This window comes from Anomaloglossus baeobatrachus, chromosome 11, assembly GCF_048569485.1.
Source record: "Anomaloglossus baeobatrachus isolate aAnoBae1 chromosome 11, aAnoBae1.hap1, whole genome shotgun sequence".
Taxonomy (NCBI): domain Eukaryota; kingdom Metazoa; phylum Chordata; class Amphibia; order Anura; family Aromobatidae; genus Anomaloglossus; species Anomaloglossus baeobatrachus.
Window position 1 is genome coordinate 23,668,691 of NC_134363.1, and position 288,358 is coordinate 23,957,048.

Sequence of the window (288,358 nt, forward strand, 5' to 3'; positions counted from 1 at the left end):
CTCACATTCTGTATATGCTTCTCTCACTTTTCTTGACCAGTAGTAAGAAGCACTTTGCACACTACGACATCACAGATGCAATGTCGGTGGGGCCAAATCGAAAGTGACGCACTTCCGTGGTCGCTCTCGACATCGTAGTGTGTAAAGCATTTTTGATACGATTAACGAGCACAAAAGCGTCGTAATCGTATCATCAGTGTAGCCTCGGTCATTTCCATGAATTGGGAAAGACCAATGTTACGATTGTGTTCCTCATTCCTGCGGCAGCACACATCGCTGTGTGTGAAGCCGCAGGAGCGAGGAACATCTCCAACCTGCGTCCCGGCCGGTTATGCGGAAGGAAGGAGGTTGGCGGGATGTTTACGCCCCGCTCATCTCCGCCCCTCTATTGGCCGCCTGCCGTGTGACGTCGCTGTGACACCGCACAACCTGCCCCCTTAGGAAGGAGGTGGTTCGCCGGCCAGAGCGACGTCGCAGGGCAGGTGAGTACATGTGAAGCTGCCGTAGCGATAATGTTTGCTACGGCAGCCATCACAAGATATTAGTTGCTCCCACTTTTCCAGTTTGTTTAGATGTTTTGAATACTCTCTCTTCTAGTATTAGATATCCCTCCTAGCTTTGTGTCATCTGCAAATTTAATCAGTTTACCCTCAATTCCTTCATCTAAGTCATTAATAAATATGTTGAACAACACAGGGCCCAGGACAGAGCCATGCAGTACCCCACTTGAGATATTTTTCCTAATGGATGTGCAGCCATTTATGGGTCAATAAGAATAAGCCAGTTATGATTCCCCACACCAGTTGTCTTCCCCATTCCCTACTTGGTATTTTTTTCAATAAGGATGGTATGCGATTCTTTATCAAATGCATTGCTAAAGTCAATGTCACGCTGTACAAAGGCTAGTAAGATGTAATTCAACGTAATCCCCACTAGGTAACAGCAGAATAGTGAAGGAGAGACAAAGAAACACTGTAACAGAAAGCCAGTTGAAGTACAGCAGAGTAACTTCATCAGTCAGTTAACAGGCAAGCCACCAGGGGGCAATAGAGTAGTCAAACAGTCAGGGTCTAGCCAGGAAAGTCGAGTCACTGCAAAGGGAGGATCAATATCAAGTCACAAAAAAAAACTGAGTCAGAAGCCGGGAGATCAGGTATGTAGAGGGAAACACAAACAACAGACAGGAGCGGGAAGTCAGGAACCAGGAAAGGTAGATGAACGGGGGAGGGTTCAGGTCAGGAAACAGTAGCAGGGAGGCAGGACAGATCAGGAACACTCACCAGAGCCAGTATACATGCTGCAAGGCAGAAATATCACTGGCACTGAGCCATAGGTAGAGAGGAAACATATAGCATCCTGGGAGCCAGAACGAGGCAGGGGAAGTTAACCCCTGACATGAACAGGCCAGAGCTGGATGTAACCACAGAAGGGAAAAGCCGGCCTGGATCATAACAGTCAAGACATACTATATCTACTTTGTTTCCTTGATCCATGCAGTCAGTGATTCAGCCATAGAAGGAAATTAAGTTAGTCTGATGACTTGCCCACCCCAGGGCTATGGGACACCCGGTGCCGGGCCGGACTAGTCCGGGGGACGTCAGTGGTGACGGGGCCCGACTCCGTGGCCCTGGTGGGTGTCAGTTTAATATGGCTGGTGACTTGGGAGCAATTAAAGTATTTGTTTCGTGACGCCACCTGTGGTCTGCGGCTATTAAGCCGCAGCTGCTGTGTGAGGCCTCCGGGGTGATGATACGGCAGCAATGGTGGTACTGCTCCCCACAGGTGGAGCGGAGCCCCGGGGACACTGTTAGTGCTCGTGAAAGTCTATGGTGTTGTGTGGCTAACACGGTGCAGGGCCGACAGGCAATGAAAGAACCAGGCACAAACAACAGTCTCTTTACCTTCTCCTCTTTTACTTTAGGAACAGTCCAATCCTGGGAGACCGTCACAGGTGGTGAAGGGGATCCGGTCGGCCTGGAAGTACTTGGGGTGATCTTTCTGGCCAACTGAGTATGAGGCCTACTCCTGTTCCTTTCTTTACTACGATAGGACCCTGCTTCTCTGGATCCAGCAATGGCCCTCTTCGCTGCTGGGACCGGTGGTACGTCCCTTTCCCTCTGTGGTAGGCTGCGCAGGCCCTCTCTGGTGCTTCTCTGCTGGAGTCCACACCGGGCCCTGATGCTGCAGCTGTACCTTCGGGCTGTTTATGGGCCAGGTGCTTGCAGTTCTCCTGCCCTTCGGATTCGGCTACCAGGGAGTATTTTAAGCCCTGGTGGCCACAGACTCCGATGTCCGAGTCTCTTCTCTGCCTCTCTGCTACTCCTGCTTCCCTGGGCCAAGCTGTTCCAGCTCCAGGCCCCAGATCCACAGGACAGCACACTCTGCGTCTGCTTCCTTTCATTTCTCTCTACAGACTGAACACTACTTCCTCCCTCAGGTCAGACTTAAGGAATGCTCCCTGGAATTCCAGGTTCAGAGCTCCCCCTGCTGGCCGGAGGGAGAACTGCGTTGGATGTTAAACTTGCTGGCCAATGGACCTCCCAATTACCTCCAGGCTCAGCATTAACCCTTTGGGAGGGCAATGCTGTTGTGGCGACCAGGTCTTGGGTAGAGTTGAGCGCGGTTCGTGGTTCGTGGTTCTCCAGTTCTAGGCTCGAGTGATTTTGGGGCCTGTTCTAGATCGAACTAGAACTCGAGCTTTTTGCAAAAGCTCGATAGTTCTAGAAAAGTTCGATAACGGTTCTAGCAGCAAAAAAACAGCTAAATCCTAGCTTGGTTTCTGCTGTAATAGTGTAAGTCACTCTGTGAATCACACTATTATGACATTTCAGTGTATAGTGTGCGTGAACAGCGCCTTCAGATGACTGCTGTTTCTATAATGGCGATCGCCATTTTTTTTTTTTTTTTCTTGTCTTCCTTCTCTAAGCGCGCGCGTCTTGTGGGGCGGGCCAGCATGTCAGCCAATCCCAGACACACACACAGCTAAGTGGACTTTGAGCCAGAGAAGCAACGGCATGTGTGATAGGATGTCCATGTCACATGTCCCTGCATTATAAAACCGGACATTTTCTTCCAGGACGCCATTATCTGCCTTCTGCGTCTTTGGTGTCAGACATCACTGTCGCAGCTCCGTCCTCCTGAGTCCTATCGCCGATACAGCTGTATGCGCTGCATACACAGCGTTAGACAGCTTAGGGAGAGCACTTTATAGCAGTCCTTTTAAGGGCTCAAACCGGCAGGGTCAGAGTTAAGGTGACAGGTCCTGAAAACAGTTCCAGCGTCTGTGTAGCCAAGGTCAGGGATTTCCTCCCTGCATTTCCCTATTAGGAGGGATAGAAAGGCAGGCTTCCATTCCTCTACCCAGAGCCCCAAAATCCTGGCACTGTACCCTCGTGTCCTCTGCACACTCCAACTCATTATAACTAAGCCATTATACTAGCAAACACTCAGTGTACCTAGTGGCATCCTATCTGTGGCTATTGGACTTTGCTATAGTCTCACTAGTGCAAAGACATTTGCAGAGCGCATCTGCCTGCGTTGCACACTCCAACTCATTATAACTAAGCCATTATACTAGCAAACACTCAGTGTACCTAGTGGCATCCTATACGTGGCTATTGGACTTTGCTATAGTCCCACTAGTGCAAAGACATTTGCAGAGCGCATCTGCCTGCGTTGCACACTCCAACTCATTATAACTAAGCCATTATACTAGCAAACACTCAGTGTACCTAGTGACATCCTATACGTGGCTATTGGACTTTGCTATAGTCCCACTAGTGCAAAGACATTTGCAGAGCGCATCTGCCTGCGTTGCACACTCCAACTCATTATAACTAAGCCATTATACTAGCAAACACTCAGTGTACCTAGTGGCATCCTATACGTGGCTATTGGACTTTGCTATAGTCCAACTAGTGCAAAGACATTTGCAGAGCGCATCTGCCTGCGTTGCACACTCCAACTCATTATAACTAAGCCATTATACTAGCAAACACTCAGTGTACCTAGTGGCATCCTATACGTGGCTATTGGACTTTGCTATAGTCCCACTAGTGCAAAGACATTTGCAGAGCGCATCTGCCTGCGTTGCACACTCCAACTCATTATAACTAAGCCATTATACTAGCAAACACTCAGTATACCTAGTGGCATCCTATCTGTGGCTATTGGACTTTGCTATAGTCCCACTAGTGCAAAGACATTTGCAGAGCGCATCTGCCTGTGTTGCACACTCCAACTCATTATAACTAAGCCATTATACTAGCAAACACTCAGTGTACCTAGTGGCATCCTATACGTGGCTATTGGACTTTGCTATAGTCCCACTAGTGCAAAGACATTTGCAGAGCGCATCTGCCTGCGTTGCACACTCCAACTCATTATAACTAAGCCATTATACTAGCAAACACTCAGTGTACCTAGTGGCATCCTATCTGTGGCTATTGGACTTTGCTATAGTCCCACTAGTGCAAAGACATTTGCAGAGCGCATCTGCCTGTGTTGCACACTCCAACTCATTATAACTAAGCCATTATACTAGCAAACACTCAGTGTACCTAGTGGCATCCTATACGTGGCTATTGGACTTTGCTATAGTCCCACTAGTGCAAAGACATTTGCAGAGCGCATCTGCCTGCGTTGCACACTCCAACTCATTATAACTAAGCCATTATACTAGCAAACACTCAGTGTACCTAGTGGCATCCTATCTGTGGCTATTGGACTTTGCTATAGTCCCACTAGTGCAAAGACATTTGCAGAGCGCATCTGCCTGCGTTGCACACTCCAACTCATTATAACTAAGCCATTATACTAGCAAACACTCAGTGTACCTAGTGGCATCCTATACGTGGCTATTGGACTTTGCTATAGTCCCACTAGTGCAAAGACATTTGCAGAGCGCATCTGCCTGCGTTGCACACTCCAACTCATTATAACTAAGCCATTATACTAGCAAACACTCAGTGTACCTAGTGGCATCCTATACGTGGCTATTGGACTTTGCTATAGTCCCACTAGTGCAAAGACATTTGCAGAGCGCATCTGCCTGCGTTGCACACTCCAACTCATTATAACTAAGCCATTATACTAGCAAACACTCAGTGTACCTAGTGGCATCCTATCTGTGGCTATTGGACTTTGCTATAGTCCCACTAGTGCAAAGACATTTGCAGAGCGCATCTGCCTGCGTTGCACACGCCAACTCATTATAACTAAGCCATTATACTAGCATTTTTTGCTGCCAGTTTAAGGGCCGAAGTTGCATTGTCAGGGATATTTATTCTTTATTATTCTGCTGTTAATAAAGCTAGACCACCACTGCAATCTTCACCACCTCTCAATTTTTACTACCACATTTTCAGTCCACAATCTTGTCGCAATCAACATGAGTGGCAAAATGACAGATGCTGGTGGAAAGGGGAAGAGGCGTGGTGGAAAAGGCAAAAAAGGTTTTGTCTGTGGGGAAGGTGGCAAAGCTCCATTATCATCTGCTGAAGATAGACCATCTACCAGCAAAAGTAAGATGTCTACTACTTACCGTGGACAATCCGATGTGCTCCCTTTTTTACGGACACGAACAACAGGAAGAAAGGTAGATGATGGGCAAAAAAGGAAAATGCTTGAATGGATCTCAAGTGGTCCAACAAGTGCCCTCTCAGCCACTTCAAGTACCGCATCCAAAAAACACCAGTCCTCTGAGTTGTCATCCCAATCACACTTGATTTCTCCCAGCTCTGAAGTCTCCATCAGCCCTGCACAGTATGGTGGAACTGAGATGGCTGAGTCTGCAGAGCTGTTCAGTCACACTATAGCCTGGGAATCAGAGGTCTGCTCCCAAGCTACAGTGAGTACAGAACAGGAAATGGTCTGCAGTGATGCCCAGAACCTTTGTGACTCTGATTCAGGCCGTGAGGACCAAGTTTCTGAGCATAATGTTGACCCTTTGTCACAAACTGTAACACCTGTGGTTATAGACAATGATGAACATACTGATGAAGATGAGACGCAGATACCCGATTGGGATGACAACTTAAATATTCGGTCAGGGCAAGAAGTGGCTCGTTCTGAGGGGGAGGGGAGTGCAAACACAACAATTGATGATGAAGTTCTAGATCCCACCTACTGTCAACCCCCAGGCAGGCACTCGAGGAGGTCAACAGAGGCGGTGGAGGAGGATGCAACCGACGACGAAGTTACCTTGCGCCTTCCTGGACAGAGTCGGAGCACTGGTAGCACGTCTACAACTGCATCCTCAGCCACCACTCTGCCTATGAGCATTATTCGGGGTGGATCAACAGGTCGCATGGCCTCTAAGCCTTGCCTAGCCTGGTCCTTTTTTGACATAGCAAAAGATCGCCCAAATTATGTGATCTGTAAACTTTGTCATGATTCTCTTAGTAGAGGTCAAAACCTCAGCAGTTTGACAACTTCTTCCGTGAATCGTCACATGAATAAATATCATAGGTCCCGGTGGGAAGCTCACTGTGCTGCAATGCGGCCTAGCGGAGCGAACCATCCACCGCCTGCCCCTTCCAGTGCATCCGCGCGCTCTTCATCTTCTAGGACTGTGGGGACAGCTGTCACACCTGTTTTTCCACGCAAAACTTCCACCACTGTAACCGCAACAGGCAGTTTGCTTGGTAGGTCGTCAGTTGGTTTGGAAGGGGAAACAAGTGAGTGTGTACAGCTCTCTCAGACATCGATAGCACCAACGTTGGATGAAGGCAACATCATGTCTCCGCCTGCACTTTCCTCACAAACCTGCATTTTTCCAGGGACACCCTACTCAACACCGTCTACACACAGCAGCCAGATCTCTGTCCCTCAGATGTGGTCAAATAAAAGGCCACTTCCTCCGACCCATGACAAAGCTAAGAGGTTGACTCTATCCCTCTGTAAGCTGTTGGCTACCGAAATGCTGCCTTTCCGCCTAGTGGACAAAGGATTTTAGAGACCTTATGTCTGTCGCTGTGCCCCAGTACCAGATGCCTAGTCGCCACTACTTCTCTAAGAAAGGTGTGCCCGCGCTACACCAGCATGTCGCACACAACATCACCGCTTCCTTGAGAAACTCTGTGTGTGAACGGGTGCATTTCACCACCGATACTTGGACCAGTAAGCATGGACAGGGACGTTACATGTCGCTGACTGGCCACTGGGTAACTATGGTGATAGATGGTGAAGGGTCTGCTGCACAAGTCTTGCCGTCCCCACGACTTGTGTGTCAATCCTCTGTCTGTCCAAGTTCCGCCACTGCTTCTGCATCCTCCACCTCATCTGGGTCCTCCATCTCCGCCCCAAGCCTGCCTGGTCAGGCCACCAGCGTTCTCACTGCGCAGAAGGAATCACGCAACCCTCATTACTATGCTGGCAGCAGAGCGCAACGGCATCAGGCGGTCTTTAGCTTGACATGTCTTGGGAATAAGAGTCACACAGCTGAGGAGTTGTGGTCAGCTCTGCGGTCCGAGTTTAATAAATGGTTGTCTCCACTCAACCTGCAGCCTGGTAAGGCCGTGTGCGACAATGCTGCAAACCTGGGTGCGGCCCTTCGCCTGGGCAAGGTGACACACGTACCTTGTATGGCTCACGTGTTGAACCTTGTCGTCCAGCAATTTTTAACACACTATCCCGGCCTAGATGGCCTTCTGAACAGGGCACGAAAAACTGTCTGCTCACTTCCGCCGTTCAAGCGCCGCAGCAGAGAGACTTGCATCGCTCCAGAAGTCTTTCGGCCTGCCGGTTCATCGCCTGAAATGCGATGTGGCGACACGCTGGAATTCAACTCTCCACATGTTACAGCGACTGTGGCAGCACCGCAGAGCCCTGGTGCAATACGTCATAACGTATAGCCTGGGCCAACGAGATGCAGAGGTGGGGCAGATCACCCTGATGGAGTGGTCTCAGATCAAGGACCTATGCACCCTTCTGCACAGTTTCGACATGGCGACGAATATGTTTAGCGCTGACAATGCCATTATCAGCATGACGATTCCAGTCATTTACATGCTGGAGCACACGCTAAACACTATTCGGAGTCAGGGGGTGGGACAACATGAAGGGGAGGAACTACAGGAGGATTCATATGCGCAAGGGACAACAACATCACCAAGGTCCAGACGTTCATCATCACCAACGCAGCAGGCATGGGACCATGGGGGACAGGGATCGACAAGGGCGCATAGTAGCAGGCGAAATGTTGAGCAAGGTGCAGGAGAACATGAAGAAATGGAGGACGAACTGTCCATGGACATGGAAGACTCAGCGGATGAGGGAGACCTTGGTCAAATTTCAGTTGAAAGAGGTTGGGGGGAGATGTCAGAGGAAGCAAGAACGGGTAGCACCTCTATGCCACAAACACAGCGTGGACTTGGTCCGCATGGCTGCGCAAGACACATGAGTGCCTTTTTGTTGCACTACCTCCAACATGACAGTCGTACTGTCAAAATTAGAAGTGATGATGACTACTGGATTGCCACACTATTAGATCCCCGGTACAAGTCCAAATTTTGTGACATAATTCCAGCCATAGAAAGGGACGCACGTATGCAGGAGTATCAGCAGAAGCTGTTACTCGATCTTAGCTCGGCTTTTCCACCAAACAACCGTGCAGGTGCAGGGAGGGAATCTCCCAGTTGTAACTTGACAAACATGGGACAGTCTCGTCATCTTCAACAGTCTACCCGTACCAGTAGGACCGTATCTGGTGCTGGTAACAGCAATTTTATGGAATCTTTTCATAATTTTTTTAGACCCTCTTTTGCAAGGCCACCAGAGACAACAAGTCTGACACATACTCAACGGCTGGAGAGGATGATACAGGAGTATCTCCAAATGAACATCGATGCCATGACTGTGCAACTGGAGCCTTGCTCCTTTTGGGCTTCAAACCTAGAACAATGGCCAGAGCTCGCAACTTTCGCCTTGGAGATTTTGTCGTGTCCAGCTGCCAGCGTTGTCTCTGAACGTGTCTTCAGTGCTGCTGGGTGTGTGCTGACAGATAAGCGCACGCGTCTGTCCAGTGACAATGTGGACAGACTGACGTTCATCAAAATGAACAAGTCATGGATCCAGAAGGAATTTACTACCCCTGTGTCATCCTGGGGAGAGTAAATGCTTGTTGATTTGGAATGTGCTTGATGCAAATCAAAACATCCTGTTTGCAACTAGGGCCCAAGTGCTGCCACTGATGGGGTGGGTGTCTGTGTGGCCCAATTTTTGGAAAAAAGGGAGACTCCGCTTGGAGTAACCCTTGCTTACATTGTTTTTAAAAGAAGCCAAGATGAACAGAGCTGGGATCAGGAAAGACTTTGCTACCTACCCCGGTGTCATCCTGGGGACGGATAAGAATGGCGTATTTTTGAATGTGCTTGATGCAAATGTAGCTGTGAAGTGTACAACTGGGGCACAACTGCTGCCACTGAAGGGGTGGGTGTGTGTGGGGCCCAATTTTTGGAAAAAAGGGAGACTCCGCTTGGAGTAACCCTTGCTTACATTGTTTTTAAAAGAAGCCAAGATGAACAGAGCTGGGATCAGGAAAGACTTTGCTACCTACCCCGGTGTCATCCTGGGGACGGATAAGAATGGCGTATTTTTGAATGTGCTTGATGCAAATGTAGCTGTGAAGTGTACAACTGGGGCACAACTGCTGCCACTGAAGGGGTGGGTGTGTGTGGGGCCCAATTTTTGGAAAAAAGGGAGACTCCGCTTGGAGTAACCCTTGCTTACATTGTTTTTAAAAGAAGCCAAGATGAACAGAGCTGGGATCAGGAAAGACTTTGCTACCTACCCCGGTGTCATCCTGGGGACGGATAAGAATGGCGTATTTTTGAATGTGCTTGATGCAAATGTAGCTGTGAAGTGTACAACTGGGGCACAACTGCTGCCACTGAAGGGGTGGGTGTGTGTGGGGCCCAATTTTTGGAAAAAAGGGAGACTCCGCTTGGAGTAACCCTTGCTTACATTGTTTTTAAAAGAAGCCAAGATGAACAGAGCTGGGATCAGGAAAGACTTTGCTACCTACCCCGGTGTCATCCTGGGGACGGATAAGAATGGCGTATTTTTGAATGTGCTTGATGCAAATGTAGCTGTGAAGTGTACAACTGGGGCACAACTGCTGCCACTGAAGGGGTGGGTGTGTGTGGGGCCCAATTTTTGGAAAAAAGGGAGACTCCGCTTGGAGTAACCCTTGCTTACATTGTTTTTAAAAGAAGCCAGGATGAACAGAGCTGGGATCAGGAAAGACTTTGCTACCTACCCCGGTGTCATCCTGGGGACGGATAAGAATGGCGTATTTTTGAATGTGCTTGATGCAAATGTAGCTGTGAAGTGTACAACTGGGGCACAACTGCTGCCACTGAAGGGGTGGGTGTGTGTGGGGCCCAATTTTTGGAAAAAAGGGAGACTCCGCTTGGAGTAACCCTTGCTTACATTGTTTTTAAAAGAAGCCAAAATGAACAGAGCTGGGATCAGGAAAGACTTTGCTACCTACCCCGGTGTCATCCTGGGGACAGATAAGAATGGCGTATTTTTGAATGTGCTTGATGCAAATCAAAACATCCTGTTTGCAACTAGGGCCCAAGTGCTGCCACTGATGGGGTGGGTGTCTGTGTGGCACAATTTTTGGAAAAAAGGGAGACTCCGCTTGGAGTAACCCTTGCTTACATTGTTTTTAAAAGAAGCCAAGATGAACAGAGCTGGGATCAGGAAAGACTTTGCTACCTACCCCGGTGTCATCCTGGGGACGGATAAGAATGGCGTATTTTTGAATGTGCTTGATGCAAATGTAGCTGTGAATTGTACAACTGGGGCACAACTGCTGCCACTGAAGGGGTGGGTGTGTGTGGGGCCCAATTTTTGGAAAAAAGGGAGACTCCGCTTGGAGTAACCCTTGCTTACATTGTTTTTAAAAGAAGCCAAGATGAACAGAGCTGGGATCAGGAAAGACTTTGCTACCTACCCCGGTGTCATCCTGGGGACGGATAAGAATGGCGTATTTTTGAATGTGCTTGATGCAAATCAAAACATCCTGTTTGCAACTAGGGCCCAAGTGCTGCCACTGATGGGGTGGGTGTCTGTGTGGCCCAATTTTTGGAAAAAAGGGAGACTCCGCTTGGAGTAACCCTTGCTTGCTGTGTTTTTAAAAGAAGCCAAGATGAACAGAGCTGGGATCAGGAAAGACTTTGCTACCTACCCCGGTGTCATCCTGGGGACGGATAAGAATGGCGTATTTTTGAATGTGCTTGATGCAAATGTAGCTGTGAAGTGTACAACTGGGGCACAACTGCTGCCACTGAAGGGGTGGGTGTGTGTGGGGCCCAATTTTTGGAAAAAAGGGAGACTCCGCTTGGAGTAACCCTTGCTTACATTGTTTTTAAAAGAAGCCAAGATGAACAGAGCTGGGATCAGGAAAGACTTTGCTACCTACCCCGGTGTCATCCTGGGGACGGATAAGAATGGCGTATTTTTGAATGTGCTTGATGCAAATGTAGCTGTGAAGTGTACAACTGGGGCACAACTGCTGCCACTGAAGGGGTGGGTGTGTGTGGGGCCCAATTTTTGGAAAAAAGGGAGACTCCGCTTGGAGTAACCCTTGCTTACATTGTTTTTAAAAGAAGCCAAGATGAACAGAGCTGGGATCAGGAAAGACTTTGCTACCTACCCCGGTGTCATCCTGGGGACGGATAAGAATGGCGTATTTTTGAATGTGCTTGATGCAAATGTAGCTGTGAAGTGTACAACTGGGGCACAACTGCTGCCACTGAAGGGGTGGGTGTGTGTGGGGCCCAATTTTTGGAAAAAAGGGAGACTCCGCTTGGAGTAACCCTTGCTTACATTGTTTTTAAAAGAAGCCAAGATGAACAGAGCTGGGATCAGGAAAGACTTTGTTACCTACCCCGGTGTCATCCTGGGGACGGATAAGAATGGCGTATTTTTGAATGTGCTTGATGCAAATGTAGCTGTGAAGTGTACAACTGGGGCACAACTGCTGCCACTGAAGGGGTGGGTGTGTGTGGGGCCCAATTTTTGGAAAAAAGGGAGACTCCGCTTGGAGTCACCTTGCGGTGTTTTACATGATTTTAGAAGGGCGTGCCATGCCTATATCTGTGTGTCCTCCTCTTTTTCCTTGTCCAGCTGTTTTGGTTTCGCATGAGTATATGTCTTTGTCACTTTCCCATGTGTTTGAGTTGTTTGTCACCTTTTGGACACCTTTGAGGGTGTTTTCTAGGTGTTTTTCTGTGTTTGTGATTGCCTGCCATTGTTTCCTATGCAGTTCGAATTCGGTTCGTCGAACGTTCGACGAGCCGAACTCGAACGGGACCTCCATTCGGCGAACCGACCTCGAGCCGAACCGGGACCGGTTCGCTCATCTCTAGTCCTGGGGCGCCACACTGACATGACTTATTAGTTACAAACCCATGCTGGCTCTAGTTAATCACTTCATTTTTATCAAGGTACTTGCTTACACGTTGTTTAATAATGTGTTCAAAGGTCTTTCCTGGTAAAGACGTCAGGCTCACAGGCCTACAGTTCCCTGGGGCTACCCTATTACCCTTTTTGAAGATAGGGACAACATTTCCTCTTCTCCTGACTTCTGGGACTTTTCCTGTTCTCCAAGAATTTTCAAAGATTATGGAAAGTGATTCAGAAATTTTCTTTGTTATCTCCTTCAGTACCTTGGGGTGGAGTTCATCTGGACCTGGAGACTTGAATTCATTTATGTTAGGTAAGTGTTCTCTGAAAGATACCTGGTGAGACCAGAGCGGAGGGGCCACAGGGAATCAGGTAGGACAATTAGACAGTATGATAACTTAATAGAGAGGAGTGAACATAAAACTTTGCTAATTACACTGCAGGGAATCAGCAGTCATGCCAAGGATAGTCAGACTGGTGTGAAGTGGAGGTGAGGAATATTAAATTCAGGAAACAGCATATGTGTGAGTGAGTAAAAGTGATATTCAGATCAGAGATGTTGGTGACATTGAAGAATATATACCAAAGGATTTCTGTTATATTTCTAATGTGTTCTTAAAGATCCACTTCTTGAGGAGACAATCCATCAGACACGTCTACTAAGTGCCAACAATTATCAAAGTACAAAATAATTGTTGTTTATATTACTTACTAATGTTTTACATATCCGGATGTTTTGGTTTATACATATTTTATACATATAACTTTAATGTTTTTTCTTGACTCTTATACAAGTATCTGCTCTTTGAGTCCATTATGAAAAAAATGCACTACCAAGGTTTTGTTGTTGTATTTAATGATAAAATCATATAAGTATCATATTTATTTAGCTATTAGACAGAGATGTGAATCAGAATACTGTTGTAACCCCTGCAGAGGGAGTGATATGAACAGAGGGAGAAGCTGTTAGCTGCTATTTTTTTGACCCAAAATGGGCAATCAAAAGGTTGAAAAACAAATTAAGGCCCCGTTACATGCAATGACGTATCTAATGATATATTGCCGGGGTCACGGATTCCGTGATGCACATCTGGCATCGTTAGTGATTAGAGTTGAGCGCGGTTCGCGGTTCTCCAGTTCGCGGCTCGAGTGATTTTGGGGGCTGTTCTAGATCGAACTAGAACTCGAGCTTTTTGCTAAAGCTCGATAGTTCTAGATACGTTCGAGAACGGTTCTAGCAGCAAAAAGCAGGGCTTTTTACAGCTACAGTGTGCAGGAGCCATTGCTGGCAGCCTGCCAGAAGCTGGTAACCAAGATAAACATCGGGTATCTAAGCAAAGCGCTTTGGTTAGTAACCCGATGTTTATCCTAGTTACGTGCAGGAAGCCCACACTTCCCCGCTCAGCTCACTCCGCCCCCTCCTGCACGCGGCATTTACACACACACACACTCACACTCACCTGTCCCCAGCCAAGCAGTCCACGACACTGACGTCCTCAGCGCCACCCACTTCGCACTCCGCCGCCAGCACACATGGCTCTGCCCACCTGTACTCTGCACACATGGTCCCGCTCGGCTTACCTGCGGTGATGAAGTCCCGACCTCAGCGCTGTCACTGTCCTCCATGGCCGCCGCTTGTCACATCACCTTCTCTCACTTCCGACCCGAGACTGACTAGTGGTGACGTCACGGGCTGCTCGCGATACTTGGCTGTGAAGGCGGCGGTCATTGAACTCAGTGACAGGTGCTGTCAGCAGTGCAGGAGATCAGCGCAGGTAATGTACCTCGCTGACAGCAGCACTTGTCATGCCGTGCAGTGACCTGGGCTGACCCATTGATGTTAGCTCAGGTCACTGCATTGCTCTCCCAGCCAATGGGGAACATCCTGCTCTTCATTGACTGGGACAGTGTGGATCGTCATGGTAACCGCTTGGATTACAGCAGACCTGGATTTGTTTTTCTTTCTAATAAATTGGTTAAAGAGGGAATGTATTGGGGAGTGTTTTTTCAAATAAAAATGTGTTTGTCGTCTATTTTTTTTTATTACTGACTGGGTTGGTGATGTCGGGTATCTGATAGATGCCTGACCTCACCAACCCCAGGGCTTGATACCAGGTGACATTACACATCTGGTATTAACCCCATATATTACCCCGTTTGCCACCGCACCAGGGCACGGGATGAGCTGGGGCGAAGCACCAGGATTGGCACATCTAATAGATGCGCCACTTCTGGGGCGGCTGCGGCCTGCTATTTTTAGGCTGGGGAGAGTCCAATAACCATGGACCTCCCTAGTCTGAGAATATCAGACCCCAGCTGTCTGCTTTACCTTGGCTGGTGATCCAATTTTGGGGGGACCCCTACGTGTTTTTTTTTTTTTTTAATTATTTATTTAATTTAAAATAACAGCGTGGGGTGCCCTCAGTTTTGGATTACCAGCCAAGATGAGGCTGCCAGCTGTGGTCTGCAGGCTGCAGCCGTCTGCTTTACCCTAGCTGGCTACAAAAATAGGGGGAACCCTACGTCATTTTTTTTTTCATTTTTTTGGCTAAATACAAAGCTAAGCACCCCTTAGTGCCACATGAAAGGCACCAAAGGGTGCAAAATTACAAAATGCAGGAGAGTGGGACATTATGTGTCTTTCTGCCATTATAATGACAGAAAAGACTGATATGAAGTGCACAAGCACAAGAAAATCACCAGAGCACTCTACGCTGTGAAAAGCAGTAGAAAATGGCACTGGAGTGAACATGTGACTGCCTCATTTCGGTTGAAGCTATGGATCCTGGGTAAATTAATGTATTTTCCCTCCTTCAGTTTTTTTGCAGTACACAAAAAAAACGGAAGGCACACGGATGACAAACAGATGACATACGGACCGTCTACGGAACGGAACCGGATGCCACACGGATGCACCCGTGAAAAAAAAGGACTGTTTTTTGCAGACCGCAAAAATGGATCGGTCGTGTTAATGTAGCCTTATTCTGATCTGCCGTTTATAAACAGCAGGCAGAAATAAGTGAATAGCGCCCCCCAGCGTCAGAAAATCTCCGGGGTTTCAGGGCTAGCTGAGACCCTGGAGATCATGATTCAGGACGGTTTTTCCGGTCCCCGCTCACGTGATCACAGGTATACACCGTACACCGATGATCACGTTACAGTAAATGACAGCGCCGGTAAAAAATTATTTATCTCCCATCTGGCATGAACAAACATGATAAATCTCCTCCCCGGTCCCCCGGTGTCGCCCAAGTGCCCCCCCCTGATACCCTCCCAGAAATCCAAGATGGCCGCGCGCACAGCAGCGCGCCGGCCGCATTCACCCTACTCCTCTGATTTCTGTCGCATGTGCCATGACACATGCGACAGAAAACTCCTCCCCAGGCCCTGCCAGGTCACCCCCTATAACACCATCGGTGTTCCCCGGTGTCCCACGGTATCTGTGCAGCGTTGATCCCCCCACGGCCCTCTCCTTCACAATAGACGCTGCCGCATGCACAGAGCGGCTGTCAGCTCAGCTTCCTGTGTTCAGACACAGTGAGTGGTGGTTATGCATCTGTAAGCTAAATGGGCGGCACGGTGGCTCAGTGGTTAGCACTGCAGTCTTGCAGCACAGAGGTCCTGGGTTCAATTCTCACCAAGGACACCATCTGCAAGGAGTTTGTATGTTCTCCCCGTGTTTGCGTGGGTTTCCTCCGGGTACTCCGGTTTCCTCCCACACTCCAAAGACATACAGCGCTATGGAATTAATAATGCTATATAAATGAATAAATTATTATTATTACTGCAATGCCCTGCTCATGAGGTAAGGAACATAATTGATCAGGAGAGCTATATACTACATTTCCAAATGGAGGGATTTGCTTTTATAGTTTCCCTGCTGAACGACTACCAAACATGAGAGTCTGTTATGCGCCACAAGAAAACACATCTAAATAGCGAGCTCTGTTGTATTCATTCAGCTGGAAAACTGGACTTAAAGGGGTATTCCATCTCCAAGATCCTATCCCCAATATATAGTAGGTGGAATAGCAATAATATCAGCAAATACCAATATTTGGAAATGTAGAATAGTTCTCCTGATTAGGCATGCCCTTACCTCATGAGCAGGGCATTGCAGCTTTGGTAGCAACCATTACGACATGGACTCTGCTGCTGTGAACCCGGGGAGAGTGAGTGCAGATTCATTGCACCCACACTCCTCACATGAAGGGTCTGCACTCCTAGAAAATGGGGGATACGTTCCCTGAGTGTCTCCCCCCATATTCTAGAGGGTCCAGAGTCGTCGTGGGACCCCTTTATTTTTTTTCTTACAATAAATTGGTGAAAGAGGAAATGTTTTGGGGACTGTTTTTTCAAATAAATTTCTTTTGTCGATATTATTTTTGTTAGTATTGACAGTTTATGATGTTGGGTATCTAATAGACGCCATGACATCACAAACTGCTGGGCTTGATCTCAGGTGACTTTACAGCTAGTATCAACCCGATTTATTACCCCGTTTGCCACTGCACCAGGGCACGGGATGAGCTGGGGGGAAGCGCCAGGATTGGCGCATTTAGTGGATGCGCCACGTCTGGGGTGCCTGCGGCTTGCTATTTTTAGGCTGTGAAGGCCCAATAACTATGGACCTTCCCACCCTGAGAATACCAGACCACAGCTGTCCGCTTTACCTTGGCTGGTGATCCAATTTGGGGGGGACCCTACTTTTTTTGTGTAATTATTAATATTTATACAATAATTATAAAAAAAGAGCCTGGGGGGACCTCTACATTGTATCCCCAACCACGGTAAAGCTGCCAGCTGTGGTTTTCAAGCTACAGCCGTCTGCTTTACCCTAGCTGGCTATAAAAAAATGGGGGGACCCAACGTCATTTTTTTTTTAACTATTTTTTAAATAGAAAAAAATAATGGGCTTCCCTGTATTTTGATTGCCAACCAAGGTAACGGCAGGTATATGGGGGTGGCAACCCATAGCTGTCTGCTTTATCTGCGCTGAGAATCAAAAATACCGCGGAGCGCTACGTTATTTTTTTTAAAGATTTATTTTTACAGCACTGTGATGTCCAGCAATCAAAATACAGGGAAGCCCATTTTGTTTTTAGTTATTTAAATAAATAATTAAAAAAAATATATATGGGCTCCCGCTGCATTTTTTGTATTGCTAGCTAAGGGTAATCCAAGCAGCTACTGGCTGCTAACCCCCACTGCTTGGTGTTACCTTCACTGGCAATGGAAAATCCAGGGAAGCATTTTTTTACTTTTTTTACCAAAAAACTACAAAAAAAGGACGTGAGCTTCGCCATATTTTTGTATGCTAGCCAGGTATAGCAGGCAGGTGCTGGAAGAGTTGGATACAGCGCCAGAAGATGGCACTTCTATGAAAGTGTCATTTTCTGAGGCGACTGCAGACTGCAATTCGCAGCAGTGGGGCCCAGAAAGCTCAGGCCAACCTGTGCTGCGGATTCCAATCCCCAGCTGCCTAGTTGTACCTGGCTGGACACAAAAATGGGGCGAAGCCTACGTCATTTGTTTTCTAATTATTTCATGAAATTCATGAAATAATAAAAAAAGGGCTTCCCTCTTTTTTTGGTTCCCAGCCGGGTACAAATAGGCAACTGGGGGTTGGGGGCAGCCGTACCTGCCTGCTGTACCTGGCTAGCATACAAAAATATGGCGAAGCCCACATAATTTTTTCAGGGGGCAAAAAACTTCTGCATACAGTCCTGGATGGAGTATGCTGAGCCTTGTAGTTCTGCAGCTGCTGTCTGTCTGTATGGAGAAGAGCAGACAGCAGCTGCAGAACTACAAGGCTCAGCATACTCCATCCAGGACTGTATGCAGAATTTTTTTGCCCACCAAAAAAATGACGTGGGCTTCGCCATATTTTTGTATGCTAGCCAGGTACAGCAGGCAGCCGCGGGCTGCCTCCAACCCCCAGTTGCCTATTTGTACCCGGCTGGGAACCAAAAATATAGGGAAGCCCGTTTTTTTAATTATTTCACTTATTTCATGAAATAATTAAAAAACAAATGACGTGGGCTTCGCCCCATTTTTGTGTCCAGCCAGGTACAACTAGGCAGCTGGGGATTGGAATCCACAGCACAGGTTAGCCCGAGGTTTCTGGGTGCCTCTGCTGCGAATTTCAGTCCGCAGCCGCCCCAGAAAATGGCGCTTTCATAGAAGCGCCATCATCTGGCGCTGTATCCAACTCTTCCAACAGCCCTGAAGCCGGGTGGCTTGTTGGGTAATAATGAGTTAATACTAGCTTTGTTTTACTAGCTAGTATTAAGCCAGAGATTCTTAATGTCAGGCACGTTTGACCCGGCCATTAAGAATCTCCAATAAAGGGTTAAAAAAAAGACACCACACAGAGAAAAAATACTTTAATAGAAATAAATACACAGACACATTAGAGACTCCATCTTTATTACCCCCTGTCAGCCCTCCACGATCCATGGTCTTTTGTCTTTCTCGTTCAACAAATGCAGCTCTGCTCCATCACTGCTGCATGGGGGAAGACGCTGCTTCCCGTGCAGCCTTCACTCCGTGAAGGCTGCATGGGAAGCAGCATGCAGCCTTCACTCCGTGAGAGATCAGTGCTGCTGGCTGTTAGCGGTAACAGCGGTAACGCTGACAGACACATTACCATAGCAACGGTGCTCCGTCATGTGATTCCCGGAGCCGCGGTTAGCGGTGACGTCACCGCTAACTGCGTTGCTATGGCAACGGTGATCTCCGTTAATGACCGGCTGTGTCAGCCGGTCCCTAACGGAACGGGGAGTCGACCGTGTGCTAGAGCATGTTGCCGGTACACGGCGATACACAAATGTGCACCGTGTACCGGAGAGTGCAATGACAGGACCTAGGACAGGACATGACGTCAAAGCCATGTGACCAGTCTGTAGCCAATGAGATAATAGCCACAGGACTGGTCACATGGCTATTTTGACGTCATGATAGGTCCTGCATCACTGCTGGCAGTGCTGGTCACCGGGAGGATTCAGCGATCATCGGATGGAATAGCGGCAGGAGACAGAGTGCAGGAGGGATCGTGTCGACCGGTAAGTGTTATGGCAGTGTTTATTAACTGTATGTGTATTTTTATAATGCGTTTTTATGTGTTTGTGATTGCCTCCCATTATATCCTATTGGTTTGAGTTCGGTTCGGCGAACTTTCGCTGAACTGAACTCGAACGAGACCTCCGTTCGATGAACCGAACTCGAGCCGAACCACGGCCGGTTCGCTCATCTCTATTAGTGACGTCATTGCGTGTGACACCAACGAACGGCCGTTAACGATCAAAAATACTCACCTTATCGTTGATCGTTGACACGTCGTTCATTTTCAAAAAATCATTGATTGTTGCGGGACGGAGGTTGTTCGTCATTCCCGAGGCAGCACACATCGCTATGTGTGACACCTCGGGAACGACAAACTACAGCTTACCTGTGAGAAAGCAAGGAGGTTGATGGGATGTTACGGCCGCTCATCTCCGCCCCTCCGCTTCTATTGGGCGGCTGCTTAGTGACCCCGCTGTGACGCCGCATGAACCGCCACCTTAGAAAGGAGGCGTTTAGCCGGCAACAGCGACGTCGCTAGGCAGGTAAGTGCGTGTAAGTCCGGCTCCTAACGTTTTTGTGCGCCACGGGCAGCGATTTGCCCGTAAAGCACAAACGACGGGGGTGGGTGCTTTCACCAGCGATATCACTAGCGATATCGCTGCATGTAAAGCCCCTTTATTGTTATAGATCTTGCAGCTTAAATGCCCCTGAGCTCCTCAAATTCTCCAGGGGTAAAGCTGCTTCAGAGAGCTCATAGTTAGACCAGTGGAGCAGTCATCTGAACTATCAGGCTTCAGAAATCTATCTTTACGCTAAGTGGCAAGGAAGTAGTGTGCTCCTGAAAAAAAGAGTGGGCAATTTCTTTTTATTAATCTATAGCGCAAAAAGTATATATTTTTTTCACCATATAAAAATACCTTAGAGGGATGGTGGGCTTTCCAGTATAAAAACCATATACCAGGCCACTGTGTAGAACGTAAAGAACACTTTTATATTACTCACCTAGAAGGCGGACCGGTGGGTGTCGCTGCTGTCCAGTACAGCACCTCCTCTCTACTGCAATCTCTGCCCTCTTTCTATCCAGCCCAGACCGGCATTCCGATCCTGCTCAGGCGCACTTTGAGTTGTCCTGGTGAGAGCAGATCAGAGTACTGTAATGTGCAAGCATGAGGAAAAGGTAAACACCGCCTGCGTTTGCGCACTACAATACTTTGATCTGCACTGAGTAGAGCAGATCAAAGTGCAACTGTGTAAGACCTCAATGGTGACTAGTGTGGCTGGTGTAGGACGCGTCATGCACAGGGGCCTCAGAAGAAGAAGGATGGAGATCACCGCAGAGAGGAGGCATCAGATCGGAGAGCAGCGACACCCATCGGACTGGATCATACCCTAGGTGAGCATTATAAAAGTGTTTTGTACGTTACACAGAGTGGCCGGGGCTCTTATATACATCATTATAGAATGCGGTATATAAGGGCTCACTGATACTGGCTGCAGGTCATAAGGGAAAAACCTGGTGACACGTTCCCTTCAAAGGGTTGTCTGGTCTTCTGATAAATGTCTGAAGTATCATTGTGCCTCTCTACATTTACTAATATAAAGAGACACCCGGCATATCTAGTCAGACTGTTGTTGGAAGTACGGAAATCATGTGCTTACAGTTATATGACATTGCTATTAGTTGGGGTGTAATGCTTGTCTTTGACATTCATAATATGGATACAGTAGAATCCATTTTTTGTTTGAAATTTGTAGTAAAATTCATTAGTTTAGAATGAGTTAATTCTATCTATCTAAAGGCTGCAAATTATACTTCAGAACCCTGCATGTAAGGACTTCTAATATAAATGGGAATACACAAGGTTCCTGTTATGTAGATAAAAATGAAATGTTGCTGCAGATTCATATCACTTCTTGTTGTTCAACTTGGCATTTTACACAGCTAAATTGACAGTAGCTCCACTTACAACCTGAAATTATAATATTTAAAGCAAAGCAGCTACAACAGATTTTGAAACTGAACATGGGGCTATGGCCAAACAGCCTATTTGGAAGAAATTTGGGTATTCTTGAGGTAATGAAATTTGCAGCTGCAGCAAAAGTAAGAAATTTTTATTCTTACACTGTATTTCACTCTCTGTGACTGGCCCAGGAATTTTGAATAAGGTAGTAAACACGGTTCAAGAACCGTCATCACAAATTAATGATGTGTGAAATTCATGTTTGTCCATATGAGGGAGTTAAAAAATAGAGTAATAACGAAATCTGTCTACTAACTGGTTGCAATAGACTGGCATAAGACAGCATCTGCACAATTCCATTTGATGTGGCCATCTTGGCTCGTCAGAATACTGTTCTAGAGCTGTGTGTTTATGATGTGGCTTTGGGTGTTTTCGTGGTGTCAGAGATCACTAATGTCCCCATAAGGTTATACCAATTCCTAGATAAAGTAGACAACTATGTATGAGAACCGATGATGAGGGGTGAGTAACTGAGAATAAGGGACAAATAAATAAGTACCGGATTTATGATAAGTTCTGTTAGGTACGGTTCACTGTATATGACAGAGGACTTTCATTTATCATTAAAGGGGACTTTACACGCTGCAACATTGCTAGTGATGTCTGTAGCGTGCAAAAAAGAGAAAGATATACCAAAAAATGGGATCACCAAAATAATACTAGAATCGTGGAAAAATATTTTTATTATTATTACTGAAATAATGTGGACAGATCACGGCCCCAGGGAAAACAAGGGCACACATACAAACAGTTAAAAACATTTAAAAAGCCAAACTGATGAGTCAGAAGACAGCAGGTGTTTCACATGTCTAGGACAAATCTGTTTCTAATGCAATAGTATCCTCACATGAGGTAATCTGAGCTGAACCACTCCTTCTACACAAGTCAGTGTAGGAGGCAGAGCTGAAGGAACTTATTGAGGTGTGTAGAGCGTCAGCAGGTAAAGCCATTGTTTATTCAGATTCTAATGACAGATTAGGTATCTGCCTTGATTTTTGTCATATCTGGAGAAGTATAGCTTTTCTTATGTCCGCTGGTAAGCCCATAGGACTTGCAGAATTGGTGAAACAGCTAATGGAGGCATTGATGTTACCAGTCCAGGTTGGCGTAATTAGGGTGAAAGAACACTCAAAAGGAAATTCCTTGGAGGTAGAGGGCAATAGAAGGCGGATAAGGCTGCTCAAGCAGCAGAAACTTGGCCTAGGGAACAGAGGATGGTGTCATGTAGATAGCAAGTCCCAGCCACAAAGAGTCTAAAGGACCCGTCACACACAGAGATAAATCTTTGGCAGATCTGTGGTTGCAGTTAAATCATGGACATATTGTTCCATTTGTACACAGCCACAAACCTGGCACTGATTGTCCACAATTTCACTGCAACCACAGATCTGCCACAGATTTATCTCTGTGTGTGACAGGGCCTTAAATGTCCTGAAATCCCTCCAACATGTGGTTGCCAACAGAGAGGGAACCCTAGAAAAAATAGGAGCTAAACTGAACTCAAATGAATTTGGAGAAAATAAGGATAAGTTATGATTAGCAAGGTCTCTGTTCCCAGTGATGGAGCAAGTAACATATGGCCCCACTCACACCTCAAAAGTCGAATGAGTAACAAGGTAAGTGCCTTCTGGATCGCATCTGGTTTGAGCCATATAGCCACTAAACATTAGAGATGAGCGAACCGGTCCCGGTTCGTCTCGAGGCCGGTTCGCCGAACGGGAGTCCCGTTCGAGTTCCGCTCGTCGAACATTCGACGAACCGAACTCGAACGTATAGGCTATAATGGGAGGCAATCACAAACACATAAAAATGCATTATAAATGTACACAAACAGTTAATAAACATTGCCATAACACTTACCGGTCCCCGCGATCCCTTCTTCACTCTGTCTCCTGCCGCTATTCCATCCGATGATCGCTTAATCCTCCCGGTGACCTGCACTGCCAGCAGAGATGCAGGACTATCGTGACGTCAAAATAGCCATGTGACCAGTCACGTGGCTATTATCTCATTGGCTACAGACTGGTCACATGACTATGACACGTCATGTAGGACCTGCGAGTGCATCTCTCCGGTACACGGTGCACATATGTGTATCGCCGTGTACCGGCGACATGCTCTAGCACACGGTCGACTCCCCGTTCCGTTAGGGACCGGCTGACACAGCCGGTCATTAACGGAGATCACCGTTGCCATAGCAACGCAGTTAGCGGTGACGTCACCGCTAACCGCGGCTCCGGGAGCACCGTTGCTATGGTAACGTGTCTGTCAGCGTTACCGCTGTTACCGCTGACAGCCAGCACTGATCACTCACGGAGTGAAGGCTGCACGCTGCTGCACGATTGTAGTGAGGATTGTAGTGAGGATGAGGTTCCCCAGCCCCAAGTGATGAGCTGGTGAATCTCATCCTTCCTCACTACAATCGTCACTACTACTACACTAGTGAGGATTGTAGTGAGGATGAGATGCCCCAGCCCCAAGTGATGAGCTGGTGCACCTCATCCTTCCTCACTACAATCGTCACTACTACTACACTAGTGAGGATTGTAGTGAGGATGAGATGCCCCAGCCCCAAGTGATGGGCTGGTGAACCTCATCCTCACTACAATCGTCACTACTACTACACTAGAAAGAAAGAAGACAGAAGAGCAGGATCGTGGAGGGGTGACAGGGGGTAATAAAGATGGAGTCTCTAATGTGTCTGTGTATTTATTTCTATTAAAGTATTTTTTCTCTGTGTGGTGTCTTTTTTTAACCCTTTATTGGAGATTCTTAATGGCCAGGTCAAACGTGCCTGACATTAAGAATCTCTGGCTTAATACTGGCTAGTAAAACAAAGCCAGTATTAACTCATGATTACCCAACAAGCCACCCGGCTCCAGGGCTGTTGGAAGAGTTGGATACAGCGCCAGATGATGGCGCTTCTATGAGAGCGCCATTTTCTGGGGCGGCTGCGGACTGCAATTCGCAGCAGAGGCGCCCAGAAACCTCGGGCTAACCTGTGCTGCGGATTCCAATCCCCAGCTGCCTAGTTGTACCCGGCTGGACACAAAAATGGGGCGAAGCCCACGTCATTTGTTTTTTAATTATTTTATGAAATAAGTGAAATAATTAAAAAAAACGGGCTTCCCTATATTTTTGGTTCCCAGCCGGGTACAAATAGGCAACTGGGGGTTGGAGGCAGCCCGTGGCTGCCTGCTGTACCTGGCTAGCATACAAAAATATGGCGAAGCCCACGTCATTTTTTTGGTGGGCAAAAAAATTCTGCATACAGTCCTGGATGGAGTATGCTGAGCCTTGTAGTTCTGCAGCCGCTGTCTGCTCTCTCCATACAGATAGACAGCAGCTGCAGAACTACAAGGCTCAGCATACTCCATCCAGGACTGTATGCAGAAGTTTTTTGCCCCCTGAAAAAATTATGTGGGCTTCGCCATATTTTTGTATGCTAGCCAGGTACAGCAGGCAGGTACGGCTGCCCCCAACCCCCAGTTGCCTATTTGTACCCGGCTGGGAACCAAAAATAAAGGGAAGACCTTTTTTTATTATTTCATGAATTTCATGAAATAATTAGAAAACAAATGACGTAGGCTTCGCCCCATTTTTGTGTCCAGCCAGGTACAACTAGGCAGCTGGGGATTGGAATCCGCAGCACAAGTTGGCCTGAGCTTTCTGGGTCCCACTGCTGTGAATTGCAGTCTGCAGCCGCCTCAGAAAATGGCATTTTCATAGAAGCGCCATCTTCTGGCGCTGTATCCAACTCTTCCAGCACCTGCCTGCTATACCTGGCTAGCATACAAAAATATGGCGAAGCTCACGTCCTTTTTTTGTAGTTTTTTGGCAAAAAAAATAAAAAATGCTTCCCTGGATTTTCCATTGCCAGTGAAGGTAACACCAAGCAGTGGGGGTTAGCAGCCAGTAGCTGCTTGGATTACCCTTAGCTAGCAATACAAAAAATGCAGCGGGAGCCCATATATATTTTTTTTAATTATTTATTTAAATAACTAAAAATAAAATGGGCTTCCCTGTATTTTGATTGCTGGACATCACAGTGCTGTAAAAATAAATCTTTAAAAAAATGACGTAGCGCTCTGCGGTATTTTTGATTCTCAGCGCAGATAAAGCAGACAGCTATGGGTTGCCACCCCCATCTGCCTGCCGTTTCCTTGGTTGGCAATCAAAATACAGGGAAGCCCATTAATTTTTTCTATTTAAAAAATAGTTAAAAAAAAAATGATGTTGGGTCCCCCCATTTTTGAAAGCCAGCTAGGGTAAAGCAGACGGCTGTAGCCTGAAAACCACAGCTGGCAGCTTTACCGTGGTTGGGGATCCAATGTGTAGGTCCCCTCAGGTTTTTTTTTATAATTATTGTATAAATATTAATAATTACACAATAAAAGTAGGGTCCCCCCCAAATTGGATCACCAGCCAAGGTAAAGCGGACAGCTGTGGTCTGGTATTCTTAGGGTGGGAAGGTCCATAGTTATTGGGCCTTCACAGCCTAAAAATAGCAGGCCGCAGGCACCCCAGACGTGGCGCATCCACTAGATGCGCCAATCCTGGCACTTCACCCCAGCTCATCCCGTGCCCTGGTGCAGTGGCAAACGGGGTAATAAATCGGGTTGATACTAGCTGTAAAGTAACCTGAGATCAAGCCCAGCAGTTTGTGAAGTCATGGCGTCTATTAGATACTCAACATCATAAACTGTCAGTACTAAAAAAAAAAAAAATCGACAAAAGAAATTTATTTGAAAAAACAGTCCCCAAAACATTATCTCTTTCACCAATTTATTGTAAGAAAAAAAATAAAGGGGTCCTACGACGACTCTGGACCGTCTAGAATATGGGGGGGAGACACTCAGGGAACGTATCCCCCATTTTCTAGGAGTGCGGACCCTTCATGTGAGGAGTGTGGGTGCAATGAATCTGCACTCACTCTTCTCGGGTCCACAGCAGCAGAGTCCATGTCGTAATGGTTGCTACCAAAGCTGCAATGCCCTGCTCATGAGGTAAGGGCATGCCTAATCAGGAGAACTACTGTAGAGGAAGCTCTGCTCACTGGTATATAGGTGCTCAGAGGTAATAATAGATAAAATTAGTGAGTAACCTCGGCACTCTAAATCTCCCAGACTAAGTCAGTAAGTCACAACGGATAGTATTGCAAAATCACTCTTTATTGGTCCGTATTAAGAAAAAATTTTTTTTCATAAGCATATATGTTTTTGTCCAAAACAAGTTACAAATGACGTTTCGGCCTGAGCCTTCGTCAGATTGGACTTATCTGCATGTAATTATGAAAAATGACAATAATCAGTATCACATAAGAGTGAGAGAACAATAACATAAACTCGAACAATGTAGAGGTACAATTGGGATGCAGCAAAAAAATTGCAACACAGCAAGAAATGAAACACATGATACAAATGTCATAATACAGTACAAGGACAATATAGTAATGACAAATATGGGGTCAGAGTAGACTTAGACAGCTCTGGTATGAAAGAGATGTCAATCATAAAGTAACATGTGCAGTAGGTGTAGAGCTACAGTGTGCATGGCAGAGCTAATGGGTAGACCGACCATACAAAAAGAACGGAGAAAAAGTGGAGAAAAAGTGGAGAAAAAGTGGAGAATAAGTGGAGAATAAGTGGAGAATAAGTGGAGAAAAAGTTGAGAAAAAGTGAAGAAAAAGTGGAGAAAAAGTGGAGAAAAAGTGGAGAAAAAGTGGAGAATAAGTGGAGAAAAAGTGGAGAATAAGTGGAGAAAAAGTGGAGAAAAAGTGGAGAAAAAGTGGAGAATAACTGGAGAAAAAGTGGAGAAAAAGTGGAGAAAAAGTGGGGAAAAAGTGGAGAAAAAGTGGAGAATAAGTGGAGAAAAAGTGGAGAAAAAGTGGAGAAAAGGTAAAGAAAAAGTGGAAAAAAAGTGGAGAAAAAGTGGAGAAAAAGTGGAGAAAAAAGTGGAGAATAAGTGGAGAAAAAGTGGAGAAAAAGTGGAGAAAAAGTGGAGAAAAAGTGGAGAAAAAGTGGAGAAAAAGTGGAGAAAAAGTGGAGAAAAAAGTGGAGAAAAAGTGGAGAAAAAGTGGAGAATAAGTGGAGAAAAATTGGAGAAAAAGTGGAGAAAAAGTGGAGAAAAAGTGGAGAATAAGTGGAGAAAAATTGGAGAATAAGTGGAGAAAAAAAGGAGAAAAAGTGGAGAAAAAGTGGAGAAAAAAGTGGAGAATAAGTGGACAATAAGTGGAGAAAAAGTGGAGAATAAGTGGAGAAAAAGTGGAGAAAAAGTGGAGAAAAAGTGGAGAAAAAGTGGAGAATAAGTGGAGAATAAGTGGAGAAAAAGTTGAGAAAAAGTGAAGAAAAAGTGGAGAAAAAGTGGAGAAAAAGTGGAGAAAAAGTGGAGAAAAAGTGGAGAAAAAGTGGAGAAAAAAGTGGAGAATAAGTGGACAATAAGTGGAGAAAAAGTGGAGAATAAGTGGAGAAAAAGTGGAGAAAAAGTGGAGAAAAAGTGGAGAAAAAGTGGAGAAAAAGTGGAGAAAAAGTGGAAAAAAAGTGGAGAAAAAGTGGAGAAAAAGTGGAGAAAAAAGTGGAGAATAAGTGGAGAAAAAGTGGAGAAAAAGTGGAGAAAAAGTGGAGAAAAAGTGGAGAATAAGTGGAGAATAAGTGGAGAAAAAGTGGAGAAAAAGTGGAGAAAAAGTGGAGAAAAAGTGGAAAAAAAGTGGAGAAAAAGTGGAGAAAAAGTGGAGAAAAAAGTGGAGAATAAGTGGAGAAAAAGTGGAGAAAAAGTGGAGAAAAAGTGGAGAAAAAGTGGAGAATAAGTGGAGAAAAAGTGGAGAAAAAGTGGAGAAAAAGTGGAGAAAAAGTGGAGAAAAAGTGGAGAAAAAGTGGAGAAAAAATGGAGAAAAAGTGGAGAAAAAAGTGGAGAATAAGTGGAGAAAAAGTGGAGAAAAAGTGGAGAAAAAGTGGAGAAAAAGTGGAGAAAAAGTGGAGAATAAGTGGAGAAAAAGTGGAGAAAAAGTGGAGAAAAAGTGGAGAAAAAGTGGAGAAAAGTGGAGAAAAAGTGGAAAAAAAGTGGAGAAAAAGTGGAGAAAAAGTGGAGAAAAAAGTGGAGAATAAGTGGAGAAAAAGTGGAGAAAAAGTGGAGAAAAAGTGGAGAATAAGTGGAGAAAAAGTGGAGAAAAAGTGGAGAAAAAGTGGAGAAAAAGTGGAGAAAAAGTGGAAAAAAAGTGGAGAAAAAGTGGAGAAAAAGTGGAGAAAAAAGTGGAGAAAAAGTGGAGAAAAAGTGGAAAAAAAGTGGAGAAAAAGTGGAGAAAAAGTGGAGAAAAAAGTGGAGAATAAGTGGAGAAAAAGTGGAGAAAAAGTGGAGAAAAAGTGGAGAAAAAGTGGAGAAAAAGTGGAGAAAAAGTGGAGAAAAAGTGGAAAAAAAGTGGAGAAAAAATGGAGAAAAAGTGGAGAAAAAAGTGGAGAATAAGTGGAGAAAAAGTGGAGAAAAAGTGGAGAAAAAGTGGAGAAAAAGTGGAGAAAAAGTGGAGAAAAAGTGGAGAAAAAGTGGAGAAAAAGTGGAAAAAAAGTGGAGAAAAAGTGGAGAAAAAGTGGAGAAAAAAGTGGAGAATAAGTGGAGAAAAAGTGGAGAAAAAGTGGAGAAAAAGTGGAGAAAAAGTGGAGAAAAAGTGGAGAAAAAGTGGAGAAAAAGTGGAAAAAAAGTGGAGAAAAAGTGGAGAAAAAGTGGAGAAAAAAGTGGAGAATAAGTGGAGAAAAAGTGGAGAAAAAGTGGAGAAAAAGTGGAGAAAAAGTGGAGAAAAAGTGGAGAATAAGTGGAGAAAAAGTGGAGAAAAAGTGGAGAAAAAGTGGAGAAAAAGTGGAGAAAAAGTGGAGAAAAAGTGGAGAAAAAGTGGAGAAAAAAGTGGAGAATAAGTGGAGAAAAAGTGGAGAAAAAGTGGAGAAAAAGTGGAGAAAAAGTGGAGAATAAGTGGAGAATAAGTGGAGAAAAAGTGGAGAATAAGTGGAGAAAAAGTGGAGAAAAAGTGGAGAAAAAGTGGAGAAAAAGTGGAGAAAAAGTGGAAAAAAAGTGGAGAAAAAATGGAGAAAAAGTGGAGAAAAAAGTGGAGAATAAGTGGAGAAAAAGTGGAGAAAAAGTGGAGAAAAAGTGGAGAAAAAGTGGAGAAAAAGTGGAGAAAAAGTGGAGAAAAAGTGGAAAAAAAGTGGAGAAAAAGTGGAGAAAAAGTGGAGAAAAAGTGGAGAAAAAGTGGAGAAAAAGTGGAGAAAAAGTGGAGAAAAAGTGGAGAAAAAAGTGGAGAATAAGTGGAGAAAAAGTGGAGAAAAAGTGGAGAAAAAGTGGAGAAAAAGTGGAGAATAAGTGGAGAATAAGTGGAGAAAAAGTGGAGAATAAGTGGAGAAAAAGTGGAGAAAAAGTGGAGAAAAAGTGGAGAAAAAGTGGAAAAAAAGTGGAGAAAAAATGGAGAAAAAGTGGAGAAAAAAGTGGAGAATAAGTGGAGAAAAAGTGGAGAAAAAGTGGAGAAAAAGTGGAGAAAAAGTGGAGAAAAAGTGGAGAAAAAGTGGAGAAAAAGTGGAGAAAAAGTGGAAAAAAAGTGGAGAAAAAGTGGAGAAAAAGTGGAGAAAAAGTGGAGAATAAGTGGAGAATAAGTGGAGAAAAAGTGGAGAAAAAGTGGAGAAAAAATGTAGAAAAAATGTAGAAAAAGTGGAGAAAAAATGGAGAAAAAGTGGAGCACCCTTTGGTGCCTTTCATGTGGCACTAAGGGGTGCTTAGCTTTGTATTTAGCCAAAAAAATGAAAAAAAAAATGACGTAGGGTTCCCCCTAGTTTTGTAGCCAGCTAGGGTAAAGCAGACAGCTGCAGCCTGCAGACCACAGCTGGCAACCTCACCTTGGCTGGTAATCCAAAACTGAGGGCACCCCACGCTGTTATTTTAAATTAAATAAATAATTTAAAAAAAAAACACGTAGGGGTCCCCCAAAATTGGATCACCAGCCAAGGTAAAGCAGACAGCTGGGGCCTGATATTCTCAGACTAGGGAGGTCCATGGTTATTGGACTCTCCCCAGCCTAAAAATAGCAGGCCGCAGCCGCCCCAGAAGTGGCGCATACATTAGATGCGCCAATCCTGGTGCTTCGCCCCAGCTCATCCCGCGCCCTGGTGCGGTGGCAAACGGGGTAATATATGGGGTTAATACCAGATGTGTAAGTCACCTGGCATCAAGCCCTGGGGTTGGTGAGGTCAGGCGTCTATCAGATACCCGAAATCACCAACCCAGTCAGTAATAAAAAAAAATAGACGACAAACACATTTTTATTTGAAAAAACACTCCCCAAAACATTCCCTCTTTAACCAATTTATTAGAATGAAAAACAAATCCAGGTCTGGTGTAATCCAAGGGGTTGCCATGACGATCCACACTGTCCCAGTCAATGAAGAGCAGGATGTTCCCCATTGGCTGGGAGAGCAATGCAGTGACCTGAGCTAACATCAATGGGTCAGCCCAGGTCACTGCAGGGCATGACAAGTGCTGCTGTAAGGAGCGAGGTACATTACCTGCGCTGATCTCCAGCACACTGACAGCCCCTGTCACTGAGTTCAATGACCGGCTTCACACCAAGTATCGCGAGAGGTCCGTGACGTCACCGCTAGTCAGTCTCGGGTCGGAAGCGAGAGGTGATGTGACAAGCGGCGGCCATGGAGGACAGTGATAGCGCTCAGGTCGGGATGGCGGGACTTCATCACCGCAGGTAAGCCGAGCGGGGGGTGTGTGTGTGTGTGTGTGTGTGTGTGTGTGTGTGTGTGTGTATGTATGTGTACATGCCGCGGGCAGGAGGGGGCGGAGCGAGCTGAGCGGGGAAGTGTGGGCTTCCTGCACGTAACTAAGATAAACATCGGGTTACTAACCAAAGCGCTTTGCTTGGATACCCGATGTTTATCTTGGTTACCAGCTTTTGGCAGGCTGCCAGCGATGGCTCCTGCACACTGTAGCTGTAAAAAGCCCTGCTTTTTGCTGCTAGAACCGTTCTCGAACGTATCTAGAACTATCGAGCTTTTGCAAAAAGCTCGAGTTCTAGTTCGATCTCAAACAGCCCCCAAAATCACTCGAGCCCCGAACTGGAGAACCTCGAACCATGAACCGCTCTCAACTCTACTAAACATGTACATTCCTGCATTATCTGTGCACAACACATTCAGGTGAAACAGTAAAAGCCCCTAAGACAGCAACAAGGGCTGCATTACCCATTGCAGAGACTGCAGATTGACTACATACAACTACCCAAGGTAGGAATGTATAAATATGTCCTGGTACATGTAGATGTCTTTCTAAGAAAGCTGGAAGCTTATTCGGCAAAAAGTGCCATAGCTAAAATGACTGCAGATAAACTAATAAAGGTACTAGTCAGCAGATATGGCATCCCACAAACCATAGAAAGTGATAAGAGTCTACATTCATTGGAGAAATAATCAAGGAGATTATGTAAGACTAGGGAATAGAGCAGGTAGTGCATAGCCCTTATCATCCACAAAGGAGTAGGGAAGTGAAGAGATTAAATGGGACACTTAAGCTCAAAATTCAACATGCCGTGGCAAACACAGGAAATAATTTAACATATTGTTCTATTTGTACACAGCCACAAACCTGGCACTGATTGTCCTCAATTTCACTGCAACCACAGATCTGCCGCAGATTTATCTGTGTGTGTAAAGTGGCCTTTAGTGGCAGCTGTGAGCTGCCATTAACCCCTTATTACCCTGATTGTCACCACACCAGGGCAATCGGGATGAGCTGAGTAAAGTGCCAGGATTGTTGCATTTATTGGATGTGACTAGAGATGAGAGAAACTTAGGCTCGAGGTTCGAAGTTTGGAGTCTGACTTCCAAAAAAGCAAGGTTCAGGTTTGGAGTTCAAGAGAGTTATGAGTACAAAGTGTGGCGCCCCTGATGCTACCGTTGCCACAGAGGTACTGCACCTCAGTCAGCGATATGGTGCCCTATCCTGGGTAAGAAAGAGGCCATCTACCGGTTCACATACCAAAGATCTGCAGACACCCAATTGTTAGCTCACACATTAGATCAGGGCCAGGGCAGGTCCCATTAATGCTTAGCGACCAGTAAATCTGGTTATGGCACTTAAGCCCCATGCACTGTTTCTAGATTCATCCAGGTAAAATTGGTGGCGCTAAGTTTGAAATTGGACAGTTGACCGTTGACTCAGTCAGTCAACCAGGATCGGGGAGGAGACCGACTAGGGGTCTGGACCCTGGGGTCTTCCTCAACTCTGGTGATATTGAAGAGAGGAGCCTAGAGAATTAGGGGAGCGGTGTCAGACACCCCTAAAGTCTTGTTCCAAAAGCAACATCTCCCGGTGGAGGGATTTGGTCTCAAACGGGGTCCTGGTCTCTAGGCTAGGAAGAGACTTCAGGACTTTCTAGTAACACCGGAGGCCAGGGTGGCTGTATACACCTTTGGGCCACAAGTAGCACATGAATCCGCTGGAAGGGTGTCACAGAGGATCAGGGAGCCAAGCATGCAGAATTCCCTTTGATGGTCCGCGACCCCTTGCTCAGGGCACTGTGTGTGGAGGCGCAGGACCAATGGGAGAGAGTCAGCACAGATGAGACAACCAGGAAAAGCAAACAGAGGAGAACCGGTACTGGCCTCAGACTTACTCAGGATCGGCGGATGCCCATCACTGGGGATCTCAACATACCGTGGTGGATTAATCTGGCTTTTAACTGAGACCCGATACAGTGAGTAAAAGACTGTTATTGCAAAGCCATGGTGTCATCTCCATTCCCCCTGTGTCACAGCCTGCCCTCATAGACTTTTCATATTTCCAACAGTCGCCTCTGGGTCCCGCTCCACCTGTGGGGAGCAAGATTACCTCAGCTGCGCCATCATCACCTACCCCGGGGAACCCGCAGCGCAGTGGCAGCCCACATAGCCGCAAAACCACAGGTGGCGTCACGAACTTTAAAAATCTCTAAAATTACAACTCCCATCATCAATCATCCACTTTATAATTTAAAAGACACCGCCAGGGTCACGGAGCCAGACCCTGCCACCACTGACGTCCCCGGACTAGTCCGGCCTGGTTCCGAGTACCCCCTGCCCTGGAGTTGGGCATGTCAGAACCACTCAAGCGAGCAGCACTGTGCTTGGAAATGAGTTATGCACAGCCCTGTGTACGCCACGTGCAGTGTTTAATTGGCTCACAGCCCAAGCACAGTGCTACTCGATTGAGACGTTCATACTCGTAACTCACTCAAACTCTGAACCCGAACCTAGATTATTTAGAAGTCGAACTCCAAACTTTTGAGCCGAAGGTTCGCTGATATCTAGATGTGACAATTCTAGGCAGATGTGGGCTGCTATTTTTAGCCTGAGGGGCCCAATAAGCATGGGAACCCTCACCATTTATTTAAATTATTTATAGCATTGCATTTACCCTATTTTCATAACCAGCCAAGATCATTCAGATAGCTGAAGGCTGTTATTATAAGGCTGGGAAGGCTTATGGTTATTTGGTCTTTGCCAGACTAACAAACAGCCTGTAGCCACCCCAGAAGTGGGGCGTCCATTAGATGCGCCAAGTCTGGTGATTTCTCTGGCTCTTCCTGATTGCTGTGGTGTGGTGATAATCAAGGTAATAGTTTTGGGATTAATATCAGCTGTGGCTTGACAGCTGGCATCAAGCTCAGGGGTTAGTAATGGATGAGTGTTCATCAGACATACCTATTACTAACCCGGTAAGTATAGAGTTTAAAAACACAGACACACTGAAAACAATTGTTTATTTTTTTGAAGACTCCCCTACACGCCCTTGTTCACCAATTAGTTAAGTAAAAAGAAATCCTCAAAGTTCCAACGTAATCCATTTATGTAATGTTCTACGACACCCATCAAATCCTATGGAGCTTCATTCTGAGAATGTTGTTAGAATAAAGTTCCATAGGATTCAATGTTCCCTGTAAACATTTGTTTGAAGGTCAACTGTACTGATCCTAAGGCCACTTTACACGCTGTGATCTCGCTAGCGAGATCGCTAGCAAGCGTACCCGCCCCCGACGTTTGTGCATCACGGGCAAATCGCTGCCCGTGGCGCACAATATCGTTAGGCCCCGTCACACATACTTACCTTCCCTGCGACATTGCTGTGGCCGGCGAACCGCCTCCATTCTAAGGGGGCGGTTCGTGCAGCGTCACAAAGACATCACACAGCAGGCGGCCGATAGAAGAAGAGGGGTGGAGAGCAGCCAAAGGAAAGACACGCCCACCTCGTTGCTGGCTGGATGCAGGTAAGCTGTTGTTCATCGTTCCTGCGGTGTCACACATAGCGATGTGTGTTGCCTGTGTCCTGCAACAGCACCGACATTTGGGATTAGAACAACGTGATCAACGATATGGTGAGTAATTTTGATCGTTAGCGGTCGTTCGTGCATTTCACACGCAACGACATCACTAATGAGGCCGGATGTGCGTCACGAATTCCATGACCCCAATGACATCTCGTTAGCGATGTCGTTGCGTGTAAAGCGGCCTTTACTCCCATTTTTCTTTGATTTATATTGAGTTGGGGTCCAAGATCAAGTTCAGGTAAACTCCATGTCTCGAACTGAACTTTTTGAATGGATGCGTGATATAAAAAACAACATTTTCAAACTGTATAGTTATAACTCTGACATTAAAATAATTTCATGACCTTTTTTTCAAACTTTTTTATTATTGCATTTATTACATTTTTGTAATTTCAACTTATTTTTAAATGTCATACATTTGGTCATATAATCTGTCAAATACATTTCCAGTTATAAGGTTATATCTAGTAGAACATTTTATCACAAGCACAAAAAATAATGTAACATATATAGGTAATGTCATATTCTCATGGTGCAGGACACGTCCCACCTCGGGACCAACATCTGCACTGGAATTTGGGGTCCCCCATCCTGTGAATAATGTATAAATGTCTGAGATGATATTATCTCTAGAAGAAACACAACTGTGAGGAATAAGATTAATATCCAGAGACATTACAATGCGAGAGACCATTATTATTTCTCTTTTTGTGATATAACATTGTTATTATTGGAGCAGAGTGAAATACGTCTCACATTTACTCCTGTAACTTCTATATCAGCAAATACTGCTCAGGTTACAGATATAAGATTATTAGTAATTAGTGACATCAGTGATAGAAAGATACAAGAATACACTGGAGTAATATTCTCCGGGCACAGGACACATTCTACATATTACACACATTTCTAGGCTGGAACTTGGGCTCCATCCTGTAATTGATTATAAATGTCTGAGATTATATTACCTCTGTAACACAATTTTACATAGAATGTTATATCCATAAATATATTGCTTGTCATATTGTCAAGCTGTACTGAGATAGACACTGAAGCTACAAGCAGTGCAACTTCAGAGTGCAGTAAGCAGGCAAACCACAAGAGGGCAGTGGAGTAGTCAGTTAGGGAGGTCACCAGCAGGAGGTCTCCTCAAAAATAGTACAGGGATAATCAAGTCGGGATCAGGAAATAACCCAAGGTCAGAAGCCGAAAAATTACATATACAGCAGAAGGGAGAGACTGGCCGCAGTCAGGAACGTGGATACAGGTCAGATGACGGGAAGTCCAAGTAACATTCAAGAGTGGTGGAGGACAAACAGTTTGGGACCGGGAACAGACAGACAAGGATGGGTGCACAGCAGACTGGAGCAGATAGTCAGGGACTGGAACAAACAAACGAATAGAGGAGAGGCAGGACAAGGTAGCAGGGAGGCAGAAAAGATGAGAAAACTCACATTAGCCTGTAACACACACTGTCGTGCATAAACTATCACTTTCACTGCACCGGAGGTGCAGCACCAGGATGTAGCATCATCACATCCGTAACGAGGCAAGATGGGATTAACCCCTGACATGACCTTATACCTGAGCTAGAGAACCAGCTATGGCACAGCCATGGCTGACACAGGCATGGATCATGACATATATACTTCATAAAAGGCTGAGATTTATCCAAAATAATTTAATACTATGTGATCGCAGTGCAAAGAATAAGGAATCGCAGGATCAGGTCATCTATAGGGACTGAAAAATAAAGTGATGACAAAAACAGAAAAGAAACAACTCACAATGTTTTCCTTTTTTAATACTGTGAAATTAAAATAGGCATATTTAACATTGTCATATTGTTTGTGTTTTAGAGCTTCTGTTTTTCCTCACATTCTTTAATGAGCCATAACTTTTTATTTTTCCATCAATGTAACTTGTTTATGTAGAACAAGGGCTTTTTTTTCAGTATGAGTTGTAGTTTTCATTGACATCAATGTGCTGGAAAATATGAAAAAAATGACCTGAGAACATGAATATCCAAGTTAGTACAAGTACAGTTAGGTCCAGAAATATTTGGACAGTGACATAATTTTGGCGAGTTGGGCTCTGCATGCCACCACATTGGATTTGAAATGAAATCTCTACAACAGAATTCAAGTGCAGATTGTAACGTTTAATTTGAAGGTTTGAACAAAAATATCTGATAGAAATTGTAGGAATTGTCACATTTCTTTACAAACACTCCACATTTTAGGAGGTCAAAAGTAATTGGACAAATAAACCAAACCCAAACAAAATATTTTATTTTCAATATTTTGTTGCGAATCCTTTGGAGGCAATCACTGCCTTAAGTCTGGAACCCATGGACATCACCAAACGCTGGGTTTCCTCCTTCTTAATGCTTTGCCAGGCCTTTACAGCCGAAGCCTTCAGGTCTTGCTTGTTTGTGGGTCTTTCCGTCTTAAGTCTGGATTTGAGCAAGTGAAATGCATGCTCAATTGGGTTAAGATCTGGTGATTGACTTGGCCATTGCAGAATGTTCCACTTTTTTGCACTCATGAACTCCTGGGTAGCTTTGGCTGTATGCTTGGGGTCATTGTCCATCTGTACTATGAAGCGCCGTCCGATCAACTTTGCAGCATTTGGCTGAATCTGGGCTGAAAGTATATCCCGGTACACTTCAGAATTCATCCGGCTACTCTTGTCTGCTGTTATGTCATCAATAAACACAAGTGACCCAGTGCCATTGAAAGCCATGCATGCCCATGCCATCACGTTGCCTCCACCATGTTTTACAGAGGATGTGGTGTGCCTTGGATCATGTGCCGTTCCCTTTCTTCTCCAAACTTTTTTCTTCCCATCATTCTGGTACAGGTTGATCTTTGTCTCATCTGTTCATAGAATACTTTTCCAGAACTGAGCTGGCTTCATGAGGTGTTTTTCAGCAAATTTAACTCTGGCCTGTCTATTTTTGGAATTGATGAATGGTTTGCATCTAGATGTGAACCCTTTGTATTTACTTTCATGGAGTCTTCTCTTTACTGTTGACTTAGAGACAGATACACCTACTTCACTGAGAGTGTTCTGGACTTCAGTTGATGTTGTGAGCGGGTTCTTCTTCACCAAAGAAAGTATGCGGCGATCATCCACCGCTGTTGTCATCCGTGGACGCCCAGGCCTTTGTGAGTTCCCAAGCTCACCAGTCAATTCCTTTTTTCTCAGAATGTACCCGACTGTTGATTTTGCTACTCCAAGCATGTCTGCTATCTCTCTGATGGATTTTTCTTTTTTTTCAGCCTCAGGATGTTCTGCTTCACCTCAATTGAGAGTTCCTTAGACCGCATGTTGTCTGGTCACAGCGACAACTTCCAAATGCAAAACCACACACCTGTAATCAACCCCAGACCTTTTAACTACTTCATTGATTACAGGTTAACGAGGGAGACGCCTTCAGAGTTACTTGCAGCCCTTAGAGTCCCTTGTCCAATTACTTTTGGTCCCTTGAAAAAGAGGAGGCTATGCATTACAGAGCTATGATTCCTAAACCCTTTCTCTGATTTGGATGTGAAAACTCTCATATTGCAGCTGGGAGTGTGCACTTTCAGCCCATATTATATATATAATTGTATTTCTGAACATGTGTTTGTAAACAGCTAAAATAACAAAACTTGTGTCACTGTCCAAATATTTCTGGCCCTGACTGTATGTTTGTAGCAAATTTGATGTGTAAAGCTTGTTTTCTTTGTGGTTAGGTGACATTCTCATTCATACCACTTTGTGTAAGGCCTTTTACTCATCAGTAAAAAACATAGACGTGTTTCACTGACGTGTTAAAAACATCTATGACCCTCCATGTGCCATGATTCACAGCACACGGGGGTTATCCATGTACAATCTGTGATCTGTGCTTCGTGATTGCACATGGAGATAATCTTACGTGTCTCGGCTCCTGCTATCTGTGGTGCTGAACCCTCCCGGATGCTGCATCCGGCCGCCGCTATGTCACCTCTGCAGCTACTTCCGGGTCGTCTCCGGCTGCATAAATGAATATGCATGCCAGTAATTAGCCGGCCAGGAGCAGGAGAGAGCAGCGGCTGAACACAGCGTCGCTGGAGATGGGTGAGTATAAAAATCCTTTAATTTTCAATGTCCGCGTTTTTCTGGTATGTGTTTCATGGATCACACCATAATGTGGTCCGTACGACATCAGTGATGCCGGAAAAAACAGACATGTCTCCGTGCAGAGCACACAGACACACATGTATGCCGCACGGAGACACGGTTAGTGAGAAATCACTGATGTATGTGCAGACCCATTAATTTTAATGGGTCTGCCTATGTCCATGATTCTGGTACGTATAAAAACTAGCTCATATGTACCAGAATCACTGACGCCTAAATATAACGTTTTGATCACTTACTGGACTTTTGGGGAAAATAAGAGTAATAATTTCACAAAGAGCAATAACAGCTCACAGAGGACTCATCAGGCAGTGCTGCACATAAGAACTGAACTAAATGGCAGAGGAACGATATATAAAAAATACATTGAAACATGATAAGAAATAATACCGTATCTGGGAGCAACGTAAGAGAAGTTCTGATGTCCCACCACTTCTCCAGGACTAAGGGGAATGTTTCTCCCTATGGAGAGCAACAAGTCGGCGTCAGGAGACTTATAGGCCACACAATGCTCCTTTTTGAATATGAATGTGCACATACCCTCTACAGAGAGGAAGATGTGATCTCTAGCACCAACTACCGGGGGTAAAAATCCTAAAAGTCTATATCTACCCTTTAAGGAGCCTTACCATTTTTTCTCCATACAGGAATATGATGGGTTTCTAAGGTGGAAACTGTAATGAATAAAACACTGATACCTAAAGGGATCTTGTTCCTGTCACCAAATATTAATAATCTAAGTTAAAGCTACTACACTATTACCGCAGCCCATCAACCTCTGCATAAGCACCAATTCTGCCCCATATGGAAAAAAATATGTAGTTCAAGTCTCTCGTGCTGTTTACTAATCATCATAGTCCAGTCCGTTAAGCATAAGTGATCTGGGGTTTGCATCTCCTCTATTGCTAGAAACACTATCCTCCTGCCTTAAGGGATGTCGATGATACATCTTTATGCCATTATAGCTCCGGCCTGCTCAGATCCACCTTAAAAGGAACCTGTCATCAGAGTTGGCCCCTATGAGCTGCGGCCACCATCAGTGAGCTCTTATATACAGTACTAGCTGTACTACCCGGCTTCGCCCGGGTTAATAACTGCTGTTAACAAAATAGAATGTATTAACATTCCCGGGATAGAATGTATAAATAGAATGTATTAACGCCCGGGATAGTAACTATCTCTCTGGTTCTTTCCCATTCTCTGTCTGTCTCCCCCTCTGTATATATCTCTCTGTCTCTCTCTCTATCTTTGTCTGTCTGTCTCTTTCCCTGTCTGTCTCTGACTGTCTCTTTCTCCGTCTGTCTATCTATCTCTTTCCCTGTCTGTCTGTCTATATATCTCTTTCCTTGTCTGTCTATCTATCTCTGTCACTTTCCCTGTCTGTCTCTTTCCCTGTTTATCTCTTTCCCTGTCTGTCTCTTTCCCTGTTTGTCTCTTTCCCTCTCTTTCCCTGTCTGTTTCCCTGTCTGTTTCCCTGTGTCTGTCTCTTTGTCTGTCTCTTAACCTGTCTCTCTCTTTCCCTGTCTCTTTCCCTGTCAGTCTGCCTCTTTGTCTGTGTCTGTCTCTTTCCCTGTCAGTTTGTCTCTTTGTCTGTCTCTTTGTGTCTGTTTCTTACCCTGTCTATGTGTGTTTCTTACCCTGTCTGTCTCTGCCTCTTTCCCTGTCTGTGTCTGTCTCCCTGGCTGCATTGTGACACGCCAAAATTCCATATAAGGGCGTGGCTGCACATTCTTCTGAAGTTCTGGCTGCACTGTGGCTCCCAGCTCCATTTGCTTTAATAGAGGCAGGTTTTTTGGTGCAGAACTGTAAAGAGCGGGGTTAAAATTTCCCCTCAAAACATAGCCTATGACGCTCTCGGGGTCCAGAAGTGTGAGTGTGCAAAATTTTGTGGCTGTAGCTGCGACGGTGCGGATGCCAATCCCGGACATACACACACACACACACACACACACACACACACATACATACACACATCCATACACACATTCAGCTTTATATATTAGATTGCAGAATACTGTATATAAGAGCCCAGACCGCTGTGTAGAACGTAAAAACAAACACCTTTATTATGCTCACCTAGGGAGCGGTCTGGTCCGATGGGTGTTGCTGCTCTCTGGTCCGGTGCCTCTTCACTCCATTTTGGTGTCTCCTCTCTGCAGCGATTGCTGTCCTACTTCTACCCACCCCAGTATGGATGACGTGTCCAACCTCCTCCACACAGGTAGGCATTCCGGTCCTCTGCAGGCGTGAATTGATCTGCCATGCTGAGGGCAGATCAAAGTATTGTAATGCGCAGACGTGTAAGGTGAAAAACTGCCCGCACATGCACACTACAATACTTTGATCTGCTCTAGGTGAGGCAGACCAATGCATACCTGCTGAGGACCTGAATGCCATTGAGTGTGGATGACGTAGGACACATCACCCATACTGGGCTGGATCGAAGGAAGACGGCAACCACCGCAGAGAGGAGGTGCTGCATTAGTGAACAGCAATGCCCATCTGACTGCACCCCCCCCCCCGGGTGACTATGATAAAGTGTTTTTTACAATCTACAGAGCAACCTGGGGTTTTATATACAGTATTCTGGAATGCTGTATATAATATAAGAGCCCACTGGTGGTGGCCGCAGCTGATAGTCACCAAATCTGGCGGGTTCCCTTAAATCTGCCCTAAGGGCAGAGAAAACTTCTTTAATATGCATTTGCTAGTGCCAACTTCATTTCTAGCAAATAGGCACCAGTGCATTACAGGAAATTACTCTGCCTTTATAGAGTAGAGAAAATTGCGCCTGCGCAGGACAACATACTACTTCACAGATGCAGGATTTGCAAGGATGTGTGCATGACACAAGAGTTTAATCATGTGAGTTTCAGGAACTTTGAACCTAACTTGATCCTCTGCAGATTGATCCGCTCTTCTGTAATCACCATAGATGTGATGTCCGGGGTAATCGCACTGCTGGGTAACAATACAGTAAAAGCTAATCCTAAATAAACATGGAGGAATTGCACATTTTTTACCATTTCACTTCACTTAAGAATTTTTTCACTTATTTTTCAGCACATTATATGGTAAAATTAATGTGACTTTCAAAATTAGAAAACATCCTGGAAAAAAACAATCCCTTGTTAGGTTCTGTTGATGGGAAAATAAAAAGTTCTGGTTCATGAATGAGAGCAGGAAGGAAAGAAAGTAAAAAATATAAAATGGCCGAGACTCCAAGGAGTTAACAGGTGTCACATACAGGAGATACAGGAATATATATTACACATCAGTAGAGCGAGTATTTCCTGTATCTTCTCTGCACAGGTCATTAGGATCTTCTCTTAAGGCTCTTTCTACCCTGGCGGGGATGGATCTGAAGAAACCTTGTCGGAAACCCGATCCCATAAATACATAAATGATTGGATTCATGCAGCTGTTAAGACAAGCCAGGGTGATCACAAGAATGTGTAGAATAGGTTTGAGAAGGAAATATTGTTTATAATCCCAGGAAATCAGTGGGAAGAGGTAATATGGAAACCAGCAGATGAAGAAACACGATATAACAGCGGTGATGATCCTGGAGGATCTCTGAGATCTCTGGGATCTCTTACTTTTTCTAATCTTGTAGAGAATGGTGAGATAAGAGGTGACAATGATGAGAAAAGGGATCACACACATTATAACTAATTTGATCAGCTGGAGGGTCTGTTCTATCTCATCGTTATAAGAATATATGTAATCAGTAATTAAACACCATTCATCTAGATTAAATACAATCATAATTAAGCTGAACGCCCAGATGATCGCTGCAGTGATATTCACCAGGTTACAAGATCTATAAACTCTTGCCCGGATTGGCCACATGACGGACACCCAGCGGTCAATACTCATGGCCGTCAGGAGGAGAACACTGGTGCTCCAGTTTAGATTAAACAATAACTCTTTCACTATGCAATATTTAAGGTCTAGGTATACACCATCCAACTCAACAATTCTCACAGGCAGAGAGGCACAGCACAGGAGGTCCGCGATGGCCAGGTGGAGGAACCACACGGCACTGATCGTCTGCTTCATCCTGAATCCAGCAATCCAGATGACTAATCCATTACCGATAATCTTGAGAGCAAAAACAATGCTGAGTAATGTAATTGCGATCTTTCTTGTAATGTTCATATAATAAAACTGATCTTCAAGTGACCTGAGGAGAAAGGATAGGGTAGATGATAGGAAAATTAAGAATTTATCATTTCATAAATGTCTGCCTTGGGTTGGCTGGGCTCATAGTAGAGGGGCAGATGCTCCCGGGCCGGTCCCCTAGTGACTGTTTGGGGCCGCTCATCTACCAGGAGCCTCAGCCGCACTGTACCTTGAATACAATCACATATGGCCTGATCGCAATCTGTAATGTGCGGCTGTGCTGGGACCGCAAGGGATGATACAAGGTACAGCGATGCTGAAGAAGTCAGTGGCCCTGACCCTGCCCCAGCGGTGCTGCATCTTTACATTACCGGCCACATGAGGAGGAGCAGGACGTGATAACACAGAGGAACGCTGAGGAAACAACTACCTGAGAGAGAGGAGCACAGAATCAAGAGGTGAAATGAGCTGGATCTGAAGGCTGAGGAGCATGTACTGCAGATGTGACGCCCTGGACTAGCCAGGTGGTCACATACATACCAACATACACACACCCCACCCTAGACAGTTACAACAGTCAATCAAAAACCCTTGTTGCCTCCCTCCAGGGCCTGATGTCCACACCAGGTGGGGCAGAGCCAGGCGGTTTTCCCCACCCACCGAGGAGTTCACAGGCCTGGAGGCGGGAAAAGTGTCAGATCAGTCTTGGAGGTGAAAGTGAGAGGAGTAAACACTTCAGGTGTCTGGGTAGGAGCCCAGGCACTGACAGCAAGGTTGGCAGATGGTGGTGGCCGTCTGCAGTAGTTGGTGGAACTCTGCAAAGCCGTAAGGACCGGGGTCGGGCGTTGGCCCACCGGTACCGAACCGGGGAGCGGAGTGAAGCTAAGCACACAGGCAGGGCCATCGGACCCCGACCAGGCTTGGAGCCGCCGTCAATCGTCAAATCCGAGTGTGACAGGAACCCCAGGGGTTCCCCAACAACCAAGTACCGACAGAAGGCAACAGTCCACACCGTGAGGATATACAGCCACCGCCACAGGCTAGAGATCCAAGGGCCAGCGCCTACGGGCAAAACGAGCTCCTACGGCACCTATACACCGGGGAGCAGACTACCGGTGGGCAACCACAGGAGTCAGAACATTCTAACAGGTGCAGGGAAAGACAGCCAACATCAGCCGTCCGGGGAGAATGCAACAACAACACTGCAGCCGACTGCGGGACTTGTCCATCCGGCCGTATTAGTTTACCAGTGACTCTGTCAGTGATTGTTTGAGTGAGTACACCAGTGCCACCTGGCACCGTGCCGCGCAGTCCCTGCACCCCCAGCCATCCAGCCTCCCCGTTACACCACCGGGCCCCGGGATCAACAACCCCCTATCCACGGAGGGGACAACATCCCAGCTGCTCCCTACCATCTCTCCCGGGATCCCCGTCACCAGCAGCGGTGGTGCCATCATCACAACATCCCGTGGGTGGCATCACGGACAATCTCCCTAAACATACCACTCCTTTTCACTCACGGGCGAGGAGCGCTGCTCGAGAAGCAGCAAAAGCCCCGCGACACAGATGGGGGCTGTACAGTATATACTACTTATTGAAGGTGGATAGAGAATGTAGAGAATATATAGAAACTATATATAGGAGCTTAAAAGCAATGTATTATACATAAAGACTGTATGCAGAGGCTGAGTAGCATGTACTATGTATGGAGGTTGTATACAAAGACTGAGACATGTACTGCATCTAGAAACTGTATACAGAGGATAAGCAATGTATTGCATATGAAGGCTGCATACAGAAACTTAGGCATGTACTGCATATGGAAGCTGTATTCAGAATCTAAGATATATATGTGATGCCCTGGCAAAACCAGGTAGTCACAATAGTGTACATCCTCCTTGTTACCACCAGAAACTCACACTCAGATATAACACACAGCCATTAAACAGCCATAAAACCCAAGCCATCAGCAGATGAGAACGCCCACCTAGGGGTCCTTAGGTGTCAGAGGCGGGAACACGTCAGTTGAAGTTTGAGTCAAGCTTAGGAGAGGAGTTCAGAGGAGTTGGGAGTTCAAGTTGAAGTGAAGCAGAGACTGTGCAGTCTAGTCAGGGGTAGGAGCCCTTGGACTACCCGGCTAGGTGGCAGACAGTGAACAGGGCCACAGGCGATGGAGATTCGGTCACGGGAAACCTTAAGTAGACCAAGGCAGGGTTGTAGCCCGCTGGTGCCGACAGCAGGAATCCGGTCTGGAGGCCGTGCACAGTCGGGGTGCCTGGACCCTAGGGCGAGGAAGGTTGCAAGCTCCTCTCCAATTAACCAGCCGAGGACAAGGTTCCAGATTTTGTCCCGTTAACTGCCCAGATAGAGCGAAACGGAAGTCCCAACGTGGGGGATAGGGTGTCCGTCAGAACCAACTGAGATCCCAAGGGTCAGCTTTCGTGGGCCACAGCTTCCAAATACACATAGAACCGGGAGTGGACTTCTCCGTTCCATGCGACGTCATCCAAAAGTAAAGACAAACACAGAATGCAAGAGGAAGGGACACCTGTTCATTAATTGGACTTGTGTGAAATTACTGAACTGTGAGTACACCATTGTCCCTCGGTCCGGCCCGGTGCACCACCTCCAGCAGCCATCACTTCCGTGTTCAGACCGCGGGCCCCAGGACTACACCTCCTCTACCCGTGGAGGGGATCCCATCTTGCTGCCCCGCTTCATAAGTCCCAGGCACCGCATCACCAGGCAGCGGCGGTGCCTCCATCCCTCACCGCAACTCACGGGTGGCGTCACAGACACAACACCTCCCCTGTAAATATCCCCTTTCCGACGGTTGTGAGGACAGGTGGCTGTGCGAGCCCGGATTCGGTCACCACTCGAGCTGCAGCAGCGAACCCGGATCCGAGCAGGCCCCCGAGAAGAATCGGCAGCCCCCGCCCGCAACATATACAGTACTGCATATGGATTTTGCATACAGAGGCTGAAGCATATACTGCAATTGAAGACTGCATAGTGAGACTTAGGCATGTACTGCATATGGAGGCTGTAATCAGAATATGAGGCATATATTGCATATGGAGGCTGTATACAGAAACTCAGGCATGTACTGCATATGGAGGCTGTAATCAGAATCTGAGGCATACATTGCATATGGAGGCTGTATACAGAGACTGAGGAATGTACTGCATATGGAGGCTGTATATAGAGGCAAAGGAGGATGTACTGTATATGGAGGCTGTATACAGAGGCTGGAGAGAATGTACTGCATATGAAGGCAGAATTATTCTAGGGGTGTAGTGAGCATTTTAAACCCACAGATACTTCACAGCACTCTATAAAACTGGGATGAAAATGAAAGATTACATTTTTCCACTAAACTGTTGTTTTAACTCCAAGATTTAATTTTCAAAACACAATTAGTAGAAAATGTACCCTATGATTTGTAAATCAATTCACTTGGACACACAAATACCTCCTATATGGTTAGAAACTACTTTTCAGGCACAGTGCAAAGCTCAGAAGGGAAGGAGTGCTGATTTAGCTGGAACAGATTGCTGGTGCCAAGTCACATTGGCAGAGCCTCTGAAGTGCCAGGACAGCAGAACCTCCATAAGTGACCCCATTTTAAAAGCTACACCTCATATTCAAATCATTTAGGGGTGCAGTAAGCATGTTGACACCACATATGGTTCAAAAAATGTCATTCCATTTACCATTGAAGAAAAAAATAGTCAAATTTTTACCCCTAAAATGTTGTTTTAGCCCCAGATATTTCATTTTCACAAATGGAAATAGGCACCGGTAATAAAGCCCTCATTATTTGTAACACAATTTCTCCTGATTGTGACAATACCTCACATGTGACTGTACAGTACTGTTTCGCCACACGCAGCAGAGCATGGTAGGGAAGGTGTGCCTTTTGAAGCTCAGAATTTGATAAAATAGTTTGCAGACTCCTTTGGCATTAGCCAAAGCCATAGAAACCCCCTCAATTAACCCTAAATTTGAAATTACACCTCACTGGAAATGTAGGGGTGTAGTGATGATTTAAGTGTTTTGTTATGTTTTTACATAAATATGCATATTTATTAATTCAATAATTTTTGTTCTTTATTTTTTTTTTTATTCATTATCGTAATATTTTCCATTTTTTTGCACTTTTTTACTTCGTCCCCCTTTGGGACATTAACTTTTTTTTTCTGAACAATGGTCTAATTCCTTGCAGTACAAATGTAAATGGATACAGTACAGTATTATTATATTATCACATTCCCTTCTTTTAGAAGATAATAGTTTATTCTACGGACTTCAAGTTATATTATGCTTTCATCTCATTGGATGTTATTTAGAAAAAAATATATATACCAAAATATATATACAACCTTGTATATATATACATATATATATGCTCGGCTCAAGCGTATACAGCTCTCCTCCCCCAAGGGTATACAGCTCACCTCCCTGATATATAGCTCCCCCAAAAGTATACAGCTTTCCTCCACCCAAGGGTATACAGCTGTCATTCTCCAAAGTGTATACAGCTCTCCTCCCAAGGGTAAACAGCTCCCCTCCCCCAAGGGTATACAGATTTTCCCCCCGAGGGTATACAGGTTCCCTCCTCCCAAGGGTATACAGCTCTCCTCCCCAAGGGTATACAGCTCTATTCCCCCACAAGGGTAAACAGCTCACCTCTCTGGTATATAGTTCTCCCCCCAAGGGTACACAGCTCTCCATCCAAGGGTACACAGCTCACCTCCCTGGTATACAGCTCCCCCAAAGGTATACAGCTCTCATCCTCAAGGGTATACAGCTCTCCTCCCCCCCAAGGGTATACAGCTCACCTCCCTAGTATATAGCTACCCCTAAGGGTATACAGCTGTCCTCTCCCAAGGATATACAGCTTTCCTTCCCCCAAAGAGTTTACAGCTCTCCTTTCAAGGGTATACAGCTCCCCTCCCCAAAGGTAAACAGCTCCTCTCCCCCAAGGGTATACAGCTCCTCTCCCTCCAAGGGTATAAAGCTTTTGCCCAAACGGTATACAGCTGTCTTCCCCCCAAGGGTATACAGCTGTCTTTCCCTCAGGGGTATACAGCTCCCCTCCCTGGTATACAGCTCTCCCCCAAGGGTATACAGCTCCCCTCCCCAATAGTATACAGCTGTCCATCCCCCCAAAGGGTATACAGCTCTCCCCCAAGGCTATACAGCTCCTCTCTCTCAATGGTGTACAGCTGTCCTTTCCCCCAAAGGGTATACAGCTCTCCCTCCAAAGGTATACAGCTCATTGCCCTGGTATACAGCTCTCCTCCCAAGGTTAAACAGCTCTCCCCCGAGTGCGCAATGATACACTCCCTGACAGAAGTTCTGTCGCTTATCCATGTTATGTAAATAAGAGCTTATAACCTGATTTTTAATTTATCCATTTGCTTTATAAATTACTCTTTTGAAAGCAGAAACCCTTCCAAATTTGGTTTATGTTATGAAAATAAAGTTGCTGCAAAGCTGAAATATTGATCATTAATGAACACAGAAAGGTGAGATTTTGGCAAGACAAAAGTTTTGTCGCCCACAGAAAGTAATGTGAAAATCAAACAAATAATTAACTTCTAATACAGAGATATGTTGCATAACATTGGTGAATGAAGTTGTGGTGCTATTAGAGCCATATTTAATATTTTGTGTGACTTCCATGAGCTGGAAGGACTGCATTCATGAGGTTCAACAATGATTTATACAAATTATTGATCAGGAATGATTAATAGTCATCAGGAATGGCAAAGAATGCAGTCTTACATGCCTCCCAGAGTTCATCTAGATTCTTTGGTTTTGTCTTCCAAGCTTCCTCTTTCATCCTACCCCAAACATGCTCAATGATGTTCATGCCTGGTGACTGGGCTGGCCAGCCCTTGAGCACCTTGATCTTCTTTGCCAGGAGGAACTTTGTTGTAGGGATGGATGTATGAGATGGAGCACCATCCTGCTGCAGAATTTGACCTCTTTTATGATTGTGAATGTAACAGGTAGCTAATACTTCTTGATATTTTAGGCTATTGATATTGCCTTCCACATTGCAAATGTTTTGCACCCCCCCATACTGAATGTAACCCCAGACCATGATCTTTCCATCACCAAACTTAACTGTTTTCTGGATCCATACGGGCTCCAGTAGGTCTCCTGCAGTATCTGTGGCGTTCCTCCTGAGAAATTCTCTTGCGTTGTCTGCCAAACCTGGGCTTGTCAAAAACACCCCCAGTCTCTTCAAATGTTTTTTTAATTCTTTGTACTTGACGCTGAGACACAATAAAGGTGCCAGACACCTCTGCATGGATCTGTTCTTCAGCCTCTTGATAATCAAGGCTTTGGTCGCAGGGTGGATTTTTGGCATGTTGTCAGAGGTCAAGTTGCAGTTCAACTGAAGATCTGGGGTGCTGGGTTTCTTTTTATACACACCCACTAATTAACCGATCATTTAGTGAGCACAGGTGAGGATGTAAACTAGGATTGGGTGCATTATATGTCAAGGTGGCAAAACTTTTATTTTGCCAAAATCTGACCTTTCTGTGTTCATTAAATGATCAATATTTCAGCTTTGCAGCAACTTTATTTTCATAACCTAAACCAAATTTGTGAGGGTTTCAGCTTTCAAAAGAGTAATTTATAAAACCAATGGATGAATTTAAAGTCATGTTATAAGCTTTTATTTACATAACATGGATAAGTGACAGAACTTCTGTCAGGGAGTGTAGATGCTAGAGTGTACGAACTGCTGACAGGTATGACATAACTTGTCATGGGATGTTCAAAATGCAGCCTGATGTTGCCAGCCTGACCTTTCAATACAGAAAAACAATGTTTATTGAAGCTGGGGTCTGGGGGTAAGACCCCCAGATGATGGGGGACGGGGGGGGGGGAGCTAAGCATGATTATATAATAATATGATTAGAGTGGACAGGAAAACACATCACCACGCCCCCAACTCAGACGGTCACGCCCATCAACCAAGCCGGTCACACCCATGAACTGACTGCAGTCTGTACCTTCTAGGCTCAACCAGTGTGCAATGTACACAACAGGATTTGTCTCTGTGCTTACAGGACCTGTGATGATGTCACATGGAGGGGTGGAGTCAGGGTCACATGATCAGCTCCTCAGTGTATACAGGACTCTGCTGTGCTGGTTGTCATGGTGCTGGATGAGGTGAAGTTTACATGTGGAGTCAGTAGGGATTTAGAGTGTGGATGTAGTAGAGCTGTGTTTGTAATGTGCAGGAGGACGGAGCCGCGTGTGGTTATATGCAGGGGGTGGAGCCGCATGTGGTAATTTGCAGGGGTGGGGCCACATGTTTATATGTGCAGTGGGGCGGAGCCACGTGTGTAATGTGGGGGGCTGAGCTGCATGTGGAATGTGTGGGGTGTGGAGCCGCGTGTCTAATGTGGGGGCGGAGTCACATGTTTAATGTGTGGGGAGGCGAAGCCACGTGTGTAATGTGGGGGGGGCGGAGCCACGTGTGTAATGTGGGGGGGGCGGAGCCACGTGTGTAATGTGGGGGGGCAGAGCTGCATGTTTAATGTGCAAGCTCAGGAGTGATTTAGAGTGTGGATGTAGCAGAGCTGTGTGTGTAATGTGCAGGGGGATGGAGCCGCGTGTGGTAATGTGCGGGGCAGGGCCACATGTTTAATGTGCGGTGGGGCGGAGCCGCATGTGTAATGTGCAGAAGCGGAGCTGCGTGTGTAATGTGTGGGGGGCAGAGCCGCGTGTGTAGTGTGGGGGGTCGGAGCCGTGTGTGTAATGTGGGGGGCAGAGCCGCATGTTTAATGTGCAAGGGTGGCGAAGCTGCGTGCGTAATGTAGGGGGGTGGAGCCACATGTGTAATGGGCGGGGGGCGGAGCCGTGTGTGGTAATGGCCAGGGGGTCGTAGCTGCATGTGGGCATGTGAAGGGGGGCGGGATTAGCGAGTAACCACGAGTAATCACAAAGGCTCTTATGTATATAGATATATATATATATATATATATATATATACAAGGTGGCCATAAAATAAGCTAAGGTGTTTGGAGCTGTGTGCAGACTGACCCAGTGCACAGAATTGACTGAAAATTGGTATGTATGCTATTCAAGGCATGGGGAATCGGAAGGCATCTTAAAAAATGTTATACCAAAACTCCCCACCAGGTGAAAATGTGGCGCTGTACAGTGAGCGAGCGGCCTAAAAACTGTGTGCCGATAACTGGAGATAAGGTAATGAAGCCAGTGGTAATCCAAATCCGGATAAATAAAATATAGCTTTTATTTTAATACATATAAAAACTGTGATCCATTCATTGCAAGGCAATAAAAATTATAGATGACAAGGGTGGAGGTGTAATATAAATGTATGGACTATGCGTTTCTGCAACTCAGGGTTGCCTTCATCATGATCCGGGTGCTAATTTCACCTTCTTCATGCAGAACTCCCTGGATTAATTGTCCAACATGATGAAGGAAAGATAAGCTGTCTTTTTTTGTATTTTTACGATAATTGGAGATGTCCCAATTGTTCCATAGACGAGCATAACTGTTCAATATGGCCACCATTATGCATGGTGATCATGTTTATCCTATGCAGAACATGCTCAATGCTTTAGAGTAACTAGTCTGGTGGGATGCTGCACACTTCCAAAATGATTCGGTCTGTGAGGTCGGCCAGAGTCTCGACATTTTTCTCTTTCAACTGTCCCCACAATCTAAAATCAAAAGGATTGAGATCGGGTGAATGTGGTGGCCATGCGTTAGGGAAGGAGCGGCTCAAAATCCTGTCATCGGGAAAACGTTCTTTACACGATTTGCGATGTGAGGAGGTGCTCCATGAATCATGAAGGTGGTCGTCTGGAGACAATGCCTCTGTTGGAGTTGTGGAACAACCTCTGTTTCCAGCATTGTCTGGTATCTCGCTGCTGTCAAAGAACAGGTAGAACCCCAGTTGGCATCATTTCTCTGGAAAAGAACAGTCCGAAGATGCATGATGAGGTGAAGTCACACCAAATAGTTACCTTTGGCCAATGCAGTGGAACCCCCTCAACCGCATGCAGACTTTTGATAGCCCATATGTGACAGTTTTGTCTGTTCACCATGGCATTCAGGTAAAAATGCGCTTCATCACCACAGAACATTCCATGGCCAATTACCATCCACTTCCACTCTCACCAGAAACATGAATGCAAATGTTATGTGGGTATCATTGTCACGAGGAAGAAGTTGTTGATGATGGCTAATATTGTACATTTATGCCCGCAAGACTGTTCGGAGAACTTTCTACACTGTGCTGTATGGGAGCCCCAATTGCCTGGACACTGGGTGCACTGCTATTCCCGGCAGGGTTGTTCGTGCCCTGTTCCACGATGGCAGTGGCAATGTCCTCCACAACCTCTCTGCTTACTGGCCGGCGACCGTGCCCTGGCTGAACACTCAGTTACCTTGTTGCCTCAAAATGTGTCATCATCTGTCTCAGCAAATTAACGGCCATTGGACCGCTATGTGTGTGAAGGTCTTTCAAATGACGAAAGGCTCTGAGTGCAGCTGTAGCGTTCCTGGCATTCTCATAAAACACCCGCACTAACATTGCACCATCCGGCAAAGAGTCAGGCATATTGCAGACTGGGTTGCAAGACACTCTCACTGTACAGCGCAACTTTTTCACCTGGTGGGGAGTTTTGGCATAAAAAAATTAAGATGCCTTCCGTTTCCCCATGCCTTGAATAGCATACCAATTTTCAGCCAATTCTGTCCACTGGGTCAGTCTGCACACGGCTCCAACACCTTAGGTTATTTTATGCCCACCTTGTATATATTATATATATATATATATATATATATATATATACATACATACATATATATATATATATCTACATATATATATATATATATATATATATATATATATATATATATATATATATATATATATATATATATATATATATATATATATATATATATATATATATATATATATATATATATATATATATACAGCCCAGAAGGCCTGGGGAGGCTGCCTGCATTGCTATACATGGAGGCCTGGGAAGGCTGGCTGCATTATTATACATGGAGGCCTGGGGAGGTTGGCTGCATTTTTATACATGGAGGCCTAGGGAGGCTGGCTGCATTATTATACATGGAGGCCTGGGGAGGCTGGCTGCATTATTATACATAGAGGCTGGCTGCATTATTATACATGGAGGCCTGGGTTAGATGGCTGCATTATATATGGAGGTCTATGGGGCTGCATAATAAACACGAAGGACACCTTATACATGGACTATAGGGGTGTATTATACATGGAGGTCTGGAAGTCTATGGGGATGCATTATACATGGAGGTCTATGTGGATGCATTATACATGGAGGTCTATGGTGCTGCATTATACATGGAGGTCTATGGGGCTGCATTATACATGGAGATCTATGGGGATGCATTATACATAGAGGTCTATGGGGCTGCATTATACATGGAGGTCTATGGGGATGCATTATACATAGAGGTCTATGGGGCTGCATTATACATGGAGGTCTATGGGGATGCATTATACAACATGAAGGACACGTTATACATGGACTGTAGAGGTGCATTATAGAAGGTGGAGTATGGGGCTGCATAATACAAAATGAAGGACACCTTATACATGGAATATAGGGATGCATTATACATGGAGGACTATGGGGCTCCATAATACAACATGAAGGTTTATGGGGTTGTGTTATAATACATATAGGACTATGGGGGCTACATTATAATATATGGAGGACTATGGAGCCTACCTTATACATGGGCTATGGGAGTGCATTATAAAACATGGAGGCCTGTGTGGTGCAGTATAATATATAGAGTACTATGGGGTCAATTATAATATATGGAGAACTATGAGAAATTCATTATAATAATTGGAGGGCTATGAGAGCTACTTTATACATGGAGGACTATGGGGTGAATTATAATACATGGAGGACTATGGAGGTGCATTCTAATATATGAAGGGTTACGTGGGACACTTTTTAATATATAGAAGGCTATGTGGGGGCTAATATAGTATTTGGAGAACTATATACAAGGGGGACAAAGACACAAGCAGGGGATGGGAACGTTTTGTGCTGAGAGAAAAATGTTCTTTTCCTCAGCACCCAGCTTTCCCATACTCTATCATACATCTTCTCTCAGCACTAGTGTTGAGCGAGTATGCTTGTCACTACTCGGTACTTGCACGAGTATCACTGTACTCGGTCTACTCGGCGGGGACCGAGTAATCTCGCGATACTCGTGCTGTACTCGTGGTCTTCATCCCTGCATGTTGGCGCTCTTTTGAGAGCCAGCCCTCATGCAGGGATTGGCTGGCAGACCACTGCAATGCCACAGCCCTGTTAGTTGTGGAATTGCAGTGATTGGCCGGCCTGCACAGCGTGACCGAGCCTTTATACCGGCGGGCGCGCTGTGCTCTGCTCACAGCCATCCAGACAGTGAGTGCAGGGAGAGTGTTGCTGCTTCAGGGAAAGGTTTGCGGCCCTTTATAGTTATTTCCGTAGCAGGGCTGCAAACAGTGTGACCAGAAGTCCTTCTCAGGACTATTGTAGTTGTATACAGGCAGGCAGGCAGGGTATATAGCCATTCCTAGTGGTTACCGTATACCAGCCTTCATCATATCTGGGGCTGGTGTACACAGTCTAAAACAGTCCTGATAGTGTCAGACTTCTCAGTAATTGTCGCTCCTAAACCTGTTAGGTTCTTAGTGCATCCGTGCTTGCATTTAAAAACCGCACGTGTGTGCCTGTCGGTGGCAGCGTACAGGTGCACGTTTTGCACAAACTAGTATATAACGCACAAGTCTAGTAAATAATACACGTCAGTCAGCAGTGTCTGATAGTGTCAAACCTCTCAGTAATTGTCGCTCCTAAAAACCTGTTAGGTTCTTAGTGCCTCCGTGCTTGCATTTAAAAACCGCACGTGTGTGCCTGTCGGTGGCAGCGTACAGAGGCACTTGTGTGCGTTTTGCACAAACTTGGGTATAACGCACAAGTCTAGTGAATACACGTCAGCACAGCATTGCAAAATGCGCAAGGGCGTTGTCAACGAACAAGGAAGTGGACGTGATGGTGGTGCAGGCAGAGGCCGAGGTCGTGTGCAAGCTCTAATTTCGCCACAACAAAGGGCCACATCTACTCGCTCGCACGTCCTGTCCCAAATTCTTGGGGACCGCAGCAGTACATCGCTCTTGAACCAAGACCAGTGTCAACAGGTTGTTAGTTGGATAGCGGATAATGCTTCCAGTCAGATTGGCACCACCACAAACACTCTGTCTTCCACACGGTCAAGTGTCAGTAGCCGTGATACTGCACCGCACATTTCAGAACCTGATCCTCCTTCCTACCACCAGGCCGAGTACACGTCCACGGACATTACTGATCCCACACTTGGACACTCGGAAGAGCTGTTCACGTTTCCATTCGCACATTCTGGCCTCTCGCCAGCTCCTGTTGAAGTGGGCCATGACGAGATTGTATGTACAGATGCCCAAATATTTGAGCAGCCACGTTCTCACGAAGTTGGCAACGTGTCTCAAGAAGGGGTGGACGATGAAGAGACACAATTGTCAGGAAGTCAGGAGGAGGAGCAGGGTGCGGAAGAGGAAGACGACGTGGTGGATGATCCAGTAACTGACCCAACCTGGCAGGAGGATATGCAGAGCGAGGACAGCAGTGCACAGGGGGAGGGAGGCGTAGCATCCCAACAGGCAGTAAGAAGCAGGGTGGTGGCTCCAGGCAGAAGTCAGGCAACCGTTCCCCGGAACAACAACACGACACAAGGTGCCTGTACAAATGTTAGGTCTTCCCGAGTCTGGCAGTTTTTTAAGTTGACTCCAGATGATTCTAAAAAGGCCATTTGCAACACGTGCTGTGCCAGCATCAGCAGGGGTACCAAAACTAGCAGCCTGACCACCACCAGCATGATCAGGCACATGTCAGCCAAGCACCCGACTTTGTGGGAAGTACAACAGAGTCGAGGAGCAGTGCTTGCTGATGTCACTGCTACGTCTTCGCTTGTTGTGCATGCGAGCCAATCCCCTGTCCATGCTGCCTGCGAACAAGCCTCCTCCGGCCCTGCACCTGCAGTTGCCTACGCAGAAATAACACCATCATCAAGCACATCCTTGTCCCAGCGCAGCGTTCAGTTATCCATTCAGCAAACCTTTGAACGCAGGCGCAAATACACTGCCAACGCCCCACATGCCACAGTTCTAAATGCTAACATTTCGCGACTGCTTGCACTGGAAATGTTGCCTTTTAGGCTGGTGGAGACAGAAGCATTACGCGACCTGATCGCGGCAGCTGTCCCACGTTACTCGGTCCCCAGCCGCCACTATTTCTCCCGGTGTGCCGTCCCCGCGTTGCATAACCACGTGTCACAAAACATCACACGTGCCCTGAACAACGCTGTTTCACCCAAGGTCCACCTAACCACAGACACGTGGACAAGTGCTTGTGGGCAAGGCCGCTACATCTCGTTGACGGCACACTGGGTTAATATTGTGGAAGCTGGGACCCAGTCTGAGCGAGGGACGGAACACGTCCTTCCCACACCAAGGTTTGCAGGCCCTACCTCAGTCAGTGTTTCACCCACACTCTACAGCTCCGGAATGTCATGCTCTTCAGCCTCCTCCTCCTCCTGCGCATCCTCATCCACTGTACCCTCCACACCAGTCACAAGCTGGAAGCACTGCAGCACTGCCTCGGCGAAGCGGCAACAGGCTGTGCTGAAGCTAATCTGCATAGGTGACAAACCCTACAATGCAGAAGAGCTGTGGACAGCTCTGAAACAGCAGGCAGATCACTGGCTCACACCTCTGAACCTAAAGCCAGGAAAGGTCGTGTGTGACAATGGCCGTAACCTGGTGGCGGCTTTGAGGCGAGGCCAGCTGACACATGTTCCATGCGTGGCCCATGTGCTCAACCTCGTGGTTCAGCGGTTTCTAAAGTCATACCCAGAGCTGTCTGATCTGCTGGTAAAAGTTCGCCGCCTGTCTGCACATTTTCGAAAGTCACCTACTGCTTCAGCCGGCCTTGCCGACTTTCAGCGCCGTTTGCATCTTCCGGCTCACAGACTGGTGTGTGATGTCCCCATGCGTTTGAATTCAACTCTGCACATGTTGGTCAGGATATGTGAGCAGAAGAGGGCAGTTGTTGAGTACCTGCATCACCTAAGCCGTCGGGAAATGGGTCAAACTCCACACATAACACCTGAGGAGTGGAGATGGATGTCCGACCTATGTACCATCCTCCAAAACTTTGAGGTCTCCACCAAGATGGTGAGTGGTGATGACGCCATTATTAGCGTCACCATACCGCTTCTCTGCCTTCTAAAACGGTCTCTGCTCAAAAACAAACATGATGCATTTTAGGCGGAGCGTGATGAGTTGGAGCAAGAAACAGTAGTGGGTGTGGGTGATAACACACAGCCCAGCCTCGTCTCATCACAACGTACAGTGGAGGACTATGATGAGGAGGAGGATGAAGACATGGAGCAACTCTCCGGCAAAATTGAGGATATGACATGCACACCAGTCATATCCTCGGTTCAGCGTGGCTGGCCAGAGGACAGGGTAGATGAGGAGGAGGAGGAGGACAGCATGTTCAGTCATCGTGTTGGTCAGGATACTGAAGTACTGGCTGTTAAGAGTCTGGCGCACATGGCTGACTTTATGGTAAGCTGCCTGTCTCGTGACCCTCGCGTTAAGAACATCTTGGCTGACAATCATTACTGGTTGGTAACACTGTTAAACCCACGCTACAAGGAGAACTTTATGTCTCTTATTTCCGAGGCGGAGAGGTCAGGCAAAATGCAGCAGTTCCGGAAGGCCATAGTCACAGAAGTAGGCAAAGCATTCCCCTCACAAAACGCTAGCGGCATAGGTCAGGAATCAGTGGACAACCAAGGCGTACAGCCGAGAGGGGCACAAGTCCAATCCGCCAGAGGTAGGGGAACAGTCTTTAAGATGTGGGACAGTTTTCTCAGCCCCTCACGTACCACAGCCCCTGAGGTGCGGGGTAGTGCCACAAGAAATCCTAAGTTTGCCCAGATGCTCAAGGAGTACCTTGCAGATCGAACAACTGTACTCCGACATTCCTCTGTGCCTTACAATTATTGGGTATCCAAGGTGGACACGTGGCATGAATTGGCTCTCTACGCCTTGGAAGCCCTGGCCTGCCCTGCCGCTAGCGTTTTGTCAGAGCGGGTTTTTAGTGCCGCAGGTGGAATCATTACAGATAAACGCACCCGTCTGTCAACTGAAAATGCTGACAGGCTGACTCTGATCAAGATGAACAAGGGTTGGATTGGGCCAGACTTCACCACACCACCAGCAAATGAGAGCGGAATTTAAAGTTTGTAACGGGAATTTGCCATGTACCTCCACTCACCCATGGGTACACACTTCTGGACTTTGGATAATCGCTAGACTGCTCCTCCTTCTCCTCATGCGCCACCATGATGACCGTTACAATAGTTAGGCCGTTGTTTCAGGTATACCCCCAGTGGTAAATTTTTTCGCCCATTCTTTCAGAATGGACATTACAACGACAGGAGACCCGCTCCTTTGCAATGGGAACAATGTTTTGAGGCCCTCATGCACATCTCTATCCAGGGACAATGGGGAGCCTCCCAATTTTTGGCTGCCCTGCCAAAGGGCTATACTACAATAGACCCACTTCCTTACAATGGGCACTTCAGGTTTACAGGCCCTCATGCACGTCTCTATCCAGGGACAATGTGGAGCCTCCCAATTTTTGGCTGCCCTGCCTAAGGGCTATACGACAATAGACCCACTTCCTTACAATGGGCACTTCTGGTTTACAGGCCCTCATGCACGTCTCTATCCAGGGACAATGTGGAGCCTCCCAATTTTTGGCTGTCCTGCCTAAGGGCTATACTACAATAGACCCACTTCCTTATAATGGGCACTTCAGGTTTACAGGCCCTCATGCACGTCTGTATGCAGGGGCATTGGTGAACCTCACAATTTTGGACTGCCCTGGCAAAGGAAAATACTACAAAGACTCACTTCCTCAAAATGGGCACATTAGACTCAAGAGGCCTTCATGTACGTCTCTTCTCAGGGACATCGGAATGCCACACACAATGTTTTCACGTAAAATCTTTCATGTAATCTCCAAAAGTAACATACACCAGCTCTATCTCACTATTGGGTATGTGCCCTTAACATTTCCGCCATGAAAATTCATTTTGGTGTCATTTTTGAAGGTTTTCTGGTGAGTCCTTAAAAATGGCGTAAAACGCGGACAAAATTGTTCACAGCTGTGACTTTTGAGTGATAAATGCTTCAAGGGGTCTTCCCCATGCTGTTGCCATGTCATTTGAGCACTCTTCTGAGACTTTTGTGACATTTTTAGGGTTTCTACATGCTGCCGGGGGTCATTTCATAAAAATACTCGGGTCTCCCATAGGATAACATTGGGCTCGGTGCTCGGGCCGAGTACACGAGTATCTTGGGATGCTCGGTCCGAGCCTCGAGCACCTGAGCTAAGTACTCGCTCATCACTATCTGTCATACATCTTCTCTCAGCACCCAGCTTTCCCATGCTCTGTCATACATCTTCTCTCAGCACCCAGCTTTCTCATGCTCTGTCATACATCTTCTCTCAGCACCCAGCTTTCCCATGCTTTGTCATACATCTTCTTTCAGCACCCAGCTTACTCATGCTCTGTCATATATCTTCTCTCAGCACCCAGCTTTCCCATGCTCTGTCATACATCTTCTCTCAGCACCCAGCTTTCCCATGCTCTGTCATACATCTTCTCTCAGCACCCAGCTTTCTCATGCTCTGTCATACATCTTCTCTCAGCACCCAGCTTTCCCATGCTGTCATACATCTTCTCTCAGCACCCAGATTTCCCATGCTCTGCTATACATCTTCTCTCAGCACCCAGCTTTCCCATGCTCTGCTATACATCTTCTCTCAGCACCCAGCTTTCTCATGCTCTGATATGGTAAAGCTGGGTGCTGAGGGAAAGATGTATAGCAAAGCGTGGGGAAGCTGGGTGCGGAGGATAAGATGGATATCAGAACATAGGAAAGCTGGGTGCTGCTAGAGGGATTTCAGATCATGGGAAACCTGGGTGCTGGGGGTAAGAGCCAAGTGTCAGCGTCATTATCCCGTAGCCCGAGTGTCGGTGTACGTGGGGGGGGGGGGCCAGGTCCAAACTTTGCACCGGGACTCATCAAACTCTAGATATGCCACTGCTCCCCAGTATATGAATGCAGTGAGAAAGTCTATGTCCGGCTCCGGTCACATCTGTGTTATTATACAGGAGCCACAATACAGAGCCGAATCCTCTGCTCCACAGACACCACTGACGCCTGATGGACGACACTGACGTGTAGAGGGGTATGATGGGTTATCCTGAGTTTCCATCATTCTGGTAGGAATAATGGCGCTGCAGGTGGAGCTGATTTATCCCTATGAATATTGATGTAATTGAGGCAGAGGTTCGGATATAGATGAGAATGGAGGCTGCACTGATATCTCAGGAAAAAGGAAGAATTAGGAATATAAACTTACCAGTCGTTGTTGTCTGGAGGTATTTCGATGGTCTGATTACCAAATATAAGGAACCCCATGATTTACCTACAGGAAAAATAATAATAATAATAATAATACAGACTGTAATGTAAACATCGTGTCTGTGCAGTGGAAGTTTTGACATTTTATTAAAGGATCACTGCAGCATTTTTATTTTTTCATTTTACTGCCCCCTTTGTCAGCAATCAGTAATGTGTGTAGAGTGTATTACAATTCTTATCAGTCTCCGTCTTTTGCTGTTTCCAGCTTTCCTTGTCTTGTTCTGAGTCTCATAGACTAAAGGGGGCATTACACACAGCGAGATCGCTAGCGTGCGTACCCGCCCCCGTCGGTTGTGTGTCACGGGCAAATCTGTGCCCGTGGCACACAACATCGCTAACACCCGTCACACTACTTACCTGCCTAGCGACGTCGCTCTGGCCGGCGATCTGCCTCCTTTCTAAGGAGGCGGTTCGTTCGGCGTCACAGCGACGTCACTAAGCGGCCGCCCAATAGCAGAGAAGGGGTGGAGATGAGCAGCCGGAACATGCCGCCCACCTCCTTCCTTCCTCATTGCCGGTGGACGCAGGTAAGGAGATATTCATCATTTCTGCGGTGTCACACACAGCGATGTGTGCTGCCGCAGGAACCACGCACAACCAGCGGCATGCACCATCAGCGATATTACAAAAAGTAGCGACGTGTCAACGATCAACGATTTTTGACGTTTTTGCCATCGTTGATCGTTGCTTCTTGGTGTCACACGCTGTGATGTCGCTAACTGCGCCGGATGTACGTCACTAATGACGTGACCCCCGACGATATATCGTTAGCGATGTCGCAGCATGTAAAGCACCCTTAAGATTGAAAAAGTGACCTCTGCTGCACACAGAAGACGCTGAGTGATCTGGCAGGAGGACAGAACTGCGGTCACATGATGGTGGAGTAGACTGGAGCAGCGCTGGAAACGGCAGAGGATGACGACTGGGAAGTATTCAAAATGGAGTAGAGAAGGGGTTAACGCCGCGCATCAGCCAAAATGAAGATGTGGAAATGTTGATGATAACGAACTATCTTTTTATTCCATAGGTCTACTCGTTTCGAGGTGAAACTAAGAATACTTAAGAATACTACTAAGAATTTGCTAAGTCATGTAGATAGAGGCCCGCTGATTTTTTTCTTGCAGTAGGTGGTTCTCTCGTACCAGATGTATATATATCTGTCATTTTGATCTATGTTTCACTTCTGTTGATGTACTGGTCCTGAGGAAGAGGTTTTCACCTCGAAACGAGTAGACCTATGGAATAAAAAGATAGTTCATTATCATCAACATCTCCACATCTTCATTTTGGCTGATGCGCGGCGTTCACCCCTTCTCTACTCCATTTTGAATGCTCATCCACGTGGGGCTGCAGCAGACACCAGTATCTCATGCGCACTAGTGGTTGTGACTTTCACAACCAAATTCGGTGAGTGTATATTCCTATATACCGTACCTTTCCATCTGATATTACACTATTAGCACTCCTTTATTTCAGATTTGGACTGGTAAGTATTGTAATAACCTCTACACACATTACTGATTACTGACAGAGGAGACAATGAAACACATCAGAGAGGTCCTGTAATCACATTTATCTCCATCTTACATTATGGAGTAATTTATAGTAATATGAAGGCGGCTGGAGTAGGATGAGTGGCACACTGTATAGTTTTTGGTGACTGACGGCATCCAGGAATATTGTCGCTGGGTAAAGTTTAGAAAATGTTTAGAATATTAATATTTTGTTATTTTATGTGGCGGTACAGTGATAATTTGCCACAAATCTACCTATGTTGTGTCCTACAATTAAAACTCCATGGAAAGTTGGATCCACCGCTGATAAAGACGTCATGTTTTGCTGTGGAATGACTTACTACAGGTATATCATTATCACTCATCATGTGAGACATGACTGGTAATCTGGTACAGCGGGCATTAATAGATATATGCATAGAGGGCCGCCATAGCCGTGGCACCCGCTCTTCCAGCCACCTGCCCCTTTAAGACTGCAGTGTAGAGCTTTGTGGCGCCGTGCAAGCCCTTGTTTGTGTGCGCGCACCACTGCAGCCTATGTCAGAGGTCCCTATGCTAGAGCCTTAAAGGACCGATGCTCCACTTTGTCCTTCAATACTGACGGCCTTTTAGGTGTGTGTCCATGCTCGCTCGGACATGGCTGCCGCAGCACACACAAGAGCCACCACGGTGCCCACAAGGCTCTTTCTTTCTGATGCTGGACAATGCCAGCATAAGAACATCCCTACCAGTCCTGGAAATCCTGGACTTCTACGTGTCCAACGCTCACCACCATACACTGGACACTTTAGCTCTAAATCCACCCTCATCTGGGTGAGATTCAGTATGTAAATTTTTTTACGTACATGCAGCAGCCATAATATATCTTATATAATTTATACAGTCTGCTGTATATACATTACATAACTGATGCTGCAACAGTGGTATGCACATTGCAGAGATGATACTGCCAGCAGTCACATTATCTGTACATATAGCAGTCTATATACATTATATAGGTGAAACTACAACTGCTGCATGTACATTATATAGGCAATACTATGGCTGCTGGCAGTAACATATTTGTAATGTATATACAGCAGTCACAGTATCAGCTGCATAATGTCTATATAGCAGTCTATATACAATATAAAGGTGATATTGTGGCTGCTGTATATACATTACATAGGGGAAACTGCCAGCAGTCACAGTATCAACCATATAATGTATACAGACTGCTGTATGAGCATTATATAGGTGATAAAGCGGGCCCTAACTCCAGGCCGTGATCATCAAAGAGTCTACTTCTCTGCAAGCTGCAAGAAGCAGAAAAGAGGACGGTGAGGAATGGAGGACAGGTGAGAAGAATATTTTTTTTTTTAATGTATATGTGAAGAACCGCATATTAGTGAAAATTACTACAAAATGGGACATTGCTGCAAGAAGAGGATCAGCATGGGCACATTACTATTACTATTACTACAAGGGGACAAGTATGGTCACATCACTATTGCTACAAGGGGACAAGGAAGGGAACATTACTACAGGATGGGGATAAGGATGGGGACATTACTACAGGATGGGGACAATGATGGGCACATTGCTAAAGGATGGGGACAAGGATAGCCACATTACTACAAGATGAGGACCAGGATGGGCACATTACTACAGGATGGGGACAAGGATGGGCACATTACGAAAGGATGCGGACCAGGATGGGCACATTACTACAGGATTGGGACAAGGATAGGCACATCCCTAAAGGATGGGGACAAGGATGAGAACATTACTACAGGATGGGGACAATGATGGGCACATTACTAAAGGATGGGGACAAGGAAAGCCACATTACTACAAGATGAGGACCAGGATAGGCACAATACTACAGGATGGGTCAAAGATGTACACATTGCCACAGGATTGGGACATGGATGGTCACATTACTACAGGAAGAGGACCAGTATGGCCACATTAGTACAGGATGAGGACAAAAATGGACATATTACTGCAGGATGGGGACACGAATATGGACATTGCAAGGATGAACACTTTACTTCAGAATGGGGTTAAGGATGGGCACATTACTATATTATAGGGACAGGGATGGGCATAATACTACAGGATGAGGACAATGCTGGGTATATTGCTACAGGATGGGGACAGGGATGGGCACATTACTACACGATGGGACACATTACTACAGAATGGGGACAAGGATGGGCATATTATTACAGGATGAGGACAATGATGGGCACATTGCTACAGGATGGGGACAAGGATGGGCACATTACTACAGGACTGGGACATGGATGGTCACATTATTACAGGAAGAGGACCAGTGTGGCCACATTAGTACAGGATGAGGAGAAAAATGGACATATTACTGCAGGATGGGGACAAGGATATGCACATTGCAAGGATGGACACTTTACTTCAGAATGGGGTCAAGGATGGGCACATTACTATATTATGGGGACAGGGATGGGCACATTACTATAGTATGGGGACAGGGATGGGCACTTTACTATAGGGTGGGGACAAGGATGGGCACATTACTACACAATGGGACACATTACTACAGGATGGGGACAAGGATAGACACATTACTAAAGGGTGAGGACAATTATGGGCTCATTGCTACAGGATGGGGACAAGGATGGGCACATTACTACAGGAAGAGAACCAGTATGGCCACATTAGTACAGGATGCGGACAAGAATGGACATCTTACTGAAGGATGGGGACAAGAATATACACATTGCAAGGATAGACACTTTACTTCAAAATGGGGTCAAAGATGGACACATTATTATAGTATGGGGACAGGGATGGGCACATTACTGTAGGATGGAGACAAGGATGGTCACATTATACAGGATGGGGACAAGGTTAGGGGCATGACAACATAAAATCAAAATTCACTGAGGGGTGTTATATTATGTGGGCTGATAGGGGTTGTGTGCCAGGGCTGCTTTTTGGTCCCAGTCCGGCCCTGCATATTGTCCAAATCCATCAGGTCATTATCTACCTGGAGACACCTCGAATGCAATCCGACAGCACAATCCTCTCCCCAAACTGTTTTTATGGACATATTCCTCTTTGACAGTAATGAAAAGATATAACGTGACCATATAAACAATTTTGAGATTGGAGGAATTGGTGGATTGTGCTGACAGAATCCCTGTAAGAAATGAAATTCCATAAGGAGCACATTACTGATATAATATATGCATGTTCTATAAAGCATAAAAAGATAATAAGAAAGATAAATGCTAGATAGATAGATAGATAGATAGATAGATGGATGGATACAGTAGATGGATGGATAGAGGGATGGATGGATAGAGGGATAGATAGATAGATAGATAGATAGATAGATAGATAGATAGATAGATAGAGAGATAGGTGATAAATAGATAGATAGAGGGATAGATAGATAGATAGATAGAAAAATAGATAGAGGGATAGATAGATAGATAGATAGATAGATAGATAGAGGGATAGATAGATAGATAGATAGTTTTGAGGGATAGATAGATAGATGGATGGATGGATAGAGGGATAGATAGATAGATAGACAGATAGATAGATAGATAGATAGGGGGATAGATAGATAGATAGATAGATAGATAGATAGAGGGATAGATAGATAGATAGATAGATAGATAGATAGAGGGATAGATAGATAGAGGGATATATAGAGGGATAGATAGATAGAGAGATAGAAGGATATATAGATAGATAGATAAATAGAGGGATAAATAGATAGATAGAGGGATAGATAGATAGATAGATAGATAATAGAGGGATAGATAGAGGGATAGATAGATAGATAGATAGATTTCATTACCTTCCTTCTCCTCCAGGTTCTCTTCTCTTTGGTCAGTGAGAGCAGCGGATCCTTTGGCTATAACCAGCATTGCTCCTGTATATATATTCTAGTCTCCACCCCCCCAATCCATCAGACTCTTACACTAAGTGCAAATAATTATCAAAGTACAGAATAGTTGTTTTATTATATTTCTTACTTAGTTGTTACTTGATGATCAGGATGTCTTGGTTTATACATATTTTATACATATCATTTTTAATGCTTTTTCTTGACTCTTACACAAGTTTCTGCACTTTGACTCCAGTATGAGAAAAGTGCAATAGAAATGTTTTTGTTCTTGTTGAATTTAATGATAGAATCATGTAAGCATTAAATCCTGTACTTAGAAAGAGGCAGACGTGTAACAGAATACAAATGTAACCCCTGCAGGGGGAGTATTGTGCACAGAGGCTACTGCACTTGGGGACAAGCCGACATTAACAACAGCAGACAATAAAGGAGTTGACCACATTCAGAAAAGTGAGCCGTCTAAAGTACCTAAAATAAAAAACTTAGCAGGTACTCTCTCTCCCTTGCTCCCCAACACTGCTGCGGTTCTCAGTGTTTTCCCTACAGCAATGATGCCAATGTGGGGGGAAGCTAGTCTTGGACCAGGGAGAGTGAGTACCTGCTAAGTTTGTTATTTTAGGTATTTGTGTTTTTACATTGCATCCCCTGGACTATAATTCCCAGCAATTCTTGCTCGTCTTTGCAATTTGGAAGAGAAGGATCAGCAGAGGAAAAAACAATTAGCTGAGCAAAGCAGAGGAAAAATGGAGGAGTAAGCTGGCTAGAAAGAACGAAATGGCAAAGTGAATGACTCCATAAGAAAGAACGTCAGCTGTTAGTTACTATCTGTATTGTAATGTCTTAGGTGTTCTTCAGGACTGTTATCTACCCCTATTTGGTCACCATATGGCACTAATATCAGTTTTGTGTCTTTGGATAGAGACTTGTTTTCAGGAGCAGCCCTGTAATCTATTGAGGCTATGCTGTACCCACAATTAGGGCATACACCTGTATTTGTGATCACAGTTACCTGGTTATGAGCCCACTCAGATGTTTCACTGAACCTCCAGCTATGCCTCTGAAGAGCAGTTCCATGTATACAGACAGTCAGGTTCCCAGCAGATGTCCACAGCTTTTTTATGTACCCAATAGTAGGATCCTGTAACGCACCACAAGTGCTCCCAGGTAGATGATCTCTGAAGACCCAAGCTAGATCCTGGTGTGACCTCAGATTTTCTGCCTGAAGGAATTAGATATTGCTTGGATATACATTGGAAGAGAAATGTTGATAACTTGTTTTTGCGCTTCTACTGCTCAAAATTTGATGACAAAACTGTTGCTGGGATCTGAAATATTATAGGTCCATGTAAGAATGCCAACATCTATGGAAACTGGAAAGAAAACTTGAACTGTGTTAACCTTTTACTGATGCTGAACATGCATGTTGGCTTTCTGACTATCATGCGGGCTCAGGAGTTGAGCCAGAATCTTTGCTGGCAGATGATGGCTGTGTTATGCAGCCATCATCTATCTTTATCAACCGCAAGAGGAGCAGAGGTCCATCTACTGCGGTCAATCTGTGACAGTGGCATTTACAGCACCTGCCCCAGGGGTACGCTGTTCTATCCACCCATAGATTGTTACAAATACCAGTGGTCTGCTACAGAGCCCTGTGCCTGTCATGCTGGCACCTCTATGAAAGCCAACCTGATTTATCAGCAGGAGATTATCACTCACTAAATACCATTACTGCTATGTCATCCTAAATATTCATGAACTTTGTATATTCCCGCCTCACCACTGATAGGCAACTTTCTGTCTATGCACAGTGTACACATAAAGGAGACAAACAGTGATGTGGGCTGGATTATACAGAATTTAGCATTCAAAAAACTTGTAGATCTTCAGCAAATTAACAAGGATTTTATTAAAACAGCATCAAGGAACCCAGTAAGTGACAAATTGCTGGAATCAGAGTCTCTGCATCTACGTTATGCAGCTCTCTGATGGGGTAAAAAAACAAAACCTGGTGACAAATTTCATTTCAATGCCTCTGTCAGTCTCTGACAATCCCAAGAAAGATGATTGCAAAGTGTCAAATAGGTGTCATATCATCGCTGCCCTATTAGTACTTCGGTGAGCCTCAATCACAGTCTCATAGGAGACTGTGATTCATCAGATGTAATGTGATACTGTGATATTGCAGTATATATAACAAGCAATCAGATGATTGCAGATTCAAGTTTTTGAGAGCAACTTAAAAACAAAATTGAAAAAAATGTTTTAAATATATGAATCACCCCTTTTTTAAGTTAAAAAAACAACCGTATATTCCGTATTTCAACCTCCGTTAACTGCTGTATTACCAAGTGATTTTCTGTTTATGAACTTTAATTATTCTTCCAGTTCTTCCAAGATCCTGAACGTTTTATTTTCCCATCTACATTGCTGTATTAGAGCTTGCTTATAATAAAAAAAAACGAAAAAAAAATATGTGGCATATCGAAATAGAACAAAATAAGTGTGGATAGATAGCAGCTATAGTGACAAAAAGAAACACATCAAACGAATACAGCAGCACTCTGTACAAAAGGATACATCAGCATTCTGTTCAAAAGAATACAGCAGCACTCTGTGCTAAAGAATACAGTAGCACTCTGTACAAAAGAATACATTAGCACTCTGTACAGAGGAATACAGCAGCACTCTGTACAAAAGAATACAACAGCACACTGTGCAAAAGAATACAGCAGCACTCTGTACAAAAGAGTACAGCAGCACTCTGTACAAAAGAATACAGCAGCACTATGTACTAAAGAGTACAGCAGCAGTGTGGACAAAAGAATACAGCAGCACTCTGTGCAAAAGAATACAGCAGCACTCTGCGCAAAAGAATACAGCAGCACTCTGTACTAAAGAGTACAGCAGCCCTCTGTATAAAAGAATACAGCAGCACTCTGTACTAAAGAGTACAGCAGCACTCTGTACAAAAAAAATCAGCAGCACTGTGGACAAAAGAATACAGGAGCACTCTGTGCAAAAGAATACAGCAGCACTCTGTACAAAAGAATACAGCAGCACTCTGTACAAAAGAGTACAGCAGCACTCTGTACAAAAGAATACAGCAGCACTATGTACTAAAGAGTACAGCAGCAGTGTGGACAAAAGAATACAGCAGCACTCTGTGCAAAAGAATACAGCAGCACTCTGCGCAAAAGAATACAGCAGCACTCTGTACTAAAGAGTACAGCAGCCCTCTGTATAAAAGAATACAGCAGCACTCTGTACTAAAGAGTACAGCAGCACTCTGTACAAAAAAAATTAGCAGCACTGTGGACAAAAGAATACAGGAGCACTCTGTGCAAAAGAATACAGAAGCACTCTGTACAAAAGAATACAGCAACACTCTGTACTAAAGAGTACAGCAGCCCTCTTTACAAAAGAATACAGCAGCACTCTGTACAAAAGAATACAGCAGCACTTTGTAAGTGCTAAGGTATATGCAAACATAGAATATATGAAATTTAAAAGCATTAATGATTTATGGAATATACTTAGGAAAATGAAACACAAAAAAGGAAGATTAGTATCCGCTCACCTGTAGCTGAGGGAGACCACTATATCCAGGACTTGTGCAGGGAAAAAGAAGCAGACTAAGAACTACCTTGTTCGAAACATGTCCTCTTGGCCACGCTCTGAACCATGTTTGGACTTTTTAATATGCCTTAGTACATTTTTCAAGTTTTAACCTGATTTTCTGGGCTTTGTTGCTGGAATTTCGGATTTTCTTAGGAAAATGAAAGTACTTAGTTCATAAATTGGCCAGTTTATGTGAGCCCATCAACCTCGGCAAGGTGGCCCTTCTTTGATGTGACCCTAACTTATTTCTTGCCTTTCCTATGTTTAAAGTCTACAAATATGTGGGTAGATAGGATCCAGTACTAATTAAAAACACCCTGGGGCAGATGGAAGAAGAGCACAGACAGAGAATGTGGCAGTGAATACCTCCAATAATATGGTAAAGAAAAATAAAAAACTATCCAGAATCTCTGATGTATCACTTTGATGGGCAGCATTTGGATGTTGAGCTCAGTTATTGTGGACTTTACATCACACAAACCAGGGGAGCAGAAGAACACACAAGACACCGGCTGTGGAGGTAAAAAGAGAGGAATTGGTTGTGCTAAGTATTTTAGAGACTTTTTTCAGAATTCAATATAGCAAAAAGAAGGAGCATATTGCCCTTTATTTTGATGGCATGCAACTTTTCATTGACATGCACACTTTGTAATGAAGATGACACAGATCTCTATAGCCGATAGCTGTTGGCTGAACATGCCAATACTGAAAGATTTGAAAAATGTACTGATGTGTATGGTCTGGTAAGATGTTGATAATGAGTGTATATCTTTTACTTTTGATCGCATTGTTCTTATGGAGATAATCCGTGTCAGTCTGCCACTATCTAAAAAAGAACACAGGAGCACACGACCACTCCTGTCAGATAAGATAGCTGTTGGTCAAGTGATTGTGCAAAGCATCTAATCTGTGTGGCAAGCAGTATTGTGCATTTACATGGACTAAGGGCGGTGTCACACACAGCGACAATGACAACGACGTCGCTGCTACGTCACCATTTTCTGTGATGTTGCAGCGACGTCCCATCGCTGTTGCTGTGTGTGACATCCAGCAACGACCTGGCCCCTGCTGTGAGATCGCTGGTCGTTGCTGAATGTCCAGCTACATTTTCTGGTCATCGCTCTCCCGCTGTGACGCACACATCGCTGTGTGTGACAGCGAGAGAGCGACGAAATGAAGCGAGCAGGGAGCAGGAGCCGGCATCTGGCAGCTGCGGTAAGCTGTAACTAGGGTAAACATCGGGTAACCAAGGGAAGACCTTTCCCTGGTTACCCAATATTTACTTTCGTTACCAGCGTCCGCCGCTCTCACGCTGCCAGTGCCGGCTCCCTGCTCTCTGCACATTGTTACGGGGGGCTGTCTGATAATAACTCAAAGGAGTATCAGACAGTCAGGGTCCACCGTGCAAAGACTCTGCTGCAGACTATGGCAGAGTGCAATACCTCTGTTAACTCACAGAAGGATACAATAAGTAAGCAAAGCAATTCCTCCCCCACTTGGAGGGTGTGTGGAATGATCTCTGTTAACAATCACAGAGACAAAGGCAATGTGTGCGAAATGGCACCTACCTAGGTCCGCTCTTCTAGTGGTGCAAAAGAGACGAACAGCAGCGTAAGCCGCACAAAGCTCCTACCTGCGTTCGCTCCACTAGTGTGCGAGGACACGAACCACTAGATATGGCACCTGCCTAGGTCCGCTCTTCTAGTGGTGCAAAAGAGACGAACAGCAGCGTAAGCCGCACAAAGCTCCTACCTCTGTTCGCTCCCCTAGTGTGCGAGGATACGAACAACTGCCAGACGCAGTATAAGGAACGTTACCCTAGCGGCAACGTCCACCTACGAGTCGAATCACAAGGCCCAGCCAGACCATGTGCCTCAGGCACCTGCCTATGTCCGCTCCCCTAAGAGGTAAGGATACGGACAGCAGCCGAAGCTGTAAGGTATAAGAACGCTACCCTGCCGGTAGCGCTCACCTTGCATAGACAGAGGAATGCCTAGAGGAACGTGCACAGGGCGTCTACCCTCATGCATGAACCAAGAGGACTGAGCGCCATGCGGCGTGTGTCAGGGTCTTATATAGACTCTGTGCCTCATCCAAGATGGAGGACACCAGAGCCAATCGGCTGCCAGAACGACAAGAGTGACGTCATGCTGGCCTATCACCGAGCAAGGCGTCACAAGCACATGACCAGCGACCAATCGGCATAGAAGGTGTCAGAGACATGTGACCTCGTGTCAGCGATGATGTCACCCGCACATGTGCAATGGCTCCAAGATAGGACTTAGTCTCCAGCGCTCGCACATGTGCAGTAGCAAGAAATCTGGACTTAGTCTCCAGCGCTCGCACATGTGCAGTAGCAAGAAATCTGGACTTAGTCTCCAGCGCTCGCACATGTGCAGTAGCAAGAAATCTGGACTTAGTCTCCAGCGCTCGCACATGTGCAGTAGCAAGAAATCTGGACATAGTCTCCAGTGCTCGCAGCAACCGTAACACACATGTAGCTGCAGTACACATCGGGTAATTAACCCAATGTGTACTGTAGCTAGGAGTGCAGGGAGCCAGCACTAAGCAGTATGCGCGTCTCCCTGCTCTCTGCACATGTAGCACAGCGACGCGTGTCGTTATGATCGCTGCTGCGTCTGCTGTGTTTGACAGCTAAGCAGTGATCATAACAGCGACTTACAAGGTCGCTGTTGGGTCACAGAAAATGGTGACGTAACAGCGACGTCGTTGTCGCTGTCGCTATGTGTGAACCCAGCTTAACAGGTTTTTCCTCCCTGCATCAGAAGTATCTGTTTCAAATATCATATTTATTATAAAAATAAAAGCAAGCATTTGGTCCATGATGTGCCAGTCTCCACCTCCACATTCAGGATTTTTAACTAGAATTTTTCATTCAGCCTTTCCATCTTCCCATTTCTCTCTTGATGTTATGTACTGTGGCAAACCTGCCAATTCCCAGATACTGTAAGTTCTCCCTAATGAAATCTCTTATAAAATATGAACTTTTATAACTTCAGAAACCCCCCTTTCTTTTTACCCTTTTTTTTAGATTTCTCCTTCATCATGAGTTTTTCAGCATTACCATAGTTTTCCTATGCCTCATATGAAATCTGAGGATATGCCTCAGATCTGGAAGTTTACACAACAAGCACAAACTCATATAAACTTACTCATGGTAGATGAGCTGTCATTGAGTAGAGAGCTCGTGGCAAAGAAAAAATGCCACCCTTTATAAACAGACCTTTATCAGTCAGATGACTCCCTGCATCTCAGACTCTTTTCCCTGTTGGATTGGTTATTCTTGTAGGGATTTAAAAACATCAGGAGTACCAGGCATCACTAAAATGACAGGTGCCACTGAGGTCCCAGTCTGCATTGCTTCCTTGTTGGCTTCCACTGTGTGAGCATTTCGCCTGGTTCCATCAGTTTCACCTCAGATGTGAGCTTTATCTTCACTATCCCAGGCTCATTTGATAAAAGAAGAGAATCCATCCGGACTCGTGTGCTCTCTGTTGTCTCTATAAGTTTCTCATGTGATATTAGGAAAGATCTGCTGCCTACATACATGTGGCCATATTACCCTTTGTCGCTCTACACGCTCCAGTGAGTGTCTTCATCTCTGCCTCCCATACCAAAAGGAGAGGAGGGAGTGGTTTGGTTTTTATTACTTCATGTTGTGTAAACCATAGCATATCCAGTTTAGAATTGACCAACATACAGTTGTACTCAAAAGTTTTCATACCCCAGTATATTTTTTGATTTCTTGGTGCTTTTACAGAGAATATGAATCATAACACAAAAACTTTTTTTTTTCCGTCTAATGGTTGGGTGAGGCCATTTATTGTCAAACTACTGTGTTTTTTCTTTTTAAATCATAAAGACAGCCAAAAACATCCAAATTACCCTGACCAAAAGTTCAAATACTCCAGTTCTTAATACCATGTATTGCCTCCTCTAACATCAGTGACAGCTTTAAGTATTTTGTGGTAGTTGTGGATGATTCTCTTTATTTTCTCAGATGGTAAAGCTTACCATTCTTCTTGGCAAAAAATGTTCCAGTTCCTGTAAATTCCTGGGCTTTCTTCCATGAACTGAGCACTTGCATTCTCCCCAGAGTGGCTCAATGAAATTGAGGTCAAGAGACTGAAATGACCACTCCAGAACCTTCACTTTGTTCTCCTGTAGCCAATGACAGGTTGACTTGGCATTGTGTTTTGGATAATTGTCATGTTGGAATATCCAAGTACATCCCATGTGCAGCTTCCAGGCTGATGAGTGCAAATTTGCCTCCAGTATTTGCTGATAGCGTGCTGCATTCATCTTTCCTTCAACTTTGTAGCTCATGCAGCCCCACATCATCAGCGATCCACTTCCATGCTTTACAGTGGGAATGGTGTTCCTTTAATCATAGGCCTTGTTGACACCTCTCCAAATGTAATGTTTATGGTTGTGGCCAAAAAGTTCGATTTTGGTCTTATCACTCCAAATTACCTTGTTCCAGAACTTTGGAGGCTTGTCTCTGTGCTGTTTGGTGTATTGTAGGTGAGATAATTTGTGGCATTTGCGCAGTAATGGCTTTCTTCTGGTGATTCGACCATGCAGCCCATTTCTGTTTTTGTGTGTTTCTGTCTGTGTGTGTGTGTCTCTGTCTGTGTTTATGTGTGTGTGTCTTTGTCTGTGTGTTTCTGTGTGTGTGTGTCTGTCTCTGTGTGTGTTTGTGTGTGTCTGTGTGTGTCTCTCTTTGTGTCTCTCTGTCTCTGTGTGTCTCTGTGTGTCTGTCTCTGAGTGTGTCTATGTGTTTGTCTCTACCTAAATGATATTATATTATACATAAGCTTCTTATACTAAGAGTGTCGTTCATTGCCTATAGCAACCAACAAGAGCTCCTATTAATGACCTGTAGCTCCCAACTCCATTGACTTTAATATAAGCAGGTTTTTTGGGAAATAACTGTAAAGCGTGGGGTAAAATTTTCCCCTCAAAAGATATTCTATGACTTTCCCTGAATCAAATGAGGTGTCTGTGCAAAATTTTGTGATTGTAAATGCGACGGTGCGGATTTATTTTGTGGACATACACACACACACACACACATACATATATACATACATACATATATACAAACACACACACACACACACACACACACTCAGCTTTATGTAAAAGATTTAAAGATTTGCAGCAGAGAAACTGGAGGTTTTGTTACCCAGAGATCGACCATTGTTAACTAATGAGGGACTTGTTCTGCTTACTGAGACCCTTAAAAAAGGCTACAAAATGTAGTATTATGGACAACAATTAAATGAGTAATGTCACCCCTTCCTAATTAAAGTATAACAGAATATCTACAAAGATGCAACATAGGATGGAAGAATAATAGCAACACGACATCCAATCTTATCCTGCTACCTTTGGTCTTTTGGCATTTTGGTTATTCCAATCCCGTTTTTATGGACTGTAGTGTATGGGTTTACCCCTGCTGTTTCACAATGTTTTGTAAATGTCATTAATATTTTGTTGGTGCTTTTCCCGAGCTATGATAAGCAAGAAATTGGAAACAATTTTTGTGAACCCTAAAAAGCAATTAAAGGGAATTTGTCAGCAAGTTTATGCAATATAATCTGAATACAGCATGATGTATGGTTGAAATACTGAATTTAGTTATGTATCACTTATCAGGCTATGTGCTATTTTTTACTTATAATAATGGTTTTATCTACGTTACACTGCTCTCAATTGAGGTAACAAAAGCCTGGTGACAGATACCCTTTAAAATGTTAAAGAAAATGAGAAAAAAATATGATGTTATAGTACTGATCATCTCTTGGGCCTCCTTGCTCCTTACCATCACCCGTCCACCTCTGACCGCATCCTCTGATTACCAGCATTTGCACTGAATCTCCCCCGTGCCTCTCGTGCTGGACCCTCTTGAACTGATTAGGACCAGGAGGGTTTTGCGTTTGTGCACACAAGGTCATGGAGAAAGATATGATGCAATAACCATTGGAGCATTTTAGCACAAGGAGCGGTGATCTGAAGATCTATCGAGTACCAGATAAGTGACAGTGAGGTGCGAATGATCCGGAGAGGTGAACAGTGTATAAATAGATTGAAATTTAAGAAAACATTTTAATTTCCTTGGAAAATCAGAGAGAAGGGTCATATTGAATTTTGATATTGATTATCATGCTACATGGTAATAGGAATGTTGAATGGATACTGTATAAAAAAGCACAATCACACTGTAATGTCACAACTCCAACAACATTTAATACCTTTTTGTATTTTTGACTTTTATTATTACCTTCTAACATTTTTAGATTAGTAACTTATCGATATATTTCATATATTTGCTCATACAATTTTATTTTTACATTTATCAAATACATTTCCAGTTACAGAGATATAAGATTATATATGATAGAACATTTTAACACAAGAGCAAGAAAGAATGTAATATATATTGATAATGTCATATTCTCATGGTGCAGGATACGTCCGACCTTGGGACCAGCATCTACACTGGAATTTGGGGTCCCCCGTCCTGTGAATGTGTTTGGTTCTCATGCGCTAATGACCAAGGATGAAGAGTGGTCTTTAAGTGGTCTTTATTAATCTATATGTTTGATGGTTATGTTCCACCTCCATCAGTGGCTCTGTGACATGATCATGGGATGCCGATGCATGGTCATGACAGTCGGAGGTCAGATGTTGACCCCTGTCACTGTCATGATGTAGTTCTTGTGTAGAAATGGAGAAACGAAAGGGTTAACAGTGCTGCTGTGGAGAAATGCAGGAGATGAATCCAAGGATACATGTTTGTAATTTTTATTTTTCGACGCGTTTCAGAGTCTTTATTGACTCCTTCATCTGAAAAAAAACACTGACTCCTGATGAAGGAGTCAATAAAGATTCTGAAAGGCGTTGAAAAAAAAAATCACGAACATTTACAAAGAATTCATCTCCTGCATTTCTACAAGGCAGCTTGGTTAACCCTTTCCTTTCTTTATTCCTACATTGCTATTGCTGGGTAGGCGGCAGCCCATGTGGATTATACTGTTACAGTGGTTGTGTGCTTCACAACCCCCAGAGGTGAGTGTATCCTAGTACACTTTTATGTCTCATGTCTGTAAGATAAGACACCATTTGCGCCTTTTTGTCTTTTCTAGCACTGATTCACACATGATGTAGTTCCTGTGAATGCCAGCTAACTGCCACCATTCACAGGAGATCGGCATTTCTGCCATTCAAAGTGGTGCTAAAGCAGAGGAGATTGGGGTGTATGAGATTTAAGTTCCATAAGGGGGCTAGTAAAAACAAAAAGTGTAATAGAAAGTTTTTAAGAATGTGAAAAAAATTTAAAAACCCACAAAAGTTCAAATCATCGCTCTTTTCCCCCTTTGAAAGTAAAACAAAAAAACGTATTGCCAAGTTCATAAATACCCGATCTATGAAAAAACAAAATAAATTAATCTGAGCAGTTAAGGGTGTGACGAGAAAAAAATACTCCAGATATACAATTTTTTGGTCGCCGAAACATTGCATTAAAATGTAATAACGGGCGATCAAAGCATTTCATCTACCCAACAATACAATACTTACAAATGTCAGCTGAGGACACAAAAATGAGCCATCATTGAGCCCCATATCCCTAAAAATGAGAATGTTACAGGTCTTGGAAAGTGTAATTCTTTTTTTGACAAGTTTCTGAATTTTGTTTCACTACTTAAAAATAAATCTGTACATGTTTGGTATCTATGAACTCGTACTGACCTGGGACATTATATTGCCAGCTCAGTTTTACAATATAGTGAACATGGTAAATAAAAAAAATCCAAAAAACAATCATGGAATTAAACTTTTTTGCAATTTCACCACCCTTGGAAGTTTTTTCCATTTTCCAGTACAATTTGTGATACAATGAATGTAGTCATTCAAAAGTACAACTGGTCCTGCAAAAAACAAGCCCTCATGTGGCTAGATTGTTGAAAATATTCTGGCTTTAGGAAGAAAAGGAGGAAAACACTAAAATGGAAAATGTGTTGAAGGAGTTGAAGAGAATGTTAAATATCCATAAAGATTTCACTTAGACTGCGGTGAGCTCAGTGCAAAGACTGAATGAGCAGGGAGTGGTGGAAGATTAATGGGAATGAGTCAGGGAGTCAATTACTACCAAAACATCAACTATCCAATATAAAATTCATTTTTGTTTTATAGCTCTTAGTAGTTTAGTTGACATAAAAAATTGTGTATTTTGTATGCAAATGAGGGGCATCAGGGCACTTTAGTTATAACCATTACGCCTCCTCAATTCGCATACTGAGCAAATGAGTCTGTCATGTCTTGATTGACAGCGCACTTTGCAGCCGCGCTCAATGACATCGGCGCCTCTAATATCTTGCTTCTGTCTGCAGTAAAGAACCAAGGTCATCACAGACTCAGAGGTTCTGCCCCTCTACATGGACACCACAGCTACACTCCACAGTGTCAGTGCCAATTCTCCTCACTGACTCCTGTCTGCAGTACAGTATCAACCAGCGGCTGCAGACAGGAGTATGATGCATATATTCTGTAGCCGCCATTTGCCTATCAAGCAGCGATCATAGACCTGATCAGTGCCGCTGACTCTTTAACTCCTTCTACAGTCTTTGACTTTGGCATTTAGTGCAGTGAATCCTTCTCAGGTAACATGATCATGGGTTGCACTTGCCATCGCTGTCATATTGGATCTCCTGAGAGGCTCGGTCACTGTTTAAGCTTCATAAGAGGCCGAGATTTGTCAGATATACTGTACTACTGGGCTATTCTAGTGTACGGAACAGGCAATCACTAGAGTTGAGTGAGTGCCTAACAGTACTCGCTATACTCATAACGAGTACTGTCTCATACTCGCGTATTGTTTCCAAATAGCATGTGCAATGCAAGTCAATGGGGAAAAACTTGCAAAGTAACGAGTAACCCAAATTCCGTACTATTCATGCAAGTAGCAAATAGTGCGGAATTCGGGTTACTCATTATATTACGAGTATTCCCCATTGACTTGCATTGCACACACTATTTGGAACGAATACAAGAGTAGTAGACAGTACTCGTTATCAGTATAGCGAGTACGAATAGTTAGTTACTCACTCAACTCTAGTAATCACAGGATCAAATCACCTAGTGAGATTGAAAAAGTAAAAAAAATTTAAAATATAAGAACATTTTTCAATTAAAAATCACATCATCTTCCAAAGTTAAAAAAATTTAAAATGAAAAAATAAGCTTCTTTGATGCTGCCACATTAAGACCATAAGATTTTAGAATTTTGAGGTTTAATTTTTCCTCCTCTGCTTCAAAAAGCCATACATTTTTACATTTCCTTCAACATAACTTCTTTGTTTTATTTTCTTAGTATATTGTGGTTGACATAAAAGCTTTAATTTGCCCAAATATGTCTCCTAATCATATATTAACAAAAAGTTAAGCACTAAAATGTCTAAACTAAAGAGAAGATGCTGACCAAAGGACCTCACTCTCTACAGGAAACAGAGAGAGGACCCCACTAACTATAAGATCTTACACTCTACAGGAGATAGTGAGTACCCCATTGACCATAAGAAGTGAGAGGATCCTGCTGACCATAAGAGTTTACAGTCTACAGAATAGCGAGAGCATCCCGCTGACCATAAGAGCTTACACTCTACAGGAGAGAGATGACCTCGCTGACCATAAGAGTTTACACTCTACAGAAGAGAGAGAGGATCCACTGATCATAAGAGCTTAAACTCTACAGAATAGCGAGAGCATCCCGTTGACCATTAGAGTTTACACTCTACAGGAGAGAGAAAGAGGACCCAGTGATCATAAGAGTTTACACTCTACAGAATAGCGAGAGCATCCCGCTGACCATAAGAGTTTACACTCTACAGGAGAGAGATGACCTCGCTGACCATAAGAGTTTAAACTCTACAGGATAGAGATGACCTCGCTGACCATAAGAGTTTACACTCTACAGGAGAGAGATGACCTCGCTGACCATAAGAGTTTACAGTGTACGAGAGAGAGAAGACTCTGTTGACCATTAGAACTTACACTCTACAGGAGAAATAAACTAGCCCAGTGATTCTGGAGATGGAAAATGACTAATTTCCTCCGATGAGATCTGCTGATCTGTAACGTCCCAGGCACTGAATCCCAGTTTTACAAAGTCTGATTATCAGCTAGATGTCATAGCTGCAGGGCATAATGGGGAGGTCCACGCGGTCACATAGGGATACATTATCCCAATCTCTGATGCTTCATCAGTTTGATTAATGGAGATCTCTAAAAGTTTGAATTTATGTGAAATTGCAAATTTTAGGAAATTTGACTCAAACTTGATCCTCCACAAATGGATCCACTCATCTCTAATCACCATACTTGGAATGCTCTGGGGAATCATGCTGGCACGTGACATTTAATCTGCAAAAGATGCTGTAGAAACAAGATTCAAAGAAACATGGTGTAATTGATTTTTTTTTCACCATTTCACCTCACTTGGGACCTTTTTCACTCATTATTCAGCACATTATATTCCAAAATGAAAGATATCTTAAAAACTAAATCTCATTCTGCAAAAATTAATCCTCATTAGATTGTACAGATGGAACATTAAAATGTTATTGCTCCTGGTAGGACAGTAGGAAAGACAAAAAAATGAAAAAATAAAAAAAATGGCCAAGTTTCCAAGGACTTGAAAGTAGTGATGAGTGAGCACTACCATGATTGGGTGTTCGATACTCCTCATGACCAGTTGGATGCTTGGACGGACTTGACCCATGTATTAGGTATAATAGAAATCTATGAAGGACTCAAGCATTTTTCAAGATTTTCTTGAATAACGCTAGAGTTTCCCATTAACTTTCTTTATATTTGGTACATGAGTTGAGCCTGATAAGCATCCAACTGCTCGTTATGAGCACTGAGCACCTGAACCTATCTTTGCTCATCACTAGCTACAAGTACCGAGCCCCCGAGCATGGTAGTGCTCTCTCATCACTAGTTACAAGTACCGAGCCCCCGAGCATGGTAGTGCTACTCATCACTAGTTACCAGTACTGAGCACCTGAGCATGGTAGTGCTACTCATCACTAGTTACCAGTACTGAGCACCCGAGCATGGTAGTGCTACTCATCACTAGTTACAAGTAGTGAGCACCCGAACATGGTAGTGCCCGCTCATCACTAGTTACAAGTACCGAGCCCCCGAGCATGGTAGTGCTTACTCATCACTAGTTACCAGTACTGAGCACCCGAGCATGGTAGTGCTTACTCATCACTAGTTACCAGTACTGAGCACACGAGCATGGTAGTGCTTACTCATCACTATCAAAAACGAAGAAACTTCAGCTCTCCCCTCTTCACTCCCAAATCTTACCTCCGGTGCACAGAAATACCCTGACCTGGGTGGGAACACATGAAGAAAGGAAGAAATTCCAGCAACTTCAGGAGAAAGTAGAATTTTCTTAAAAAACTGTTTCTTTATTGATAATAAAAATATTAATATTCCATCCAAGCAAAACAAAAAATGGAGAGGCAAGACAGAGGAGCTGTTTCCTACGCGTTTCAACCTGAATAGGTCTTAATCATGGAAATGATTAAGACCTATTCAGGTTGAAACGCGTAGGAAACAGCTCCTCTGTCTTGCCTCTCCATTTTTTGTTTTGCTTGGATGGAATATTAATATTTTTATTATCAATAAAGAAACAGTTTTTTAAGAAAATTCTACTTTCTCCTGAAGTTGCTGGAATTTCTTCCTTTCTTCACTTACTCATCACTAGTTACAAGTAATGAGCACCCGAGCATGGTAGTGCCCGCTCATCACTAGTTACCAGTACTAAGCATCCAAGCATGGTAGTGCCCGCTCATCACTAGTTACCAGCACTGAGCACCTGAGCATGGTAGCACCCGCTTATCACTAGTTACGAGTACTGAGCACCCGAGCATGGTAGTGCCCACTCATCACTAGTTATGAGTACTGAACACCTGAGCATGGTAGTGCCCGCTCATCACTAGTTACGAGAACTGAGCACCTGAGCATGGTAGTGCCCACTCATCACTAGTTATGAGTACTGAGCACCCGAGCATGGTAGTGCCCGCTCATCTCTAGTTATGAGTACTGAGCACCCGAGCATGGTAGCACCCGCTTATCACTAGTTACGAGTACTGAGCACCCGAGCATGGTAGTGCCCGCTCATCAGTAGTTACCAGTACTGAGCACCCGAACATGGTAGTGCCTGCTCATCACTAGTTACCAGTACTGAGCACCCGAACATGGTAGTGCCCGCTCATCACTAGTTACAAGTACTGAGCACCCAAGCATGGTAGTGCCCGCTCATCACTAGTTACGAGTACTGAGCATCCGAGCATGGTAGTGGTTACTCATCACTAGTTATGAGTACTAAGCACCCGAGCATGGTAGTGCCCGCTCATCACTAGTTACGAGTACTGAGCACCTGAGCATGGTAGTGCCCGCTCATAACTAGTTATGAGTACTAAGCACCCGAGCATGGTAGTGCCCACTCATCACTAGTTATGAGTACTGAACACCTGAGCATGGTAGTGCCCGCTCATCACTAGTTACGAGTACTGAGCACCTGAGCATGGTAGTGCCCGCTCATCACTAGTTATGAGTACTGAGCACCCGAGCATGGTAGTGCCCGCTCATCACTAGTTATGAGTACTGAGCACCCGAGCATGGTAGCACCCGCTTATCACTAGTTACGAGTACTGAGCACCCAAGCATGGTAGTGCCCGCTCATCAGTAGTTACCAGTACTGAGCACTCGAGCATGATAGTGCCCGCTCATCACTAGTTACCAGTACTGAGCACCCGAACATGGTAGTGCCCGCTCATCACTAGTTACAAGTACTGAGCACCCGAGCATGGTAGTGCCCGCTCATCACTAGTTACGAGTACTGAGCATCCGAGCATGGTAGTGCTTACTCATCACTAGTTACGAGTACTGAGCACCCGAGCATGGTAGTGCCCGCTCATCACTAGTTATGAGTACTGAGCACCTGAGCATGGTAGTGCTCACTCATCACTAGTTACGAGTACTGAGGACCCGAGCAAAGTAGTTCCCACTCATCACTAGTTACGAGTACTGAGCACCTGAACATGGTAGTGCCCACTTATCACTAGTTACCGGTACTGATTACCCGAGCATGGTAGTGCTCACTGATCACTAGTTACCAGTACTGAGCACCCGAGCATGGTAGTGGCCACTCATTACTAGTTATGAGTATTGAGCACCTGAGCATGGTAGTGCCCGCTCATCACTAATTAAGAAATTTCACATACAGGATATAAAAGGAATATATATTACACATCAGTAGTGCGAGAATTTCGTGTATCTTCTCTGCTCAGGTCATTAGGATGCTCACCTAAGGCTCTTTCTAGTCTGTAGGATATGGACCTGAAGAAGTCTCGTTGGAAATCCTGTGCCATAAACACATAAATGATTGGATTCATGCAACTGTTAAGACAAGCCAGGTTGGTAACAATAGTATTTACTAGAGAATATTGATCAAATTCTGTAACAAACCAGGGTATCAGTGGCCAGATGTAATATGGAAACCAGCAGATGAAGAAACACAATATAACAGCGGTGATGATCCTCGAGGATCTCTGAGATCTCTGGGATCTCTTACTTTTTCTAATCTTGTGGAAAATGGTGACATAAGCGGTAATGATGATGAGAAAAGGGATCACACACACAATATAATGAATCTGAGTAGCAGAAGGGTCTGTGTTAACTCATTGACAACAGGATATCGAGGATAAGATACACACCATTCATTTAGATCACGTACCCAGTATTCATATGCGTAATACACTAATCCACATAAAATTAAGCTCAGCCCCCAGATGATCGCTGCAGAGATTCTCACCACATTGTAAGTTTTATGAACTTTGGCCCAGAATGGCCACATGACGGACACCCAGCGGTCAATACTCATGGCCGTCAGGAGGAGAACACTGGCATTCATGTTTAGATTAAAGATAAACACATTCACTGTGCAATTTGTAAGATTTGAGAAATGATAGGACCAAAATGTAACCCACTCCACAATTCTCAGAGGCAGAGACGCACAGCACAGGAAGTCCGCGATGGCCAGGTGGAGGAACCACACGGCACTGATTGACTTCTTCATCCTGAATCCGGCAATCCAGATGACTAATCCATTACCGATAATCCCGAGAGCAAAAACAATGCTGAAAAATGTAATTGCCACTTTCTGAATGATATTCATATTATCATAAAAATCATTATCAGTGATGTTGAATTCACCAGATGACCTGAGAAAACAGAATAGGGTAAATATTAAGGAAATTAAGAGTTTATAGCATCATAAATTTCTGTCTTGTGTACAGGGTGTACATTCAGAAAGGGAGATGACATCAAAGTGCAATGACCATTTCGAGCTAAAGATCACATCATCACATCTCCCCCTTTATACAAGTAGAGGTCTCAGGACTCATTGTTTCTTTCTTTTGTTTACTTAAACAGAAAGACCCTAAGAGCCATTCACAATTCCTATGAAAAAATGTGGGAAGAGTTATAAGATTAATCTGAAATACATATGACTGTACATCCATGAGTCCAGAATGGTATATAAGAGCTTGTACCTATAGATATGTCCATTCTTAACTGTCCACAAACTTGAAACTTTCGACAATATAAATGCAATAGATACAAGGCTGACAAATACCTGACAGGTTGCAATACCCATAACAAACTCTAGGTGCACACACGAGAAGACACGGCACAGACATCTCCCAGATGCGAACTGCCGGGACTTCTCTGGCTACTCTGCTCTGTGTGATGACTCTACACTTACACTACCTGATAGATTAAGATCAAAAATAGAAAAGTCCACTCCACTAATCCCACAATAATATATTTTAAAATTATATATTTTTAACTATTTATCGACAACAAATTATACCAAAAGGGTTAATATATTAACCTCTTACTGACATTGGACATACTAAAAACGTCCTGCCTTATATCGGTGTACTCACTGCCAGCTGCCGGTAGTGAGTTCCACACATGTCAGCTGATTTGAATAACTGACATGTGCGGCTATCAGGCACGAGTGGATCCGCCTGTTAACCCTTTGAACTGTGCTGTCAAAATGTGACAGTGCAGTGTATATTTCAGCAGCGGTAAGCACTCACCTCGCTCCATCGGATGTCACGCAATGTGATTACGTGGAGCGGATGATTGCCTTGGTAGCACAGAGTCATGTGGTGACTCCTGTAACTATCATGAGTCATCCTCTTACAGCCTGCAGAGCGCCATCTCTAAGAAGAGAGCAATGCAGCTGTGATATACATAAATGAACCAGCGATCAGACTGCTGATCCTTATAGTCCCCTAGGGGGACTAGTAAAATAAAAAATAAAGTTAACATTTTTTTAAAAAAATAAAAAAAAATAAAAAAAAACCCAAAAGTTCAAATCACCCCCCCATTTGCCCCATTGAAAATTAGAGGGAGAAAAAAAAAATATACACATACAGTATATGATTTAACCGCGTTCAGAAATGCCCAATCTATCGAAATAAAAAAATCAATTGATCTGATCGGTAAACGGTGTAGCGGCAAAAAAATTCTAAACGTCATAATGACGTTTTTTGGTTACCACAAAGTTGGCGTAAAATGCAATAAAAAGGTTATCAAAATGTAGCATCTGTGCAAAAATGGTACTATTAAAAATATCAGCTCGAGATGCAAAAAATAAGCCATCACTGAGGAATAGATCCAAAAAATGAGAACACTATGGTTTTCGGAAAATGGCGCAAAAAGTGCCATCACTGGTTTTTGGACAATCATCTGAATTTTTTAACCCCTTAGATAACAGTAAACCTATACATGTTTGATGTCTACAGACTCATACTGACCTGTGGCATCACATCGATTAATCCGTTTTAACATAAAGAGAACACAGTGAATAAAATATCCCCAAAACAATCGTGCAATCACACTTTTTTTTGAAATTTTTCCTTGCTCAGATTTTTTTGGCCGTTTTCCAGTACACTTTATGGTAAAACGTATGGTTTCAAATAAAAGTACAACTTATGCCGCAAAAATTAAGCCCTCGTATGGCAAGATTGAAGGGAAAAAAAAAGTTACGGTTCTCAGAATAAGGGGAGCAAAAACAAAAACAGAAAAATGTAAAATCGCCCGGGGGTGAAGGTTTTAATTAATAATAATTATAACTAATATATAACTAAATAAAGCATGAGGAATATATACTTACCAGTTGTAAATCATAGTTAAATTATGTGCTGTCAGATTATCATCATCAGGGCCCATTCTGAGGATTTCCCTACAAAAATAAAAAAATAACAATAATAATACAACAGACAGCTATGCAATCTTTGTATTGTGTCTGTGTCTCTGTATAATGTCAAAGTAGTTCAGGAACAAAGTTGATGTGGAACTATTACTGGGCTGCTGAAGATATGACATAAATCCAGGAAAGATTGAATGAATGGGGCTTTATTCAATGTGTTTCGAAGTGTCACCCCACTTCTTCATCAGGAAATCCACCAATATGACCAGGGCATATAGTGGATTTCCTGATGTAAAAGTGGGGGTGAAACTTCGAAACGTGAATAAAACCACCTTCAGTCAATCTTTCCTGGATTTATGTCATATCTTCAACAGCGCAGTACCATTTCCACATCAACTTTGTTCCTGATCTGCTTTGGTTTTTTAAGTGCGTAGACTCTCCAACAGCTGATTACATGCTTTAAATCTGGTTGTGTGACACATAACCCAATAAGGTGAGCACATTCTCGTATTACTTTTATATGAATGTTGGATAAGACCCTTTTTCCTTCAGCTTCTGTGTATAATGTGTAACATCTGGCATGTTTTTGCACTTTGCCCTTTGTTGGCAATCAGTAAGATGTCGAAAGAGTATATTATAATTCTTCCTTCCTTCCCTCCCATAAACGGTCCCTATCCCTAGAAATATACTCTCCCTCCATCAGAGGTGATGTCAGTCAGGTTAGTTTCGATCACAGGTGGAGGTTCACACGGTCCTCCATCTGTGATTGCAGGTAACCTGACCTTAGGTGATCTCAATGAACTCTCAATGAGTTCACAGATCTACATCTCTTGGCAGAAAACTGCTGTTTCTTAGCCAAGAGATACAGATTTGGTCATGACATTTTTACACTATATTTCTGCATACAAACTACACCTCCAGGCAAAAAAATGCATCACTCATCACTACCACGTGCGGTATGATGGGGTAATGATGCAATTTCTTTTCCCCAGAAGGTGTAGATTAGGTGCAGGAATATGGTGTAAAATTCTCAGCACCAAATTTGCATCTCTCTGGAAAAAAATGCACAAAAATGGTTTTGACTCCATTTTGGTGCAGTTTTCCACGAGTTGCAAATTTGGTGCTGAAATGTCTGCACCGGATTTCAGCACCAAATTTGCCCCTACTGGAAGAAAATTGCACTGAAACGGTGTCACAACAGTTTTTGTGCATTTTTTTTGCCGTGAGATTTGATGTGAAATTTTTACACCATACTCCTGCTTCCGATCTACACCTCCTGGCAAAAAAAAAAAAAATATTGGATCATTACTGCATCATACCGCTGCGTTTTTTTGCAAGGAGGGGTATATTGGGTGCAGGAATATTGTGTAAAAACTTTAGCACCAAATCTGCATCTCTTGGCAAAAAAACCTCTGTTTTCTACCAGGAGATGCAGGTCTGTGAACTCAGTGAGAGTTCATTGAGGTCCCTTGTGGTTAGGTTACCTGCAGTCACAGGTGGATGGCCATGCAAACCTCCACCTGTTACTGCAAATAACCTGAGTAACGTCACCACTGATCACATGGCTCAGTATCTGCCTAAAGCTCACAGTGGACAGTCATCATACTCTATGGTGCTCATTGTAAATTCAGATGTAGCAGAGCTGGAAGCATCATGGGAACTCATGGTATGGATTACATTGAGCCTGGATGTTTTGGGGGTTAACAATATGGTGAAAGAAGGAGCTTTTTATATTTTTTTTAAATAAAGGATTTTTCTCTGTATTTATTTCTTTTTACTTTTAGGATTAGTGGTGGGGGTGTCTCATAGACCCTCCCCATAACTAATCGAGGGCTTAGTGGCAGTTGTGGGCTGCCATTAACCCCTTATTACCTCGATTGCCACGACACCAGGGCAAACGGGAAGAGACGGCTAAAGCGCCGGGATCGTCACATCTAATGGACTATGGGGGTGCATTATAATATATGGAGGACTATGTGGTCCAGTATAATATATGGAGAACTATGGAGTGAATTATAATACATGGAGAACTATGGGAAATGCATTATAATACATGGAGGACTATGGAGGTAGATTCTAATATATGAAGGGTTATGTGGGACCCTTTATACTATATGGAAGGCTATGTGGGGGCCAATATAGTATTTGGAGAACTATATACAAGGGGGGCAAAGATACAAGCAGGGGATGTGAATGTTTTGTGCTGAGAGAAAAAGGCTCTTTTCCTCAGCACCCAGCTTTCCCATGATCTGCTATACATCTTCTCTCAGCACCCAGATTTCCCATGCTCTGTCATACATCTTCTCTCAGCACCCAGCTTTCCCATACTCTGTTATACATCTTCTCTCAGCACCCAGCTTTCCCATGCTCTGCCATACATCTTCTCTAAGCACCCAGCTTTCCCATGCTCTGATATGCTGATATGAGAAAGCTGGGTGCTGAGGGAAAGATGTATAGCAAAGCATGGGGAAGCTGGGTGCCGAGGACAAGATGGATATCAGAACATAGGAAAGCTGGGTGCTGATAGAGGGATTTCAGATCGTGGGAAACCTGGGTGCTGAGGATCAGAGCCAAGTGTCAGCATCATTATCCCGTAGCCCGAGTGTCGGTGTACATGAAAGAAGGGGGCCCAGGTCTGAATTTTGCAACGGGACTCATCAAACTCTAGTTACGCCACTGCTCCCCGGTATATGATTGCAGTAAGAACGTCTATGTTCGGCTCCGGTCACATCTGTGTTATTATACAGGACCCACAATACACAGCCGAATCCTCTGCTCCACAGACGCCACTGACGCCTGATGGACGACACTGACGTGTAGAGGAGTGTGATGGGTCATCCAGCGTTTCCATCATTGTGGTAGGAATAATGGCGCTGCAGGTGGATGGGATATATGCCTATGAATATTGATGTAATCGGGGCGGAGGCTCGGATATAGATGTGAATGGAGTCTGCACTGATATTTCACAGAAAAAGAAAAAGGAATATAAACTTACCAGTCGTTGTTGTCTGGAGGTATTTCGATGGTCTGATTACCAAATATCAGGATCCCCATGATTTACCTACAGGAAAAATATTAATAATATTATTTTATTTGGCAGTACAGTGATAATTTGCAACAAATCTTCCTATATTATGTGCTACAATGAATACTCCAGGGAGATTTGGATCCCACCGCTGATAAACCATCATGTTCTGCTGTGAAATAACTTACTACAGTTATATCATTATCATTCATCACACGAGACATGACTGGTAATCTGGTACAGCGGGCATTAATAGATATATGCATAGAGGGCCGCCATATCCAAGGCGCCCACTCTTCCGGCCGCCTGCCCCTTTAAGACTGCAGTGTAGAGTTCTGGTGCACCGTGGAAGCCCTTGTTTGTGTGCGCGTGCCACGGCAGCCTATGTCAGAGGTCTCTATGCCGATGCCTTAAAGGACCGATGCTCCACTTTGTCCTTGAAGTCTGCTGTATGTACATTATATATGTGATGCTGCAACAGTGGTATGCACATCACAAAGATAATACTGCCAGCAATCACAGCATCTGTACATATAGGAGTTTATATACAGTGTGTCCACCCATATCCTGTCCACCGCCATTAGCTTTAGAATGACGGCAGCTATAGGCATAGAAGTGGTGTCTAGGTATAGTAAAGTAGCCATGCGCTACAAAATGAAACCACCTATAGCGCCACCTGGTGGAAAAGTTAGCATTTTTATCTCAGAAACGGAACGAGATAGAGGAAAAAAAGTGAATTACAAAGTTGTAGGGCATCATCAATTCAATACACCGTTCTTAAGTTAATGGCAGTGGACAGGATATAGGTGGACACACTGTACATTATATAGGTGATACTGCGACTGCTGTATGTACATTATATAGGCGATGCTATGACTGCTGTCAGTGTCATATTTGTAATGTACATACAACAGTCACAGTATCACCTGTATAATGTCTATATAGCAGACTATGTACATTATAAAGGTGATACTGTGGCTGCTGTATATACATTACATAGGAGAAACTGCCAGCAGTCACAGTATCACCTGTATAATGTCTATATAGCAGTCTATATACAATATAAAGGTGATACTGTGGCTGCTGTATATACATTACATAGGCGAAACTACCAGCAGTCACAGTATCAACCATATAATGTGTACAGACTGCTGTATGAGCATTATACAGGTGATCCTAACTCCAGGCCGTGATCATAAAAGGGGCTACTTCTCTGCAAGCTTCAAGTAGCAGAAAAGAGGACGGCGAGGAACGGAGGACAGGTGAAAAGAATCTATTTTTTTAATGTGTATGTGAAGAGCCGCATATTAGGGGAAATTACTTCAAAATGGGACATTGCTACAAGAAGAGGATCAGCATGGGCACATTACTATTACTATTACTACAAGGGGACAAGAATGGGCACATTACTATTGCTACAAGTGGACAAGGAAGGGGACATTACTACAGGATGGGGACAAGGATGGGCAAATTACTAAATGATGGGGACAAGGCTAGGCACATTACTAAAGGAAGGAGACAAGTGTTACGAGGGGGACCCGGGGAAGCGTGCCAAGATGGGAAATGGACTGCTTCCGCCGGTCAAGGTCCACTGTGCGGTGTAAGGGACCGCCGCTATGGTGGGTGAAGAGTGAGCGGGTTGCTGCTAGCGATCGTCTGGAATGTCACAGACGATCTATGTACACCGATCTGCCCTAACCCGTGAGGGTTGTATGGCACAGATCTCACGGCTCGGTGTACCTGTTGCACGGGGAAGCACAGAGGTGCCCACGCACGTGTGCCAGTGGAAGTCACGAGAATATGGCACGAGGGTAGCACAGAGGTGCCCACGCACGTGTGCTTTCAATAACCAGGTGAGTCCAATGGAGACTTGAGGAGCTCACCTGGGACAGGAACACGGCCTGTTGACGGGGGTACTGCCGGAGCAGCAAGGCAGGAACACGGCCTGCAAACGAGGTACTGCCGGAGCAGCAAGGGCCAAGCCCACAAGAGACAGTAATGCCTGAGCAGTGGCGTGGCAGCACGCTGCCAGACATCCAAACATAGAAGGACGGTCGCACGCCGCCATGATGGCAGGGGGAGCTTTTAAGGAGGTGCAGCTCCACCCGAGGGCGGGCGCGAGGCGGAGATGATGCACTTGACCCAATCAGGGTCCACGACGTCCCAGCCTGGCCAGTCAGGATTCACCACGTCACCAGCCTTGTCATCAAGCCGTGTGACATCAGTGAGCGAATCAGGACCCACCACGCATTGCACATGCTCACCCTCCTGCCTCTGGGAAATAGAGGCGGGATCCTCGGTCTCACAATGTGGAGAGATAACGGGAATCTCACTGCTTCCCTGAGCAGTAAACCTCTGCACATTGCGCAGCCTCGCAGACCTTCGGGGCCGCTGAGCAGGAGAGTCTGCGGCAGGCCAGGAATGGGAGACCGCTTCACTCCTTGTAACAGGAGAACCACTAGGTGTCACCCTTCTGCTGCCTCTCTGAGAAGGTATCTCCTGCACACTGCGCAGTCTGGCAGACCTTCGGCGCTGCTGAGCAGGAGTGCTCGTGGCAGGCAAGGAATGGGAGACTGCCTCAGTCCTTGCCTCAGGAGAGCCACGAGATGTAACATTACCCCCCCGTCTAGGCCCCCCCCCTGTCCGTGCTCGAAGGCCGCTATCAAACCCGGGGCGCGGATATGATCCTCCAACTCCCAGGATCTATGCTCCGGACCACGGCCGGCCCACTCCACGAGGTAGTACCTCTTGCCCTGTATGACTTTTGTCTCCACAAGTTTTGCCACCTCAGGGTCATCGGACGGGGAGTCGGTTTGAGCCGGCAGGGACCCCGAGAATTTATTAAGTCGTACGGGTTTCAGGAGGGACACGTGAAAGGTGTTGGCTATAGCCCAGCGTGGAGGGAGCTGGAGTCGATATGCCACTGGGTTTACCTGCTGTAGTACTTTAAACGGACCCAGATACCTAGGGGCGAATTTGGCTGCCTGTACCCGTAGGTTAACATTCTTAGAGGACAGCCATACTAGGTCACCAGGGGCGAAGGATGGTGCAGGGCGGCGGCGAACATCAGCCGTTGTCACCATCCGGTCTTTAGCCCTTTTAAGAGCCTCTTGGGTGTCATCCCAGATCTCCCGGGCCTTGGTCGCCCAATCCTCCACTCTAGTATCGGGTGACGTAATGGGCATCGGAACCGGGATTCTGGGATGTTGTCCGTTATTGAGTAGGAACGGAGTCTGGCCAGAGGATTCATGGACCGAATTGTTAATGGCAAATTCGGCCCAAGGAAGGAGGTTAGCCCAGTTGTCGTGGTGCGCGGATATAAAATGGCGGAGGTAAGTTACCAAGGTCTGATTAGTCCTCTCCACTAGTCCATTGGTCTCGGGATGGTATGCGGAGGAGATGTTCAGCTCTATCTGCAGGAGCTTACAGAGCTCTCTCCAGAAGCGAGACGCGAACTGGGGACCCCGGTCGCTCACCACCTTGTCAGGCATGCCATGCAACCTAAATACATGCCGAATGAACAAGGTGGCGAGAGCACGTGACGTCGGGAGTCGTGGGAGAGGCACCAAGTGGACCATTTTAGAGAAGTGGTCCGTGATGACCCATACGACCCTGTGCCCTGCTGACTTGGGCAGATCTCCCAGGAAGTCCATCCCCACCACTTCCCAGGGACGATCCGGCACTGGCAGTGGGTGAAGAAGACCTGCCGGTCTCTGCCGGAACGGCTTATTGCGAGCACACGACATACAGGCTCCCACATATTCCTGTATGTCCTGGGGTAGTCTCGGCCACCAATAATGCCTGGTCACCAGGTCTCTGGTCCTTTTGACCCCGAAGTGACCCCCGACCTTGGAGGCATGGGCCCACGATAGCACCTCGTTCCGTAGTTCAGGGGGAACGAGGGTTTTGCCAGGTGGCACCTGGTCCAAAGAAGTGGGAGTGACCATCCTCAAGCTGTCCGGGGGTAGTATAAGACGAGGCTCCTCCTCGTCCTCCTCCAACACAACCATACAATGTGACAAGGCATCGGCCCGTACGTTCTTCTCACCGGCCAGGTGGCGGATAATAAAGCGGAACCGGGAGAAGAATAAAGACCAACGGGCCTGCCTTGGGTTCAGGCGTTGTGCTGTCTGGAGGTATGTGAGGTTTTTGTGGTCAGAAAAAACCTCAAATGGATGCTTCGCACCCTCCAGGAGATGCCGCCATTCCTGGAATGCTAGTTTCATCGCCAGTAACTCCCTATCCCCTATGGAGTAGTTCCTCTCGGCCGGAGAAAAGGTTTTGGAGAAAAAGAAACACGGATGTTTCCTTCCTCGTTCGTTTTTCTGGTACAGGACTGCACCTGCACCGACCGAAGAGGCGTCTACCTCTAGTAGGAAGGGTTTGGAGATGTCTGGACGATGAAGGATGGGAGCTCTGGAGAAGTGAGTTTTGAGAGTGTGAAATGCCTCTACCGTTTCCCGTGTCCATGCTTTGGGATTAGCGCCCTTGCGGGTAAGGGCAATGATGGGTGCTGCCACCGTCGAGAAGTTGGGAATGAACTGGCGATAATAATTGATAAACCCCAAGAATCGCTGGATCGCCTTCAGCGAGCGGGGCTCAGGCCAGTTCATCACTGTCTCCAACTTCCCCGGATCCATTGCTAACCCCTGACTGGACACTATGTACCCCAGGAACGGCAAGGATTCCTGTTCAAAAACGCACTTTTCCAGCTTAGCATATAACGAATGGGTGCGGAGCCTCTTAAGTACTCGGATGACATCCCTCCGATGGGTGGTAAGATCGGGGGAGAAGATAAGAATGTCATCCAGGTATGCAACCACGGAAAGATACAAATCCCGGAAAATGTCATTCACAAAGTCTTGAAATACGGCGGGGGCATTGCAGAGTCCGAAGGGCATTACTAGATACTCGTAGTGACCGTCCCTGGTGTTAAAGGCGGTCTTCCACTCATCGCCCTTTCGGACTCGCACTAGATTATACGCCCCGCGTAGATCCAGCTTTGTGAAGACCTTTGCCCCGCGGAATCGATCAAATAGCTCAGTAATGAGGGGCAAAGGGTATTTGTTCTTGATTGTGATTGCATTTAATCCCCTGTAATCGATACAGGGGCGCAGATCCCCTTCCTTCTTCTGCACAAAAAAGAACCCTGCACCAGCCGGTGAAATAAACTTGCGAATGAACCCCTTCGCCAGGCTGTCCTGAATATATTTGGACATAGCCTCCGTCTCTGGAGCAGAGAGTGGATACACTCTGCCCCTAGGGGGCTCGGAGCCTGGCTTCAGGTCTATTCGGCAATCATATGGCCGGTGGGGAGGAAGAGTATCTGCGGCCCTTTTGGAAAAGACATCCCTGTAGGCCTCATAAGGTGTCGGTAAACCCGGCCCCTCAGTATTCCCTGAGGACCCAACCGACCTAATGGTAGCGGGTGGTTCGGTAGTCACGAGGTGCTCTCTACAGGATCCTGCCCAGGATGAGATCTCCCCTGTTGCCCAGTTGAGTATAGGAGCATGCTGTCTCAACCAGGGAAGGCCCAGTAGGATCTCATCCGTCCCCCCTGGAAGCACCAGGAAGGACACCTGCTCATGGTGTCCCGGTGGTACATCCATCCTGAGAGGGATGGTGATCTGGGTGATAGGATCGAGTAGTATGGACCCGTCGACTACCCGGACCCTGAGTGGCTTGGGCAACAGAACCAGGGGAACTGAGTATCGGGTTGCCAGGGAGGTCGAGATGAAATTGCCTTCAGCGCCTGAGTCCAAGCAAGCCAGGGCAGAGAAAAGAGTAGTGCCGAACTGCAACTGGGCGCTGATAGTCAACCTAGAGGGAGAAGTAGCGTCTAGAGTCCCCCCTCTGATAGAAACTAGACGCTGTCTTTTCCCGACGGTTTGGGACATAGGGTAGCTATGTGTCCCCTCTGCCCACAGGAAAAGCAGATGACACAAGACCGAGAACCTGGGGCAGAGGAGACCACCTTGGACACCTCCATTGACTCCACGGAGTCGCCTACAGGACTGGCTGGGGGACCTGTCTGATGGAAGACGGGAGTCAGACGCTTTTTAGGCCGAAAGACGTGGGTGCTGAAGAGACCTCGAGCCTTCGCTCCACCTGGCGGATGTCTATGCGAGAGGCAACCTGAATCAAGGACTCTAAAGTGGCAGGCACCTCACGTGTGGCCAGTGCGTCTTTGACAAACCCTGCCAGGCCCTCCCAAAACACAGGGACAAGGACCTTATCCGGCCAGTCCAGCTCTGCGGCCAGTGTCCTAAAGTGTACAGCAAAGTCCCCGACTGAAGCAGACCCTTGCCGAAGTCGTAGGAGGCGCAGCGCGGAATCGTGGGTGACTTGAGGCCCGAGGAACACCATTCTCATGGCCCCAAGATAAGCTGCTAAGTTATTCACCACACGATCTCCGCGCTCCCACAACGGCGTGGACCACTTCAGCGCTCTCCCTGTGAGCAGGGACTGGACGAAGGCTACCCTCGCCTTCTCGGTAGCGTAAAGAGTCGCGGACAGCTCTAAGTAGGTGGTAACCTGGTTTATAAAACCACGGCACTCAGAGCTGTTGCCGCTAAAGCGCTCTGGAAGCGCAAGGCGAGGAGACCTTCCGCCCAATAGCACAGCCTGGGTAGCCGCCTGGGTGGCGACTGTCGTCAGAGTAGTCTTATCGGAGGAAGACTGCTCCACTGCTGCCAATCGTGACTCCAACTGCTGCACATAACGCAGCAACTGCTGCTGCTCTTCAGCCATAGCCAGACCTTTGGCGCGACCGTAATGTTACGAGGGGGACCCGGGGAAGCGTGCCAAGATGGGAAATGGACTGCTTCCGCCGGTCAAGGTCCACTGTGCGGTGTAAGGGACTGCCGCTATGGTGGGTGAAGAGTGAGTGGGTTGCTGCTAGCGATCGTCTGGAATGTCACAGACGATCTATGTACACCGATCTGCCCTAACCCGTGAGAGTTGTATGGCACAGATCTCACGGCTCGGTGTACCTGTTGCACGGGGAAGCACAGAGGTGCCCACGCACGTGTGCCAGTGGAAGTCACGAGAATATGGCACGAGGGTAGCACAGAGGTGCCCACGCACGTGTGCTTTCAATAACCAGGTGAGTCCAATGGAGACTTGAGGAGCTCACCTGGGACAGGAACACGGCCTGTTGACGGGGGTACTGCCGGAGCAGCAAGGCAGGAACACGGCCTGCAAACGAGGTACTGCCGGAGCAGCAAGGGCCAAGCCCACAAGAGACAGTAATGCCTGAGCAGTGGCGTGGCAGCACGCTGCCAGACATCCAAACATAGAAGGACGGTCGCGCGCCGCCATGATGGCAGGGGGAGCTTTTAAGGAGGTGCAGCTCCACCCGAGGGCGGGCGCGAGGCGGAGATGATGGACTTGACCCAATCAGGGTCCACGACGTCCCAGCCTGGCCAGTCAGGATTCACCACGTCACCAGCCTTGTCATCAAGCCGTGTGGCGTCAGTGAGCGAATCAGGACCCACCACGCATTGCACATGCTCACCCTCCTGCCTCTGGGAAATAGAGGCGGGATCCTCGGTCTCACAATGTGGAGAGATAACGGGAATCTCACTGCTTCCCTGAGCAGTAAACCTCTGCACATTGCGCAGCCTCGCAGACCTTCGGGGCCGCTGAGCAGGAGAGTCTGCGGCAGGCCAGGAATGGGAGACCGCTTCACTCCTTGTAACAGGAGAACCACTAGGTGTCACCCTTCTGCTGCCTCTCTGAGAAGGTATCTCCTGCACACTGCGCAGTCTGGCAGACCTTCGGCGCTGCTGAGCAGGAGTGCTCGTGGCAGGCAAGGAATGGGAGACTGCCTCAGTCCTTGCCTCAGGAGAGCCACAAGATGTAACAGACAAGGATGGGCACATTACTACAAGATGGGGACAATGATGGGCACATTACTAAAGGATGGGGACAAGGATAGCCACATTATTACAAGATGAGGACCAGGATGGGCACATTACTACAGGATCTGACACATTATTACAGGATGGGGACAAGGATGGGCATATTGCTACAGGATGGGGACAAGGATGGACACATTACCACAGGACTGGGACATGGATGGTCACATTACTACAAGAAGAGGATCAGTATGGCCACATTAATACCGGATGAGTACAATAATGGACATATTACTGCAGGATGGGAACAATTATATGCACATTGCAAGGATGGACACTTTACTTCAAAATGGGGTCAAAGATGGGCACATTACTATAGTATGGAGACAGGGATGGGCACATTACTATAAGATGGGGACAAGGATGGGCACATTACTACATGATGGAACACATTACTAAAGGATGGGGATAAGGATGGGCATATTACTACAGGATGAGGACAATGATGGCCACATTGCTACAGTATGAGGACAAGGATAGGCACATTACTACAGGACTGGGACATGGATGGTCATATTACTACAGGAAGAGAATCAGTATGGCCACATTAGTACAGGATGAGGACAAGATGGACATATTACTGCAGGATGGGGACAAGGATATACACATTGCAAGGATAGACACTTTACATCAGAATGGGGTCAAGGCACATTACTACAGTATGGGGACAGGGATGGGCACATTACTATAAGATGGGGACAAAGATGGGCACATTACTACAGGATGGGGACAAGGTTAGGGGCATGACAACATAAAATCAAAATTCACTGAGAGGTGTTATAGTATGTGGACTGATGGTGGTTGTGTGCCAGGGCTGATTTTTGGTCCCAGTCCGGCCCTGCATATTGTCCAAATCCATCAGGTCATTATCTACCTGGAGACACCTTGAATGCAATCCATCAGCACAAGCCTCTCCCCAAACTGTTTATATGGACATATTCCTGTTTGACAATAATGAAAAGATATAACGTGACAATATAAACAATTTTGAGATTGTAGGAATTGGTGGATTATGCTGACAGAATCCATGTAAGAAATGAAATCCCATAAGTAGCACATTACTGCTATAATATATTGATATTTTTTAAAACATAAAAAGATAATAAGAAAGATAAATGATAGATAGATAGATAGATAGAGGGATAGATAGATAGATAGATAGATAGAGGGATAGATAGATAGATAGATAGAGGGATAGATAGATAGATAGATAGATAGAGGGATAGATAGATAGATAGATAGATAGACAGACAGACAGACATATAGATAGATAGATAGATAGATAGATAGATAGATAGATAGATAGATAGATGATAAATATATAGATAGATGGATAGGTAGATAAAACAGCACGATAGTTGAATAAGTTGGGTGCAGAACCTCATAAACAAAACTCCAATTGTAGCTTATTTAAATTAAAACAGAGACTGCTATACAAAACTGAATGCAAAAAAAGATTTGGACTTGAATTAACAAAAGCGGCAGTACTTTGGTCAACAGAACCACTTTCAAGCCAAAAAAACGCTAAGAAAAAGTTCTGTGAACTGAAACTTTGCCACAAGAGCTAATTAAAGTGCAGTTCTTTTTGGCATTCATTTTTGGAATGCAGCCTATCTTTGATTATTTTTTATAAATTAGATCAGATAGAAAAAGAAATAGATAGATAGATAGAGGGATAGATAGATAGATAGATAGATAGATAGATAGATAGAGGGATAGATAGATAGATAGATAGATAGATAGAGGGATAGATAGATAGATAGATAGATAGATAGAGGGATAGATAGATAGATAGAGGGATAGATAGATAGATAGATAGAGGGATAGATAGATAGATAGATAGATAGATAGATAGATAGATAGAGGGATAGATAGATAGATAGATAGATAGATAGGTAGATAGATAGATAGATAGAGGGATAGATAGATAGATTTCATTACCTTCCTTCTCCTCCAGGTTCTCTTCTCTTTGGTCAGTGAGAGCAGCGGATCCTTTGGCTATAACCAGCATTGCTCCTGTATATATATATATTCTAGTCTCCCCCCAATCGATCCACTAAGTGAAAATAATTATCAAAGTACAGAATAATTGTTTTATTATATTTCTTACTTAGTTGTTACTTGAAGACCCGGATGTTTTGGTCTATACATATTTTATACATATCATTTTAATGCTTTTTCTTGACTCTTATACAAGTTTCTGCACTTTGACTCCATTATGAGAAAAGTGCAATAGAAATGTTTTTGTTCTTGTTGAAATTAATGATAAAATCCTGTAAGTATTAATTCCTGTACTTAGAAAAAGGCAGAGATATGCAACGAAATACAAATGTAACCCCTGCAGAAGGAGTATTGTGCACAGAGGCTGCTGTAGCTGGGGACAAGCCGACATTCACAACAGCAGACAATAAAAGAGTTTTCCACATTCAGAAAAGTGAGCCCCCTAACTCATTAAAGTACCTAAAATAAAAAAAACTTAGCAGGTAATCACTCTCCCTTGCTCCCCGACACTCCTGCGGTTCTCAGTGTTTTCCCTGCTGCAATGACGACAATGTGGGGGGAAGCTGGTCTTGGACCAGTGAGAGTGAGTACCTGCTAAGTTTGTTATTTTAGGTATTTGTGTTTTTACATTGCATCCCCTGGACTATAATTCCCAGCAATTCTTGCTGCTCTTTGCAATTTGGAAGAGAAGGATCAGCAGAGGAAAAAAACATTAGCTGAGCAAAGCCAAGGAAGAATGGAGGAGCGAGCTGGCCAGAAAGAAAAGACTGGAAAAGTTAATGACTCAATAAGAATTAACATCAGTTGATAGTTACTATTTGTACTGTAATCTCTTTTATGTTCTTCAGGACTGTTATCTACCACTATTTGGTCACCATATGGCACTAATATCAGTTTTGGGTCTTTGGATAGAGACTTGTTTTCAGGAGCAGGCCTGTAATCTATTGAGGTTACTCTGTACCCACATTTAGGGCATACACCTTTATTTGTGATCACAGTTACCTGGTTATGAGCCCACTCAGATGTTTCACTGAAGCTCCAGCTATGCCTCTGAAGAGCAGTACCATGTATACAGACAGTCGGGTTCCCAGGAGATGTCCACAGCTTGTTTATGTACCAAGAGTAGGATCCTGTAACGCACCACAAGTGCTCCCAGGTAGATGATCTCTGAAGACCCAAGCTAGATCCTGGTGTGACCTCAGATTTTCTGCCTCAAGGAATTAGATATTGCTTGGATATACATTGGAAGAGAAATGTTGATAACTTGTTTTTGCGCTTCTACTGCTCAAAATTTGGGGACAAAACTGCTGCTGGGGTCTGAAATATTATAGGTCCATGTAAGAATGCCAACATCTATGGAAACTGGGCAGAAAAGTTGAACTGTGTTAACCTTTTACTGATGCTGAACATGCATGTTGGCTTTTTGACTATCATGCGGGCTCAGGAGCTGAGCCAGAATCTTTGCTGGCAGATGATGGTTGTGTTATGCAGCCATCATCTATCTTTAACGACCTCAAGCGGAGCAAAGTTCCACCCACTGTGGTCAATCTGTGACAGTGGCATTTACAGCACCTGCCCCAGGGGTACGCTGTTCTAACTACCCATAGATTGTTACAAATACCAGTGGTCTGCTACAGAGCCCTGTGCCTGTCATGCTGACACTTCTATGAAAGCTAACCTGATTTATCAGCAGGAGATTATCACTCACTAGGTGTCATTACTGCAATGTCATCTTAAATATTCATGAACTTTGTATATTCCCGCCCCACCACTGATTGGCAACATTCTGTCTATGCACAGTGTACACATAAAGGAGCCAATCAGTGATGTGGGCGGGACTATACACAACTTAGCATTCAAAAAACTTGTAGATCGTCAGCAAATTAACAAGGATTTTATTAAAACAGCATCAAGGAACCCAGTAAGTGACAAATTGCTGGAATCAGAGTCTCTGCACCTACGTTATGCATCTCTCTGATGGGGTAAAAAAAAGCCTTGTGACAAATTACATTTCAATGCCTCTGTCAATCTTTGAGAATCTCAGGAAAGATGATTGCGAAGTGTCAAATAGGTGTCATGTCATCGCTGCCCTATTAGTACTTCGGTGAGCCTCAATCACAGTTTCATAAGAGACTGTGATTTATTATACGTAATGTGATACTGTTATATTGCAGTATATAAAATAAGCAATCAGATGATCACAGATTCAAGTTTTTGAGGGCAACTTAAAAACTAAATTTAAAAAAATGTTTTAAATATATGAATCACCCCTTTTTTAAGTAAAAAAAACCTGTATATTCCGTATTTCAACCTCCGTTAACTGCTTTATTACCAAGTGATCTTCTGTTTATGAACTTTAATTTTTCTTCCAAGATCCTGAACTTTTTATTTTCCCATCTACATTGCTGTATTAGAGCTTGCTTTTAATGCAAACCCCCCCCCCCCAAAAAAAAAACTATGTGGCATATTGAAATAGAACAAAATAAGTGTGGATAGATAGAAACTGCAATGACGAAAAGAAACACATCAAAAGAATACAGCAGCACTGTGGACAAAAGAATACAGCAGCACTCTGTACAAAAGAATACAGCAGCACTCTGTACAAAAGAATACAGCAGCACTCTGTACAAAAGAATACAGCACACCCTGTACTAAAGAGTACAGCAGCACTCTGTACAAAAGAATACAGCAGCACTCTGTACAAAAGAATACAGCAGCACTCTGTGCAAAAGAATACAGCGGCACTCTGTACAAAAGAATACAGCACACCCTGTACTAAAGTGTACAGCAGCACTCTGTACAAAAGAATACCGCAGCACTCTGCGCAAAAGAATACAGCAGCACTCTGTACAAAAGAGTACAGAAGCACTCTGTAGAAAATAATACAGCAGCACTCTGTACAAAGGAATACAGCAGCACTCTGTAAGTGCTAAGGTATATGCAAACATAGAATATATGAAATTTAAAAGCATTAATAATTTATGGAATATACTTAGGAAAAAGAAGGTACGTAGTGCATAAATTAGCCAATTCATGTGAGCCCATCAACCATGGCAAGGTGACCCTTCATTGATGGGAACTTTGCTTATTTATTGCATCTCCTAGACTTAAAGTATACAACTTTATGGGCATATTGGATCCAGTACTAATTAAAAACACCCTGGGGCCGAAGGAAGAAGAGCACAGACAGAGAATGTGGCAGTGAATACCTCCAATATCACAGCACAACAATGTTTTTGCTACTGAGGGTAAAACATGTGTTCTTTACTAATTTGAACATGCTGATTCCAAATATGAACTCAGAATTTGCACAGCACATCCAGATTTTGAGTTATACTTAGAAAAGGCCATACGCCTATTCAGGCAAAATGGTGTCTGCTTCTGTACTGATGTGAATGGGCTTATGCTAGAGTTGGGTTGTAGACATTTTCCAGATCAATGGAGACTGTTCATAGACTCTAGTAAAGCAAGCTTGAAAGCTGTTCTGTTGCACAATGGCAATGAAAAGCCATCTGTCCCCATTGCACATGCGGTTGGAATGAAAGAGACCTATGCTTCTATGCAGATCATTCTGAAATTGATTAAATATTCAGAACATCAATGGAACATTTGTGCTGACCTCAAAGTTGTTGCACTAGTCCTTGGTTTGCAGTTAGGTTACACTAAGCATATGTGCTTTCTGTGCCTATGGAACAGTCGAGATGACAACAACCATTATAAAATTAAACGTTGGCCCAATAGAGATGAACATAAGATTGGTAAGCACAATGTTCAACACGAATCACTTGTCGATCCACTTAAAGTTTATCTTCCACCTCTTCACATTAAACTAGGACTAATGAAATATTTTGTAGTAGCAATGGATCGTCAAGGGAATGGATTTAAGTATCTGAAGGAAAAGTTTAGTGCATTGAAAACTGAGGCCAAACTCAAAGCAGGAATCTTTATTGGTCCTGAAATCCACCAACTAATCCATGATGAAATCTTCAAGAAAGAACTCACCCCACTTGAACTAACTGCATGGGATGCATTTATAGTAGTAGTTCAAAACTTCCTTGGAAACGAAAGAGCAGAAAACTATGCTGAACTAATAGACAATATGCTTCAAGCATACGAAATGCATGGTGCCCGAATGTCATTGAAAATGCATTTCCTACATTCACATCTTGACTTCTTTCCTCCAAATATGGGTAATGTCAGTGACGAACATGGTGAGAGATTCCACCAGGACATTTCTACTATGGAAAAAAGATACCCAGGTCGCTTTAACCTCAACATGATGGGCGATTACTGCTGGTTTTTGCAACGGGCCACTAGGACCACTCACAAGCGCAAAAGCAAGTGCCTGAAACACTTTTAAAAGTACTCTGCTGAGTTCAAGGCGATTTCTTAAGCTACTATAAGTGATTTTTAAGTTTTTTGGTTTATTTACCTATACTTCTTTTTCAATAAAAATGATAATACATGTTGTGAAACTGTGGGACATAACGATTCTGTATCTTTATTAATTGCTTATTTTAATTTTCACAAAAATTGGAATAACTTAATATCCTGACGTGCTACAAAAAAACTAACTTCAGATTTGGATTCAGCGCATTCGATTTAGTATAGCGCACATGGTTTTTGCCAAGTAGCAGACAAAAAGTGTTTATTTGTTGTGCAGTGTATTATATTAAACAAAACCAAAAAACTATTTAGCATGTCTAAATAGAACAAAACAAGTGTGAACAGGTTTAAACCTCATATATGCTATATATTCTATGTTTGCATATAACTTGGAGCTTACAAAGTGTTGCAGCTTGCTATTATTAACACTATTCATTTTAGCACATAACCTACTTCTATAGATATATAAAATTGTTTTTAACTTGTATGTTGGATGCCATATAGAAATAAAAGAAACAGTAAAACTGTGTTTTCGGTATGCATTTCACATAAAAAACACAAGAAAAAGTGATCAAAACATCATATGTACCCCAAATTTCTAAGCCACTAAAATTACTATACATATTCGGGATCAGCATAACTGTAAAGATCTGAGGAATCGGGTTGCCAGGAGATTTTTACTTTGCATTGAATTTGACAAAAAGAAAACCGAAAGAAAAATGGTGTTGGTGGGATTGCCTTTTTTGACCATTTCACTTAATTTTGGAATTTTTCCTCTCTATTTTTCAGCACCGTTTATGGTAAAATGAAAAGCATCTTTCACAACTAAATCTAACCCTGAAAAAAAATCAGTTCTTCATTAGGCTTCAATGATGGAAAAATAGAAGGATATACTTCCAGTATAATATTTGCTTATTTATAAGTTTCTGATGGGAGCGCTTCATATGGCGGAACATCATTATCTCTGCGTGAATAATTGAGTTAATAGATGATCAGATACTGAGATTGTTGAAGCCCTTAGGCCGGCTTCTCACTTGCGATTTTCTCGCAGTAGTGCAATGCGATAAATTCTCGCATTGCACTCGGACACATGTTAAACAATGAGGCAGCTCCCATCTGCTATTTTTATCTTAGTCCAAATCGGACTGAGAAAAAAATCGCAGCATGCTGCGTTTTGGAGAGTTTCTCACGTGAGTCTCTCCAATGCAAATCTATGGGAGCGTGAAAAAAACACATGTCACACGGACCGGCACTCACACCATCCTAGTGACATTCGTTTTTCTAAATACATTAATCGCATGTTTCTCTGAAAATGAGTGAGGTCTCACAATGTCGCTCAATCTCTATCTCTGTCAGTCGGTCTCTCCCTCTCTGTCTCTATTCTCTCTCTGTCGGTGGGTTTGTTGGTCGGTCTCTCTCTCTGTCAGTCTCTCTCTCTGTCCATGTCGGTCTATTCCTTTCCACCCCCTCTCTCATACTCACCGATCCCCGATCACCGGCGCGGCGCAGTACGGTGTTCACACTGCTTCGGCGGCTTTTCCTCTTTTGAAAATGCCGGCCGCTCATTATTCAATCTCGTATTCCCTGCTTTCACCACCCACCGGCGCCTATGATTGGTTGCAGTCAGACACGCCCCCACGATGAGTGACAGCTGTCTCACTGCAACTAATCACAGCTGCCGGTGGGCGGGTCTATGCAGTAAAATAAATAAATAATTAAATAAAAAAAAACATTGTGCGGTTCCCCCCAATTTTAATACCAGCCAGGGTAAAGCCACATGGCTGAAGGCTGGTATTGTCAGGATGGGGAGCCCCAAGTTATGGGGAGCCCCCCACCCTAACAATATCAGCCAGCAGCCACCCGGAATAGCCGCATCCATTAGATGTGACTGTCCCGGGACTGTACCTGGCCATCCTGAATTGCCCTGGTGCGGTGGCAATCGAGGTAATAAGGAGTTAATGGCAGCAGCCCATAGCTGCCACTAAGTCCTAGGTTAATCATGTCAGGCGTCTCCCCAAGATACCTTCCATGATTTACCTGTAAAATTAAGAAAATGAAGACATACACCCAAAAATCCTTTATTTGAAATAAATAACCAAAAAATCCAACCCTCTTTCACCACTTTATTCAAGTCCCCAAATACCCCTCCATGTCCGACGTATTCCACAGAGATCCCTCGACGCTGTCAGCTCTGCTACATCAAAAGCTGACAGAAAGCGGTCACAGACCATGACCACTCTCTGTGAGCTCCCCGCAGCGACTGAAGTGAGTCACGCTTTTAGCAATGACGTAACTCAGGTTACCCACGGCCACAGATCTCAGCGGGAGCACTTCAGCTGTGGCCGCAGGTAACCTCAGTGACAGCACCGCTGATAGCGCCGATCACTTAAGTCACTCAGTGGATTTGCGGTCAACGGTGAGACCTTCACCAGTGACCGAAAATCAGGCCACGCCACACAGACAGAGCCGCGGGATGACAATGAAGTCAGGTGAAGTTCATCCAACTTCATTCTGATCGGGTGGATCTGTCTGTGTCTGCTGTCAGCGGCCATTCAGCTCTGCTACATGGCTCTGTCTGTGTCTGCTGTCAGTGGTCATTCAGCTCTGCTACATGGCTCTGTTTGTGTCTGCTGTCAGCGGCCATGTAGAAGAGCTGAATGGCAGATGACAGCTGCTGAGAAAAAAAAGGATCCCACACGGATGACACAAGCATTGCACATGCACTGCAATCATGAGAAAAATCCCAGGATCGCAGTGCAGTTGCATTGCACACTGAGCTAACGTGAACTAAAATCGGCCGAGTTTTTATCATGAAACTCGGACCGATTTTACACGCATAAGTGTGTTTCCAGCCTTAATGTGATGAAATAATTGCAAGATTTAAAGGGAATTGACACTACCAGGAATACCACTGCTCTATCGATAGTCTGTTCATGGACTGTCAGCCACCAACTATTGGTTACAAAGAGTCCTAATGTCATCTCCACAGTGTCTAATCATGGTGGTCAGCCACTACCTGTCGGGGTGACATCATCATTGGTGATGTATCACATTGATGGGCAGCATTTGGATGTTGAGGTCATTTATTGTGGACTTTACATCACACAAACCAGGGGAGCAGAAGAATACACAAGACACCGGTTGTGGAGGTAAAAAGAGAAGAGTTGGTTGTGCTAAGTATTTTAGAGACTTTTTTCAGAATTCAATATAGTAAAAAGAAGGAGCATATTGCCCTTTATTTTGATGGCATGCAACTTTTCATTGACAAACACACACATTTTTTAATGAAGATGACACAGATTTCTATAGCTGATCATACATATTACATAGCTATTGGCTGAACATGCCAATACTGAAAAATTTGAAAAATTGTCTGATGTGTATGGTCTGGAAAGATGTTGATAATGAGTGTATATCTTTTACTTTCGATCGCATTGTTCTTCTGGAGATAATCCGTGTCAGTCTGCGACTAACTAAAAAAGAATACAGGAGCACACGACAAATCCTGTCAGCTAAGATAGCTGTTGGCCAAGTGATCGTCCAAAGCATCTAATCTGTGTGGCAAGCAGTATAGTGCATTTACATGGACTAACAGGTTTTTCCTCCCTGCATCAGAAGTATCCGTTTGAAATATCTTATTTATTAAAAACATAAAAGCAAGCATTTGGTCCATGATGTGCCAGTCTCCACTTCCACATTCAGGATTTTTAACTAGAATGTTTCATTCAGCCTTTCCATCTTCCCATTGCTCTCTTGATGTTATGTAGTGTGGCAAACCTGCCAATTCCCAGATACTGTAAGTCCTCCATAATGACATCTCTTATAAAATATGAACTTTTATAACTTTAGAAACCCCCTTTCTTTTTACCTTTTTTTTTTAGATTCCTCCTTCATCATGAATTTTTCAGCATTACCATAGTTTTCATAACTGGATATGCTTCAGATCTGGAAGTTTACACAACAAGCAGAAACTCATATAAACTTACTCATGGTAGATGAGCCATCTTTGAGTAGAGAGCTCGTGGCAGAGAAAAATTGCCACCCTTTATACACAGACCTTCATCAGTCCAATGACTCCCTGCATCTCAGACTCTTTTTCCTGTTGAATTGCGTATTCTTGTAGGGATTTAAAAACATCAGGAGTACCAGGTGTCACTAAAGTGACAGGTGCCACTGAGGTCCCAGTCTGTATTGCTTCCTTGTTGGCTTCCACTGCGTGAGCATTTCGCCTGGCTCCATCAGTTTGAGCTCAGATGTGAGCTTTATCTTCACTATGCCAGGCTCATTTGATAAAAGAAGAGCATCCATCCGGACTCGTGTGCTCTCTGTGGTCTCTATAAGTTTCTCATGTGATATTAGGAAAGATCTGCTGCCTACATACATGTGGCCATTACCCTTTGCCGCTCTACACGCTCCAGTGAGTATTTTCATCTCTGCCTCCCATACCAAAAGGAGAGGAGGGAGTGTTTTGGTTTTTATTACTTTATGTTGTGTAAACCATAGCATATCCAGTGTAGAATCGACCAACATACAGTTCTGCTCAAAAGTTTTCATACCCCAGTAGATTTTTTGCTTTCTTAGCGCTATTACAGATATTATTAACACAAAAACTTTTTTTTTCCGTCTCATGGTTGGGTGAGGTTATTTATTGTCAAACTACTGTGTTTTTTCTTTTTAAATCATAAGGACAGCCAAAAATATCCAAATTACCCTAACCAAAAGTTCAAATACCCCAGTTCTTAATACCGTGTATTGCCTCCTCTAACATCAGTAACAGGTTGAAGTATTTTGTGGTAGTTGTGGATGATGTTCTTTATTTTCTCAGATGGTAAAGCTTACCATTCTTCTTGGCAAAAATTATCCTGACCAAAACTTCAAATACCCCAGTTCTTAATACCGTGTATTGCCTCCTCTAACATCAGTAACAGGTTGAAGTATTTTGTGGTAGTTGTGGATGATGTTCTTTATTTTCTCAGATGGTAAAGCTTACTATTCTTCTTGGAAAAAATGTTCCAGTTCCTGTAAATAGGTGGGCTTTCTTCCATGAACTGCGCACTTGCGTTCTCCCCAGAGTGGCTCAATGAAATTGAGGTCAAGAGACTGAAATGTCCACTCCAGAAACTTCACTTTGTTCTCCTGTAGCCAATGACAGATCAACTTGGCCTTGTGTTTTGGATCGTTGTCATGTTGGAATATCCAAGTAGATGCCATGTGCAGCTTCCAGGCTGATGTGTGCAAATTTGCCTCCAGTATTTGCTGATAGTGCTGATAGTGTGCTGCATTCATCTTTCCTTCCTCCTTTCCTTGTAGCTCATGCAGCCCCACATCATCAGCGGTCCACCTCCATGCTTTACAGTTGAAATGGTGTTCCTTTAATCATAGGCCTTGTTGACACCTCTCCAAATGTAATGTTTATGGTTGTGGCCAAAAGGTTCGATTTTGGTCTTATCACTCCAAATTACCTTGTTCCAGAATTTTGGAGGCTTGTCTCTGTGCTGTTTGGTGTATTGTAGGTAAGATAAATTGTGGCATTTGTGCAGTAATGGCTTTCTTCTGGTGATTTGACCATGCAGCCCATTTCTTTTTTTGTGTGTTTCTGTCTCTGTATCAGTGTCTGTGTGTGTGTCTCTGACTGTGTTTATGTGTGTGTCTTTGTCTGTGTGTTTCTGTGTGTGTGTCTGTCTCTGTGTGTGTTTGTGTGTGTCTGTGTGTGTCTATCTTTGTGTCTCTCTGTCTCTGTGTGTCTCTGTGTGTCCGTCTCTGAGTGTGTCTATGTGTTTGTCTCTACCAAAATGATATTACATTATACATGAGCTTCTTATACTAAGAGTGTCCTTCATTTCCTATAGTAACCAACAAGAGCTCCTATTAATGACCTGTAGCTCCCAGCTCCATTGACTTTAATGTAAGCAGGTTTTTTGGCAAATAACTGTAAAGCTCGGGGTTAAATTTTTCCCTCAAAACATATTCTATAACTTTCCCTGAATCAAATGAAGTATCTGTGCAAAATGTTGTGATTGCAAATGAGACGGTGCAGATTTATTTTGTGGACATACACAAATATACACACACATACATACATACATACATATATACAAACTCACACACACACACACACACACACACACACACACACACACTCAACTTTATGTAAAATATTAAAGATTTGCAGCAGAGAAACTGGAGGTTTTGTTACCCAGAGATCGGCCATTGTAAACTAATGAGGGACTTGCTCTGCTTACTGAGACCCTTAAAAATGGCTACAAAAGTAGTATTATGGACAACAATGAAATGAACAATGTCATCCATTCCTAATTAAAGTATAACAGAATTATCACAAAGATGCAACATAGGATGGAAGAATAATAGCAACACAACTTCCTAACTTATCCTGCTGCTCTTGGTCTTTTGGCATTTTGGTTATTTGAATAACTTTTTCATGGACTGTAGTGTATGGGTTTACCGCTGCTGTTTCACAATGTTTTGTAAATGTCATTAATATTTTCTTGGTGCTTTTTCCCGGCTATGATAGGCAAGACGTTCTGGAATGAATCTATTTTTGTGAACCCTAAAAAGGAATTAAAGGGAATCCGTCAGCAAATTTTTGCAATGTAATCTGAATACAGCATGAAGTATGGGTGAAAACACTGAATTTAGTTATGTATCACTTATCAGGCTATGTGCTATTGTTTACTTATAATAATGGTTTTATCACCAGTTTTTTCTACCCTACACTGCTCTCAATTGAGGCAACAAAAGCCTGGTGACAGATACCCTTTAAAATGTTAAAGAAAATGAGAAAAACATATGTTGTTATAGTACTGATCATCTCTTGGGCCTCCTTGCTCCTTACCATCACCTGTACACCTCTGACTGCATCCTCTGATTACCAGCATTTGCACTGAATTCCTGGGCCTCTCGTGCTGGACCTTCTTGAACTGATTAGGACCAGGAAAGTTTTGCGTTTGTGCGCACAAGGTCATGGAGCAAGATATGATGCAATAACCATTGGAGCATTTTAGCACAAGGAGCGGTGATCTGAAGATGCATCGAGTACCAGATAAGTGACAGTGAGGTGCGAATGATCCGGAGAGGTGAGCGGTGTACACGTAGATTGAAACTTAAGAAAACATTTTAATTTCCTTGGAAAATCAGAGAGAAGGGTCATATTGAATCTTGATATTGATTATCATGCTACACGGTAATAGGAATGTGGAATGGATACTGTATAAAAAAATAGCACAATCACACTGTAATGTCACAACTCCAACATCATTTAATACCTTTTTGTATTTTTGCCTTTATTATTACTTTCTAACATTTTTAGATTAGTAACGTATCGATAAATTCCATATATTTGCTCATACAATTTTTTTTTTACACTTATCAAAATTTTCCGGTTACAGAGATATAAGATTCTATGTGATAGAACATTTTAACATGAGAGGAAGAAAGAATGTAGCATATATAGGCAATATCATATTCTCATGGTGCAGGATACGTCCGAGCTCCGGACCAACATCTACACTGGAATTTGGGGTCCCCCGTCCTGTGAATAATGTATAAATGTCTGAGATGATATTACCTCTAGAAGAAACACAACTGTGAGGAATAAGATTAATATTCAGAGAGACATTACAATGCCACATTAATACAATGAAAATATAAGAGATTGATTGGTTCTTCTGCGCTGCTAATCGACTTGTGAATAAAAAAAAATTTTATAATGCAGTTTGGAATATTTGATGCCTTAGTGCACATTGGTGCTGGCTCTTTGTTGTTTCTTTGTTGAATTGGTCGGTGGTTGACCTCCACCTTGCTATGCACCCCAATTTGGGATGTATTCCATCTGTATAGATTTTGGCGTTTGGTGACTGTTCACATTGGGTCATCAGGCTTTGTCCACAGGCTATATATACTTCATGCAGCATTTGCTTGGACCTGTCCCGCCCACAGCCATGACTCAGTCATGGGTACGGGACTGCAATAGACCAGGTGAGTGCTGCTGAGAGCAGTTCTGCTATTTATATGTGAGGCCGCATGGCACATTTTATAAAAATATTTTAGTGTAGGACTGCTTCAAATGAGATTTGCCGTGACGTGGCGAAGCAGCTCAAGAAATTGCAATTTTTTGCCAAAAATCTCAAAAAAATTTTTATAATGCAGTTTGGAATATTTGATGCCTTAGTGCACATTGGTGCTGGCTCTTTGTTGTTTCTTTGTTGAATTGGTCGGTGGTTGACCTCCACCTTGCTATGCACCCCAATTTGGGATGTATTCCATCTGTATAGATTTTGGCGTTTGGTGACTGTTCACATTGGGTCATCAGGCTTTGTCCACAGGCTATATATACTTCATGCAGCATTTGCTTGGACCTGTCCCGCCCACAGCCATGACTCAGTCATGGGTACGGGACTGCAATAGACCAGGTGAGTGCTGCTGAGAGCAGTTCTGCTATTTATATGTGAGGCCGCATGGCACATTTTATAAAAATATTTTAGTGTAGGACTGCTTCAAATGAGATTTGCCGTGACGTGGCGAAGCAGCTCAAGAAATTGCAATTTTTTGCCAAAAATCTCAAAAAAATTTTTATAATGCAGTTTGGAATATTTGATGCCTTAGTGCACATTGGTGCTGGCTCTTTGTTGTTTCTATAATGACCAAGGATGAAGAGATAAGTGGTCTTTATTAATCTATATGTTTGATGGTTATGTTCCACCTCCATCAGTGGCTCTGTGACATGATCATTGGATGCCGATGCATGGTGATGACATTCGGAGGTCAGATGTTGACCCCTGTCACTGTCATGATTTAAATCCTGTGTAGAAATGGAGAAAGGAAAGGTTAACCGCGCTGCCGTGGAGAAATGCAGGAGATGAATCCAAGGGTAAATGTTCGTGATTTTTCTTTTTCTTTATTGACTCCTTCATCAGGAAAAAAAACACTGACTCCTGATGAAGGAGTCAATAAAGGCTCTGTAACGTGTTGAAAAATAAAAATCCCGAACATTTACCCTTGGATTCATCTCCTGCATTTCTCCACGGCAGCGCGGTTAACCTTTCCTTTCTCCATTTCTACATTGCTATTGCTGGGTAGGCGGCAGCCCATGTGGATTATACTGTTATGGTGGTTCTGTCCTTCACAACCCCCAGAGGTGAGTGCATCCTAGTACACTTTTATTTTTCATGCCTGTAAGATAAGACACCATTTGTGCCTTTTTGTCTTTTCTAGCACTGATTCACGCATGATGTATTTCCTATGAATGCCAGCTAAGCGCCACCATTCACAGGAGATCGGCATTTCTGCTGCTCAAAGTGGTTCTAAAGCAGAAGAGATTGGAGTGTATGAGCTTAAGTTCCATAAGGGGCTCGTAAAAACAAAAAGTGTAAAAGAAAGTTTTTAAGAATGTGAAAAAATTTTAAAAACCCACAAAAGTTTAAATCATTGCTCTTTTGCCCCATTGAAAGTAAAACAAAAAACATATTGCCAAGTTCATAAATACCCAATCTATCAAAATAAATTAATCTGATCAGTTAAGGGTGTGATGAAGAAAAAATACTCCAGTTTTACAATTTTTTTGGTTGCCGAAACATTGCATTAAAATGTAATAACAGGCGATCAAAGCATTGCATCTACCCAACAATAGCATACTTAAAAATGTCAGCTGAGGACACAATAAATGAGCCATCATTGAGCCCCATATCCCTAAAATTGAGAATGTTACGGGTCTTGGAAATTGTCAACAGAAGAATTTTTCTTTTTTTGACAAGTTTCTAAATTTTTTTTCACTACTTAAAAATAAAACTAGACATGTTTGGTATCTACAAACTCGTACTGATTTGGGAAATTATACTGCCAGCTCAGTTTTACAATATAGTGAACATGGTAAATAAAAAAATCCAATAAACAATCAATTCAACTTTTTTTGCAATTTCACTACACTTTGATTTTTTTTCCTCTTTTTCAGTAGAATTTGTGGCAGATTGAATGGTATCATTCAAAAGTACAACTCATCCTCAAAAAACAAGCCCTCATATGGCAAGATTGATGAAAAAATTACGGCTTTTGGAAGAAAATGAGGAAAAAACTAAAAATGGAAAATGTGGTGAAGGAGTTGAAGAGAATGTTAAATATCCATAAAGATTTCACTTATCAGACTGTGGTGAGCTCAGTGCAGCGACTGAATGAGCAGGGAGTGGTGGAAGATTAATGGGAATGAGTCATGGAGTCTATTACCAAAAAAACATCAACTATCCAATATAAAATTCATTTTTGTTTTATAACTCTTAGTAGTTTAGTTGGCATGAAAAATAGTGTATTTTTTATGCAAATGAGGGGCATCAGGGCACTTTAGTTATAGCTAGGGATGATCAAATACCCTAATATTCGCTTTGCTGAATATCCGGCGAATACGTCACCGCTATTCGACTATTTGCGAATAGTCAACGTCCAATGTAAGTCTATGGGAAACCAGAATAATTTCACGTTGGACCTAACGGCGAGCTGGTGACTGAAGAAAAGGCAGAAACAGTACAGGCACAATCCCTCTCTCTCTCATTCTCTCTCTCTCTCTCGTGGATTACGTCGGACATGGAGGCTGGAAAATGAGCTCCAGGAAGTCAGAAAAGGAAACTGAAAGTATCGGAACGGATGTAGTTTTATCCGGATACTGAATGTCTCGAATAGCCTGTTATCCGTCAGGTACCGAATATTGGTGAATACATTCGCTCATTCCTACTTATAACCATTACCATTACACCTCCTCAATATGCATACTGAGCCATGTCATTTCTTGATTGATAGCGCACTTTGCAGCTGAGCACAGTGACATTAGCGCCTCTAATTTCTTACTTCTGTCTGCAATAATGTACCAAGGTCGTCACAGACTCAGAGGTACTGCACCTCCAAACAAACACCACAGCTACACTCCATAGTGTCAGTGCCGGTTCTCCTCACCTACTCCTGTCTGCAGTACAGTATCAACCAGTGGCTAAGATAGGAGTATGATGGATATATCCTGTAGCTTCCATTTGCCTATCAAGCAGCGATCGTACATCTGATCAGTGCCGCTGACTCTTTAACTCCTTCTGTCAGTCTTTGACTTTGGCATTTAGTGCAGTGAATCCTTCTCAGGTAACATGATCATGAGTTGCACTTGCCATCGCTGCCATATTGGATCTCCTGAGAGGCTCGGTCACTGTTTAAGTTTCATAAGAGGCCGAGATTTGTCAGATATACTGTAATACTGGGCTATTATAGTGTATGGAACAGGTAATCACTAGAGTTGAGTCAGTACCTAACTGTACTCGCTATACTCATAACGAGTACTGTCTCATACTCGCGTATTGTTTCCGAATAGCATGTGCAATGCAAGTCAATGGAGAAAAACTTGCAAAGTAACGAGTTACCCAAATTTCGTACTATTCATGCAAGTAGCGTATAGTGCAGAATTCGGGTTACTCGTTACATTGCGAGTATTCCCCATTGACTTGCATTGCACATGCTATTTGTAATGAATACAAGAGTAGTAGACAGTACTCGTTATCAGTATAGCGAGTACAAATAGTTAGCTACTCACTCAACTCTAGTAATCACAGGATCAAGTCACCTAGTGATATTGAAAAAGTAAAAAAAAATAAAAATATAAGAACATTTGTCAATTAAAAATCACATCATTTTCTAAAGTTAAAAATTTTGAAATAAAAAAAATAAGCTTATTCGACGCTGCCACATTAAAGTGGGCTTTACACGCTACGATATATCCAACGAGATGTCGGCGGGGTCACGTCGTAAGTAACGCACATCCGGCATCGTTAGTGATATCGTAGCGTGTGGCAGGTATGAACAACCAGAAATACTCACCTTCTCGTTCATCGTTGACACGTCGCTCCTTTTCTAAAAATCGAGCGTCTGGTTGTTCAATTTTCCTGAGGCAGCACACATCGCTCCGTGTGACATCACGGGATCAAATGAACACAGCTTACCTGTGTCCCGCCGGCAATGCGGAAGGAAGGAGGTGGGCGGGATGTTTACGTCCCGTTCATCTCCGCCCCTCCACTTCTATTGGCCGGCCGCTGTGTGACGTCGCTGTGACACTGAATGTCCCTCCCCCTTCAGGAAGTGGATGTTCGCCGCCCACAGCGAGGTCGTTTGGAAGGTAAGTACGTGTGACGGGGGGGTTACAGCATTGTGCGACACGGGCAACAAATTGCCCGTGCCACACAAACGATGGGGCCAGGTGCGATAGCAAATGCGATCGCACGACATATTGAAACATGTAAAGCAGGCTTTAGACCATGAGATTTTATAATTTTGAGGTTTAATTTTTCCTTCTCTTCTTCAAAAAGCCATAACGTTTTACATTTCCTTCAACATAACTTCTTTGCTTTATTTTCTAAGTACTTTGTGGTTGACATAAAAGCTTTAATTTTCCCAAACATGTCTCCTAATCATATATCAACAAAAAGTTAAGCACTAAGATGTCTAAAGGAAAGAGAAGATATAATAATCAGCTGACAATGGGTTGTACTTCCAAATCTGTATTATTTAACAGAAGCTGAGAAGCAGTTGGGTAATACAGATGTTTTTGTGCCTTCATGTTTTTAAGTAAAGCGGGCTTTACATGCTACAACAAATCTAACGATGTGTCGGCGGGGTCACATCGTAAGTGACGAACATGCGGCATCGTTAGTGTTGTTGCAGTGTGTGACAGCTACGTGCGATTGCGATTGAACGTAAAACCGTTCATCGCACGCCTGTCGTTCATTTCCTTAAAATTGCACGTCGGGTTGTTCAATGTTCTCGAGGCAGCACACATTGCAGTGTGTGACACCCCGGGAACGATGAACAGATCTTACCTGTGTCCCGCGGCTCCCGCCGGCAATGCGGAAGGAAGGAGGTGGGTGGGATGTTTACGTCCCGCTCATCTCCGCCCCTCCACTACAATTGCTTGGCTGCCGCGTGATGTCGCAGTGATGTCGAACATCCCTCCCACTCCAGGAAGTGGATGTTCACCGCCCACATCGAGGTCGTATGGAAGGGTAAGTACGCGTGACGGGAAATAATCGTTTGTGCGACATGGTCAACCAATTGAACGTGTCGCACATACGATGGGAGTGTGTCAAAATTGACACATGTTGACACGTGTAAAGCAGGCTTAAGTCTGTAGAAAACGGCAGAAAACCACACCTCCAACAAAAATTGCGATAAATATGTCAGATCTACATCAAATAATGCCATTACAAACTACAGCTTGGAATACAAAAATAAATTCCTCTTGCTAATGTAAAAAAAAAATTAAAAGTTATGAATTTTGAAAAATTAGAAAACAATGCAACATTTTCTTACACTAAGTTCAGCTTTTTCTAAGCCAATTAAATAGTAAAATAATTAAACATATTAAAAATAGAAAGAAAATATGTCTCTCACTGAAAAATCTTTTATAAAAAGTGCAACTCCATCTGAGGCCCCCTTCACACGTCCGTGATACACGTGCGTGTTTGGTCCGTTTCCGTATATACCGGAGACACGGCCAAACGTGCACCAATGTTAATCTATGATTGTGGTCACACGTCCGTTATTTCATTATGTCCGTGTGTGCGTGTCCATGATCCGTATGTGTTTGCGTTTGGCACGGATGCATGTCCGTTATCTGCACGGAGCACGCACACGTGGACACAATGAAAGTCTATGGGTATGTGCACACACGTTAGTAAACACGTATGCATATACCTATAGTCCGTGTCCGTTTGGTGTTTTTATTTCTAGTGATGTCGGCTATTCTTTCTATTTCTGTGTATGTCGGTCAATCTCCCTGAGTCCGTCGGTCAGTCTCTCTGTCTCTCTGTCGGTCTCTCTGTCTGTCTGTCCCTCTCTCACAGTCTGTCGGTCAGTTTCCCCTCCTCTCTCATACTTACCGTTCCCCGATCTCCGGCGCAGCGCTGCACGGCATTCACACGGCTGCGGCGGCTTTTACTATTTTGAAAAAGCCGGCCTCTCATTAAACAATCTCCTATTCCCTGCTTTCCCCGCCCACCGGCGCCTATGATTGGTTACAGTGAGACACGCCCCCACGCTGAGTGACAGGTGTCACACTGCACCCAATCACAGCAGCCGGTGGGCGTGTCTATACTGTGCAGTAAAATAAATAAATAAATAATTAAAAAAAAACGGCGTGCGGTTCCCCCCAATTTTAATGCCAGCCAGATAAAGCCATACGGCTGAAGGCTGGTATTCTCAGGATGGGGAGCTCCACGTTATGGGGAGCCCCCCACCCTAACAATATCAGTCAGCAGCCGCCCAGAATTGCCGCATACATTATATGCGACAGTTCTGGGGCTGTACCCGGCTCTTCCCGATTTGCCCTGGTGCCGTTGGCAAATCGGGGTAATAAGGAGTTATTGGCAGCCCATAGCTGCCAATAAGTCCTAGATTAATCATGTCAGGCGTCTATGAGACACCTTCCATGATTAATCTGTAAGTTACAGTAAAAAAACACACACACCCGAAAAAATCCTTTATTTGAAATAAAAAACACACACAAATTCCCTCATTACCAATTTATTAACCCCGACAAACCCTCCATGTCCGGCGTACTCCACGGACCTCCAGCGTCGCGTCCAGCTCTGCTGCATGGAGGTGACAGGAGCAGCAGAAGACACCGCCGCTCCGGTCACCTCCACACAGCAAATGAGATGAGTAGCGCGATCAGCTGCTGTCACTGAGGTTACCCGCGGCCACCGCTGGATCCAGCGGTGGCCGCGAGTTACCTGACTGACAGCAGCTGATCGCGCTACTCACCTCATTTGCTGTGTGGAGGTGACCGGAGCGGCGGTGTCTTCTGCTGCTCCTGTCACCTCCATGCAGCAGAGCTGGACGCGACGCTGGAGGTCCGTGGAGTACGCCGGACATGGAGGGTTTGTCGGGGTTAATAAATTGGTAATGAGGGAATTTGTGTGTGTTTTTTATTTCAAATAAAGGATTTTTTCGGGTGTGTGTGTTTTTTTACTGTAACTTACAGATTAATCATGGAGGGTGTCTCATAGACGCCTGACATGATTAATCTAGGACTTATTGGCAGCTATGGGCTGCCAATAACTCCTTATTACCCCGATTTGCCAACGGCACCAGGGCAAATCGGGAAGAGCCGGGTACAGCCCCAGAACTGTCGCATATAATGTATGCGGCAATTCTGGGCGGCTGCTGACTGATATTGTTAGGGTGGGGGGCTCCCCATAACGTGGAGCTCCCCATCCTGAGAATACCAGCCTTCAGCCGTATGGCTTTATCTGGCTGGCATTAAAATTGGGGGGAACCGCACGCCGTTTTTTTTTAATTATTTATTTATTTATTTTACTGCACAGTATAGACACGCCCACCGGCTGCTGTGATTGGGTGCAGTGTGACACCTGTCACTCAGCGTGGGGGCGTGTCTCACTGTAACCAATCATAGGCGCCGGTGGGCAGGGAAAGCAGGGAATAGGAGATTGTTTAATGAGCGGCCGGCTTTTTCAAAATAGTAAAAGCCGCCGCAGCCGTGTGAATGCCGTGCAGCGCCGGTGATCGGGGATCGGTGAGTATGAGAGAGGGGGGGACACTTCAGTCAATCGGGGGATTAGCGGTCACCGGTGAATCCTTCACAGGTGACCGCTTATCAGTACTCGACACAGACAGAGCCGCGGTATGAGGATGAAGTCGGGTGAAGTTCACCCGAGTTCATTCTCATCGCGCAACTCTGTCTGCTGTCAGCCGACATTTATAAACGACATTGTGCATCACACACACGGACATTACACACGGACATTACACGTACACATACACGTTAATTCCACACGCACACACGGACGTTCTGCACACAAACACGGCTAGCATACGCAATTCACACAGGTGCCACACGGACCATAAAAACGGACACAAAAACGGGACACGGACCCGAAAAACGGCCCGTAACACACGTGCGTGTTTTTCACGGACGTGTGAAGGGGGCCTGAGAGAGTAACATGGTAACTGTTGCTGTCCCCCAGGGAATTACAGTTTTTAGAAATAGAAGAATATTTTTTACCACTGTTTGGTATGTGTATATATTATATTATATACTGAGCACCAGCTTTACTGATAATTCCTAACCCCTGGCAATATTTCTGTCACTTTGAAGACAAAGTCAGGGAGAAAGTTAGACAGAGGGAGATAGAAGACACCATTGACCATAAGAGCTTACACTCTACAGGGAGAGAGAGAGAAGACTCCACTGAGCATAAGAGATGACAAGTTGCAGGATACAGAGAGAGGATACTGCTGACCATAAGAGCTTGCACTCTACAGGAGAGAGAGAATTCTGATTCTCATAAGATCTTATACTCTATAGAAAAGAGAGACAGGGCCCCACTGATCATAAGAGCTGACACTTTATATGAGACAAAACCAGAAAGGACCCTGTTGACAATAAGAGCTTATACTCTACTGGAGAGAGAGGACCCCACTGACTATAAGAGCTTACACTCTACAGGAAATAGAGGTCCCACTGATAATAGCTTACACTCTACTGGAAATATGGAGTACCATGCTGACCATAACAGCTTCTACTCTACTGGAGAGAGAGGACTCTGCTGACCATAAGAGCTGACACTCTACAGGAGAGAGAGGACCCACTGACCATAAGAGCTGACACTCTACAGGAAAGATTGTGACCTCTGACTCTCTGCATTTAGAGACTTGTGAAAGGATCTGATCCATATTCTCACATTGCCATCTGAAACTCCTCATATTAAAAGTATTTTCCTTTTTGTTGATTCTTCTAGGGTAATTGTAAGACAACCTCCCTCCTCTATAAATGGTTACATCTCCCAGTTCCCAGTAGAGGATGCCAGTTACTCTGACTCATTCTGAAGCTAGGCCTGGAGGTGGAAGGAGCTGCTGGAGCCCTTGTTGTGTGAAGCGGTATAGGCTGCAGTCCTGGTGTCTGCTTTTTGTTTCCCCTGTCTGTTGTACCTTCCCTTCATGTTGTTTTAGAGCAGTGGTGGGACTAGCAATCATCACCTGCCAACTCACTAGCCAGAGTTATCACAGGGCTTCTTATGGATTCAGATATCCTTGTTGATGACATGTGCGGAACCTGTATAGGGCTTGCTAGGAGTGCATTGTGCAGCTGCAGGTGAGTGCAAAAGGTGTCCCATCAATCTTCTCCTTAGCGCCAGTTGTGAAAGTGTCCCCGGTGTACCCCTTGTTAGTTGTGGTGAACTCCTTGTATGTTGTGTGTCTTGCCATGCACCAGACCTAACCCAAGTCTGTGTGTGGATACCAAGATGGCGGTCAGATAGGAGCGCTAGGTAGCAGGTGGACTTGGTGTGTGACAGAGAGGAAACCGCTAACCATAAGAGCTAACACTCTACTGGAGAGAAATGACCCTGCTGACCAAAAGACCTCACTCTCTACAGGAAGAGAGAGGACTCCACTGACTATAAAATCTTACACTCTACAGGAGATATTGAGTACCCCATTGACCATAAGAGTGCACACTCTACAGAAGTGAGAGGACCCTACTGATCATAAGAGCTTATAGTCTACAGAATATAGAGAGCATGCCACTGACTATAAGAGCTTACACTCTTCAGGAGAGAGAGAGATGACCTCGCTGACCATAAGAGATTATACTGTACAAGAGAGAGAGAAGACTCTGTTGACCATTAGAACTTACACTCTACAGTAGAAAGAAACTAGCCCAGTGACTGTGGAGATGGAAAATAACTAATTTTCTCTGCTGAGATCTGCTGATCTGTAACGTCCCAGGCACTGAAGCCCACTTTATAAAGTCTGATTATCCGCTAGATGTCATAGCTGCAGGGCATAGTGGGGAGGTCCCAGAGGAATACATTATCCCACTCTCTGATGCTTCAGCAGGGTGAGTAATGGAGACAGGCAAGATCTTTTCATTTTTGGAAAATTGCGCATCGAATCTCTATGGGGTACTTTGCACACTACGACATCGCAAGCCGATGCTAGCGATGCCGAGCGGGATAGTACCCGCCCCCATCGCACAGGCGATATCTGGTGATAGCTACCGTAGCGAACATTATCGCTATGTCAGCTTCACACGCACATACCTACCCTGCGACGTCGCTCTGGCCGGTGAACCGCCTCCTTCCTAAGGGGGCGGGTCGTGCGGCGTCATAGCAACGTCACACGGCATGCGGCCAATAAAAGCAGGGGGGCGGAGATGAGCGGGACGTGAACATCCCACCCACCTCCTTCCTTCCGCATAGCCGGCGGGACGCAGGTAAGGAGATGTTCCTCACTCCTGCGGCTTCATAAACAGCGATGTGTGCTGCCGCAGGAATGAGGAACAACATCATAACATCGGTCTTTCCGAAATTATGGAAATGACCGATGCTACACAGATCGCGGATTTACGACGCTTTTGCGATTGTAAATCGGTGCATCTAGGCTTTACACGTTGCGACATCGTTACTGGTGCCGGAGGTGCGTCACTTTCGATTTGAGCCCGACGATATCGCATTAGCTATGTCACAACGTGCAAAGTGCCCCTTAAACTTTGAATTTATGTGAAACTGCAAATTTTAAGAAATTAGATTCAAACTTGATCCGCCACAAATGGATCCACTCATCTCTAATCCCCATAACTGGAATGCTCTGTGGAATCATGCTGGCACGTGACATTTAATCTGCAAAAAACGCTGTAAACACAAGACCCAAAGAAACATGGCGGAATTGCATTTTTTTCACCATTTCACTTCACTTGGGACTTTTTCACTCATTATTCAGCACATTATATTACAAAATGAAAGACATCTTCAAAACTAAATCTCATTCTGCAAAAATCAATCCTCATTAGATTGTACAGATGGAACAATAAAATGTTATGGATCCTGGTAAGACAGTAGGAAGGAGAAAAAAAAAATACCAAATCTCCAAGGACTTAAGGTAGTGATGAGTGAGCACAACCATGATTCGGTGTCCGGTACTCCTAACGACCAGATGGATGCTTGAACGGGCTTGACCCGTGTATCGAGTATATTAGAAATCAATTAAGGACTCAAGCATTTTTCTTTAGGATTCTCTGGAAAAATGCTAGAGCTTTCCATTAACTTTCTTTATACTTGGCACACGAGTTGAGTCTGCTAAGCATCCAACTGCTCGTTATGAGCACTGAGCACCCGAGCATGGTAGTGCACACTTATCATTAGTTACGAGTACAGAGCACCCGAGCATGGTAGTGCTCACTCATCACTAGTTACGAGTACCAAGCACCCGAACATGGAAGTGCCCGCTCATCACTAGTTACAAGTACTGAGCACCCTAGCATGGTAGTGCCCGCTCATCACTAGTTACCAGTACTGAGCACCCGAGCCTGGTAGTGCCCGCTCATCACTAGTTACGAGTACTGAGCACCCAAGCATGCTAGTGCCCGCTCATCACTAGTTACGAGTACCGAGCACCTGAGCATGGTAGTGCCCGCTTATCACTAGTTAAGAGTACCGAGCACCCGAGCATGGTAGTGCCCACTCATCACTAGTTATAAGTACTGAGCACCTGAGCATGGTAGTGCTCGCTAATCACTAGTTATGAGACCCGAGCATGGTAGTGCCAGCTCATCACTAATTAAGAAATTTCACATACAGGAATATATATTACACATCAGTAGTGCGAGAATTTCGTGTATCTTCTCTGCTCAGGTCATTAGGATTTTCACCTAAGGCTCTTTCTACCCTGGTGGGGATGGATCTGAAGAAGTCTCGTTGGAAATCCTGTGCCATAAATACATAAATGATTGGATTCATGCAACTGTTAAGAAAAGCCAGGCTAGTAATAATATTATTTACTAGAGAATATTGATAAAATTCTGTAAAATACCGGGGTGTTAGTGGCCAGATGTAATATGGAAACCAGCAGATGAAGAAACACAATATAACAGCGGTGATGATCCTGGAGGATCTCTGAGATCTCTGGGATCTCTTACTTTTTCTAATCTTGTAGAAAATGGTGACATAAGCGGTAATGATAATGAGAAAAGGGATCACACACATTATAACGAATCTGAGCAGCAGAAGGGTCTGTGTTAACTCATTGACAACAGGATATCGAGGATAAGATACACACCATTCATTTAGATCACGTACCCAATATTCATATACGTAATACACTAATCCACATAAAATTAAGCTCAGCCCCCAGATGATCGCTGCAGAGATTCTCACCACATTGTAAGTTGAATACCAAAATATCCGCTTCGACGAATATCCGACGAACAGGTCGCCCCTACTCAAGTGTTCACGAATATTCGATGCGCAATGTAAGTCTATGAAAAACCGAATCATTTCACGTTGGACCTAACGGCGAGTTGTGGTGACTAGGGAAAAGGCAGAAACAGTACGAGCACAGTCTGGAAGTCAGAAATGAAACTGAAAGTATTAGAGCGGATGTTGTTTTATTCGTCGGATACTGAATGGTGTGAATAGTCTGTTAGGCTGCTTTCACACCTCCGGTTTTTCCTGTGCGGCACAATTCGGCACTTTGCATAAAAAACGCAACCTTTTTTTGCTGCCGTTTGCGTTTTTTTTGCATTGACTAACATTAGTGCCGCATTGTGCCGCATGGGCTTGCGTTCCATCCGTTTTTTGCCGCATGCGGCAGATTTAGCCGATGCGGCTGCCGGACGGAATGTTGCCTGGCACGTTTTTTTGTGCGGCACATTTTCCTATGCATGCCTATAGACACTGGATGCGGCGCGATGCGGCAAAAAACGCATCCGGCCGCCGCATGCGGTTTTTGCCACTGCGCATGCTCATTAGCATGCCGCAAGCGGCAAAAAACGGACGGGCCGCATGTAAAAAACGTATGCTAAGGATGTGGTGTTTTCGCCGCATCCGTTGCATAGGTTTCACAGCCGGATTGAGCCGCACTGCTCAAACCGGATGTGTGAAAGCAGCCTTATCCGTCGGATACTGAATAGTGGCGAATACATTCACTCATCCCTAGTTATAACACTAATTTGCAATACACATGACAGTACATCTGCAAGGTTAGATAGACATATAAGAGCTCGGAGTTACAGATGTCTTGTTAACTTTCTGCAAACTTAAAAGATTTTACAACATAAATGCAATGGAATGTTCACCAGGCCACAAATCCCTGACCAGCTGTAATGCATACCATAACTACTGGGTGCGCAAACGAGAATAAAGATAAGCAAACCCAAGGTTTGGTTTTCAAACCAAACACTGACTTAAAAAAGCAGAGTTCAGCTTTGGAGTTGCTTTATGAATGAACTTCACTCGTGTGAGCAGCGCTGTGCTCCGGTACACTTAGTGCTTAACCCAGTGCGAGACGCTTGCAATGTTTGAACGATGATTGTATGGGTGCAATGTGTGCAGTATGTGATTGTATGGGTGCAGTGTGTGTACAGTATGTGATTGTGTGACGCCCTGGACTAGCCAGGAAGTCACAGACATAACATCACACACACCCCCTCCCCTGGACAGTAACACCAGTCAGACAAAAAACCCTTGTTGCCTCCCTCCAGGGTCATATGTCCACACCAGGGAGGGCGGAGCCAGGCGGTTGGCCCCACCCACCGAGGAGTTCACAGGCCTGGAGGCGGGAAAAGTGACAGTTAGTGAGGAGAGAAGTTAGTGTTTGGAGGTGAAAGTGAGAGGTCAGAAACTGCAAGTGTCTGGGTGGAGCCCAGACACAAACAGCAAGGTTGGCAGACGGTGGTGGCCATCTGCAGGAGTTAGTGAACCTCTGCAAAACCGTAGGACTGGGGTCGGGTGGTGGCCCGCCGGTACCGAACCGGGGAGTGGAGTGAAGCTAAGCACACAGGCAGGGCCATCGGACCCCAACTAGGCTTGGAGCTGCCGACAATGGTCAAATCTGAGTTTGACCGGAACCCCAGGGGTTCCCTAACAACAAAGACCCGACAGAAGGTAACAGTCCACACCGTGAGGATATACAGCCACCGCCACAGGGTAGAGATCCAAGGGCCAACGCCTGCAGGCAAAACGGGCTCCTCCAGCACCTACACACCGGGGAGCGGACTACCGGTGGGCAACCACAGGAGTCAGAACATTCTAACCAGGTGCAGGGAAAGAGAGCCACCATCAGCCATCTGGGGAGAGCGGGGACTCCAACCAGAGTCTCCATTTTTCCAAAAATTGGGCCACAGACACCACTTAAGTGGCATCAATTGTCCCACAGTTGCAAACTTAACATGTTGATTTGCATGAAGCACAATCAAAAATCCACAAGCATTTACTCTCCCCAGGATGACACAGGGGTAGAAAAGTCCTTGCGGATCCATGATTTGTTCATCTTGATGAACGATCATCTAAAACACAGCAAGGGGACTCCAACCAGAGTCTCCATTTTTTCCAAAAATTGGGCCACAGACACCACTTAAGTGGCATCAATTGTCTCACAGTTGCAAACTTAACATGTTGATTTGCATGAAGCACAGTCAAAAATCCACAAGCCTTTACTCTCCCCAGGATGACACAGGGGTAGAAACGTCCTTGCAGATCCATGACTTGTTCATCTTGATGAACACTAGTCTATCCACATTGTCACTGGACAGAGGCGTGCGCTTATCTGTCAGCACACACCCAGCAGCACTGAAGACACGTTCAGAGACAACGCTGGCAGCTGGACACGACAAAATCTCCAAGGCGTAAGTGGAGAGCTCTGGCCATTTTTCAAGATTTGAAGACCAAAATGAGCAAGGCTCCAGTTGCAGAGTCATGGCATCGATATTCACTTGAAGATACTCCTGTATCATCCTCTCCAGACGTTGACTATGTGTCAGACTTCTTGTGTCTTGTGGCCTTGCAAAGTATGGTCTAAAAAATTAATAAAACGATTCCATAAAATTGCTATTACCACCAGATACGGTGTTGCTGGTACGGTTTGACTGATGATGACTCGACAGTCCCATGGTTGTCAAGTAAGAACTGTGAGATTCACTCTGTGCACCACTGGTGTTTAGTGGAAAATCAGAGCTAAGATTGCGTAACAGCTTCTGCTGATACTCCTGCATACGTGCATCCCTTTCTATGGCAGGAATTATTTCGCCAAATTTTGACTTGTACCGGGGATCTAAGAGTGTGGCAACCCAGTAGTCAGCATTACTTCTAATTCTGACAATCCGAGGGTCATGTTGTAGGTAGTGCAGCAAGAAGGCGCTCATGTGTCTTGCGCATCCAGGAGGACCAAGTCCTTCCTGTGTTGGTGGCGGCGAGGTGAGAATCATGCTTCCTTCCTCTGCCCTCTCCCCCCAACCTCGCACACCAGAAATGTGATTAAGGTCTCCCTCATCTGCTGAGTCTTCCATGCCCATCGCCAGTTCGTCCTTTTTTCCTGGGCTCCTGTACCTTCCTCAACAGTTTGACTGCTACCATGCGCCCTTGTTAATCCCTCTCCCCCACCATCCCATGCCTGCCGCCTTTGTGATGCTGACCGTCTGGACCTATTAAATCTTGGTATCCCTTCCGCATATGAATCCTCCTGTACTTCCTCCCCTTCCTCTTGTCCCACCACCTGACTCCCAATACTGTTTAGAGTGTGCTCCAGCATGTAAATGACTGGAATTGTCATGCTGATAATGGCATTGTCAGCGCTAAATATCTTCGTCGCCATGTCGAAACTGTGCAGAAGGGTGCATAGGTCCTTGATCTGAGACCACTCCAGCAGCGTGATCTTCCCCACCTCTGCATCTCGTTGGCCCAGGCTTTACATCATAACGTATTGCACCAGGGCTCGGCGGTGCTGCCACAGTCGCTGCAACATTTGGAAAGTCGAATTCCAGTGTGTCGATACATCGCATTTCAGGCGGTGAACCGGCAGGCTGAAAGACTTCTGGAGCGATGCAAGTTGTTCTGCTGCGGCGTGTGAATGGCAGAAGTGAGCACATAGTTACCATGCCCTGTGCAGAAGCCTGTCTTGGCCGGGATAGTGGGTTAAAAATTGCTGGACAACAAGGTTCAACACGTGAGCCATACAAGGCACGTGTGTCACATTGCCCCGACGAAGGGCCACACCTAGTTTTGCAGCATTGTCGCACACGGCCTTCCCTGGCTGCAGGTTGAGTGGAGACAACCATTGACAAAACTTGGTCTCCAGAGCTGACCACAACTGGTCAGCTGTGGGACTCACATTTTCCAAACATTTCAACTTAAAGACCGCCTTGTGCCGTTGAGCTCTGCTGCCAGCAGAGTAAGGAGGCGTGCGGGATTCCTTGTGCGGCATTACAACGCGGGTGGCCTGACCAGAAAGGCTTTGGGCAGAGGTGGAGCACCCAGATGAGGTGGAAGAGGCAGAAGCAGTTGAGGAACTTCTACATACAGAGGATTGATGCACAACTCGTGGGGACGGCAAGACTTGTACAGCAGGCCCTTCTCAATCTCTCACCACAGTTACCCAGTGCCCAGTCAGTGACATGTAATGCCCCTGTCCATGCTTACTGGTCCAAGTATCTGTGGTGAAATGCACCCTGTCACACACAGAGTTTCTCAAGGGAGCGTTGATGTTGTGTGTGACATGCTGGTGTAGCGCATGCACACCTTTCTTGGAGTAGTAGTGGTGACTGGGCATCTGGTACTGGGGCACTGCGACGGACATAAGGTCTCAAAAGTCCAGTGTGTCCACCAGGCGGAAAGGCAGCCTTTCTGTAGCCAACAGCTTGCAGATGGTGAAAGTCAATCTCTTAGCTTTGTTATGGCTAGGAGGAAATGGTCTTTTACTTGTCCACATCTGAGGGACTGAGGGCTGGCTGGTGTGCTGAGACGGCGTTGAGTAGGGTGTCCCTAGAAAACTGCTTGTCTATGAAGAAAGTGCAGGTAGAGACATAATTTTGCCTTCATCTAAAGGTGATGCTCTCGATGTCTGGGAGAGCTCAACACCAGCAGCTGTTTCCATCTACATAACAACTGATGACCTGCCAATCACACTGACTGTTGCGGGTAAAGAAGTGGAAGGTCTGCGTCCAAAAGCAAGTGTGACTGCTGTCCCCACAGTCACAGAGAATGAAGAGCACACAGATGCACTTGAAGGGGCAGACGGTGGTTGGCCCGCTCCGCTAGGCCGCATTGTAGCACAGTGAGCTTCCCACTGCGACTTATGCTTCATATCCATGTGACGGTTCATGGACGAAGTACTCAAACTACTGAGCTTTTGGCCTCAACTTAGACATTGGTGACAAATCTTACAGATGACATGAGTTGGGTGATCCTTTCCGATGTCAAAAAAGGACCAGGCTAGGCAAGGCTTAGAGCCCATGCGACCTGCAGAGCCACCACGACTTGTGCTCAGAGGCAGAGTTGTGGCTGAGGATGCAGTTGTTGACGTACCAGTACTCCGTCTCTGTCCAGGAAGGTGCAACCTAACCTCGTTGTCAGTAGTATCCTCCCCCACCTCCTCTGCTTACCTCATCGACTGCCTGACTGTGTGTTGACAGTAAGTGGAATCTACAACCTCATCATCACCCTGTGTGTTTGCACTCCCCTCGTCCTCAGAGCCAACCTCTTTCTGCCCTGACCGAATACTTAAGTTGTCATTCCAATCAGGTATCTGAGTTTCATCGTTATCAGCATGTTCCCCATTGTCTCCACCAATGTTACCAGTTACAGTTTGGGAATGAGGGTCTATATTATACTCAGAACCTTCTTCATCTGGGTCTGAATCTGACTCAAAAAGCTTCTGGGCATCAGTGCAGATAATTTCCTTGTCTGGACTCACTGCAGCTTTGGAGCAGACCTCTGATTCCCAGGCTATAGTGTGACTGAACAGCTCTGCAGACTCAACCATCTCTGTTACCCCATTCTCTGCAAGGTGGGTAGAGACTTGAGAGCTGGTAGAAAGCAAGTGCGATTGGGGTGACAACTCGGAGGATTGGAGTCTTTGGGATGTTGAAGTTGAGGTGGAGGAGAGCCCACTTAATGGAGCACTTGAGATCCATTCAATCATCTGCTGTTTTTGTGCCTCATCTATCTTTGGTAGCATTGGTCGTTTCCGTAACAAAAGGATCCTATCAGATTGTCCACGGAAAGTAGTAGACATCTGACTTTGACTGGAAGATGGTCTTTATTCAGCAGATGTTACTGTTTTTTTACCACCTACCCCACGGACACAAACATTTTTCCCTTTCCAACACGCCTGTTCCCCTTTCCACCAGCATCTGGCCTTTTGCCACTCATTTTGTTTGTGAACAAATTTGACACTTTTGTTGCAGTTAAAAATTGCGTAGCAGAAATGGAGAGGTGGTGTAGAATGCAGAGGTGGTGTAGCTTTCTTGTCAGCAGAGTAACGTCACTGATTATCCCAGACAATGATACTATGCCCCAAAGAATCTCCTGCACTTTTTGCAGTTAAAAATGCGTAGCAGAAATGGAGAGGTGGTATACAATGCAGAGGTGGTGTAGCTTTCTTGACAGCTGAGGTACGTCACTGACTATCAAAGACAATGATACTATGCCCCAAAACATTTCCGGCACTTTTTGCAGTTAAAATTGCGTAGCAGAAATGGAGAGGTGGTGTAGAATGTAGAGGTCGTGTAGCTTTCTTGACAGCTGAGGTTCGTCATTGACTTTCACAGACACTCACACTATGCCCCAAAGAATTGCCTGCACTTTCTGCAGTTAAAATTGCATAGCAAAAATGGAGAGGTGGTGTAGAATGCAGAGGTGGAGTAGCTTTCTTGTCAGCAGAGGAACGTCACTGACTATCCCAGACATTGATACTATGAGCCAAGAAATTTCCTGAGCTGATTTAGACAGACGCTGTGAAAAACCCTTGCACAGCGCTGGCACAGACCTGACTAGCAAAAATGGCTATGAACTGCTCTAATCTAGCCCTGAAAAGGGCTGAAATTAAAAATAGTCCTTACTCCCTAAACCGATGTCTCGATTGTAATTTATAGCGCCCACAGCAGCAGCAGCGGGAGCGGTGACTGTCACACAGCCAGAGCACTGAGATAATGGCAGCGATGGGGAAAATGGCCGGGTCATATAGGGCAAGGACATGTTACATCCACAGCCTATGACACATGCCCTTGCATGTCTGGCAAAAATCCACTTTGCTGTGTGTGTGTCTGTGATTGGCTGACAGCCTGGCCCGCCCCACTGAACGCACGGTTAGAAAAAAAAAAAATGTCGATCGCCATTCTTTCAGCACTCAGCAGCACTGATCTAAACCCCATCCCCCCGCACACTATACACTGAATTTTGATAATATCATTATTAACAGTGACTGACACTATTACAGTGAAAAGCCAGCTAGTAACTAGCTACGCTTTTGGTGATCGAACCGTTATCGAACGGTAAATCGAACGGTCCAATGTTAAGCAAATCGTTCAAGTTCGTCGAACGACTCGAACACCGCCCAAAACAACTCGAATTTGAAATTGGCAAACGGTTCGCTTCGAACACCGCTCATCTCTAGTCCTGTCTGCTAATGCCAATGGCCGCCCGGCATCACAACATCATTTCACTTCTCGGGGGTACCACAATAGGACCAGCATCTATTACCCTTACACTGGCGATTTCACCACCAGACAAGTTTACCTGTTGTCTCTGCAGGAGGGCTCAGATCTCTCGTTGCAGAACGCTCTGCTGCCCAGCACCTGCAGTCTCAGCAATCTGTTGGAGCAAAAACAACACTTCTCCCAAATAGTTTTTAATGACATTTGTCATCCTGTATCCTGTACAATAAAAATATGACGAGGGCTGTAGGCAGGTACGTATTTACCACTAAGCACTGGAGGGCACGTGCCTGGGGTGGCGCCTTCCAGGGGGGGGCGCCAAGACCGCAACTAAAAAAAAAAAAAAAAAAATATATATATATTTTTTTTTTTAAATCTTCCTCCCTCATCCAAACTCTTTATTAAATAGTCTTTTTAGAGGAGAGAGAGGGTGCCGCAGTCATTTATATTCGTGTCTGTCACTTGAATATAAATGAAGCTGTGAGCGCGCCGGCACTGCCGAGTCAGCGAGGCTTCAATCAGCTCCCAGCCCCGCCGTGCGGCCGTGCGCTGCGCTTATTCTGCAGGGGTCACAGCAGCGTGAAGCAGCGCCGCACTGAAGAGGACGAGAGATGGAGCCGCTGCCGCCGAGGACCGGAGATGAAGGATCCGCCGCCGAGGACCGGAGATGGAGGAGCCGCCGTCGAGAACAGGAGATGGAGGAGCCGCCGCCGAGGACCAGAGATGGAGGAGCTGTCGCCGAGAACCGGAGATGGAGGAGCCGCCGCCGAGGACCAGAGATGGAGCCGCCGCCGAGGACCAGAGATTCAGCCTGAAGTATGTAAGCGCTTTACAGCCGAAGACAACGTGAACAAACAGCCCGGGGTGGGGGGGGTGTGTGTTCACATGATGTGGGGGCACAACATGGAGGATGGGGGGGATGAAGCATGATGTGGGGAAGTAACATGGAGGATGGGGGGATGAAGCATGATGTGGGGAAGTAACATGGAGGATGGGGGGATGAAGCATGATATGGGGGCGCAACATGGAGGATGGGGGGATGAAGCATGATGTGGGGGCACAACATGGAGGATGGGGGGATGAAGCATGATGGTGGAGGCACAACATGGAGTATGGGGGGGATGAAGCATGATGTGGGGGCACAACATGGAGGATGGGGGGATGAAGCATGATGTGGGGAAGTAACATGGAGGATGGGGGGATGAAGCATGATGTGGGGAAGTAACATGGAGGATGGGGGGATGAAGCATGATATGGGGGCGCAACATGGAGGATGGGGGGATGAAGCATGATGTGGGGGCACAACATGGAGGATGGGGGGATGAAGCATGATGGTGGAGGCACAACATGGAGGATGGGGGGGATGAAGCATGATGTGGGGGCACAACATGGAGGATGGGGGGATGAAGCATGATGTGGGGAAGTAACATGGAGGATGGGGGGGATGAAGCATGATGTGGGGAAGTAACATGGAGGATGGGGGGATGAAGCATGATATGGGGGCGCAACATGGAGGATGGGGGGGATGAAGCATGATGTGGGGGCACAACATGGAGGATGGGGGGATGAAGCATGATGGTGGAGGCACAACATGGAGGATGGGGGGATGAAGCATAATGTGGGGGCACAACATGGAGGATGGGGGGATGAAGCATGATGTGGGGAAGTAACATGGAGGATAGGGGGATGAAGCATGATGTGGGGGCACAACATGGAGGATGGGGGGGATGAAGCATGATGTGGGGTACAACATGGAGGATGGGGGGGGATGAAGCCTGATGTGGGGAAGTAACATGGAGGATGGGGGGATGAAGCATGATGTGTGGGCGCAACATGAAGGATGGGGGATGGAGCATGATGTGGGGGCACAACATGGAGGATGGGGGGATGAAGCATGATGCGGGGGTGCAACATGGAGGATGGGGGGATGAAGCATGATGTGGGGGCGCAACATGGAGGATGGGGGGATGAAGCATGATGTAGGGGCACAACATGGAGGATGGGGGGGATGAAGCATGATGTGGGGTACAACATGGAGGATGGGGGGGGATGAAGCCTGATGTGGGGAAGTAACATGGAGGATGGGGGGATGAAGCATGATGTGTGGGCGCAACATGAAGGATGGGGGATGGAGAATGATGTGGGGGCACAACATGGAGGATGGGGGGATGAAGCATGATGCGGGGGTGCAACATGGAGGATGGGGGGATGAAGCATGATGTGGGGGCGCAACATGGAGGATGGGGGGGATGAAGCATGATGTAGGGGCACAACATTGAGGATGGGGGGATGAAGCATGATGTGGGGGCGCAACATGGAGGATGGGGGTATGAAGCATGATGTGGGGGCACAACATGGAGGATGGGGGGGATGAAGCATGATGTGGGGGCACAACATGGAGGATGGCGGGATGAAGCATGATGTGGGGGCACAACATGGTGGATGGGGGGATGAAGCATGATGTGGGGAAGTAACACGGAGGATGGGGGGGGATGAAGCATGATGTGGGGGCACAACATGGAAGATGGGTGGGGATGGAGCATGATGTGGGGAAGTAATATGGAGGATGGGGGGATAAAGCATGATGTGGGGACGCAACATTGAGGATGGGGGGGATGAAGAATGATGTGGGGGCACAACATGGAGGATGGGGGGATGAAGCATGATGTGGGGAAGTAACATGGAGGATGGGGTGGATGAAACATGATGTGGGGGCGCAACATGAAGGACGGGGGGAATAAAGCATGATGTGGGGGTGCAACATAGAGGATAGGGGGGATGAAGCATGATGTGGCGGCGCAACATGGAGGATGGGGGGGTGAAGCATGATGTGGGGGCACAACATGGAGGATGGGGGGGATGTAGCATGATGTGGGGGCGCAACATGGATGATTGGGGGGATGAAGCATGATGTGGGGGCGCAACATGGAGGATGGGGAAGATGAAGCATGATGTGGGGGCGCAACATAGAGGATGGGGGGATGAAGCATGATGTGAGGGTGCAACATGGAGGATGGGGGGAATGAAGCATGATGTGGGGGCACAACATGGAAGATGGGGGATGAAGCATGATGTGGGGACACAACATGGAGGATGGGGGGGATGAAGCATGATGTGGGGGCACACCATGGAGGATGGGGGGATTAAGCATAATGTGGGGGCACAACATGGAGGATGGGGATGGGGATGGAGCATGCTGTGGGCGCACAACATGGAGGATAGGGGAGATGAAGCATGATGTGGGGGCACAACATGGAGGATGGGGGGGATGAAGCATGATGTGGGGGCACAACATGGAGTATGGGGGGATTAAGCATGATGTGGGGGCACAACATGGAGGATGGGGGGATGAAGCATGATGTGGGGGCACAACATGGAAGATGGGGGGATGAAGCATGATGTGGGGGGATGAAGCATGATGTGGGGGCACAACATGGAGGATGGGGGAGATGAAGCATGATGTGGGGGCACAACATGGAGGATGGGGGAATGAAGCATGATGTGGGGGTACAACATGGAGTATGGGGGGATTAAGCATGATGTGGGGGCACAACATGGAGGATGGGGGGGATGAAGCATGATGTGGGTGCACAACATGGAAGATGGGGGGATGAAGCATGATTTGGGGGGATGAAGCATGATGTGGGGGCACAACATGGAGGATGGGGGGATGAAGCATGATGTGGGGGTGCAACATGGAGGATGGGGGTGGGGATGGAGCATGATGTGGCGGCGCAACATGGAGGATGGGGGTGGGGATGGAGCATAATGTGGGGGCGCAACATGGAGGATGGGGGTGGGGATGGAGCATGATGTGGGGCCACGACATGGAGGATGGGGGGGATGAAGCATGATGTAGGGGCACAACATGGGGGATGGGGGGGATGAAGCATGATGTGGGGGCACAACATGGAGGATGGGGGGATGAAGCATGATGTAGGGGTACAACATGGAGGATGGGAGGGATGAAGCATGATTTGGGGGGATGAAGCATGATGTGGGGACACAAAATGGAGGATGGGGGGATGAAGCATGATGTGGGGGTGCAACATGGAAAATGGGGGGATGGAGCAGGATGGGGGTGCGCAGTATGGTGGATGGAGCAGGATGGGGGTGTGCAGCATGGAGAATGGGGGGTGAAAAATGAGGGTGTGGACAGCATAGCGAATGGGGTCTGCAGTATGGAGAATGGGGTAGCATGGGGGGAGGCATGGTATGGAGAATGGGGTAGCATGGGGGGCCTCTGTATGGAGAAGGCTCTGTATGGAGGGGGCTTGATATGGAGAAGGGACAGCATGGGGGGGGCCTCGGTATGGAGGGGGCTTGATATGGAGAAGGGGCACCATGGGGGTGGCTTGGTATGGAGGGGGCTTGATATGGAGAAGGGGCAGCATGAGGTGACTTGATATGGAGAAGGGGCAGCATGGGGAGCGCTCAGTTAGGAACCTGGGCGGGCTCGGTATGCAGAATGCGAAGTAGAAGGTTCATTATAGAGTGGGGACAGCATGAGGGGGGCAGTGAAGTGGGGGCTGCATGGAGAGGTGGGGACGGTGAAGGTCATAGTTCATAAATGAGGAAGGTCTGGAGGCTGTAATTCATAGTGGGGAGGACAGTGGGGGTTTTCATTTGAGGGAACAGTGCAGTGGGAATATGTTATAGGAGTGAATAATGTGTAGGCCGTATACTATAAGTGAGTGTGAGGGGTCATTTTTTGTGCTGTAAGCTCAGTGATGGGCAATTATTTATTCTTGGGCACAGCCTAGGGCTTACTTATGGTGGTTGCTCTTTAGTGAGCAGTGTTATATTGACACTGTTTATCTTAAAGAGTCTGTCACCAGGTTTTTGCCACCTAATTTGAGAGCAGCATAATGTAGGGGCAGAAATCCTGATTGCACCAATGTCACTTACTGGGCTGGTTAGTGTAGTTTTAATAAAATCACTCTTTTAATCAGCAGTAGCTTATCATTACAGGACTACTTGGTGTGCTGCAGGTAGTCCCGCATATTCATGACCTCTGTAAAACTGCGAGATCTGCAGCAGAGAAAATAACAGCAAACAGATCAGTAAGTAATACACTGCTGGAATCAGGGTCTCTGTCTCTACATTATGCTGGTCTCAGATGGGGGAGCAAAAACCTGGTGACAGATTCCCTTTACGGGCACCATTGCAGTATGTGCTGCAGCAAACCAAACAAGAGGGAAGTCTTGGGAGACGCAGGACAATGTGTTGCTAAGAATGATGACATTTTACTTTTACTCCCAAAATGGCAATTAATCTGCAGACACATTTATACACATTTATGCTGTCGCTCTGGCATGTACAGTTTTAACTTAATATTTTATTATATACAGTTAGGTCCAGAAATATTTGGACAGTGACACAAGTTTTGTTATTTTAGCTGTTTACAAAAACATGTTCAGAAATACAATTATATATATATAATATGGGCTGAAAGTGCACACTCCCAGCTGCAATAGGAGAGTTTTCACATCCAAATCGGAGAAAGGGTTTAGGAATCATAGCTCTGTAATGCATAGCCTCCTCTTTTTCAAGGGACCAAAAGTAATTGGACAAGGGACTCTAAGGGCTGCAATTAACTCTGAAGGTGTCTCCCTCGTTAACCTGTAATCAATGAAGTAGTTAAAAGGTCTGGGGTTGATTACAGGTGTGTGGTTTTGCATTTGGAAGCTGTTGCTGTGACCAGACAACATGCAGTCTAAGGAACTCTCAATTGAGGTGAAGCAGAACATCCTGAGGCTGAAAAAAAAGAAAAAATCCATCAGAGAGATAGCAGACATGCTTGGAGTAGCAAAATCAACAGTCGGGTACATTCTGAGAAAAAAGGAATTGACTGGTGAGCTTGGGAACTCAAAAAGGCCTGGGCGTCCACGGATGACAACAGTGGTGGATGATCGCCGCATACTTTCTTTGGTGAAGAAGAACCCGTTCACAACATCAACTAAAGTCCAGAACACTCTCAGTGAAGTAGATGTATCTGTCTCTAAGTCAACAGTAAAGAGAAGACTCCATGAAAGTAAATACAAAGGGTTCACATCTCGATGCAAACCATTCATCAATTCCAAAAATAGAGATGCCAGAGTTAAATTTGCTGAAAAACACCTCATGAAGCCAGCTCAGTTCTGGAAAAGTATTCTATGGACAGATGAGACCAAGATCAACCTGTACCAGAATGATGGGAAGGAAAAAGTTTGGAGAAGAAAGGGAACGGCACATGATCCAAGGCACACCACATCCTCTGTAAAACATGGTGGAGGCAACGTGATGGCATGGGCATGCATGGCTTTCAATGGCACTGGGTCACTTGTGTTTATTAATGACATAACAGCAGACAAGAGTAGCCGGATGAATTCTGAAGTGTACCGGGATATACTTTCAGCCCAGATTCAGCCAAATGCCGCAAAGTTGATCGGACGGCGCTTCATAGTACAGATGGACAATGACCCCAAGCATACAGCCTTAGCTACCCAGGAGTTCATGAGTGCAAAAAAGTGGAACATTCTGCAATGGCCAAGTCAATCACCAGATCTTAACCCAATTGAGCATGCATTTCACTTGCTCAAATCCAGACTTAAGATGGAAAGACCCACAAACAAGCAAGACCTGAAGGCAGCGGCTGTAAAGGCCTGGCAAAGCATTAAGAAGGAGGAAACCCAGCGTTTGGTGATGTCCATGGGTTCCAGACTTAAGGCAGTGATTGCCTCCAAAGGATTCGCAACAAAATATTGAAATTAAAAATATTTTGTTTGGGTTTGGTTTATTTGTCCAATTACTTTTGACCTCCTAAAATGTGGAGTGTTTGTAAAGAAATGTGTACAATTCCTACAATTTCTATCAGATATTTCTGTTCAAACCTTCAAATTAAACGTTACAATCTGCACTTGAATTCTGTTGTAGAGATTTCATTTCAAATCCAATGTGGTGGCATGCAGAGCCCAACTCGCCAAAATTGTGTCACTGTCCAAATATTTCTGGACCTAACTGTATATGCAGACGGTTCTGTTCCCCCTGGTGCGGCCGGTGTCTTGGTGTCTTCCATTTGCATATTAAAGACAGTCCCTCGTCCTTAGGTGAGAGTCAGTGCTGTCTAAAATCACTTAGCATTTCTGAACCTTTCGTGACACTGGAGGAGCAGAGTAGTACTCCAAGTGTCAATGTGGGTGCGTGCACAATGTGACTGCAGTGTCAGTGTGGGTGTGCACACAATGTGACTGCAGTGTCAGTGTGGGTGCGTGCACAATGTGACTGCAGTGTCAGCGTGGGTGTGCGCACAGTGTGGGTGTGTGCACCCTGTGACTGCAGTGTTGGTGTGGGTGTGTGCACAATGTGACTGCAGTGTCAGTGTGGGTGTGCGCATACTGTGACTGCAGTGTCGGTGTGGGTGCGCACACAATGTGACTGCAGATGCATTCGAACACCTGTTTGCTGCCTGTATATGACTGCAGATTCAATGAGGAAGGGTGTTGAAGTGAGCAGATGTCGCGGGCGGAGAGGGCGCTGTGCTCACCATGCTCGGGTCCGGCGCTGCTGCTGCTGCTGCTCGGTGGCTCGAGCGGTGGGCCGAATCCGGGGACTCGAGCGGCACTCCTCGCCCGTGAGTGAAAGGGGAGTTTTGTTGGTGCTTGCAATGTCGGTTTGTGACGCCACCCACGGTGTGTGGTGAGGTTGGGGCACCACCGCTGCTCTGTACGGGGATCCCGAGAGCGATGACAGGGAGCAGCTGGAATGTTTCTCTCCCCTCCGTGGGTAGGTGGATTTTGGCAGTCCCGGAGCCCGGAGTTATTGTCAGTTTGATGGATTGCGGGGCTTGGCCAGGTGCAGGGTCGCGGGGCAGCGCAGTGCCAGATGGCACGGTGGTACTTACTCAGCCAGCAACGCACACGGAGTCTCTGGTAAAACAAACGGCTGGATGGACGAGTCCCACAGACGGCTGTGACGGTCACTCCCGGTAGGCTGGCGGTAACTGTCTCTCCCTGCACCGGTGTTATGTTCTCGGCCCCGATGGCTTCCCACCGGTAACCCGCTCCCCGCGGTATGTTGGCTAGGGGAGCCCCTTTTTGCCCGCAGGCTCTGGCCCTGGGAGCTCTAGCTCTGGCGGTAGCTTTATCTCCCTCACGGTTTGGACGGTTGCCTTCAGTCGGGTCTTTATTGCTGGGAAACCCCAGAGGTTCCCGTCGCTGATGGATTTGACCAGTTTAACGGCGACTCCTAGCCTGGTCGGGGTCCATAGGCCCTGCCGGATGGTGCTGGCTTCTCTTTGCTCCCTGATCCGGTACCGGCGGGCCACCGCCCGTCCCCGGTTCTTACGGTTGTGCGTCAATCGGCCTCTCCTGCAGACGGTCACCCCCGTCTGCCAACCTTGCTGTTCCTGTGCCCAGGCCACGTACCCGGACACGGCCAGTCAGTTCCTCCACTACTACTTCCTTCACTCTCCAAACTAAACTGTCCTCTATTTCCCGCCTCCAGGACTGTGAACTCCTCGGTGGGTGGAGCCAACCGCCTGGCTCCGCCCCACCTGGTGTGGACATCAGCCCCTGGAGGGAGGCAACAAGGATTTGTGTCTGACTTAGATGTTCCTAACCGGGGTGTGGGGTGTGTTGTTGCAGTACCTGTGACACCCTGGCTTGTCCAGGGCGCCACACAGACAGCACATCACAGTGCCGTGTCCCCCTCCACACTGGAGCCGCTCACTTGCTAAACTTCCAGGTGCATCAAGTGGCAGCTACAGACACAAGATCCAGGTATCAGAACGCAGCACTGATGCTTGGAGTGTGCCGCTGTGCTCCACCATGTTGTGTGCACACCCGCACTGACGCTTGGAGTGTGCCGCTGTGCTCCTCCAGTGTTGTGTGCACACCTGCACTGACGCTTGGAGTGTGCCGCTGTGCTCCTCCAGTGTTGTGTGCACACCTGCACTGACACTTGGAGTGTGCCGCTGTGCTCTGCCATGTTGTGTGCACACCCACACTGACACTTGGAGTGTGCCGCTGTGCTCCTCCTGTGTTGTGTGCACACCTGCACTGACACTTGGAGTGTGCCGCTGTGCTCCTCCTGTATTGTGTACACACCTGCACTTACGCTTGGAGTGTGCCACTGTGCTCCTCCTGTGTTGTGTACACACCCGCACTTACGCTTGGAGTGTGCCACTGTGCTCCTCCTGTGTTGTGTACACACCCGCACTGACGCTTGGAGTGTGCTCCTTTGCTCCTCCTGTGTTGTGTGCAAACCCGCTGTAACACTTGGAGTGTGCTGCTGTGCTCCCCCTATGTTGTGTGCACACCTCCACTGACGCTTGGAGTGTGCTCCTGTGCTCATCCTGCCTTGTGTGCACACCTGCACTGACACTTGGAGTGTGCCGCTGTGCTCCTCCATGTTGTGTGCACACCTGCACTGACACTTGGATTGTGCTGCTGTGCTCCTCCTGTGTTGTGTACACACTCGCACTGACGCTTGGTGTGTGCTCCTGTGCTCCTCCTGTGTTGTGTGCACACCCGCTGTGACACTTGGAGTGTGCTGCTATGTTCCTCCTGTGTTGTGTACACACCTGCACTGACGCTTGGAGTGTGCTTCTGTGCTCCTCCTGTGTTGTGTGCACATCCGCTGTGACACTTGAAGTGTGCTTCTGTGCTCCTCCTGTGTTGTGTGCACATCCGCTGTGACACTTGAAGTGTGCTCCTGTGCTCCTCCTGTGTTGTGTGCACACCCGCTGTGACACTTGGAGTGTGCTGCTGTGCTCCTCCTGTATTGGGTGCGGTGCAAACAGGAGATCTGATGTTATACTGCTCACTCTTACCAATGGATCACTATCAATCAATACAAAGGCTTTGCTATTTTCCTATATTCGGTGGTATTGGTGCACCCAGGCTTAGGTCGCGCTGAGGGTGCGCAGAAATGTCCTCATTTTCATATTAAATGAATGTGGCCTTTTTCAGTAAATATTAAAGGGAACCTGTCACCGTTTTTCGATATTAAACTGCCCCCAATGTCTTGTTATTGACGCAATGTAAGTGATGCACATTTTCTGACTAACAAAACATTTGTGGCACTTTAATATTAAAAAAATTATGTGACTGGTTCCTTTTAAGCTGAACTCTATATGGGTGGGATTATTTCTCCACAGATCATGTCCCCCATATAAATATTTTTGCAGTCTAGGTGTCATTTTGGGGTGACAGATTCCCTTTCAGTCAGCTTAGAAATCATCTCACCTGACAAATGAAAGTTTTGCTAGTGCATCGGGTGATTGATGCTGTTTAGATAAATCAGTTTCCCATCTTTGGCTGCAGTGTTAATGCTGCTTTAAGGTTTTTTTCACATTGGGAACTTACCCCCCATCCTTGGGATGGGGAATAACTTTCCAATCGCTGGGGGTCCGATTACCGTGGCCCCCAGTGTTTCCCAGTACGTGCAGACAGAATGGATGCCGGGAGTAGAATTTCATAGTCCTGTCTCCTGAGCTGTGCACTTAAGAGGTCTTTTGAGCATTTGGTGGGGGTATCAAGTCCCACCCCATGAGGCCACTTCTCCCTACTGAGCCCACCTCTGCCCTACTAATCTACTCAGAATTAATGGACGCAAACATATAAGATATCCTCCAAAAGTTAAGTCTACTGCCTGTGACTAATCAGTATTGTGGTTCCTATATGGTCCACAGTCTACCATTGTTAAGGACATACTGGGAGTTGTACGTTAATGCAATACATGTATGTATATGGGTCTAACCTGACACTGCACTTGATTGCTGTACGAAGTTGTATCCATGCACTAATGGTGGTTTTGGTGATGTATTATTGTCTTTAGGGTGTTTTTGGTGATGTATTACTGTATTGACAGTAGTTCTGCTGATGTATTACTGTACTAACTATGATTTTGGTGATGTATTCTTGTATTTAGTGTGGTTTTAGTGATGTATTACTGTACTGATGGTGGTTCTGGTGATAGTCATGTGGCTGTTGTAATATTTACCTTTATCAGTCTTGATCCTAAAACATAGGGCAGTGTGCTGGACTAAAATTACAGCTATCTGCATGTCTGTCAGCCGAATAAGTAAGAGACTAAAGCCCCTATACACTATAGTCTGATCTTTCGTCCGACATCTATCTTGCTTGGCTCTCCAATATACAGGAGCACTCCTTCTGCCAAGTGTTTCTGTGTTCTTTATTAGAGCCGCTGCTGGATATCTCCGGCAGCAGCTTATTTAGAGGATAATAGGATCTATACTCCGTAATCGGACATGCTGGATCCTTATTCCCCTGACAATCAGAATTGAGAGCCCCTGTTCACATTGGGCTATCAGCAGAACCTGTCGATATTGGTGGGTTTAGACAACTTTAGGTTAATGTGTATGGAGGTTATAACTACTATCTGAAGGCTCTGGGCTCTATCAGGGAATGTGCACACGTCTTGTAGATGTCTGTGAACCCCCTTAGTTATTCAGACACAAGACGTTTCAGGACATAGTCGCCATTTTATCCTGAAGCAAATTTTTTGGGTTTTTTTTTGCTGTTGCTTCTTGGTTGTTTTTTCCAGCATCTTTTAGCTACTGGATTTTACTTATTTTTTAAATAAACTAGTAAGCGGCATCCAAGCAACAGCCGCCATATAATGGACCGGTCACTGTCAGCCGCTTCATGTCTGAGGAAACCTGACCCGGTTAAAAAGCTCTAAAGATTGAACATATGAACAGCAAGTCGTTTTTACACTGCAGTATATAAGTTAATTCTTTTTATATTTAGCGTTTGGGTTTTTTGGGCGGGTTACAGGGCGGATCTGTCTGAAAACCTAATGCTGTGTGCACATACCCTTAATCTGACTGATCAGAAGGGGGCGCCACCACTGACAGTGCCTAGGGCAGCATGAACTCCAAATACGGCCCCGCCTGTAGGCTTCTGTATTTTTGCCATAATACCAACTAACACCTCAATTTTCTTTGTACAGGATGCAGCCAGGCCACTTTCTGTTAGGACTTGTATATTAGTGTTCCTGTCCCTGTATGGTGCACAGATGGAGTACGACTTGGCAGCCCGCCTGATCTCATAATATGGGCATCACCTAATAAGCTGCGGGCTTGTGCCTGTGTTATCTGCATGTGTGAACAGCGCTCTATGCAAGCCATCAGTGTGCAGTTTTATCATCCAGCAATTGCCCCTCCATTTCATGGAGGTGTGTGTGTGATTTGCTTCTCCTGCACCTGTGATGCCTCCCCTTAGTAGGGGTTTAGCTGTATCCTGCTAGAGTACTAGATTTTGGCCTGGGCAATGTACACACACTGCAGCCCCATCTTTGCTGTAAGGAATACTTAATTTTTGGAGGATATTTATTAATTTTTTTGTTGCTATTTCTTATCCTTATTATGTACATCACAGTTTGTAGCCAGTTTCCCCCTTTTGGAGATTCATTTTTATCACTGAAAGCCTATTTCTGATGTCAGATCATTAAACAGCCCAATCACATCTGCAAGAATCAAATAAAACTAATAAAAATGCAAATAAGATATGTATTTGTGTAGATTTTTTTTCCTTTTTTTCAATTATCTGGTAATTCTCCTGCTGCTCCAGGGTCATCTCTCTGTTTCTCCCGTTCGGATCTTATGAATAAAGATGAGCGAACCTTTCAAAGTTCAGTTTGCTGATCTTTCCCGAGCCTTCGGGTGTTCACCGAGCTGTTCGACGAACAGATCAACGAACATACCAAGCCCATTGAATTCAATTGGAGGCCAAACCTATGTGCTCTAATATGGTGTAGGTGAGCTGTAAAAAAAAAGAAAATAAGGAAGAAACAAAGCAGATTATACTTACCAGGTCTCCCCATGGCTTAAACTCCTCCCACGGCTATAACTGCTCCCACGGCTGTATTTCCAGGGCCACTTATTAGCCTCATACATATTCACTGCTTTCCCAGCTCACTGGTGTCTCATATTGGCTGCAGTCAGATCCCACCTCAGAGAGCGTCTATTATTGGTTGGAATCACAGACCTTGTCTGAAGGTCTCTATCATGGTATAAAAACAATGAATAAATAAATAAAACCATTTGCATATGATCCTCCCACCTCTTGATAATGTCATGCCCCCAGTCCGACTGCGTCGCCTACCACCCGTCGCTCAATCCCCTGGGGTCCCTGCTCCCCGCTGAGCCCGCTCTCCTGCTACTTCGTCCATACCTTTTCCCTGTCGGTCCCGGCTCCACGCCGCCCACTAATTGCAGCCACCTACGCTCCAGCGTCCTGCCTCTCCTCCTGTGGTCTCAGCTCTGACTTACGTGTTGCGGGTCTCACACATGCACACTAGAGGGCGCACGCGTGCACTCAGCTAGACTTAAAGGGCCAGCACAGCTGTCTGGGATATGACTACTAATTAACCTTGAGTATTTAAGACTTCCTATTCCCCATGGCCAGTGCTTGTTCAATGCGTCCCTGTAGCTTGTCTCTTGTACCAGTTGTTCGGATCCCTCTATGCCTGTGCTTGGTTTAACTCTGTCTCTGCTTGCAGATCCTGAGTACTGTTCTGAGCACACACTCCAGCCTGATCTCTGTAAACTGCAACAGCCTCCACCTCCGGACCTCAGCCTGATCCCATTAACCTGCATCAGTCTCCTTTCCTGGACTTCAGCCTAATCCCGGTGACCTGCACCAGTCTTCGGTTCTTGACTTCTGCCTGATCCCGTTAAGCTGTACCTTGGTTCTGACATAATCTACACGAGATCCCATGACGATCCCGGCTCTGCTATATCTGAGCTGACAGTGTGCGGCTATAGAACTGTAACTTCAGACAGAGAATGAGCTGCAGAGATCAGTGGTGACATCATTCAGGATAGTTGTGAGCACAGCTGGAGTTTACCAAGGCCATCCAGCTGTGATCGCAGGTAACCTGATCTCAGGGGACCTCAATGAACTCAGTGACTTCACCTCAGATGAGGTTACTGAGTTCACAGACCTCCATCGCCTGGCAGAAAATCACATTTTTTTTGCCAAGAGATTCAGATTTGGTGCTGAAATTTCTACATCATTCCTGCATCCAATCTTCACCTCCAGCAAAAAAACGCATGAAAACACCATGTAGCTTTGATGCGATAGTAATGCAATTTTTTACCAGGAGGTGTATATTTGGTGCCAGAATATGGTGTAAACATTTCAGCACAACATCTGCATCTCTTGACAAAACAATGCACAGAAATGGTTTTTACGATGTTTTGTTGCAGTTTTGTGCCAGGATGTGCAAATTTGGTGCTGAAATGTAGTGCAGACATTCAAAAACAAATTTGCACCTCCTGGAAGAAAACTGCACCAAAACCGTTATTGCCCATTTTTTTTGCTAAGAGATGCAGATTTGGTGCTGAAATGTTTACATCATATTCCTGCACATCATCTACACCTCCTGGCAAAAAAAGCATCAAAACTGCATGCATTATGATGCAGGTTTGATGCATTATTTTTGTCAGGAGGTGTAGATTGGATACAGGAATACTCTGTAGAAATGTCAGCACCAAATCTGCATCTCTTGTTAACATAATGTGCAAAAACAATTTTAACTCCATTTCAGTGTGGTTTTCTACCAAGAGGTGCAAACTTGGTGCTGAATCTGATGCAAACATTTCATCCCCAAATTTCCCTTCCTGTGACAAAACCATGCTTTATGATGTGGGTTAATGCATTTTTTTTTTTTTTTTTGCCAGGAGGTGTAGATTGGGTGCAGGAATATGATGTAAAACGTTCAGCACTAAATCTGCATCTCTTGGCAAAAAACCCCACAGTTTTCTGTCAGGAAATGCAGGTCTGTGAACTCACTTACCTCACCTGACTCTCCTTTACTACTCTGCTCTCACCTAGCGGGGAATACGCTGTACTACGTCTTACTAGCCCTTTGTACAGTGTGACATTTACACAGTTGTTTTTTTTTTTTTTAATATTGTCTTCCTTTATAAAACTCTAGTTTATTCTATAGACTTCAAGTCATAATATGCTTTTATCTTATGGGGATTATTTAAATAATATAGTTTATATTTCAAAGGGCATTTTATTGGTGTCTAGGACAGCCTTACTATGAGTACAGTCCTGTTTAATGGGGTGTAACACTAATTCCTATGACCTTCTATCCACAGATAATAGTGATACACAATAGCTCATACTCACTACTCACCGATATTTTCATTTTCAACGTTTCCCAAAATTTAAGTACTCTAACTTCTTAAAGGGAACCTGACATTTGATTCATGATGCACAAACCTTGGACAGCATTAACTAGAGCCGGCTGTATGATTTCCTCCCAGTATATTTTTTTCTAAACTCTCCATTATTTCAGAGAAAGTATAGCTTGAAAATCCACCACTGGGTCAAGCCGGGCAGAGCAGCGTCGGACTATTCTTGTCTCTCACTATGAATGATCACCATGCAAATAAAAAAAAATCCGTGGAGCCTCTGTTAGGAGTCTCGACACAGAAAATAGCCAGATATCCCTCCGGGAAGGACGTAGCAAAGAAGTGGGTCTTTTTAAGGAGACCACCATAACCACCATATTAAGTGGCCTTTTTACTCAATATCCAACTCTTTGACAAGTTTAAAGATATGACAAGGGAAATACCAAGGCCAGGTATCCATCCACAGACAGCTGTTTCGAGGTATTGGCCCTCATCAGTGTTGTAGGAATAATGGCGCTGCAGGTAGAGCTGATTTATCCCTATGAATATTGATGTATTCGGGGCGGAGGCTCGGATATAGATGTGAATGGAGTCTGCACTGATATCTCAGAGAAATGAAGAATAAGGAAAATAAACTTACCGGTTGATGTAGCTCAGAGTTAGATTATCATCATCAGGGTCTATTCTGAGGATTTCCCTACAAGAAAAAAATGATAATACTAGTACAATAGACTACTATGCAACTTTTGTGTTGTGTCTGTGTATAACCTGTAACATATGGCAATTTTTTTCCATTATCCCTTTTGTTGGCAATGAGCAATGTTCAGTAATGTTCTCTATGTTTCTCTCTTTTGGTCACAGGAGTGGTGCTTTTAATCTATGGTCCCCTGACCCTGGAAATTTACTCTCCCTCCATAATCTTCACCTTTTACAGATGTCATTGTGGTCCCAAGGCAACATCTTGTGACCAAAACTTTTGAGTGTCGGGAAGTCAGAAATTATATCAAAAGCTCTTAATACAACTCTATGAGAGAACACCTAAATCACAGTAACCAAAGTGGGCTAACTATCAATGCTAAATATAACCACCAACAAAATCGATATGCAAAAGCATAAAATTGAAAATATTAATTAAAACAAATTAAACAAAATGTCTCAGCAGATGGCACCTCCCTTGTGGCAGATGTACTATATTGAGAAGAAAGCATTGTTAATGCGAAACGTGCATTGGGTGTAGGGACCGTAGCATACTCTCTTTGCTCCCTGGCTGTAGGTATATTGTGTACCACTATGTTACAATTATTATGTATATATACTATGGGATATTAATATTCTTGATTTATAATTATATAATATAATTATATGAATATAATTCATTTGAGCCCATACTGCAATACTTAATACTTTGATGCCCATCAGTGCAAAATATGGAAAGGTCCAGAAAAATTAGGGTAAATCCACTTGTAAAATCAGATAATTCTTCATTGAAAATTAATAAAAAACAGCTTCTTTGGCAGGTGACGCATTTTCGATACTTTGTGCGCACTTAGTCATAGATACAGTACATTAGAGTTTCCATCATTGTGGTAGGAATAATGGTGCTGCAGGTGGAGCTGATTTATCCCTATGAATATTGATGTAATCGGGGCGGAGGCTCGGATATAGATGTGAATGGAGTCTGCACTGATATCTCAGAGAAATGGAGAATTAAGAATATAAACTTACCAGATGTTGTTGTTCCGAGTTGTATTAGATGTGGTCAGATTATCATCAGCAGGATCCATTCTGAGGATTTAAGTGGGAAAACTTGCAAAATTGGTAATGTATCAAATATTTATTTTCCCCACTGTATATGGCTTAAAGCTCAACTATTGTTTTAATAAAAAGAGAAAAAATAAATCACTGCAATGTTATCACATTTATTACATATATATTACACCTCTGTAATATAATGTAGCTGAACCCATAGTACTATGCTGGAAAAACAGTACAAAATATGGAAAAGTCCAGAAAAATTTGGGGTAATTTACTTGTACAATCAGATAATCCTTTACTGGAAATGAATTAAAACCATCTTCCTTGGCAGGTGTAAGCCGTCTCTGATGCATTTTTTACATTTCCTTCGCCGTTATTCATAGATACGATACTACAGCTGTGCAGAGTGAATTTAAAATTAAAGACAACCATTAAAAGGATTATCCAATTTTACAAGTGGGTTTGTGCTAGACTCTTGTAGTGTTCTCATTTTTTGCATCATACAGTATACCAGAAAAAGGGAGTACTTACCTTACTTGTTTGTAAATATTTTATTATATCTATTCATGGGTCAACACTGAAGATCTGACACTCTGATGCAATGTAAAGTAGTCAGTGTATCTATGTATAGTTTATGTACACTGTCTACTTTACATTGTATCAAAGTGTCAAAACTTCAGTGTTGTCCCATGTAAAGATACAACAAAATATTTACAAACATTTGTGCGGTGTATTCCGTTTTGTGATGAACTTTAGGTAGATAGATAATTGATAAAGAGATTGATGATTGACAGATAGCTATATAGAGGAATAGATAGATGATAGATAGAGGGATAGATAGAGGAATAGATAGATAGATAGAGGGATAGATAGATAGAGGAATATATACAGTTAGGTCCAGAAATATTTGGACAGTGACACAAGTTTTGTTATTTTAGCTGTTTACAAAAACATGTTCAGAAATACAGTTATATATATAATATGGGCTGAAAGTGCACACTCCCAGCTGCAATATGAGAGTTTTCACATCCAAATCGGAGAAAGGGTTTAGGAATCATAGCTCTGTAATGCATAGCCTCCTCTTTTTAAAGGGACCAAAAGTAATTGGACAAGGGACTCTAAGGGCTACAATTAACTCTGAAGGCGTCTCCCTCGTTAACCTGTAATCAATAAAGTAGTTAAAAGGTCTGGGGTTGATTACAGGTGTGTGGTTTTGCATTTGGAAGCTGTTGCTGTGACCAGACAACATGCGGTCTAAGGAACTCTCAATTGAGGTGAAGCAGAATATCCTGAGGCTGAAAAAAAAGAAAAAATCCATCAGAGAGATAGCAGACATGCTTGGAGTAGCAAAATCAACAGTCGGGTACATTCTGAGAAAAAAGGAATTGACTGGTGAGCTTGGGAACTCAAAAAGGCCTGGGCGTACACGGATGACAACAGTGGTGGATGATCGCCGCATACTTTCTTTGGTGAAGAAGAACCCGTTCACAACATCAACTGAAGTCCAGAACACTCTCAGTGAAGTAGGTGTATCTGTCTCTAAGTCAACAGTAAAGAGAAGACTCCATGAAAGTAAATACAAAGGGTTCACATCTAGATGCAAACCATTCATCAATTCCAAAAATAGACAGGCCAGAGTTAAATTTGCTGAAAAACACCTCATGAAGCCAGCTCAGTTCTGGAAAAGTATTCTATGGACAGATGAGACCAAGATCAACCTGTACCAGAATGATGGGAAGAAAAAAGTTTGGAGAAGAAAGGGAACGGCACATGATCCAAGGCACACCACATCCTCTGTAAAACATGGTGGAGGCAACGTGATGGCATGGGCATGCAGGGCTTTCAATGGCACTGGGTCACTTGTGTTTATTGATGACATAACAGCAGACAAGAGTAGCCGGATGAATTCTGAAGTGTACCGGGATATACTTTCAGCCCAGATTCAGCCAAATGCCGCAAAGTTGATCGGACGGCGCTTCATAGTACAGATGGACAATGACCCCAAGCATACAGCCAAAGCTACCCAGGAGTTCATGAGTGCAAAAAAGTGGAACATTCTGCAATGGCCAAGTCAATCACCAGATCTTAACCAAATTGAGCATGCATTTCACTTGCTCAAATTCAGACTTAAGACGGAAAGACCCACAAACAAGCAAGACCTGAAGGCTGCGGCTGTAAAGGCCTGGCAAAGCATTAAGAAGGAGGAAACCCAGCGTTTGGTGATGTCCATGGGTTCCAGACTTAAGGCAGTGATTGCCTCCAAAGGATTCGCAACAAAATATTGAAAATAAAAATATTTTGTTTGGGTTTGGTTTATTTGTCCAATTACTTTTGACCTCCTAAAATGTGGAGTGTTTGTAAAGAAATGTGTACAATTCCTACAATTTCTATCAGATATTTTTGTTCAAACCTTCAAATTAAACGTTACAATCTGCACTTGAATTCTGTTGTAGAGGTTTCATTTCAAATCCAATGTGGTGGCATGCAGAGCCCAACTCGCGAAAATTGTGTCACTGTCCAAATATTTCTGGACCTAACTGTAGATAGATAGATAATAGATAGATAGAGGGATAGATGGATAGATAGATAGATAGATAGATAGACAGACAGATAGACAGACAGACAGATCGTCTGTCTGTCTGTCTGTCTATCTGTCTGTCTGTCTGTCTATCTGTCTGTCTGATAGATAGATAGATAGATAGACAGACAGACAGACAGATAGATAGATAGACAGACGGACAGACAGACGGATAGATAGATAGACGGACGGACAGACAGACAGACAGATGGATAGATAGATAGATAGATAGACAGATGGACGGACGGACAGACAGACGGATAGATAGATGAACGGACAGACGACGGATGGACGAAATAGACGGACAGAGGAATAGACGGACAGAGGAATAGACGGACATATGGACAGAGGAATAGATGGACAGACGGACAGAAGAATAGACAGACAGACGGACAGAAGAATAGACAGACAGAGGAATAGATGGACAGATGGACAGAGGAATAGACGGACAGACGGACAGAGGAATAGAGGGATAGATAGATAGATGGATAGAGGGATAGATGGATAGAGGAATAGATGGATAGATGGATAGAGGAATAGATGGATAGATGGATAGAGGAATAGATGGATAGATGGATAGAGGAATAGATGGATAGATGGATAGAGGAATAGATGGATAGATAGAATTCATTACCTTTCTTCTCCTCGAGGATCTCTTCTCTTTGGTCAGTGAGAGCAGCGGATCCTTTGTCTATAACCAGCATTGCTCCTGTATATATGTATACATGCCTCCGCCCCCCCATAATCCATCAGATACTTCTGCTAAGTGCAAATATTTAAGTACAGAATAATTGTTTTTTTGTGTTACTTACTTAATTGTTACTTGTTAAGATAGATTAGTTTATACATATTTTATTCATGGAATTTTTAATGCTTTTTCTTGACTCTTATGCAAGTTTATTTATGAGAAAGGTAGAATCTAAATGTTTTTGTTTTATTTAATGATAAAATCATGAAAGTATTAATGCATTTACTAATTTATTAGACAGAGATATGTAGCAGAATACAAGATGTAACCCCTGGAGTAGGAGAATTGTGTACACAGGGACAAACTACTCGTCACTTTTTTTCTGAAACGTAATTGTCCATCCAAATGTAACTAAAATGATATAATCATTCAACTCACCTCACCACTGACCTCTCCAGCCCCCCAGCTACCCACCACCACCCATCTGGTCCTCGCTGGGTTTTTGGATCTCCCCTCTCATTCTTACCATATATTCTTTGTACATTTGGCACTTCTGGGTATCTTGGTGTCTGAGAAGATTCTGTGCACACGAGCAGAAGGTGGCGGTGTACGCCATGACCTAGTTGACCTCCTATGCACTTGTGCACAACCCTCTGAGGCACCATGACTCCAAAAAGCCCCTGTACAGTGCAAGAACATGAGGATTCCATGGAAAACTGTGGGGGATATGAAACAGATTGCTGTTCTGTATAGATATAATGGCTCAGTATAGTAAGATCCCATCCTCCCTGTGTGTAAGACACTCTACTATACTGCACCATTATATCTATACAGAACAGCAATCTGTTTTATCTATAGATCTATATTTTGACAGTGTCACCATCTTAAAGGCAAATCGCTACACAAAAAATCTATTGTGTCTGATGAAGACCCAAATGTTGGTGTCGAAACGTTACATTTTTTGGATTGTCTGTATAATAAAGACCTTATATTTATTTTTGGTGCTCCAAATTTTCTTGTATCTAATAATGGGTTTGAACCCATAATTCCAAGTGTGCCATAAAACGTATTCCACTTGTGCAGAATATGAAGGCATGGCATGGATCGGATGGGTGGTGGTGAGCAGCAAAAGAGATGGAGAGGTTAGTGCTGAGGTGAGTATAATTTTTTTAATTTTTTGTGTATTCTGTTTATTGTGTTCTGGTGATTGGAAATACCTCAGAGCACAATAAGCAACATTTAAAAATAAGTTCTCCGCCAATCAAATTTCCACCCATCTCTTGGTTTAACCTTTAGCATGTCATCCCTTTCATTGCAGTAGGAAGAGAAATGTGCCCCATTATGATTAGTGCAAAATAGTCACCACACTGAGTGACTATAAAGGTCCAGAACTTCCCTATATATCACTTGAATGTTTGAACAGTAGTCATCCATCCGCATGCCGTCCGTTTTTTATGGATGCATCACCCTGCTGAAGCATAGAACACTGTAAAGGGTCATCTAAATGGTTGTAGCATAACAGGTGTCGAGGAAAAAAGTCATGTCATATTTATGCTAGGCGAGAGAAAATCACAGTCCCATGATGTAAGGGATACCAAACGGATTTCACTCATCTAACTTTCCTGGATGAAAATCGGATGGATTAGTCCATGATGAAGCCAGTTATGACGAAACATGTCAGGCAGACTAATATCTGGGAATTTTAATCAGCAGAAATTAGGGTAGGAAGTGATATTATTTATATAGGAATACAATAATCAGTTAGTCCATGGCCAACTGATATCCTAATCTATATGAGGAATTAATACTACTAACATACTACCCCTTTCTGTTTATTTAATTATAAACATTTAATTGTAACATAAAAGTTAATTTTTAATGATACTTAGTTATTGTACCTCTAGATCCCTTTGGGCACCTCCTAATAGACACTAGTAAATTTAGTGGTAACAAAGGGTCTGGTTTATACAAAATCTCTTTTTAATGTGAGCTGGATGCAAAGCAATACATACTTTTTGCATACATATCCAATGTCCAAAGAACTTTTATACATGTTGGACACTTTATGTCAATTTTTTTTTATCACAGTTCACATTGAAAAGGGATTTTGTATGAACCAGACCCTTTGTTACTACTTAATTACTAGTGTCTATAAAGAACTTCTGAATCATCAGATTGCATTTATGTGATGTATTTAAATAAGTGGAATTGATTTTCTTTTTTCTTTTTTTTATTTATCATTAACATTTTAATAATTGTTTTAATTATTGTTCTCATTGTTCTAATTAAATTGACTGCGCCCTGTGGAAATAATATTGTAATATGTATTAAATATTATATTATTTTGTATGTAATAAAACCATAATTTTATATTGCACTTTATCCCAAAGATATGCTGCTTTTTTGGTGACACGCACACTATGTACTGAAGATGACTGCAGTTTTAGTATATTTTAAATAGTTTCAGCAAAATTAGTTGCTGCTTTTCTATGAATGTGATAAAATGACCACAGCTCTGATCAGCAGAAATGAACAAGTGATAAGACTGTGCAGTGATAAAGTCCCCTGGGAGGACTAGTAAAAAAAAAAAATATAAACAAAGTTTTTTAAAACAAGAAAAAAAAAAACCCCTTCAAATCACGTCCCATTCACCCCATTGAAAATAAAAGTTAAAAAAATATACACATATTTGGTATCGCTGCATTCAGAAATGCCCAATTTATCAAAATATAAAATCAATAAATCTGATCGGTACATGGCGTGGAGAGAAAAAAGTTATTTATTGTGCAAATTTGGTGTATTATTTATCACTTTATGTCTTTTTTTTTGTATTTACCTATATTGTTTTTTGCTTGTGTTATGCATAGGGCAGATTTTGGGCCAGCTGACGTGAGGGTGAAAATCCTCTGCTGATAGGTAGTCTTCAGAGGAGGGTGAGATATTTGGGGAAGATTTAACTCTTCCCTCATCAACATGATTTACAGCCATTTGGGTACTTATCAACAGAGCATACACTAATTACTTTTTTATAGCGTATATCCATTTTGATGCATATCAAATAAATTTGATGTTTTATGGTTGCATTTATCAAACTTCAGGGCAAAAAGGGGTTAATGTTGAGCTGATGAAGAAAATCCAGATGGCAATGAGGGTGTGTTTATATTTTATTTCAAATAAACTTACAAGGTTAGTAATGGGGGTATTTCAAAGACCACCTACCCTTACTAACCTAGTGCTTGATGGTAACTGTGATTTTTGACAAATCACAGCTATCATCAACCCCTTATATTACCTAAATTCCCAGTGCACCAGGGAAATTGGGATGAGCAGAGTAAAATGCCAAAATTGGTGCATTTAATGGATGCACCACTTCTACGGCAGCTGCTGACTAGCATTTTTTGGCAGGGATTTGCCAATAATCACTGCCTTTCCCATCCTGATAATACCAGCCCCCACCTGTCAGCTTTACCTTGGCTGTATATAAAAATGGGGGGACCCTACACTCTTTTTTAACATGATATTTTAACACCATTTAAAAAATAGGATCTCCTCTATTTTTTATAACGAGCCAAGGTAAAGTAGACTGCTGGAGAAGGCAGCCCATAGTACGTAATTTTTTTAAATTATTTATTTCTTTTTATACCAACCAAATAACAAACTGATGGCAGCCAATCACAGATATCGACACATAGGGTGGGGGACATGTATAAATGTCTGCAGCATATCACAGACACTGGCAGAGATCGTGGGCCCATAAGAGAGTCCTGACAGCTGTGTTATCTTCCAGGAAAAATGGTATGTAAAACTCTCCTGCTTTTACCAACATTTAGCGTCCTTTTTCAACCCCTTTACCCCTGGACGATTTTACATTTTTCAGGGTTTTTTTGCTCCTCTTTTTCCGAGAGCCATAACGTTTTTAATTTTACATTAATCTTGCCATATGGGGGCTTGTTTTTGGTGGGACAAGTTGTAGCTATAAAATAAACAATTAGTTTTACCATATAGTGTACTGGAAAATGGTACACAAGATGGCAGCGCTCATCAACAGGAAGAGAAGGCTTCTGCCGAAACGTGCGTTGGGTGCGGGTAGCACCATTCCAACAGGAGGAGATGTAAACAGGTTAGTTTCACTGCCTTTATACTGATTATTTCATTGCTTTGTCATCAGCATATCCATCTCCTGATACTATAGCCACATATACTTCTTCTGGGCACTGTTATATTTGGATCTGGATCTGGTTTTATACATATTTTTGTATACAGTTTTTTCATTCGGTGATTCCCTTTTTCTTCTTCTGTTGATGAGCGCTGCCATCTTGTATGCCATTCTGTAATGCCACCCTCTAGTTTTGAATTCTCACAATAAAGATTATTCTTATTATCTTTGTTTCTGGTTCCCTTTTCTGTTAAATTGGTTTGGTTATTCATTCTGGAACCTTCACATAACCATATTCATTTTTGAGTTTGCGTAATAGATATATACTGTGTTTTTCCAAAAATAAGACACTGTCTTATATTTTATTGCCTCCCAAAAAAGCACTGGGGCTTAGTTTTGGAGGAGGTCTTATTCTTAGAGAAACATGGTTGGGGGTAAGTTTACCCCCCAAAAAAGTAGACCCCCCACTTCCCAGGAGACTCACACTTACCAGACCCAGATGTCTGCGTGGCTCCCAGGTCCTACTTTGATCTCCGGTAGGTACTGCACGCAGTCTTCCCCTGCTGCTGGCTGACATACTGAGACACACACACACAGAAGATCGCACACACACATGGGCGCTTACATCACATCACATCCAGTGCTTCCAGCCGCAGGGAATGATGGGAGGAAGTCACGTGTGTCTGCAGGTCCTGTTGCAGCAGGTCCTTGCGCTCCACCGCAAAGCCTCTCAGGATTCTGTTGGCCAGAAGAGATCAGTGTCGCTGGATGTGGTGAGTATGTGTGCGGTCCAATGTGTGTGTGATCTGATATTTGTGTGTGTGATTTGATGTTTATGTGTGTGATCCAATGTTTGAGTGTGTGATCTGATTATGTGTGTGATCTAATTGTGTGTGTGATCTGATTATGTGCGCGATATGATTGTGTATGTGATCTGATTATGTGTGTGATCTGATTGTGTATGCAATCTGATGCTTGTGTGTGCGATTGGATATTTGTTTGTGAGATCGAATGCTTGTGTGTGAGATTGGATGTGTGTGTGATCCGATGTATGTATGTGTGTGTGTGTGTGTGTGAGATTGGATGTGTGCAGGGGTGTGATCACTGCAGGGCCTCTGCTCGGCGTCTGATGACTGTGAGTGCGTGGTGTCCGCTGTCTATAAGGACGTGTCCTGCAGTATCTGTAACTGTTTTAGCTGCATGGACAGTTCATCATTGAACAGCGACTAGGGCTTATTTTAGGGGAGAGGGCTTATATTTAAACCTTGCTCTAAAAATGCTGAAAATCCCTGCAAGGGCTTATTTTTGGAGGAGGGTTTATTTTTGGAAAAACACGGTATTAATTTATGATTTAGTATACAGACCCCTTTTATCTTGTTCCACCCTTTTCTCAAATTTTTGGTTGAAAATTGGTGGGGTATTGAGCTGATATTGGTACAACAGAGCTTAAGAAGGAACATAACATTTGTGGAGAATAAATTTACCACAAATCAAAGTTCCCAGGTTAATACATGCGTATTTATCATACCACTAAGGAACATATCATTGAATGAATACTGTAAAAACACAAGTTAACCATGTACAGCCAACTTTATCATCATATATAGACTTTTTAAATTTTACTTTTTTACATTTACATTTTAATAATTTTATAATTGCAACATATTGATATATTTAATTCATTTGCTCATACAATATTTGTTTTACATTTATCATATACATTTCTGGTTACAGAGATATAAGATTATATATTGTAAGACAGTTTAACACGAGAGCCAAAAAGCATGTAACATATATAGGCAATGTCATATTCTGATGGTGCAGGATACGTCCCACCTCGGGACCCATGGATGAGTATGTCATGGTGGTATGTGTTGTACAGCCAGTATTTGCCTCTATCAACACCATTTGGAACTAGTTCTAATCTTTTCTGTTAACCCTTTAAATGCTTCCGGCCGTTAAGCCACACAACCCTGCCCGGGCAACAATGATCATGGCTTGTCCCTTGCCACATCATGGCTGCCAGATTAATATTACTGTTAACAGGATGACTGAGATTTGTCCCATAGAATTCAATACTAGGCTATTACTAGCCCTGAGATGATCGCAAGTAAGTTTAACCCCTTCACAACCTTCTGAATGAATGACATCATTCATTCTGCCACATACAGTCATATGAAAAAGTTTGGGCACCTCTAGTAATGTTAACCTTTTTCTTTATAACAATTTGGGTTTTTGCAACAGCTATTTCAGTTTCATATATCTAATAACTGATGGACTCAGTAACATTTCTGGATTGAAATGAGGTTTATTGTATTAATAGAAAATGTGCAATCCGCATTTGAACAAAATTTGACCGGTGCAAAAGTGTGGGCACCCTTATTAATTTCTTGATTTGAACACTCCTAACTACTTTTTACTGACTTACTAAACCACTAAATTGGTTTTGTAACCTCATTGAGCTTGGAACTTCATAGGCAGGTGTATCCAATCATGAGAAAAGGTATTTAAGGTGGCCACTTGAAAGTTGTTCTCCTATTTGAATCTCCTATGAAGAGTGGTATCATGGGCTCCTCAAAACAACTCACAAATGATCAGAAGACAAAGATTATTCAACATAGTTGTTCAGGGGAAGGATACAAAAAGTTGTCTGAGATTTAAACTGTCAGTTTCCACTGTGAGGAACATAGTAAGGAAATGGAAGAACACAGGTACAGTTCTTGTTAAGCCTAGAAGTGGCAGGCCAAGAAAAATATCAGAAAGGCAGAGAAGAAGAATGGTGAGAACCATCAAGGACAATCCACAGACCACCTCCAAAGACCTGCAGCTTCATCTTGCTGCAGATGGTGTCAATGTACATCGGTCAATAATACAGCACACGTTGCACAAGGAGAAACTGTATGGGAGAGTGATGTGAAAGAAGCCGTTTCTGCAAGCACGCCACAAACAGAGTCGCCTGAGGTATGCAAAATCACATTTGGACAAGCCAGTTACATTTTGGAAGAAGGTCCTGTGGACTGATGAAACAAAGATTGAGTTGTTTGGTCATACAAAAAGGCGTTATGCATGGAGGCAAAAAAACACGGCATTCCAAGAAAAGTACTTGCTACCCACAGTAAAATTTGGTGGAGGTTCCATCATGCTTTGGGGCTGTGTGGCCAATACCGGCACCGGGAATCTTGTTAAAGTTGAGGGTCGCATTGATTCAACTCAGTATCAGCAGATTCTTGACAATAATGGGCTAGAATCAATGACGAGTTGAAGTTACGCAGGGGATGGATATTTCAGCAAGACAATGATCCAAAACACCACTCCAAATCTACTCAGGCATTCATGCAGAGAAACAATTACAATGTTCTGGAATGGCCATCCCAGTCCCCAGAACTGAATATCATTGAAAATCTGTGGGACAATGTGAAGCGGCTGTCCATGCTCGGCGACCATCAAACTTAACTGAACTGGATTTGTTTTGTAAACAGGAATGGTCAAATATACCTTCATCCAGGATCCAGGAACTCATTAAAAGCTACAGGAAGCGACTAGAGGCTGTGATTTTTGCAAAAGGAGGATCTACAAAATATTAATGTCACTTTTATGTTTAGGTGCCCATATTTTTGCACCGGTCAAATTTTGTTTAAATGCGGATTGCACATTTTCTGTTAGTACAATAAACCTCCTTTCAATCCAGAAATATTACTCAGTCCATCAGTTATTAGATATATGAAACTGAAATAGGTGTTGCAAAACCCCAAATTGTTATAAAGAAAAAAGGTTAACATTAATAGGGGTGCCCAAACTTTTTCATATGACTGTATTGTACTGGAAAATGGGAAAAAATTACAAGTGCGTTGAAATTGCAAAAAATGTCACAATTTTTAAGGTTTATGTACCATGTCCCCTATATGGTAAAACTGATCTGGCGATAAGATTCTCTAGGTCAGTATGAGTTCGTAGATACTAAACATGTATAGTTTTTGTTTTAGTAAAGTGGTGGACCGGTACATTCAAGGTCATGGCTATGCCTTTGATGTGGATTTGCACGGTGACTCAGCATGTTTCCATGCACATGTTGGCTGATCTGATCATCCTATGTGTGCTTCTACAGGCGCTGATGGATTGGAAATCTACACGTGCCTGTGGACTAGTCAAGCAAGAGCATAACAAGAAAAAAAAATCATAACACCAAAACTACGTTTTTTTTGTTGGCACAACATTACAATAAATTGTAAAAAGAGGCCATAAAAATATCACATCTACACCAAAATGGTAGAATTAAAAGTGTTAGCTCAGGACAAGAAAATAAGGCATCACACATCCCCAAGGCCAAAAAATTGAGAACTTAACGGGTCTTTGAAAATGGCATTTTTTTTCTTTTACAAATGTCTGAAATTTTTTTCACCACTTTGATAAAAAAATAAAAATATAGATATTTGGTATCTACAAACTTGAACTGTCATTAACCCCTTATATTACCCCAATTGCTACTGCACCAGTGCAATTGGGAGAAGCCAGGTAAGCGCCAGGATTGGAGCATCTTATGGGTGCACCAATTCTACGGTGGCTGTGGACTGCGATTTTTAGGCTGGGGATGGCACAATAACCATGAGCCTCCCCCAACTGAGAATAACAGCACCCAGATGTCTGCCTTATCATGGCTAAGTATCAAAATTAGGGGGGACCTCACATCATTTTTTTACATATTTATTTACTTGATTAAAAAAATCCTCACGGGATCACCTGTATTTTGATAGACAGCCAAAATAAGGCACATAATGGTGGCTGCAGCCGCTAGCCTTTCTGCTTTAACTGTGGTGGGTGTCAAAATACTTGAGACCCTATGACACTTCTTTGAATTATGTATTTTAATACGTCACTTCAGGGACCCAGTGAGCAACTAATCACAGATGCCGGAAGAGAGGGTAGGCAGGAGAAGCAGTGAATATTCATGGTTTTAATGAGCAGACCGGGAAACTGTGTGAAAGCCATGTGGAGACTCGTTAAGTATAATTTTTTTACTTTAATCCCCTTTTTGCTTCGTTTTTTAGTTATTTTTTATTACATTTTTATTCATGGGGACAAACCTGAATACTAACACAGACTTCCCTGAAAAGTCCATGTTCCGGGTCCATGCATGGAAACTTGGTGTCCAATATGGACCCCAAAATTTCTAGCACAGGTTCGCCCATCACAATATATTACACATCAGTAGTATGAGTATTTCCTGCATTTTCTCCTTCTCTGCTCAGTTCATCAGGATTTTCACACAAGGCTTTTTCTACCCTGGCGGGGATGGATCTGAAGAAACCTTGTCGGAAATCCGGTCCCATAAACACATAAATGATGGGATTCATGCAGCTGTTAAGACAAGCCAGGCTGGTAATAATGGTGTGTGCAGTATAGAATTGCATGTAATCTCCAGAATACCAGGGTGTTAATGTCCAGATGTAATATGGAGACCAGCAGATGAAGAAACACAATATAACAGCGGTGATGATCCTGGAGGATCTCTGAGATCTCTGGAATCTCTTACTTTTTCTAATCTTGTAGAAAATGGTGACATAAGAGGTGATGATGATGAGAAAAGGGAACACAAACATTATCACTAATCTGATCAGCTGAATTGTCTGTTTTAATTTTGGCTTATAAGGAGATCTGTAATCATTAAATACACACCATTCATTTAGATCATCGAAATGGTATTCATACACGTAAAAAATTAAACCAGTTACAATTAAGCTCAGCCCCCAGATGATCGCTGCAGAGATTCTCACCACATTACAGGTTCTATGAACTTTGGCCCAGAATGGCCACATGACGGACACCCAGCGGTCAATACTCATGGCCGTCAGGAGGAGAACACTGGTGGTCATGTTTATATTAAACAGGAACATGTTCACTATGCAATATGCAAAATCTAGGTGGTGAATAAAAAATAAAGCCCACCCAGCAATACACAGAGGAAGAGACGCACAGCACAGGAAGTCCGCGATGGCCAGGTGGAGGAACCACACGGCACTGACTGTGTTCTTCATCCTGAATCCGGCAATCCAGATGACTAATCCATTACCGATAATCCCGAGAGCAAAAACAATGCTGTATAAGGTAATTGACGTCTTCTGTATAATGGTCCCATAATAATAAAGACTGTATTCGGCAGATGACCTGAGAAGACAGGATGGGGAAGACATTAAAAGGTGAATGTCACAAGGAAAAATGCTATTAACCTGGAGATATGTGGTTAATCTGCAGGTTTATGTAGCGTCCCTGAAGCCATCAGGAGCTACAAGGAACTGCATCCTGTCAAAGATGCAGGGCCTACCCACAGTGACCTAGAAGACCAGTGATGGTAACACCAAAACACATATAGAATCCCTGTTTTTCCCTTCTCCAAGAACTGGTGACAGACTAGAGTTGGACCCAATGGATGTCCACCTAGCGGTGGAGCTGATCGAGTCCACTAGACAGCAACCAGGGAGGAGGGTTCAGACAGTCAGTAAGTGAAAGTGAAAGGAGACAGATGTAATCATACTGACAGAAGTGTGTAACAGTGATCTGTCAGGTGCAGGTGTGTGGTTGCCGAAGGAGTATGGTGGAGTACTCTCGGAACCATTGCACCGATGAGGTATAGAGCCCTAAGTCAGGCAAATGCTCCAGGCAGACCTGATAAAATCTGCACAGTGAAGGGAGCATCCAGGACCTCACTGACCATAAAGTCCAGGGACACCAGCTTTTACGGGAGAACCAGTGACTGGAACAGAACACCAACCTACAGGGTTCAAACTGCCTGCTGTACAGACTAAAGACTGGGAGACTACCAGGAGGGGACCCCCAGACGCCCCAAGCTCCGGGTACCAACCAACTAGAGACAGGTGTAGGGGAAAGAAGCCACCAGGTCACCACACTAGCACTGGGACTAAGGGAACTAGTGGTGAGGACCAGCCTTCTTCGGGTTGCAAGCCATAACAATGCTGTGAGTAAAGAAACCAGTTACACTGCAATCCCTTGTGTGGCGTACCTTCTTTCCTCGCCTAACTACATCACCTACCCCCTACTTCATCAACTACTTGCGGAGGGCCCGACATCCAGGCTGCCATTAACATCAGCCCAGGCGGTTAGAGACTGTGCAGTGGCGGCTCCATGTACCTAGCCGCAACCCGCAAGTGGTGTCACGACTAGAGATGAGCGAACCGGTCCCGGTTCGGCTCGAGGTCGGTTCGCCGAACGGAGGTCCCGTTCGAGTTCGGCTCGTCGAACGTTCGACGAACCGAACTCGAGCCAATAGGCTATAATGGGAGGCAATCACAAACACATAAAAATGCATTATAAATGTACACAAACAGTTAATAAACATTGCCATAACACTTACCGGTCCTCGCGATCCCTTCTGCACTCTGTCTCCTGCCGCTATTCCATCCGATGATCGCTGAATCCTCCCGGTGACGGCACTGCCAGCAGAGATGCAGGACCTATCGTGAAGTCAAAATAGCCATGTGACCAGTCACGTGGCTATTATCTCATTGGCTACAGACTGGTCACATGACTATGACGCGTCATGTAGGACCTGCGAGTGCATCTCTACGGTACACGGTGCACATATGTGTATCGCCGTGTACCGGCGACATGCTCTAGCACACGGTCGACTCCCCGTTCCGTTAGGGACCGGCTGACACAGCCGGTCATTAACGGAGATCACCGTTGCCATAGCAACGCAGTTAGCGGTGACGTCACCGCTAACCGCGGCTCCGAGAGCACCGTTGCTATGGTAACGCGTCTGTCAGCGTTACCGCTGTTACCGCTGACAGCCAGCACTGATCACTCACAGAGTGAAGGCTGCACGCTGCTTCCCGATTGTAGTGAGGATTGTACTGAGGATGAGGTTCCCCAGCCCCAAGTGATGAGCTGGTGACCTCATCCTCACTACAATCATCACTACTACTACACTAGTGAGGATTGTAGTGAGGATGAGGTTCCCCAGCCCCAAGTGATGAGCTGGTGCACATCATCCTCACTATAATCGTCACTACTACTACACTAGTGAGGATTGTAGTGAGGATTGTACTGAGGATGAGGTTCCCCAGCCCCAAGTGATGAGCTGGTGCACATCATCCTCACTACAATCGTCACTACTACTACACTAGAAAGAAAGAAGACAGAAGAGCAGGATCGTGGAGGGCTGACAGGGGGTAATAAAGATGGAGTCTCTAATGCGTCTGTGTATTTATTTCTATTAAAGTATTTTTTCTCTGTGTGGTGTTTTTTTTTAACCCTTTATTGGAGATTCTTAATGGCCGGGTCAAACGTGCCTGACATTAAGAATCTCTGGCTTAATACTGGCTAGTAAAACAAAGCCAGTATTAACTCATGATTACCCAACAAGCCACCCGGCTCCAGGGCTGTTGGAAGAGTTGGATACAGCGCCAGATGATGGCGCTTCTATGAGAGCGCCATTTTCTGGGACGGCTGTGGACTGAAATCCGCAGCAGAGGCGCCCAGAAACCTCGGGCTAACCTGTGCTGCGGATTCCAATCCCCAGCTGCCTAGTTGTACCCGGCTGGACACAAAAATGGGGCGAAGCCCACGTCATTTGTTTTTTAATTATTTCATGAAATAAGTGAAATAATTAAAAAAAAACAGGCTTCCCTATATTTTTGGTTCCCAGCCGGGTACAAATAGGCAACTGGGGGTTGGAGGCAGCCCGTGGCTGCCTGCTGTACCTGGCTAGCATACAAAAATATGGCAAAGCCCACGTCATTTTTTTGGTGGGCAAAAAAATTCTGCATACAGTCCTGGATGGAGTATGCTGAGCCTTGTAGTTCTGCAGCTGCTGTCTGCTCTTCTCCATACAGACAGACAGCAGCTGCAGAACTACAAGGCTCAGCATACTCCATCCAGGACTGTATGCAGAAGTTTTTTTCCCCCTGAAAAAATTATGTGGGCTTCACCATATTTTTGTATGCTAGCAAGGTACAGCAGGCAGGTACGGCTGCCCCCAACCCCCATATGCCTATTTGTACCCGGCTGGGAACCAAAAATAAAGGGAAGCCCTTTTTTTATTATTTCATGAATTTCATGAAATAATTAGAAAACAAATGACGTAGGCTTCGCCCCATTTTTGTGTCCAGCCAGGTACAACTAGGCAGCTGGGGATTGGAATCCGCAGCACAGGTTGGCCTGAGCTTTCTGGGCCCCACTGCTGCGAATTGCAGACTGCAGCCGCCTCAGAAAATGGCATTTTCATAGAAGCGCCATCTTCTGGCGCTGTATCCAACTCTTCCAGCACCTGCCTGCTATACCTGGCTAGCATACAAAAATATGGTGAAGCTCACGTCCTTTTTTTGTAGTTTTTTGGCAAAAAAATAAAAAATGCTTCCCTGGATTTTCCATTGCCAGTGAAGATAACACCAAGCAGTGGGGGTTAGCAGCCAGTAGCTGCTTGGATTACCCTTAGCTAGCAATACAAAAAATGCAGTGGGAGCCCATATATATTTTTTTTAATTATTTATTTAAATAACTAAAAACAAAATGGGCTTCCCTGTATTTTGATTGCTGGACATCACAGTGCTGTAAAAATAAATCTTTAAAAAAATGACGTAGCGCTCCGCGGTATTTTTGATTCTCAGCGCAGATAAAGCAGACAGCTATGGGTTGCCACCCCCATCTGCCTGCCGTTACCTTGGTTGGCAATTAAAATACAGGGAAGCCCATTAATTTTTTCTATTTAAAAAATAGTTAAAAAAAAAAATGACGTTGGGTCCCCCCATTTTTGATAGCCAGCTAGGGTAAAGCAGACGGCTGTAGCCTGAAAACCACAGCTGGCAGCTTTACCGTGGTTGGGCATCCAATGTGGAGGTCCCCTCAGGCTCTTTTTTATAATTATTTTATAAATATTAATAATTACACAATAAAAGTAGGGTCCCCCCCAAATTTGATCACCAGCCAAGGTAAAGCGGACAGCTGTGGTCTGGTATTCTCAGGGTGGGAAGCTCCATAGTTATTGGGCCTTCACAGCCTAAAAATAGCAGGCCGCAGGCACCCCAGACGTGGCGCATCCACTAGATGTGCCAATCCTGGCGCTTCACCCCAGCTCATCCCGTGCCCTGGTGCAGTGGCAAACAGGGTAATACATCGGGTTGATACTAGCTGTAAAGTAACCTGAGATCAACCCAGCAGTTTGTGATGTCATGGCGTCTATTAGATACCCAACATCATAAACTGTCAGTACTAACAAAAAAAAAAATCGACAAAAGAAATTTATTTGAAAAAACAGTCCCCAAAACATTTCCTCTTTCACCAATTTATTGTAAGAAAAAAAATAAAGGGGTCCCACGACGACTCTGGACCGTCAAGAATATGGGGGGGAGACACTCAGGGAACGTATCCCCCATTTTCTAGGAGTGCGGACCCTTCATGTGAGGAGTGTGGGTGCAATGAATCTGCACTCACTCTTCTCGGGTCCACAGCAGCAGAGTCCATGTCGTAATGGTTGCTACCAAAGCTGCAATGCCCTGCTCATGAGGTAAGGGCATGCCTAATCAGGAGAACTACTGTAGAGGAAGCTCTGCTCACTGGTATATAGGTGCTCAGAGGTAATAATAGATGAAATTAGTGAGTAACCTCAGCACTCTAAATCTCCCAGACTAAGTCAGTAAGTCACAACGGATAGTAATGCAAAATCACTCTTTATTGGTCCGTATTAAGAAAAATTTTTTTTTCATAAGCATATATGTTTTTGTCCAAAACAAGTTACAAATGACGTTTCGGCCTGAGCCTTCGTCAGATTGGACTTATCTGCATGTAATCATGAAAAATGACAATAATCAGTATCACATAAGAGTGAGAGAACAATAACATAAACTCGAACAATGTAGAGGTACAATTGGGATGCAGCAAAAAAATTGCAACACAGCAAGAAATGAAACACATGATACAAATGTCATAATACAGTACAAGGACAATATAGTAATGACAAATATGGGGTCAGAGTAGGCTTAGACAGCTCTGGTACGAAAGAGATGTCAATCATAAAGTAACATGTGCAGTAGGTGTAGAGCTACAGTATGCATGGCAGAGCTAATGGGTAGACCGACCATAGAAAAAGAACGGAGAAAAAGTGGAGAAAAAGTGGAGAAAAAGTGGAGAAAAAGTGGAGAAAAAATGGAGAAAAAAATGGAGAAAAAGTGGAGAAAAGTGGAGAAAAAGTGGAGAATAAGTGGGGAAAAAGTGGAGAAAAAGTAGAGAAAAAAAATGGAGAAAAAGTGGAGAAAAAGTGGAGAAAAAGTGGAGAAAAAGTGAAGAAAAAGTGGAGAAAAAATGGAGAAAAAAATGGAAAAAAAGTGGAGAAAAAGTGGAGAAAAAGTGAAGAAAAAGTGGAGAAAAAGTGGAGAAAAAGTGGAGAAAAAGTGGAGAAAAAGTGAAGAAAAAGTGGAGAAAAAGTGGAGAAACAGTGGAGAAAAAATGAAGAAAAAATGGAGAATAAGTGGAGAAAAAGTGGAGAAAAAATGGAGAATAAGTGGAGAAAAAATGGAGAAAAAAATGGAGAAAAAGTGGAGAAAAAGTGGAGAAAAAGTGGAGAAAAAGTGAAGAAAAAGTGGAGAAAAAATAGAGAAAAAAATGGAGAAAAAATGGAGAATAATTGGAGAAAAAATGGAGAAAAAAATGGAGAATAAGTGGAGAAAAAGTGGAGAAAAAGTGAAGAAAAAGTGGAGAAAATGTGAAGAAAAAGTGGAGAAAAAATGGAGAAAACAAAATGGAGAAAAAGTGAAGAAAAAGTAGAGAAAAAGAGGAGAAAAAATGGAGAAAAAATGGAGAATAAGTGGAGAAAAAATGGAGAATAAGTGGAGAAAAAATGGAGAATAAATGGAGAAAAAATGGAGAAAAAAATGGAGAAAAAGTGGAGAAAAAGTGGAGAACAAAATGGAGAAAGAGTGGAGAAAAAGTGGAGAAAAAGTGGAGAAAAAGTGGAGAAAAAGTGAAGAAAAAGTGAAGAAAAAGTGGAGAAAAAGTGGAGAAAAAGTGGAGAAAAAATGGAGAAAAAATGGAGAATAAGTGGAGAAAAAATGGAGAATAAGTAAAGAAAAAATGGAGAATAAGTGGAGAAAAAATGGAGAAAAAAATGGAGAAAAAGTGGAGAAAAAGTGGAGAAAAAGTGGAGAAAAAGTGAAGAAAAAGTGGAGAAAAAGTGGAGAAAAAAATGGAGAAAAAGTAGAGAAAAAGTGGAGAAAAAAATGGAGAAAAAGTGGAGAAAAAGTGGAGAAAAAGTGAAGAAAAAGTGGAGAAAAAGTGGAGAAAAAGTGGAGAAAAAGTGGAGAAAAAGTGAAGAAAAAGTGGAGAAAAAGTGGAGAATAAGTGGAGAAAAAATGAAGAATAAGTGGAGAAAAAATGGAGAATAAGTGGAGAAAAAATGGAGAAAAAAATGGAGAAAAAGTGGAGAAAAAGTGGAGAAAAAGTGAAGAAAAAGTGGAGAAAAAATGGAGGAAAAAATGGAGAAAAAATGGAGAATAAGTGGAGAAAAAATGGAGAAAAAAATGGAGAAAAAGTGGAGAAAAAGTGGAGAAAATGTGGAGAAAAAAATGGAGAAAAAGTGGAGAAAAAGTGGAGAAAAAGTGGAGAAAAAGTGAAGAAAAAGTGGAGAAAAAGTGGAGAAAGAGTGGCGAAAAAGAGGAGAAAAAGTGAAGAAAAAGTGGAGAAAAAGTGGAGAAAAAAATGGAGAAAAAATGGAGAATAAGTGGAGAAAAAATGGAGAATAAGTGGAGAAAAAATGGAGAATAAGTGGAGAAAAAATGGAGAAAAAAATGGAGAAAAAGTGGAGAAAAAGTGGAGAAAAAGTGGAGAAAAAGTGGAGAAAAAAATGGAGAATAAGTGGAGAAAAAGTGGAGAAAAAGTGCAGAAAAAGTGGAGAAAAAGTGGAGAATAAGTGGAGAAAAAATGGAGAAAAAATGGAGAAAAAGTGAAGAAAAAGTGGAGCACCCTTTGGTGCCTTTCATGTGGCACTAAGGGGTGCTTAGCTTTGTATTTAGCCAAAAAAATGAAAAAAAAAATGACGTAGGGTTCCCCCTAGTTTTGTAGCCAGCTAGGGTAAAGCAGACGGCTGCAGCCTGCAGACCACAGCTGGCAACCTCACTTTGGCTGGTAATCCAAAACTGAGGGCACCCCACGCTGTTATTTTAAATTAAATAAATAATTTAAAAAAAAAAACACGTAGGGGCCCACCAAAATTGGATTACCAGCCAAGGTAAAGCAGACAGCTGGGGCCTGATATTCTCAGACTAGGGAGGTCCATGGTTATTGGACTCTCCCCAGCCTAAAAATAGCAGGCCGCAGCCGCCCCAGAAGTGGCGCATCCATTAGATGCGCCAATCCTGGTGCTTCGCCCCAGCTCATCCCGCGCCCTGGTGCGGTGGCAAACGGTGTAATATATGGGGTTAATACCAGATGTGTAATGTCACCTGGCATGAAGCCCTGGGGTTGGTGAGGTCAGGCGTCTATCAGATACCCGACATCACCAACCCAGTCAGTAATAAAAGAAAATAGACGACAAACACATTTTTATTTGAAAAAACACTCCCCAAAACATTCCCTCTTTAACCAATTTATTAGAAAGAAAAACAAATCCAGGTCTGGTGTAATCCAAGGGGTTGCCATGACGATCCACACTGTCCCAGTCATTGAAGAGCAGGATGTTCCCCATTGGTTGGGAGAGCAATGCAGTGACCTGAGCTAACATCAATGGGTCAGCCCAGGTCACTGCAGGGCATGACAAGTGCTGCTGTCAGCGAGGTACATTACCTGCGCTGATCTCCTGCACTGCTGACAGCCCCTGTCACTGAGTTCAATGACCGCCGCCTTCACACCAAGTATCGCGAGAGGCCCGTGACGTCAACGCTAGTCAGTCTCGGGTCGGAAGCGAGAGAAGGTGATGTGACAAGCGGCAGCCATGGAGGACAGTGACAGCGCTGAGGTCGGGATGGCGGGACTTCATCACCGCAGGTAAGCCGAGCGGGACCATGTGTGTGTGTGTGTACGTGTGTACAATACATGCCGCGGGCAGGAGGGGGCGGAGCAAGCTGAGCGGGGAGGTGTGGGCTTCCTGCACGTAACTAGGATAAACATCAGGTTACTAACCAAAGCGCTTTGGTTGGATAACCGATGTTTATCTTGGTTACCAGCTTCTGGCAGGCTGCCAGCGATGGCTCCTGCACACTGTAGCTGTAAAAAGCCCTGCTTTTTGCTGCTAGAACCGTTCTCGAACGTATCTAGAACTATCGAGCTTTTGCAAAAAGCTCGAGTTCTAGTTCGATCTCGAACAGCCCCCAAAATCACTCGAGCTTAGAACTGGAGAACCTCGAACCGCGAACCGCGCTCAACTCTAGTCACGACAAAACCTTTATTACTATTTTCCTGTATATACCCCTTTCAAGCGACCCCCCAGGGTCACGGAACCGGGCAACGGCCACCCAGTGAACTGTCCCCATAAATATATGGCCTGGGACCAAGTACCCTATAGCCCTGGGGCGAGTCATTGATAACATTTTAAACCTACACAAAAAGACTGACGGCACTCACCAAACTGCAATATGAACAGATGCATAACTGAACATGACATAACATTACAAAAAAAGACATGCATGTCTATGTTGATGCATTTCATGGTTTAGCATTTCAGTCTTTTTTGTAATTATATGTCATGTTCAGTTATGCACCTGTTCACATTGCAGTTTCGTAAGTGCCTTCAGTCTTTTTGTGTAGATTAATGTGGGTCTTACCTTCTGACCATGCACCCCTCCCTCACTAGCCACAGGTGATTTTATCCTATATAGCAGGTTCCTACTTGGCCATACACAGGAGGTTTTTAAACCCAGAGAGAGAATTCAATATAGAGTAGGTACCCAGTTACGAGATATGCTCTGACGTTGCTACTGGGTAGATATAAAAATGGCCATCTATATATGCTAAATATCTAATTTTTCTTAGATTTTCCATAGCACTAATGCATGTCTATATTCATACATTCATGGTTTTAATGCTTTAGCATTTCAGAGTACAATCTGTCTTTTTTTGTAGCATTCTGAACCTGTCCGGCGCCTGCACATTAAATCCTTCAGCCAGGAAGAAATTAACTTTAATCCTCTTAGCAGCATTGTGGTTTCAGTCATGGAGGCGAAGCAGGTGTGGTTTTAGTCACCAATCTCTGCGGAGAGTGGCCGCACTTCCTGCACAGGCTAAAGGCCCCCTTACACGCGTCGATTTATCGTGCGATCGCATGTGCGATCTCACCCACCCCCATCGTTTGTTCGTCACGGGCAATTTGTCGCACAAAGTCGGTCACCCCTGTCACACGTACTTACCTCCCAAACAACCTCACTGTGGGCGGCGAACATCCTCTTCCTGTAGGGGGAGGGACGTTCGGCGTCACAGCGATGTCACACAGCGGCTGCCCAATAGAAGCGGAGGGGCGGAGATGAGCGGGACATAACATCCTGCCCACCTTCTTCCTTCCTCATTGCCGGCGAGACACAGGTAAGCTGTGTTCGTCGTTCCCGAGGTGTCACATGGAGCGATGTGTGCTGGAACGTCAGGAACGATGAACAACCTGCATCCAGGAATGTGACCGATATTTTGAAAATTAATGACGTGTCAACGAGCAATGATAAGGTGAGTAGTTTTGCTCGTTAACAGTCGCTCGTAGCTGTCACATGCTACGATATGTTAAACGATGCCGGATTTGCGTCACGGAGTCTGTGACCCCGACGACATATCGTTAGATATATCGTAGCATGTAACGGGGCCTTTACATCTGGTTCTAATGCAAAGCAGCTGTAAATCATGGGAGTGTCTTTACAGCTGGCACTCTAAATACAGAGGGAACTAACACCCCTGTCACAAACTGATTACTGAAATCGGAATGCTGCCAGGAAGATTAAAGTTAATTTCCTCCCATGAGCGACAGGTTCAAAATGCCTTTAATCTGAAGAGATGTCACGCTTGCCAGATGTAGCAAGCGTGGTGGAGTGCATTCAGCCCTACTTGCATCTACTACAGAACAAAAAACATCAAGAAAAGGGGGGCACTGGGGACATAACAACAACAGGAGGCGCTGAAACTAGTGAGAGGTGTAGGTGAGCTCCTCCTAACATAATCTGCAGCTGACCCTCCTCTCTTCACCAGTCCCTATAAAGCCTCCACAACTGTCGCTGAACAGGAACCTGAGACCCTCGGAAGACCCTATAGTAGTCTTGACTGGTAAGGGACAGGTGGGGTTCACTAGACTTCACCGCTGCACTAACAACACGCCTGGAAAGTAAAGACAAACAGGAGGAAAAAACTACCAAAAGGATATTGCCTGAGCACAGGAAACTTCCACAGCAGATCTTTCCTCAAAGGCGGCCAGAGAACAAAGGACTTTGTATCTTCAGAAAGAAATGCTGGGCTACACCTTTATTTAAAGCTAAAGGATGTGACTACTTAGTAAGTGCAGCTGATCATTCAGCAAGGAACTGCTTGGAAATGTTGCAGATTAACCTCATATCTGCAGGTTAATAGCATATTTTCACATGGCAAGTTTACTTAAGGGAACTAAACAATTTCCAAATTCGTAAATTACTGCCGATGCCAGGGTGTCACATTTGTATGGGTGCAGTTTGTGTATAGTATATGATTGTATGGGTGCAGTTTGTGTACAGTATGTGACTGTATAGGTGCAATATGTGTACAGTATGTGATTGTATGGGTGCATTGTGTGTTTATTATGTGATTGTATGGGTGCAGTGTGCACCGTATATGATTGTATGGGTATAATATGTGTACACTATGTGATTGTATGGGTGCAGTGTGTGTAGAGTGTGTGATTTTATGGGTGCAGTGTTTGTAAATTTGTACAGTATGTGACTGTATGGGTACACTGTGTACAGTATGTGATTGTATGGGTACACTGTGTACAGTATGTGATTGTATGGGTGTAGTGTGTACAGTTTGTGATCATATAGGTGTAGTGAGTACAGTATATGATTGAATGTGACTGTATGGGTGCAGTTTGTGTACAGTATGTGATTGTATGGGTGCAGTGTGTATACAGTATGGGACTGTATTGGTGTAGTGTGCTTACAGTATGTGATTGTATGGGTGCAGTTGTGAAGCTCAGGTAGTCTCCTCAGGTACATCAATCCACCTTCAGGGACGCCACAGGGTCTTCTTCTGTATATATGGCAACAGGTATGTAGTTTTTGTTTGTATATGTCGTGACGCCACTCACGGCTTGCAGTCAGGGATATTGGTGACCGCCGCTGCAGGTTTAATGAACATCTGGGGCTGATGGAGTCTGCAGTTGGATGGTGTGGCCTCCCGTGAGTGAGGCAGACCCGAGGTACTCGGATGTGTAGGGTAGTGGGTCCAAGAATAATGCAGTTAGAGTCCAAAATGTCTTTCAACTGATCTTTACTCACTTTAGTTGTTTTGTGAGGTACCAGGAGGTCCTTCAGGCCAGTCTAAGGGTATCCATTAACTTAGCTTCCTTGCACTTCTCTGTTCGGATAACCCCTGACTTGAAGTACCGTGGGGTTCATCCAGGGAGTCGCTACTGCCTTTTCTCCCTTTTTGGCCCGTTTGCCGGCAGTGTGGACCAAGTGAGTTGGCTCCAGGCTCAATCCCCTTATGTGCCCCTGCATTGCTGCTGAGGCTCGGACTCTAGATGGTTGGTGAGGGACTTTCAGTTCCCCTCACCAGCAGGTTTAGCAGATCAACCAATAGACGTCTACTCTAGGGACCTTTACCCCGTGCGTGCCTAATCACCAGCAGTCCCCATACTCGACTGACTCTCTCTCTGTCTTTCTGACTGACTGGTAACTGTTCTCCCCTGCTAACGGCTACTCCATGCGCAGGCTCTGACTAGTGTGAGTGCGCGTATGCGTCTCCTAGCAACCGCCGCTCATCACTACCAGACTGGCTCACTCCACTCCTTTCCTGACAGCCTCTGCATCTTTAGCTCCCAGCCCCTCCACTACACCCCTTGACAAGAATTGAAGGCCAGACCCCTCTAGGGACTGCCCAAGGGTCCATCTAATGGTGGGGGAGACCTGGTTGCTATGTGTCTGTGCGTACACACCTCATTCCTGCCATTAGGATTACCTGGAAGTACTGTCCCAGCATGGATGCAGTACTCAGTGGTGCCTGACCGGGTCATGGGCAACACATTGTGGTGTATAGTATGTGATTGTATGGGTGCAGTATAGGATTCTTTAGGTGTAGTGTGTACAGTATATGATTGTATGGGTACAGTGTTTGTACAATATAGGATTGTATGGGTACAGTGTGTGTACAATATAGGATTGTATGAGTGCAGTGTGTGTAAAGTATCGGACTGTATGGGTGCAGTGTCTGTAAGGTATGGGATTGTATCGGTGCAGTGTATGTAAAGTATGTGAGTGTATGGGTACAGTGTGTGTACATAGAAAATCCAAAATTCCAGCAACAAAGTCTAAGAAGGTATACTTAAAAAATGTATTGAATTTTATTTTAAAGCATATTAAAAAGTCCAAGCAAGGTTCAGAGCGTGACCGAGAGGATGCGTTTCGAACAAACCAGTTCTTAGTTTGTCTCTAACTAATGTGTTACAAGGACTGATTAAAATAAGCTGAGAACCGGACATGGATGCAGAGTGGGTGGAGAGAGAGAGAGAAGAGGAAAAGATGAAAGGGAAAAAAAAATAAAATATATATACAGTACAGACCAAAAGTTTGGACACACCTTCTCATTCAAAGAGTTTTCTTTATTTTCAGGACTCTGAAAATTGTAGATTCACATTGAAGGCATCAATTGCACACTCTTGGCATTCTCTTGAGCTTCGAGAGGTAGTCACCGGAAATGGTTTTCCAACAGTCTTGAAGGAGTTCCCAGAGATGCTTAGCACTTGTTGGCTCTTTTGCCTTCACTCTGCGGTCCAGCTCACCTCAAACCATCTCAATTAGGTTCAGGTCTGGTAACTGTGGAGGCCAGGTCATCTGGCGTAGCACCCCATCACTCTCCTTCTTAGTCAAATAGCCCTTACACAGCCTGGAGGTGTGTTTGGGGTCATTGTCCAGTTGAAAAATAAATGATGGTCCAACTAAACGCAAACCGGATGGAATAGCATGCCACTGCAAGATGCTGTGGTAGGCATGCTGGTTCTGTATGCCTTCAATTTTGAATAAATCTACAACAGTGTTACTGTCGCTGGCGGAGGGGACGCGCTCGCCATGGTCGGGTCCGGTGCTGCTGCTGCTGCTGCTCGGTGGCTCGAGCGGTGGGCCGGACCCGGGGACTCGAGCTGCGCTCCTCACCCGTGAGTGAAATGGGGTGGTTTGTTTAGGGAGATTGTTCATGACGCCACCCACGGGACGTGGTGATAAGGGCACCACCACTGCTGAAAACGGGGATCCCGGGAGAAATGGTAGGGAGCAGCCAGGATGTTGTCCCCTCCGTGGGTAGGGGGTTGGTGATCCCGGGGCCCGGTTGTGTAATGGGGAGGCTGGATGGCTGGGATGCAGGGTTGCAGGAGAAGCGCGGCGCGGTGCCGGACAGCACTGGTGTACTCACTCAGGCAATCACTGACAGAGTCGCTGGTAAACCAAAACGGCCGGATGGACGGGTCCCGCAGCCAGCTGCAGTGTTGTTGTTGTGCTCTCCATGGATGGCTGATGGTGGTTGTCTTTCCCTGCACCTGTTAGAATGTTCTTGACTCCTGTGGTTGCCCACCGGTAGTCCGCTCCCCGGCGTATAGGTGCCGTAGGAGCCCGTTTTGCCCTCAGGCACTGGCCCTTGGATTTCTAGCCTATGGCAGTGGCTGTATATCCTCACGGTGTGGACTGTTGCCTTCTATCGGGACTTGGTTGTTGAGAAACCCCTGGGGTTCCTGTCACATTCGGATTTGACTATTGATGGCAGCTCCAAGCTTGGTCGGGGTCCGATGGCCCTGCCTGTGTGCTTAGCTTTACTCCGCTCCCCGCTCCGGTACCGGCGTGCCGACGCCCGACCCTGGTCCTTATGGCTTTGCAGAGTTCCACCAACTCCTGCAGACGGCCACCACCATCTGCCAACCTTGCTGTCAGTGCCTGGGCTCCAACCCAGACACTCGCAGTTTTGCTCCTCTCACTTTCACCTCCAAAACAAATCTGACTGCTTTTCCCGCCTCCAGGCCTGTGAACTCCTCGGTGGGTGGGGCCAACCGCCTTGTCCCGTCCCGACCTGGGGGGGGGGGGGGGGGGGGGGGGGGGGGGGGGGGGGGGGGGGGGGGGGGGGGGGGGGGGGGGGACATAAGACCCTGGAGGGAGGCAACAAGAATTTTTGGTTGACTGTTGTAACTGTCTAGGGTGGGGGTGTGTATGTTGTTATGTATGTGACTACCTGGCTAGTCCAGGGCGTCACATTACCAGCAAAGCCCCCCCACACCATCACACCTCCTCCTCCATGCTTCACGGTGGGAACAGCCATGTAGAGTCCATCCATTCACCTTTTCTACAAAGACACGGTGGTTGGATCCAAAGATTTCAAATTTGGACTCATCAGACCAAAGCACAGATTTCCACTGGTTTAATGTCCATTCCTTGTGTTCTTTAGCCCAAACAAGTCTCTTCTGCTTGTTGCCTGTCCTTAGCAGTGGTTTCCTAGCAGCTATTTTACCATGAAGGCTGCTGCACAAGTCTCCCCTTAACAGTTGTTCTAGAGATGAGAAGTTGTGTCCAGATAGATAGATAGATAAATAGATAATAGATAGATAGAGGGATAGATAAATACATAGATAAATAGATACTTGATAGATAGATAATAGATAGATACATGATGGATAGATAGAAAGATAGATAGATAGATAAATAGATAGATAGAGGGATAGATAGATAGAGGGATAGATAAATAGATAGAGGGATAGATAGATAGATAGATAGATAGATAGATAGATAGATAGATAGATAGATAGAATAGATAGATAGATATATTGATATAGAGGGATATATAGATAGATAGATAGATAGATAGATAGATAGATAGATGGATGGATGGATAGATAGATAGATAGATAGATAGATAGATAGATAGATAGAGGGATAGATAGATAGATAGATAGATAGATAGATTGATAGATAGATAGATAGATAGATAGATAGAAAGATAGATAGATAGATAGATAGAGGGATAGATAGATAGATAGATAGAGGATAGATAGATAGATAATAGATACATACATGATGGATAGATAGATACATGGACAGATAAATAATAGATAGCTAGATACATGGATAGATAGACAGATAGATAGATGGATAGATAGAGAGATAGATAATAGATAGATAGATAGATACATGTATAGATAGATAGATAATAGTTAGATAGACAGATAGAGGGATAGATGGATAGATCGATAATAGATAGATAGATAGATAGATAGATAGATAGAGGGATAGATAGATAGATAGATAGAGGGATAGATGGATAGATCGATAATAGATAGATAGATAGAGGGATAGATAGAGGGATAGATAGATAGAGGGATAGATAGATAGATAGATAGATAAAGGGATAGATAGATAGATAGATAGATAGAGGGATAGATAGATAGATAGAGGGATAGATAGATAGATAGATAGATAGATAGATAGATAGAGGGATAGATAGATAGATAGATAGATAGATAGAGGGATAGATAGATAGATAGAGGGATAGATAGAAAGATAGATAGATAGATAGATAGATAGAGGGATAGATAGATAGATAGATAGATAGAGGGATAGATAGATAGATAGATAGATAGATAGATAGATAGAGGGATAGATAGATAGATAGATAGAGGGATAGATAGAAAGATAGATAGATAGATAGATAGAGAGAGAGAGAGAGAGATAAATAGATTTATATAATAGATAATAGACAGAGGGATAGATATTAGGGATGATCGAATACCATATTCGCTTCGCCGAATATCCGGCAAATACGTCTTTGCTATTCGACTATTCGCGAACATTGGACACCCAATGTAAGTCTATGGGAAACCAGAATAATTTGACATTGGACCTAATGGCAAAATAGAGTAAAAAATTGCGCAATTTATTATTTTTCTTTATTAAAACCCATAAAAAATGTAATAAAAATGTATTGTCGAGGCTGTGTCTACATGTAGCATAAATGCTGTGTTATTTCTACAGGATCCGCACCATGGGCCCAATAACAATCTCCTCTGATTATTGCGTGTTTGCGGTATTTTTTATGCATTGTCCCCTTATTTTATACATGTTTGTTGCAGATGTGAATCTTGAAACTTATAAAGAAAAAAAACACCAAATACAGAGTTCAGCTGCGTCTTTCCACGCACCAGGGGCGGAGATTTCATGACGTCTCATCCACTCTGCTTAGACAATTAGTCCGTGTTCACATGTAGAGTATATGCTGCATTTTTTTCTGCTGTTTTTTTGCACATAAATTCTGCTGTTTATCCAAGCAAAGTAGATGTGATTCCATGAAAAGATATCGCTGAACTCTGCAGTTTTGGTGCTTTTTTTTTCTCTAGAGGTTTCTATGTGGAGCTTAAAAAAACGCTGGAAAAGCTTCAAAAACACTTAAAAACGCAGATTCTTATCTGAACCAAAAACACATTAAATAATAGAGAAAAGGCAGAAAAAATGCAGCAAAAATGGGTTGTGTAGTTTGGTGCAGACAGCAACAGAAACAAAAAAAAAAAAAAATGAATTTAGGCAACTTGTGAACAAGGCTTTATAGGCACAAATAAGTAATATGTCATATAGTGACACATATAAATATAAGAAAATTCTGGCTGCTATGACTATTAATGAACAGTCTGGGGCATCTGCTGAATGACCCTTAGGGGTACTTTACACGTTGCGACATCGCTAGCATCGGCTAGCGATCTCCAGCGCGATAGTACCCGCCCCGTCGCACATGCGATATCTGGTGATCGCTGCTGTAGCGAACATTATCGCTACGGCAGCTTCACACACACATACCTGCGCTCGGCGACATTGCGGTGACCGCCGAACAATCTCTCCTTCAACGGGGAGGTGCATTCGGCGTCACCGCGACGCCACTAAGCGGCCGGCCAAAAGAATCGGAGGGGCGGAGATGAGCGGGATATAAAATCCCACCCACCATCTTCCTTCCGCATTGCCGGTGGACGCAGGTAAGGAGATGTTTGTTGCTCCTGCGGGTTTACACACAGCAATGTCTGGTGCTGCAGGAATGACAAAACAACATAGTACCTGCGGCCGAATCAACATTATGGAAATGAACGACGTTACGCAGATCAGCGATATTGTACGCTTCTGTGCTCGTTTATCATCACACCTAGGATTTACACGTTGCAATGTCGCTACCGACGCCACATGTGCGTCACTAACGACGTGATCCCGACGATATATCGGTAGCGATGTCGCAACGTGTAAAGCCCGCCTTACTGCCAAATGGGTGTGGCTAGTGGTGTGAATAAGGGCATGGTCAAATTTTGTCCCTCTTTCCTTTCTTCAAAAGTTGGGAAGTATGAACTACAGAATGTGTCGAAGGGTGTGGGGAAGGTGCGCAGGGACTACACGCATGGTACCCACCCAGCAGGGCAGCAACATGAGATCAGCTGTAATGCCTGTCAACAAGCTCCTGCCCCTGTCGACATGACATCATAGGAAGCAGCACAATCACAGCAGGAGCAATCACATGACCACTCTAAGCCGGGGGAGAGGGGCTGACAGCAGGGTAGGTAGGTAGTCACTATCTACTTACCTCCCCAATGTAGCCCAATATTAAAACGCAAAAAAAAGGCAAAATAAGCCGGATAACCTATTTAACCAGAGTTTCCATCATTGTGGTAGGAATAATGGCACTGCAGGTGGAGCTGATTTATCCCTATGAATATTGATGTAATCGGGGCGGAGGCTCGGATGTAGATGCAAATGGAATCTGCACTGATATCTCTGAGAAATAAAGAAAAAGGAACATAAACTGATCAGAAGTTGACTTACGGAGCTATATCAAATGTGATCAGATCATCATCAGTGTCCATTTTGAAGATTTACCTGCAAAATAAAAAATAAATAAAAAATTAAATAACAATACTACAGTTATAAAACAGACCAATACAGTCATGGCTGATAGAGTTAGCAGTTATCACCCTTGAAATTGTTCCAGAAAATAAAAAATAAAGTTTTTCTCCAAGAAAATTATTGCAATCACACGTTTTGTCATACACATGTATTTTTCCTTTATGGGTATTGGAACAATTCAAAAAAAGAGAAAAAAAAAACAGTAACTTGGACATAATTTTACCCAAACCCACAAAAATGGACTGGACAAAATTGTTGGTACCTTTTCAAAATTGTGGGTAAAAAAAAATTGTTTCAAGCATGTGATACTTGCCCAAACTTACCTGTGACAAGTAATTGATGTGGGCAATAAGAATATCATACCTCAAGCCAGATAAAAAGGGGAGAAGTTGACTTAATATGTGCATTATGTGTAAGTGTCTGCAGCACTAAGCTTGGAGAACAGTAAGGGAAGAAAATACTTGTTTGAGGACTTGAGGACCATAATGGTTGAAAAATATCAACAATCTAAACATTACAAGTCCATCTCGAGAGATCTTGATGTTTCTTTATCCATGGAGCACAACATAATGAAGAAGTTAAAACCCATAGCACTTTAGCGAATCTTCCTGGACGTGAATGGCTAAGAAAAATTGATGCAAGGTTGTAACGCAGGATAGTTCAGATGGTGGATAAGCCCCAATCAAGTTCCAAAGAGGTTCAAGCTGTCCTGCTGACTCAGGGTACATCAGTGTCAGCGCAAACTACAGTCCCTGACAAAAGTTCTGTTGCTTATCCATGTCATGTAAATAAAAGCTTATAACCTGACTAGGTTATGAAAATAAAGTTGCTGCAAAGCTGAAATATTAATCATTTAATGAACACAGAAAGGTCAGATTTTGGCAAGACAAAAGTTTTGTCGCCCACAGAAAGTAATGTGAAATTCAAACAAATAATTAACTTCTAATACAAAGATATGCTGCATAACATTATTGAATGAAGTTGTGGTGCTATTAGAGCCATGTTTAATATTTTGTGTGACTTCCATAAGCTTGAAGGACTGCATCCATGCAGTTCAACAATGATATATACAATTTATTGATGAAGTCATCAGGAATAGCAAAGAATGCATCTTACATGCCTCCCAGAGTTCATCTAGATTCTTTGGTTTTGTCTTCCAAGCTTCCTCTTTCATCCTACCCCAAACATGCTCAATGATGTTCAAGTCTGGTGACTAGGCCGGCCTGTCCTTGAGCACCTTGATCTTCTTTGCCAGGAGGAACTTTGTTGTAGAGATGGATGTATGAGATGGAGCAACATCCTGCTGCAGAATTTGACCCCTTTTATGATTGGTAATGTAAGAGGTAGCTAATACTTCTTGATATTTTAGGCTATTGATATTGCCTTCCACCTTGCAAATGTTTCGCACACCCCCATACTGAATATAACCCCAGACCATGATCTTTCTACCACCAAATGTAACTGTTTTCTGGATCAATATGGGCTGTAGAAGGTCTCCTGCAGTATGTGCTGCAGCTGTGGTGTAATTCAACTGAATATTCATCAGAGAAATCCACCTTCTGCCACTTTTCCAGCGTCCATCTGTTTGGCAGGCTGTGGGACTTTGCAAATGCCACACGTTTTTTTTAATTGCCTTTTGTTTAGTGCTGTCTTCTGGGAACTGATTCGACCATGGAGGCCATTTCGAAACAGAATCCTGCAAACTGTTCTAGTTGACACAGGGACTTGAGGTGACCAGGCCTTTTGAAGCTCTGCTGCAGTGGAAGAGGGGCTGGCTTTGGATTTTCTAACCAACAAACGTTCCTCCTGAGCAGTTGTCTTGTGGGATCTGCCGGACCTGGGCTTGTCAAAAACATCTACAGTCTCTTCAAATCTTATTTTAATTCTTTGTACATGATGCTGAGACACATTAAAGGTTCCATCCACCTCTGAAGTGGATCTGGTCTTCAGCCTCTTGATAATCAAGGGTTTGGTCACAGGATGGATTTTTGGCATATTTTCATAGGTTAAAGGCCACTTTACACGCGGCGATTTATCGTGCGTTCGTATGTGTGATCGCACCCACTGTTACGAACCGGCGCCGCCATAGCCGCAAGCAGCCTGCTGCGGTTCCTGTTGCGCCCAGTCACCGGCTGCCGTTCTTGGTCGTGCCTCGGGTCGTCCAGTTGGCTGCTCCTTCCACCACGTCAAAGTGTGGAGAGGCGGCTAGTGTGCACGTGCACGCTGATTTACCCCAGCCAGAGTTTATGCCCGTTGTTTTGCTTAGTGAGCATGCTCAGCCTGATTGTGTAATTTCTGAGACTAAGGCGGGCTTTGCACACTACGACATCGCAGGTGTGATGTCGGTGGGGTCAAATCGAAAGTGACACACATCCAGCATTGCAGGCGATATCGTAGTGTGCAAATCCTTTTTGATACGATTAACGAGCGCAAAAGCGTCGTTATTGTATCCCGGTGCAGCGACAGGCACAATGTTGTTTCTCGTTCCTGCGGCTGCACACATTGCTGTGTATCAAACCGCAGGAGCGAGGAACATCTCCTACCTGCGTCCCGGCTGCAATGCGGAAGGACGAAGGTGGGCGGGATGTTTACATCCTGCTCATCTCCGCCCCTCCACTGCTATTGGCCGTCTGCCGTGTGACGTCGCTGTGACGACGCACGACCCGCCCCCTTAGGAAGGAGGCGGGTCGCCGGCCAGAGCGACGTCACAGGACAGGTAAGTGCATGTGAAGCTGGCGTTGCGATAATGTTCGCTACGCCAGCAATCACAAGATTTCGCATGTGCGACGGGGGCGGGGACTATCGCGCTCGACATCGCAGCATCGGCTTGCGATGTCGCAGCGTGCAAAGTATCACTAAGTCCTCAGTTCAGGATACTGAGCATGCTCCCACAATTAATCCTAACAGCCTCTTTGCACGGGTACTTGGACTTCGTGCTGTGTCTAAGTTCTGGAATGTGCCTACTGAGCATGCTCAGGCAGATAGTCTGATTTCTGAGTCTGTTGTTCAGGCTACTGAGCATGCTCAGGCACTTCGTGCATCAGAGGCTAGGTCCGGTAAGGACCTCACTGAGCATGTCCGTGAGGTGGCAGGCCCTGATAGGGCAGAGGGTGTCAGGTGTCCTGATGACGTGGCCACTCCGGACTGGCTCGCAGAGGCCTGCCCCTATGATCTGGCACCTCACCATTGGTCGTCAGACGATGACTGGTGAAGTGTTTAGGGCGTGGCTGCCATGAGGTTATCAGTGACATGGCGGTTCCGGATAGGTCGCTGGTGACGTCGCTAATGATATGCACTCTGCTATTGGACCTTGGTGGTTCCAACCTGAGTTTGGGGCGGATCTAGGTTATAAAAGGGGCTGGAGACAACATGGAGGTGGCAGTCTTCACTCATATTCACATAGAATTCATGGTGGCATAAGCCTTGTTGGAAGCGGTAGGTAGGGCTAGTCGAACGGTGCCTGTCACACCAAGATTCGTGGCTCAGCACATGAGGGTCAGGCGCCGTGCTTCCTTACTACCATTTCTGTTGTGCTATAGCAGTCCAGTGGCGTTAACTGGGCTGCGGCTGCTGCGTCACCTGTCCAGTTGTACCTCCTATGTAGAGATGAGCGAACCGGTCCCGGTTCGGCTCGAGGTCGGTTCGACGAACCGAACTCGAGCCAATAGGCTATAATCGCAGCCAATCACAAACACATAAAAATGCATTATAAATGTACACAAACAGTTAATAAACATTGCCAAAACACTTACCGGTCCTCCCGATCCCTTCTGCACTCTGTCTCCTGCCGCTATTCCATCCGATGATCGCTGAATCCTCCCGGTGACGGCACTGCCAGCAGAGATGCAGGACCTATCGTGACGTCAAAATAGCCATGTGAGCAGTCATGTGGCTATTATCTCATTGGCTACAGACTGGTCACATGACTATGATGCGTCATGTAGGACCTGCGAGTGGATCTCTCCGGTACACGGTGCACATATGTGTATCGCCGTGTACCGGCGACATGCTCTAGCACACGGTTGACTCCCCGTTCCGTTAGGGACCGGCTGGCACAGCCGGTCATTAACGGAGATCAACGTTGCCATAGCAACGCAGTTAGCGGTGACGTCACCGCTAACCACGGCTTTGAGAGCACAGTTGCTATGGTAACGCTGACAGCCAGCACTGATCACTCACGGAGTGAAGGCTGCACGCTGCTTCCCGATTGTAGTGAGGATTGTAGTGAGGATGAGGTTCCCCAGCCCCAAGTGATGAGCTGGTGAACCTCATCCTCACTACAATCGTCACTACTACTACACTAGTGAGGATTGTAGTGAGGATGAGGTTCCCCAGCCCCATGTGTTGAGCTGGTGAACCTCATCCTCACTACAATCGTCACTACTACTACACTAGAAAGAAAGAAGACAGAAGAGCAGGATCGTGGAGGGCTGACAGGGGGTAATAAAGATGGAGTCTCTAATGTGTCTGTGTATTTATTTCTATTAAAGTATTTTTTCTCTGTGTGGTGTTTTTTTTTAACCCTTTATTGGAGATTCTTAATGGCCGGGTCAAACGTGCCTGACATTAAGAATCTCTGGCTTAATACTGGCTAGTAAAACAAAGCCAGTATTAACTCATGATTACCCAACAAGCCACCCGGCTCCAGGGCTGTTGGAAGAGTTGGATACAGCGCCAGATGATGGCGCTTCTATGAGAGCGCCATTTTCTGGGACGGCTGCGGACTGAAATCCGCAGCAGAGGCACCCAGAAACCTCGGGCTAACCTGTGCTGCGGATTCCAATCCCCAGCTGCCTAGTTGTACCCGGCTGGACACAAAAATGGGGCGAATCCCATGTCATTTGTTTTTTAATTATTTCATGAAATAAGTGAAATAATTAAAAAAAAACGGGCTTCCCTATATTTTTGGTTCCCAGCCGGGTACAAATAGGCAACTGGGGGTTGGAGGCAGCCCGTGGCTGCCTGCTGTACCTTGCTAGCATACAAAAATATGGCGAAGCCCACGTCATTTTTTTGGTGGGCAAAAAAATTCTGCATACAGTCCTGGATGGAGTATGCTGAGCCTTGTAGTTCTGCAGCTGCTGTCTGCTCTTCTCCATACAGACAGACAGCAGCTGCAGAACTACAAGGCTCAGCATACTCCATCCAGGACTGTATGCAGAAGTTTTTTGCCCCCTGAAAAAATTATGTGGGCTTCGCTATATTTTTGTATGCTAGCCAGGTACAGCAGGCAGGTACGGCTGCCCCCAACCCCCAGTTGCCTATTTGTACCCGGCTGGGAACCAAAAATAAAGGGAAGCCCTTTTTTTATTATTTCATGAATTTCATGAAATAATTAGAAGACAAATGACGTAGGCTTCGCCCCATTTTTGTGTCCAGCCAGGTACAACTAGGCAGCTGGGGATTGGAATCCGCAGCACAGGTTGGCCTGAGCTTTCTGGGCCCCACTACTGTGAATTGCAGTCTGCAGCTGCCTCAGAAAATTGCATTTTCATACAAGCGCCATCTTCTGGCTCTGTATCCAACTCTTCCAGCACCTGCCTGCTATACCTGGCTAGCATACAAAAATATGGCGAAGCTCACGTCCTTTTTTTGTAGTTTTTTGGCAAAAAAAATAAAAAATGCTTCCCTGGATTTTCCATTGCCAGTGAAGGTAACACCAAGCAGTGGGGGTTAGCAGCCAGTAGCTGCTTGGATTACCCTTAGCTAGCAATACAAAAAATGCAGCGGGAGCCCATATATATTTTTTTTAATTATTTATTTAAATAACTAAAAACAAAATGGGCTTCCCTGTATTTTGATTGCTGGACATCACAGTGCTGTAAAAATAAATCTTTAAAAAAATGACGTAGTGCTCCGCGGTATTTTTGATTCTCAGTGCAGATAAAGCAGACAGCTATGGGTTGCCACCCCCATCTGCCTGCCGTTACCTTGGTTGGCAATCAAAATACAGGGAAGCCCATTAATTTTTTCTATTTAAAAAATAGTTAAAAAAAAATGACGTTGGGTCCCCCCATTTTTGATAGCCAGCAGTAAAGCAGACGGCTGTAGCCTGAAAACCACAGCTGGCAGCTTTACCGTGGTTGGGGATCCAATGTGGAGGTCCCCTCAGGCTCTTTTTTATAATTATTTTATAAATATTAATAATTACACAATAAAAGTAGGGTCCCCCCCAAATTGGATCACCAGCCAAGGTAAAGCGGACAGCTGTGGTCTGGTATTCTCAGGGTGGGAAGCTCCATAGTTATTGGGCCTTCACAGCCTAAAAATAGCAGGCCGCAGGCACCCCAGACGTGGCGCATCCACTAGATGCGCCAATCCTGGCGCTTCACCCCAGCTCATCCCGTGCCCTGGTGCAGTGGCAAACAGGGTAATAAATCGGGTTGATACTAGCTGTAAAGTAACCTGAGATCAAGCCTAGCAGTTTGTGATGTCATGGCGTCTATTAGATACCCAACATCATAAACTGTCAGTACTAACAAAAAAAAAATCGACAAAAGAAATTTATTTGAAAAAACAGTCCCCAAAACATTTCCTCTTTCACCAATTTATTGTAAGAAAAAAAATAAAGGGGTCCGACGACGACTCTGGACCGTCTAGAATATGGGGGGGAGACACTCAGGGAACGTATCCCCCATTTTCTAGGAGTGCGGACCCTTCATGTGAGGAGTGTGGGTGCAATGAATCTGCACTCACTCTTCTCGGGTCCACAGCAGCAGAGTCCATGTCATAATGGTTGCTACCAAAGCTGCAATGCCCTGCTCATGAGGTAAGGGCATGCCTAATCAGGAGAACTACTGTAGAGGAAGCTCTGCTCACTGGTATATAGGTGCTCAGAGGTAATAATAGATAAAATTAGTGAGTAACCTCGGCACTCTAAATCTCCCAGACTAAGTCAGTAAGTCACAACGGATAGTAATGCAAAATCACTCTTTATTGGTCCGTATTAAGAAAAAAAAATTTTTCATAAGCATATATGTTTTTGTCCAAAACAAGTTACAAATGACGTTTCGGCCTGAGCCTTCGTCAGATTGGACTTATCTGCATGTAATCATGAAAAATGACAATAATCAGTATCACATATGAGTGAGAGAACAATAACATAAACTCGAACAATGTAGAGGTACAATTGGGATGCAGCAAAAAAATTGCAACACAGCAAGAAATGAAACACATGATACAAATGTCATAATACAGTACAAGGACAATATAGTAATGACAAATATGGGGTCAGAGTAGGCTTAGACAGCTCTGGTACGAAAGAGATGTCAATCATAAAGTAAAATGTGCAGTAGGTGTAGAGCTACAATATACATGGCAGAGCTAATGGGTAGACCGACCATAGAAAAAGAACAGAGAAAAAGTGGAGAAAAAGTGGAGAAAAAGTGGAGAAAAAGTGAAGAAAAAGTGGAGAAAAAGTGGAGAAAAAGTGGAGAAAAATGGAGAAAAATGGAGAAAAAGTGGAGAAAAAGTGGAGAAAAAGTGGAGAAAAAAATGGAGAAAAAGTGGAGAAAAAGTGGAGAAAAAGTGGACAAGAAGTGGAGAAAAAGTGGAGAAAAAGTGGACAAAAAGTGGAGAAAAAAATGGAGAATAAGTGGAGAAAAAGTGGAGAAAAAGTGGAGAAAAAAATGGAGAATAAGTGGAGAAAAAGTGGAGAAAAAGTAGAGAAAAAGTGGAGAAAAAGTGGAGAAAAAAATGGAGAAAAAGTGGAGAAAAAGTGGAGAAAAAGTGGAGAATAAGTGGAGAAAAAATGGAGAATAAGAGGAGAAAAAGGGGAGAAAAAGTGGAGAATAAGTGGAGAAAAAGTGGAGAAAAAGTGGAGAAAAAGTGGAGAAAAAAATGGAGAATAAGTGGAGAAAAAGTGGAGAAAAAGTGGAGAAAAAGTGGAGAAAAAAATGGAGAAAAAGTGGAGAAAAAGTGGAGAAAAAGTGGAGAATAAGTGGAGAAAAAATGGAGAATAAAAGGAGAAAAAATGGAGAAAAAGGGGAGAAAAAGTGGAGAAAAAGTGGAGAAAAAGTGGACAAAAAGTGGAGAAAAAAATGGAGAATAAGTGGAGAAAAAGTGGAGAAAAAGTGGAGAAAAAGTGGAGAAAAAGTGGAGAAAAAAATTGAGAAAAAGTGGAGAAAAAATGGAGAAAAAAATGGAGAAAAAGTGGAGAAAAAGTGGAGAAAAAGTGGAGAAAAAATGGAGAAAAAAATGGAGAAAAAGTGGAGAAAAAGTGGAGAAAAAGTGGAGAAAAAGTGGAGAAAAAATGGAGAAAAAAATGGAGAAAAAGTGAAGAAAAAGTGGAGAAAAAGTGGAGAAAAAATGGAGAAAAAAATGGAGAAAAAGGAGAGAAAAAGTGGAGAAAAAGTGGAGAAAAAGTGGAGAAAAAAATGGAGAAAAAGTGGAGAAAAAGTGGAGAAAAAAATGGAGAAAAAGTGGAGAAAAAGTGGAGAAAAAGTGGAGAAAAAGTGAAGAAAAAGTGGAAAAAAATGGAGAAAAAGTGGAGAAAAAAAAGGAGCAAAAAATGGAGAAAAAGTGGAGAAAAAGTGGAGAAAAAGTGGAGAAAAAGTGAAGAAAAAGTGGAGAAAAAATGGAGAAAAAAATGGAGAAAAAGTGGAGAAAAAGTGGAGAAAAAGTGGAGAAAAAAATGGAGAAAAAGTGGAGAAAAAGTGGAGAAAAAGTGGAGAAAAAGTGGAGAAAAAGTGGACAAAAAGTGGAGAAAAAAATGGAGAATAAGTGGAGAAAAAGTGGAGAAAAAAATGGAGAATAAGTGGAGAAAAAGTGGAGAAAAAGTGGAGAAAAAGTGGAGAAAAAAATGGAGAAAAAGTGGAGAAAAAGTGGAGAAAAAAATGGAGAAAAAGTGGAGAAAAAAATGGAGAATAATTGGAGAATAAGTGGGGAAAAAAATGGAGAATAAGAGGAGAAAAAATGGAGAAAAAGTGGAGAAAAAGTGGAGAAAAAGTGGAGAAAAAGTGGACAAAAAGTGGAGAAAAAAATGGAGAATAAGTGGAGAAAAAGTGGAGAAAAAAATGGAGAAAAAGTGGAGAAAAAGTGGAGAAAAAGTGGAGAAAAAAATGGAGAAAAAAATGGAGAAAAAGTGGAGAAAAAGTGGAGAAAAAGTGGAGAAAAAGTGGAGAAAAAAATGGAGAAAAAGTGGAGAAAAAGTGGAGAAAAAAATGGAGAAAAAGTGGAGAAAAAATGGCGAATAAGTGGAGAAAAAGTGGAGAAAAAAATGGAGAAAAAGTGGAGGAAAAAGTGGAGAAAAAAAGGGAGAAAAAGTGGAGAGAAAATGGAGAATAAGTGGAGAAAAAGTGGAGAAAAAGTGCAGAAAAAGTGGAGAAAAAAATGGAGAAAAAGTGGAGAATAAGTGGACAAAAAGTGGAGAAAAAAATGGAGAATAAGTAGAGAAAAAGTGGAGAGAAAGTGGAGAAAAAGTGGAGAAAAAGTGGAGAAAAAAATGGAGAAAAAGTGGAGAAAAAAATGGAGAATAAGTGGAGAAAAAGTGGAGAAAAAGTGGAGAAAAAAATGGAGAAAAAGTGGAGAAAAAGTGGAGAAAAAGTGGAGAAAAAGTGGAGAAAAAATGGAGAAAAAAATGGAGAAAAAGGGGAGAAAAAGTGGAGAAAAAGTGGAGAAAAAGTGGAGAAAAAAATGGAGAAAAAGTGGAGAAAAAGTGGGGAAAAAAATTGAGAAAAAGTGGAGAAAAAGTGGTGAAAAAGTGGAGAAAAAGTGGACAAAAAGTGGAGAAAAAAGTGGAGAAAAAGTGAAGAAAAAGTGGAGAAAAAATGGAGAAAAAAATGGAGAAAAAGTGGAGAAAAAAAAGGAGCAAAAAATGGAGAAAAAGTGGAGAAAAAGTAAAGAAAAAGTGGAGAAAAAGTGGAGAAAAAGTGGACAAAAAGTGGAGAAAAAGTGGACAAAAAGTGGAGAAAAAAATGGAGAATAAGTGGAGAAAAAGTGGAGAAAAAAATGGAGAATAAGTGCAGAAAAAGTGGAGAAAAAGTGGAGAAAAAGTGGAGAAAAAGTGGAGAAAAAATGGAGAAAAAGTGGAGAAAAAAATGGAGAATAAGTGGAGAAAAAGTGGAGAAAAAGTGGAGAAAAAGTGGAGAAAAAAATGGAGAAAAAGTGGAGAAAAAGTGGAGAAAAAGTGGAGAATAAGTGGGGAAAAAAAGGAGAATAAGAGGAGAAAAAATGGAGAAAAAGTGGAGAAAAAGTGGAGAAAAAGTGGACAAAAAGTGGAGAAAAAAATGGAGAATAAGTGGAGAAAAAGTGGAGAAAAAGTGGAGAAAAAGTGGAGAAAAAAATGGAGAAAAAGTGGAGAAAAAAATGGAGAATAAGTGGAGAAAAAGTGGAGAAAAAGTGGAGAAAAAAATGGAGAAAAAGTGGAGAAAAAGTGGAGAAAAAGTGGAGAAAAAATGGAGAAAAAAATGGAGAAAAAGTGGAGAAAAAGTGGAGAAAAAGTGGAGAAAAAATGGAGAAAAAGTGGAGAAAAAGTGGACAAAAAGTGGACAAAAAGTGGACAAAAAGTGGACAAAAAAATGGAGAACAAGTGGAGAAAAAGTGGAGAAAAAGTGGAGAAAAAGTGGAGAAAAAGTGGAGAAAAAGTGGAGAAAAAAATGGAGAAAAAGTGGAGAAAAAGTGGAGAAAAAGTGGAGAAAAAGTGGAGAAAAAGTGGACAAAAAGTGGAGAAAAAAATGGAGAATAAGTGGAGAAAAAGTGGAGAAAAAAATGGAGAATAAGTGGAGAAAAAGTGGAGAAAAAGTGGAGAAAAAGTGGAGAAAAAAATGGAGAAAAAGTGGAGAAAAAGTGGAGAAAAAAATGGAGAAAAAGTGGAGAAAAAAATGGAGAATAATTGGAGAATAAGTGGGGAAAAAAATGGAGAATAAGAGGAGAAAAAATGGAGAAAAAGTGGAGAAAAAGTGGAGAAAAAGTGGAGAAAAAGTGGACAAAAAGTGGAGAAAAAAATGGAGAATAAGTGGAGAAAAAGTGGAGAAAAAAATGGAGAAAAAGTGGAGAAAAAGTGGAGAAAAAGTGGAGAAAAAAATGGAGAAAAAAATGGAGAAAAAGTGGAGAAAAAGTGGAGAAAAAGTGGAGAAAAAGTGGAGAAAAAAATGGAGAAAAAGTGGAGAAAAAGTGGAGAAAAAAATGGAGAAAAAGTGGAGAAAAAATGGCGAATAAGTGGAGAAAAAGTGGAGAAAAAAATGGAGAAAAAGTGGAGGAAAAAGTGGAGAAAAAAAGGGAGAAAAAGTGGAGAGAAAATGGAGAATAAGTGGAGAAAAAGTGGAGAAAAAGTGCAGAAAAAGTGGAGAAAAAAATGGAGAAAAAGTGGAGAATAAGTGGACAAAAAGTGGAGAAAAAAATGGAGAATAAGTAGAGAAAAAGTGGAGAGAAAGTGGAGAAAAAGTGGAGAAAAAGTGGAGAAAAAAATGGAGAAAAAGTGGAGAAAAAAATGGAGAATAAGTGGAGAAAAAGTGGAGAAAAAGTGGAGAAAAAAATGGAGAAAAAGTGGAGAAAAAGTGGAGAAAAAGTGGAGAAAAAGTGGAGAAAAAATGGAGAAAAAAATGGAGAAAAAGGGGAGAAAAAGTGGAGAAAAAGTGGAGAAAAAGTGGAGAAAAAAATGGAGAAAAAGTGGAGAAAAAGTGGGGAAAAAAAATGAGAAAAAGTGGAGAAAAAGTGGTGAAAAAGTGGAGAAAAAGTGGACAAAAAGTGGAGAAAAAAGTGGAGAAAAAGTGAAGAAAAAGTGGAGAAAAAATGGAGAAAAAAATGGAGAAAAAGTGGAGAAAAAAAAGGAGCAAAAAATGGAGAAAAAGTGGAGAAAAAGTAAAGAAAAAGTGGAGAAAAAGTGGAGAAAAAGTGGACAAAAAGTGGAGAAAAAGTGGACAAAAAGTGGAGAAAAAAATGGAGAATAAGTGGAGAAAAAGTGGAGAAAAAAATGGAGAATAAGTGCAGAAAAAGTGGAGAAAAAGTGGAGAAAAAGTGGAGAAAAAGTGGAGAAAAAATGGAGAAAAAGTGGAAAAAAAAATGGAGAATAAGTGGAGAAAAAGTGGAGAAAAAGTGGAGAAAAAGTGGAGAAAAAAATGGAGAAAAAGTGGAGAAAAAGTGGAGAAAAAGTGGAGAATAAGTGGGGAAAAAAAGGAGAATAAGAGGAGAAAAAATGGAGAAAAAGTGGAGAAAAAGTGGAGAAAAAGTGGACAAAAAGTGGAGAAAAAAATGGAGAATAAGTGGAGAAAAAGTGGAGAAAAAGTGGAGAAAAAGTGGAGAAAAAAATGGAGAAAAAGTGGAGAAAAAAATGGAGAATAAGTGGAGAAAAAGTGGAGAAAAAGTGGAGAAAAAAATGGAGAAAAAGTGGAGAAAAAGTGGAGAAAAAGTGGAGAAAAAATGGAGAAAAAAATGGAGAAAAAGTGGAGAAAAAGTGGAGAAAAAGTGGAGAAAAAATGGAGAAAAAGTGGAGAAAAAGTGGACAAAAAGTGGACAAAAAGTGGACAAAAAGTGGACAAAAAAATGGAGAACAAGTGGAGAAAAAGTGGAGAAAAAGTGGAGAAAAAGTGGAGAAAAAGTGGAGAAAAAAATGGAGCAAAAAATTGAGAAAAAGTGGAGAAAAAGTGGAGAAAAAGTGGAGAATAAGTGGAGAAAAAATGGAGAATAAGTGGAGAAAAATGGGAGAAAAAGTGGAGAAAAAAATGGCAAAAAAGTTGAGAAAAAATGGAGAAAAAAATGGAGAAAAAGTGGAGAAAAAATGGAGAAAAAGTGGAGAAAAAGTGGAGAAAAAGTGGAGAAAAAAATGGAGAAAAAGTGGAGAAAAAATGGAGAAAAAGTGGAGAAAAAGTGGAGAAAAAAATGGAGAAAAAGTGGAGAAAAAGTGGAGAAAAAGTGGAGAATAAGTGGAGAAAAAATGGAGAATAAGTGGAGAAAAAATGGAGAAAAAAATGGAGAAAAAGTGGAGAAAAAGTGGAGAAAAAGTGGAGAAAAAATGGAGAAAAAATGGAGAAAAAGTGGAGAAAAAGTGGAGAAAAAGTGGAGAAAAAGTGCAGAAAAAAATGGAGAAAAAGTGGAGAAAAAGTGGAGAAAAAATGGAGAAAAAAATGGAGAAAAAGTGGAGAAAAAGTGGAGAAAAAGTGGAGAAAAAGTGGAGAAAAGAATGTAGAAAAAGTGGAGAAAAAATGTAGAAAAAGTGGAGAAAAAATGGAGAAAAAGTGGAGAAAAAGTGGAGCACCCTTTGGTGCCTTTCATGTGGCACTAAGGGGTGCTTAGCTTTGTATTTAGCCAAAAAAATGAAAAAAAAAATGACGTAGGGTTCCCCCTAGTTTTGTAGCCAGCTAGGGTAAAGCAGACGGCTGCAGCCTGCAGACCACAGCTGGCAACCTCACTTTGGCTGGTAATCCAAAACTGAGGGCACCCCACGCTGTTATTTTAAATTAAATAAATAATTAAATAAAAAAACACGTAGGGGTCCCCCAAAATTGGATCACCAGCCAAGGTAAAGCAGACAGCTGGGGCCTGATATTCTCAGACTAGGGAGGTCCATGGTTATTGGACTCTCCCCAGCCTAAAAATAGCAGGCCGCAGCCGCCCCAGAAGTGGCGCATCCATTAGATGCGCCAATCCTGGTGCTTCGCCCCAGCTCATCCCGCGCCCTGGTGCGGTGGCAAACGGGGTAATATATGGGGTTAATACCAGATGTGTAATGTCACCTGGCATCAAGCCCTGGGGTTGGTGAGGTCAGGCGTCTATCAGATACCCGACATCACCAACCCAGTCAGTAATAAAAAAAAAATAGACGACAAACACATTTTTATTTGAAAAAACACTCCACAAAACATTCCCTCTTTAACCAATTTATTAGAATGAAAAACAAATCCAGATCTGGTGTAATCCAAGGGGTTGCCATGACGATCCACACTGTCCCAGTCAATGAAGAGCAGGATGTTCCCCATTGGCTGGGAGAGCAGTGCAGTGACCTGAGCTAACATCAATGGGTCAGCCCAGGTCACTGCAGGGCATGACAAGTGCTGCTGTCAGCGAGGTACATTACCTGCGCTGATCTCCAGCACACTGACAGCCCCTGTCACTGAGTTCAATGACCGGCGCCTTCACACCAAGTATCGCGAGAGGCCCGTGACGTCACCGCTAGTCAGTCTCGGGTCAGAAGCGAGAGGTGATGTGACAAGCGGCGGCCATGGAGGACAATGACAGCGCTGAGGTCGGGACTTCATCACCGCAGGTAAGCCGAGCGGGACCATGTGTGTGTGTGTGTGTGTGTGTGTGTGTACGTGTGTACAATACATGCCGCGGGCAGGAGGGGGCGGAGCGAGCTGAGCGGGGAAGTGTGGGCTTCCTGCACGTAACTAGGATAAACATCGGGTTACTAACCAAAGCGCTTTGGTTGGATACCCGATGTTTATCTTGGTTACCAGCTTCTGGCAGGCTGCCAGCGATGGCTCCTGCACACTGTAGCTGTAAAAAGCCCTGCTTTTTGCTGCTAGAACCGTTCTCGAAAGTATCTAGAACTATCGAGCTTTTGCAAAAAGCTCGAGTTCTAGTTCGATCTCGAACAGCCCCCAAAATCACTCGAGCCTAGAATTGGAGAACCTCGAACCGCGAACCGCGCTCAACTCTACTCCTATGCACACGGACAGCCTACCTACTGCGTCACTTGTCCGAGAGTGACCTCTACGCACACGGACAATGCGCCTGTTGCGCCACCTGTCCGGTAGTGCCTCCTACGCGCACGAACAGCATACCCCAGGACCCCTGTGAAGTTAACAGGGTGTTCCAGGATTGGGTGTGTGAACCTATTATCCTCCTTGGCTTCCCAGTCTACACTACTGGTGTGATCCCTTTGCCTGACGTGTCCTCTACACACGTGGCCATTCGAGTAGTGACCAGAAATGCTAATCGAAGGACCGTTCGGCCCGTCATGGCTGACAGGGCGCTGTCGCAGTGGTCTTCTCGGTCAACGCTACCTGGTCACCATCTGGTCTGACGTGTTCCCTGCACTCGTGGTTCAGGTTGCGCCAATTCCACCTTCACACTAACTGGGTTGTCATCCGGTCTGACGTGTCACTACACACGTGACCGGTTCCCAGGTCTCCTAAGTTATCTCTGAGTCATCAGATCTATAGTCTCCGCCTAACCCACAGGGTGCCAGCAGCTTCATTACCATCTGGATCCACGGTGGGCCCCGACTGGCGATTGGGATATATACCCCCTGGTCCTAATCTGCCGGTTCCCCTGTAACAGTAAGACTGCGCCAGGGTCTGGTTGGCATGGCGGAGATAGAGCAGCTACGTCAGTTCATACTGCAGCTTGAGGCCAGAGTGAGGTCTCTGGAGCAGTCTGCTCTTGCTGCTGATATGGATGATGTGGTAGCTCAAGTGGCTGCAATGGTGTCAGCCACCAAGCCCTCTCCAACCCTCCCTTACCTCTCACTGCCAAATAAGTTTTCAGGGGACAGCAAGGCATGTAGGGGATTCGTGAACCAGTGCTCAATCCATCTGCAGTTGCTGGCTGCACGGTTCCTGACAGAGAGGTCGAAGGTGGGGTTTATCATCTCCTTGCTCTCTGATAGAGCACTGGAGTGGGCTACACCATTGTGGGAGAGGAATGACCCCGTAGTTCAGGACTCTGAGGAGTTTTTGGAGTTTTTGAGGAAAGTGTTCCTGGGGCCTCAGGTCACTCACGACTCGGCCCTACAGCTACTGACTTTGGAGCAGGGGCATACCTCCTCGAGTCAATAAGCTGTGAGTTTCATGACACTTGCTGCAGAACTGGGGTGGCCAGAGAGGAATCTCATTCCAATGTTCTGGAGGGGATTAGCCTCGCACATGAAGTACGTGTTAGCGTCGCCCGAGGTACCAACTACCCTTGAGGGCCTCATGACTCTGGCTACCCGCATTGACCTACGGAGCTCTGAACGTCAGCTGGAGCGCAGGTCAGAGGGTCGTTCAACCACTGTGGTGGTCTCTCCTACTGCACCTCCCTTAGAGGACGCCTCTGTCCCTATGGACATCTCTAGGGTTGGTGCTGCTAGGTCATCGAGTCGCAAGGGCATTTCCTGTTTCGCTTGTGGGCAGTATGGTCATTATGCCAACCGTTGTCCAAGGCATCAGGGTAAGCGACCGCGATTGGTAACCATAGCTGGAGGTAGACTGGACCCGGTGTCTTCCATTAGGGTGACGTTTCCGGTGTCCATTTCCTTTAAGGGGTCGACATGGTCCACAAGGGCGAGCATGGAAACAGGTGCTGGGGATAATTTTATCTCCTCCTCTTTTGCCCGGCGGCATGCCATCCCACTGATGAAAATGCCAAGGCCAGTGAGAGTCCGTGTGGTGGATGGGTCTTTATTGCCCAAGGTAATTCACCAGCGGACAGTGCCCATTACCCTTGCCATGTCGTCTGGCCATAGGGAGACCATTTCATTTCTGGTTTTCCCTAAGGGTGCAGATGATATTCTGCTGGGTATTCCTTGGTTGAGGCGGCATTCTCCACATATCGACTGGTCGTCTGGGGTGATTACGCGGTGGAGTGAGTCTTGTAGCTCCCACTGCATGTCTCCATCTTCCGCCCGTAGCTCAGTGGTATCTTTGGCGACTATAGACCATTCAAGTGGGAGGGCCGCTAGAGGGGGGGTACTATTACGAACCGGAGCCGCCATAGCTGCAAGCAGCCTGCTGCGGTTCCTGTTGCGACCAGGCGCCGGCTGCCATTCTTGGCCGTGCCTCGGGTCGTCCAGTTGGCTGCTCCTTCCACCACGTCTAAGTGTGGAGAGGCGGCTAGTGCGCATGCATGTGCCGATTTACTCCAGCCAAAGTCTAAGCCCGGTGTTTTGCCTAGTGAGTATGCTCAGCCTGATTGTGTCATTTCTGAGACTAAGTCCTCAGTTCAGGCTACTGAGCATGCTCCCACAATTAATCCTAACAGCCTCTTTGCACAGGTACTTGGACTTCGTGCTGTGTCTAAGTTCTGGGATGTGCCTACTGAGCATGCTCAGGCAGATAGTCTGATTTCTGAGTCTGTTGTTCAAGCATGCTCAGGCACTTAGTGCATCAGAGGCTAGTTCCGGTAAGGACCTCACTAAGCATGTCCGTGAGGTGGCAGGCCCTGATAGGGCAGAGGGTGTCAGGTGTCCTGATGACGTGGCCACTCCGGACTGGCTCGCAGAGGCCCGCCCCTATGATCTGGCACCTCACCATTGGTCGTCAGATGATGACTGGTGAAGTGTTTGGTGCGTTGCTGCCATGAGGTCATCAGTGACATGGCGGTTCCGGATAGGTCGCTGGTGACGTCGCTGATGATATGGCATTCTGCTATTGGACCTTGGTGGTTCCAACCTGGGTTTGGGGCGGATCTAGGTTAGAAAAGGGGCTGGAGACAACATGGAGATGTGCAGGCTTCACTCATATTCACTTAGAATTCATGGTGGCATAAGCCTTGTTGGAAGCGGTAGGTAGGGCTAGGCGAACGGTGCCTGTCACACCAAGATTCGTGGCTCAGCACATGAGGGTCAGGCGCCGTGCTTCCTTGCTACCGTTCCTGTTGTGCTATAGCAGTCCAGTGGCGTTAACTGGGCTGCGGCTGCTGCGTCACCTGTCCAGTTGTGCCTCCTATGCACACCGACAGCATACCTGCTGCGTCACCTGTCCGAGAGTGCCCTCTACGCACACGGACAACGCACCTGTTGCACCACCTGTCTGGTTGTGCCTCCTAGGCGCACGAACAGCATACCCCAGGACTCCTGTGGAGTTAACCGGGTGTTCCAGGATTGGGAGTGTGAACCTATTATCCTCCTTGGCTTCCCAGTCTACGCTACTGGTGAGATTCCTTGGCCTGATGTGTCCTCTACACACGTGGCCATTCGAGTAGTGACCAGAAACGCTAATCGAATGACCGCTCGGCCTATTGTGTCTGACACACGTGGCCGACAGGGCGCTGTCTCAGCGGTCTTCTCGGTCAACGTTACCTGGTCACCATCTGGTCTGACGTGTTCTCTGCCCACGTGGTCGGGGTTGCGTCAATTCCACCGACACACTAACTGGGTTGTCGTCCGGTCTGACTTGTCACTACACACGTGACCAGTTCCCAGGTCTCCTGAGTTATCTCTGAGTCATCAGCTCTATAGTCTCCACCTAACCCACAGGGTGCCAGCAGCTCCATTACCATCTGGAGCACTTTGGGCCCCGACTGGCAATTAGGATATATACCCCCTGGTCCTAATCTGCCGGTTCCCCCATAACACCCGCCCTCATCGTTATTGCATTACGGGCAATTTGTTGCCCATGTCACACAAAGTTGGTAACCCCCGTCACATGTACTTACCTCACGAACGACCTCACTGTGGGCGGCGAACATCCTTTTCCTGAAGGGAGAGGGACATTCGGCGTCACAGCAACGTCACACAGCGGCCGCCCAATAGAAGCGGAGGGGCAGAGATTCAGCGGGACGTAACATCCCACCCACCTCCTTTTCGCATTGCCGGCGGCCGCAGGTAAGCTGCAGTTCATCGTTCCCGGGGTTTCTCATGGAGCGATGTGTGCTGCCTTAGGAATGATGAACAACTGGCGCTCAGAAAGACGATCGATTTTTTGAAAATGAGCGACGTGTCAACGAGCAACGATAAGGTGTGTATTATTGCTCGTTCACAGTCGCTCGTAGCTGTCAAACGCTACGATATGTCAAACGACGCTGGATGTGCGTCACTAATGACGTGAGCCTGACGACATATCGTTAGTTATATCGTAGCGTGTAACGGGCCCTTTAGTTGCAGTTCAGTTCTAGGGTGCTGGGTTTCTTTTTATACACACCCACTAATTAACCGATCATTTAATGAGCACAGGTGAGGATGTAAACTAGGATTGGGTGCATTATATGACAAGGCAACAAAACTTTTTTCTTGCCAAAATCTGACCTTTCTGTGTTCATTAAATGATCAATATTTCAGCTTTGCATCAACTTTATTTTCATAACCTAAACCAAATTTGGGAGGGTTTCAGCTTTCAAAAGATTAATTTATTAAACCAATGGATGAATTTTAAAGTCAGGTTATGAGCTTTTATTTACATAACATGAATAAGCGACCGAACTTTTGTCAGGGACTGTATCTGTCAACATGTGAATAAATTGAAACACTATGGCAGGAGACCCAGGAGGAACCCACTGCTGACACAGAGACATAAAGAAGCTAGACAGCAGTTTGACAAAATGTACCTGGGTAACTAAAATCCTTTCGGGAAAGCATCTTGTGGACAGATGAGAGCAAGATAGAACTTTTTGGTAAAGCACATAATACTCCTGTTTACCAAAAACAGAATGAGGCCTACAAAGAAAAGAGCACAGTACCTACAGTCACATAGGGTAGAGGCTCAAATATGTTCTTGGGGGTGTTTTGTCACCTTTGGCACTGGAGGCTTTGCCTGTGTGCAAGGCACAATAAAATCTGAAGAATACCAAAGGATGTGGAGTTGCAAGTAGTGGCAAATGTCAGAAAGCTGGATTTGTGCCCGAGACATAACACCCAAATCAATCAAGTCAGTAACTTTTTGGATGCCTTAAAACCTTCACCCCAAAGTCTGTGTTCACCTTCCTGATGTGACAGTGTGAAGAGTACTGTCAGCTATGCTGCACTGCCTAATCAGTGCTCTCTTCCTGTAAGTGACTCATCAGCTGTGAGGATGGCACTAAAGGCCCCGTTACACGCAACAACGTATCTAACAATATATCGTCAAGGATTCCGTGAAGCACATCCGGCATCATTAGCGACGTCGTTGCGTGTGACACCAACGAGCGACTGTTAACAATGGAAAATACACACCAAATCGTCCATCGTTGACACTTCGTTCATTTTCAAAAAATCGTTGATTGTTGAGGACGCAGGTTGTTCGTCGTTCCCGTGGCAGCACACATCGCTATGTGAGACACCTCGGGAACAACGAACTACAGCTTACCTACGGCCGCCGGCAATGAGGAAGGAGGTGGGCGGGATGTTACGGCCGCTCATCTCCGCCCCTCCGCTTCTATTGGGCGGCCGCTTAGTGATGTCGCTGTGACGCAGCATGAACCACCCCCTTAGAAAGGAGGCGGTTCGCCGGCCACAGCGACGTCGCTAGGCAGGTAATTCTGTGTGACGGCTCCGAATTATATTGTGCGCTATGGGTAGCGATTTGCCCGTAACGCACAAACAATGGGGGCGGGTTCGCTCGGTAGCGATATCACTGCATGTGATGGGGCCTTAAGACCTAGAGACTCACTGCCCCAAAAAGGTGGGGACCAGAGGGAGGGGGAGCAGCATGGATGGGATGTGTGCAGTCAAACCCAGGGGACAGAGGTTCATAGGACTGTGCAGAGCTGTTGTCAGGAGCTCCATGAAATGCGGTCTGCTGTTCTTGCTGAGGTGAAGGTCAGCTGTGGACCGGGATGTCACCCTGACACCTGAGGGTGAGGAGAAGATTTTCCCATTCTGAGAAGACCTGAGAACCCTTGTAAGACACAACATTTGAGCGGAAGCCTACAGAACTATGAGTAGCACGGCCGAAAGCCTTTGAACGCTGAGGAGGAGAGAGGACATATCTATTTGTGTACATTTTGGATTTCCCCCTTGTTTGGTGCTGAACACCCTGGGAAGCGGCTGAGGATGGGATTCTCCACAGTCCTGTGAAGGAATTTGCCAGTCTGTACAGTATCTTCGGTGTAATTATACCCGGGTATACCAAATTGTTTAGAGTATGCAGTGCCTTGCGAAAGTATTCGGACCCCTTTAATTTTTCAACCTTTTCCCACATTTCAGGCTTTAAACATAAAGATAAAAATTTTAATGTTATGGTGAAGAATGAACAACAAGTGGGCACAGTTGTGAAGTTGAACAAAATGTATTGCTTATTTAAAACATTTTTAAAAATAAATAACTGAAAATTGGGGCATTCAATATTATTCATCCCCTTTAAGTTAATACTTTGTAGCGCCCCCTTTTGCTGTGATTATAGCTGCAGTCTCTTGGGGTATTTGTCTATCCATTTTGCACATCGAGAGACTGAAATTCTCGCCCATTCTTCCTTTGTAAACAGCTGGAGCTGAGTGAGGTTGGATGGAGGCGTTTGTGAACAGCAGTTTTCAGCTCTTTCCACAGATTCTCGATTGAATTCAGGTCTGGACTTTGACTTGGCCATTCTAACACCTGGATATTTTTATTTGTGAACCATTCCATTGTAGATTTTGCTTTATGTTTGGGATCATTGTCTTGTTGGAAGACAAATCTCCGTCCGAGTCTCAGGTCTTATGCAGACTCCAACAGGTTTTTTCAAGAATGGTCCTGTATATGACTCCATCCATCTTCCCATCAATTTTAACCATCTTTCCTTTCCCTGCTGAAGAAAAGCAGGCCCAAACCATGATGCTGCCACCACCTTGTTTGACAGTGGGGATGGTGTATTCAGGGTGATGAGCTGTGTTGCTTTTACGCAAACATATCGTTTGGCATTGTGCCCACATAGTTAGATTTTGGTTTAAACTCACCAGAGCACCTTCTTCCAAATGTTTGGTGTCTCCAGGTGGCTTGTTGCTAACTTTAAACAACACTTTTTATGGATATCTTTGAGAAATGGCTTTCTTCTTTCCACTCTTCCATAAAGGCCAGATTTGTGCCGTGTACGACTGATTGTTGTGCTATGGACAGACTCTCCCACCTCAGCTGTAGATCTCTGCAGATCATCCAGAGTGATCATGGGCCTCTTGGCTGCATCTCTGATCAGTCTTCTCCTTGTTTGAGATGAAAGTTTGGATGGACGGCCAGGTCTTGGGAGATTTGCAGTGGTATGATACTCCTTCCATTTCAATATGATGAATTTGAGTTATGTCACTCAAAATAGTTAATAAATAAATAACCTTTCCTACATGTTGACTTTACATGAGCATTATTTTTTAAACTTTTTTTGTTTGAAAGGTTTAAAGCTTGTCGGCAATTTCTCATTTTTCCAGCAAAATTTACCAAACCAATTTTTTCTTGGACCACATCACATTTGAAGTGAAATTTTATGGGCTTATATAAAATAAAATACCCAAACATAACATAATTTTAAAAACAGCACTGCTTAACATGCTCAAAACCAAATTCAACAAGTTTATCAACTCTTTTGGTGCTTCAAAGGAGCTAAAGGAATGTGTAATGAAAAAATAAAAGTTTTACTTTCTTGACAAAAATTTTACTTAAGCCCCATATTGTGCATTTTTAGAAGGGTGACGATTTCTCAAATTAGAGACTCTACATAATGTCCTTGTCTTGTTGCTCATTTGTGCAGCACGGCCTCCCACTTCTCTTTCTACTCTGGTTACAGCCTGTTTGTGCTCTTCTCTAAAGGGAGGGGAGCAACGTACAACGTACACACCATTGTAGGAAATTTTCAGTTGCTTGGCAATTTCTCGCATGAACTATCCTTCATTTCTAAGAACAAGAATAGACTTTCGAGTTTCACATGAAAGTTCTCTTTTTCTGGCCATTTTGAGAGTTTAATGGAACCAACAAATGTAATGCTCCAGATTCTCAACTAGCTCAAAGGAAAGTAAGTTTTATAGCTTTTCTAATCAGCAAAACTGTTTTCAGCTGTGCTAATATACCTGCACAAGGGTTTTCAAAGGATTTGCAAACATTCATTAGCCTTCTAACACAGTTAGCAAGCACACTGTACCATTAGAACACTGGAGTGATGGTTGTTGGAAATGGGCCTCTATATACCTATGTAGATATTGCATTCAAAACTAGACGTTTGCAGCTAGAATAGTCATTTACCACATTAACAATGTATAGAGTTGATTTCTGTTTAATTTAATTTTAGCCTCATTAAAAAATGTGCTTTTCTTTCAAAAATAAGGAAATATCTAAGTGACCCTAAACTTTTGATACTGTATTGTACCTGAGATAAAAATTACAGCCTTTTCCATTCTTTGTAGGTGGGAAAACTTGCAAAATCGGCAAAGGATCAAATACTTATTTTCCCCACTGTATATGGCTTAAAGCTCAACTATTTCTTTTAAAAAAAAAAATAGAAAAATAACTCACTGCAATGTCAGCATCTAGTCCAGCTCTGTAAGGCCCCTTTCACACATCAGTGATTCTGGTACGTTTGTGCTTTTTTTAAAACGTACAAGAATCACTGACATACGCAGACCCATTCTAATCAATGGGTCTGGTCACATATCAGTGATTTTTCACCGAACGTGTCTCCGTGCAGTGTACACCTGTGGCCGTGATTCTGCACGGAGACAAGTCAGTTTTTTTCTGGCATCACTGATGACCCACGGAGCACACTATGGATCCGTGTGTGATCAGTGAAACACGTACCAGAAAAACACGGACATATTAAATATTTTCAACTTACCTTGCCTGCGATTCGCTCTGGATCCTCCGCTCTTGGCAGTTTCTGCCTGGCTCATGAATATTCATGAGAGCAGGAAAACCCGTCCAGGAAGTAGCTGCTGAGAGCGGTGGGCAGACGCTGGAGACCCGAGGAGGTCAGCACCATGGACAGCAGCAGTGAAGGCAGGTGAGTAATGTCCATTTGCAATCACGGATCACAGATCACGGATCACGGGTTGTACATGGACAACCCACGTTTGCCATGAATCACGGAACACGGAGGGACATGTGCGTGTTTTACACGTCAGTGAAGAACGTCTGTGTTTTTCACTGACGTGTGAAACGGGCCTAATACAGTATAATAAAGTCTAACCAATAATACTATGCTGCCCAAGAGTACAAAATATGGAAAAGTCCAGAAAAGTTTGGGTAAATCCACTTGTGAAATAAGATTCTCCTTTATTGGAAATTAATTAAAAACAGCTTCAGCAGCAGGTGAAAGCCATCTCTGATGCATTTCCAATGCCTCTCTCGCCCTCATTCATAGACACGATACTACAGCTGTGTAGAGTAAATGTAAAATCATAGACAACCATTAAAAGGATTATCCAATCTTACAAGTGGGTTTACCCAATTATATTTCTTTGTACTAGACTCTTATAGTGTTTTCCGTTTTTGTAGTATACCAGAAAAAGTGAGTACACCCCTTACATGTTTTTACATATTTTATTATATCTTTTCATGGGTCAACACTGAAGATCTGACACTTTTATGCAATGTAAAGTAGTCAGTGTATCTATGTATAGTTTATGTACACTGTCTACTTTACATTGTATCAAAGTGTCAAAACCTCAGTGTTGTCCCATCAAAAGATGCAACAAAATATTTACAAATATTTGAGCGGTGTATTCAGTGTTGTGATGTACTGTAGGTAGATAGATAAATTGATAAAGGGATTTATGATTGACAGATTGATAGAGGAATAGATAGATAGATAATTAATGGATAGATAAATAGATAAATAATGGATAGATAGATAGATAGATAGAGGGATAGATAGATAGATAGATAGATAGATAGAAAATGGATAGATAGATAGATAGATAATGGATAGATAGATAGATAGATAGATAGATAGATAATGGATAGATAGATAGATAGAGGGATAGATAGATAGAAAATGGATAGATAGATAGATAGATAGATAGATAGATAATGGATAGATAGATAGATAGAGGGATAGATAGATAGATAGATAGATAATGGATAGATAGATAGATAGATTTCATTACCTTCCGTCCTTCTCCAGGTTCCCTTCTCTTTGGTCAGTGAGAGCAGCGGATCCTTTGTCTATAATCAGTATTGCTCCTGTATATATATATTCACTTCTCCACCCAAAATCCATCAGATACTTCTGCTAAGTGCAAATATTTAAGTACAGAATAATTGCTTTTTTGTGTTACTTACTTAATTGTTACTTATCAAGATAGAGTAGTTGATACATATTTTATTCATATAATTTTTAATGCTTTTTGTTGACTCATACAAGTTTATTTATGAGAAAGGTAGTATCTAAATGGTTTTGTTCTTGATGTATTTAATGATAAAATCAAGTACTGTAAGTATTAATGCATTTACTTATTTATTAGACAGAGATGTGTAGCAGAATACAAAATGTAACCCCTGGAGTAGGAGAATTGTGTACACAGGGACAAACTACTAGGCACTTTTTTCTGAAACGTAATTGGCCACCCAAATGTAAAAAAAAATAAAATAATCATTCTACTCACCTCACTGCTGACCTTTTTGGCCCCTCTACTACTCACCACCACCCATCTGGTCCTTGCTGCATTTTCAGATCCCCCTCTCATTTCTCACCATGTATTTTTTGTACATTTGGCACTTCTGTGTGTCCTGGTGTCCGAGAAGACTCTGTGCACACGAGCAGGAGGTCATGTTGTACGTCATGACACTGGTAACCTCTTATGCACTTGTGAATAACCCTCCTAGGTGCCATGACACCAAAAAGCCCCTGTACAGTGCAAGAGCATGAGGATTCCATGGAAAACTGGAAAACTGTGGGGCGCCCTCCTCCCTGCATGTAAGATGCTCTACTATACTGTACCATTATATCTATACAGAACAGCAATCTGTTTTATCCATAGATCTCATGGTGATTTTGACAGTGTCCCCATCTTAAAGGCATATCCCTACACAAGAATCTATTGCTAAAGAATCTTTTTGCTAAAGCAAATAAGATTATAGGGTGTATGAAAAGAGACATTATAATATTTTTATTATTACATATTAGAACATTTATATATTACATTAGTTTAGTGGAACAAAGTAGAAATATTAGACAATTTCTTTAGGGGGCTTTACACGCTGCGATATCGGTACCGATATATCGTCGGGGTCACGTCGGTAGTGATGCACATCCAGTGCCGTTACCAACATCGCAGCGTGTAACACAAATGAGCGATGATCAACGAGCACAAAAACGTGAAAAATCATTGCTAGTTGACACATCACTCATTTCCTTAATATCGTTGCTGCAGCAGGTACGATGTTGTTCGTCTGTCCTGCGGCACCACACATCGCTATGTGAGACACCGCAGGAACGACAAACATTTCCTTACCTGCGTCCACCGACAATGCAGAAGGAAGGAAGGAGGTGGGCGGGATGTTACATCCCACTCATCTCCGCCCCTCCGCTTCTATTGGCCGGCCGCTTAGTGACGTCATGGTGACGTCGTTGTGACACCGAATGCACCTCCCCCTTGAGAGAGGGATTGTTTTGCCATCACAGCGACATCGCTGCACAGGTATGTTCATGTGACGCTGCCGTAGCGATAAAGTTTGCTACGGCAGCGATCACCACATATCGTGCCACCGACAGGGGCGGGTGCTATCGCATGCGACATCGCTAGCAATTGCTAGTGATCTCGCAACGTGTAAAGCACCCTTTTATAAACAGTTCAAACATTTGCGTTTTTTGTTTGAGGGGGGTAAGTCGGGGAGGGAAGGCGGAAGGAGAGATCTTTATTGGGGAAACCGGGAAAAGAAAGGTGAAATGGGATTAGGAAAATGGTTAGAAGAACTACAATGCATAATAATCATTTGCAAAGACTTCTGTGCAACATATATATAGCTTAGTTTAGTTATATCTTCTTTGCAAATATTGAGAATCATTTCCTTTAAGAAATATGTACAAGAAAGAAAAAAAGAGGAAAAGGAAAGAAGAGAAAGAGGAAAGAAGGAAGAAAGAAAGGAGAAAATTAATTGGGGTATTTGTCAGAGGACTATTTGTGTTTTTATCTTCAAAAATTCTACTATAGAAGCTTATGGTTTGGATTGCTCGATGTAGGATAGCCAGGTACCCCATCTCTTTTGATAGGGTTGGAACAGGTTTTTGTATATCGCGTGTTTATTTTCAAGTTCGTGGTGCATGGATAACATCTTGATTACTTCAGAAATATTTGGAACACTATCACTTTTCCATTTGGCGAATAAAAGTTGTTTTGTGATCAAACAAATGTGAATCACAATCGGGATCTGCATTTGGTCTAGTTTTTCTATATCCATAGAAATAACCGCCATTTGGGGTGATAATTTGTTCTTGGAATTTGTAACTCGATTACCGTATTTTTCTCTTTATAAGACGCACTTGATTATAAGACGCACCCCCCAAATTTGGTGAAGGAAAAGTGATTTTTTTTTTAATGTTAAATGGGGTCCATCTTATAATGCCAGTGTCCCTCTAACAAATTATATAGGGTATATGTCTCTCATAGCCCCCATCCTAAAATTAGCCCCCTTAATCTGGATATGGCCCCCTTATATTGAATATAGCCCCCTTGTGATGGCAGACGTTCCCCTGTGCTGCCTATGGCCCCCTATGGATTGCATACATTCCCCTGTGTTGCCTATGGTCCCCTATGGATTTCATATGTTCCCCTGTGCTGCCTATGGGCCCCTATGGATTGCACACGTTCCCCTGTGTTAGATAGTGCCCCCATGCTGCTGCCCATGGCCCCTAGAGATCGCACAAGTCCCCCTGTGTTAGATATCGCCCTCAGACTGCTGACCATGGCCCCTATATAGATCGCACAAGTGCCCCTGTGTTAGATATCGCCCCCATAGTGCTGCCCATGGCCCCTAAAGATCGCACAAGTCCCCCTGTGTTAGATATCGCCCTCAGACTGCTGACCATGGCCCCTATATAGATCGCACAAGTGCCCCTGTGTTAGATATCGCCCCCATAGTGCTGCCCATGGCCCCTAAAGATCGCACAAGTCCCCCTGTGTTAGATATCGCCCCCATGCTGCTGCCCATAGTAAAATAAAACACTCTTTCCTTATCTCCTCCAGCGCTGAGCTCCCTCCTGTTTCCCTCCGTGCTTCTGTTCTTCCACTTCCTGGTTTTCGGCCTGTCATGTGATCGGCACAGCAGACTGAGATCTATGCATGTCTGCCTGATCACAGTGGAAGCAGGGACAAGGGGAGAAACGCTGGAGGGGGTAAATAAAGCTTTTTTATTTTAGAATGAGCAGCAGCCTGGGGGCCAGATCTAACACAGGGGGGGCATGTGCCATCACAGTGGGACACAGGCTCATATAATATGCACCGCTGCCCCAGCCCCTCACTGCGTGCGATTTCAGCACCACCAGAGATGGACAGCGGCTGTGCATATTATATGAGCGGGAGCAGGAGATCAAACGCTGCTGCTGCAGCGTTCACCTGCCCCCAGCACAGCACTCTCACCTCCCCTGGACCCTGCAGGGTATATATATATATATATATATATATATATATATACCCCCGTATATTCTGCTTATAAGATGCACCCCCTACTTTCCCCCAAAATTTGGGTTAACAAAAGTGCGTCTTATAAAGCGAAAAATGCGGTAATTAGAATTGACACTCTCCTCCAGAGATGTCTTGTCTTTGGCAATTGCATAAGATGTGGACCAACGTTCCTTTTTTGTTACAATTTCTCCAACAAAGTGGAGCATTTTTGGGGTCTATGTTATGTAGCTTAGAGGGAGTGAAATACCAATTTGTTATGACCTTATAGAAGGACTCGTGTAGTATAGCCGAAATATTAGAGGAAAAAGTCGCTTTTAGGCTGAATTGCCAGTTTTCTTCTGTAAAATCCTTGTTTAAAGTTTTCCCCCATTTAGCCATTTAGTAGTTTAAAAGAATAGGTTTAGTGTCATTATTTACAAGGTCATAGATATATTTGGTATTCCAGATGGTTTCTTTTCCATATTACAAAGGAGGTAGTTTATAATCTCTGGAAGGGGATGTTTACCAACCAATAATTTACTAAGGGATTCCCTTAGAGAAATCAATGTTTTGAAGTCCAAGTCTGTGATCTTATATTTTATTTTTAGATCTAAAAAGGAAGTAAAATCTTTCCCATCATGTATGTTACTAATTGTTTTTAGGCCAAGATTTTGCCATGAGGAAGGAACCTGCACATCAGTTAGGAATGTTAAAATATTTAGAGAGAAGTTTTTAGTTTGATCATATTTTGACATCTTGGTTTTAATCTTACATAAACTCCGCCAAGCAAGAATAATAGATGCAAAGTAGGGTGGTAAGGCAGGGAAAGTTTGGGATTAAGTATATGGGTTAACACTAGAAGTCCCAGAAACTTCGAGCTCCCCCTGAAGTCCCGAAAGAGGGTAAAATGACCCTTAGTCCAAACTGAATAGAACTACCGTATTTTTCGCTTTATAAGACGCACTTTTGTTCCCCCACATTTTGGGGAAAAGTAGGGGGTGCGTCTTATAAACCGAATATACAGATTACATACTGCAGGGGAGGTGGGGTCGCTCTGGAGCTCTGGGGGGGCTGGTGGTGGCTGGTATAGGCTTGTGAAGCTGCTGGCGGCAGCATTTGATCTCCTGCACCCGCTCATATAATATGCACAGCCACTGTCCACCCCCGTGGTGCTGAAACTGCACCGCGGCAATGGGCTGGGGAAGCTGCGCATATTATATCTGCCTGTGCTTCCCTTTGATCACATATGCCCCCTCCCCCTGTGTTAGCTATGACCCCCATGCTGCTACCCATAGTAAAATAATAAACTCTGCTGTGCCGATCACATGACCGGGACTGTGAACCAGGAAATGCAGGAGGCTGGAGCTCAACCCCGAGGAGGGGTACACGAGGGAGCACAGCGCTGGAGTGAACCAGGAAATGCAAGAGGCCGGAGCTCAACCCCGAGGAGGGGTACACGAGGTAGCACAGCACTGGAGTGAACCAGGAAATGCAGGAGGCCGGAGCTCAACCCCGAGGAGGGGTACACGAGGGAGCACAGCGCTGGAGAAGGTAAGGAAAAAGTTTATTTTACTAAAAGCAGCAGCATGGGGCAGCGTGTGTGCCAGCCACAGGGGGCAGCGTGTGTGCCAGCCACAGGGGGCAGCGTGTGTGCCAGCCACAGGGGGCAGCGTGTGTGCCAGCCACAGGGGGCAGCATGTGTGCCAGCCACAGGGGCCAGTTTGTGTGCCAGCCACAGGGGGCAGCGTGTGTGCCAGCCACAGGGGGCAGCGTGTGTGCCAGCCACAGGGGGCAGCTTGTGTGCCAGCCACAGGGGGCCAGTGTGTGCCAGCCACAGGAGGCCAGTGTGTGCCAGCCACAGGGGGCCAGTGTGTGCCAGCCACAGGGGGCCTGTGTGTGCCAGCCACAGGGGGGGCCGTGTGTGCCAGCTATAGGGGCTGTGTGCCAGCCATAGGGGACATGTTGCATCACTTGGGGACGTGTGCCAGCACAAGGGGGCTATATTCAATATAAGGTGGCCAGATTAAGGGGGCTAATTTTAGGATGGGGGGGCTATGAGGGACATATACTCTATATGATATGTTAGACAGACACTGGCATTATAAGACGGACCCCATTCATTAAAAAAAATCTCTATTCCTTCACCAAATTTGGGGGTGCGTCTTATAATCCGGTGCGTCTTATGAAGCGAAAAATACGGTAACTAGAAACTAAATGGCTAACTCAATGGAAAACAACATCTTCCTCTGGTGCAACAGTAATGGCCTTAATTACAGAACAAAAGATGGTGATTATAGGATGTTAGCTAAAATCCTTTAGTCATTCGACCCGTCTCTGGGTTCCAAAGGTAATAATGTTAATTGACCCCTCTCTGGGACTTCTAGTGTTAAAAGAAGAGAACAAAGAGAAGAATAGTTGTTTAAAGCAGACTCAAGCTCCAACTTTGTCGGAAAAAAAATCACAATTTAGCCAACAAATACTTTGTTTTATTATATTAGTTTTATAATAGCTTTCAAGGTTTGGCAAACCATATCCGCCTGTGATTTTACGTTTCATTAGAGTGGTCTTATAAAGTCTTGGTTTTTTATGATTCCAAATAAACCCATTTAGAATTGATGGAAGTTTACCAATGAATTTTATTGGAATGGTGAGTGGAATGGCCCTAAAGTAGTAAAGAATCTTGGGTAAGATCATCATTTTGTAGGGCATGAGTCTGCCTAGCCACGTAATTTCTTCTTTATATAAATTGTTAGTGGCCTTTTGAGTGGCTTTGATGAGATCTTCCATATTTATTGTTATTAAGGAATGTAGGTGTCCCCATCTTAAAGGCATATCCCTACACAAGAATCTATTGCTAAATAATCTATTTGCTAAAGCAAACAAGATTTTAGGGTGTATAAAAAGAGAGATTAGATCCCGTGATCCCAACGTATTGTTACCCCTCTATAAATCACTTGTAAGGCCACATCTGGAATATGGGATCCAGTTTTGGGCTCCATATTTTAAAAAGGACATTCAGAAGTTAGAGTCAGTTCAAAGGCGGGCAACTAGACTACTACAAGAAAAGGAAAGCTGCCCCTATGATGAGAGGTTGAAAAAGTTAGATATGTTTAGCTTAGAAAAAAGACGTCTCAGAGGAGATCTCATTTATTTGTATAAATACATGTGTGGTCAATATAAAGGACTGGCACATGACTTATTTCTTCCAAAGACTATACTAAGGACCAGGGGGCATTCACTGCGAGTGGAAGAAAAGCGATTCTGACAGCTAAATAGGAAAGGGTTCTTTACAGTTAGAGCAGTCAGGTAGTAATGGCAGATACTATAACGGCTTTTAAAAAAGGGCTGGATGATTTCCTCAGTACACACAACATTGTTGGTTATAAATGACTTAGTGACCACATGTAGAATTGGTGGAGGAAGGTTGAACAGGATGGACCTAGGTCTTTTTTCAACCTAAGTAACTATTTAACTATGTGTGTGATGATGACCCAAATGTAGGGGTCGAAAAGTTACATTTTTAGTATTGTTTGTATAATAAAGACCTTATATTCATTTTTTTGTGCGCCAAGTTTTCTTGTATTTAATAATGGGTTTGAACCCTTCTTGAGCACCCATAAATCCTAGTGTGCCATAAACCTTATTCCACTTGTGGGAAATATGAAGGCATGGCGAGGATCGGATGGGTGGTGGTGAGCAGCGAAAGAGCCAGGGAGGTTAGTGCTGAGGTGAGTATAATTTTTTTTTTTTTGTGAATTCTGTTTATTGTGTTCTGGTGATTGGTAATACTCCAGAGCATAATAAGCGACATTAACAAATAAGTTCTCCGCCAATCAAATTTCCACCCATCTCTTGGTTTAACCTTTAGCATTTCATCTCTTTCATTGGAGTAGGATGAAAAATGTGCCCCATTATGATTAGTGAAAAATAGTCACCACACTTCGTGACTATAAAGGTCCAGAACATCCCTATATATCACTTGAATGTTTGGAATAGTAGTCATCCATCCACATACCATCCGTTTTTTATAGATACATCAACTTTCTGAAGCATAGAACACTGTAAATAATCCTCTAAATGGTTGTAGCATAACAGTTGCTGAGAAAAAAATGCAAGTCATATGGATTGCACGCAAAAAAAAATTGCGCACATACGGAACACCAAACGGACTTCACTTGTCTAACTCTCCTGGATGAAAAGCAGATGGATCAGTCCCTGATGAAGCCGGTCATGGCGAAACATATCGAGCAGGCTCCTAGCTGGGAATTTTAATCATCAGATATTAGGGAAGTAAGTGAAATTATTTATATAGGAACGCAATAATCAGTTGGTCCATGGCCAAGTGATATCCTAATCTATATGAGGAATTAATACTACTAACATGCTTCCCCTTTCTGTCTTTTTAATTATAGCTATTTAATTGTGACATAAACGTTACATTTTAATGATACTTAATTAGGGTACCTCTACTTTCCTTTGGACACCTCTTAATAGACACTAGTATTTTAGTGGTAACAAAGGGTCTGGTTTATACAAAATCTCTTTTCAATGTGAACTGAATGCAAAGCAATACATATTTTTTGCATAAATGTCCAATATCTAAAGAACTTTGCTTCATGTTGGACACTATATTCCAATTTATTTTTATCACAGTTCACATTGAAAAGGGATTTTGTATGAACCAGACCCTTTTTGCCACTGAATTACTAGTGTCTATTAAGAACTTCTGAACCATCAGATTGCATTTATGTGATGTAATTAAATAAGTGGAATTGATTTTGTTTTTTATTTTTTTCATTTATCACTAACATTTAATTATTATTTTAATTATTGTTCTCATTCTTATAATTAAATTGACTGGGCCCGTGAGAATAATTTTGTATATTATATTGTATACTAGTGGGCAGGAGGTCCCATACCTAGTAAGAGCCACTCCCAGCACCCTACCCTAACCCAGTCCCAGAGGGAGTGCAACTGACTGTGTGTTGTGTGGATTGTGGTGGTTACCAGCAATGACCTCCTTCATACCTGGGATGAATACTGCCCCTCAGCCGAGGTGGAGTACCCTGTGGCGACTGAAGCTTTATGCTTTTTTTGATCAAAAACAGTGTTTACTAAGTACCCTATGTTTATATGCACTATGCTTTTATTTAGTTACAGCAGGGTATGTTTTCACAATTTTTCCCTTGGTTTCTCTTTGTCTAATGGCCAGTGTGAACATGAGCTCACAAGCTCCATGTATACCATCTCATACTCCGGCTCACTTTTTTGTTTTTATGTAGTTTTTTTGTATTCAGTACAAATGGGGTGTGGCCCTCCCTCTTGGTGAACTGGACATTTCATTCTGTGAATCCCCCTGACTGTGTGTGTCCTGTTGGGACCCGGTCGCTCTCAGCCCTTAGCCACATTGAGGCCTATTTTAGACCCATGGTAAGGTTTTAATATTAGAGAGTGTAGGTACTATCCCAACTGGGTACACCTTGGCGTTGGTGGGATAGCTTTATGTTTTTTTTTATCAAAAACAGTGTTTACTAAGTACCCTATGTTTATATGCACTATGCTTTTATTTAGTTACAGCAGGGTATGTTTTCACAATTTTTCCCTTGGTTTCTCTTTGTCTAATGGCCAGTGTGAACATGAGCTCACAAGCTCCATGTATACCATCTCATACTCCGGCTCACTTTTTTGTTTTTATTTTGTTTTTTTGTTTTTTTGTTTTTATTTAACTATGTGTGTGATGATGACCCAAATGTAGGGGTCGAAACGTTACATTTTTAGTATTGTTTGTATAATAAAGACCTTATATTCATTTTTTTGTGCGCCAAGTTTTCTTGTATCTAATAATGGGTTTGAACCCTTCTTGAGCACCCATAAATCCTAGTGTGCCATAAACCTTATTCCACTTGTGGGAAATATGAAGGCATGGCGAGGATCGGATGGGTGGTGGTGAGCAGCGAAAGAGCCAGGGAGGTTAGTGCTGAGGTGATTATAAATTTTTTTTTTTTTTGTGAATTCTGTTTATTGTGTTCTGGTGATTGGTAATATTCCAGAGCATAATAAGCGACATTAACAAATAAGTTCTCCGCCAATCAAATTTCCACCCATCTCTTGGTTTAACCTTTAGCATTTCATCGCTTTCATTGGAGTAGGATGAAAAATGTGCCCCATTATGATTAGTGAAAAATAGTCACCACACTTCGTGACTATAAAGGTCCAGAACATCCCTATATATCACTTGAATGTTTGGAATAGTAGTCATCCATCAACATACCATGCGTTTTTTATGGATACATCAACTTTCTGAAGCATAGAACACTGTAAATAATCCTCTAAATGGTTGTAGCATAACAGTTGCTGAGAAAAAAATGCAAGTCATATGGATTGCACGCAAAAAAAAATTGCGCACATACGGAACACCAAACGGACTTCACTTGTCTAACTCTCCTGGATGAAAAGCAGATGGATCAGTCCCTGATGAAGCCGGTCATGGCGAAACATATCGAGCAGGCTCCTAGCTGGGAATTTTAATCATCAGATATTAGGGAAGTAAGTGAAATTATTTATATAGGAACGCAATAATCAGTTGGTCCATGGCCAAGTGATATCCTAATCTATATGAGGAATTAATACTACTAACATGCTTCCCCTTTCTGTCTTTTTAATTATAGCTATTTAATTGTGACATAAACGTTACATTTTAATGATACTTAATTAGGGTACCTCTACTTTCCTTTGGACACCTCTTAATAGACACTAGTATTTTAGTGGTAACAAAGGGTCTGGTTTATACAAAATCTCTTTTCAATGTGAACTGAATGCAAAGCAATAAATATTTTTTGCATAAATGTCCAATATCTAAAGAACTTTGCTTCATGTTGGACACTATATTCCAATTTATTTTTATCACAGTTCACATTGAAAAGGGATTTTGTATGAACCAGACCCTTTTTGCCACTGAATTACTAGTGTCTATTAAGAACTTCTGAACCATCAGATTGCATTTATGTGATGTATTTAAATAAGTGGAATTGATTTTGTTTTTTATTTTTTTCATTTATCACTAACATTTAATTATTATTTTAATTATTGTTCTGATTCTTATAATTAAATTGACTGAGCCCCGTGAGAATAATTTTGTATATTATATTGTATACTAGTGGGCAGGAGGTCCCATACCTAGTAAGAGCCACTCCCAGCACCCTACCCTAACCCAGTCCCAGAGGGAGTGCAACTGACTGTGTGTTGTGTGGATTGTGGTGGTTACCAGCAATGACCTCCTTCATACCTGGGATGAATACTGCCCCTCAGCCGAGGTGGAGTATCCTGTGGCGACTGAAGCCTCAGGGGCGCCACATCTGCATAGATCTTGTGTTGTTAATTGGATATCACCAATGTAGCCTTTAAACGAAGGCTGAGGGGGAACAGTGGAGAGGCAGTGGTTGGGTTACAGAAGACATCATAAATGATGGTGATGAAAAATCTTAATTGGAAAAAAAGGTTCCAAATTTCTAAACACAATTGACAAAATGTGATATATTGAAAGCACTGAAATATTTTAAAAAGATTAAGGAAAAAAGATAACGGGTAAGTGCACACGTTCAGTATTTGCAGCAGAAAAATCTGTTACAAATACTGATGTGTTGGCAGGAAAAACACTGGGTAAAATACAAGACTTTCACTTTTTACCATGCATTAGAATGGGTGTAAAAATCCCCTGCAAACACACCAAAAAAATTGACATGTAAAAGCTGGGGACAAAGATTGCAAATAGGGTCTTACCAGATATTAAAAATGTGGTGTGCAAGAGATTACACTCACCTTATGGTGTTGTGTAAGTCACAACCACTAAGCCATGCCGCAGCCCTATGTGGAGAGATCTTAAGTGCTGGAGAGGAGAAGTGGGGTTTATGCAGCGCTGTCACTAAAAAGGAGGAAAATTGTTGATTCAATAAATAAAAGTGTTTTATTTCATAGGTCGACCCGTTTGAGGGATCATGTCCCCTTCTTCAGGACCAAAAAAAGGAAAAATCAACAAAATATTGGTTATTTTTCCTTTTTTGTTCCTGAAGAAAGGGACACGATCCCTCAAACATGTCGACCTATGAAAAAAACATTTATTGAATCAACAGTGTTCCTCCTTTTTGGCGACAGCGCGAAATAATTGAGATGCTAAAGATTTGAAACTCCTTCAAATCTGCAAAGAAAAAATATATGACGTATGCATGAGACTTCAGGAATCTCATTCCTTTTGCTGGTAGTAGGATATAATTCATTTTTTGTGACAAAACTGAGCGGAAAAAAATTCAATAAAAATGAATCATATTCTTATTGCGTGCCCATCAGACAGAATTCAGGAAAAAAAGAGTAAAGTGAGTCAAAAACTTTAGCATGTAAGAACATAGGATAATTTAATATTGTGTAATAAACAGATATACCCAAAAGAAATTCGGAAAACTCAATGACCTGATACAATATCCATGCCAGTTGGCTAGCTAAACCAGATATATGGAAGGGCATTATAATAGAGTTCATTGTTTCTCTCGAAATTCAATTGGGGAAGATTTTCTCAATTCAGGAGGCAACTTCGATTTGCATTGAACAAATTTGTTGCCAATTGAATAGATCAGGAAGGGATCAAACATTTTTTAAACTCTCCTTGAAATATCCTCTTCTATCTTCTGTTGTCTATCTTCTTTCTTCCATTTCCTTCTAGCCAGATCTCCCATTCATAGGGCCCACATCATCCCATTGGGAGCAAAGCATGTACTTGAATATTATGAGACCAAAACAAAATTTTTAATAGGGTCCCAATTCACCATGACCAAGCTCTGTAGGCAGTTCAGAACACAAAATACATACCATATTCTTCGTTTTATAAGACGCACTGGATTATAATACAAAAAAAAGACAGTTTGCACTGTGATAATGCTAAAGTATGGAAACCATGAAAGTGTGAATCTAGATTAGCATTACTGCTAAGGAAAATCTAAGACAAATTAGATATTTAGCATACATAAATGGCCATTTGTATATCTGCCCAGTTGCCACTTCACGGCATATCTCGTAACTGGGAACCTACACTATGCTGAACCCTTTCTCTGGGTGGCTTCAGCATGGAGTAGGTACCCAGTTACGAGATATGCCATGAAGTGGCAACTGGGCAGATATACAAATGGCTGGTTCTGTATGCTAAATATCTAATTTTTCTTAGATTTCCCTTAGCAGTAATGCTGATCTATATTCACACATTCATGGTTTCCATACTTTAGCATTATCAGAGTGCAAACTGTCTTTTTTTGTATTTTATGCCATGTTCAGTTATGTACCTGTTCACATTTCAGCTTGGTGAGTGCCGTCAGTTTTATTGTCTGCACTGGATTATAAGACGCACCCCAAATTTAGACATAAAAAAGCTAAAAAAAAAGGGTCTGTCTTATACTGCAGTGGTGCTTTATCAGAGGAGGGCGGCAGCGGTCGTTGAGATGGGTCACAGGAGGCAGGGGCAGTGCTGGAGTAGGGTGATGCTGCAGGCACTAAAGTGAGGGCTGTCTGTGTGTAGCAGGGTGGTGCGGAATGTGTCACAGATGCTCTGTCAGTGGTTCAGGCTTCAAAGAAATGGCGCCCGGAGTTGGTGCATGCACAGATTGAGCTCTCTGCTCAATAACAAGCTGAGATCCCATCTGGGCACGAGCCACCTCCTGGCACCATTTTCTTTATGTCCGCTGCTGGAAGATCAATGGGCAGGAGGCGGCGTGTGCACAGATGAGATCTTGAGCCTAGAGCTCTATCTACGCATGCGCCGACTCCAGGAGCCATCATTTGAAACCTGCACAGCCGTCAAGAGTAACTCACCCGCCACACCTCCCTGCTTCACACATAGGTCCCACCGCAGCCAGCATAGCCCCCACCACAGACCTCGCGGTGAGCTACATTATGGGACAAATGTTTGGAAGGTAAAGCACGTCTTACAACCTGAAAAATATGGCATGTCTGTCTTACCCACAAAAATGCACAAAGTGATGTCACTAATATTTCTCATCAACACCAGCTGTACTTAGGGATGTAGGATTGAAATGTTGACTAGAGAATAACCAGGATGGGTGAAATTTAACAAATATTTAGCACATATTAATATTTTTACTTTGTAGTAAATCAAAACTATCTAAACACTATTAATACACCTTGTAAATTACAATGCCAAAGACTAGATGAAGATTTTATACAACATTATTATAACTGGCATTATTACATCCAAAGAAGCCAAACGGAATACATTAACACAATTATAAATGTAAATAATTATTTCAACATCCTGAATACTCATACGTTGTCCTAGCCATTGGTGCTGATAAAACATTTTAGAGCCTTAAGTGCTGGATTATGGAGGTCATCAAATTTCGCATCGGATGAACATTTTCCTTACTATTGTCTCAGCAAGAATAAAAATGGAAAACTTTCCAACAACTTTCAATTTACAGAACAAAAAATTATGTTTTTTAATAGCCGAATAGCTCTACAAAGGTGTAAGAGTCCAGAGTAGGTTAACATATATATATATATATATATGTATATATATATATATATACATATATATATACTAGCTGTAGTACCCGGCGTTGCTCGGGATAGTAACTGTCTCTATGTCTCTCTCCCAGCCTCTGTCTGTCTGTCTCTGTCTGTCTGTATTTTTGTCTCTTTCCTTGTCTGTCTGTGTCTATGTCTTTGTCTGTCTCTATCTCTCTGTCTGTATTTGTATCAGTCTATCTGTCTCCATCTCTGTGTCTGTCTGTCTGTCTTTTTCTATTTTTGTTTCTGTCTGTTTCTCTCTTTCCCCATCTGTCTCTTTCCCCGTCTGTCTTTGTCTGTCTCTTTCTTTGTCTGTCTCTTTCCAGGTCTGTCTCTTTCCAAGTCTGTCTCTTTCCAGATCTGTCTCTATCCCTGTCTCTCTTTCCCTGTCTATTTCTTTCCCCATCTGTTTCTTTCCCCGTCTGTCTCTTTCCAGGTCTGTCTCTTGCTCGTCTGTGTCTTTCCAGGGCTGTCTCTTTCCAGGTCTGTCTCTTTGCCCGGCTGTCTCTTTGCCCGGCTGTCTCTTTGCCCGGCTGTCTCTTTGCCCATCTGTCTCTTTCCAGGGCTGTCTCTTTCCGCGTCTGTCTCTTTGCACGTCTGTCTCTTTCCAGGGCTGTCTCTTTGGCCGGCGGTCTCTTTGCCCGGCTGTCTCTTTGCCCGGTTGTCTTCTTCCAGGGCTGTCTCTTTGCCTGGCTGTCTCTTTCCATGGCTGTCTCTTTCCCCGTCTGTCTCTTTCAAGGGCTGTCTCTTTCTAGGGCTGTCTCTTTCCAAGTCTGTCTCTTTCCAGGTCTGTTTCTATCCCTGTCTCTCTTTCCCTGTCTATTTCTTTCCCCATCTGTTTCTTTCCCCATCTGTCTCTTTCCCCGTCTGTCTCTTTCCAGGTCTGTCTCTTGCTCGTCTGTGTCGTTCCAGGGCTGTCTCTTTCCAGGTCTGTCTCTTTGACCGCCTGTCTCTTTGCCCGGCTGTCTCTTTGCCCGGCTGTCTCTTTGCCCATCTGTCTCTTTCCAGGGCTGTCTCTTTGCCCGTCTGTCTCTTTCCCCGTCTGTCTCTTTACCCGTCTGTCTCTTTCCAGGGCTGTCTCTTTGGCCGGCGGTCTCTTTGCCCGGCTGTCTCTTTGTCCGGTTGTCTTATTCCAGGGCTGTCTCTTTGCCTGGCTGTCTCTTTCCATGACTGTCTCTTTCCATGGCTGTCTCTTTCCCCGTCTGTCTCTTTCAAGGGCTGTCTCTTTCTAGGGCTGTCTCTTTCCAAGTCTGTCTCTTTCCAGGTCTGTCTCTATCCCTGTCTCTCTTTCCCTGTCTATTTCTTTCCCCATCTGTTTCTTTCCCCATCTGTCTCTTTCCCCGTCTGTCTCTTTCCAGGTCTGTCTCTTGCTCGTCTGTGTCTTTCCAGGGCTGTCTCTTTCCAGGTCTGTCTCTTTGCCCGCCTGTCTCTTTGCCCGGCTGTCTCTTTGCCCGGCTGTCTCTTTGCCCATCTGTCTCTTTCCAGGGCTGTCTCTTTGCCCGTCTGTCTCTTTGCCCATCTGTCTCTTTCCAGGGCTGTGTCTTTGGCCGGCGGTCTCTTTGCCTGACTGTCTCTTTGCCCGGTTGTCTTATTCCAGGGCTGTCTCTTTCCATGGCTGTCTCTTTCCCCGTCTGTCTCTTTCAAGGGCTGTCTCTTTCTAGGGCTGTCTCTTTCCAGGGCTGTCTCTTTCACTGTCTGTCTCTTACTAGGGCTGTCTCTTTCCCCATCTGTCTCTTTCCCCGTCTATCTCTTTCCAGGTCTGTCTCTTTGCCCGTCTGTCTCTTTGCCCGTGTGTCTTTTGCCCATATGTTTCTGTCTGTCTCTTTCCCCGTCTGTCTCTGTCTGTGTCTCTCTCTGTCTGTCTGTCTTTTTCTGTCTCTCTCTATCTGTCTCCCCACTGACATCTTATTACCTCACTCATAAGCTTCTTATACTAACAGTTTATTTTGTTCCTATAGCAACTACTGACAATTGCTATTAATAGCCTGTAGCTCCCACCTCCATTGCGTTTAATGGAGGCAGGATTTTGGAGAGTAACTGTAAAGTGTGGGGTTAAATTTTCCCGTCAAAACATAGTCTATGACGTTCCCTGAGTCACATGAGGCGTCTGTGTGAAATTTTGTGATTGTAAATGCGACGGAGCAAATTCCTTTAGCAGACATACACACAGACATACATACACTCAGCTTTATATATTAGATTATATTATTTTGTATGTAATAAAACCATATATTTATATTGCACTTTATCCCAATGATGTGCTCTTTTTTGGTGGCACGCACACTTTATACTGAAGATGACTGCAGTTTTAGTATATTTCATATAGTTTCAGCAAAATTAGTTGCCTGGTTCTGTATGAATTTGATAAAATGACCACAGTTCTGATCAGCAGAAATAACCAAATGATCAGACTGTAGAGTGATAAAGTCCCCTAGGGGGACTAGTAAAATTAAAAAAAAATTGTAAAAAAAAGTTTTTTAAAACATCAAATAAATAAAAAAAAACTAAAAGTTCAAATAACCCCCCCATTCGCCCCACTGAAAATAAAACAGTTAAAAAAAATAAAAAATATACACATATGTGGTATCGCCGCATTCAGAAATGCCCGATCTATCAAAATATAAATCAATTAATTTGATCGGTACACGGAGAGAAAAAAGTTATTTATTGTGCAAATTTGGTGTATTATTTATCACTATATTTGTTTTCATTTGTATTTACATACATTGTTTATTGCTTGGGTTATGCATAGGGAAGATTATGGGCCAGCTGACGTGAGGGTGAAAATCATCCGCTGATAGGGAGTTTCGGAGGAGGGGTGAGATATTTGGTAAAGATTCAATGCTCCCCCATCTAGTCTTATATGATTTACAGCCCTTTGGGTACTTATCAGTAGAGCATACATCAATAACCTTTTTATATTGTATATCCATTTTAATGGATATCAAATAAATTTGATGTTTTATGGTTGCATTTATCAAACTTCAGGGAAAAAAAGGGTTAATGTTGTGCTGCCAAAGAAATTCAAGATGGCAATGAGGGTGTTTGTTTATATTTTATTTCAAATACTCTTACAAGGTTAGCAATGGGGGTATTTCATAGACCCCTACCCATTACTAACCTCGAGCTTGATGGCAACTGTGATTTTTGACAAATCACAGCTATCATCAACCCCTTATATTACCTTGATTCCTAGTGCACCATGGCAATTGAGATGAGCAGAGTAAAATGGCAAAATTGGTGCATCTTATGGATGCACCACTTCTACGGCGGCTGCTGGCTAGTATTTTCGGATGGGAGTAGCCAACAATCACGGCTCTTACTACCCTGATAATACCAGCCCCCATCTGTCAGCTTTACCATGGCTGGATATAAAAAATGGGGGAATCCAACACTATTTTTTAAAATTATTTTTTAAAACCATTTAAAAAACGGTATAAGATTGCCTCTATTTTTGATAATGAGCCACGGTAAAGCAGACTAATGAAGGTCGGAGCCCGTAGAAAGTCATTTTTTTAAATGATTTATTTCCTTTTATACTACCAAATAACAAACTGGTGGCAGCCAATCACATATATCGACACATAGGGTGGGAGACATGTATAGAAGTCTGCAACAAATCACAGACACTGGCAGAGATCGTGGGCAGGGAAGCAGTGAATATTTATGAATCTTAATGAGTGGGTCCATAAGAGAGTCTGACAGCTGTGTTATCTTCCAGGAAAAATGGTATGCAAAACTCTCCTGCTTTTACCACCATTATCATCCTTTTTCAACCTCTTCACCCCCAGCCGATTTTACATTTTCATTTTTTTTTTTTTTCTGCTGTCCTTCCGAGAGCCGTAACTTTTTTATTTTTACATTAATCTTGCCATATGAGGCCTTTTTTTGTGGGAGAAGTTGTAGTTATAAATTAAACAATTAGTTTTGCCATATAGTGTACTGGAAAATGGTACACAAGATGGCAGCACTCATCAACAGGAACAAAAGGCTTCTACCGAAACATGCGTTGGGTGCGGGTAGCGCCATTCCAACAGGAGGAGATGTCAACAGGTTAGTTTCACTGCATTTATACTGATTATTTTATTGCTTTGTCTTCAACACATCCATTCCCTGATACTATAGCCACATATACTTCTTCTGGGAACTGTTATATTGAGATCTGGATCTGGTTTTAGACATATTTTTGTATACAGTTTTTCCCTTCCTTGATTCCATTTTTGTCCTCCTGTTGATGAGCGCTGCCATCTTGTGTACCATTCTGTCATAACACACTTTTGTTTTGAATTCTCAAAATAAAGATTATTCTTATTATCTTTGTTTCTGGTTCCTTTTTCTGTTAAATTGGTTTGGTTATTCGTTCTGGAACCTTCACATAACCATATTCATTTTTGAGTTTGGGTAATGGATATATACCGTGTTTTTCCTAAAATAAGACACTGTCTTATATTTTTTGCCCCCCAAAAAAGCACTAGGGCTTATTTTTGGAAAAGGTCTTATTCTTGGAGAAACATGGTTGGGGATATGTTTACCCCCCAAAAAGCAGACCCCCCCACTTCCCAGGAGATCCACTTTTACCAGACCTGGACGTCTGAGTGGCTCCCAGGTCCTCCTGTGATCTCCGGTAGCTGCTGCATGCCATCCTCCCTTGGCTGCTGGCTGACACGCTGACACACACACACACACACAGCAGATCGCAGATTGCACAAACACAGCAGATCGCAGATTGCACACACACACACACACACACACGCGTACACACATCACATAATATCACATACAGCGCTTCTGGCCATAGGGAATGATGGAAGGAAGTCACGCATGTCTGCAGGTCCTCTTGCGGCAGGTCCTTGAGCTCCACTGCACAGCCTCTCAGGATTCTGGCGGCAAGAAGAGATCGGTGTCGCTGGATGTGGTGAGTATGTGTGCGATCCGATGTGTGTGTGATGCGATCTTTGTGTGTGTGATTTGATGTTTATGTGTGTGATCCGATGTTTGTGTGTGTGATCTGATTATGTGTGCGATCTGATTGTGTGTGTGATCTGATTGTGTGGGATCTGATTGTGTGTATGATCTGATTATGTGTGTGATCTGATTGTGTGTGCGATCTGATGTTTGTGTGTGCGATTGGATATTTGTTTGTGAGATCGTATGCTTGTGTGTGAAATTGGATGTGTGTGTGATCCGATGTATGTGTGTGTGTGAGATTGGATGTGTGCAGGGGTGTGATCACTGCGGGGCCTCTGCTCGGCGTCTGATGACTGTGATTGTGGGGTGTCCGCTGTCTATAATGAAGTGTCCTGCAGTATCTGTAACTGTTTTAGCTGCATAGACGCTTCATCATTGAACCGCGGCTAGGGCTTATTTTCGGGGGGAGGGCTTATATTTAAACCTTGCTCCAAAACTCCAAAAATGCTGAAAATCCATGCAGGGCTTATTTTTGGGGGAGGGCTTATTTTTGGAAAAACACGGTATTACTTTATGATTTAGTATAGAGACCCCTTTATCTTGTTCCACTTTTTTCTCAAATTTTTGGTTGAAAATTGGTGGGGTATTGAGCTGGTATAGGTACAACAGAACATAAGAAGGGACATAACATTTGTGGAGAATAAAATTTACCACAAATCAAATTTCCCAGGTTAATACATGCGCATTATCATACCACTAAGGAACATATCATTGAATGAATACTGTACTTAAAAAAAAGACAAGTTAACCCTATATGGTTATAAAGCCAACTTTATCATCATATATTGCCTTTTTAAATTTTACTTTATTACATTTACATTTTAACAATTTTATAATTGCAACATATTGATACATTTAATACATTTGGTCATACAATATTTGTTTTACATTTAGCATATACATTTCCGGTTACAGGCATATAAGATTATATCTGGTAAGTCAGTTTAACACGAGAGCAGAAAAGCATGTAGCATACATAGGTAATGTCATATGCTCACGGTGCAGGATACGCCCGACCTCGGGACCCATGGATGAGTCTGTCATGGTGTTATGTGTTGTACAGCCAGTATTTGCCTCTATCAACACCATTTGGAACTAGTTCTAATATTTTCTGTTAACCCTTTAAATGCTTCTGGCAGTTAAGGCACACAATCCTGCCCAGGCAACAATGATCATGGCTTGCCACTTGCCACCTCATGGCTGCCATATTAGTATTGCTGTTAAACTCAGTAAAAGGATGACTGCGATTTGTCACATAGACTGAAATAATAGACTATTATTATTCCTGAGATGATCGCAAGTTTAATCCCTTCACGACATTCAGAATGAATGACATCATTCATTCTGCCACATATTGTACTTGAAAATGAGGAAAAATTACAAGTGCGATGAAATTGCAAATTAGGGGGTTATTTGCCATGTTCACTATGTGGTAAAACTGACCTGGCGATATGATTCCCTAGGTCAGTATGGGTTCATAGACACCAAACATGTATAGTTTTAGTAAAGTGGTGGACCCATACGTTCAAGGTCATGTCTATCCCTTTGATGCCGGCTCACGCGGCGACACAGCATGTTATGATCACCCTACATGTGCCTCTAATAGGTGCTGGTGGATCATATATCTACACACTCCTGTTAACTAGTTAACTTCCGCTATCAATCTTTGACAGTGGGATTTAACATGCGCCGGTGAGAAGAATGTCATTCCCGCACAGTAGTGTGACCACAGAGAGCCAATATGTTATCATGACAGCCAGGGGTCAACTGATGACCCCTGTGTCTCTCATGACAGAGTTCCTTTGAGTGCCGGCTGATTTATGAAAATATGAAATAAATTAATAAGATCAGTAGAGGGCATAATGAGGAAAAATCAAAGCACAAGAATTAGGTTTTTTGGTCGTTACAACATTGCAAGAAAATGCAAAAAGAGGCGATCAAAATATCACATCTAAACCAAAGTCGTATAAGATCAGGACACAAAAGATAAGCCTCACACAGCCCCAGATCCTGAAAAATAAAAACTTTAAAGGTCTCGGAAATTCTTTTTAATATTTTTTTACAACTTTTTTGATTTTTGTTTTCACCACTTTAATAAAAAAACAAACTATACATGTTTGGTATCTACAAACTCATACTGACTTGGAGAATCATAATGCAGGGGCAGTTTTACCATATAATTACTATGGTAAAGAAAAAAAAAGTATTGTGGAAAAGCACTTTTTATGCAATTTCACAGGACTTGACATTTTTTTGCAAATTTTCCAGTACAATATCTATCAGAATGAATGATGTCATATAAATGTACAACTCATCCCAAAAAAAACCCCCCAAGCCCTCATACGGTTAAATTGATGGAAAAATTAAAAAACCGTTATGGCTCTTGGAAAAAAGGGAGGAAAAAGCAAGAAATGAAAAAATCGCTGGATGGTGAAGGGGATAAGTCCGATTTAAGGTCCCAAAAAAACAAAGTGATAAAGTAAAAAAAAAAAAAAATTGAAAAATATCTTATAACTTACTTTTCCCCACTAAAAATGGGAAAGTAAAAAGTGTGAATATTTCACATTGCACCATCTGTTAACTGCATCAAGACCAGGGGATTTTCTGTTTCCTAAGCTTTCATTTTTTTCTCCCCTTTTTTAAAAAATATATTTTTTTTTCCTTCAACATAATTTGTTTTTTTCTGAATCAAGGATCTTTTTTTCTGCAGAATGAGTTGTAGTTTTTAATTAATTCAATTAGTTTTAATTAATTAATGTAGTTCTTTAATTATTTTTAATTAGTTCTAATTAAGACATTTAGTTTTTAATTTAATTAGTTTTAATTAATTTGTTTTAAATTACTTTAGTTTTAGTTAATTAATTTAGTTTTTCAATTCTTTTTAATTAGTTTTAATTAATTCATTAAGTTTTGTAATTCTTTTTAATTAGTTTTAATTAATTAATTTAGTTTGTTAATTATTTTTAGTTATTTTTAATTAATTAATTTAGTTTTAATTATTTTTAATTCATTTTAACATTCAATGTGTTGGAAAATATGAAAAAAGATTCAAGTGCATTAGAAAAAATTTTAATATAGCGTTCATTTTTTTTTTTATTTTTTTTTTTACAGTGATCAATGTTCAGCAAAAAAAACCTAAAAACATGATTCACCAGCTCAGTACAATTACAGTCGTACCAAATTTGCAAAGGTTTTTTTTATTTAGGGTCACTATTATTACACAATGGATGCCATAAAACAAAAACAAATGACATAAGCCTTTCTTACATTGTGTTAGTTAATTTGTGACTTTTTCACCCATTTTTAAGCACAATATATGGTAAAATGAAGGGTGTCCTTCAAAACAAAATATCATCCTGCAAACATCAACCCCTCATTAGGTTGTGTTGATGGGAAAATAATTGTTATGGTTCTTGGAATAAGAGGAGAAAGAAATAAAATTGGAAAGATGGACAAATCTCCAAAGGGTTAAGATGTGTCACATACCAGAGATAACAGGAATATACAAGTGCATCTCAGTTAATTGGAATATAATCAAAAAGTTAATTTATTTCAGTAATTCATTACAAAAATGGAAACACATATATTATATAGAGTCATTACACACAGAGTGATCTATTTCACGTGTTTATTACATATTATAATAGAGTCATTACACACAGAGGGATCTATTTCAAGTTTATAATATATATTATATACAGTCATTAGACACAGAGTGATCTATTTCATGAGTTTATTATATATTATATAGAGTCATTATACACAGAGTGAGCTATTTCACGTGTTTATTACATATTATATAGAGTCATAACCCACAGTGATCTATTTCACGTGTTTATTACATATTATATAGAGTCATTACACACAGAGGGATCTATTTCAAATTTAAACTATATATTATATAGAGTCATTAGACATAGAGGGATCTATCTCACGTGTTTATTTCTGTTAATGTTGATGATTATGGCTTACAGCCAATGAAAACCCAAAATTAATTATCTCAGAAAAATAGAATTATTACCATAAAACACCTGCAAAGGCTTCCTAAGCGTTTAAAATGGTCCCTTAAGGCTGCTTTACTCGGTACGATTACACATACGATATCGTATGCGATCATGCCCGCCCCCATCGTATGTGCGGCACGTTCAATTTGTTGACCGTGTCACACAAACGATTATTTCCCATCACACGTACTTACCCTTCCATACGACCTCGATGTGGGCGGCGAACATCCACTTCCTGGAGTGGGAGGGACGTTCGGCGTCACAGCGACGTCACGCGGCAGCCGGCCAATAGAAGTGGAGAGGCGGAGATGAGCGGTACGTAAACATCCTGCCCACCTCCTTCCTTCCGCATTGCCAGCTGGAGCCGCTGAACACAGGTAAGATCTGTTCATCGTTCCCTGGGTGTCACAGCGATGTGTGCTACCTCGGGAACATTGAACAATCCGAGGTTCAATTTTTAGTAATTGAACGACGTGCGTGCGATCAACGTTTTAACGTTCAATCGCATGTAGGTTTTACACACTACAATGTAACTAACGATGCCAGATGTGCGTCACTTACGACGTGACCCCACCGACACATTGTTAGATAAATTGTAGCGTGTAAAGCCCACTTTAGTCTGATTCAGTAGGCTACACAATAATGGAGAAGACTGCTGACTTGACAGATGTTCAGAAGGCAGTCATTGACACACTCCACAAGGAGGGTAAACCACAAAAGGTCATTGCTAAAGAAGCTGGCTGTTTACAGAGTGCTGTATCGAAACATATTAATGAAAAGTTGAGTGGACGTAAAAAGTGTGGTAGAAAAAGTTGCACAAGCAACCGAGATAACCGCAGCCTTGATAGGATTGTTAAGAAAAGGCCTTTCAAAAATTTGAGGGAGATTCACAAGGAGTGGACGCTGCTGGAGTCAGTGCTTCAAGACCCAGCACACACAGACGTATCCAGGACAAGGGCTACAAGTGTCACATTCCTTGTGTCACCACTCATGACCAATAGACAACATCAGAAGCATCTTACCTGGGCCAAGGAGAAAAGAACTGGACTGTTCTCAGTGTCCAAGGTGTTGTTTTCAGTTGAAAGTAAATTTTGCATTTCATTTGGAAATCGCGGTTCCAGAGTCTGGAAGAAGAGTTGAGGCCACAATCCAAGCTGCTGCAGGTCTAGTGTGAAGTCTCCACAATTAGTGATGGTTTGGGGAGTCATGTCATCTGCTGGTGTAGCTCCACTGTGTTTTATCAAGACCAAAGTCACTCCAGCTGTCTACCAGGAAATTTAGAGCATTTCATGCTTGCCTCTGCCGACAAGCTTTTTGGAGATGGAAATGCCATTTTCCAGCAGGACTTGGCCCCTGTCCACACTGCCAAAATTGCAAATACCTGGTTTACTAGCCACAGTATCACTGTGCTTGATTAGACAGCAAATTCTCCTGACCTAAACCCCATAGAGAATGTATGAGAGACACCAGAGCCAACAATGCAGCTGAGCTGATAGCTGCTATCAAAAGCAACATGGGCTTCCATAACATCTCAGCAGTGCCACAGGCTGATCGCCTCCATGCCACATTGCCGCATTGATGCAGTAATTCATGCAAAAGGATCCCCGACCAAATATTGAGGCATTTATTGTACAGACTTTTCAGTAGGCGCCAACATTTCTGAGTTTAAAATCATTTTATAAATTGCTCTTATATAATATTATAATTTTCTAAGATAATGACTTTTGGGTTTTCATTGGCTGTAAGCCATAGTCATCAACATTAACAGAAAAAAACATGTGAAATAGATCCATCTATGTGTAATGACTCTATATTGTATATAGGAATAGATCCCTCTGTGTGTAATGACTCTATATCATATATAGGAATTGATCCCTCTGTGCGTAATGACTTTATATCATATATAGGAATAGATCCCTCTGTGTGTAATGACTCTATATAATATATAGGAATAGATCCCGCAGTGTGAAATGACTCTATATAATATATAGTAATTAGGGATGAACGAATACTTTGATTAGTCGACTTCACGAGTATTTTCCGAATACCACGCCGCTATTCGACTATTCGATATGCAATGTAAGTCTATGGGAAGGCCGAATAGTTACGAATAGTTGTTATTCGGCTTTCCCATAGACTTACATTGCACATCGAATATTCGCGAATAGTCGAATAGTGGCGAGGTATTCGGAAAATATTCGCGAAGCCGAATAATCAAAGAATTCGATCATCCCTAATAGTAATAGATCACTGTGTGTAATGACTCTATATAATATATGCGTTTCCCTTTTTGTAATGAATTACTGAAATACATTTACTTTTTGATGATATTTTAACTTATTGAGGTGGACCTGTATATTAAACATTAGTAGAGCAAGGATTTCCGGCATCTTCTCCTTCTCTGCACAGGTCATTAGGATGTTCACTTAAGGCTCTTTCTACCCTGGCGGGGATGGATCTGAAGAAACCTTGTCGGAAACCCGGTCCCATAAACACATAAATGATTGGATTCATGCAACTGTTAAGACAAGCCAGGCTGGTAACAATGGTAGTTACAAAATGGAATTTGATGTCATCTTCATTATCAAAAGGTATTAGTGGCCAAATGTAATATGGAAACCAGCAGATGAAGAAACACGATATAACAGCGGTGATGATCCTGGAGGATCTCTGAGATCTCTGGGATCTCTTACTTTTTCGAAGTTTGTAGAAAATGGTGACATAAGAGGTGACGATGATGAGAAAAGGGATCAAAAACATTATACCTAATCGGATCTGCTGAATGGTTTGTTTTAAATCTTTCACAGACAAAAATCGGAAATCATAAAACACACACCATTCATTTAGATCATATAAGTGGTAGCCATATATGTAATACAGTACACCCGCTACAATGAGGCTCAGCCCCCAGATGATCGCTGCAGAGATTCTCACCACATTACAGGTTCTATGAACTTTTGCCCAGAATGGCCACATGACGGACACCCAGCGGTCAATACTCATGGCCGTCAGGAGGAGAACACTGGAGGTCATGTTTATATTAAATAGAAACATGTTCGCTATGCAAAGTGCAGAATCCAGTTGGTATGAGAAATCTTTAGCCCAGTCAAAAATTCGCACAGGAAGGGACGCACAGCACAAGAAGTCCGCGATGGCCAGGTGGAGGAACCACACGGCACTGACTGTGTTCTTCATCCTGAATCCGGCAATCCAGATGACTAATCCATTACCGATAATCCCAAGAGGAAAAACAATGCTGAATATGGTAATCGCCATCTTCTGCATAACGTTAATATAATAAAAAAAGCTGTCATCATCAATTGACCTGAAAAGACAAGATGGGGAAGATATTAAGGAACCAAAAAATGTATAGTTTCGTAAATTACTGCCTTGGATACAGGGGGAACATAGAGGATGGGGCTGACATCAAAGTGCGATTACACTGCAGATGTAAACTTGACACCAACATTTTCCCACATTCTAAAACAGGAGGTCACAGGACTTAAGCGGGCTTTACATGCTACAATATATCAAACGATGTGTCGGCGGGGTAACGTCGTAAGTGACGCACATCCGGCATCGTAAGTGGTGTTGTAGCGTGTGACAGCTACGTGCGATTGCGATTGAACGTAAAACCATTCATCGCATACACATCGTTCATTTGCTAAAAATTGCACGTCAGGTTGTTCAATGTTCCCGATGCAGCACACATCGCAGTGTGTGACACCCCGGGAACAATGAACAGATCTCACCTGTGTCCCGCGGTCCTATGCGGAAGGAAAGAGGTGGGCGGGATGTTTACGTGCCGCTCATCTCCACCCCTCTGCTTCAATTGGCCGGCCGCATTGTGACGTCGCTGTGACACCGAACGTTCCTCCCACTCCAGGAAGTGGATGTTCGCCTCCCACATCGAGGTCATATGGAAGGGTAAGCACGTGTGACGGCAATCCTTTGTGCGACACGGTCAACAAATTGAACGTGTCGCAAATACGATGGGGGCGTGTCACATCGCATACGATATCGTATGCTTAATTGAAAGGTGTAAAGCAGGCTTTACTCATCGTTTTGACTTTATTTGCCCAATTAAATGGAGGACATGTTTTCAAATTCCTGTAAGAAAAAGTAGGAAGGGCTATAAGACTAATCTGCAATGCATGTGACCATATATCTATGAGTCCATATGTAAATTGTATGGGTGCAGAGTGTGTACAGTATGTGATTTTATGGATGCAGTGTCAAACAGAGGATGTGGATGAGATGTTTTTACACCAAATGGCCACATTCTCAAAAAAATATGAAATAGTGATCATGGGTAGAGATGAGCAAACCTCCCAAGGTTCAATTCGTTTCGTGTTCTCCGACTTCCCCTGTGTTCACCAAACGGTTCTATGAGATTTCAATAAACATATCCGAAACCCATTGAATTCAATAGGAGGTAAAAACAAAGGCATAGACAACACCTTTAGGGGACCCCAAACCTTCTAAAATACCTCAAAATGTTTAACAGTGCAGCCAGACTTTTGTGGCAGTCCTTAACTTCCTACAATATTAACATAAGAAATATTAGATGAGTGGTAAGAGTAGGCATATTGCTCTGAACCCCATCCACTACAGACAAGACATAACTTGGACACACAACAGGAGTCAGACAGCAGGACAGTGGCATTAATTGCCTCACAGTACCCATTGTGTTTTGGCCCAGCAGGGAGGAAGGGGCTATGCACCAGCAAGCGTCTTGCCCAGAATTTACAGCTTTCAAATGAAAAGGTGGATGAGTGACAGGAGTAGGCCTGTTCCTCTGAGAGTCCAGCCACTACAGACAAGACACACCTTTGACACCCAACTTGGTGTCTCCACATTTCCAAACATTAGAGGCAGACAACAGAACAGTGGCATCAATTGCTTCACAATACCCATAGTGTTTTGACCCAGTAGTTAAGCATGGGTCATGTACCAGACAGTCTGGCCCAGAATTTACAGCTTTCAAATGAAAAGGTGTATGAGTGACAGGAGAAGGCCTGTTCTTCTGAGACCCCAGCCACTACAAACAAGACACAACTTCGACACGCAACTTGGAGTCTTTACATTTCCAAAAATTAGAGGCAGACAGCAGCACAGTGGCATCAATAGCCTCACAGTATCCATAGTCTTTTCACCCAGCAGTGAGACATGGGCCATACATCAGACAGGGTCTGGCCCAGAATTTACAGCTTTCAAATGAAGAGGTGGATGAGTGACAGGAGTAGGCCTGTTCTTCTGAGACTCCAGCCACTACACACAAGAAACAACTTGGACACCCAACTTTTTCCAGTGCAGTTGCAGTTGATTGACAGGTCTCTCCCAATTTTATTTAAACAAATAATCCTTGAAAAAGAGAAAATCTAACGCACCTTAGTAAAGACATATTCAGATTTGACAAATTAGCTCAGCTGTAGATTTGTCAGATCTGGGCACGTCTGTTGCTTTCTATAGGTTCTTTTGTAAAAATAAAAGAATAAGGAATCTGTGCTTTGTCTCAGAGTCTTCCCTATAAAGGAATGCAATGAGAAAGTCTATGTCCGGCTTCGGTCACATCTGTGTTATTATACAGGAGCCACAATGCAGAGCCGAATCCTCTGCACCACAGACACCACTGACGCCTGATGGACGACACTGACGTGTAGAGGAGTTTGATGGGTTATCCAGATTTTCCATCATTGTGGTAGGAATAATGGCGCTGCAGGTGGAGCTGATTTATCCCTATGAATATTGATGTAGTCGGGGCGGAGGCTGGGATATAGATGTGAATGTAGTTTGCACTGATATCTCAGAGAAATGAAGAATTAGGAATATACACTTACTGGTAGTAGTCATAACTCAGAGTTGTACTAGATGTGGTCCGATTGTCATCATCAGCAGAGGCCATTCTGAGGATTCACCTACAAGAAAACATAAAAAAGCTAAATAATAATACTAATACAACAGAATAATATATCATCATCATGTCTGCTCAGTAGAAGTCATGTCATTTTATTAACCCCTTAACGACCACGGGCAGTAATCTTACGTCCTTGCGGTCATAGTGTTTTAGAGCTGAGATGTGTGCCTGCCAGGCACCAGCAGAATCGTTGTTCGCCCGTGCCTTTTAACCCCTTCAATGGAGCTGTCAATATGTGATAGTGCCATTATAATAGCATCGGCGGTAAACATTTACTCACCGGTCAATACCGGCAGTCACCGGTTGTTGTCATGGTAGCACAGAGTCATGTGATGACTCCTGTAGCTCACATGACTCACTTCCTGCCTCACACAGCCAAGAGCTGGGTGAGACAGGTTAGGATCATGTCTGCTGTTCACAGCTGTGTAGCTATGATCAGCCGATATGGCAATATGGCGGAGCGATCAGACAACTGTTCCATATAGTCCCCTAAGAGACCTAGTAAAATAAAAACAGTAAAAAAAGTTTTAAAAAATAAAAAAAACTAGAAGTTCAAATCACCTCCCTTTCGCCCCATTAAAAATTAAAGGGTTAAAAAAAATTTAAAAAATATACACACATTTGGTAACGCCGCGTTTAGAAATGCCCGATCTATCAAAATATAAAATCAATTAATCTGATCGGTAAACGGCTTAGCGGAAAAAAAAATCCAAACGGCAAAATTACGTTTTTTGGTCGCCACAAATTTTGCGGTAAATGCAATAACAGGTGATCAAAACGTAGCATCTGTGCAAAAATTGTACCATAAAAAAATCAGCCTGAGATGCAAAAAATAAGCCATCATTGAGCCATAGATCCCAAAAAATAAGAACGCAACAGGTCACGGAATATCGCGTAAAAAGTACTCCACTTTTTTTGGACAAACTTCTGATTTTTTGTAACCCCTTAGATAAAAGTAAACCTATGTATGTTTAGTTTCTACAAACTCGCACCGACATCAGGCATCACACCCACACATCAGTTTTACCATATAGTGAACACAGTGAATAAAATATCTCAAAAACAATAGTGCTAACGCACTTTTTTGAAATTTTTCCGCATTTGCAATTTTTTTGCCGTTTTCCAGTACACTATATGGGAAAACTTATGGTTTCATTTAAAAGTACAGTTCATTCTGCAAAAAACGAGCTCTCCCATGATATTGACTGAAAAATTAAAAAGTTATGTCTCTTAAAAGAAGTATGGCGAAAAAAACCCCCGAAAAGAGCTGGTTGTGAAGGGGTTAAAGGATAACATTAAATTTTTTTTTCATTATCCTCTCTGTTAGCAATCAGTAATGTGTGTATATAGAGTGTATTACAATACTTACTAGTCACCGTTTCCAGCTTTCTTTGGCTCTTTCTGAGTCTTATAGATTACCATTGAAAAAATGATCTCCGTTCCACACAGAAGATGTTGTCAGACTGCTTCTGGGTCTGCTCATTAATCCTTATGAATAGACACTGCTTCCCCCGCCCACCCTCTATAACAGTGTCTGTGATTGTTTGAAAAGCTGCTTCCTCCGCCCACCCTCTGTGCCATTATCTGGGATTGGTTGCAATCAGAGTGTCAGCGTGTTGATGTCTGAGATTGATTGCCCTCACAGTAGCTGTCTGGGTCCCCAAAGTGGAGTGTAAAAATAAAAAAATAATTAGAAAAAATGCCGGAATTCCCCATATTTTGATACCCAGCACAGACAAAGCACACTGCTGGAGGCTGCAGCTCTCAGCTGTGTGCATTATGCTGACTGTATATTAAAATACCAGAGACAGCATGATATTTTTCTTTAATTTATTTAAATAAATAATGAAAAAAAATGTTGCAAGGTACCTCAAATTTTGATACCTAGCCAAGATCAAGGAGACATCTGGGGGCTGATATTCTCAGGCTGGGGAGGTTCTTGGTTATTGGGCCCACCCCAGCCTCAAAATAGCAGCCAGATACCACCCCAGATGTGCCAATTCTGGCTCTTTACTAGGCTCATCTAATTTGCCCTGGTACAGTGGCAGTAGGGGAAATGTAAGGGGTTAATGACAGGTGTGATTTGTCAAAAAATTACAGTTGTCAAGACCAAGATTAGTAATGGGGAGGGGCTTATGAGACTCTCCTATTGCTAACTATGTAAATCAATAGAAATAAACACAAAACACAGAGAACAATCCTTTATTAAAAAAAACACCTTCTTTCTCCAATGTATTAACCCACAAAACATACCTGCATGTCCAACGTAATCCAAAGACACAATGTCCCACGATCCCGGATACATTTGAGGTCACAGTGCATGGTCACGTTAGAAAACATGACCACTCACTGCTGCCTCCGGAGCACACTGATGGAGCCGCAGCTGTGAGCAGTGAAATCAGTGAGTTTGCATGAGATCACAGCTGGGGTTTCTATAGTACTCCAGCTGTGACCTCAGGTGAACCGACCTCTAGTGAACTCAGTGAACTCACCTCAGGGGAACTCATTGAAGTAAATGTCGGATTACCGGATTAAGCATTGTGCGTGCTTTGATGGTTTGCTTGCAGACCTTTTTGCACCAAATCTCAAGATCCTGGCAGAAAAATGCACCGAAGTGACATGCATTTTTTATGCAGATTTGGTGCAGAAATATCTGAAACCAAACACTAAAAGTGTGCACATGGCTTAATCTGGCATTGGCTTCAATGGATTCATCTGAGGTTACAGTTGCGGTAGCATTGGCTGTGTCCTCAAGTGAACTCACTAATGTTACTTCTCACAGCTGCAGCTCCGTTAGTGTGTCCCAGAGGCCACAGTGAGTGGTCACGTTTTTAAATGTGACCACTCACTGTGACCTCAGATGTAGCAGTGCCAGGATCGCTGTGGGACATAATTATTTGGATAACGTCAGACCTGCATGGGTGTTAATAAATTGGAGAAAGAGCTTTTTTGCTTGTTTTTTAAATTAAAGATTTTTCTCTGTGTTTTGTGTTGATTTTTTTACTTACAGGGTTAGTAATAGATCCATCCCCATTCTAAACCTTGGGCTTGATAACATTGATTTTTTGACAATTTATAGCTGTCATTAATATTTTATATTACTCCGATTGCCAAAATTCTAGGGCAATCTGGATGATCAAAGTAAAGTGCCAGGATTGGCACATGTAATGGATGCACCAATTTTGGGGAGGCTGCAAGCTGCTAATTTTAGCCTGGGGAGGACCCATGGGCATCGGCACCATGAGAATACCTGACCACAGCTGTCCACTTTATCTTGGCTGGGCATCAAAATTGGGGGGAACTCAAGACTTTTTTTTAAATTATTTATTTAAATACATAAAAAATGCCCATGCAGTCCCTTGAATTTTGATACAAAGCCAAAATAATGCACGCAGATGAGGGCTCCAGCTTGTAGCTGATTAATTTATCTGCACTGAGTATCAAATACGAGGGACCATACCCATTTTTTCTAGTTATTTATTTATTTTTACACTCCACTTTGGAGATCCAGACTGCTAGTGTGAGGGAAACCAATCATTCACACTGTTACAGAGAGTGGGCAGGGGAATAAGTGCATGTTCATGAACTTTAATGATCAGACCCAGAAGCAGTGTGAAAGCTATGGGAAACTCAGTAAGTATAATTCTCTTGCTTTAATTGCTTTAATCCCCATAATAGCCTGACTACATTATGCCTTGAAACCAACTGTGTCAGACATGCATCCAGGCAGCTTTCCCATGCTTTTCCCATTCAGTGTCAGCACTTTTCCATCCATTGCAGCATTTTTACAGCCCTACTTCTAAGGTCCACCAAAAAATTATTCGAGTTTCCCATTGACTTGCATAAAGTTCACTATTTGTGATGAATATTGGAAAAATAGAAATTATTCTGCATGAGAAATCCAAACCCAAATATTGTACTATTGACCCATCGCTAATCGTTGTCACTTATCACAAGAGACATAACACTCAAACCAATCAGGTCAATATCTACCTGGAGATGCCTTAAAGTTAATATGTCAGCATAATCCTCTCCCCAAACTGTTTATATGGTCAGATTCCTCTCTGGAAATAGTGAAACATGAGGAACATGACCATACAGTGGCATGTAAAAGTTTGGGCACCCCGATCGAAATAACGGTTATTGTGAACAGTTAAGTAAGTTAAAGATTAAATGATCTATAAAGAGCATAAAGTTAAAGATGACACATTTCTTTCGTAATTTACACAAAAAAAGTATATATTTTCATTGTTTCCATTTTAAAAAATACAAACAGCAATTACAAAAAGGACGTATGTGGAGATCTGTCTACTCAGATAACTTTGACCAAAGTTTCAGACCTTAATTGACCTGTTAGGATTATGGCGTGTTCACTATCATCGTTAGGAAAGGCCAGGTGATGGAAACTTCACAACTTTATAAAAACCCAGCCTCCTCTACCCTTGTGTCAAAAATCAGCAGTAATTTGTTCTTCTAGGCAGCTGCCTAGCACTCTGAAAATGAAAATTTTAGATGCTCACAAAACAGGAGAAGGCTGTAAGAAGATAAAGCTTTTTCAAGTTGCCCATTCCTCAGTTCAAAATGTCATTAAAGATAGCAGTTAACAGGAAATATGCAGGTCAAGATAAGGTCTGGAAGATCAAGCAACAATTCTTTGGGACCTGCTTGTAGGATTGCTACACAGGCAAATCAGAACCACTGTGGGCCTGCAAAATACCTTTAGGAAGATTTAGCAGACTTAGGAGTTGTGGTACATTGTTGTACAAATATGGCCTTCATGGAAGAGTCATCAGAAGAAAACCTCTCCTGCAACCTCACCATAAAATTCAGAAGTCTGCAAAAGAACATCAAAACAAGCTGATGCATTTTGAAATCAAGTCCTTTGGACGATGACGCTAACATAGAACTCTTTGACCACAGTGATAAGCGGTATGTGTGGAGAAAAAAGGGCGCAGAATTTCATGACGAGAATATCTCGCCAACCATTAAGCATGGGAGTAAATCATTCATACTTTTGCATCAGCCCATTTTCCTTTTTTGTTAATTTTAAATGTAAAAGATTAAAAAAAAATATCTATTTTTATCTAAAATACAAAGGGAATGTGTCATCTTTAACTTTATGACTTGTAGAGATTATTTAATCCACAACTTGATTAGCTGGTTACAATATCAGTAATTTTGACTATGGGGGACCAAACTTTTACATGATACTCTATTAACAATATGGGGGTTAGTGGAGGGAGTCAATTGTGCTGTCAGATTCTGTATAAGAAAATAAATCTGATATGGAGCACATCGCTGTTATAATATATGGTTATTCTATAAAAAAGAAACACAAAACATAGGTGATAGATAGATAGATAGACAGATAGATAGAGGGATAGATAGATAGATAGATGGAATAATAGATAGATAGATAGATAGATAGAGGGATAGACAGATAGATAGAGGGATAGATAGATAGATAGATAGATAGATAGAGGGATAGATAGATAGATAGATAGAGAGAGATAGAGAGAGATATCATTACTTTCCTTCTCCTCCAGGATACTTCTCTTTGGTCCGTAAGAGCAGCGGATCCTTTGTCTATAACCAGCATTGCTCCTGTATATACTGTATATGCCCTTCCCCGCCCCCAATCCATCATACAGTTTTTCTAAGTGCAAGCAATTAACAAACCACGGAATAATTGTTTTTGCATTACTTACTTAGTTGTTACTTAACCATCCGGATGTGTTAGTTGATACATATTTTATACATTTAATATTTAATGTTTTTTCCTGACTATACAAGTATCTGCGCTTTGAGTCCATTATGGGAAAAGTACAAAATAAATGTATTTGCACCTGTTTTATTAGTTATAGATTAAAGTAAGTATTTGCTTAGTAATTAGACAGATATGTGTACGTTCATACAGCTGTAACCCTTGAAGAGGGAGCATTATACACAACAGCAAACATTCAGGAATGTGGACCTCAAACTCGGTAAAATGCCTAAAATACCAAAATTACCAGGTACTCCCCATTCCTTGCTCCAGTACCAGCTCGCCAAAGCTAATACTTTTCTCAGTGTTTCTCACAGCATAAATGGCAATGCTACAGCCAAAATACTGACAATAGGAACACCGGTCCGGAGATGACACTGGAGCCACGTAGGGTGAGTGCTTGCTAAGTTTGCTTTTTTGGTACTTGCTTCTTCTGTGCACTGGACTGTAATTCCCAGCAAACCTTGCTCCTCTGTGCAATCTGGAAGAGAAGGAGTAGCGGAGGAAAACGCTGATTAGCTGAACAATGTAAAGGACGTATAGAGGTGCAACCTGGCCAGAGGAACGTGTGACATTCACTATTAGCAATTGCAGAGAGCCTTTCCTTAGAAGGAATAGAACAGTATCTCAAAGTGAGAGTCGACAGCTCAGCAGCTCAATGTGCGAGGAGAAGAGAAGATTCTGGAGCAGTATTATGTCTTCAAAGCAGCCAGATTCCCAGGAGATGTACACTAGAGATGAGTGAACTTGTTCGATAAAGGTTCACCAATCTCAAATTTGGTACGAGCATTGGCCGTTTCAGCTTGGGCTCAGAAAACCAAAAACTTTTCCCAAAAGTTTGCAATGTTTTGTTTGATAACTGTTTATGGATTTTTTAATACTTTACTATTTCTTTGGCTACTATAATGATGCTGTATGATGAGCGAGGGGGGGGGCTTTTTGATAAGGAGAGGGGGCGGGGAGGGGTCAAAGGAGCAGCAGATTTTTTCTTCTTCTTAATTTAATGTGTGAGTTTTCCGGCAGCCAATCAGAGCACAGAAAACATCCAAAAGGTTCAGACACAAAGGCATGTGTTATTGGCTGCCTAAGTGACATGTTCCTTTTCATATAAAATGTGGACATGCGGAATTGGCACCATTTTGTGATGTCTAACACTCAGGGACATTGCTGTCGCTGCTGCTAGACAGTTAGCTTAGCTAGGGGTTTAATCATAAGTAGCATAGATACTTAGGACATAGGGTCATAGTATAGAATAGGGAAGTGTAGTGTAGTGAATGTTGTGTGCCACAAACCAGCAATTCATCATCTAGTGACAGCTAATTGTGTGCTACTGTTGCTATTTTTCTGCATCTAATTAGGGCCACATCTATGCTCTAGCTAAAACGTGCTATTTCTGCATCTGAGCTTCTCAGATAGCTATTATTCGGCCATCGTCTGTTTCTAACAGCCCTGAGTGGAGTAGAGTTCCACCCTGTGATGTTAACCTATTAAATGCCACTCACAATCTGTTACATTTACAGTGTTTATGTGAGGCTCAGTCACATGCTAGAACTGTGATTTATCCTCTTTACTGTAATAGTGTGATATTGTTGTATTTAAAACAAGCTATCAGATAATCAAAGGTTCAAGCCCTGTCAAAGAACTAAAAAATAAAATGAAAAAAAGAAAAAGATTTAAAAATGTGAATCACTGTTTAGCTTAAGGGCAATCTGTCAGCACAATTTTGCTACCTAATCTGAGAGCAGCATCATTTAGGCAAAGAGATCCTGAATCCATCAATCTGCAGCACCCCTGAGCCACTCAGGGCACTACCGGGAACTGCATCCTCACGGGGATGCAGGACCTACCCCCTTGGACCCTGAACACCAGTGCTAGCAACACCTGCACACACCAAAATTCTAGTTCCCCACTCCACACCAGCGCTAATGAGTTCGTTAGATAAGGAGATGGTCACCTAGAGGGTGGATCCAGTCTAGGAACTAGCCAGCCTGGGGGGAGGGGACAAGGCAGTACAATCAGGAGGAGGAAGTAGTTAGAGGTGCCTCAAGCTGGGTCATGTAATGGTGACCCGGGGGCACAGGAGAGCGGTCGCTAGAATAGGAGCAAACGAGTACCTCTGGAGTGAAGTTACCAGGGACGGTACAAGGGAGCACCCCTTGAACCAATTACGCACGGGGCACAGGGCCCTAGGTCAGGCGACAGTTTCACACTGCCTGGCAAATTCCTGCACAGTGGAGGGACCTGCATAGACTTCACTGACCTACAGATCCAGGGGCATCAGCATTAATGCAAGGACCGGGGTTCGGACACATACCTCTCACAGGGTCCACACTGCCAGCCATACGGACGAGGAGACTGATATCTAACAGGGACAGTCGGGGCTCCTAAATCGCTTCAAGCTACAGGGTTCCAAACTACACTGAGAATGCTGGGGACAGAGCAACTGAGTCATTTAAACTGGCACTGGAATACAGGGACCTGAACCAGCCATCCACAGTTAAAGTGAGTAGAGACTTCATTACAACCCCGGTTTGGTCTCCTTCATTATAAAGTGCAAATGCTCCCATCTCACAATTCCCCTGGCTCAGCTCTGCCTGCGGAGGGCTTACCACCATAGTTGCCATCACCATCAGCCCAGAAGTAGTTCCACTAAGCAGCTGCGGTTCCATCCTATTAACCACAACCCGCAGGTGGCGTCACATAAATTACTTTCATCTCCCATGTAAATAACCCCTTTTAAAAAAAAAGGCCCCAGGGCACGGGACCGGGCAACGCCCACTAAAGTGACATTCCTAAATAGTGAACTGCCCGGGACCAAGTACTCCATTCCCTGGGTGACTCAAATATATCACTTAGATTACTGGCTGCAGCCATTCTGATGCAATCAGAATTTTTAATTTTTGCCATCTAGCAGAGCTAAGAGAGCTAACCCCTCCAACACCAGGCTCTCAATAGCGAATGTACATTAACAGGTGCTAATCAGAGTAGGGAGTGTGCCGGACTGCCATACTTGGGACAATGAAGTCTTAGCAATGAGAAATGCTGCTGGTTAAATAAACATAGCAAATAAAAAACAGATCGGACCTTGACTAGACAAGCATCCCTGAATTCCATGTTTTAACCCTTGCAGTATGCTGTCTTAAGCTGACATAGCGAAATCCTGCTGACAGATTCCCATATTCAGTATTTCAACCTCTGTTAACGTCTTTATTAACAGGTTATTTTCTATATATGAACTTCAGTTTTAGTCCTATTTTTTAAAAAGCCATTACCATTTATTTATCCATAGACATTGCTTTATGAGAGCTTGTTTTGAATAACATACCATATTTTTCAGATTATAAGTTGCACTTTTCCTCCCAAAAATTTGGGAGGAAAATTAGGGGTGCATCTTATAATGCAAATGTAGCTTACCAGGAGGTGGAGAATGGGCGCTGTGCTGGCTGCGGTGTGCGCTGTGCTGGCTGCGGTGTGCACTGTGCTGGCTGTGGTGGCGCTGTGCTGTCTGTGGTAGGGGCTGTGCTGGCTGTGAAGGGGCTGTGCTGGCTGTGGTGGGGGCTGTGTGGAGCAGGGTACTATGGTGGGTGAGATGCTCGGTTGGTTGTGCAGGCTTCAAATAATGGCACCCAGAGTTGACGCATGCACAGATGGAGCTACCGGCTCAAGATCTCATCTGTGCATGTGCCGCCTTCGCCCCATTGATTTCCAAGCAGCGCACTAAAGGAAAATGGCGCCCAGAGGTGGCGTGTGCGCAGATGAGATCTTAGCTTGTCATTGAGCCGAGAACTCAATCTGCACACGCGACGACTACGGGTGCCATTTTTTTCAAGCCTGCACTGTTGACAGAGAATCTGTGACACACAATGTATCACCCTGCTCCACACAGCTATCATGGCGCCCGCAGCTAGCACAGCCCCCACCACAGCCAGCACAGCCCCCACCGCAGCCAGCATAGCCCCCACCACAGCGCCTGCAGCATTGCCTTACTCCACCACTACACCTGAATTCTGTGACCCCGCTCCAGTACCACTGCCGCCCCACTCCCGTATGACACCATCAGAGTATAAAACGGTCCCCCTTTTATTTTTACCTATTTTCCCCTTTTATTTTACCTTTATCTGTAAATTTGGGGTGCGTCAGTGCGTCTTATAAAATGAAAAATATGGCAATTCATTTTAGAATATAATTTACTGAAAGACGCAAGCAAAAATTCCAAGTGGCTTAAAATAGTGAAAAAAATAATGTACCTTAGTTTTTTTAATTTGTTTTCACAGCGTTCATTGTGCAATAAAAATGACCCGAACATATTATTCTCCCTGGTAAGAAGATACTTTTTTTTTGTTTTGTTTTTCTTTTATTTAATTAGAATAATAAAATTCTGAAATTAGTATTATTCTTTTAATTGATTTTACTGTGCAGCATAATTAGTTTAATATTTCAATAGGTTGGACTTTTACTGATGCCACAATAACTAATATTTTTAATTTATTTATATATTTTTAAACAATTTTATTTTTAATAGGGGGAAAAGTGGGGATCATTTTAATATTTTTTTTTATCTTCTTAAAGGGGTGGCCAGGAAAGTCTGAAAAAAGTCTGCAGTCCCTTTTTTATGAATTTGGTAAAAAATATGATTTTTTTTTGTTGGAAATAGTGAAATAGAAAACTAAAATAATATAGTTGCACAAATCTGAAAAACATTTAAACGAATACTTTTTTGAAGTCCCCTTTGAATTTATTACTAAGGATGACTGTAAAGTTTGGGGTTCATACCGACCACCGGGTGTCCGGGTCTTAGACCCGAACACAGACCTCTAACTGTACGACTGGTTCCTATTGAGGTTTGTCTTTCGCATAGTTTGTTGAAAGGTTGCAGAGCAGCCAATCAGCAAGCTTTTCTAGTTTGGGCACTTCCATCCCCATTACAGTTATGTCAAGTATTGGCATGCCTGTGATTGGCTGGTGCACCTCTTGAAAAAAACAAACAAACGTAGGCTGCCACCCTATTTTTTTTATTACAAGCGAGGATAAAACAGACAGCTATGAGCTGCAACCCCCAGCAGTCTGTTTTACCTTGGCTTTGTCATGATCCATGTCTGGCTCAGCCATTTCTGTGCCATGGCTGATATCCCTTCTTTGGGTTACAGATATTTTATGAGTTAATTCATTCTGCCTTGCTCTGGTGTCAGGCTGTTATATCCTGGCACTGCTCCTCCTGAGCGTCGCCAGTGATATTTCCGACTCATCTGTGTTATCATTCCTTTTTTCTGTCCTGACCCATCCTGACCTACATTTTCCCTCTGACCTGATCTGGCCTTCTTTCTCCCTCCTGACCTGACCTGACCTATTCTCTCCGTCTCTACTATTTCCCCTCCGGTTCCATGTCCTCCTCTGTTAGTCCGTCACGCTTCCTGACTCTCCGACCTCTTACCTGTATCCTCCTTCCTGTCCTCGCCTTTGTCTCCCTCCTCTCCTGTACTCTTGACTTCCCGGCTCCTGACCTTTGGCATTCACTTGAAATTATACTAATTTCTTTACTATAGACAAAACCTCCTGTTGCAAACCCGGCTTGCTGACTACTCTATTTCTCCCTAGTGCTTACTGCTCACTTAGGTTAGCTTCAGTGCTTTCCTTCGGTGCAGTGTCACATTCGACCAGGCTTCTTTACCACCCTTTTGCCCCCTAGTTTTAGGTTTGCTTTCTTAAGCTGCATCCCTAGCTTGCTGCAGTGCTCCCATAGTACAGTGTGACAGGCTTGTTTTTAAAAATAGAGGGGATCTCTTGCCATTTTAAAATATTATTTAAATCCCTATTAAAGGGAACCTGTCATCAGTTTTTTTCCCTACTAAACCAAAAATAGATATCAGCTTCTGCAGCTCCTGGGCTGCATTCCAAGAAGGTGCACCTTGTTGCTGGCCCCCCTTGCAGACCCCTAAAAGAACTTTATAAAATCTTACCATTTCCTATGCAAATGAGTTTGGTTGGCCAGATGGGCGGGCTCTAATTCATCTCCTGTCTCCCCTCTTGCCGCTGTTCGCCATCCCCCAGTCATGATTTACATGGACGATGATGCCCCTGTCATCGTGCACGTTGCTGGAGTCTCGCACAGGTACATTTTGCTGTGCTCCTATCATGGGGCTGAGCATAAAGTTTCCCTTGCGTGAGCGCCGGTGATGTAGTTGAGCAGGCGCAAGATTATGGGCAGCGCTGTGTATGACCTCACCAGCGTCATCCTCGTACCCGCCCATAATCTCGCGCCTGCGCAACTACATCACCGGAGCTCGCGCGAGGGAAACTTTATGCTCAGCCCTGCGATAGGGGCACATCGAAATGTGCCTGTGCGAGACTCCAGCAGCATGCGTGATGACGGGGGTGGTGTCATCCATGTAAATCATGACTGGGAGATGGCGAACAGCGGCAGGAGGGGGGACAGGAGACAAATTAGGGCCGGCCCATCTGGTCAACCAAACTCATTTGCATAGGAAACGGTGAGATTTTATAAAGTTCTTTCAGGGGTCTGCAAGGGGGGTCAGGAACAAGATGCACCTTCCTAGAATGCAGCCCAGAAGCTGCACAAGGTGATATTTTTGTTTTAATAGGGAAAAAACTGGTGACAGGTTCCCTTTAAGAAAATTCCACCATATCAGGAGGAATCTATGATACTTAAAAAATAATTTTGGAAAAAAGATAACGAAAACAACTAGTAGAGAAAGGATATAAAAACTGAACAAATCACGTAACATCATTGCATTTCCAGTTGCAGTATTTCTAATATAAAGAAAACTGAAAAACTGAAAAAAAAAATGAATAACCATTGGAGATCCGTCCACTTTTCATATGTGGTTACTTAAAATTAGTGATGAGCGAGTACTAAAAAGCTCGGGTGCTCGAAGCTCGGGCCGAGCCTCCCAAGATACTCGTGTACTCGGCCCGAGCAACGAGCCCAATGTTATCCTATGGGAGACCCGAGTATTTTTGTGAAATGACCTCCCGGCAGCATGGAGAAACCCTAAAAATGTCACAAAAGTCTCAGAAGAGTGCTCAAATGACATGGCAACAGCATGGGGAAGACCCCTTGAAGCATTTATCACTCAAAAGTCACAGCTGTGAACAATTTTGTCCGCGTTTTACGCCATTTTTACGGACTCACCAGAAAACCTTCCAAAATGACCCCAAAATGATTTTTCATGGCGGAAATGTTAAGGGCACATACCCAATAGTGAGATAGAGCTGGTGTATGTTACTTTTTGAGATCAATACATGAAAGATTTTACGTGAAAACATTGTGTGGCACTCCGATGTCCCTGAGAAGAGACGTACATGAAGGCCTCTTGAGTCTAATGTGCCCATTTTGAGGAAGTGAGTCTTTGTAGTATTTTCCTTTGCCAGGGCAGTCCTAAATTGTGAGGTTCACCAATGCCCCTGCATACAGACGTGCATGAGGGCCTGTAAACCTGAAGTGCCCATTGGAAGGAAGTGGGTGTATTATAGTATAGCCCTTAGGCAGGGAAGCCAAACATTGGGAGGCTCCACGTTGTCCCTGGATAGAGACGTGCATGAAGGCCTGTAAACCTGAAGTGCCCATTGGAAGGAAGTGGGTGTATTATAGTATAGCCCTTAGGCAGGGAAGCCAAACATTGGGAGGCTCCACGTTGTCCCTGGATAGAGACGTGCATGAAGGCCTGTAAACCTGAAGTGCCCATTGGAAGGAAGTGGGTGTATTATAGTATAGCCCTTAGGCAGGGAAGCCAAACATTGGGAGGCTCCACGTTGTCCCTGGATAGAGACGTGCATGAAGGCCTGTAAACCTGAAGTGCCCATTGGAAGGAAGTGGGTGTATTATAGTATAGCCCTTAGGCAGGGAAGCCAAACATTGGGAGGCTCCACGTTGTCCCTGGATAGAGACGTGCATGAAGGCCTGTAAACCTGAAGTGCCCATTGGAAGGAAGTGGGTGTATTATAGTATAGCCCTTAGGCAGGGAAGCCAAACATTGGGAGGCTCTACGTTGTCCCTGGATAGAGACCTGTTAGGTTCTTAGTGCCTCCGTGCTTGCATTTAAAAACCGCACGTGTGTGCCTGTTGGTGGCAGCTTTCCGCTGCATTTGTGTGAGTTTTGCACAAACTTGGATATAACACACAAGTCTAGTGAATACACATCAGCACAGCATTGCAAAATGCGCAAGGGCGTTGTCAACGAACAAGGAAGTGGACGTGATGGTGGTGCAGGCAGACACCGAGGTTGTGTGCAAGCTCTAATTTCGCCACAACAAAGGGCCACATCTAGTCGCTCGCACGTCCTGTCCCAAATTCTTGGGGACCGCAGCAGTACACCCCTCTTGAACCAAGACCAGTGTCAACAGGTTGTTAGTTGGATAGCGGATAATGCTTCCAGTCAGATTGGCACCACCACAAACACTCTGTCTTCCACACGGTCAAGTGTCAGTAGCCGTGATACTGCACCGCACATTTCAGAACCTGATCCTCCTTCCTACCACCAGGCCGAGTACACGTCCACGGACATTACTGATCCCACACTTGGACACTCGGAATAGCTGTTCGTTCACGTTTCCATTCACAAATTCTGGCCTCTCGCCAGCTCCTGTTGAAGTGGGCCATGACGAGATTGTATGTACAGATGCACAAATATTTGAGCAGCCACGTTCTCACGAAGTTGGCAACGTGTCTCAACAAGGGGTGGCCGATGATGAGACACAATTGTCAGGAAGTCAGGAGGAGGAGCAGGGTGCGGAAGAGGAAGACGACGTGGTGGATGATCCAGTAACTGACCCAACCTGGCAGGAGGATATGCAGAGCGAGGACAGCAGTGCACAGGGGGAGGGAGGCGTAGCATCACAACAGGCAGTAAGAAGCAGAGTGGTGGCCCCAGGCAGACGTCAGTCAACTGTTCCCCGGAACAACACGACACAAGGTGCCTGTACAAATGTTAGGTCTTCCCGAGTCTGGCTGTAATACTATTGTATGTATTGAGGATTTCGATTGCGTTAGGGCAATGACAACCAGAGACGAGTTCTTGGTGCAAGACATTTATAATATGCAACCAGCAAATATGTACATAAACGGAACAAAAACACAGTAGAACATAAATACAGGAAATACCTTCCAGGGACTGAGCGAAAGGGAATTCCCGGTACCGCGCACCGGACTCCCCCAGGGAGACCACCAACAGCAAACCCCTATACAGGGACTGTCTGGCAATCACCCCAGAAGCCCTAAATGCGCAGCAGCCGGGACACAAAAGGGCAATAGGTAAGTCGAAAAATGTCTGTACGTGATGTGAGTCCAGAGTGGTATTAAACGGAAGGAACCGGGCAGAAGTTCCGACCAAAGACGGCAAACGGAGTCCAGGTACAGCTAGATGATACCAGATGAAGTCCAGAGTCGGTGTCGGTTGTTTTCCAAGAGGATCCGAATAACAATCAGGAACCAAAAGCAGCAGGGCAGGAGCACACAGGAAGCAGTATACTCAGGCACTGGACTAAGCTTTAGGGGCGGCTTTTAAACAGATGGACAGGAAGTAGGGCAACATAACAGAAAACTCCATGTTAACAAAGGGCAAGCTCTTTCAAAAGAAAACTGGAAAACCAGGAACTCTGACACTGGCAGTTTTTTAAGTTGGCTCCAGATGATTCTAAAAAGGCCATTTGCAACACCTGCCATGCCAGCATCAGCAGGGGTACCAAAACTAGCAGCCTGACCACCACCAGCATGATCAGGCACATGTCAGCCAAGCACCCGACTTTGTGGGAAGTACAACAGAGTCGAGGAGCAGTGCTTGCTGATGTCACTGCTACGTCTTCGCTGGTTGTGCATGCGAGCCAATCCCCTGTCCATGCTGCCTGCGAACAAGCCTCCTCCACTCCTGCACCTGCAGTTGCCTACGCAGAAAGAACACCATCATCAAGCACGTCCTTGTCCCAGCGCAACGTTCAGTTATCCATTCAGCAAACCTTTGAGCGCAGGCGCAAATACACTGCCAACACCCCACATGCCACAGTTCTAAATGCTAACATTTCGCGACTGCTTGCGCTGGAAATGTTGCCTTTTAGGCTGGTTGAGACAGAAGCATTCCGCGAACTGATGGTGGCAGCTGTCCCACGTTACTCGGTCCACAGCCGACACTATTTCTCCCTGTGTGCCGTCCCCGCATTGCATAACTAACCACGTGTCACAAAACATCACACGTGCCCGGAACAACGCTGTTTCAGCCAAAGTCCACCTAACCACAGACACGTGGACAAGTGCATGTGGGCAAGGCCGCTACATCTCGTTGACGTCACACTGGGTTAATATTGTGCAAGCTGGGACCCAGTCTGAGCGAGGGACGGAATACGTCCTTCACACACCAAGTTTTGCAGGCCCTACCTCAGTCAGGGTTTCACACACACTCTACAGCTCCGGAATGTCATGCTCCTCAGCCTCCTCCTCCTCCTGCGCATCCTGATCCACTTTACCCTCCACACCAGTCCCAAGCTGTAAGTGTCGCTGGCGGAGGAGGGGACGGTGCGCTCTCCCACTGCTCGGGTCCGGCTGACGCAGCTCTACGGCTGCTGCTGCTCGTTGGCTCGAGCGATGGCCGGATCCCGGGGACTCGAGCGGCGCTACTCGCCCGTGAGTGAAAAGGGGTGGTTTGGGTTTTGGGGATATTGTCCGTGACGCCACCCACGGTTGTGGTGATTGTGTGGACACCACCGCTGCTCTGGACGGGGATCCCGGGAGCCTGTGACAGGGAGCAGCTTTGTTGTTATTTCTCCCCTACGTGGGTAGGGGGGTTGGTTGTCCCGGGGCCTGGTGATGGGGTAGAGATGGATGACAGGCGGGTTGCGGGGCCTGATGAAGTGCATGGTCGCAGGGGCAGCGCTGTGCCGCACGGCACGGAGGTACTCACTCAGCCCAATGATGATGACACAGTTCAGGGTAAAACAAGTGGCTGGATGGACAGGTCACTCGGACGGCTGCGGTTGTTCCTCCCTGCAGGTTAGTGATGACTGTCTCTCCCTGCACCGAAGTTAAGTGTTGGTAGTGATGGTTTCCCAACGGTAACCCGCTCCCTGACCTGGATATGGGCCGGAGGAGCCCCTTTTGCCCACAGGCGCTGGCCCTGGGAGACGGTTGCCCTTGCCGGTGGCTGTGTCTCCCCTTCACGGTTGTACGGTTGCCTTCTATCTGGACTTGGCTGTTTGGAAACCCTGAGGTCCCCTTCAATAACGGATTTGGCAAATTCACGGCGACACCAAGCCTTGCCGGGATCCGAAAGTCCTCTGCCAATGGTGCTGGCTTCGCTTTGTATACCGGTCCGGTACGGCCGGGTCACCACCCGTCCACGGTCCTTACGGCAGACTCCAATCGGCCTCCACTGCAGACGGTCACCACATCCTGCCAACCTTGCTGTCCTGTCCAGGCCACACACCCGGACCAACTTCAGGCTCTTTGCTGTCACTTTTCTCCTCTCTACTACTTTCCTCCTTCCACTTCCTTAGCTTAACTCTCACTGCCTGTGTTTTCCCTCCTCCTCGGTGGGTGGAGACCAACCGCCTGGCTCCACACCCTGGTGTGGACAACAGCCCCTGGGGAAGGCAACAAGGATTTTGTGTTTTGACTATGATATGCCTGCAGGGAGTGTGGGGTGTTTAAGTGTTGTGCTCTGTGGCCCCTGGCTTGTCCAGGGCGACACAGAAGCACTGCAGCACTGCCTCGGCGAAGCGGCAACAGGCAGTGCTGAAGCTAATCTGCATAGGTGACAAACCCCACAATGCAGAAGAGGTGTGGACAGCTCTGAAACAGCAGGCAGATCACTGGCTCACAACTCTGAACCTAAAGCCAGGAAAGGTGGTGTGTGACAATGGCCGGAACCTGGTGGCGGCTTTGAGGCGAGGCCAGCTGACACATGTTCCATGCTTGGCCCATGTGCTCAACCTCGAGGTTCAGCGGTTTCTAAAGTCATAGTCAGAGCTGTCTGATCTGCTGGTAAAAGTTCGCCGCCTGTCTGCACATTTTCGAAAGTCACCTACTGCTTCAGCCGGCCTTGCCGCCTTAAGACGCCGTTTGCATCTTCCGGCACACAGACTGGTGTGTGATGTCCCCACGCGTTGGAATTCAACTCTGCACATGTTGGTCAGGATATGTGAGCAGAAGAGGGCAGTTGTTGAGTACCTGCATCACCTAAGCCGTCGGGAAATGGGTCAAACTCCACACATAACACCTGAGGAGTGGAGATGGATGTCCGACCTATGCACCATCCGCCAAAACTTTGAGGACTACAACAAGATGGTGAGCGGCGATGACGACATTATTAGCGTCACCATACCGCTTCTCTGCCTTCTAAAATGGTCTCTGCTCAGAAAACAAACATGATGCATTGCAGGCGGAGCGCGATGAGTTTCAGCAAGAAACAGTAGTGGGTGTGGGTGATGATAACACACAGCCCAGCCTCGTCTCATCACAACGTGCAGTGGAGGACTATGACGAGGAGGAGGATGAAGACATGGAGCAACTCTCTGGCCAAATTGAGGATATGACATGCAGTCATATCCTCGGTTCAGCGTGGCTGGCCAGAGGACAGGGTAGATGATGAGGAGGAGGAGGACAGCATGTTCAGTCATCGTGTCGGTCAGGATACTGAAGTGATGGCTGTTAAGAGTCTGGCACACATGGCTGACTTTATGGTAAGCTGCCTGTCTCGTGACCCTCGCGTTAAGAACATCTTGGCCGACAATCATTACTGGTTGGTAACACTGTTAGACCCACGCTAAAAGGAGAACTTTATGTCTCTTATTCCCGAGGCGGAGAGGTCAGGCAAAATGCAGCAGTTCCAGAAGGCCATAGTCACGGAAGTAGGCAAAGCATTCCCCTCACAAAACGCTAGCGGCATAGGTCATGAATCAGTGGACAACCGAGGCGTACAGCCGAGAGAGGCACAAGTCCAATCCGCCAGAGGTAGGGGAACAGTCTTTAAGATGTGTGACAGTTTTCTCAGCCCCTCACGTACCACAGCCCCTGAGGTGCGGGGTAGTGCCACAAGAAATCCTAAGTTTGCCCAGATGCTGAAGGAGTACCTTGCAGATCGAACAACTGTACTCCGACATTCCTCTGTGCCTTACAATTATTGGGTATCCAAGCTGGACACGTGGCATGAATTGGCTCTCTACGCCTTGGAAGGCCTGGCCTGCCCTGCTGCTAGCGTTTTGTCAGAGCGTGTTTTTAGTGCCGCAGGTGGAATCATTACAGATAAACGCACCCGCCTGTCAACTGAAAATGCTGACAAGCTGACTCTGATCAAGATGAACAAGGGTTGGATTGGGCCAGACTTCACCACACCACCAGCAAATGAGAGCGGAATTTAAAGTTTGCCATGTACCTCCACTCACCCATGGGTACACACTTCTGGAGTTTGGCTAATCGCTGGACTGCTCCTCCTTCTCCTCATGCGCCACCATGATGATGACCGTTACAAATTGCAATACTTAGGCCTTTGTTTCAGGTATACCCCCAGTGGTAAATTTTTTCGCCCATTCTTTGCAGAATGGACATTACAACGACAGGAGACCCACTCCTTTGCAATGGGAACAATGTTTTGAGGCCCTCATGCACGTCTCTATCCAGGGACAACGTGGAGCCTGACGCTGCCACCGACTGCCACACACGTGCTGTTTTTAAATGCAAGCACGGACGCAATAAGAACCTAACTGGTTTTTAGGAGCGACAATTACTGAGAAGTCTGACACTATCAGACACTGCTGACTGACGTGTATTATACACTAGACTTGTGCGTTATATAATAGTTTGTGCAAAACGCGCACCTGTACCCTGCCACCGACTGCCACACACGTGCTGTTTTTAAATGCAAGCACGGACGCAATAAGAACCTAACTGGTTTTTAGGAGCGACAATTACTGAGAAGTCTGAGACTATCAGACACTGCTGACTGACGTGTATTATACACTAGACTTGTGCGTTATATAATAGTTTGTGCAAAACGCGCACCTGTACCCTGCCACCGACTGCCACACACGTGCTGTTTTTAAATGCAAGCACGGACGCAATAAGAACCTAACTGGTTTTTAGGAGCGACAATTACTGAGAAGTCTGACACTATCAGACACTGCTGACTGACGTGTATTATACACTAGACTTGTGCGTTATATAATAGTTTGTGCAAAACGCGCACCTGTACCCTGCCACCGACTGCCACACACGTGCTGTTTTTAAATGCAAGCACGGACGCAATAAGAACCTAACTGGTTTTTAGGAGCGACAATTACTGAGAAGTCTGACACTATCAGACACTGCTGACTGACGTGTATTATACACTAGACTTGTGCGTTATATAATAGTTTGTGCAAAACGCGCACCTGTACCCTGCCACCGACTGCCACACACGTGCTGTTTTTAAATGCAAGCACGGACGCAATAAGAACCTAACTGGTTTTTAGGAGCGACAATTACTGAGAAGTCTGAGACTATCAGACACTGCTGACTGACGTGTATTATACACTAGACTTGTGCGTTATATAATAGTTTGTGCAAAACGCGCACCTGTACCCTGCCACCGACTGCCACACACGTGCTGTTTTTAAATGCAAGCACGGACGCAATAAGAACCTAACTGGTTTTTAGGAGCGACAATTACTGAGAAGTCTGACACTATCAGACACTGCTGACTGACGTGTATTATACACTAGACTTGTGCGTTATATAATAGTTTGTGCAAAACGCGCACCTGTACCCTGCCACCGACTGCCACACACGTGCTGTTTTTAAATGCAAGCACGGACGCAATAAGAACCTAACTGGTTTTTAGGAGCGACAATTACTGAGAAGTCTGACACTATCAGACACTGCTGACTGACGTGTATTATACACTAGACTTGTGCGTTATATAATAGTTTGTGCAAAACGCGCACCTGTACCCTGCCACCGACTGCCACACACGTGCTGTTTTTAAATGCAAGCACGGACGCAATAAGAACCTAACTGGTTTTTAGGAGCGACAATTACTGAGAAGTCTGACACTATCAGACACTGCTGACTGACGTGTATTATACACTAGACTTGTGCGTTATATAATAGTTTGTGCAAAACGCGCACCTGTACCCTGCCACCGACTGCCACACACGTGCTGTTTTTAAATGCAAGCACGGACGCAATAAGAACCTAACTGGTTTTTAGGAGCGACAATTACTGAGAAGTCTGACACTATCTGGACTGTTTTACACTGTGTACACCAGCCCCAGATATGATGAAGGCTGGTATACGGTCACCACTAGGAATGGCTATATATACCCTGCCTGCCTGCCTGTATACTGCTACAATAGTCCTGACAAGGACTCTTCTGGTCACTAGCCTGTATTCCGACCTGGCTATACCCTGCCTGTATATAGCAACAATAGTCCTGAGAAGGACTCTGCTACTGTACTCCGACCTGGCTATACCCTGCCTGCCTGTATACAACTAGAATAGTCCTGAGAAGGACTTCTGGTCACACTGTTTGCAGCCCTGCTCCGGAACTAACTATAAAGGGCCGCAAAGCTTTCCCTGAATCAGCGACACTCTCCCTACACTCACTGTCAGAATAGCTGTGAGCAGAGCACAGCGCGCCGGCCGATATAAAGGCTCGGTGACGCTGTGCAGGCCGGCCAATCACTGCAATTCCACAACTAACAGGGCTGTGGCATTGCAGTGGTCTGCCAGCCAATCCCTGCATGAGGGCTGGCTCTCAAAAGAGCGCCAACATGCAGAAATGAAGACCACGAGTAAAGCACGAGTATCGCGAGATTACTCGGTCCCCGCCGAGCAGCCCGAGTACAGTGATACTCGTGCGAGTACCGAGTAGTGACAAGCATGCTCGCTCATCACTACTTAAAATGTTTGTTTTACATATTTCATACATACTGTTGTAGAAAACCTATTGACTCTCAAATAAGCACTTAATGGTAACATGATGTAAGCATTAATACATTTAGCAAGAAAGTGAGATCCAGCATTCTTTTGAAGATAAAATATTTATGAATTTATTGTCCACAAGTATAAAATCCAGCTCAGAAGAGCAAGAGATTTATGTGACATGTTTTGAACAAACAATTGTTTTTAACCATAGAATGGATAGAACCTCACAGAGATCCATTAAAAAGTTTAAACAGCCAATAGAACCACTGCTATAGATCACATGAGCTATTAAAGGGGGTTGTCCAGGTTGGGTGGGTTTTCTAGGCCTAAAGTCTGTAGTCACTCCATGTGACTGCAGACTAGTGAATCCTCACAGCGCGCACACTGCTAACTGTCCGGATTCTCCAGTGATGGCAAAGGGTTGTGTGACTTCAAGTATGTGATATACATAAATGCTGACTAGACATGCAAAACCTCACTCAATAAAAGTGAATTGAGTGAGATCCGATACATCTAGTCAGAATTTGGCATACTTGTGCTCAAGCGATCACTCTTCCACGTGCCAGTACTGGTGAATCCTGATGGTACGCATTGTGCACGCTGTGAGGAGTCATAAGTTTGTACAAAAAAGGAAAAACAAATCGGGCACTGCAGCACAAAAGCTGTGGAGTGGAGCCGTACTTACAGACCTGGTGAATGGCCGTCAATGCAACTCCAGGTGGTGCTCAACCTTCCGCGCTGTCACTGTTCAGAAGAATCCAAGTAAAGGAAGGAAGGCAGCATCACACCATGAGGTTTTTCAGCTTTAGTCAAAGCATGTGAATTACAGCATGTGGGGGAGAGGGGAGTGTGGGAGCGGCAAGCAGACGGTGTCCGTTTTGCACTGTAACAAGCGCTTTGACTCCCATTAGTCTCGTTCTGGTTTCAGGAGACACTATATCTGGTCTCAGCACTGGCATTCCTGTGTTGGTTATAGTTTTGCTCTGCAGCCTGTGACTGGCTGTGGTGAGATTTTCTGTTTGATCTGGCTCCTCAACTCCTATACCCTCCGCCGTTCGTCCATCTGTCCCAGTCCCTGACTACCCTCTCCTGCCTGTTGTTTGTGTTTCCCTCTGCATTCCTGATCTCCCGTCTTCCGACTTGGTTCTGTTTTCTGAGTTAATTTTGATCCTCCCTTTGCAGTGACTTGACTTTCCCGGCTAGACCCTGACTGTTTGACTACTCTCTTGCCCCCTGGTGGTTCGCCTGCTTACTGCCTGCTGAAGTTACTCTGCTGTACTTCAGCTGCCTTTCTGTTACAGTGTGACTTTGTCTCTCCTTCACTACTCTTCTGCCACTTAGTGGGGAATACGCCATACTATGTCTTACTAGCCCTTTGTACAGCGTGACATTAGATGCATAAAACATCATTAAAAAGCTAAAAATTTATTTAACAAACTTATCTAGTAATGCCGTGATTTATCCTGTTTCCAATTTTACCCCTGGGGGTCTACAGGTGCTCATTTAAGAATCAAGAAACCTTCTCTGCTGACACCTTTCCCTAGTGGGTATGTTTACCCTTACAATGCCTTGAAGTGAAAAACTGGAACTATTTCCCTTATGAACTGTAGTGAAATGCAATGAAGCTGACAATATGTAACCAAAATTGCTGCCAGTATAGGATAGGTATCCTCTTGTATGAACTTTTAAGATACCAATGGTACATCCTATGTATTGCATTTTGCAAATGAAAAGGTAAATCCAATATTAAACTAAAAGCTCTACTTTTGTTTAATCCATCCAGAAAATGTTATTACAACAGATTTCTGGCGTGAGAAGTTGCTCTTTAAAAAATTGCAGAGAGCAAACAATTTAGTGTTTGGAGAGCAGTGGTTTAGCAAAAACCTCATTTATGCGGGCATCACACGATACGATCTATCGTGCGATTGCACAAGCAATCGTACCCGGCCCCGTCGTTTGTGCGTCACGGGCAATTAGTTGCCCGTTGCGCACAAAGTCATTAAACCCCCATCACATGAACTTACCTGCTGAGCGACGTCGCTGTGGGCGGCGAACATCCACTTCCTGAAGGGGAAGGGATGTTCGGCGTCTCAGCGACGTCACACAGCGGCCGGCCAATAGAAGCGGATGGGCCGAGATGAGCGGGACGTAAACATCCCACCCACCTCCTTCCTTCAGCATTGCCGGCGGGATGCAGGTAAGCTGTGTTCATTGTGACGTGTGCTGCCCCGGGAACGATGAATAACAGGACGTGCGATCTTTAGAAAATGAGCGACGTGTCAGCGATGAATGAGAATGTGAGTATTTCTGCTAGTTCATAGCGGTCACAAGCTACGATATATCAAGCGATGCCGGATGTGCAACACTTACGACGTGACCCCGCCGACATATCGCACGATATATCGTCTCGTGTGACGCCCGCATTAGACAATCTAAATGGAAAATCTGTGATGTTAAACTCCTGTAAAATTAGCATCTAATTAATAATTTTTTATACCATCAAAAAATATTGAGACATGTTGTGGTTTATGAAACTGGATATTTTATATTACAATCATGATTGTTGTAAGTGCAGAATATTAAGGCAGAGAGTCAGTGCGCCATTTCAGAGAAATAGTTAATATATCCTTTGTGCATCATCTAAGTGCATGTGCAAGTTTACTTTAATGAATTAGACCAAAATTTATTGTGATGCACTTGGTTATTTCTCATCACCACTTTTCTTTCATCATCTAATCCTCCTGTCTACTCTTTCCACAGGTATGACTCAACAACTACTCAACTTTTCTATCAACTGTTATCCCATGCCTCTGCTGCTTCTGTGATTCGAGTATCCATATTATACATGTGCTGCATTTAATCCTACCTAATTTTCCAGTGTCTCTTAGTGGTATTCATCTCATTCATTTTACTGTGCTTGCTCCTTGATGTAGTAGGGTCATCTTATTGGTTCAAAGATTTTCTGATACGTGTTTGCTTGCAAGCTGCCTTTTTGTCTCAGCTTATTATTGCCTCCTTATGTCGTAAGTTATATTTAACAAGTTAAATTAGACCTGGATCTTAGTATGAACCACCCTATATATTTAGATACAGCTATGGGAAAAGGCACTTTGTGCAGGGGGTCACTTGTGCAAATTTTATCCAAGTGCCAGATTTTTATAAGTGCCCTGCAGTTATACAAGTGCAAGACTTTTATAAGTGCCCTGCAGTTATACAAGTGCCAGATTTTTATAAGTGCCCTGCAGTTACAGTGCTGGCCAAAAGTATTGGAACCCCTGCAATTCTGTCAGAGAATACTCAGTTTCTTCCTGAAAATGATTGCAATCACAAATTATTTGATATTATCTTAATTTAATTTGACTTCAATGAAAAAAAAAATGTCATAAAGCCAAATTGGATATAATTCTACATGAAACATAAAAAGAGGGGGGACAAAAGTATTGGCACTGTTTGAAAAATCATGTGATGCTTCTATAATTTTTGTAATAACAGCCCCTGTAACTTACCTGTGGCACCTAACAGGTGCTGGCAATAACTAAATCACACTTGCAGCCGGTGACATGGATTAAAGTTGACTCAACCTCTGTCCTGTGTCCTTGTGTGCACCACATTGAGCATGGAGAAAAGAAAGAAGACCAAAGAACTGTCTGAGGACTTGAGAATCCAAGTTGTGGGGAAGCATGAGCAATCTCAAGGCTACAAGTCCATCTCCAAAGACCTGAAAGTTCCTGTGTCTACGGTGTGCAGTGTCATCAAGAAGTGTAAAGCCCATGGCACTGTGGCTAACCTCCCTAGATGTGGAAGGAAAAGAAAAATTGATGAGAGATTTCAACACAAGATTGTGCGGATAGTGGATAAAGAACCTCGACTAACATCCAAACAAGTTCAAGCTGCCCTGCAGTCGAGGGTGCAACAGTGTCAACCCGTACTATCCGACGGCGTCTGAATGAAAAGGGACTGTATGGTAGGATACCCAGGAAGACCCCACTTCTTACCCCGAGACATAAAAAAGACAGGCTGGAGATTGCCAAAACTTACCTGAGAAAGCCTAAAACGTTTTGGAAGAATGTTCTCTGGTCAGATGAGACTAAAGTAGAGCTTTTTGGGAAAAGTCATCTACATAGAGTTTACAGGAAAAAAAGAGGCATTCAAAGAAAAGAACACGGTCCCTACAGTCAAACATGGTGGAGGTTCCCTGATGTTTTGGGGTTGCTTTGCTGGCACTGGACTGCTTGACCGTGTGCATGGCATTATGAAGTCTGAAGACTACCAACAAATTTTGCAGCATAATGTAGGGCCCAGTGTGAGAAAGCTGGGTCTCCCTCAGAGGTCATGGGTCTTCCAGCAGGACAATGACCCAAAACCCACTTCAAAAAGCACTAGAAAATGGTTTGAGAGAAAGCACTGGCGACCACTAAAGTGGCCAGCAATGAGTCCAGACCTGAACCCCATAGAACACCTGTGGAGAGATCTCACAATGGCAGTTTGGAGAAGGCCCCCTTCAAATCCCAGGGACCTGGAGCAGTTTGCCAAAGAAGAATGGTCTAAAATTCCTGCAGAGCATTGTAAGAAACTTATTGATGGTTACCGGAAGCGGTTGTTCGCAGGTATTTTGGCTAAAGGTTGTGCAACCAAGTATTAGGCTAAGGGTGCCAATACTTTTGTCTGGCCCATTTTTGGAATTTTGTGTAAAATGATCAATGATTTGATTTTTGTTTCATTCTCTTTTGTGTTTTTTCATTGCAAGCAAAATAAATGAAGATAATAATACCGAAGAATTTGTGATTGCAATAATTTTCAAGAAGAAACTGAGTATTATCTGACAGAATTCCAGGGGTGCCAATACTTTTGGCAAGCACTGTATACAAATGCAAGACTTTTATAAGTGCCCTGCAATTATACAAGTGCAAGACTTTTATAAGTGCCTTGCAGTTATACAGGCACCAGTTTTGTATAAGCGCCCCTCAGATATACAGGTGTCAAATTTTTATAAGTGCCCTGCAGTAAAACAAGTTTTTTTTATTTTTATAAGTGCCCTGCAATTATACAAGTGCAAAACTTTTATAAGTGCCCTGCAATTATACAAGTGCCAGATTTTTAAAAGTGCCCTGCAGTTATACAAGTGCCCCTAAGTTATACAAGTGCCAGATTTGTATAGGTGCTCTGCAATTATACAAGTGCCAGATTTTTAAAAGTGCCCTGCAGTTATACTAGTGCCAGATTTTTATAGGTACCCTGCAATAATACAAGTGTCAGATTTTATAAGTGCCCTGTACTTATACAAATGTCTGATTTTATAAGTGCTCGGCAGTTATACAAGTGCCAGATTTTTATAAGTGCTCTGTAGTTATACAAGTGCCATATTTCTATACATGCCCTGCTGTTATACAAGTGCCATATTTTTAAAAGAGCCCTGCAGTTATACAAGTACAAGACTTTTATAAGTACCCCTCAGTTATACAAGTGCCAGATTTTTAGAAGTGCCCTGCAGTTATACAAGTGCCAGATTTTTATAGGTGCCCTGAAATTATATAAGTGCCAGATTTTTATAGGTGCCCTACAGTTATACAAGTGCAAGATTTATAAGTGCCCTGCAGTTATACAAGGGCCAGATTTTTCTAGGTGCTCTACAATTATACAAGTGAAATATTTGTATAAGTGCCCTGCAGTTATACAGGTGCCAGAATTTTACAAATGCCCTGCATTTATACAAGTGCAAGATTTTTATAGGTGCCCTGCAGTTATACACGTGCTAGACTTTTATAAGTGCCCTGCAGTTATACAAGTGCCAAATTGTATAGGTGCTCAGCAATTATACAAGTGGAACACTTTCATAAGTGCCCTGCAGTTATACAGGTGCTAGTTTTGTATAAGTGCCCCTCAGTTATACAGGTGCCAGATTTTTATAAGTGCCCTGCAGTTATACAAGTGCAAAACTTTTATAAATGCCCTGCAGTTATACAAGTGCCAGATTTATATAAGTGCCCTGCAATTATACAAGTGCCCGATTTTTATAAGTGCCCTGCAGTTATCCAAGTGCAAGATTTTTATAAGTGCCCTGCAGTTATGCAAGTGCCAGATTTTTATAAGTGCCCTGCAATTATATAAGTGCCAGATTTTTATAGGTGCCCTGCAGTTATACAAGTGCAAGATTTTTATAGGTGCTCTGCAATTATACAAGTGAATTACTTTCACAAGTGCCAGATTTTTATAAGTGCCCTAAATTATACAAGTAGAAGACTTTCACAAGTGTCCTTCAGTTATACACGTGCCAGTTTTGTATAAGTGCACCTTAGTTATACAGGTGCCAGATTTTTAGAAGTGCCCTGCAGTTATACAAGGTTTTTTTTTGAAGAAGTAGTCTGCAATTATACAAGTTGCAGATTTTTTTAAGTGCCCTGCAGTTATACAGGTGCAAGAATTTTTCAAATGCCCTGCAATTATACAAGTGCCAGATTTTTAAAAGGGCCCTGCAGTTTTACAAGTGCCAGATTTTCATAAGTGCCCTGCAGTTATACAAGTGCAAGCCTTTTATAAGTGCCCTGCAGTTATGCAAGTGCCAGATTTTTATAGGTGCCTTCAATTATACAAGTGCCAGATTTTTAAAAGGGCCCTGCAGTTTTACAAGTGCCAGATTTTCATAAGTTCACTGCAGTTATTCAAGTGCAAGCCTTTTATAAGTGCCCTGCAGTTATACAAGTGCCAGATTTTCATAAGTGCCCTGCTTTTATACAAGTGCCAGATTTTTGTAGGTGCCCTGAAATTATACAAGTGCCAAATTTTCATAAGTGCCCTGCTGTTATACAAATGCCAGATTTTTATAGGTGCCCTGCAGTTAAACAAGTGCCAGATTTTTATAGGTGCTCTGCAATTATACAAGTGAAAGACATTTATAAGTGCCCTGCAGTTATATAAGTGCAAAACTTTTATAAGTGCCCTGCAGTTTTACAAGTGCCAGATTTTCATAAGTGCCCTGCTTTTATTCAAGTGCCAGATTTTTTTAGGTGCCCTGCAATTATACAAGTGCCAGATTTTTATAAGTGCCCTGCAGTTATACTAGTGCAAGAGTTTTATAAGTGCCCTGCAGTTATGCAAGTGCCAGATTTTAATAGGTGCCCTAAAATTATATAAGTGCAAAACTTTTATAAGTGCCCTGCAGTTTTACAAGTGCCGGATTTTCATAAGTGCCCTGCAGTTATATAAGTGCAAAACTTTTATAAGTGCCCTGCAGTTTTACAAGTGCCAGATTTTCATAAGTGTCCTGCTTTTATTCAAGTGCCAGATTTTTTTAGGTGCCCTGCAATTATACAAGTGCCAGATTTTTATAAGTGCCCTGCAGTTATACTAGTGCAAGAGTTTTATAAGTGCCCTGCAGTTATGCAAGTGCCAGATTTTAATAGGTGCCCTACAATTATATAAGTGCAAAACTTTTATAAGTGCCCTGCAGTTTTACAAGTGCCAGATTTTCATAAGTGCCCTGCTTTTATTCAAGTGCCAGATTTTTATAGGTGCCCTGCAATTATACAAGTGCCAGATTTTTATAAGTGCCCTGCAGTTATACAAATGCAAGACTTTTATAAGTGCCCTGCAGATATGCAAGTGCCAGATTTTCACAAGTGCCCTGCTGTTATATAAATGCCAGATTTTTATAGGTGCCCTGCAGTTAAACAAGTGGCAGATTTTTATAGGTGCTCTGCAATTATACAAGTGAAAGACATTTATAAGTGCCCTGCAGTTATATAAGTGCAAAACTTTTATAAGTGCCCTGCAGTTATACAAGTGCAAGCCTTTTATAAGTGCCCTGCAGTTATGCAAGTGCCAGATTTTTATAGGTGCCTTCAATTATACAAGTGCCAGATTTTTAAAAGGGCCCTGCAGTTTTACAAGTGCCAGATTTTCATAAGTTCACTGCAGTTATTCAAGTGCAAGCCTTTTATAAGTGCCCTGCAGTTATACAAGTGCCAGATTTTCATAAGTGCCCTGCTTTTATACAAGTGCCAGATTTTTGTAGGTGCCCTGAAATTATACAAGTGCCAAATTTTCATAAGTGCCCTGCTGTTATACAAATGCCAGATTTTTATAGGTGCCCTGCAGTTAAACAAGTGCCAGATTTTTATAGGTGCTCTGCAATTATACAAGTGAAAGACATTTATAAGTGCCCTGCAGTTATATAAGTGCAAAACTTTTATAAGTGCCCTGCAGTTTTACAAGTGCCAGATTTTCATAAGTGCCCTGCTTTTATTCAAGTGCCAGATTTTTTTAGGTGCCCTGCAATTATACAAGTGCCAGATTTTTATAAGTGCCCTGCAGTTATACTAGTGCAAGAGTTTTATAAGTGCCCTGCAGTTATGCAAGTGCCAGATTTTAATAGGTGCCCTAAAATTATATAAGTGCAAAACTTTTATAAGTGCCCTGCAGTTTTACAAGTGCCGGATTTTCATAAGTGCCCTGCAGTTATATAAGTGCAAAACTTTTATAAGTGCCCTGCAGTTTTACAAGTGCCAGATTTTCATAAGTGTCCTGCTTTTATTCAAGTGCCAGATTTTTTTAGGTGCCCTGCAATTATACAAGTGCCAGATTTTTATAAGTGCCCTGCAGTTATACTAGTGCAAGAGTTTTATAAGTGCCCTGCAGTTATGCAAGTGCCAGATTTTAATAGGTGCCCTACAATTATATAAGTGCAAAACTTTTATAAGTGCCCTGCAGTTTTACAAGTGCCAGATTTTCATAAGTGCCCTGCTTTTATTAAAGTGCAAGATTTTTATAGGTGCCCTGCAATTATACAAGTGCCAGATTTGTATAAGTGCCCTGCAGTTATACAAATGCAAGACTTTTATAAGTGCCCTGCAGATATGCAAGTGCCAGATTTTCACAAGTGCCCTGCTGTTATATAAATGCCAGATTTTTATAGGTGCCCTGCAGTTAAACAAGTGGCAGATTTTTATAGGTGCTCTGCAATTATACAAGTGAAAGACATTTATAAGTGCCCTGCAGTTATATAAGTGCAAAACTTTTATAAGTGCCCTGCAGTTTTACAAGTGCCAGATTTTCATAAGTGCCCTGCTTTTATTCAAGTGACAGATTTTTATAGGTGCCCTGCAATTATATAAGTGCCAGGTTTTTATAGGTGCCCTGCAGTTATACAAATGCAAGACTTTAATAAGTGCCCTGCAGTTATACAAGTGCCAGATTTTTATAGGTGCTCTGCAATTATACAAGTGAAAGACTTTTATAAGTGCTCTGCAGTTATACAAGTGCCAGATTTTTATAAGGGCCCTGCAGTTATGCAAGTGCCAGATTTTTATAAGTGCCCTAAATTATACAAGTAGAAGACTTTCACAAGTGTCCTTCAGTTATACACGTGCCAGTTTTGTATAAGTGCACCTTAGTTATACAGGTGCCAGATTTTTAGAAGTGCCCTGCAGTTATACAAGGTTTTTTTTTTGTAGAAGTAGTCTGCAATTATACAAGTTGCAGATTTTTTTTAAGTGCCCTGCAGTTATACAGGTGCAAGAATTTTTCAAGTGCCCTGCAATTATACAAGTGCCAGATTTTTAAAAGGGCCCTGCAGTTTTACAAGTGCCAGATTTTCATAAGTGCCCTGCAGTTATACAAGTGCAAGCCTTTTATAAGTGCCCTGCAGTTATGCAAGTACCAGATTTTTATAGGTGCCTTCAATTATACAAGTGCCAGATTTTTAAAAGGGCCCTGCAGTTTTACAAGTGCCAGATTTTCATAAGTTCCCTGCAGTTATTCAAGTGCAAGCCTTTTATAAGTGCCCTGCAGTTATACAAGTGCCAGATTTTCATAAGTGCCCTGCTTTTATACAAGTGCCAGATTTTTGTAGGTGCCCTGAAATTATACAAGTGCCAAATTTTCATAAGTGCCCTGCTGTTATACAAATGCCAGATTTTTATAGGTGCCCTGCAGTTAAACAAGTGCCAGATTTTTATAGGTGCTCTGCAATTATACAAGTGAAAGACATTTATAAGTGCCCTGCAGTTATATAAGTGCAAAACTTTTATAAGTGCCCTGCAGTTTTACAAGTGCCAGATTTTCATAAGTGCCCTGCTTTTATTCAAGTGACAGATTTTTATAGGTGCCCTGCAATTATATAAGTGCCAGGTTTTTATAGGTGCCCTGCAGTTATACAATTGCAAGACTTTAATAAGTGCCCTACAGTTATACAAGTGCCAGATTTTTATAGGTGCTCTGCAATTATACAAGTGAAAGACTTTTATAAGTGCTCTGCAGTTATACAAGTGCCAGATTTTTATAAGTGCCCTGCAATTATACAAGTGAAAGACATTTATAAGTGCCCTGCAGCTATATAAGTGCAAAAGGTTTATAAGTGCCCTGCAGTTTTACATGTGTCAGATTTTCATAAGTGCCCTGCTTTTATTCAAGTGCCAGATTTTTATAGGTGCCCTGCAGTTATACAAGTGCAAGAGTTTTATAAGTGCCCTGCAGTTATGCAAGTGCCAGATTTTTATAGGTGCTCTGCAATTATACAAGTGAAAGACTTTTATAGGTGCCCTGCAATTATAAAAGTGCCAGATTTTTATAGGTGCCCTGCAGTTATACAAGTACAAGACTTTTATAAGTGCCCTGCAGTTATACAAGTGCCAGATTTTTATAAGGGTCCTGCAGTTATGCAAGTGCCAGATTTTTTTAAGTGCCCTGCTTTTATACAAGTGCCAGATTTTTATAGGTGCCCTGCAGTTATACTAGTGCAAGAGTTTTATAAGTGCCCTGCAGTTATGCAAGTGCCAGATTTTAATAGGTGCCCTACAATTATATAAGTGCAAAACTTTTATAAGTGCCCTGCAGTTTTACAAGTGCCAGATTTTCATAAGTGCCCTGCTTTTATTCAAGTGCCAGATTTTTATAGGTGCCCTGCAATTATACAAGTGCCAGATTTTTATAAGTGCCCTGCAGTTATACAAATGTAAGACTTTTATAAGTGCCCTGCAGATATGCAAGTGCCAGATTTTCACAAGTGCCCTGCTGTTATATAAATGCCAGATTTTTATAGGTGCCCTGCAGTTAAACAAGTGGCAGATTTTTATAGGTGCTCTGCAGTTATGCAAGTGCCAGATTTTAATAGGTGCCCTACAATTATATAAGTGCAAAACTTTTATAAGTGCCCTGCAGTTTTACAAGTGCCAGATTTTCATAAGTGCCCTGCTTTTATTCAAGTGACAGATTTTTATAGGTGCCCTGCAATTATATAAGTGCCAGGTTTTTATAGGTGCCCTGCAGTTATACAATTGCAAGACTTTAATAAGTGCCCTGCAGTTATACAAGTGCCAGATTTTTATAGGTGCTCTGCAATTATACAAGTGAAAGACTTTTATAAGTGCTCTGCAGTTATACAAGTGCCAGATTTTTATAAGTGCCCTGCAATTATACAAGTGAAAGACATTTATAAGTGCCCTGCAGCTATATAAGTGCAAAAGGTTTATAAGTGCCCTGCAGTTTTACATGTGTCAGATTTTCATAAGTGCCCTGCTTTTATTCAAGTGCCAGATTTTTATAGGTGCCCTGCAGTTATACAAGTGCAAGAGTTTTATAAGTGCCCTGCAGTTATGCAAGTGCCAGATTTTTATAGGTGCTCTGCAATTATACAAGTGAAAGACTTTTATAGGTGCCCTGCAATTATAAAAGTGCCAGATTTTTATAGGTGCCCTGCAGTTATACAAGTACAAGACTTTTATAAGTGCCCTGCAGTTATACAAGTGCCAGATTTTTATAAGGGTCCTGCAGTTATGCAAGTGCCAGATTTTTTTAAGTGCCCTGCTTTTATACAAGTGCCAGATTTTTATAGGTGCCCTGCAATTATACAAGTGCCAGATTTTTATAAGTGCCCTGCAGTTATGCAAGTGCCAGATTTTTTTAAGTGCCCTGCTTTTATACAAGTGCCAGATTTTTATAGGTGCCCTGCAATTATACAAGTGCCAGATTTTTATAAGTGCCCTGCAGTTATACAAGTGTACAAGTGCAAGACCTTTATAAGTGCCCTGCAGTTATACAAGTGCCAGGTTTTCATAAGTGCCTTGCTTTTATTCAAATGCCAGATTTTTCTAGGTGCCCTACAGTTATACAAGTGCCTGATTTGTATTGGTGCTCTGCAATTATACAAGTGAAAGACTTTTATAAGTGCCCTGCAGTTTTACAAGTGCTATATTTTTATAAGTACTCTGCAATTATACATGTCCAAGACTTTTATAAGTGCTCTGCAGTTATACAAGTGCCAGATTTTTATAGGTGCCCTTCAATATTACAAGTTCCAGATTTTTATAGGTGCCCTGCAATTATACAAGTGGAAGACTTTCATAAGTGCCCTGCAGTTATACAGGTGCCAGTTTTGTATAAGTGCCCCTCAGTTAAACAGGTGCCAGATTTTTATAAGTGCCCTGCAGTTATACAAGTGCAAAACTTCTATAAATGCCCTGTAGTTATACAAGTGCAAGACTTTTATAAGTGCCCCACAGTTATATAAGTGCCAGATTTTTATAGGTGACCTGCAATTTTACAAGTAGAAGACTTTCATCAGTGCCCTGCAGTTATACAGGTGCCAGTTTTGTATAAGTGCTCCTTAGTTATACAAGTGCCATATTTTCATAAGTGCCCTGCTGTTATACAAATGCTAGATTTTTATAGGTGCCCTGCAGTTAAAAAAGTGCCAGATTTTTATAGGTGCTCTGCAATTATACAAGTGAAAGACATTTATAAGTGCCCTGCAGTTATATAAGTGCAAAACTTTTATAAGTGCCCTGCAGTTTTACAAGTGCCAGATTTTCATAAGTGCCCTGCTTTTATTCAAGTGCCAGATTTTTATAGGTGCTCTGCAATTATACAAGTGCCAGATTTTTATATGTGCTCTGCATTTATACAAGTGCCAGATTTTTATAGGTGCTCTGCAATTATACAAGTGCCAGATTTTTATAAGTGCCCTGCAGTTATACAAGTGCAAGAGTTTTATAAGTGCTCTGCAGTTATGCAAGTGCCAGATTTTTATAGGTGCCCTTCAATATTACAAGTTCCAGATTTTTATAGGTGCCCTGCAATTATACAAGTGGAAGACTTTCATAAGTGCCCTGCAGTTATACAGGTGCCAGTTTTGTATAAGTGCCCCTCAGTTAAACAGGTGCCAGATTTTTATAAGTGCCCTGCAGTTATACAAGTGCAAAACTTCTATAAATGCCCTGTAGTTATACAAGTGCAAGACTTTTATAAGTGCCCTACAGTTATATAAGTGCCAGATTTTTATAGGTGACCTGAAGTTATGCAAGTGCCAATTTTTTATAAGTGCCCTGCAATTTTACAAGTAGAAGACTTTCATAAGTGCCCTGCAGTTATACAGGTGCCAGTTTTGTATAAGTGCTCCTTAGTTATACAGGTGCCAGATTTTTATAAGTGCCATGCAGTTATACAAGTGCCATATTTTCATAAGTGCCCTGCTGTTATACAAATACTAGATTTTTATAGGTGCCCTGCAGTTAAACAAGTGCCAGATTTTTATAGGTGCTCTGCAATTATACAAGTGAAAGACATTTATAAGTGCCCTGCAGTTATATAAGTGCAAAACTTTTATAAGTGCCCTGCAGTTTTACAAGTGCCAGATTTTCATAAGTGCCCTGCTTTTATTCAAGTGCCAGATTTTTATAGGTGCTCTGCAATTATACAAGTGCCAGATTTTTATATGTGCTCTGCATTTATACAAGTGCCAGATTTTTATAGGTGCTCTGCAATTATAGAAGTGCCAGATTTTTATAAGTGCCCTGCAGTTATACAAGTGCAAGAGTTTTATAAGTGCTCTGCAGTTATGCAAGTGCCAGATTTTAATAGGTGCCCTGCAATTATATAAGTGCCAGATTTTTATAGGTGCCCTGCAGTTATACAATTGCAAGACTTTTATAAGTGCCCTGCAGTTATACAAGTGCCAGATTTTTATAGGTGCTCTGCAATTATACAAGTGAAAGACTTTTATAATGGCCCTGCAGTTATGCAAGTGCCAGATTTTTATAAGTGCCCTACAATTATACAAGTGGAAGACTTTTATAAGTGTCCTGCAGTTATACAGGTGCCAGGTTTTTTTTATAAGTGCCCCTCAGTTATACAAGTTTTTTTCTAAGTATTCTGCAATTATACAAGTTACAGATTTTTTTAAGTGCCCTGCAGTTATACATGTGCAAGACTTTCATAAGTGCCCTGCATTTATACAAGTGCAAGACTTTTATCTGTGCCCTGCAATTATTCAAGTTCCAGATTTTCATAAGTGCCCTTCTTTTCTACAAGTGCCAGATTTTCATAGGTGCCCTGCAGTTATACAAGTGCAAAACTTTTATAAGTGCCCTGCAGTTATACAAGTGCAAGACTTTTATCAGTGCCCTGCAATTATACAAGTGCCAGATTTTCATAAGTTTTCTTCTTTTATACAAGTGCCAAATTTTTATAGATGCCCTGCAATTATACAAGTGCCAGATTTTTATAAGTGCCCTGCAGTTATGCAAGTGCCAGATTTTTATAGGTGCCCTACAATTATATAAGTGCCAGATTCATATAGGTGCCCTGCAGTTATATAAGTGCAAGACTTTTATAAGTGCCCTGCAGTTATACAGGTGCAAGAATTTTACAAGTGCCCTGCAATTATACAAGTGCCAGATTTTTATAAGTGCCCTGCTGTTATACAAGTGCAAGATTTTTCTAACTGCAAGAGGTGAACAGTAAAGTTTGGTTGAGCCATTGAGGGTAAGCAGTAGGGGTAAAGGAGCCAGAGAGGTGAGTGGTGAGGTGCGGAAGAGCCAAAGAGGTGAGCGCTGAGGTGCGCAGAAGCTAGAGAGAGGAGCGATGAGGTGTGGAGGAGCTTGAGAGATGAGCGGTGTGTTGTGCAGAAGCCAGAGAGGTGAGCAGTGTTGTGCAGAAGTGTAGCTCCCCACGGGGCCCCAGGGGTTACTCATCACCAGGCCAGTGGTTTTGTGGGATTGCTGTGACTAGCCTGACTCGGCTTCCGTGGCCCACATGTAAAAAACAAACAAGTAGGTGCAAGGTATAAAGCGGATGGAAGGAGGGCGAAGTGTCCCTGGGAAGCATGTCACCGGTTGCAGCAGTGACTGGGGTCTCGGCCTCCTCCGCCGAAAACCCTTGCTGCGACTTTTCCTCTTCCAGGAGCAGTCATTGGATGGGAATGGGGGATGCTTTGCAGAGCCACCCGTGATGTGCGGCCAGGAATCAGCCGCTGCTGCGAGATGTTGCTCTCCTCTGGGGCTGATGTTAACGCAGCCCAGATAGTCCAGCTCCCTACAGCACCAGGGAGGATGAGGGCGACAGGGACGCCTGATGGTGCCGAAGTGCAGGGCGGCAGCAGCGGCAATGACAAGGACAACACCAGGGCTGCGGTTTAAAGTTCCTTTTATAACAGTTCTTAAAGCTCCCTGGAGGTGCTGCTTTCCGCTGCCATGGATGGACTCCAGCCGGTCCCGGGTGAATCAGAGGCAATTACCGGTGTCTTTGAAAATGTGTGAGACCTTCCTCCTTGCGCTGACTCGCGGCTCCCCGTAGCCTGAAGAAACTTAGGGACCCTGCTGTCCGTGTTAAGTGTCCTGTCTCGTATGCAGGGACCTGGCTGTAAGCCCGACCCTGGATCCTATATGTCACTGTGCTCCTGGAAAGTGTGTGGTGGACGAAGATACATGAAATTCCCATCCCATGCACATTTGTTAGAGTCCATGAAGGTTTCCACAACTGAGGGATCTGTACCCTGACTGCATTGGCACTGTGGGAACGAATAGGCTTGACATCAGCTACCTTATCTCCTCTGTCTTACCATCTCCACCAGATGCCTCTCTCCCTATTCCACTCCCATTCCTGCAGACTCAGTGTGGTGTTGTGGCGCCTGGTCCTGGGACTATTTCCACCTGTCTCCTGTCCCCAAGACCAGTCTGTTAAACGCTGCTCTCCTAAAGCTGTCTGCTCTCTCCTCTGTCCTGGACTGATCTCCCTAGAATCTGTTTGTGTTTTTCTTACTGACTCAGTGCCCCCACCCTTGGGATATCTCAGCCTGACGGGAACCCATTGCTATGGTAACCGAGAATTCCCCAGATTGTCTTCCTGAGTAATGTAAGTGCTGGCTCACTAACTGGGTGTTTATGTAAGTGTATTGTGTAAGATCTCTGTGTGAATGTTTTGGAAGTGAAAACCAGTGGTTACCTCCACTTACCCAGGATAGACATTACACCTTAACACTAGAAGTCCCAGAGAGGGGTCATTTAACATTTCTACCATTGGAACCCTATGGAGCTCGAAATTCCTGGGATTTCTAGTGTTAAGACAGATTCAATGCTCTATGGCGACTGAAGCCTCAGGGGTTCCACAGAGGAGCAGGAGAGGTGAGCAGTGATGTATGGAGTTGCTGGAGAAGTGAGTGGTGAGGTGCAGAGGAGCTGGTGAGGTAAGCAGTGAGGCGTGAAAGAGCTGGAGAGGTGAGCGGTGAGGTGTGTATAAGTAGAGCAGAGAATGCTAGAAGATAAATTATTAACCAAGAATACATTCTTCATGAATGGAATTTCTTGGAAAAATCCAAATGGTTGAATTTGAGCTTTGCTTGATCTGCTTCCCTCTATTATCATACCACATGGTAGTAAAATGTAGAATGGATGCCAAAATCAAAAATAGAGCCAAGTCATTTTTACACTGTTTGGATACAAAGAGGACTTTAAAATCAATTGATGACTATTATTTTTTAATTTTTATATTTTTGCATCACAACATTTTGCAATTTTTTTTTACATTTATCAAATACATTTCCGGTTACAGAGATATAAGATTATATCTGGTAGAACATTATAACACAAGAGCAAAAAAGCATGTAACATATATAGGTAATGTCATAATCTCATGGTATATGTCCGACCTCGGGACCAACATCTGCACTGGAATTTGGGGTCCCCTGTCCTGTGAATAATGTGTAAATGTCTGAGATTATATTACCTCTAGAAGAAACACAACTTTAAAGAGAAAGTTACAGTATATCCATAAATATTTCAGTTTTTAGATTGCAAAACCCTGTGGTGAGCTCAGTGCACACACTGAATAAGCAGGGATTGGTGGAAGATTAATGGGAATGTGTTATTGGAAAGTAAGCTATGGTTTTAATGGTGTCTGTACACCCCAAAATACTTTTCTGAAGGTACAGGAATATGTAAGGGACTTAGCCCCTATACAATTAATACCTGATTAATTGTTGTTATTGTTTTTTTTGGCATAATTTTTTTAAAATTTTTTATTCAAATGAGGGGTTTTCAATGCAGATCTCAGTTTACCATTAAATCCTCTGAATTTTCACACTGATCATTTCTTCATTGACAGCATGCTCTGCAGCCGCGCTCAGTGTCATTGCCTGCTCTCATCACTTGCTCCTCTCTGCAGCCGCTCGTAGGTTTTGTACTGCAGACAGGAGCGAGGAGTCTGGCGGATGTGTCTTTTATAGTGTTATGTGTTATAAAGCCAGTAGTTGCCTCTTACAGCACAGATATAGTTATGATCTATTCTGTTAGCCCTTTAACCCCTTCATGACATCTGCCGTACATGTACAGCACAAGTCGGAGCCAGGTACAGTGCCTACAAGTAGTATTCACCCCCTGCAGATTTAGCTGGTTTACACATTCAGAATTAACTTGGCATTGTGAAATTTGGACTGTAGATCAGCCTGGAAGTGTAAAATGCACTGCAGCAAAAAAGAATGTTATTTCTTTTTTTATTTTTTTTTTAAATTGTGAAAAGTTTATTCAGAGGGTCATTTATTATTCAAGCCCTCAAACCACAAGAATTCTGTTTGGTTCCCCTAAAGTATTAAGAAGTATTTCAGGCACAAAGAGCAATGAGCTTCACATGTTTGGATTAATTATCTCTTTTTCCAGCCTTTTCTGACTAATTAGGACCCTCCCCAAACTTGTGAACAGCACTCATACTTGGTCAACATGGGAAAGACGAAGGAACATTCCAAGGCCATCAGAGATAAGATCGTGGAGGGTCACAAGGCTGGCAAGGGGTACAAAACCCTTTCCAAGGAGTTGGGCCTACCTGTCTCCACTGTTGGGAGCATCATCCGGAAGTGGAAGGCTTATGGAACTACTGTTAGCCTTCCACGGCCTGGACAGCCTTTGAAAGTTTCCACCCGTGCCGAGGCCAGGCTTTTCCAAAGAGTCAAGGCTAACCCAAGGACAACAAGGAAGGAGCTCCGGGAAGATCTCATGGCAGTGGGGACATTGGTTTCAGTCAATACCATAAGTAACGTACTCCACCGCAATGGTCTCCGTTCCAGACGAGCCCGTAAGGTACCTTTACTTTCAAAGCGTCATGTCAAGGCTCGTCTACAGTTTGCTCATGATCACTTGGAGGACTCTGAGACAGACTGGTTCAAGGTTATCTGGTCTGATGAGACCAAGATCGAGATCTTTGGTGCCAACCACACACGTGACGTTTGGAGACTGGATGGCACTGCATACGACCCCAAGAATACCATCCCTACAGTCAAGCATGGTGGTGGCAGCATCATGCTGTGGGGCTGTTTCTCAGCCAAGGGGTCTGGCCATCTGGTCCGCATCCATGAAAATATGGATAGCACGGCCTACCTGGAGATTTTGGACAAGAACCTGCACTCCTCCCTCAAGGATCTTAAGATGGGTCGTCATTTCATCTTCCAACAAGACAACGACCCAAAGCACACAGCCAAGAAAACCAAAGCCTGGTTCAAGAGGGAAAAAATCAAGGTGTTGCAGTGGCCTAGTCAGTCTCCTGACCTTAACCCAATTGAAAACTTGTGGAACGAGCTCAAGATTAAAGTCCACATGAGACACCCAAAGAACCTAGATAACTTGGAGAAGATCTGCATGGAGGAGTGGGCCAAGATAACTCCAGAGACCTGTGCCGGCCTGATCAGGTCTTATTAAAGACGATTATTAGCTGTAATTGCAAACAAGGGTTATTCCACAAATTATTAAACCTAGGGGTTGAATAATAATTGACCCACACTTTTATGTTGAAAATGTATTAAAATTTAACTGAGCAACATAACTTGTTGGTTTGTAAGATTTATGCATCTGTTAATAAATCCTGCTCTTGTTTGAAGTTTGCAGGCTCTAACTTATTTGCATCTTATCAAACCAGCTAAATCTGCAGGGGTTGAATACTACTTGTAGGCACTGTATATGGAGCAGCTCATTCAGTGCTTGCCCCATACTCAGCAAGTGATGGCTGTGTATAATAGCCAGGACCTCTAACAATCACAGGTGGAGTGACCATTTCACAGACGATTATTAACCAGTTAAATCCCACTGTCAAACTCTGAGAGCAGCCTTTAACCCCTTCATGACCTAAGACATACCAGTACATCCTAAACCATGATGGGGTAATTAACGCCCGCTGCTGCGGTGAGCCAGCGGTGATACCTGCACATGTCTGTTGCTTTGAACAACAGACGTGTGGATTTTAGGCACAGGTGGATCCTCGATCCACCCACACCTGTTAACCCACTACATCGCACTGTCAAAATGGGACAGTGCGATTTAAGTGGCCGCGGAAATCTCTTTTCCCCACCGCCATCGGAAGCCTGTGACTCGATCACGGGGAGACAATGGTTGTCATGCTAGCAACAGGTCATGTGATGACTCCTGTCGCTATTATGACTCAATTCCTGTTACAACAGACAGAGTGTCGGCTATAACAGGAGTGCAACATTTCTGATGATCAGAGCTGTACAGCTCTGATCAACAGAAATGAACAAGCGATCATACTGTTGATCCTTATAGTCCCCTAGGGAGACTAGTGAAATGAAAAAAGTAAAAAAAATAAAAAAATAAAAAAAACTTAAAAGTTCAAATCACCCCCATTTGCCCCATTGAAAATAAACGGATAAAACAATTAAAAAGATACACAAATTTGGTATTTTTGCATTCAGAAATGCCCGATCTATCAAAATATAAAATCAATTATTCTAATCGGTACACAGCATAGCTCGGAAAAAATTCGAAACGCTGAAATTGTTTTTTGTCATCGCAAATTTTGCACGAAATGCAATAACAGGTGGTGAAAACGACACATCTGCATAAAAAATTTCAGCTTGAGATGCAAAAAATAAGCCACACTGAGCCCCATATCCCAAAAAATGAGAACATTGCATGTCATGGAAAATGGCACAAAAGTGTGCCACTTTTTTGGACAAACTTTTGAATTTTGTTTAATTCCTTTGATAAAAGTAAATCTATTCATGTTTGGTGTCTACAAACTCGTACTAAGCTGAGGCATCACACCAACACATTAGTTTTACCATATAGTGAACACGGTGAATCAAATTCCCACAAACAATAGTGCAATCGCACTTTTATGGCAATTTTTCAGCACTTGGAATTTGTTTGCTGTTTTCCAGTATACTATATGGTAAAACTTATGGTTTCTTTTAAAAGTACAATTCATCCCACAAAAAACAAGCCATCATATGGTGATATTGACAGAAAAATTAAAAGGTTCGGCTCTTGGAGGAATGGAATTAAAAAACAAAAACGGAAAATCGCACGTCAACATGGAGGTTCACCATTTAAAGCCCTCGTTGGGGGACCTGTGATGTGATCGTGCGTTGCTCAGTGTTTCTTCTTTGAGGTTTTACAGTTCCTCCTATTACTGTTTCTCCTGTTTCCCTATTGCTGCCCCCCTGGGGGGGGGAGTTTGGGTCCCATAATTTTCCAGCAGAAGTGCAACAGAACTCCTTTGTGGAAACCTGATGTTATGTGAGAAGGAGCATACTATAAAAAAGGAAGGGGTATTTTTAAAAAGTATAATTCATCCTGAAAAAAAAACCCCTTTTTAAGCTGTGCTGATGGGAAAAAAAATATTAGGACTCTTGGAAAGAGATGAAAAAGAAAAGAAAGTAATAAAATGAAAAATAGACAAGTCTCTAAGGGGAACAATATATGGGCCCTTTGCAGCCCAAGAGTCCATGAAAATGCACAATTGCACCTACTTTGGAGGTAGAAATGGGCCCCCTTACCTCTTGGGCCCCTGTACGACCGCACAGGTTGCACCGATGGTATGTCTGACCCTGTATTACACATCAGTAGAGCGAGTACTTCCTGTATCTTCTCCTTCTCTGCACAGGTCATTAGGATGTTCACTTAAGGCTCTTTCTACCCTGGCAGGGACGGATCTGAGGAAACCTTGTCGGAAACCCGGTCCCATAAACACATAAATGATTGGATTCATGCAGCTGTTAAGACAAGCCAGGGTGGAAATTAGACTGTTTACAATATATAATAGAATCTTCTCTTCATTAAACCAGGGTGTTAGTGGCCAGATGTAATATGGAAACTAGCAGATGAAGAAACACAATATAACAGCAGTGATGATCCTGGAGGATCTCTAAGATCTTTGGGTTCTCTTACTTTTCTTAAGCTTGTATAAAATGGTGACATAAGAGGTGACGATGATGAGAAAAGGCATTACACACATTATAACGAATCTGATCAGGTGAAGGGTCTGATATAACTCTTGGATATAATGAGGATTTACGTAATTATGAGATACACACCATTCACCTAGATCACCTACATGATATCTGTACATGTAAAACACTAAACCGGTTACAATTGAGCTCAAGAACCAAATAATCCCTGCAGAGATTCTCACCACATTACAGGTTCTATTAACTTTGGCCCAGAATGGCCACATGACGGACACCCAGCGGTCAATACTCATGGCCGTCAGGAGGAGAACACTGGAGGTCATGTTTAGATTAAACAGGAAAAAGTTCACTATGCAATATGTAAAGTCTATGGGAAATGAGAAAACTGCATCCCACTCAGCAATTCTCAGAGGCAGAGACACGCAGCACAGGAAGTCCGCGATGGCCAGGTGGAGGAACCACACGGCACTAACTGTGTTCTTCATCCTAAATCCGGCAATCCAGATGACTAATCCATTACCGATAATCCCAAGAGCAAAGACAATGCTGTATAATGTAATAGACGTCTTCTGTGCAATGTTTCCATAATAATAATAAGAAGAAGGAGAAAATGTGTACCATTATATTGGTCATGTGTCCTAAGAAGAAAGGATAAGGTAGAAATTAGTGAACTAAAGAATTTATAGTTTCAAAAATGTCTGTCTGGTATATGGGGTGTACATTGAGGATGGGGCTAATATCAAAGTGGGACCACACTATTGTACCAGAAGTCACACCATCATAGCCCCCCATTCAATAACAGGTCATGAAACTCATTATTCCTTTTGACTTTATTTGCCCTAAAAACCTTTGACAATTCCAGGGAAAAAATGTAGGAAGGGTTATAAAACGAATCTATAATACATACTGTATGACCATATATCTACAGTATGACTCCTAGTGATCGATGTGATATAAAACAGCCTGCACCTAAAGATGTCTCTATTCTTACCTTTTCACAAACTTTAACCCCTTCGCAAGCCAGCCTTTAGTCACCTTTATGACCGGGCTAATACACTGACGAGCAAAAGGACAACAATGTTTTGAACTTTTGACTTTCAGGCACCATATCTCACCATCCACTACAGCTCTGAGCGGGAAACTACCCATTTTTGTAGACAATCATCTTGGCTATCTCATACATAAATTTGACTTGCACCTATTTAGCATATGATTAATTATGCAGATTCTGGTCAAGTCAATTTCCCAAAAAAAGAGAAACAGCATCATCCACGTCATCGATAGCGGTCTCCCGGCCAAGAAAATGTCATCATGTGAGCCCCAAGATAGTTGGAAGAATACGAAGGGAAGTCCTTTGACCAAATAAAAAACAAAGAGGTTCACGTCCAGACAAAATATTGTAGTCAACAAGTCAGCTCATCACGAGGTCTATCAGTTCTGGGGTGACAAACCCGGCAGTGGAGGTGGGTTGTATGCTTCATAATAGTGAGATCACAGATATCCAAGCAACCACTGTGTGATGCATGTTACAAAAGTCTGGAATGGTGGCCCAAAAAAGGTGAAGAAGCCTTGAGTTCAATATTGCCATAAGAAGTGTCAGATCATAAAAATAATAATAATGATAATAAGAATATAAAAAACCAGCTTGGGATCCCCTCCATTTTTGATATCCAGCCCAGGTAAAGCATACCTCTAGAGTTTGCAGCCCATAGCTTGTTTTATCAGCAATTAGTGCCATTATAGGCTGTGTGGGTGAATACAGGCTATGTAGGGTCCTTTTAGAGAATTGTTGGTTTGTAGGGGAACTCTGCCATTCTTGACTGTGTGGGTGAAGTGGGAATACTGGCTCTTTAGGGGCCTTTTTGAGAATTGTTGCTCTGTTTGGAAACTCTGCCAATCTTAACTGTATGAGTGAACAGAGAATACAGGCTGTGTAGGTCCCTTTTAGAGAAGTGTTGCTTTGTAGGGAAACTTTGCCATTCTTGACTGTGTGGGTGAAATCGGAATACTGGCTCTGTAGGGGCCTTTTTGAAAATTGTTGCACTGTGTGGAAACTCTGCCAATTTTAACTGTTTGAGTGAAGAGGGAGTACAGGCTCTGTAGTGGCCTTTTTGAGAATTGTTGCTCTGTGGGGGAACTTTGCCAATCTTAACTTTGTGGGTAAACTGGGAATAAAGGCTCTCTTGAGACCTTTTTGAGAGTTGCTGTTCTTTGAGGGAAGTCGGCCAATATAGGCTGTGTAGGTGAACTGGGAATACAGGCTGTTTGGAAACCTTTTTGAGAATTATTGATCTGTGGGAGAACTCTGCCAATCTATGCTGTGTGGATGAATGTGGAATACAGACTCTGTAGGGAACTTTTTGAAATTGTTGCTCTGTGGGGGAATTCTGTCAATATAGGCTGTGTGAACTGGGAATACAGGATCTGTAGAGGCCTTTTTTGAGAATTGTTGCTCTGTAGGGGAACTCTGCAATAATAGGCTGTGTGGGTCAACTCTGAAAACAGGCTATGTAGGTACCTCTTGTTAAATTTGTTGCTCAGTAGGGGAACTCTGCCAATCTTTACTGTGTGGGTGAACTGGAAATACAGTGTATTAGGGACCTTTTTGAAAATTGTTGCTTTGTGGGTAAACTCTGCAACTCTTGACTATGTGGATCACAACAGGCTATGTAGGGGCCTTTTGTTAAACCTTTTGGTCTCTGGGAAAACTGACAATCTTGACTTTGTGGGTGATGAACTGGAAATACAGGCTCTGTAGTGGCCTTTTTGGGATTTGTTCCTCTATGGGGGAACTCTGCCAATCTTGTGTGGCTGAAAATAAATACAGGCTCTGTAGGAGTCTTTTTTCATAATTGTTGCTCTGTGGGGCAACTTTGCCAATATAGACTGTGTGAGTGAACTGGGAATAAAGACTCTGTAGCGGCCTTCTTGAAAATTGTTGCTGTAGGGGGAACTCTGCCAATCTTGATTGTGGGGGGGCTAACTGGGAATACAGCCTCTCTTGGAACCTTTTTGAGAGTTGTTGCTCTGTGGGGGACGTCTGCCAATATAAGCTGTGCAGGTGAACTCTGGGAATACAGGTGCTGTAGGGGCCTTTTCAAAAATTGTTGCTCTGTGGAGAACTCTGTCAACCTTCACTGTGTAGGTGAACTAGGAATCCAGTGTCTGTAAGAAGCTATCCATCTATCTATATCTATCTAGCTATCTACTTTTGTTTATTATATATGCTTCAATTTTTATTGAGCTTCAATATATTATAACAATCTTGTTCTCCTTATGAGATTTCTTTTCTTACATCCAACATTTAATCCAATTCCGAAACTGTGTATATTATCATGTTGATTTTTTTTCTATTTTTTTCAGAGAGGAACACGACCCTATGATCAGTGTGTGGAGAGGATTGTGCGGACAGATTCCCTTTCGGGCGTCTCCAGGTAGATATTGAGCTGATGGGTTTGGGTGTTATGTCTCGTGTGATGAGTGATAATGATATAACTGTAGTAAGTCATTCCACAGCAGAACATGACGTCTTTATCAGCGGTGGATCCAACTCTCCTTGGACACATATTTGTGGCACATGATATAGGTAGATTTGTGGCAAATTGTCCCTGCACTGCCATATAAAGTAAAAAAAAAATATTAATATTCTGTACATTTTCCAAACTTTGCCAGGTGCTAATATTTTTTTAAAAATGTCAGTTATCAAGAACTATAAAGCGTGTGGCTAAACTTACTCCAGCCGGCTTTAAATAAATAAAAAAATTCCCCCGTAATGTGAGGTGGAGACAAATGTGACTAAAGGATCACACAATTTTTTTTATTATCTCTTCTGTTACCAATCAGTAGTGTGTGTAGAGGGTATTACAACACTTACCAGTCGTCATCCTCTGCCGTTTCCAGTGCTGCTCCAATCTACTCCACCATCATGTGACCGTAGTTCTGTCCTGCCGGATCACTCAGCGTCTTCTGTGTTACACATAGTTAAGTACTCGCTCATCTCTAGTCAGTATATGAGTTTAGAAGGAATAAGAGATGGTTACATTAATTATCAAGCCTCCTCAACACAAAGCAGTAAGATCCCTATAAAGGATGGACTCTATGTACCAAGTCTTGAAAGCAGTCTTGAATCGGTGAAGAAATTCACAAAAGAAGGAAATTAAGTTACATTTAAGGATGATGGCTGTATCATTACATTGTATTACAGTCAATCTGTGTAATCAATGATATGCACAAGCTATCTTAAAGGGAAAATGTCAAGAAAATCCTTTCCTAAGAATAGTACTACAATATCGAAACAGCTACAGGACTTAATACACACAGATGTTTGTGGTCCAGTGAGAAGGCTAACTACCGGAAATAAAATATATTATCTCACATTTAGAGATGACTATTCAAGATATGCAGTTGTCTGTCTTAAGTTCCAGAGAAACATGAAATATGTCTTGAGCAGATAACAAATTTGGAAGAATGGCAAAAAGTCTGTGTGCAGATAACGGAACTGAATATACTAGAAATGAGGTACAAAGCATTCTAAAGGAAAATGAAAATGTGTTTCACTCTACTGTGCCATACAACCTTCAATAAATTAGTGTAACGGAAAAAAGGAACGAGACAGTTTGGGAAAGCGGAAGATGCAGTGTGACGTGTATGAGTCAGATTATTCATATTGGGGTGAAGCAACCATGACAGCTTAATATTTTCATAACAGGCTACTGGGTAAAGCTACTGATACATACAATACAGTCCAAAAGTTTGGACACACCTTCTCATCTCTAGAACAACTGTTAAGAGGAGACTTTGTGCAGCAGGCCTTCATGGTAAAATAGCTGCTAGGAAACCACTGCTAAGGACAGGCAACAAACAGAAGAGACTTGTTTGCTCTAAAGAACACAAGGAATGGACATTAGACCAGTGGAAATCTGTGCTTTGGTCTGATGAGTCCAAATTTGAGATCTTTGGATCCAACCACCGAGTCTTTGTAGAAAAGGTGAACAGATGGACTCTACATGGCTGGTTCCCACCGTGAAGCATGGAGGAGGAGGTGTGACGGTGTGGGGGGGCTTTGATGGTGACACTGTTGGTGATTTATTCAAATTTGAAGGCATACAGAACCAGCATGGCTACCACAGCATCTTGCAGCGGCATGCTATTCCATCCGGTTTGCGTTTAGTTGGACCATCATTTATTTTTCAACATAACAATGACCCCAAACACACCTCCAAGCTGTGTAAGGGCTATTTAACTAAGAATGAGAGTGATGGGGTGCTACGCCAGATGACCTGGTCGCCACAGTCACCAGACCTGAACCCAAATGAGATGGTTTGGGGTGAGCTGGACCGCAGAGTGAAGGCAAAAGGGCCAACAAGTGCTAAGCATCTCTGGGAACTCCTTCAAGACTGTTAGAAGACCATTTCCGGTGACTACCTCTTGAAGCTCATCAAGAGAATGACAAGAGTGTGCAAAGCAGTAATCAAAGCAAAATGTGGCTACTTTGAAGAACCTAGAATATAAGACATATTTTCAGTTGTTTCACAGTTTTTTAAGTAATTCATTCCACATGTGTTAATTCATAGTTGTGATGCCTTTAGTGAGAATCTACAATTTTCAGAGTCCTGAAAATAAAGAAAACTCTTTGAATGAGAAGGTGTGTCCAAACTTTTGGTCTGTACTGTATACTATACAAATATATTGGCTCACTGCACACTTGCTGTGGTCACAGGGCTCAGGTAACCATTACTCCTTAATTTGCACACTGAGCCTTGTCATCTCTTGATTGAGCGTGCGCGCTGCAGCCACTCACACTCTTATTGCCAGTTTTCATTTCTTTTACCAGTCTGCAGTAATGTACCATTTGGAGGCCGTCACTGAGGCTGGGGTCACACGGGGATTACTGTGATCCCTTCGCATGATACTCGGCTCCCGCTGGCAGTACAGCGGGAGCCGAGTGTCACGCGAGTGTCCCTGCAACTGAGGTCCGTTTGTGCGAGCGGACCTTAGTGGCAAGGGGCGGGCCGGCACTGAGGAGGGATGGCCCGATGCTGTGGACAGTAGTGGCCGATGCTGAGGAGGTGAGGAGGGAGGGATTTATCTCCCTCTCTCCTCCGTAGCCGGCTATTGTCAGTCTCGCTCTGCACTCACGGTACACCGGTGTACCGAAAGTGCAATCCGATTTTTCTCTCACCCCCTACACTTGAATGGGTGCGAGAGAAACAAGGAACGCATTACAGTTGCAGCATGCTGCGATTGTTTTCTCGGTCCAATTAGGGCTGAGAAAACAATTGCTCATGGGTTCTGGTACATAGTCTAATATTGGTCCGAGTGGAATGCGATTTTTTATCGCACTCCACTCGCACCTATTGTTATGCCGTGTGTCTTAGGCCTGACTCAGAGGTTCTGCTCCTCCACATGGATACTGCAGCCGCACTCCGCAGTGTCAGTGCCGACTCTCATCACCGGCTCCTGTCTGCGGTACAGTTTCAACCAGCGGCTGCAGACAGCAGTATGATGACTATACCTTGTATGATTTATACAGCCGCCATTTACCTCTAGAGCAGCGATCGTAGATCTGATCAGCACTAGTGACTCTTTAAATACTTCACTCAATCTTTGACTTTGGCATTTAGTGCAGTGAATCCTTCCCAGGTGAAATGATTATGGGATGTCACTCGCAATCGCTGCCAGATTGCTTCTCCTGAGAGGATCAGTCACTGTTTGAGCTTCATAAGAGGCCGAGATTTATCCAATATACTGTAATACTGGATGATTATAGTGGATAGAGCAAATAATCACAGGCTTAAATCACCTAGCGGGACTTAAAAATAAAAAATAAACCATAAAAAAATTAAATCCTTCCTTTTTTCCTTTTAAAGATTGTAAAACTTTTTTAAAAAATAAGCATAATTGACATTGTCACTTCTGTTATCTCCATCAAGACCATTGCATTTTCTGTTTTTGAGCTTTTGTTTTTCCCCTTCTTCAAAATGCTATTCAATTTATTTTTTCCATCAACGTAACTTGTTTTTGTGGAACAAAAGATTTTTTTTTTTACTGAAGGATTTATAGTTTCCACTGACAATATTAATTAAGGAAAAAAAATCTAAGTAGGTGTAAAAGAAATAATAATCAACCATTTTTTATTTTTTTTTATGGTGATCGACTTACAGCAAAAAGGACCTAAAAACAGGATTCTCCAGATCAGAACAATTATTTCAATAGTAAATTTGATGTTTTTTGAGTTCCGCATTGACATTTTTATTAATACCATTTTGGAGTAAATTGGACATTTCCATCACTTATTACATTTTTGGGGAAAATAAGAGGAACAATTTAACGAGGATCTATAAAGGGTCACAGAGGAAACACCGGGCGACGCTGGACTTAAAAGCTGAACTGAAGGTAGAGGAAGAATTTATAAAACAAATGGATACATGATAAGAAAGAATACCGTATCTGGAGCGACGTCAGAGACCTCCGGCTGTCCACTACTTCTCCAGGACTGAGAGGGAACGTTTCTACTTATGGAGAGTGACAAGCTGGTGTCAAGAGACTTATGGCCCACATAATGCTCATCTGGAAATGTGAGTGGGCATATACCCTCTACAGAGAGGAAGATGTTAACTCTAGCGACACCTACCGGGGATAACAATCCTTAAAGCCAATATCAACCCTTTGAAGAGCCTTACTTTTATTTGCCCAAACACTAAACCCCAGGGTGATGAGGTCCCTGAGGTGAAAAGTGGAATCAACAAAAGACTGATCTTAATGGGATCCCATCACCAAGTTTTACCCATATAAATTAAAGCTACCACCATTACTTGTTCAATTACCGCAGTCCATCAACCTCTATATAAGCTCCAACTTCCCCCACATATTGCAAAAAATACATTTTACAAGTCTCTGGTGCTGTATGCTAATCAGCACGGTCTGGTCCCATGAGCATCAGTGACTTGAGTGATTTGGGGTCTGCGTTCCCTCTATTGCTGTCACATATCGTAGAACATGCAGTCTACAGGAGAGGGAGAAAGAGAGAGAGAAAAGAGAGAGATATACAGAGAGCGAAAGAGGGAGATAAAGAGAGAGAGGACCCCACTAACCATAAGAGATTACACCCTACAGGAGAGAGAGAGGACCCCACTGACCATAATAGCTTACACACTACAGGAGAGAGAGAGAGGTCCATGTTGACCATAAGAGCTTACACTCTACAGGAAAGAGAGAGAGGACCCCACTGACCATAAGAGCTTACACCCTACAGGAGAGAGAGGACCCCACTGACCATAAGAGATTACATTCTACAGGAGAGAGAGGACCCCACTGACCATAAGAGCTTACACCCTACAGGAGAGAGAGGGCCCCACTGACCATAAGAGCTTACACCCTACAGGAGAGAGAGAGGGCCCCACTGACCATAAGAGCTTACACCCTAAAGGGCAGAGAATTACTCAGTGACTTTGGAGATGTAAAATGTCTCTGCCATACACATTCTGTTCTACTGAGAGGGACTGATCTAGGATGTCCCCGGTACTGACCACCTCTGTACAAGGTCTGATAATCCGCTAGATGTCACAGCTGCAGGGCATTATGTAGAAGCCAAGCGGCCACAATAAAATACATTACCCCACTCTCAGAGGTGTCAGCACTGCGGATGATGAGGCCAGAAAACCAATATGAAATTCACTTGAATTTCGGAAGGTTCAAATCAATCTCAAGACTCTGAAGATCGATCCAGTCACCTTGAATCACCATAACTGTAATGTCCGGGGGAATCGCACTGCCGGGTAAAAATGCAGTAAAAGCAAAACCCAAACAATATGGTGGAATTGCAGAGTTTTTTTCCATTTCACTTCACTTAAGAATTTTTTCACTCATTTTGAGCACATTATTTGGTAAAATGATGGACGACTCTCAAAATTAGAAATCATCTTGCAAAAAAAAAATCCCTCATTAGTTTCTGTTGATTGGAAAAAAATGTTCTGGTTCTTGAATGAGAGGACGAAGGAAATAAAGTGAAAAAATGAAAAATGGCCGAGAATACGAGTTAAGAGGTGTTACATACAGGAGATAAAAAAAATATATGAAAAATCAAAAAGGTCAGCTCACCCATCCATCAACTGTTCAACAGAAAACAGCCAGTGACCGCTGGAGTTAAATGGAAGGAGAGGGATCCGGCACTAGTTTCCATAAAATCCAAATTTTTTGCAAAAAATTAAAACAGGGCTTCCATTCCATAAAAACAGGAAAACACAACAATAATAGGACAATCCTTTAACAAAAAAAAGCTTTTTGGATCTTCAAATCCTTATTCTTTGTGTAAGGAATTGATGATTGGAAATGAGTTTGTTTGTTGCTAAAGGAATATATATTACACATCAGTAGAGCGAGTATTTCCCGCATCTTCTCCTTCTCTGCACAGGTCATTGGGATGTTCACTTAAGGCTCTTTCTACCCTGGCGGGGATGGATCTGAGGAAACCTTGTCGGAAACCCGGTCCCATAAATACATAAATGATTGGATTCATGCAGCTGTTAAGACAAGCCAGGCTGGTAACAATGGCCTGTAGAATAGGGTATAGAAGGTAATGTATATAGTACCATGGTATTAGTGGCCAGATGTAATATGGAAACCAGCAGATGAAGAAACACAATATAACAGCGGTGATGATCCTGGAGGATCTCTGAGATCTCTGGGGTCTCTTACTTTTTCTAATCTTGTAGAAAATGGTGACATAAGAGGTGACGATGATGAGAAAAGGGATCACACACATTATAACTAATCTGATGAGATGAATGGTCCGAAGTAATGCTGGGTTAAAAATATTTGAGGGATAATAAAATAGACACCATTCATGTAGATTGCCTACACGGTATCTATGTAAGTAATACAGTACACCCGCTACAATGAGGCTCAGCCCCCAGATGATCGCTGCAGAGATTCTCACCACATTACAGGTTCTATGGACTTTGGCCCAAAATGGCCACATGACGGACACCCAGCGGTCAATACTCATGGCCGTCAGGAGGAGAACACTGGAGGTCATGTTTAGATTAAACAGAAAAATGTTCACTATGCAATTTGCAAAATTTAAGAAGGGTGTGAAAACTGCAGCCCAGTCAGCAATTCTCAGAGGCAGAGACGCACAGCACAGGAAGTCCGCGATGGCCAGATGGAGGAACCACACGGCACTGACTGTCTTCTTCATCCTGTATCCGGCAATCCAGATGACTAATCCATTACCCATAATCCCGAGAGCAAAAACAATGCTGAATAATGTCATTGATGTCTTCTGTATAATGTTATCAGAATAATCATGGTCCTTATAGTCAGATGGCCTGAGGAGACAGGATGGAGTTGTAATTAAGAACATTAATAATTCATATTTTCATAAATGACTGCATTGGATGGTTTGACTAAGCAAAATATAAGCTGATTTTACAGTACCGGCAAAAGCTATAAGATTTCATAAATGTAATGCACGTGATTATTCTTTTTTCTTGACTGAAATGGAAAACGTCTGTGTTTTTGAGGGGTGGAGGAGGCTTTTTTTGTTTTTGTTTTAATTTGCGTTAGAAACATGACATTATACAGGAAACAATGTATCCTAATATTTTTTTCCTTTAAAATCCATTTTATCTTTGATTTTGTATGCTTTATTGTCAGTTAAAGGTGTGTAATACTCTGACGACATTGTTCCCAGTAGCGACCTGGGAGTCAGAGCATCCATGGATCTTCCCCATGCTTTTCCCATTCAATATCAGCAGTGATTCCATCCATTTCAGGGATGTTTAGGCCTCTCTTAAGGCCCCATTACACGCAATGACATCGCTAACGAGATGTCATAGGGGGTCACGGAATTCGTGATGCACATCCGGCCTCGTTAGCAACGTCGTTGCATGTGACACATACTAGCAACCGCTACCGATGCAAAATACTTACCAAATCTTTGATTGTTGACACGTCGCCCAATTCCCAAACGTCGTTCCTCGTTTAGCACGCAGGTTGTTCGTCGTTCCTGAGGCAGCACACATCGCTACGTGTGACACCCCAGGAATGACGAACAACAACGTACCTGCGTCCTCCGGCATTGAGGTGGGCATGACTTTAATCCGGCTGCTCTCCGCCCCTCCACTTCTATTGGACGCCTGCCTTGTGACATCGCTGTGACGCCGCACGAACCACCCCCTTTGAAAAGAGGCTGTTCACCTGTGGCGCCCCTGAGGCTTCCGTCGCCACAGGTCATTGCACCCCATCCAGCGGTGTGATGCCCCAATCTGGGTGAGGAAAGGAGTGAACACCGGTCCCCTGGTAAATCCACACTACACCCATTCCTAGGAACACACTGGGATCCGGGATAGTGGCAGTTACCCTCCCATGCTGCATGCTGGGAGGGGCCGTAAGACCCATCCCTGCTCCTATAGGGTAGAACAGAGCAACTGGGGAAATGGGAGGAGCCATCAGAGAGCAGACAAAGAAAGAAAAGTCTAGTGTAGTCAGTTAGAGAACGAGAGAGAGTGGGGAAGGAGGAAGAGGCCTGCCGGAGGCAGGCAAGGAGGAGAAGCGAAAGGAAAGAGAGCTCCAAGTCAGTCAGGAGCTGAAAAGAAGAAAGAGACGCTTCCTGGTGAAGATCCTGGGACTCAGAGGGTCCAGGTGACACCAAGCAGAGAACAGAAGGGATCCCAGGGCCACGGGTAGCTGTAGAGCTGCGGTGGCCTGTTCCACAGGAACATCGGTGGAGGGATCAAGCTGCAACAGGGGACGGTCCCTAGAAACCGGAGGAGTGCAAAATCATCTCCAAACAGTAAAAACCGAGGCCCAGGGAAATTTGTAAACTCCCCGGGCCATAGCCCACAGCAGTACCTCTAGAAAAGGGATAATCAGCCAACAGGTGACCCCCCAGCCTGGAGGCTGTTGTGGAGGCCAAGCCAGGTTCATCCTACAAAGGCAAGGCTTAGGAAGACAGCTGAAGACAGAGACACTTAAGAGAAGGGTACCGGCTTTTACTCCAAGAATCACCCAGAAACGGCGGAGGTCCCTGACAGTGGTCCCAGCAGTCCAAGGGTTCCTGCAGGACTGTGACAAGAATTGTGAGTAACGAACTTGAAACTGCACCCTTGGAGTTGCCTCTGTTATTTCATCTGCATAGACACTCACAAGCACCAACTGTGTCCCGGGGCACCGCTCCACCTGTGGGGAGCAGTACCACCATTGCTGCAAAATCATCACCCCGGAGGCCTTACACAGCAGCGGCGGCTTACTAGTCGCATACCACAGGTGGCGTCACGAACACAAACTTTATTCACCTAGCCATTTTATCACTGACACCCGCCAG

The 288,358-nt window shown here is 43.8% G+C and overlaps 4 protein-coding genes and 1 pseudogene across 4 annotated transcripts; all 5 read right to left on the reverse strand.

Annotated features, from left to right (window-relative positions):
- Positions 1 to 35,187: 35,187 nt before the first annotated feature.
- On the reverse strand, positions 35,188 to 151,118 carry LOC142255735 (uncharacterized). Its single transcript, XM_075327191.1, is given in 12 exon segments — positions 35,188 to 36,828; positions 39,403 to 43,198; positions 60,741 to 60,804; positions 65,324 to 65,476; positions 83,163 to 83,562; positions 83,565 to 84,138; positions 86,103 to 86,171; positions 89,134 to 89,199; positions 99,024 to 99,138; positions 146,742 to 146,798; positions 147,827 to 147,886; positions 151,069 to 151,118. Coding segments are annotated over 7 exon segments (2,238 nt in total). The 5' UTR covers positions 89,193 to 89,199; positions 99,024 to 99,138; positions 146,742 to 146,798; positions 147,827 to 147,886; positions 151,069 to 151,118; the 3' UTR covers positions 35,188 to 36,828; positions 39,403 to 42,279.
- Positions 151,119 to 159,032: 7,914 nt separating this feature from the next.
- Positions 159,033 to 204,028, reverse strand: LOC142256513 (C3a anaphylatoxin chemotactic receptor-like). The gene is made up of 3 exons (XM_075328240.1): positions 203,959 to 204,028; positions 179,266 to 179,319; positions 159,033 to 161,440 (listed from the first exon to the last, which is right to left on the reverse strand). The coding sequence occupies exons 2-3, from the start codon at positions 179,304 to 179,306 to the stop codon at positions 160,474 to 160,476; spliced, it is 1,008 nt and encodes a 335-aa protein (XP_075184355.1). The 5' UTR covers positions 179,307 to 179,319; positions 203,959 to 204,028; the 3' UTR covers positions 159,033 to 160,473.
- A 25,157-nt stretch (positions 204,029 to 229,185) lies between these two features.
- Positions 229,186 to 238,505, reverse strand: LOC142256198 (chemerin-like receptor 1). The gene is made up of 3 exons (XM_075327767.1): positions 238,439 to 238,505; positions 232,832 to 232,909; positions 229,186 to 230,316 (listed from the first exon to the last, which is right to left on the reverse strand). The coding sequence occupies exons 2-3, from the start codon at positions 232,894 to 232,896 to the stop codon at positions 229,350 to 229,352; spliced, it is 1,032 nt and encodes a 343-aa protein (XP_075183882.1). The 5' UTR covers positions 232,897 to 232,909; positions 238,439 to 238,505; the 3' UTR covers positions 229,186 to 229,349.
- A 37,173-nt stretch (positions 238,506 to 275,678) lies between these two features.
- Positions 275,679 to 276,623, reverse strand: LOC142256796 (formyl peptide receptor 2-like; annotated as a pseudogene).
- Positions 276,624 to 285,394: 8,771 nt separating this feature from the next.
- LOC142256306 (formyl peptide receptor 2-like) lies at positions 285,395 to 286,339 on the reverse strand. The gene has a single exon (XM_075327922.1). The coding sequence runs from the start codon at positions 286,304 to 286,306 to the stop codon at positions 285,395 to 285,397; it is 912 nt and encodes a 303-aa protein (XP_075184037.1). The 5' UTR covers positions 286,307 to 286,339.
- Positions 286,340 to 288,358: the final 2,019 nt, after the last annotated feature.

What these genes read in the sequence shown, in the direction of transcription:
- LOC142256513 (XM_075328240.1), bottom strand. Translation starts at nt 179,306, where the DNA reads ATGGACACTGATGATGATCTGATCACATTTGATATAGCTCC. An exon ending in ATCACATTTGATATAGCTCC is followed by an intron (nt 161,441 to 179,265) that starts GTAAGTCAACTT and finishes CTGTCTTCTCAG; the next exon opens with GTCATCTGCCGAATACAGTC.
- LOC142256198 (XM_075327767.1), bottom strand. Translation starts at nt 232,896, where the DNA reads ATGGCCTCTGCTGATGATGACAATCGGACCACATCTAGTACAACTCTG. An exon ending in CTGAGTTATGACTACTACCA is followed by an intron (nt 230,317 to 232,831) that starts GTAAGTGTATAT and finishes TTGTCTTTTCAG; the next exon opens with GTCAATTGATGATGACAGCT.
- LOC142256306 (XM_075327922.1), bottom strand. Translation starts at nt 286,306, where the DNA reads ATGACATTATTCAGCATTGTTTTTGCTCTCGGGATTATGGGTAATGGA.